A 288,358-nucleotide genomic window follows, 5' to 3' on the forward strand; every position below is an offset into this window, starting at 1 on the left:
TCCTGATAGCTCCACCGAGTGGCAATTTTTTTTCTTATGAATTTTCTTCTACGTTTTTCTCCAAACACGTTAACTGGACCTACTTCATATTTGCTCAGATGAGGGTTTCGGCCTTCATGATGTCACAACACGAAGTTTGTGAGTTTTCGCGAATCGCTGTGGCCGTGGCTAAGCACTGTTCGCCAAGAAAACAACGCCAGTTTTGAGGGTCTAAACATGCGCAGAAACTCATGAAACTTGGCACACACATCTGGCCTGGTAAAATGAACAATATTTTATTGTTGATTGTGCTATTTTTACAAAAATGACTCAATAGCGCCCCCTAGAAATTTTTAACGAAGCAGCCCCGATTGTACGTTTAAGCAAGATCTACGAAGATTTTTACGTGTATGAGGGAGCCAAAGACCTACAAAAAAAGTCTCTTGGACCCATATGCTAAAATGAACAGGAAGTGAGCTACGAATTTTTGAATGTCCCATTTTTGATGATTTTTGCACATTTTCAGGGGGCATACTTTTGCCTACTTCTCCTACACGTTTTATCCGACTGACTTATGACTTGACCTGGACCATGCCAAGACCTGAGCCAACAACAGACGGAAAAATCTTGACTTTTGGAAATACTATATAATGAGGGCGGGGCATCAAAATTTGTGTTTCGCACTGAAAAAGGATGCTTAATAACTCCCCGATACATGCTCCAAAAAATCCCAAACTTGACATGTATGTTTATCGTCAAGGCCTGAAGGTATCTCTATGACAACATTCAGTTATATATGCAGCGCCACCTAGCCCTTGAGGCATGAAAAAAAAATACCCCACTTATGGTATTTTTACAAAAATGGTAAATTCATTCTAAGTGTGATAACTAAGTCATTTATGAATATTCTTTTACTTTCCACCACTCAAAATGTTCACTGGCATCAGACCGATCCAAACATATGTACTTTTTTTATTTTGTTTTATTTATTTTTGATAGCCTCTATGGACAATAACAGCAACATTGTGCAATGAGTACGAGCGATGATGTGTATATATACTTTTACAAAAAATACAAATCAGGAAAAATCATTCCCTAAAAATAAAAAAGTACTCTGATTTTTGCAGATCTTAACATTCACCAAAACCCACTGAGCTTGACACACTCATCACACCTGGCGAAAGAAAAGTCCACATGTAAAGGTTTATTATGCCATTTTCATAGAAACTCTGCTCCCAATGTGCCAATACCCCAACGTGCAAGTACCCCAACATGGCCCGGGCTGCGAGGGCCCTTTATAGCTGCTTGCACCTCTAGTTATTAGGGCCCGAGCAGCGACCGCTGCGAGGTCCTTCTTGTTTTTCTAAGAATTCTTCTTCTTCTTCTTCTCCTCCGTAAACGATCGCATTTTTGAGGACCTAAACATTTACGAAAACTCACCAAACTTTGCACTCTCTTCGGGCCCGGCGAAAAATTTGATATTATGAAGTTGTCATAACAACGCGACTCTATAGCGCCACCTAGCGTAGAAAAATAAAAACCAATCCCGGCCCGTTTGATCTAGAGCTACGAAAATTGGCAGGCACGTGTAGCACCCCGAGATGCACAAAAAAGTCAGTGGAAGCCATTTCCTAAAATGTACAGGGAGTGAGCTATGAATTTTTGAATGTCCAATTTTGGCACATTCACTGTGGTCATGCTTTTTCCCCCTTTGCAAACATTTTTCATCCAGTTGACTTCAAACTTGCCATGTATCATCTCAAGACCTGAGAGAACAACTGGGCAAAAAATCTTGACTTTTCGAAATACTATAAGACGGGGGCGGGGCATCAAAAATTGCCTTTAAAATTTCATTTGTCCAGAAAGACAAAATGCTTAATAACTCTCATATACAAGTTCCAAAAAATCTCAAACTTCCCATACAACTTAATAGTCACGGCCTTAAAACATCTGTATGATAAAATTCTGTTAAAATTAAAGCGCCACCTAGTGGTGACAATAAATACTTTACATTTTTAGCTACTGTGCTCGTTGAAGGGATCCAGTTGAAAATTGGTCAGAAAAGCCTTAAGATGTTGATCATGCCCCACACCGAATCTTGTAACTTTTCGCCAAAGGGCGTGACCGTTACGGTGCCGCAAAATCTGAAAATTTTTCGTGACAATAAAAGTTGCTTTAACTTGACCCAGATGATCCTATCTTCTCAAAATTTCACACATTTGATGAGAGTCCAGGCCTTAAGACATCTACGAACGTATATTTCATCTTACTTATAGCGCCACCTAGTGGCAATTTTTTTTTCTTATGAATTTTCTTCAACGTTTCTCTCCAAACACGTTAACTGGACCTACCTCATATTTGCCCAGAAGAGGGTTTCGGCCTTCATGATGTCACAACACGAAGTTTGTGAGTTTTCGCGAAACGCTGTGGGCGTGGCCGAAGCACTGTTCGCCAAGAAAACAACGCTGATTTTGAGGGTCTAAACATGCAAAGAAACTCATGAAACTTGGCACACACATCTGGCCTGGTAAAATGAGTAATATTTTATCATGTATTGTGCTATTTTTACAAAAATGACTCAATAGCGCCCACTAGAAATTTTTAACTAAGCAGCCCCGCTTGTACGTTGAAGCAAGAACGACGAATATTTTTAGGTGTATGAGGGAGCCCAAGACCTACAAAAAAAGTCTCTTGGACCTATATGCTAAAATGAACAGGAAGTGAGCTACGAATTTTTGAATGTCTCATTTTTGACGATTTTTGGCACATTTACAGGGGGCATACTTTTGCCCACTTCTCCTACACGTTTCATCCGACTGACTTTAGACTTGACCTGGACCATGTCAAGACGTGAGCCAACGACAGGCGGAAAAATCTTGACTTTTCGGAATAGTATATGATGAGGGCGGGGCATCAAATTTTGTGTTTCGCAATGAAAAAGGATATGATTAATAACTCCCCGGCACATGCTCCAAAAAATCCCAAACTTGACATGTATGTTTATAGTCAAGGCCTGAAGGTATCTCTATGACAATATTCAGTTATATATGCAGCGCCACCTAGCCCTTGAGGCGTGAAAAAAAAAGAAACGTGCAAGTACCCCAACGTGGCACGGGCTGCGAGGGCCCTTTATAGCTGCTCGCAGCTCTAGTTATATTTAGATTTTAAAGAGTCCAGAGTTCGAGAGAGCTTTGAGAAAGTGTCTTTTGCGTTGGTAATGTTATTTGGCCCATAAACATTACAAATTATAAACTTCAAATTATCAACTTTCAAAACCAAAATAAACCAATGTCCTTCTTCCGAAAGTATGGATTCCAAAACTTCACCGTCAAATCTATTAAAATATGAGTTGGCCATGCGAGATGAGACCTCCAGCTTGGACGAGCTCATCAGACTAATCATTCGCTTGGACAACCGGATACGGGAACGACACTGCGAGAGACGCAAGGAGGAGTGACAGCCCCTTAGATACTTCAACCCAGGGACACAACCGATTCCAGTAACGAACCCCGGTCCCTTCACCGCCACCAGCGCCCAAGGCCTTCCAACCCATGGCCGGCTCCGAGGAAGGAATGCAACTGGAAGGTATGGGTGGGACAAAAAAATGATTCGACCGGATCATCGTTCGTCCCGTCCACCGTCAACGCCGGGCTCGCGACACAGCACGGCATAGTGTGAGCGCGCGCACAACGAGTGACAACATGCAACTGGAGACAGCAGAAGCTCGTGCTGTACATCTCGGTATTTCCCATGGCTATCGAGTTCTCTTGGTGCACTTGTATGTCCTTGGTTTTGGTACTGCGCGCGAGCCAAAAGAATATAATAACTCCCGTGACGATCCAATGCATGGATTCAAACTTCACAGGTATGTCCCACAGCCAAACACACCAGCTAAGATGAAAGCACACTGCAAGCATCAATGTACACAAGTAGCATGAGCATCAGATCGGAGAACTAAGACGTGACCGCAATTACGTCATGAAACGACAGCCCCCCCAAAAAAACATGAACAGTAGTGATTCTGTGGTCATCATCGTCATATAAAGACGTCATATATGAACCAAAAATGAATGTAATGGCATAAGAAATACAAAAATTGATGATAAAAAGGGAAGTGCACTTTTGGCAATATTTTTGGATATATTAAGTACTTAAAATGTGTTTGATAGATTTATTGTTCCATAAGGTGGCGTCATATTTCTTTTGGCTGGACGGTAGGTTTATTTCATGTCTTAAATTTACGTTTCTGAAATACTTTACTGTGCACATATCCTGTTTAATTGTGTTGGTGTCTTTTTAAACGTTAAATATTTGTTTACTTTTGTTTTCCTGATCCTTATTTTGAATTAAAAAAAAACAATTATAACTGTCAATAACGACTAATAAATATTTAAACTGATAAATTTTTTAGTCATATCGCCCAGTCCTTTGTTGCGGTCTATTTAAATAATTGATTCAATATATAAAAATATGGAAGACATTTTTGTTGTTGTTTTTTAACACGTTTGAAGATACTGTAAAAATTTGTGGTGTTTTAAGATTAATGTATACAAGCAACAAATGTCACTATAATTTTGAATATTGAAATGAATCATTTTGAATCGAAAATTGTATCGTTCCCAAACTTAATCGAACCGTTCTCTTCTGAAAGATAGCATTTTTCAATCGAATCGCAACCTGTGTGTCGAGATACATATCGAATCGGCCTCATGTTAGATTCCCACCCCTACTGGAAGGATGTCGGCTCACGCCTGAGGAGAGGCAAAGACGGGTCATCGGTCATCTCCGCTTCTACTGTGGAACATCTGGACATCGGGTGTTGGCTTGCCCCCCTCGGCCTGACCGGAAGTCCAGCAGTCTTTCCACCGGGACTGACCTGAACTGAGTACCTACCGGCTAATTCGACTTGTCCACCTGGCACCACACCACTTGCGAGGAAACTGTTGCAGTTGCAAGGGGAGGTGTCAGGCTATGGGGCCAGGGCAGACATTACAGCCTTGGTGGACTCTGGTTACGATGATTGTTTCCTGGACGTCTCCATAAGTGAACGAACTGAACTGTCCGGTTTTTGAGTTGGATGAACCGAGAAAGGTCTATGACCTTGACGGTCATTTCTTACCATAGTCACACACACCACTGATAACCTATGCTTATGTGTTTCAGGTAACCACGTTGAAAACAGATTTTTTTTTGTAGCTAATATGCAAAAGGCTCCTGTTGTTTTGGGCCTGCCCTGGTTAGACTTGCACAACTCAGACATTGATGATAGTAAACGAGAGATTACAAACTGGAGTCTATTTTTCTCATGCTAACTGCCATAGATCGGCCTCCCATGCCTGCTCCTCTCCTACGAAAGAGGTCCAAGTACCTAACCTAGAAAACGTGCCGTCCGAGTACCATTATCTGTATCTTGCTTTTAGCAAAGACCGACCACAGTCATTTCCCCTGCACATGCCCTACGATTGTGCTATCGATCTCGTTCGCGCCACTCCCCAATTCTTTATACAAGATTTCCGAGCCAGAACAGAAGGCACTTCATGGGTTATCTCTATCTTCACCTCCCTGGCTTCAAGGCTAATCCATCCGTCGACATCCCCAGTAGGGGGTGGGTTCTTCTTTATGGAAAAGGACAAAACATTTAGGCCATGCATAGACTATCGGGGTTTGAATGATATAACTGTAAAAAACAAATATCCCCTGCCCTTATTGGATTCGGCTTTTGCTCCGCTGCAAACTGCCACCATTTTCTCTAAACTTGATTTACGCAATGCCTATTATCTGGTTAGAATAAGGGAGGGGGACGAGTGGAAGACTGCGTTGAACACACCCATAGGACACTAGGAATATTTAGTAATGCCCTTCGGCCTCTGCAACACACCAGCAGTTTTTCAGAACCTCGTGAACGACAGACTGCGAGATAAGCTAAATCAATTCTGCTTTGTTTATCATGACATTATTATTTTTTTTTCTAGAAACCTTCACGAACATCAGCAACATGTCCAGCTTGTGTTGCGATGCCTACGAGAAAACCACCTCCACGTCAAAGCCGGAAAGTGTGAATTTCACACATCATCCGTTCAGTTCTTGGGGTTCATAGTTTAGAAGAGCCAACTCCGTCCCGATCCAGCCAAGGTCCAGGCTGTGGTCGATTGGCTTTCTCCGACAACAAGGAAGCACCTCCAGAGGTTCGTGGGTTTCGCCAATTTCTACAGGTGATTTATTAGAAACAACAGTTTGGTTGCGAAACCTCTGACGGAGCTTACATCCCCTCAAAAACAATTCGTATGGACCCCAAGAGCTGAAGCAGCCTTCACCAGGTTGAAGGGTCTATTTTCTTCTGCGCCTGTCTTGATTCACCCTAAGACTGATTTCCCTTTTGTGGTTGAATTAGATGCGTCTAATACAGGATTGGGGGCGGTATTGTCACAGCTTTCCTTAGTCAACCAGCACCCCTGTGCATTCTTCTCCCGTCGCCTGAGGGCTGCAGGAAGCAACTATGATGTGGGGCAACCGGGAACTACTAGCCATCGTTCTTGCTTTGGAGGAATGGAGACACTGGTTAGAGGGCGCAGCAGAGCCATTCCAGATCTTCACCGACCACAAAAATCTGGAATACATCAGATCAGCCCAGAGACTCAATCCACGTCAAGCCAGGTGGGCGATCTTCCTTACATGATATGACTATCACTTTCCGCCCAGGATCCCGAAACGCCAAGCCTGACGCTCTATCCCGGATGTTCGGACCATCGGAGGGCAACAGGATCCCGAAACGCCAAGCCTGACGCTCTATCCCGGATGTTCGGACCATCGGAGGGCAACAATGTGCCTGAGTCTATCGTCCCAGCAGACCGAGTGGTGGGGGCTCTCCAATGGGAGGTGGAACAAAAACAGACACACAAGTTCCGGAGGGATGCCCAAGAGGCAACCCGTTTGTGCCAGCCCCCCTGCGCTCTGAGGTACTTCAATGGGGACATTCATCCCGCTTGGCTTGCCATCCTGGAGGTGGTCGAACGCATAGTCTCATCGCCCACGGATTTTTGTGGCCGGGACTCCGGAGAGACATTCGGGAGTTTGTCACGGCCTGCTCAGTGTGTGCACGCGACAGGTCGTCACACCAGCCATCAGCGGGGCCTGCTACGGCCAATCCCCATTCTGCCGCGCCCATGGTCACATGTGGCACTTGACTTTATGACTGGACTCCCGTCGTCACAAGGCAAGACTGTCATCCCCAATGTGGTGGACCGGTTTTCTAAGATGGCTCACTTTGTCGTTCAGACGAAACTGTAAAACGGCCGGTATTGAAGAGTTTGCTCCAGTGAAAATGGCTGGTATTCAATGAGTTGAGTATTGTGATATAATGACATGGAGCTGGGAGCATCGGCATGACATCAGTAAATCAGAGCAGGTTTCCCTTTTCTGCAGTTTGCAAGTTGAAGACGTCAAAAGAAACAAGAAGTAAACAATGACAGAACGTGCGTCTAATCCAGCCATGACTTGACGTCATCTTCCCAAGACGAAACAGTTTCAACAAGATGGTGATCATCCCCGTCGTTTTTCTGTTGGTATTTCCTGAAGTAAATGAAGACGTTGTGCAAGGTACGTAGGTACTCAAAAACAGTTAACACAACAATCCTGTTGAATCATTAGAACAATAGGCGCTTTCACACCGCAGGAACTTATTCAGGAACTTCCCTATGTTCCGGGGGAGTTTGTCCAAAGTTTGCGTTCACACACAAAAGTAGTTCCGGGTCTGGGGGGGTCGAAACGGTACTACCTAAGTACCTAGGCAAGAGGAGGGTATTTCGGTGTACCCTGAATTACACAAGTGGGGGCGTGTTGTGAAGTGTGTCATGATTGGTTGACTGGACGAGGAGGTGTGTTTTGGATAGGTGAGTTTTTCGCGGTAAAGCCGCCATTTCTTTTTTACTTTTCACTGCTGAGAGCGCGACGATTTTTCCCCCCAAACGTTTTGGAAATGGAAGGATTTAAAAAAACCGATAGGTGGACGGACGAAGAAGTGCAGGCTCTCCTGAGCATTTACGGGGACGAGGAGACCCAACGACAATTTGAAAGTGCCACAAGAAACGATCAAGTCTATCAATTGATAACCGCGAAGCTAGAAGAGCTTAGCATTTTCCACACACAAAGGCAGGTAAGGGGAAAACTCAAGAAACTCAAACAGGACTATAAAAAACTCAAGGACCACAACAGCCGAAGCGGAAATGACCGCAAAATTAATAAATGGTACGAAAGACTGGACGTCATTCTCGGCCACCGGATGGGGTGTACAACCGGTAAAACAAAGGACTCTGCAATTGCAATGCTGGAAGTTATGTGCGAGGACACGGCAGTGGGCGAGGATTCCTCAACAACAGACACGCTAACACACCAAGGTAAGACAGAATTGCCTCATGAACATTTGTATTTATATATTCGTTTAGGTCGCTGCGCAGTCTTAACGTGGCTTTTACACCGCGCTAGCACTAAGTTGTTAGCGTAGCATGGCTTAAGCTTGGCAAAGGCACGCATCCAGCTCCGAACCTATGTAATGTTGTGAAATCATTCCTAAATCAATTAACCTAGTAAATGAAGAGTATTGTAGGCAGCTAATGCCGAAATAGCCTTGCTTCCAGTGATGACGAAATTGGAAAGCTTTGTGCAAAGGACGTGTGGAAACCAGGCATGATATGCACGGTTAAAAGCAAAACAACCACTTCGTTTGTTTTTTTTTCCCTTAAGCCAAGGCTCTGTGGACAACGCGACTAAAGAGTTTTAACTTGTTAGTCTCATCACCTAACAGCTCGTATATAGTTCTGGGGAAACGAAAATGTAAGAAGAATGACTCGAAATTGATATTTTGCCGTGACCTTCACCTCGATACCAGCGCTACTTTGCCATGAATCGCGCGAGAATTTCGCTGGCAGGGGAGTTGACGGTCACGGTGAAATATCCGTTGCTATAAAAGGTATGCCGTCTAACAGTGTAAACTGACCTTTGTTGTGACGTACTCTGACTTACAGCGGGACCTTCTCTGTGCTCTCCTTTACGTTATGCCTCCCTGAACAGTCCTGGTATGTTTCATTTCATTTTATATAACTTCAAAAGCTTCATTTAAAACTTTTAAAGCAACACCCCACTCACAATTAATTTTGCTTCGCTGAATAAGGCAGTGTGTTTGTTTGTTTATTGGACATTATAAACAAAAGAGTAGCAGTTAACATTTTAAAAGAAAGAAGAAACTTATTGCAATCATTCATAATAGTTTACATGTTCAAAGGAGTAGAAAGAAGTTAAAAACTTGTCTAGTCCTACCCATTCTTTATATCTACTGACTCATTTCATTAAAAAAAAAAAAAAAAAAAAAAGTACATTACTGGAATGTATTAATTTACTACACATTTTCTTTTACTGGAATGTACTAAAAGAAAATGTGTAATCCTGCTTGTGTAAACAATTGCACCTTAACACATGCGTGCATTTGTCATTAACGTATGTACATGAAATTCATAGGCATACACAATAATAAATCCTCATACTCACATATACAATTTTCATTTCACTCATAATGGTGCATTGAGAAAGGGGGGAACAAAAAAAAAAGTTACATTCCTGCAATTTTACTCGTGTGTATTGCCTAAAAAAGCTTCAAGTGCATGCCGCCATATTTGGCAATGTAGTGTGGCATATTCTGTTCTGTAACTATGAAAAATGAAAGTACATTAACGTGAGTGCCGTGTTTTACCCCTACCTAAATCATTGTACTGTACTCTTACTCATAGCACGAATCTGTTGAAACCGTTTAAGTCAGGGGTGGCAAACTGCGGTCCTCGAGGGCCGGTGTCCTGCAGGTTTTGCAGATTTCCCTACTCGAAGTGCAGCTGATTCCAATTAACAGGCTCGTTATCAGGTTTCTGCAGAGCTTGCTGATGAGCTGATCATGAATCAGCTGTGTTGAAGGGAAATATCCAAAACCAGCAGGACTGCGGCCCTCGAGGACCGGATCTCGCCACCCCTGGTTTAAGTCGATGCGTTAGGAAGGTACAAGCGAGGATGGTCCGTCCACAAGCAGAAACTGCGCCACTCGAACAGAGTTTCCTGCCCCTTTGTCAAGTTCCAATAAGTTCAAAGTCATGTAACTGGAAGCTCATCCAAAGTATTTACTGTCACTCATTGTACATTTACATCCCTATAGGTTAGCGGACACGGGACCGAGACCACCTATTTTTGGAATACCTGCACCAATTTGATGAAAAGAAGGGGGAGTCCACGAGTGCAACGTTCTTAGAAGAAATGCAGTTGCACAAGGAGGACCTTGAACTCAGACGCGAGCAGCACAAGGAGGAAGTTGACCTCAGAAGCGAGGAGCGCAAGGAAGATCAACACGTGGCACATGAGCTGGTTGAACAAAGGCACGACAGAGAGTTCCAAATGGGCTTCCTGGCAGTCCAAAACAGACTTGTGGACACAAATAAGCCAAATGCATAAGTAATAAATGCTTTTGTTTTCATATCACTTTTGTGGTTCTGGGTTTTTTTCCACACGAATAAAAACTTATGCTCAATGAATTCTTTTTAATGTTTTAACAGTAATGCAAACATAATCACAGCGTCCCACCATTCAGAGGTTCTGATGTTCTTCCACTCCCTGCGCGGAACACACCCAGATTGGTAGAAGTGGCAAATCTGAAACAGAAACACAACAAATTAATAAATGTTAATATCTACATTAATTACTTTTGTGCAACAGCCTTGTGATTTACATGACAGAATACCTTAAAATAGCGGAATATGCACCAATTTATGGCCCTATGATAAACCACTGGCTTGAGGTGGCAATCTAACACTTCCAAAATCAGCACTTTTCCCAAAATCCCGGCACCTTTGTTCTAACATTCGTGCATCGTCAAAGAAAGCAAGCCATTTCAACACTTTGTATCGGTCAATCATGTGATTTAACAGAAAAAAAAAACAAAAAAAAACCATGCGGACAGACTAGCAATACGTCCAGGTCCAACGGTATTATGAAATACGCAGCGTACATGTACCGTGAACAGCAACTCGCCATCAAGCCCTATTTTGCCGTGAATTGCACGAGAACTAGGCAGGAAACACCAGTTTCCAGCGATTGCCCTTTTCATGGCAGAAAGTACGACAAAATATCCACAAACGACCGACGCGCGGGGACACACGCAAGTAGACGTGCAACTGAACGCGCCAGTCATACGTTGTGTTTAAGGCACTAATACACTCTGTAACTTCATTTTTTTTTTCGTGTTCTCCACCTTGCAAGGGGAGCTCCGTTACATGTTACAGCTTAATTCCGATGTGAAATAAATTTCGTATAATTGTGTTTAAACCTTACCAGTGCACGTCTTCGTGCTTGCAGGTTTGACTGTCTTTCCAAGTGAGCAAGTCCTGCCCATTTCTCATCTTGATGTGGTAATACGGCGGGTCCCAATGGTTCTCATCAACCTTTCCCGTGAAGTTCTAATTGCTGCAAACACAACTCTGTACAACATGACAAGGAAAACGAAAAGATGATGGCGATGGAGGGTCAAAGGTCGCGTTTTTCAACGTCACACTGGTTGTTTGTCATTCAGTTTTACCGGTACCGCCACTTGCTGGACAGGCGGGGTAGTGCTGTTTTTTTTCCTCCCCTGACATACGTCATCAGTCTCATTTGAATAAACTACCCTGCCTGCTTTCATGCCGTGTGAATGCAAACTCGTGGGCCGCTCACAAGTTCTTCGGACCCGGAACTGACTCTACCATGAACTCAAAGTTCCTGGGCTTTTTGGTGTGAAAGTGCCTAATCTAGTGGAGCAACATGTGGGAAGCATGCACATAGCCTACCATTAGGAGTTTAGCCCCTACTAAGTAGCCGTGCAGGCACAGCCACCACACCAAAGCAGCAATCAATCGTGTTATCGTTTGATCACCCTAACCCGTGAGAATTGCGAATGCTGGTCTGAGAAAACTTATTTGAACCAGTCCGTGGCGCAACAAAAGGTTGGGGTTCTTTCTTTAAGCCATGCAAACTATTAGCGTTACATGAAAATGCCCCCCACCCCGCGAAGGAAAATGAAATCAAATTTGGGGGGCACCATCACACTTTTAAGCTTAGGTACCCAAAGGGGTAGCGGCGGCACTGCACACAGGTCACGAACACATCACAGTAAGCACTAGGGCCCGACCGATTAATCGGCCGCCGATTATAATCGGCTGATTATTGGCCTACAAACATCAGCCAAAACAATCGGCCAATTGGCCGATTATTTCTCCTTTAAAACATTATCGAAGAAAACCAAAGTTTCCGACGCTGTGACAGTGTACAAAACATGCTTTGTTTTCAAAAAGTCGCTAGCCTAGCCCTAACAGGAAGTTAGCAAATGCTAACACGAAGACAGGAAGTTCGCGTAAACTTCGGGAGTGTTCTTCCTTCAAATAACGAATATCAACACACAAATCTTGTGCTAACACATACCCACAGATGAGATAACACTACGCAAAGGCACACATTTTTCACGTTACGTGTGTAGCCCAATGGATGCATATCACCACACTGCCCCAAGAGGCCGAAACACACAGGAACAGTCAAGTCATTTTAATTTATATAGTACTTTCAAACAGCCTTAGGTGTCAGTATTTGTATTATATATATTTTTAATAAATATTCGGCAGATTAATCGGTAATCTGTATTTTTTCTGCCAAAAATCGGTATCATCATCACCCGCAAAAAAAGCATATCGGTCGGGCCCTAGTAAGCACCAACAACCGCTAAGAATAGAGTATGTTGATATAAGCGATGTGCGCATTAAGTTTGCGCATGCGTGGGGGGGGGGGGGGGGGAACGAGGCTATCAACTACCCTATCAATTTGAATGGCGGAGATTAGAGTGGTGACAATCTTTGCATAACTGTACACTTTAAAGCTTGCAAGTCAACTTCCCCGATGTCAGTAAACCACATGCTATGTATGCATGTTCATAAAAATCCGCAACTTTCCAGAGGTTGAAACGTTAATATCAGAGCTGATTCCTTTGGATCCAATTCATTTTCAATGACGGTGTGGTAGCCACAATGCACCACGCTGCTACCCATAATGCACCTTGAATTACCCACAATGCACCTTGATTTCGAGATGCGCACATTGCTTTAGCGAAAGGGCAGAATGCTAAATAGTGTTTGCACACGCAAGAAAGTAAGATTTTTTTTTTAGCAGGATGGGATCCCCATTCCAAATCCTTTTAAAGGGGATTCATCTGGCTTGCGAAAGGACTTTGGACGGGCGACGAGGACTCTGATTCCTTTTAAGGGCCCTGCACAAACGCACCTACACGAAGATGACACCATTGACACTGTGTGAAACATTATAAAACGTGGAATGAAAAAGATTGCTCTTTTTCTGAATCGGGCCTGTTCACAAGTCTGATTGATCGTGAGGAAAAACAGCCCAGATATGTCTGTACTGTTCCTGAATTCAAAAGAAAAAAGAAAAACAAAATTAGGATTTTGACTGAATCTATTCTTCTCATATGTTTTTTTTGGCATTGAGTGGTTACTTCTTCCTTTAAAAACAAACACGCATGGGTTCAAGGTAAAATAAATGGGTTGTTTATTAATGTTTTTGCTTTGTTTATGCAATTGGTAATTTTAATAATTGTACATGCAACCGAATTATTTTAAAAAACCCAGTAAGTACAAATGTCAACTTAAATGTTGATGCTTTTTAAAGCGGGCAATTCCGTCCGCCAACCCGCCATCCCTTTCCTCGCCCCACGGTGTCGGTCCGCAAACAAGTCTTGGTCCAGGCCGGGCTACAGCCGGGGAGCCCTTCCTGGTGGTTAATATGGTGGTTATTTCAGATGTGGGTATCGTCAAGGAATGGAATTGATGATGAAGTGCCCACCTTTTGGCGTATGCTTCAGCACTTTCAGCGAATGCCTGATTAATGCAAAGCCTCACAAAAATACATGGATTGAGAAGGACCGTGTGTACTCACCATGATCGACAGAAGTGATCCCGATTCACTGAAAGTGCTGAAGCACACGCCAAAAGGTGGGCACTTCCCTCAATCATCACTTCCAGTCAATGACGATGCCCATCTCTGAGTTATTACCAATTTCTCCAAAACAAATGGATTAAATTGAAAATACATGTAAATATAATTCTCCTGATTTAAAAAAAATAGACATAATGAGTGCCTCTGTATCTCTCCAATTTGTGAGAGGCAGATGATTCTCGTGTGGGCACGTTCTCCCTGCATCACTGAGCCTTGTCTGGCAAGGCATTTCCTTCCTGCTTTGTCTCTAGTTCCTCCCTCCATTTGGCCTTCTTCTCCATGTTCCGACTCGCCAGGGACACATTTCTGCCGGCAGCCTGAAATGGATAAACGGAAGACTTTATAGTACATTGCAGTAAAAGCGGCAACATCTGACACGTTACCCCATCCTCATCCGTCATTAATCATCGGTCACACATGTAAAATGAAATCAACCAATGCTCCGTTTGTGATTTAAAGTTGGCGTTTTCAATTAAAGTAGACTAAAATAACGTTAGTAATTCTACAAATAGTTATTATTTTACTATAGAACGCTTTCTTTTTTATTTTTATTTTTTTAAATTAGCTAAAAATATTCAAAAAAAATATTAACTTTCCACACAGGAAGAGGAACAGCAGAAATTTACAAATAAATTGTCCATGGAATTGTCAAAAATGTGAGAGAATTGAATAAAAAAGGCAGAAAAGAAAATATTCAAAAAGTAGCTGAGATGTCCAAAAACAAAATACTATGAAATATTTTTCGGATTACTAAAAAAAAAAAAAAAAAAAAAAAAAAAAGTCAAAAATTTAATAATTAAAACAAGGCAAAAAAAAAAAAAAAAAAGGTTCAAAAACAAAATAAATCACTAAAATTTAGGGCTGTCAAAGTTAAAGCATTAATAGATTAATTAATCACAGAAAAATGTCGCATTAATCACGTATTAAAGCAAAATTATTATTTTTTGACCGCACTTGAGCATTGAACGTAACCGCGGATGGTTACATTGAAGGCTGCGCAGGTCAGTGATGAGGTCAATGCACGGCATTTCCTACGCTTGTTGTTCCAAGATGAGCGGGGTGACTCTAGTTGGCGTGCTCGGTGGTAAATTTCACTTTAAAAAAACACCCCGACGGGACTTTAGCTAATACAAAAGTAATTTGCATTTAATTAATCAATAATTTCTGAATTATACCCAGTTGATATGATGTTACCAAGTTTACGTCAGCATTCAGCACGTTCTTTGCAATATAATTTCTGAATTGCACCCAATTGATATGATGCTGTTATATTTTGAGCAATACACGCATGCATGCAATTGTGTACATGGATTTAATCAATGTTTGCAAATGACATTCAGATAATAAAATGCGTTGTCAAAATATTAAGGTCATTTGTATTTATTTTATATTACGCAAGTAAATTAGCTGATTAATTAGATTAAAAATTTTAATCGTTTTTTTTAATCGTTTGACAATCGTTTGAATTGTTTAATTTTTTTTTAATCGTTTGACAGCACTACTAAAATTACAATAGAATACCCACAAAACTGCCAAAAATGTCAGCAATTTGCTGGCAAAATGGCAGAAAATAAGAAAAAAAAAAAAAAAAGACATAAAAATAAAAAGACATAAAATGTCAAAAAAGGAGAGAGGCAGAAAATTACCACATGTCCATAAATTTGTCGAAAATGTCAGATATTTTAGACAAAGGCAGAAAAGTCTAAAAATGTATGAAAAATTACACAAAAAAATTCCAAAAACTGAAGACAAAAGGTAGAAGAAAATGAATGGATGCTGCATATTTTTGTGTTGTTTTTGGTGTAGCTCTCATTGGCTTTGGAGCCCTCAGTACTCAGTAAAGTACTAACTAACACAATGTTGCCTTCATCACAATCTAAAAATGTTTTGTTTTGCGGCTCCAGGCACAATTTCGGTTATTTATTTGGTCTCAAATGGCTCTTTTGATATGAAAGGTTACTGACCCCAGGTTTAGTGTCATAAACTATGTAAATTGTTGCCCATTTGGCATGCATTGCAGCCTGGTCATCCTGTCAACTGTCAACTCTGGGCATGTGAAGCCCTTTGAAACTTTTGTGTGATTAAGGGCTATATAGATAAACATGACTTGACTTTACTTCATTGTTAAAAAAAAAAACAACCCAAAAAACGCAGTAGATCGTCACAAGAAGTGACGTCATCAAACCGGAAATCGCGTAGACGAAAACCGGAAGTTTAGGAGCTAGATTGTCAGTGACAAACGTGAGAAACAGTCCAATCCACACACATCTAACGCCTTTGGTAGCATCGTGGGTAGAACTTTAGTGTTGTTTATCCACATTTCTGTGGCATTATTATTTGAAATGATGTTTATTTGATGACGTTTACAAATATGATTAACTCTGCTAGTACTCGCTAACTGTGTTAGCCTAAGGTCATTATTGTAGTGGTTGAGGTAATGTTTGTTTAGTCCATTTGTGTATAAGCAATTCATTTACAGTAATCTGTACATTTAAGGTGTTTTTATTTTAACATCTACTTGGAAGTGAAAAGTGATAGTTTTATACTGTTGTTACAGTTTAACCTTCTTTATCATCATTAAACCTGTGGACCAGAGCAGCGTCTTCAGAGTCATGATTTTTAAGATGAGTTTAACTGACTGTCCAAACAAGGCTGAGACAGTATAGTGAAACCACGTCTTCCTAGCGAGCAAGATCGCGTGAACACGCTGGTAAGAGCAAGCCATCACTTTCTATAAGTAGATGAACACTTCAGTGTCCAACGAATCAAGTGCAGTCAGAAGAAATTTACAAGACAAATAGCCATGTCAAAGACGCATTCACATTCTTCTGTGCACTCCAGTGCATCGTCAACAACTTCTGCCGCAGCTAGAGTGAGAGCAAAAGCAGAATCTGCAAAAGCACGTCTTTCCTACGCTGAGGAGGAAATTAACCTAAAAATAGAAAAAGCTAAGTTGGAAGCTTCTATGCAAATGCTTGAATACAAGAAAGAAACCGCTCCAGCTATTGCTGAAGCATAAGCACTAGACGCTGCTGTTGACGCGATGAGTGAACAATGTAGTCGCATGCATTTTTTGGACTCTATTCCCTTAAGAGCCACACAACGTACTCAACAAGATGTTGCCGAACAAATCGAAGCTGTGGAAACAGAACACCAGCGAAGTGAAGAGGTTGTCTCATGAAAGCCAAACCCTATTTCCCAACACATTCAACTTTGTAAGGATGAATACGTTTGTAAACCACGACAAGTCAAGTTTGAAAAATTTTATTCTGCACTGCCACACCGTTTCAGGACTCAGAACGGCCATCATGGTGCATCACCCACATCCTGTCCTAATTCCAACCTCAGCAACTTTAGCCCAAATGAATTTGTGAGATACCTGGCACGCAGTGAATTGGTGTCCACCGGCTTACTTCAGTTTGACGACAAGCCACAGAATTACAGAGCCTGGAAATGCTCATTTCACTCTGCGATCAGTAGCCTAAATTTAACAGCAAGTGAAGAAATTGATCTTCTAAAATGGTTAGGAAATGAATCTAGAGAACATGCTGAACAGACAAGAGCAATTCACATCAATTGTCCAGAAGTGGGCCTGGACATGTTATGGACAAAACTTGAGAAAACTTATGGTTCAATAGATGCAATCGAAGATGCTCTCTTCAAGCGCATTGACATCTTTCCAAAAATAGGGAATAGGGGAATATGCTAAATTAACAGTTAAGTGATCTTCTAATGAAACTACTATCAGCTAAAGGAGGAGGAGTCTTACCTGGTCTGTCCTTCCTCGACACAGCAAAAGGAGTCAACCCAATAGTGCAGAAGCTTCCCTTTCGTTTTCAAGAAAAGTGGGCTTCAGCTGGTGCATCTTATAGACGAAGAGAGGATGTGCATTATCCACCATTCAGTTTTTTTGTTGATTTTATACACCAAGAAGCAAGCATTGCTTAATGACCCAAGCTTCAGCTTCATCACCCAGACAGATGATGTACCTTGGCCTGAAAAATCAAACAAGCATCAGAAAATCTCATCTTGCAAAACAGAGATAGGGGTCCAAGACAGATTCTGACCCGAGTCTTCAACTGGAGCAGTTGATACTGACAAAATGTGTCCTATTCATGCGAAACCGCACCCTATACACAAATGTTGTGCATTCAAAGAGCGGCCCACCGAAGAACGCAAAATGTTCCTGAAAGAAAAACAATCTGTGCTTCAAAATGTTGTTAGTCATCATACATCGCTAAGTACTGCAAAGTCCAACTTCAATGTTTTGAGTGCAAAAGCGAGAGACATTGCACGGCCTTACATGCAGGGCCTGCAGCAAAGATCGAAGTAGAGGTCCCTGCTCCAGAGGATGGCGGGTAAGACGTCGAAGCCTCGCCTCAATCCGACATCACAACCAAATGTACTAAAGTCTGCGGTGGAGACCTCACAGGCCGATCGTGTTCCAAAATTTGCCTTGTCAAAGTGTTTCCAGCTGGTCACAGAGAGAAGGTGGTGAAAGTATACGCTATTCTGGACAAGCAGAGCAATAGATCACTGACTTGTTCACAGTTACTTGAAGTGTTTGCAGACAAAAGTCCAAGCGTCCCATACACACTCAAAACATGCGCTGGAGTAAAAGAAGTAACAGGAAATGGATATGAATTGGAATCCCTGGATGGAACACTCAGAATTCCACTACCCAGCCTTACAGAATGTCATGACATATCGAACAACAGAGACGAAATTCCCATGATGTAGCACAACATGCACATTTAAAGTCAGTAGCTCACCTCATTCCAGAAATAGATCCAAATGCCCAAATCATGCTTCTCTTGAGCCGAGGCGTCATCAGAGTACACAAGGTACGCAAACAAGTGAATGGCCCTCACAACCAACCCAATGCACAAAAGTTAGATCTTGGATAGGCTGTTGTAGGTAATGTGTGTCTTGGCAGCATCCACAGACCACTGACAATCAGCTCTTTCTATACAACCACCACAGAGCTACAAAGACCATCGCTCTTTAACCTGTGCCCTAATGTGTTTCATGTGAAAGTACAGCGCCAGCCAACTGACAAGTCACTTTACAGAATGTTCTGAAGCGGAATCCATCTGTGATAATGAACATCTCGGATGCGATGTTTTCAAGAGAACCAAAGAGGATAACGAAGTTGTTCCTTCAATTCAGGATGCTTCATTTATGAAAATAATGAATGACGGTCAACAGAAAAAGTCCAACAACAGTCGGGTAGCTCCATTGCCGTTTAAGAGTCCACGCCGGCGGCTTCCCAACAACAGGCCTCAGGCTCTAAAGCATCTCATGTCTCTTGTGCAAAAACTTGAGAAGAAGCCTGAAATGAGAGAACACTTCCTCAGTTTCATGGACAAGGTTTTCAAAAATGGTCAGGCAGAGTTAGCAACCCCACTTAGTGAGGAAGAAGAACAGTGCTATTTGCCAATATTTTGCATATACCACCCCAACAAACCAAAGAAAACTAGAGCTGCGAGCAGCTATAAAGGGCCCTCGCAGCCCGGGCCACGTTGGGGTACTTGCACGTTGGGGTACTGGCACATTGGAAGCAGAATTTCTTTGAAATTGGCATGATAATCCATTACGTGGATTTTTTTTTTCCAGGTGTGATAAGTGTGTCAAGCTCAATGGGTTTTGGTGATTGTTAAGATCTGCAAAAATCAGCGTCTTTTTTATTTTTATTTTTAGGCAATGAGTTGCCCTGATTGGTATTTTTGGAAAAAGTAAAAGAACATTCATAAATGACTTAATTACACTTATAATGATTTCACAAATTTTGTACAAAATACCTTAAGTTTTTTTTTTTTTTTTTTTTTTTTTTTTTTTTTTTTATGCCTCAAGGACTAGGTGGCGCTGTATTTCTAACTGAATTTTGTCAGAGATACCTTCACGCCTTGACTATAAATATACATGTCAAGTTTGGGATTTTTTGAAGCATGCACCGGGGAGTTAAGCATATCCTTCATTCACGATACTGCTTTTAACGTCCATAGAGGCTATCAAAAATAAATAAAACTAAGTTAAAAAAATACTTATGTTTGGATAGGTCTGATGCCAGTGAACATTTTGAGTGGTGGAAAGTAAAAGACTATTCATAAATGACTTAGTTATCACACTGAGAATGAGTTTACAATTTTTGTAAAAATACCGTAAGTGGGGTATTTTTTTTTTTTTCCATGCCTCAAGGGCGAGGTGGCGCTGCATATATAACTGAATGTTGTCATATAGATAGCTTCAGGCCTTGACTATAAACATACATGTCAAGTTTGGGATTTTTTGGAGCATGTACCGGGGAGTTATTAAGCATATAATTTTTCATTGCAAAACACAAATTTTGATGCCCCGCCCTCATCATATAGTATTTTGAAAAGTCAAGATTTTTCCCCTGTCGTTGGCCCAGGTCTTGACATGGCCCAGGTCAAGTCTGAAGTCAGTCGGATGAAACGTGTAGGAGAAGTGGGCAAAAGTATGCCCCCTGTAAATTTGCTAAAATCGTAAAAAATGGGACATTCAAAAATTCGTAGCTCACTTCCTGTTCATTTTAGCATATGGGTCCAAGTGACTTTTTTTTGTAGGTCTTGGGCTCCCTCATACACCTAAAAATTTTCGTAGATCTTGCTTAAAAGTACAACCGGGGCTGCTTCATTAAAAATTTCTAGGGGGCGCTATTGAGTCATTTTTGTAAAAATAGCACAATCCAGGATAAAATATTGCTCATTTTGCCAGGCCAGATGTGTGTGCCAAGTTTCATGTGTTTCTGCGCTGGTTTCGGCCCTCAAAATTGGTGTTGTTTTCTTGGCGAACAGCGCTTAGCCACGCCCACAGCGATTTGCGAAAACTCACAAACTTCGTGCTGTGACATCATGAAGACCGAAACCCTCATCTGAGCAAATATGAGGTAGGTGCAGTTTATGTGGTTGGAGAAAAGCATTGAAGAAAAATCATAAGAAAGAAAATTGCCAGTAGGTGGCGCTATCAGTAAGATGAAATACAAGTTCGTAGATGTCTTCAGGGCTGGACTCTCATCAAATGTGTGAAATTTTGAAAGATAGGATCATCTGGGTCAAGTTAAAGCAGCTTTTATTGCCACGAAAAATTACCAGACTTTGCGGCACCGTAGTGGCCACGCCCTTTGGCGAAAAGTTACAATATTCGGTGTGGGGCATGATCAACATCTTAAGGCTTTTCTGACCATTTTTCACCTGGATCCCTTCAAAGATCTTGGCACAGTAGCTAAAAATGTAAAGTATGACGTTTATTGTCACCACTAGGTGGCGCTATATATATATATATATAACTGAATTTTATCAAATAGATGTTTTCAGGCCGTGACTATTACGTTGCATGAGAAGTTCGAGATTTTTTGGAGCTTGTACATGGGAGTTATTAAGCATTTTGTCTTTCTGGACAAATGAAATTTGAAAGGCAATATTTGATGCCCCGCCCCCGTCATACAATATTTCAAAAAGTCAAGATTTTTTGCCCAGTTGTTGTCTCGGGTCTTGAGATGATACATGCAAGTTTGAAGTCAACTGGCTGAAAAATATTTGCAAAGGGGGTAAAAGTATGACCACAGTGAATGTGCCAAAATGGGCCAAAATTGGACATTCAAAAATTCATAGCTCACTTCCTGTACATTTTAGGAAATGGCTTCCACTGACTTTTTTTTGTGCGTCTCGGGGTGCTACAGGTGCCTGCCAATTTTCGTAGCTCTAGCTCAAACGGGCCGGGATTGGTTTTTATTTTTCTGCGCTAGGTGGCGCTATAGAGTCGCGTTGTTATGACAACTACATAATATAAAATTTTTCGCCGGGCCCGAAGAAACTGCAAAGTTTGGTGAGTTTTCGTAAATGTTTAGGCCCTCAAAAATGCGATCGTTTACGGAGAAGAAGAAGAAGAAGAAGCGGAAGAATAATAATTCTTACAAAATCAAGAGGGACCTCGCAGCGGTCGCTGCTCGGGCCCTAATAATAATAATAATAATAATAATAATAATATTTACAAAAACAATAGGGACCTCGCAGCGGTCGCTGCTCGGGCCCTAATAATAATAATAATAATAATAATAATAATAATAATAATTTTTACAAAAACAATAGGGACCTCGCAGCGCTCGCTGTTCGGGCCCTAATAAATAAATAAATAAATAAATAAATAAATACGTCAGATAAGCTGACGAGCATATGGCAGCAAGTCACTCTGCAGCTAGCCAAAAGCCAACGAAGTTAAATCTTCAGTCATTGTCAAAAAGATGACATGGAGCTTCTTTCACAGAGAAAGAAAAAATACTAACTTCTAATCTACCGAAATAATCATGTACACCGAAAATTCTTTTACTATTTGGAGAATTTTGACGAACCGTCTGACTTTGGAAGACCCACCATATTTGGAGCAAAATAAATCCCCCAAACCAAGGAATTCATTGTGGAAATACACACAAACAAAGCACTCACGCGTTTGCCCAAGACGACCATCAATAAGCAGCCGCCTATTGTGGCCGCTATCATCACGTAGCAGGCTTTCACTCGTACTTTGTTTCTGGCAGCGTCAAGCGTTTCAAACCTGTGGCAAGCACAGACAAATTGCAACAAGTCATTTAGTCAGCACTTTTCTTTGTAAACAATGCATTGCTACAGCAAAGATGTGCGACAAAATAAGCTTTTGATAACTTTTCATCTGAAACATCTTAAAATGAAACATCAAGTTTAAAGACGTTTGGATACATTTTGTAGTAGGTATTCGTTAAAATATGACCCCTATAAAAGGCCCCAAAAATGGCTACAAATCCCAAAGTAAATCAAAATAGCGGACTTCCTGTTAGGTTTAGCATATGGCTCCAAGAGACTGTTTTGTATTTTGAGGACTGCTACATATGCAAATTTTTGTAGCTCTGGGTGAAACCAACAACCGGGAATGCATCATTAAAGAGGAATTTTGGAACTCAAAATGTGATGCTCCGCCTCTGGCGGACTTCCTTTTGGGTTAAGCATATGGCACCTAAAGAGTTTTTTTGTGCGTCGTGGGCTGTTACATATGCCAAACTTTCGTGAGTTTTCGCACATGTTTAGACTCTCACAAAAGCAGCAATTTTATTTGCAAGCTATGCATTGCTACAGCAACGGCGTGCGATGGAAAAAAAAGCTTTCAATAACTTTTCATCTTCAACATCTTAAGAGGAAACACACCATGTTTGAAGACGATCGGATACATTTTGTAAGAGGAGTTGGTTAAAATATGACCCCTATGAAACAGCCCACAAAAAAGGCAAAAAAGTAAATGAAAATGGCGGACTTCCTTTTAGGTTTACCATATGGCACCAAAAGACAATTTTGTGCACCATGGGCTGTTACATATGCAAACAAATTTTTGTCGTTTTAGCTGAAACACACAACCGGGAATGCTTCATTACGTAATAATTTACAAACGCAAAATGTGATGCCCGTGTCCCGTGAAAACACTAACATCAGAAACAACAGAAAAATTGCCGCTTCAGTGTGGAATCGATACGGTGGAAAAGCGCCAAATGTCTCCCACCTCCCCCGGGACAAGGGAGAAGCTCTGCCGGAGGTGAGTGTTGAGACTCTTTCTGACAGGGGATTCTGCCAGACATTCCCATCAGACCCTCACAACACTTTCGGGTCTGCCAGGTCAGACCAGCATCTTCCCCCGCCATCAGAGCCAACACACCACCAGGTGGTGATTAGTTGACAGCTCCGCCCCTCTCTTCACCAGAGTGTCCAACACATACGACCGCAAATCTGATGACACGACAACAAAGTCGATCATCGAACTGCGGCCTAGGGTGTCCTGGTGCCAAGTGCACATGTGGACACCCTTTTGTTTAAACATGGTGTTCGTTATGGACAGTCCGTGACGAGCACAGAAGTCTAATAACAGAACACCGCTTGGGTTCTGATAGGGGTGGTGGGGTGCGTTCCTCCCAACCACGCCCCTCCAGGTCTCAATGTGATTGCCCACATGAGCATTGAAGTCCCCCAGCAGAACGAAGGAGTCCCCAGAGGGAGTGCTCTCCAGCACACCCTCCAAGGACTCCAAAAAGGGTGGGTACTCTGAGGTGCTGTTCGTTGCGAAAGCACAGACAACAGTCTGGACCCGTCCCCCCACCACCCGAAGGAGAAGGGAGGCTACCCTCTCGTCCACCGGGGTAAACCCCAACGCACAGGCGCCAAGTCGGGGGGCAAAAAGTATGCCCAAGACTGCTCTGCACCTCTCACCGTGGGCAACTCCAGAGTGGAAGAGAGTCCAACCCCTCTCAAGAGGATTGTGTGTGGAGGTGCGCCCGACTATATCTAGTCGGAACTTCTCAGCCTCACACACCAGCTCGGGCTCCTTCCCTGCCAGAGAGGTGAGATTCCATGTTCCCAGAGCTAGCTTCAGTAGCCCGGGGTCGGACCGACAAGGCCCCCGCCTTTGGCTGCCGCCCAGCTTACTGCGCACCCGACCCCTTTTGGCTCATAAGTGGTGAGCCCATGAGGAGGGGGACTCACGTTGCTTTTTCGGGCTGTGCCCGGCCGGACCCATGGGTGCAGGCCCGGCCACCAGACGCTCGCCTTCGAGCCCCGCCTCCAGAAGGGAGCCCCCGGTGACCCACGTCCGGGCAAGAGAAAATGTGATCTATTTGTAGTCATCATCATAAGGGGTCTTTTGAGCCGTGCTTTGTCTGGTCCCTCACCTAGGACTTTTTTGCCATGGGTGACTCTGCCAGGGGCAGAAAAAAAAAAAGAAAAAAAAAAAGAGCAATGATGATAAGACGTTGAATCGGTAAGACTACCGAATTAACAATTCTGAGCTCTTTTAGAAGAAAAAAAAAAAAAGGGGCATAAAGCCCCAGACAACATAGCTCCTAGGATCATCGGGACACGCAAACCGCTCCACCACGATAAGGTGATGACTCACGGAGGTGGTTTATGCAATCATATAAGGCAAATGACAAACAGGGAGCAGTGGGACAAAATAAAGGAGTAGTGCAGGAGTAACAGATAAGCGTATGCGATATAATTGTTGAACACTGCAATATCGATATTGTGATAGTTATTTTTATCTATCTCTAATTTGCGGCCATTCTGCCACTACCTGTTGACTGAAAATAACATTTGTTCAGGTAACGACAAATCACGGCTCACCTGTTTTCTGTTTGGTCATGTGCTGTTCGCAGACTGACCTGTGATTGGTCGTTACCTGAACCCTGAGCAAATGTGATGTCATTTTCAGATGAACTTACGTTCACATTATTTAACCTAATTAAACTTATTTTATGTGAATACATTATTTATTTATTTTTTGCCTCGACATGATGGTGTGCGCTGGTGTGTCTGGCGACTCTCTTTTCTTGGCTGTCTTTGTCTTTCTTTTTGTCATGTGGCGTTTCGTCTTTTGTGTGGACCCGATTTGGACTGGACTGTTCTCGGCGGTTTGGCCGTGATATTCCTCGCGGGACGGTGTCGGTGCCCGGCGGCTGCGCCCATTCAGCGGCATGCCTGCACTGGCACGGTTTCTGTTGGGCGAGTGTCGGGGCCATCCGACTTCCCCACCGGGCACCTGTGGGTGGCTTGTGTCTTTTGCACCAGGAGACAGACAGCATTTTTCACAGCCCCTCTGCACGGAGGAGAAGTTGTCGCTGCTGGACAGTCTGCGCTGGTGAGCTGGATGGATGGCGCTTATGGAGTGGACTGTTCTCGGCGTTATGGTCGTGATAATCCTCGAGGGACAGTGTCGTGTGTGGTGGTTGCACTCATTAAGAACTTTGAAACTCTAAATTTGATGCCCCGCCGCCCTCATATAGTATGTCAAAAACTTTTTTTACCATGGTGTTGTCCCAGGTGTTGAGATTGTACATCCCAAGTTTGAAGTCAATCGGGTTAACCGTGTAGGAGAAGCGGGCAAAAGTATGACCCCTGTAAATGTGCAAAAATGGGCCAAAATTTGACTTTTAAATAGTCATACCTGACTTCCTGTCTATTTTAGGGTACACATATCAAAGAGGTTTTTGTTCATCTAGATATGCTAAAGGTGCCACACAATTTTCATAGCCGTAGGACAATCGTAGCGGGACAGGGATCCGTTTAACCTATGAGGGTGGCGCTACAGAGCCATTTTTCTGTTATCATGAATGGCGACTTTAAAATATCAAAATTTTCGCCAGGCCCGATCTGCGTGTAAAGTTTGGTGAGTTTTTGTTCACGTTTAGTGTCTCAAAAATATGATTGTTTGCGGAAAAGAATAATAAAAAAAGAAAAAGAAGAACAACGAGAGCTGCGAGCAGCTATAAAGGGCCCTCACAACCCGGGCCACGTTGGGGTACTTGCACGTCGGGGTACTGGCATGTTGGGGTATTGTTTCATAGGAAACCGTCTAAATTGCCATGCTTTGTGTTTGAAAAGTTTCATGGTAAGGCCAAAAATGATGCACAATTAACAAAATAAAATCAAAATGGTTTGGCACATGGATATAGAAACTTTTTTAGGTATTAGGCTGATAGGTATGCTTCCCAATATTCACACATCTAGCTGAATCATATAATCGGAAATACTTCATAAAAATGTCTAGAGGGCGCTATTGAGCCATTTATTACAAATTGCACAATAAATCTCTAAAAATTCATGTTCATGACAAGTCTGATGTGTTTGCAAAGTTTCATGAGTTTTCACACATGTATAGATAAACAAAAAAAAAGCGGCACTTGGCAAACAATGCATTGCTATGGCAACAGCGTGTGACAAAATGAAAAACTTTAGATTACTTTGCATCTTAAACATCTTAAGATGAAACACACCAAGTTTGAAGACAGTCGGATAAATTTCGTAGGAGGGGTTCGTTAAAATATGACCCCTGAAAAAGGCCACAAAAAATGGCAACAAATCCCATCATAAATCAAAATGGCGGACTTCCTGTTTGGTTTAGCACATGGTTCCAAGAGACTTTTTTGTACATCGTGGGCTCTTATGTATGCCTGCAAATTATCATAGCGCTAGGTGAAACGTACAACCGGGAATGCTTCGTTAAAGAGGAGTTTTTTAGCTCAAAATGTGATGCTCGGCCCCTGGGGGACTTCCTGTTGGGTTTAGCACATAGCACCAAGAGACTTTTTTGTACATTGTGGGCTGTTACATGTCTACAAATTTTCGTAGCTCTAGCTGCTTCGTACAACTGGGAATTCTTCCTTAAGAAGAATTTTTTTCCTTTGCAAACAAGTGCATGCCACGGCAACAGTGTGCGACGAAATAAAAAGCTTTCAATAACTTTTCATCTTCAACATCTTAAGATGAATCCCACCAAGTTTGAAGATGATGGGATAAACTCTGTAGGAGGAGTTCGTTAAAATAAGACCCCTATGAAACGGCCAAAAAAATGGCAACACGTTCCAAATTAAATCAAAATGGCGGACTTCCTGTTAGGTTTAGCATATGGTTCAAAAAGAGTTTTTTTGTACCTTGTGGGCTGTTACATATGTCTTCAAATTTTGGTAACTCTAGGTGAAACGTACAGCCGGAAATGCTTCTTTAAGTAAGAATTTTGAAACGCAAAATTTGATGCCCCGCCTCTGGCGGACTTCCTGTTGGGTTTAGCATATGGCACCAACAGACTTTTTTTGTAGATCATAGTCTGTTACATATGTGTACCAATTTTCGTAGCTCTAGGTTAAACGTACAACCGGCAATACTACGTTTAGTAAGAGTTTTGAAACTCTAAATTTGATGCCTCACCCCCGTCATATAGTAGGTCAAAAGTTTTGGATTTTTTACCATGATGTTGTCCCAGGTGTTGAGATGGTACAGCCCAAGTTTGAAGTCAATCGGGTTAACCGTGTAGGAGAAGCGGGCAATAGTATGATCCATGTAAATGTGCAAAACTGGGCCAAAATTGGACATTCAGATGATCATACCTCACTTTCTGTCTATTTTAGGGTACACACCTCAAAGAGGTTTTTGTTCATCGGGATGTGCGACAGGTGCCACACAATTTTCATAGCCGTCGGACAATCGTAGCGGGTCAGGGATCCGTTTAACCTATGTAGGTGGCGCTATGGAGCCATTTTTCTGTTATCACCTATGGCGACATTAAAATATCAAATTTTTCGCCAGGCCTGACGTGTGTGTAAAGTTTGGTGAGTTTTCGTTCACGTTTAGTGTCTCAAAAATGTGATTGTTTGCGGAAAAGAATAATAACAAAGAAAAAGAATAACTAGAGCTGCAAGCAGCTATAAAAGGCCCTCGCAGCCCGGGCCACGTTGGGGTCCTTGCACGTTGGGGTACTTGCACGTTGGGGTACTGGCACGTTGGGGTACTGGCATATTGGAAGCAACATTTCTTTGAAAATGGCATAATAAACGTTTACATGTAGAATATTTTTTTGCCAGTGTGTGTGTCAAGCTCAACGGGTTTTGGTGATTGTTAAGACCTGCAAAAATCAGCGTCCTTTTTTATTTTTAGGCAATGAGTTGCCCTGATTGGTATTTTTTTGTAAAAGTGTATATACACATCATCGCTCGTTGTACTCATTGCACAATGTTACTTTTATTGTCCAAAGGGGCAATCAAAAATGAATAAAACAAAATGGAAACGTACATACGTTTGGATCGGTGTGAAGCCAGTGAACAATTTGAGTGGTGGAAACTAAAAGAATATTCATAAATGACTTAGTTATCACACTTAGAATGAGTGTACATTTTTTGTACAAAATACCGTATGTGGGGTATTTTTTTTTTTTTATATATAAGCCTCAAGGGCTAGGTGGCGCTGTATTTATAACTGAATGTTGTCATAGAGATACCTTCAGGCCTTGATTATAAGCATACATGTCAAGTGTGGGATTTTTTTTGGAGCATGTACCGTGGAGTTATTAAGCATATCCTTCATTCACAATATTGCTTTTAATGTCCATAGAGGCTATCAAAAATAAATAAAAATATATATATGTTTGGATAAGTCTGATGCCAGTGAACATTTTGAGTGGTGGAAACTAAAAGAATATTCATAAATGACTTAGTTATCACACTTAGAATGAGTTTACATTTTTTGTACAAAATACCGTATGTGGGGTATTTTTTTTTCATGCCTCAAGGGCTAGGTGGCGCTGCATATATAACTGAATGTTGTCATAGAGATAACTTCAGGCCTTGACGATAAACATACATGTCAAGTTTGGGATTTTTTGGAGCATGTACCGGGGAGTTATCAAGCATATCCTTTTTCATTGCGAAACACACATTTTGATGCCCCGCCCTCATCATATAGTATTTCGAAAAGTCAAAATTTTTCCCCCTGTCGTTGGCTCAGGTCTTGACATGGTCCAGGCCAAGTCTTAACTCAGTCGGATGAAACGTGTAGGAGAAGTGGGCAAAAGTCTGCCCCCTGTGAATGTGCAAAAATCGTCAAAAATGGGACATTCAAAAATTCGTAGCTCACTTCCTGTTCATTTTAGCATATGGGTACAAGAGACTTTTTTGTAGGTCTTGAGCTCCCTCATACACCTAAAAATATTCGTCGTTCTTGCTTAAACGTACAACCGGGGCTGCTTCGTTAAAAATTTCGAGGGGGCGCTATTGAGTCATTTTTTTAAAAATAGCACAATCAACAATAAAATATTGCTCATTTTACCAGGCCAGATGTGTGTGCCAAGTTTCAGGAGTTTCTGTGCATGTTTAGACCCTCAAAACTGGCGTTGTTTTCTTGGCGAACAGCGCTTAGCCACGCCCACAGCAATTCGCGAAAACTCACAAACTTCGTGTTGTGACATCATGAAGGCCGAAACCCTCATCTGAGCAAATATGAGGTAGGTCCAGTTAACGTGTTTGGAGAAAAACGTAGAAGAAAATTCGTAAGAAAAAAAAGTGCCACGAGGTGGCGCTATCAGTTAGATGAAATTTAAGTTAGTAGATGTCTTTAGAGCTGGACTCTCATCAAATGTGTGAAATTTTGAGAAGATAGGATCATCTCGGTCAGGTTAATGCAGCTTTTATTGTCACGAAAAATCTTCAGACTTTGCGTCACCGTAGCGGCCACGCCCTTTGGCGAAAAGTTACAATATTTGGTGTGGGGCATGATCAACATCTTAAGGCTTTTCTGACCAATTTTCAAATGGATCCCTTCAACAAGCTCAGCACAGTAGCTAAAAACGTAAGGTATGACATTTATTGTAACCACTAGGTGGCGCTATATGTATAACTGAATTTTATCATATAGATGTTTTCAGGCCGTGACTATTACGTTGCCTGAGAAGTTTGAGATTTTTTGGAGCTTGAACATGGGAGTTATTAAGCATTTGCTCTTTCTGGACAAATGAAATTTTAAAGGCAATATTTGATGCCCCGCCCCCGTCATATAGTATTTCAAAAAGGCAAGATGTTTTGCCCAGTTGTTCTCTCAGGTCTTGAGATGATAAATGCCAAGTTTGATGTGAATTGGATGAAAAATGTTTGCAGAGGGGGAAAAAGCATGACCACAGTGAATGTGCCAAAATAGGCCAAAATTGGACATAAAAAAATTCATAGGTCATTTCCTGTACATTTTAGCTACATGGTCCCAATAGACTTTTTTTGTGCGTCTCGGGGTGCTACACGTGCCTGCCAATTTTCGTTGCTCTAGCTCAAACATGCCGGGCTTGGTTTTTATTTTTCTACGCTAGGGGGCGCTATAGAGTCGCGTTGTTATGACGACTTCATAATATCAAATTTTTCGCCGGGCCTGAGGAGTGTGCAAAGTTTGGTGAGTTTTCGTGAATGTTTAGGTACTCAAAAATGCGATCGTTTACGGAGAAGAAGAAGAAGAAGAAGAAGAAGAATAACTAGAGCTGCAAGCAGCTATAAAGGGCCCTCGCAGCCCGGGCCACGTTGGGGTCCTTGCACGTTGGGGTACTTGCACGTTGGGGTACTGGCACGTTGGGGTACTGGCATATTGGAAGCAAAATTTCTTTGAAAATGGCATAATAAACGTTTACATGTAGAATATTTTTTTGCCAGTGTGTGTGTCAAGCTCAACGGGTTTTGGTGATTGTTAAGACCTGCAAAAATCAGCGTCCTTTTTTATTTTTAGGCAATGAGTTGCCCTGATTGGTATTTTTTTGTAAAAGTGTATATACACATCATCGCTCGTTGTACTCATTGCACAATGTTACTTTTATTGTCCAAAGGGGCAATCAAAAATGAATAAAACAAAATGGAAACGTACATACGTTTGGATCGGTGTGAAGCCAGTGAACAATTTGAGTGGTGGAAACTAAAAGAATATTCATAAATGACTTAGTTATCACACTTAGAATGAGTTTACATTTTTTGTACAAAATACCGTAAGTGGGGTATTTTTTTTTCATGCCTCAAGGGCTAGGTGGCGCTGCATATATAACTGAATGTTGTCATAGAGATACCTTCAGGCCTTGACGATAAACATACATGTCAAGTTTGGGATTTTTTGGAGCATGTATCGGGGAGTTATTAAGCATATCCTTTTTCAGTGCGAAACACAAATTTTGATGCCCCGCCCTCATCATATAGTATTTCCAAAAGTCAAGATTTTTCCGTCTGTTGTTGGCTCAGGTCTTGGCATGGTCCAGGTCAAGTCATAAGTCAGTCGGATAAAACGTGTAGGAGAAGTGGGCAAAAGTATGCCCTCTGAAAATGTGCAAAAATCGTAAAAAATGGGACATTCAAAAATTCGTAGCTCACTTCCTGTTCATTTTAGCATATGGGTCCAAGAGTCTTTTTTGTAGGTCTTTGGCTCCCTCATACACGTAAAAATTTTCGTAGATCTTGCTTAAACGTACAATCGGGGCTGCTTCGTTAAAAATTTCTAGGGGGCGCTATTGAGTCATTTTTGTAAAAATAGCACAATCAACAATAAAATATTGTTCATTTTACCAGGCCAGATGTGTGTGCCAAGTTTCATGAGTTTCTGCGCATGTTTAGACCCTCAAAACTGGCGTTGTTTTCTTGGCGAACAGTGCTTAGCCACGCCCACAGCGACTCGCGAAAACTCACAAACTTCGTGTTGTGACAGCATGAAGGCCGACACCCTCATCTGAGCAAATATGAGGTAGGTCCAGTTAACATGGTTGGAGAAAAACATTGAAGAAAAATCGTAAGAAAAAAAATTGCCAGTAGGTGGCGCTATCAGTAAGATGAAATATAAGTTTGTAGATGTCTTTAGGGCTGGACTCTCATCAATTGTGTAAAATTTTGAGAAGATAGCATCATCTCGGTCAAGTTAATGCAGCTTTTGTTGTCACGAGAAATCTTCAGACTTTACGGCACCGTAGCGGCCACGCCCTTTGGCGAAAAGTTACAATATTCGGTGTGGGGCATGATCAACATCTTAAGGCTTTTCTGACCAATTTTCAACTGGATCCCTTCAACGAGCTCAGCACAGTAGCTAAAAACGTAAAGTATGACAATTATTGTTACCACTAGGTGGCGCTACATGGATAACTGAATTTTATCATATAGATGTTTTCAGGCCGTGACTATTAAGTTGCCTGATAAGTTTGAGATTTTTTGGAGCTTGAACATGGGAGTTATTAAGCATTTGCTCTTTCTGGACAAATGAAATTTTAAAGGCAATATTTGATGCCCCGCCCCCGTCATATAGTATTTCAAAAAGGCAAGATGTTTTGCCCATTTGTTCTCTCAGGTCTTGAGATGATAAATGCCAAGTTTGAAGTCAATTGGATGAAAAATGTTTGCAAAGGGGGAAAAAGCATGACCACAGTGAATGTGCCAAAATAGGCCAAAATTGGACATAAAAAAATTCATAGCTCACTTCCTGTACATTTTAGCTACATGGTCCCAATAGACGTTTTTGTGCGTCTCGGGGTGCTACACGTGCCTGCCAATTTTTGTTGCTCTAGCTCAAACGTGCCGGGCTTGGTTTTTATTTTTCTACGCTAGGGGGCGCTATCGAGTCGCATTGTTATGACGACTTAATAATATCAAATTTTTCGCAGGGCCTGAGGAGTGTGCAAAGTTCGGTGAGTTTTCGTGAATGTTTAGGTACCCAAAATCGCGATCGTTTGCGGAGAATAAAGAATAATAATAATAATAATAATAATAATAATAATAATAATAATAATAATAATAATAATAATTTTTATAAAAACAATAGGGACCTCGCAGCGGTCGCTGCTCGGGCCCTAATAATAATAATAATTTTTACAAAAACAATAGGAACCTCGCAGCGGTCGCTGCTCGGGCCCTAACTAGAGCTGCGAGCAGCTATAAAGGGCCCTCGCAGCCCGGGCCACGTTGGAGTCCTTGCACGTTGGGGTACTTGCACGTTGGGGTACTGGCACATTGGGGTACTGGCATATTGGAAGCAAAATTTCTTTGAAAATGGCATAATAAACGTTTACATGTAGAATATTTTTTTTGCCAGTGTGTGTCAAGCTCAACGGGTTTTGGTGATTGTTAAGACCTGCAAAAATCAGCGTCCTTTTTTATTTTTAGGCAATGAGTTGCCCTGATTGGTATTTTTTGTAAAAGTGTATATATACACATCATCGCTCGTTGTACTCATTGCACAATGTTACTTTTATTGTCCAAAGTGGCAATCAAAAATGAATAAAACAAAATGGAAACGTACATACGTTTGGATCGGTGTGAAGCCAGTGAACAATTTGAGTGGTGGAAACTAAAAGAATATTCAGAAATCACTTAGTCATCACACTTAGAATGAGTTTACATTTTTTTGTACAAAATACCGTATGTGGGTTTTTTTTTTTATATAAGCCTCAAGGGCTAGGTGGCGCTGTATTTATAACTGAATGTTGTCATCGAGATACCTTCAGGCCTTGATTATAAGCATACATGTAAAGTGTGGGATTTTTTTGGGAGCATGTACCGTGGAGTTATTAAGCATATCCTTCATTCACGATATTGCTTTTAATGTCCACAGAGGCTATCAAAAATAAATAAAAAAATATATATGTTTGGATAAGTCTGATGCCAGTGAACATTTTGAGTGGTGGAAACTAAAAGAATATTCATAAATGACTTAGTTATCACACTTAGAATGAGTTTACATTTTTTGTACAAAATACCGTATGTGGGGTATTTTTTTTTTATGCCTCAAGGGCTAGGTGGCGCTGCATATATAACTGAATGTTGTCATAGAGATAGCTTCAGGCCTTGACGATAAACATACATGTCAAGTTTGGGATTTTTTGGAGCATGTACCGGGGAGTTATTAAGCATATCCTTTTTCAGTGCGAAACACAAATTTTGATGCCCCGCCTTCATCATATAGTATTTCGAAAGGTCAAGATTTTTCCCCCTGTCGTTGGCTCAGGTCTTGACATGGTCCAGGTCAAGTCTTAACTCAGTCAGATGAAACGTGTAGGAGAAGTGGGCAAAAGTCTGCCCCCTGTGAATGTGCAAAAATTGTCAAAAATGGGACATTCAAAAATTCGTAGCTCACTTCCTGTTCATTTTAGCATATGGGTCCAAGAGACTTTTTTGTAGGTCTTGGGCTCCCTCATACACCTAAAAATATTCGTCGTTCTTGCTTAAACGTACAACCGGGGCTGCTTCGTTAAAAACTTCTAGGGGGCGCTATTGAGTCATTTTTGTAAAAATAGCACAATCAACAATAAAGTATTGCTCATTTTACCAGGCCAGATGTGTGTGCCAAGTTTCATGAGTTTCTGTGCATGTTTAGACCCTCAAAACTGGCGTTGTTTTCTTGGCGAACAGCGCTTAGCCACACCCACAGCAATTCGCGAAAACTCACAAACTTCGTGTTGTGACATCATGAAGGCCGAAACCCTCATCTGAGCAAATATGAGGTAGGTCCAGTTAACGTGTTTGGAGAAAAACGTAGAAGAAAATTCGTAATAAAAAAAATTGCCACTAGGTGGCGCTATCAGTTAGATGAAATATAAGTCAGTAGATGTCTTTAGGGCTGGACTCTCATCAAATGTGTGAAATTTTGAGAAGATAGGATCATCTCGGTCAAGTTAATGCAGCTTTTATTTTCACGAAAAATCTTCAGACTTTGCGTCACCGTAGCGGCCACGCCCTTTGGCGAAAAGTTACAATATTCGGTGTGGGGCATGATCAACATCTTAAGCCTTTTCTGACCAATTTTCAAATGGATCCCTTCAACAAGCTCAGCACAGTAGCTAAAAACGTAAAGTATGACATTTATTGTAACCACTAGGTGGCGCTATATGTATAACTGAATTTTATCATATAGATGTTTTCAGGCCGTGACTATTACGTTGCCTGAGAAGTTTGAGATTTTTTGGAGCTTGAACATGGGAGTTATTAAGCATTTGCTCTTTCTGGACAAATGAAAATTTAAAGGCAATATTTGATGCCCCGCCCCCGTCATATAGTATTTCAAAAAGGCAAGATGTTTTGCCCAGTTTTTCTCTCAGGTCTTGAGATGATAAATGCCAAGTTTGAAGTCAATTGGATGAAAAATGTTTGCAAAGGCGGAAAAAGCATGACCACAGTGAATGTGCCAAAATAGGCCAAAATTGGACATAAAAAAATTCATAGCTCACTTCCTGTACATTTTAGCTACATGGTCCCAATAGACTTTTTTGTGCGTCTCGGGGTGCTACACGTGCCTGCCAATTTTTGATGCTCTAGCTCAAACGTGCCGGGCTTGGTTTTTATTTTTCTACGCTAGGGGGCGCTATCGAGTCGCATTGTTATGACGACTTAATAATATCAAATTTTTCGCCGGGCCTGAGGAGTGTGCAAAGTTCGGTGAGTTTTCGTGAATGTTTAGGTACCCAAAATCGCGATCGTTTGCGGAGAAGAAAGAAGAAGAAGAAGAAGAAGAAGAATAACTAGAGCTGCGAGCAGCTATAAAGGGCCCTCGCAGCCCGGGCCACGTTGGAGTCCTTGCACGTTGGGGTACTTGCACGTTAGGGTACTGGCACGTTGGGGTACTGGCACGTTGGGGTACTGGCATATTGGAAGCAAAATTTCTTTGAAAATGGCATAATAAACGTTTACATGTAGAATATTTTTTTTGCCAGTGTGTGTCAAGCTCAACGGGTTTTGGTGATTGTTAAGACCTGCAAAAATCAGCGTCCTTTTTTATTTTTAGGCAATGAGTTGCCCTGATTGGTATTTTTTGTAAAAGTGTATATATACATCATCGCTCGTTGTACTCATTGCACAATGTTACTTTTATTGTCCAAAGGGGCAATCAAAAATGAATAAAACAAAATGGAAACGTACATACCGTTTGGATCGGTGTGAAGCCAGTGAACAATTTGAGTGGTGGAAACTAAAAGAATATTCATAAATGACTTAGTCATCACACTTAGAATGAGTTTACATTTTTTTGTACAAAATACCGTATGTGGGGCTTTTTTTTTTACATAAGCCGAAAAGGCTAGGTGGCGCTGTATTTATAACTGAATGTTGTCATCGAGATACCTTCAGGCCTTGATTATAAGCATACATGTCAAGTGTGGGATTTTTTTTGGAGCATGTACCGTGGAGTTATTAAGCATATCCTTCATTCACGATATTGCTTTTAATGTCCATAGAGGCTATCAAAAATAAATAAAAATATATATATGTTTGGATAAGTCTGATGCCAGTGAACATTTTGAGTGGTGGAAACTAAAAGAATATTCATAAATGACTTAGTTATCACACTTAGAATGAGTTTACATTTTTTTTACAAAATACCGTATGTGGGGTATTTTTATTTTATGCCTCAAGGGCTAGGTGGCGCTGCATATATAACTGAATGTTGTCATAGAGATAGCTTCAGGCCTTGACGATAAACATACATGTCAAGTTTGGGATTTTTTGGAGCATGTACCGGGGAGTTATTAAGCATATCCTTTTTCAGTGCGAAACACAAATTTTGATGCCCCGCCTTCATCATATAGTATTTCGAAAGGTCAAGATTTTTCCCCCTGTCGTTGGCTCAGGTCTTGACATGGTCCAGGTCAAGTCTTAACTCAGTCAGATGAAACGTGTAGGAGAGGTGGGCAAAAGTCTGCCCCCTGTGAATGTGCAAAAATTGTCAAAAATGGGACATTCAAAAATTCGTAGCTCACTTCCTGTTCATTTTAGCATATGGGTCCAAGAGACTTTTTTGTAGGACTTGGGCTCCCTCATACACCTAAAAATATTCGTCGTTCTTGCTTAAACGTACAACCGGGGCTGCTTTGTTAAAAACTTCTAGGGGGCGCTATTGAGTCATTTTTGTAAAAATAGCACAATCAACAATAAAATATGGCTCATTTTACCAGGCCAGATGTGTGTGCCAAGTTTCATGAGTTTCTGTGCATGTTTAGACCCTCAAAACTGGCGTTGTTTTCTTGGCGAACAGCGCTTAGCCACACCCACAGCAATTCGCGAAAACTCACAAACTTCGTGTTGTGACATCATGAAGGCCGAAACCCTCATCTGAGCAAATATGAGGTAGGTCCAGTTAACGTGTTTGGAGAAAAACGTAGAAGAAAATTCGTAAGAAAAAAAATTGCCACTAGGTGGCGCTATCAGTTAGATGAAATATAAGTCAGTAGATGTCTTTAGGGCTGGACTCTCATCAAATGTGTGAAATTTTGAGAAGATAGGATCATCTCGGTCAAGTTAATGCAGCTTTTATTTTCACGAAAAATCTTCAGACTTTGCGTCACCGTAGCGGCCACGCCCTTTGGCGAAAAGTTACAATATTCGGTGTGGGGCATGATCAACATCTTAAGGCTTTTCTGACCAATTTTCAACTGGATCCCTTCAACGAGCTCAGCACAGTAGCTAAAAACGTAAAGTATGACAATTATTGTTACCACTAGGTGGCGCTACATGGATAACTGAATTTTATCATATAGATGTTTTCAGGCCTTGACTATTAAGTTGCCTGATAAGTTTGAGATTTTTTGGAGCTTGAACATGGGAGTTATTAAGCATTTGCTCTTTCTGGACAAATGAAATTTTAAAGGCAATATTTGATGCCCCGCCCCCGTCATATAGTATTTCAAAAAGGCAAGATGTTTTGCCCATTTGTTCTCTCAGGTCTTGAGATGATAAATGCCAAGTTTGAAGTCAATTGGATGAAAAATGTTTGCAAAGGGGGAAAAAGCATGACCACAGTGAATGTGCCAAAATAGGCCAAAATTGGACATAAAAAAATTCATAGCTCACTTCCTGTACATTTTAGCTACATGGTCCCAATAGACGTTTTTGTGCGTCTCGGGGTGCTACACGTGCCTGCCAATTTTTGTTGCTCTAGCTCAAACGTGCCGGGCTTGGTTTTTATTTTTCTACGCTAGGGGGCGCTATCGAGTCGCATTGTTATGACGACTTAATAATATCAAATTTTTCGCAGGGCCTGAGGAGTGTGCAAAGTTCGGTGAGTTTTCGTGAATGTTTAGGTACCCAAAATCGCGATCGTTTGCGGAGAATAAAGAATAATAATAACTAGAGCTGCGAGCAGCTATAAAGGGCCCTCGCAGCCCGGGCCACGTTGGAGTCCTTGCACGTTGGGGTACTTGCACGTTAGGGTACTGGCACGTTGGGGTACTGGCACGTTGGGGTACTGGCATATTGGAAGCAAAATTTCTTTGAAAATGGCATAATAAACGTTTACATGTAGAATATTTTTTTTGCCAGTGTGTGTCAAGCTCAACGGGTTTTGGTGATTGTTAAGACCTGCAAAAATCAGCGTCCTTTTTTATTTTTAGGCAATGAGTTGCCCTGATTGATATTTTTTGTAAAAGTGTATATATACATCATCGCTCGTTGTACTCATTGCACAATGTTACTTTTATTGTCCAAAGGGGCAATCAAAAATGAATAAAACAAAATGGAAACGTACATACGTTTGGATCGGTGTGAAGCCAGTGAACAATTTGAGTGGTGGAAACTAAAAGAATATTCAGAAATGACTTAGTCATCACACTTAGAATGAGTTTAAATTTTTTTGTACAAAATACCGTATGTGGGTTTTTTTTTTTTATATAAGCCTCAAGGGCTAGGTGGCGCTGTATTTATAACTGAATGTTGTCATCGAGATACCTTCAGGCCTTGATTATAAGCATACATGTCAAGTGTGGGATTTTTTTTGGAGCATGTACCGTGGAGTTATTAAGCATATCCTTCATTCACGATATTGCTTTTAATGTCCACAGAGGCTATCAAAAATAAATAAAAATATATATATGTTTGGATAAGTCTGATGCCAGTGAACATTTTGAGTGGTGGAAACTAAAAGAATATTCATAAATGACTTAGTTATCACACTCAGAATGAGTTGACATTTTTTGTACAAAATACCGTATGTGGGGTATTTTTTTTTTATGCCTCAAGGGCTAGGTGGCGCTGCATATATAACTGAATGTTGTCATAGAGATTGCTTCAGGCCTTGACGATAAACATACATGTCAAGTTTGGGATTTTTTGGAGCATGTACCGGGGAGTTATTAAGCATATCCTTTTTCAGTGCGAAACACAAATTTTGATGCCCCGCCTTCATCATATAGTATTTCGAAAGGTCAAGATTTTTCCCCCTGTCGTTGGCTCAGGACTTGACATGGTCCAGGTCAAGTCTTAACTCAGTCAGATGAAACGTATAGGAGAAGTGGGCAAAAGTCTGCCCCCTGTGAATGTGCAAAAATTGTCAAAAATGGGACATTCAAAAATTCGTAGCTCACTTCCTGTTCATTTTAGCATATGGGTCCAAGAGACTTTTTTGTAGGTCTTGGGCTCCCTCATACACCTAAAAATATTCGTCGTTCTTGCTTAAACGTACAACTGGGGCTGCTTCGTTAAAAACTTCTAGGGGGCGCTATTGAGTCATTTTTGTAAAAATAGCACAATCAACAATAAAATATTGCTAATTTTACCAGGCCAGATGTGTGTGCCAAGTTTCATGAGTTTCTGTGCATGTGTAGACCCTCAAAACTGGCGTTATTTTCTTGGCGAACAGCGCTTAGCCACACCCACAGCAATTCGCGAAAACTCACAAACTTCGTGTTGTGACATCATGAAGGCCGAAACCCTCATCTGAGCAAATATGAGGTAGGTCCAGTTAACGTGTTTGGAGAAAAACGTAGAAGAAAATTCGTAAGAAAAAAAATTGCCACTAGGTGGCGCTATCAGTTAGATGAAATATAAGTCAGTAGATGTCTTTAGGGCTGGACTCTCATCAAATGTGTGAAATTTTGAGAAGATAGGATCATCTCGGTCAAGTTAATGCAGCTTTTATTTTCACGAAAAATCTTCAGACTTTGCGTCACCGTAGCGGCAACGCCCTTTGGCGAAAAGTTACAATATTCGGTGTGGGGCATGATCAACATCTTAAGGCTTTTCTGACCAATTTTCAAATGGATCCCTTCAACAAGCTCAGCACAGTAGCTAAAAACGTAAAGTATGACATTTATTGTAACCACTAGGTGGCGCTATATGTATAACTGAATTTTATCATATAGATGTTTTCAGGCCGTGACTATTACGTTGCCTGAGAAGTTTGAGATTTTTTGGAGCTTGAACATGGCAGTTATTAAGCATTTGCTCTTTCTGGACAAATGAAATTTTAAAGGCAATATTTGATGCCCCGCCCCCGTCATATAGTATTTCGAAAAGGCAAGATGTTTTGCCCAGTTGTTCTCTCAGGTCTTGAGATGATAAATGCCAAGTTTGAAGTCAATTGGATGAAAAATGTTTGCAAAGGGGGAAAAAGCATGACCACAGTGAATGTGCCAAAATAGGCCAAAATTGGACATAAAAAAATTCATAGCTCACTTCCTGTACATTTTAGCTACATGGTCCCAATAAACTTTTTTGTGCGTCTCGGGGTGCTACACGTGCCTGCCAATTTTTGTTGCTCTAGCTCAAACGTGCCGGGCTTGGTATTTATTTTTCTACGCTAGGGGGCGCTATCGAGTCTCATTGTTATGACGACTTAATAATATCAAATTTTTCGCCGGGCCTGAGGAGTGTGCAAAGTTCGGTGAGTTTTCGTGAATGTTTAGGTACCCAAAATCGCGATCGTTTGCGGAGAATAAAGAAGAAGAAGAATAATAATAATAATAATAATAATAATAATAATAATAATAATAATAATAATAATTTTTACAAAAACAATAGGGACCTCGCAGCGGTCGCTGCTCGGGCCCTAATAATAATAATAATAAAATAATAATAATAATAATAATAATAATTTTTATAAAAACAATAGGGACCTCGCAGCGGTCGCTGCTCGGGCCCTAATAATAATAATAATTTTTACAAAAACAATAGGAACCTCGCAGCGGTCGCTGCTCGGGCCCTAACTAGAGCTGCGAGCAGCTATAAAGGGCCCTCGCAGCCCGGGCCACGTTGGAGTCCTTGCACGTTGGGGTACTTGCACGTTAGGGTACTGGCACATTGGGGTACTGGCATATTGGAAGCAAAATTTCTTTGAAAATGGCATAATAAACGTTTACATGTAGAATATTTTTTTTGCCAGTGTGTGTCAAGCTCAACGGGTTTTGGTGATTGTTAAGACCTGCAAAAATCAGCGTCCTTTTTTATTTTTAGGCAATGAGTTGCCCTGATTGGTATTTTTTGTAAAAGTGTATATATACATCATCGCTCGTTGTACTCATTGCACAATGTTACTTTTATTGTCCAAAGGGGCAATCAAAAATGAATAAAACAAAATGGAAACGTACATACGTTTGGATCGGTGTGAAGTCAGTGAACAATTTGAGTGGTGGAAACTAAAAGAATATTCAGAAATCACTTAGTCATCACACTTAGAATGAGTTTACATTTTTTTGTACAAAATACCGTATGTGGGTTTTTTTTTTTTATATAAGCCTCAAGGGCTAGGTGGCGCTGTATTTATAACTGAATGTTGTCATCGAGATACCTTCAGGCCTTGATTATAAGCATACATGTAAAGTGTGGGATTTTTTTGGGAGCATGTACCGTGGAGTTATTAAGCATATCCTTCATTCACGATATTGCTTTTAATGTCCACAGAGGCTATCAAAAATAAATAAAAAAATATATATGTTTGGATAAGTCTGATGCCAGTGAACATTTTGAGTGGTGGAAACTAAAAGAATATTCATAAATGACTTAGTTATCACACTTAGAATGAGTTTACATTTTTTGTACAAAATACCGTATGTGGGGTATTTTTTTTTTATGCCTCAAGGGCTAGGTGGCGCTGCATATATAACTGAATGTTGTCATAGAGATAGCTTCAGGCCTTGACGATAAACATACATGTCAAGTTTGGGATTTTTTGGAGCATGTACCGGGGAGTTATTAAGCATATCCTTTTTCAGTGCGAAACACAAATTTTGATGCCCCGCCTTCATCATATAGTATTTCGAAAGGTCAAGATTTTTCCCCCTGTCGTTGGCTCAGGTCTTGACATGGTCCAGGTCAAGTCTTAACTCAGTCAGATGAAACGTGTAGGAGAAGTGGGCAAAAGTCTGCCCCCTGTGAATGTGCAAAAATTGTCAAAAATTGGACATTCAAAAATTCGTAGCTCACTTCCTGTTCATTTTAGCATATGGGTCCAAGAGACTTTTTTGTAGGTCTTGGGCTCCCTCATACACCTAAAAATATTCGTCGTTCTTGCTTAAACGTACAACCGGGGCTGCTTCGTTAAAAACTTCTAGGGGGCGCTATTGAGTCATTTTTGTAAAAATAGCACAATCAACAATAAAGTATTGCTCATTTTACCAGGCCAGATGTGTGTGCCAAGTTTCATGAGTTTCTGTGCATGTTTAGACCCTCAAAACTGGCGTTGTTTTCTTGGCGAACAGCGCTTAGCCACACCCACAGCAATTCGCGAAAACTCACAAACTTCGTGTTGTGACATCATGAAGGCCGAAACCCTCATCTGAGCAAATATGAGGTAGGTCCAGTTAACGTGTTTGGAGAAAAACGTAGAAGAAAATTCGTAATAAAAAAAATTGCCACTAGGTGGCGCTATCAGTTAGATGAAATATAAGTCAGTAGATGTCTTTAGGGCTGGACTCTCATCAAATGTGTGAAATTTTGAGAAGATAGGATCATCTCGGTCAAGTTAATGCAGCTTTTATTTTCACGAAAAATCTTCAGACTTTGCGTCACCGTAGCGGCCACGCCCTTTGGCGAAAAGTTACAATATTCGGTGTGGGGCATGATCAACATCTTAAGGCTTTTCTGACCAATTTTCAAATGGATCCCTTCAACAAGCTCAGCACAGTAGCTAAAAACGTAAACTATGACATTTATTGTAACCACTAGGTGGCGCTATATGTATAACGGAATTTTATCATATAGATGTTTTCAGGCCGTGACTATTACGTTGCCTGAGAAGTTTGAGATTTTTTGGAGCTTGAACATGGGAGTTATTAAGCATTTGCTCTTTCTGGACAAATGAAATTTTAAAGGCAATATTTGATGCCCCGCCCCCGTCATATAGTATTTCAAAAAGGCAAGATGTTTTGCCCAGTTGTTCTCTCAGGTCTTGAGATGATAAATGCCAAGTTTGAAGTCAATTGGATGTAAAATGTTTGCAAAGGGGGAAAAAGCATGACCACAGTGAATGTGCCAAAATAGGCCAAAATTGGACATAAAAAAATTCATAGCTCACTTCCTGTACATTTTAGCTACATGGTCCCAAGAGACTTTTTTGTGCGTCTCGGGGTGCTACACGTGCCTGCCAATTTTCGTTGCTCTAGCTCAAACGTGCCGGGCTTGGTTTTTATTTTTCTACGCTAGGGGGCGCTATCGAGTCGCATTGTTATGACGACTTAATAATATCAAATTTTTCGCCGGGCCTGAGGAGTGTGCAAAGTTTGGTGAGTTTTCGTGAATGTTTAGGTACCCAAAATCGCGATCGTTTGCGGAGAATAAAGAATAACTAGAGCTGCGAGCAGCTATAAAGGGCCCTCGCAGCCCGGGCCACGTTGGGGTCCTTGCACGTTGGGGTACTTGCACGTTGGGGTACTGGCACGTTGGGGTACTGGCATATTGGAAGCAAAATTTCTTTGAAAATGGCATAATAAACGTTTACATGTAGAATATTTTTTTGCCAGTGTGTGTGTCAAGCTCAACGGGTTTTGGTGATTGTTAAGACCTGCAAAAATCAGCGTCCTTTTTTATTTTTAGGCAATGAGTTGCCCTGATTGGTATTTTTTTGTAAAAGTGTATATATACATCATCGCTCGTTGTACTCATTGCACAATGTTACTTTTATTGTCCAAAGGGGCAATCAAAAATGAATAAAACAAAATGGAAACGTACATACGTTTGGATCGGTGTGAAGCCAGTGAACAATTTGAGTGGTGGAAACTAAAAGAATATTCAGAAATCACTTAGTCATCACACTTAGAATGAGTTTACATTTTTTTGTACAAAATACCGTATGTGGGGTATTTTTATTTTTTTTTATATAAGCCTCAAGGGCTAGGTGGCGCTGTATTTATAACTGAATGTTGTCATCGAGATACCTTCAGGCCTTGATTATAAGCATACATGTCAAGTGTGGGATTTTTTTTTGGAGCATGTACCGTGGAGTTATTAAGCATATCCTTCATTCACGATATTGCTTTTAATGTCCACAGAGGCTATCAAAAATAAATAAAAAAATATATATGTTTGGATAAGTCTGATGCCAGTGAACATTTTGAGTGGTGGAAACTAAAAGAATATTCATAAATGACTTAGTTATCACACTTAGAATGAGTTTACATTTTTTGTACAAAATACCGTATGTGGGGTATTTTTTTTTTATGCCTCAAGGGCTAGGTGGCGCTGCATATATAACTGAATGTTGTCATAGAGATAGCTTCAGGCCTTGACGATAAACATACATGTCAAGTTTGGGATTTTTTGGAGCATGTACCGGGGAGTTATTAAGCATATCCTTTTTCAGTGCGAAACACAAATTTTGATGCCCCGCCTTCATCATATAGTATTTCGAAAGGTCAAGATTTTTCCCCCTGTCGTTGGCTCAGGTCTTGACATGGTCCAGGTCAAGTCTTAACTCAGTCAGATGAAACGTGTAGGAGAAGTGGGCAAAAGTCTGCCCCCTGTGAATGTGCAAAAATTGTCAAAAATGGGACATTCAAAAATTCGTAGCTCACTTCCTGTTCATTTTAGCATATGGGTCCAAGAGACTTTTTTGTAGGACTTGGGCTCCCTCATACACCTAAAAATATTCGTCGTTCTTGCTTAAACGTACAACCGGGGCTGCTTTGTTAAAAACTTCTAGGGGGCGCTATTGAGTCATTTTTGTAAAAATAGCACAATCAACAATAAAGTATTGCTCATTTTACCAGGCCAGATGTGTGTGCCAAGTTTCATGAGTTTCTGTGCATGTTTAGACCCTCAAAACTGGCGTTGTTTTCTTGGCGAACAGCGCTTAGCCACACCCACAGCAATTCGCGAAAACTCACAAACTTCGTGTTGTGACATCATGAAGGCCGAAACCCTCATCTGAGCAAATATGAGGTAGGTCCAGTTAACGTGTTTGGAGAAAAACGTAGAAGAAAATTCGTAATAAAAAAAATTGCCACTAGGTGGCGCTATCAGTTAGATGAAATATAAGTCAGTAGATGTCTTTAGGGCTGGACTCTCATCAAATGTGTGAAATTTTGAGAAGATAGGATCATCTCGGTCAAGTTAATGCAGCTTTTATTTTCACGAAAAATCTTCAGACTTTGCGTCACCGTAGCGGCCACGCCCTTTGGCGAAAAGTTACAATATTCGGTGTGGGGCATGATCAACATCTTAAGGCTTTTCTGACCAATTTTCAAATGGATCCCTTCAACAAGCTCAGCACAGTAGCTAAAAACGTAAACTATGACATTTATTGTAACCACTAGGTGGCGCTATATGTATAACGGAATTTTATCATATAGATGTTTTCAGGCCGTGACTATTACGTTGCCTGAGAAGTTTGAGATTTTTTGGAGCTTGAACATGGGAGTTATTAAGCATTTGCTCTTTCTGGACAAATGAAATTTTAAAGGCAATATTTGATGCCCCGCCCCCGTCATATAGTATTTCAAAAAGGCAAGATGTTTTGCCCAGTTGTTCTCTCAGGTCTTGAGATGATAAATGCCAAGTTTGAAGTCAATTGGATGTAAAATGTTTGCAAAGGGGGAAAAAGCATGACCACAGTGAATGTGCCAAAATAGGCCAAAATTGGACATAAAAAAATTCATAGCTCACTTCCTGTACATTTTAGCTACATGGTCCCAAGAGACTTTTTTTGTGCGTCTCGGGGTGCTACACGTGCCTGCCAATTTTCGTTGCTCTAGCTCAAACGTGCCGGGCTTGGTTTTTATTTTTCTACGCTAGGGGGCGCTATCGAGTCGCATTGTTATGACGACTTAATAATATCAAATTTTTCGCCGGGCCTGAGGAGTGTGCAAAGTTTGGTGAGTTTTCGTGAATGTTTAGGTACCCAAAATCGCGATCGTTTGCGGAGAATAAAGAATAACTAGAGCTGCGAGCAGCTATAAAGGGCCCTCGCAGCCCGGGCCACGTTGGGGTCCTTGCACGTTGGGGTACTTGCACGTTGGGGTACTGGCACGTTGGGGTACTGGCATATTGGAAGCAAAATTTCTTTGAAAATGGCATAATAAACGTTTACATGTAGAATATTTTTTTGCCAGTGTGTGTGTCAAGCTCAATGGGTTTTGGTGATTGTTAAGACCTGCAAAAATCAGCGTCCTTTTTTATTTTTAGGCAATGAGTTGCCCTGATTGGTATTTTTTTGTAAAAGTGTATATACACATCATCGCTCGTTGTACTCATTGCACAATGTTACTTTTATTGTCCAAAGGGGCAATCAAAAATGAATAAAACAAAATGGAAACGTACATACGTTTGGATCGGTGTGAAGCCAGTGAACAATTTGAGTGGTGGAAACTAAAAGAATATTCATAAATGACTTAGTTATCACACTTAGAATGAGTGTATATTTTTTGTACAAAATACCGTATGTGGGGTATTTTTATTTTTTTTTATATAAGCCTCAAGGGCTAGGTGGCGCTGTATTTATAACTGAATGTTGTCATAGAGATACCTTCAGGCCTTGATTATAAGCATACATGTCAAGTGTGGGATTTTTTTTTGGAGCATGTACCGTGGAGTTATTAAGCATATCCTTCATTCACGATATTGCTTTTAATGTCCATAGAGGCTATCAAAAATAAATAAAAATATATATATGTTTGGATAAGTCTGATGCCAGTGAACATTTTGAGTGGTGGAAACTAAAAAAATATTCATAAATGACTTAGTTATCACACTTAGAATGAGTGTACATTTTTTGTACAAAATACCGTATGTGGGGTATTTTTTTTTCATGCCTCAAGGGCTAGGTGGCGCTGCATATATAACTGAATGTTGTCATAGAGATAACTTCAGGCCTTGACGATAAACATACATGTCAAGTTTGGGATTTTTTGGAGCATGTACCGGGGAGTTATCAAGCATATCCTTTTTCATTGTGAAACACAAATTTTGATGCCCCGCCCTCATCATATAGTATTTCGAAAAGTCAAAATTTTTCCCCCTGTCGTTGGCTCAGGTCTTGACATGGTCCAGGCCAAGTCTTAACTCAGTCGGATGAAACGTGTAGGAGAAGTGGGCAAAAGTCTGCCCCCTGTGAATGTGCAAAAATCGTCAAAAATGGGACATTCAAAAATTCGTAGCTCACTTCCTGTTCATTTTAGCATATGGGTACAAGAGACGTTTTTGTAGGTCTTGGGCTCCCTCATACACCTAAAAATATTCGGCGTTTTTGCTTAAACGTACAACCGGGGCTGCTTCGTTAAAAATTTCGAGGGGGCGCTATTGAGTCATTTTTGTAAAAATAGCACAATCAACAATAAAATATTGCTCATTTTACCAGGCCAGATGTGTGTGCCAAGTTTCAGGAGTTTCTGTGCATGTTTAGACCCTCAAAACTGGCGTTGTTTTCTTGGCGAACAGCGCTTAGCCACGCCTACAGCAATTCGCGAAAACTCACAAACTTCGTGTTGTGACATCATGAAGGCCGAAACCCTCCTCTGAGCAAATATGAGGTAGGTCCAGTTAACGTGTTTGGAGAAAAACGTAGAAGAAAATTCGTAAGAAAAAAAATTGCCACTAGGTGGCGCTATCAGTTAGATGAAATGTAAGTTAGTAGATGTCTTTAGAGCTGGACTCTCATCAAATGTGTGAAATTTTGAGAAGATAGGATCATCTCGGTCAAGTTAATGCAGCTTTTATTTTCACGAAAAATCTTCAGATTTTGCGTCACCGTAGCGGCCACGCCCTTTGATGAAAAGTTACAATATTCGGTGTGGGGCATGATCAACATCTTAAGGCTTTTCTGACCAATTTTCAAATGGATCCCTTCAACAAGCTCAGCACAGTAGCTAAAAACGTAAAGTATGACATTTATTGTAACCACTAGGTGGCGCTATATGTATAACTGAATTTTGTCATATAGATGTTTTCAGGCTGTGACTATTACGTTGCCTGAGAAGTTTGAGATTTTTTGGAGCTTGAACATGGGAGTTATTAAGCATTTGCTCTTTCTGGACAAATGAAATTTTAAAGGCAATATTTGATGCTCCGCCCCCGTCGTATAGTATTTCGAAAAGGCAAGATGTTTTGCCCAGCTGTTCTCTTAGGTCTTGAGATGATAAATGCCAAGTTTGAAGTCAATTGGATGAAAAATGTTTGCAAAGGGGGAAAAAGCATGACCACAGTGAATGTGCCAAAATAGGCCAAAATTGGACATTAAAAAATTCATAGCTCACTTCCTGTACATTTTAGCTACATGGTGCCAATAGACTTTTTTGTGCGTCTCGGGGTGCTACACGTGCCTGCCAATTTTCGTTGCTCTAGCTCAAACGTGTCGGGCTTGGTTTTTATTTTTCTACGCTAGGGGGCGCTATTGATCCGCGTTGTTATAACGACTTCATAATATCAAATTTTTCGCCGGACCTGAGGAGTGTGCAAAGTTTGGTGAGTTTTCGTGAATATTTAGGTACCCAAAATCGCGATCGTTTGCGGAGAATAAAGAAGAAGAAGAAGAAGAAGAAGAAGAAGAAGAAGAATAATAACTAGAGCTGCGAGCAGCTATAAAGGGCCCTCGCAGCCCGGGCCACGTTGGGGTCCTTGCACGTTGGGGTACTTGCACGTTGGGGTACTGGCATATTGGAAGCAAAATTTCTTTGAAAATGGCATAATAAACGTTTACATGTAGAATATTTTTTTGCCAGTGTGTGTGTCAAGCTCAACGGGTTTTGGTGATTGTTAAGACCTGCAAAAATCAGCGTCCTTTTTTATTTTTAGGCAATGAGTTGCCCTGATTGGTATTTTTTTGTAAAAGTGTATATACACATCATCGCTCGTTGTACTCATTGCACAATGTTACTTTTATTGTCCAAAGGGGCAATCAAAAATGAATAAAACAAAATGGAAACGTACATACGTTTGGATCGGTGTGAAGCCAGTGAACAATTTGAGTGGTGGAAACTAAAAGAATATTCATAAATGACTTAGTTATCACACTTAGAATGAGTTTACATTTTTTGTACAAAATACCGTAAGTGGGGTATTTTTTTTTCATGCCTCAAGGGCTAGGTGGCGCTGCATATATAACTGAATGTTGTCATAGAGATACCTTCAGGCCTTGACGATAAACATACATGTCAAGTTTGGGATTTTTTGGAGCATGTATCGGGGAGTTATTAAGCATATCCTTTTTCAGTGCGAAACACAAATTTTGATGCCCCGCCCTCATCATATAGTATTTCCAAAAGTCAAGATTTTTCCGTCTGTTGTTGGCTCAGGTCTTGGCATGGTCCAGGTCAAGTCATAAGTCAGTCGGATAAAACGTGTAGGAGAAGTGGGCAAAAGTATGCCCTCTGAAAATGTGCAAAAATCGTAAAAAATGGGACATTCAAAAATTCGTAGCTCACTTCCTGTTCATTTTAGCATATGGGTACAAGAGACTTTTTTGTAGGTCTTGGGCTCCCTCATACACCTAAAAATATTCGTCGTTCTTGCTTAAACGTACAACCGGGGCTGCTTCGTTAAAAACTTCTAGGGGGCGCTATTGAGTCATTTTTGTAAAAATAGCACAATCAACAATAAAATATTGCTCATTTTACCAGGCCAGATGTGTGTGCCAAGTTTCATGAGTTTCTGTGCATGTTTAGACCCTCAAAACTGGCGTTGTTTTCTTGGCGAACAGCGCTTAGCCACACCCACAGCAATTCACGAAAACTCACAAACTTCGTGTTGTGACATCATGAAGGCCGAAACCCTCATCTGAGCAAATATGAGGTAGGTCCAGTTAACGTGTTTGGAGAAAAACGTAGAAGAAAATTCGTAATAAAAAAAATTGCCACTAGGTGGCGCTATCAGTTAGATGAAATATAAGTCAGTAGATGTCTTTAGGGCTGGACTCTCATCAAATGTGTGAAATTTTGGGAAGATAGGATCATCTCGGTCAAGTTAATGCAGCTTTTATTTTCACGAAAAATCTTCAGACTTTGCGTCACCGTAGCGGCCACGCCCTTTGGCGAAAAGTTACAATATTCGGTGTGGGGCATGATCAACATCTTAAGGCTTTTCTGACCAATTTTCAAATGGATCCCTTCAACAAGCTCAGCACAGTAGCTAAAAACGTAAGGTATGACATTTATTGTAACCACTAGGTGGCGCTATATGTATAACTGAATTTTATCATATAGATGTTTTCAGGCCGTGACTATTACGTTGCCTGAGAAGTTTGAGATTTTTTGGAGCTTGAACATGGGAGTTATTAAGCATTTGCTCTTTCTGGACAAATGAAATTTTAAAGGCAATATTTGATGCCCCGCCCCCGTCATATAGTATTTCAAAAAGGCAAGATGTTTTGCCCAGTTTTTCTCTCAGGTCTTGAGATGATAAATGCCAAGTTTGAAGTCAATTGGATGAAAAATGTTTGCAAAGGGGGGAAAAGCATGACCACAGTGAATGTGCCAAAATAGGACATTAAAAAATTCATAGCTCACTTCCTGTACATTTTAGCTACATGGTCCCAATAGACTTATTTGTGCGTCTCGGGGTGCTACACGTGCCTGCCAATTTTTGTTGCTCTAGCTCAAACGTGCCGGGCTTGGTTTTTATTTTTCTACGCTAGGGGGCGCTATCGAGTCGCATTGTTATGACGACTTAATAATATCAAATTTTTCGCCGGGCCTGAGGAGTGTGCAAAGTTCGGTGAGTTTTCGTGAATGTTTAGGTACCCAAAATCGCGATCGTTTGCGGAGAATAAAGAAGAAGAAGAAGAAGAAGAAGAATAACTAGAGCTGCGAGCAGCTATAAAGGGCCCTCGCAGCCCGGGCCACGTTGGGGTCCTTGCACGTTGGGGTACTTGCACGTTGGGGTACTGGCACGTTGGGGTACTGGCATATTGGAAGCAAAATTTCTTTGAAAATGGCATAATAAACGTTTACATGTAGAATATTTTTTTGCCAGTGTGTGTGTCAAGCTCAACGGGTTTTGGTGATTGTTAAGACCTGCAAAAATCAGCGTCCTTTTTTATTTTTAGGCAATGAGTTGCCCTGATTGGTATTTTTTTGTAAAAGTGTATATACACATCATCGCTCGTTGTACTCATTGCACAATGTTACTTTTATTGTCCAAAGGGGCAATCAAAAATGAATAAAACAAAATGGAAACGTACATACGTTTGGAGCGGTGTGAAGCCAGTGAACAATTTGAGTGGTGGAAACTAAAAGAATATTCATAAATGACTTAGTTATCACACTTAGAATGAGTGTACATTTTTTGTACAAAATACCGTATGTGGGGTATTTTTTTTTTTTTTTATATATAAGCCTCAAGGGCTAGGTGGCGCTGTATTTATAACTGAATGTTGTCATAGAGATACCTTCAGGCCTTGATTATAAGCATACATGTCAAGTGTGGGATTTTTTTTTGGAGCATGTACCGTGGAGTTATTAAGCATATCCTTCATTCACGATATTGCTTTTAATGTCCATAGAGGCTATCAAAAATAAATAAAAATATATATATGTTTGGATAAGTCTGATGCCAGTGAACATTTTGAGTGGTGGAAACTAAAAGAATATTCATAAACTAGAGCTGCGAGCAGCTATAAAGGGCCCTCGCAGCCCGGGCCACGTTGGGGTCCTTGCACGTTGGGGTACTTGCACGTTGGGGTACTGGCACGTTGGGGTACTGGCATATTGGAAGCAAAATTTCTTTGAAAATGGCATAATAAACGTTTACATGTACAATATTTTTTTTGCCAGTGTCTGTCAAGCTCAACGGATTTTGGTGATTGTTAAGACCTGCAAAAATCAGCGTCCTTATTTATTTTTAGGCAATGAGTTGCCCTGATTGGTATTTTTTTGTAAAAGTGTATATACACATCATCGCTCGTTGTACTCATTGCACAATGTTTACTTTTATTGTCCAAAGGGGCAATCAAAAATGAATAAAACAAAATGGAAACGTACATACGTTTGGATCGGTGTGAAGCCAGTGAACAATTTGAGTGGTGGAAACTAAAAGAATATTCATAAATGACTTAGTTATCACTTAGAATGAGTGTACATTTTTTGTACAAAATACCGTATGTGGGGTATTTTTTTTTTTTTTTTTTATATAAGCCTCAACGGCTAGGTGGCGCTGTATTTATAACTGAATGTTGTCATAGAGATACCTTCAGGCCTTGATTATAAGCATACATGTCAAGTGTGGGATTTTTTTTGGAGCATGTACCGTGGAGTTATTAAGCATATCCTTCATTCACGATATTGCTTTTAATGTCCATAGAGGCTATCAAAAATAAATAAAAATATATATATGTTTGGATAAGTCTGATGCCAGTGAACATTTTTAGTGGTGGAAACTAAAAGAATATTCATAAATGACTTCGTTATCACACTTAGAATGAGTTTACATTTTTTGTACAAAATACCGTATGTGGGGTATTTTTTTTTCATGCCTCAAGGGCTAGGTGGCGCTGCATATATAACTGAATGTTGTCATAGAGATAACTTCAGGCCTTGACGATAAACATACATGTCAAGTTTGGGATTTTTTGGAGCATGTACCGGGGAGTTATCAAGCATATCCTTTTTCATTGCGAAACACAAATTTTGATGCCCCGCCCTCATCATATAGTATTTCGAAAAGTCAAAATTTTTCCCCCTGTCGTTGGCTCAGGTCTTGACATGGTCCAGGCCAAGTCTTAACTCAGTCGGATGAAACGTGTAGGAGAAGTGGGCAAAAGTCTGCCCCCTGTGAATGTGCAAAAATCGTCAAAAATGGGACATTCAAAAATTCGTAGCTCACTTCCTGTTCATTTTAGCATATGGGTACAAGAGACTTTTTTGTAGGTCTTGGGCTCCCTCATACACCTAAAAATATTCGTCGTTCTTGCTTAAACGTACAACCGGGGCTGCTTCGTTAAAAATTTCGAGGGGGCGCTATTGAGTTATTTTTGTAAAAATAGCACAATCAACAATAAAATATTGCTCATTTTACCAGGCCAGATGTGTGTGCCAAGTTTCAGGAGTTTCTGTGCATGTTTAGACCCTCAAAACTGGCGTTGTTTTCTTGGCGAACAGCGCTTAGCCACGCCCACAGCAATTCGCGAAAACTCACAAACTTCGTGTTGTGACATCATGAAGGCCGAAACCCTCATCTGAGCAAATATGAGGTAGGTCCAGTTAACGTGTTTGGAGAAAAACGTAGAAGAAAATTCGTAAGAAAAAAATTTGCCACTAGGTGGCGCTATCAGTTAGATGAAATGTAAGTTAGTAGATGTCTTTAGAGCTGGACTCTCATCAAATGTGTGAAATTTTGAGAAGATAGGATCATCTCGGTCAAGTTAATGCAGCTTTTATTGTCACGAAAAATCTTCACTTTGCGTCACCGTAGCGGCCACGCCCTTTGGCTAAAAGTTACAATATTCGGCGTGGGGCATCATCAACATCTTAAGGCTTTTCTGACCAATTTTCAACTGGATCCCTTCAACGAGCTCAGCACAGCAGCTAAAAACGTAAAGTATGACATTTATTGTAACCACTAGGTGGCGCTATATGTAGAACTGAATTTTGTCATATAGATGTTTTCAGGCCGTGACTATTACGTTGCCTGAGAAGTTTGAGATTTTTTGGAGCTTGTACATGGGAGTTATTCAGCATTTGCTCTTTCTGGACAAATGAAATTTTAAAGGCAATATTTGATGCCCCGCCCCCGTCATATAGTATTTCGAAAAGGCAAGACTTTTTGCCCAGCAGTTCTCTTAGGTCTTGAGATGATAAATGCCAAGTTTGAAGTCAATGGGATGAAAAATGTTTGCATAGGGGGAAAAAGCATGACCACAGTGAATGTGCCAAAATAGGCCAAAATTGGACATTAAAAAATTCATAGCTCACTTCCTGTACATTTTAGCTACATGGTCCCAATAGACTTTTTTTGTGCGTCTCGGGGTGCTACACGTGCCTACCAATTTTCGTTGCTCTAGCTCAAACGTGCCGGGCTTTGTTTTTATTTTTCTATGCTAGGGGGCGCTATAGAGTCGCGTTGTTATAACGACTTCATAATATCAAATTTTTCGCCGGACCTGAGGAGTGTGCAAAGTTCGGTGAGTTTTCGTGAATATTTAGGTACCCAAAATCACGATTGTTTGCGGAGAATAAAGAATAATAATAATAATAATAATAATAATAATAATAATGTTTACAAAAACAATAGGGACCTCGCAGCGGTCGCTGCTCGGGCCCTAATAATAATAATAATAATAATAATAATTTTTACAAAAACAATAGGGACCTCGCAGCGGTCGCTGCTCGGGCCCTAATAATAATAATAATAATAATAATAATAATTTTTACAAAAACAATAGGGACCTCGCAGCGGTCGCTGCTCGGGCCCTAATAATAATAATAATAATAATAATAATAATAATTTTTACAAAAACAATAGGGACCTCGCAGCGGTCGCTGCTCGGGCCCTAATAATAATAATAATTTTTACAAAAACAATAGGGACCTCGCAGCGGTCGCTGCTCGGGCCCTAATAATAATTCTTACAAAAACAAGAGGGACCTGGCAGCGGTCGCTGCTCGAGCCCTAACTAGAGCTGCAAGCAGCTATAAAGGGCCCTCGCAGCCCGGGCCACGTTGGGGTACTCGCACATTGGGGTACTGGCATATTAGGAGCAAAATTTCTTTGAACATGCCATGATAAACCTTTACATGTGAATTTTTTTCTGCCAGGTGTGATGAGTGTGTCAAGCTCAATGGGTTTTGGTTATTGTTAAGATCTGCAAAAAAACAGTTGACCTGACTGTTTTTTTTTTTTTTGCAAAAGTATATATACCCATCATTGCTTTCATTGTCCATAGAGGCGGATAAAAACAAAAAAATGAAACAAAATAAAAAAAAGTACATATGTTTGAATTGGTCTGATACCAGTGAACATCTTGAGTAGTGGAAAGTAAAAGAATATTCATAAATGACTTAGTTATAGCACAAGTTCACAAATTTTGTTCAAAATACCGTAAGTGGGGTTGTTGTTTTTTTTTTTTTATGCCTCAAGGACTAGGTGGCGCAGTATTTATAACTGAATGTTGTCATAGAGATACCTTCAGGCCTTGACTATAAATATACATGTCAAGTTTGGGATTTTTTGTAGCATGTACCGGGGAGTTATTAATCATATCCTTCATTCACAATACTGCTTTTAACGTCCATAAAGGCTATCAAAAATAAATAAAACTAAATAAAAGGAATGTATGTTTGGATAGGTCTGATGCCAGTGAACATTTTGAGTGGTGGAAAGTAAAAGAATATTCATAAGTGACTTAGTTATCACACTGAGAATGAGTTAACAATTTCTGTAAAAATACCGTAAGTGGGGTATATTTTTTTTCTGCCTCAAGGGTTAGGTGGCGCTGCATATATAATGAATGTTGTCATAGAGATACCTTCAGGCCTTGACGATAAACATACATGTCAAGTTTGGTATTTTTTGGAGCATGTACCGGGGAGTTATCAAGCATATCCTTTCTCATTGCGAAACGTGTTTACAATTTTTGTAAAAATACCGTAAGTGGGGTATTTTTTTTTCATGCCTCAAGGGCTAGGTGGCGCTGCATATATAACTGAATGTTGTCATAGAGATACCTTCAGGCCTTGACGATAAACATACATGTCAAGTTCGGGATTTTTTGGAGCATGTACCGGGGAGTTATCAAGCATATCCTTTTTCATTGCGATGCCACTAGGTGGCGCTATCAGTTAGATGAAATGTAAGTTAGTAGATGTCTTTAGGGCTGGACTCTCATCAAATGTGTGAAATTTTGAGAAGATAGGATCATCTCGGTCAAGTTAATGCAGCTTTTATTGTCACGAAAAATCTTTAGAATTTGCGGCACCGTAGCGGCCACGCCCTTTGGCGAAAAGTTACAATATTCGGTGTGGGGCATGATCAACATCTTAAGGCTTTTCTGACCAATTTTCAACTGGATCCCTTCAACGAGCTCAGCGCAGTAGCTAAAAACGTAAAGTATGACATTTATTGTTACCACTAGGTGGCGCTATATGTATAACTGAATTTTATCATATAGATGTTTTCAGGCCGTGACTATTACATTGCCTGAGAAGTTTGAGATTTTTTGGAGCTTGAACATGGGAGTTATTAAGCATTTGCTCTTTCTGGACAAATTAAATTTTAAAGGCAATATTTGATGCCCCGCCCCCATCATATAGTATTTCGAAAAGGCAAGACTTTTTGCCCAGTGGTTTTCTCACGTCTTGAGATGATAAATCCCAAGTTTGAAGTTAATTGGATGAAAAATGTTTGCAGAGGGGGAAAAAGCATGACCACAGTGAATGTGCCAAAATAGGCCAAAATCGGACATTAAAAAATTCATAGCTCATTTCCTTTACATTTTAGCTACATGGTCCCAATAGACTTTTTTTGTGCATCTCGGGGTGCTACACGTGCCTGCCAATTTTCGTTGCTCTAGCTCAAACGTGCCGGGCTTGGTTTTTATTTTTCTACGCTCGGGGGCGCTAAAGAGTCGCGTTGTTATGACGACTTCATAATATCAAATTTTTCGCCGGGCCTGAGGAGTGTGCAAAGTTCGGTGAGTTTTCGTGAATGTTTAGGTACCCAAAATCGGGATCGTTTGCGGAGAATAAAGAAGAAGAAGAAGAAGAAGAATAACTAGAGCTGCGAGCAGCTATAAAGGGCCCTCGCAGCCCGGGCCACGTTGGGGTACTTGCACGTTGGGGTACTTGCACATTGGAAGCAGAATTTCTTTGAAAATGGCATGATAAACGTGGATTTTTTTTTTTTTTGCCAGGTGTGATGAGTGTGTCAAGCTCAATGGGTTTTGGTGATTGTTAAGATCTGCAAAAATCTGCGTCTTTTTTTATTTTTAGGCAATGAGTTGCCCTGATTGGTATTTTTCGTAAAAGTATGTATACACACATCATCGCTCGTACTCATTGCACAATGTTGCTTTTATTGTCCATAGAGGCGATCAAAGAAAATGAAACTAAATAAAAAAAAGTACATGTTTGGATCGGTCTGATGCCAGTGAACACATTGAGTGGTGGAAAGTAAAAGAATATTCATAAATGACTTAGTTATCATATTTACAATGAGTTTACAATTTTTGCAAAAATACCGTAAGTGAGGCATTTTTTTTTTTATGCCTCAAGGACTAGGTGGCGCTGTATTTATAACTGAATTTTGTCATAGAGATACCTTCAGGCCTTGACTATAAATATACATTTCAAGTATGGGATTTTTTGGAGCATGTACCTGGGAGTTAAGCATAGCCTTCATTCACGATATTGCTTTTAATGTCCATAGAGGCTATCAAAAATACATAAAACTAAATAACAAAAATATGTATGTTTGGTTAGGTCTGATGCCAGTGAATATTTTGAGTGGTGGAAAGTAAAAGAATATTAATAAATTACTTCGTGATCACACTGAGAATGAGTTTACAATTTTTGTAAAAATACCGTAAGTGGGGTATTTTTTTTTCATGCCTCAAGGGCTAGGTGGCGCTGCATATATAACTGAATGTTGTCATAGAGATAGCTTCAGGCCTTGACTATAAAGATACATGTCAAGTTTGGGATTTTTTGGAGCATTTACCGGAGAGTTATTAAGCATATCATTTTTCATTGCGAAACACAAATTTTGATGCCCCGCCCTCATCATATAGTATTTAGAAAAGTCAAGATTTTTCTCCCTGTCGTTGGCTCAGGTCTTGACATAGCCCAGGTCAAGTCTGAAGTCAGTCGGATGAAACGTGTAGGAGAAGTGGGCAAAAGTATGCCCCCTGTAAATGTGCTAAAATCGTAAAAAATGGGACATTCAAAAATTCGTAGCTCACTTCCTGTTCATTTTAGCATATGGGTCCAAGAGACTTTTTTTGTAGGTCTTGGGCTCCCTCATACACCTAAACATTTTCGTAGATCTTGCTTAAACGTACAACCGGGGCTGCTTCATTAAAATTTTCTAGGGGGCGCTATTGAGTCATTTTTGTAAAAATAGCACAATCCAGGATAAAATATCGCTCATTTTGCCAGGCCAGATGTGTGTGCCAAGTTTCATGCGTTTCTATGCCGGTTTAGGCCCTCAAAATTGGTGTTGTTTTCTTGGCGAACAGCGCTTAGCCACGCCCACAGCGATTCGCGAAAACTCACAAACTTCGTGTTGTGACATCATGAAGACCGAAACCCTCCTCTGAGTAAATATGAGGTAGGTGCAGTTAATATGGTTGGAGAAAAACATTGAAGAAAAATCGCAAGAAAAAAAATTGCCAGAAGGTGGCGCTATCAGTAAGATGAAATATAAGTTCGTAGATGTCTTAAGGGCTGGACTCTCATCAAATGTGTGAAATTTTGAGAAGATAGGATCATCTCGGTCAAGTTAATGCAGCTTTTATTGTCACGAAAAATCTTTAGAATTTGCGGCACCGTAGCAGCCACGCCCTTTGGCGAAAGGTTACAATATTCGGTGTGGGGCATGATCAACATCTTAAGGCTTGTCTGACCAATTTTCAACTGGATCCCTTCAAAGAGTTTGGCACAGTAGCTAAAAACGTAAAGTATGACATTTATTGTCACCACTAGGTGGCGCTATATATATATAACAGAATTGTATCATATAGATGTTTTCAGGCCGTGACTATTAAGTTGCATGAGAAGTTTGAGATTTTTTGGAGCTTGTTCATGGGAGTTATTCAGCATTTTGTCTTTCTGGACAAATTAAATTTTAAAGGCAATATTTGATGCCCCGCCCCCGTCATATAGTATTCCAAAAAGTTAAGATATTTTGCCCAGTTGTTGTCTTGGGCCTTGAGATGATACATGGCAAGTTTGAAGTCAACTGGCTGAAAAATATTTGCAAAGGCGGAAAAAGTATGACCACAGTGAATGTGCCAAAATGGGCCAAAATTGGACATTCAAAAATTCATAGCTCACTTCCTGTACATTTTAGGAAATGGCTTCCACTGACTTTTTTGTGCGTCTCGGGGTGCTACACGTGCCTGGCAATTTTCGTAGCTCTAGGTCAAACGGGCCGGGATTGGTTTTTATTTTTCTACGCTAGGGGGCGCTATAGAGTCGCATTGTTATGGCAACTACATAATATCAAATTTTTCGCCGGGCCCGAAGAGACTGCAAAGTTTGGTGAGTTTTCGTAAATGTTTAGGCCCTCAAAAATGCAATCGTTTACGGAGAAGAAGAAGAAGAAGAAGAAGAAGAAGAATTCTTACAAAAACAAGAGGGACCTCGCAGCGGTCGCTGCTCGGGCCCTAATAATTCTTACAAAAACAATAGGGACCTCGCAGCGGTCGCTGCTCGGGCCCTAACTAGAGCTGCGAGCAGCTATAAAGGGCCCTCGCAACCCGGGCCACGTTGGGGTATTTGCACGTCGGGGTACTGGCATGTTGGGGTACTGTCAAATAGGAAACCATCTAAATTTTAAACGTTTTTGCCATGCTTTGTGTTTGTAAAGTTTCATGGAAAGGCCAAAAATGATGCACAATTAACAAAATAAAATCAAAATGGATTGGCACATGGCTATATAGAATACTTTTTGAATATATTAGGCATGCCTGCCAATATTCACACATCTAGCTGAATCATATAATCGGAAAGACTTCATAAAAATGTCTAGAGGGCGCTATTGAAGCATTTATTGCAAATTTAATAAGAAATCTCTAAAATATTCATGCTTATGACAAGCCTGATGTGTGTGTAAAGTTTCATGAGTTTTTGCACATGTTTAGACCCCCCCCAAAAAAAGCAGCATTTTACTTGGCAAACAATGCATCACCATTAAACGGCGTGCGACAAAATAAATAACTTTCGATAACTTTGCATCTTAAACATCTTAAGATGAAGCACACCAAGTTTGAAGACAGTCGGATAAATTTTGTAGGAGGAGTTCGTTAAAATATGACCCCTAAAAAAGGCCACAAAAAATGGCTACAAATCCCAACGTAAATCAAAATGGCGGACTTCCTGTTTGGTTTAGCAGATGGTTCCAGGAGACTTTTTTGTACATCGTGGGCTCTTATGTATGCCTCTAAATTATCATAGCGCTAGGTGAAACGTACAACCGGGAATGCTTCGTTAAAGAGCAGTTTTTTACCTCAAAATGTGATGACCGGCCCCTACGGGACTTCCTGTTGGGTTTAGCACATGGCACCAAGAGACATTTTTGTACATCGTGGGCTGTTAAATTTGTCTCCAAATTTTCGTAGCTCTCGCTGCTTCGTACAACTGGGAATGCTTCATTAAGAGGGAATTTTTTCCTTTGCAAACTGTGCATGCCACGGCAACAGAGTGCGACGAAATAAAAAGCTTTCAATAACTTTTCATCTTCAACATCTTAAGATGAATCACACCAAGTTTGGAGATGATCGGATAAACTCTGTAGGAGGAGTTCGTTAAAATAAGACCCCTATGAAATGGCCCAAAAAATGGCAACACGTTCCAAAGTAAATCAAAATGGCGGACTTCCTGTTCGGTTTAGCATATGGTTCAAAAAGAGTTTTTTGTACCTTGAGGGCTGTTACATATGTCTTCAAATGTTGGTAACTCTAGGTGAAATGTACAGCCGGGAATGCTTCATTAAATAAGAATTTTGAAACACAAAATTTGATGCCTCGCCTCTGGCGGACTTCCTGTTAGGTTTAGCATATGGCACCAACAGGCTTTTTTGTAGATCATAGTCTGTTACATATGTGTACCAATTTTCGTGGCTCTCAATTAAACGTACCACCGGCAATGCTTTGTTAAGTAAGAGTTTTGAAACTGTAAATTTGATGCCCCGCCACCGTCATATAGTATGTCAAAAACTTTAGATTTTTTACCATGATGTTGTCCCAGGTGTTGAGATGGTACAGCCCAAGTTTGAAGTCAATCGGGTTAACCGTGTAGGAGAAGCGGGCAAAAGTATGACCCCTGTAAATGTGCAAAAATGGGCCAAAATTGGACATTCAAATACTCATACCTCACTTCCTGTCTATTTTAGGGTACACATATCAAAGAGGTTTTTGTTCATCTGGATGTGCTACAGGTGCCACACAATTTTCGTAGCCATAGGACAATTGTAGCGGGACAGAGATCCGTTAAACCTATGTAGGTGGCGCTACAGAGCCATTTTTCTGTTGTCATGTATGGCGACTTTAAAATATCAAATTTTTCGCCAGGCCCGATCTGCGTGTAAAGTTTGGTGAGTTTTCGTTCATGTTTAGTCCCTCAAAAATGTGGTTGTTTGCGGAAAAGAATAATAACAAAGAAAAAGAAGAAGAAGAACTAGAGCTGCGAGCAGCTATAAAGGGCCCTCGCAGCCCGGGCCACGTTGGGGTCCTTGCACGTTGGGGTACTTGCACGTTGGGGTACTGGCATATTGGAAGCAAAATTTCTTTGAAAATGGCATAATAAACGTTTACATGAAGAATATTTTTTTGCCAGTGTGTGTATCAAGCTCAACGGGTTTTGGTGATTGTTAAGACCTGCAAAAATCAGCGTCCTTTTTTATTTTTAGGCAATGAGTTGCCCTGATTGGTATTTTTTTCAGTGAACAATTTGAGTGGTGGAAACTAAAAGAATATTCATAAATGACTTAGTTATCACACTTAGAATGAGTGTACATTTTTTGTACAAAATACCGTATGTGGGGTATTTTTTATTTATTTTTTTATATAAGCCTCAAGGGCTAGGTGGCGCTGTATTTATAACTGAATGTTGTCATCGAGATACCTTCAGGCCTTGATTATAAGCATACATGTAAAGTGTGGGATTTTTTTGGGAGCATGTACCGTGGAGTTATTAAGCATATCCTTCATTCACGATATTGCTTTTAATGTCCACAGAGGCTATCAAAAATAAATAAAAATATATATATGTTTGGATAAGTCTGATGCCAGTGAACATTTTGAGTGGTGGAAACTAAAAGAATATTCATAAATGACTTAGTTATCACACTTAGAATGAGTGTACATTTTTTGTACAAAATACCGTATGTGGGGTATTTTTTATTTTTTTTTATATAAGCCTCAAGGGCTAGGTGGCGCTGTATTTATAACTGAATGTTGTCATAGAGATACCTTCAGGCCTTGATTATAAGCATACATGTCAAGTGTGGGATTTTTTTTGGAGCATGTACCGTGGAGTTATTAAGCATATCCTTCATTCACGATATTGCTTTTAATGTCCATAGAGGCTATCAAAAATAAATAAAAAAATATATATGTTTGGATAAGTCTGATGCCAGTGAACATTTTGAGTGGTGGAAACTAAAAGAATATTCATAAATGACTTCGTTATCACACTTAGAATGAGTTTACATTTTTTGTACAAAATACCGTATGTGGGGTATTTTTTTTTCATGCCTCAAGGGCTAGGTGGCGCTGCATATATAACTGAATGTTGTCATAGAGATAACTTCAGGCCTTGACGATAAACATACATGTCAAGTTTGGGATTTTTTGGAGCATGTACCGGGGAGTTATCAAGCATATCCTTTTTCATTGTGAAACACAAATTTTGATGCCCCGCCCTCATCATATAGTATTTCGAAAAGTCAAAATTTTTCCCCCTGTCGTTGGCTCAGGTCTTGACATGGTCCAGGCCAAGTCTTAACTCAGTCGGATGAAACGTGTAGGAGAAGTGGGCAAAAGTCTGCCCCCTGTGAATGTGCAAAAATCGTCAAAAATGGGACATTCAAAAATTCGTAGCTCACTTCCTGTTCATTTTAGCATATGGGTACAAGAGACTTTTTTGTAGGTCTTGGGCTCCCTCATACACCTAAAAATATTCGGCGTTCTTGCTTAAACGTACAACCGGGGCTGCTTCGTTAAAAATTTCGAGGGGGCGCTATTGAGTCATTTTTGTAAAAATAGCACAATCAACAATAATATATTGCTCATTTTACCAGGCCAGATGTGTGTGCCAAGTTTCAGAAGTTTCTGTGCATGTTTAGACCCTCAAAACTGGCGTTGTTTTCTTGGCGAACAGCGCTTAGCCACGCCTACAGCAATTCGCGAAAACTCACAAACTTCGTGTTGTGACATCATGAAGGCCGAAACCCTCCTCTGAGCAAATATGAGGTAGGTCCAGTTAACGTGTTTGGAGAAAAACGTAGAAGAAAATTCGTAAGAAAAAAAATTGCCACTAGGTGGCGCTATCAGTTAGATGAAATGTAAGTTAGTAGATGTCTTTAGAGCTGGACTCTCATCAAATGTGTGAAATTTTGAGAAGATAGGATCATCTCGGTCAAGTTAATGCAGCTTTTATTGTCACGAAAAATCTTCAGACTTTGCGTCACCGTAGCGGCCACGCCCTTTGGCGAAAAGTTACAATATTCGGTGTGGCGCATGATCAACATCTTAAGGCTTTTCTGACCAATTTTCAACTGGATCCCTTCAACGAGCTCAGCACAGTAGCTAAAAACGTAAAGTATGACATTTATTGTAACCACTAGGTGGCGCTATATGTATGACTGAATTTTGTCATATAGATGTTTTCAGGCCGTGACTATTACGTTGCCTGAGAAGTCTGAGATTTTTTGGAGTTTGTACATGGGAGTTATTCAGCATTTGCTCTTTCTGGAAAAATGAAATTTTAAAGGCAATATTTGATGCCCCGCCCCCGTCATATAGTATTTCGAAAAGGCAAGACTTTTTGCCCAACTGTTCTCTTAGGTCTTGAGATGATAAATGCCAAGTTTGAAGTCAATGGGATGAAAAATGTTTGCATAGGGGGAAAAAGCATGACCACAGTGAATGTGCCAAAATAGGCCAAAGTTGGACATTAAAAAATTCATAGCTCACTTCCTGTACATTTTAGCTACATGGTCCCAATAGACGTTTTTGTGCGTCTCGGGGTGCTACACGTGCCTGCCAATTTTCGTTGCTCTAGCTCAAACGTGCCGGGCTTGGTTTTTATTTTTCTATGCTAGGGGGCGCTATAGAGTCGCGTTGTTATAACGACTTCATAATATCAAATTTTTCGCCGGACCTGAGGAGTGTGCAAAGTTCGGTGAGTTTTCGTGAATATTTAGGTACCCAAAATCGCGATTGTTTGCGGAGAATAAAGAAGAAGAAGAAGAATAATAACTAGAGCTGCGAGCAGCTATAAAGGGCCCTCGCAGCCCGGGCCACGTTGGGGTCCTTGCACGTTGGGGTACTTGCACGTTGGGGTACTGGCATATTGGAAGCAAAATTTCTTTGAAAATGGCATAATAAACGTTTACATGTAGAATATTTTTTTGCCAGTGTGTGTGTCAAGCTCAACGGGTTTTGGTGATTGTTAAGACCTGCAAAAATCAGCGTCCTTTTTTATTTTTAGGCAATGAGTTGCCCTGATTGGTATTTTTTTGTAAAAGTGTATATACACATCATCGCTCGTTGTACTCATTGCACAATGTTACTTTTATTGTCCAAAGGGGCAATCAAAAATGAATAAAACAAAATGGAAACGTACATACGTTTGGATCGGTGTGAAGCCAGTGAACAATTTGAGTGGTGGAAACTAAAAGAATATTCATAAATGACTTAGTTATCACACTTAGAATGAGTGTACATTTTTTGTACAAAATACCGTATGTGGGGTATTTTTATTTTTTTTTATATAAGCCTCAAGGGCTAGGTGGCGCTGTATTTATAACTGAATGTTGTCATAGAGATACCTTCAGGCCTTGATTATAAGCATACATGTCAAGTGTGGGATTTTTTTTGGGAGCATGTACCGTGGAGTTATTATGCATATCCTTCATTCACGATATTGCTTTTAATGTCCACAGAGGCTATCAAAAATAAATAAAAATATATATATGTTTGGATAAGTCTGATGCCAGTGAACATTTTGAGTGGTGGAAACTAAAAAAATATTCATAAATGACTTAGTTATCACACTTAGAATGATTGTACATTTTTTGTACAAAATACCTTATGTGGGGTATTTTTTTTTCATGCCTCAAGGGCTAGGTGGCGCTGCATATATAACTGAATGTTGTCATAGAGATAACTTCAGGCCTTGACGATAAACATACATGTCAAGTTTGGGATTTTTTGGAACATGTACCGTGGAGTTATCAAGCATATCCTTTTTCATTGTGAAACACAAATTTTGATGCCCCGCCCTCATCATATAGTATTTCGAAAAGTCAAAATTTTTCCCCCTGTCGTTGGCTCAGGTCTTGACATGGTCCAGGCCAAGTCTTAACTCAGTCGGATGAAACGTGTAGGAGAAGTGGGCAAAAGTCTGCCCCCTGTGAATGTGCAAAAATCGTCAAAAATGGGACATTCAAAAATTCGTAGCTCACTTCCTGTTCATTTTAGCATATGGGTACAAGAGACTTTTTTGTAGGTCTTGGGCTCCCTCATACACTTAAAAATATTCGGCGTTCTTGCTTAAACGTACAACCGGGGCTGCTTTGTTAAAAATTTCAAGGGGGCGCTATTGAGTCATTTTTGTAAAAATAGCACAATCAACAATAAAATATTGCTCATTTTACCAGGCCAGATGTGTGTGCCAAGTTTCAGGAGTTTCTGTGCATGTTTAGACCCTCAAAACTGGCGTTGTTTTCTTGGCGAACAGCGCTTAGCCACGCCTACAGCAATTCGCGAAAACTCACAAACTTCGTGTTGTGACATCATGAAGGCCGAAACCCTCCTCTGAGCAAATATGAGGTAGGTCCAGTTAACGTGTTTGGAGAAAAACGTAGAAGAAAATTCGTAAGAAAAAAAATTGCCACTAGGTGGCGCTATCAGTTAGATGAAATGTAAGTTAGTAGATGTCTTTAGAGCTGGACTCTCATCAAATGTGTGAAATTTTGAGAAGATAGGATCATCTCGGTCAAGTTAATGCAGCTTTTATTTTCACGAAAAATCTTCAGATTTTGCGTCACCGTAGCGGCCACGCCCTTTGACGAAAAGTTACAATATTCGGTGTGGGGCATGATCAACATCTTAAGGCTTTTCTGACCAATTTTCAAATGGATCCCTTCAACAAGCTCAGCACAGTAGCTAAAAATGTAAAGTATGACATTTATTGTAACCACTAGGTGGCGCTATATGTATAACTGAATTTTGTCATATAGATGTTTTTAGGCTGTGACTATTACGTTGCCTGAGAAGTTTGAGATTTTTTGGAGCTTGAACATGGGAGTTATTAAGCATTTGCTCTTTCTGGACAAATGAAATTTTAAAGGCAATATTTGATGCTCCGCCCCCGTCGTATAGTATTTCGAAAAGGCAAGATGTTTTGCCCAGCTGTTCTCTTAGGTCTTGAGATGATAAATGCCAAGTTTGAAGTCAATTGGATGAAAAATGTTTGCAAAGGGCGAAAAAGCATGACCACAGTGAATGTGCCAAAATAGGCCAAAATTGGACATTAAAAAATTCATAGCTCACTTCCTGTACATTTTAGCTACATGGTCCCAATAGACTTTTTTGTGCGTCTCGGGGTGCTACACGTGCCTGCCAATTTTCGTTGCTCTAGCTCAAACGTGTCGGGCTTGGTTTTTATTTTTCTACGCTAGGGGGCGCTATAGAGTCGCGTTGTTATAACGACTTCATAATATCAAATTTTTCGCCGGACCTGAGGAGTGTGCAAAGTTTGGTGAGTTTTCGTGAATATTTAGGTACCCAAAATCGCGATTGTTTGCGGAGAATAAAGAAGAAGAAGAAGAATAATAATAATAATAATAATAATAATAATAATAATAATAATAATAATAATAATAATAATTTTTACAAAAACAATAGGGACCTCGCAGCGGTCGCTGCTCGGGCCCTAATAATAATTTTTACAAAAACAATAGGGACCTCGCAGCGGTCGCTGCTCGGGCCCTAACTAGAGCTGCGAGCAGCTATAAAGGGCCCTCGCAGCCCGGGCCACGTTGGGGTCCTTGCACGTTGGGGTACTGGCACGTTGGGGTACTGGCATATTGGAAGCAAAATTTCTTTGAAAATGGCATAATAAACGTTTACATGAAGAATATTTTTTTGCCAGTGTGTGTATCAAGCTCAACGGGTTTTGGTAATTGTTAAGACCTGCAAAAATCAGCGTCCTTTTTTATTTTTAGGCAATGAGTTGCCCTGATTGGTATTTTTTTGTAAAAGTGTATATACACATCATCGCTCGTTGTACTCATTGCACAATGTTACTTTTATTGTCCAAAGGGGCAATCAAAAATGAATAAAACAAAATGGAAACGTACATACGTTTGGATCGGTGTGAAGCCAGTGAACAATTTGAGTGGTGGAAACTAAAAGAATATTCATAAATGACTTAGTTATCACACTTAGAATGAGTGTACATTTTTTGTACAAAATACCGTATGTGGGGTATTTTTTATTTATTTTTTTATATAAGCCTCAAGGGCTAGGTGGCGCTGTATTTATAACTGAATGTTGTCATAGAGAAACCTTCAGGCCTTGATTATAAGCATACATGTCAAGTGTGGGATTTTTTTTGGAGCATGTACCGTGGAGTTATTAAGCATATCCTTCATTCACGATATTGCTTTTAATGTCCACAGAGACTATCAAAAATAAATAAAAATATATATATGTTTGGATAAGTCTGATGCCAGTGAACATTTTGAGTGGTGGACACTAAAAGAATATTCATAAATGACTTAGTTATCACACTTAGAATGAGTTTACATTTTTTGTACAAAATACCGTATGTGGGGTATTTTTTTTTTATGCCTCAAGGGCTAGGTGGCGCTGCATATATAACTGAATGTTGTCATAGAGATAACTTCAGGCCTTGACGATAAACATGCATGTCAAGTTTGGGATTTTTTGGAGCATGTACCGGGGAGTTATCAAGCATATCGTTTTTCATTGCGAAACACAAATTTTGATGCCCCGCCCTCATCATATAGTGTTTCGAAAAGTCAAAAGTTTTCCCCCTGTCGTTGGCTCAGGTCTTGACATGGTCCAGGTCAAGTCTGAAGTCAGTCGGATGAAACGTGTAGGAGAAGTGGGCAAAAGTATGCCCCCTGTAAATGTGCTAAAATCATAAAAAATGGGACATTCAAAAATTTGTAGCTCACTTCCTGTTCATTTTAGCATATGGGTCCAAGAGACTTTTTTGTAGGTCTTGGGCTCCCTCATACACCTAAAAATATTCGTCGTTCTTGCTTAAACGTACAACCGGGGCTGCTTCGTTAAAAATTTCTAGGGGGCGCTATTGAGTCATTTTTGTAAGAATAGCACAATCAACAATAAAATATTGTTCATTTTACCAGGCCAGATGTGTGTGCCAAGTTTCATGTGTTTCTGCGCATGTTTAGACCCTCAAAACTGGCGTTGTTTTCTTGGCGAACAGCGCTTAGCCACGCCCACAGCGATTCGCGAAAACTCACAAACTTCGTGTTGTGACATCATGAAGGGCGAAAGCCTCATCTGAGCAAATATGAGGTAGGTCCAGTTAACGTGTTTGGAGAAAAACGTAGAAGAAAATTCGTAAGAAAAAAAAATTGCCACTAGGTGGCGCTATCAGTAAGATGAAATATAAGTTCGTAGATGTCTTTAGGGCTGGACTCTCATCAAATGTGTCAAATTTTGAGAAGAATAGGATCATCTCGGTCAACTTAATGCAGCTTTTATTGTCACGAAAAATCTTCAGATTTTGCGGCACCGTAGCGACAACACCCTTTGGCGAAAAGTTACAATATTCGGTGTGGGGCATGATCAACATCTTAAGGCTTTTCTGACCAATTTTCAACTGGATCCCTTCAACGAGCTCAGCACAGTACCTAAAAACGTAAAGTATGACATTTATTGTTACCACTAGGTGGCGCTATATGTATAACTGCATTTTATCGTATAGATGTTTTCAGGCCGTGACTATTGCGTTGCCTGAGAAGTATGAGATTTTTTGGAGCTTGAACATGGGAGTTATTAAGCATTTGCTCTTTCTGGACAAATGAAATTTTAAAGACAATATTTGATGCCCCGCCCCCATCATATAGTATTTCGAAAAGGCAAGACTTTTTGCCCAGTTGTTCTCTCAGGTCTTGAGATGATAAATGCCAAGTTTGATGTGAATTGGATGAAAAATGTTTGCAGAGGGGGAAAAAGCATGACCACAGTGAATGTGCCAAAATAGGCCAAAATTGGACATAAAAAAATTCATAGCTCATTTCCTGTACATTTTAGCTACATGGTCCCAATAGACTTTTTTGTGCGTCTCGGGGTGCTACACGTGCCTGCCAATTTTTGTTGCTCTAGCTCAAACGTGCCGGGCTTGGTTTTTATTTTTCTACGCTAGGGGGCGCTATAGAGTCGCGTCGTTATGACGACTTCATAATATCAAATTTTTCGCCGGGCCTGAAGAGTGTGCAAAGTTTGGTGAGTTTTCGTGAATGTTTAGGTACCCAAAATCGTGATCGTTTACGGAGAAGAAGAAGAAGAAGAAGAATTAAATAGACAAGGACCATGGAAAATAGAAATGCATTTGCCGTGCCTTGTGTGTAAAAAGGTGCAGTAAAAGGCCAAAAATGATGCACAATTCCCAAAATAAATTCAAAAGTGTGGACTTTCTGATGTGTGTGCAAAGTTTCATGAAAAGTCGCTCGTTTGATATTCAAAACCAGCATCTGTTTATTTGAAAACATTGCATGGCACAGAGATGGTGTGTGATCAAATAAAAAGCTTTTTGATGACTCTTAATGTGGTGTCGCTGTGCAACACATATGTATTCATGACATAGTGAAGTATTGTGACAGTTTTGTAGGGTCCAGCAAACAGTAAATGTGTGACAGTTATTCAAGAAAAAATGTAGCTTTGAAGCAGGCTAACCAATGACATCATCTAAAGGGGAAAAAAGCACATGAGCAAGCATAGGTATAAGTAGAGGAGAAAAAGAGATGAAAGAAGTGCGAGAGATGGAACAGGAGAGGAATGCAGCTGTTTATGTATAGCTGTTGTAACAGGACAGATTAAATAACACTTTAACCTGGGGTTAACAGCGCCCTAGGACAGATAAACTCTTTAGTGTAAAAGTTTTCTGGGACAGATGAATCCCTTGGGGTCAAAGAGTTTGGGTTAGCACATAGTCTGTCTTAGGATAATGTAACCTCCATGGATGAATTAGTCCTAGGACGCTTTGACCTGCGGGCTAAAACTTCAGGGGGGTTAACCTGTCCTGTTATATTGTGATCATCGTCTTCGTGCATGTCCTCAGTGGCTTCTTCTGTCTGTGTGGCAGCATTTGATACATCTGTAGAACAAAAAAGAATGAAGAATCATGTTAGATCTGTGAAGTTTGGTTGTCTTAGGTGTAGTTTACAGAACAGTCGTGTGCATATTTTTAGCATGGTAGTGTCTTAATACAAATGCATATTATGTAATGCACTGTATATGGATATTACAGACGTAATATTTGACGGTGATCTTATATTCATAGTTTTTGCCCGTTAATAAATAATATAGCTAGTAAGTAATAAGACACGCAAAAATGGTATAGTAGAATCCTCAGGGTCAAAAAGCAATGTTTTAGGATTGTGTGATGAAATGATGAATAAAAGTAAGGATACGACAGGTACATAAATGGTTATATATACACACGGACATATATATTTATACAGTATAACAGTGCCGCATGTATTGGTTTTAAGGAAAGAGTTGAAAAGCAGTGTTCAGAAAAAAGCATAAGACGCACAAAGTACCATTTCACTACATGTAATAAGTTGTCAAGTAGACATGTGAATTAAGTGGTTAAGATAGTGGCTACTGTGCAAGTAAGCTTCAATTGTCTCTAAAAGGTTAGCATATGTGTTCTACATGATATCAATGGCTAGACGTGCTCGTGGAGAAACATTACAAACAGAAAAACACACTAAAGGTGCCTTTAACAAACCTGTTAATAAATGAGAACTTAATACATATATGTATGGCATACTGTATATGATTGAGAAAGTTGTCCTGTTTAGTTTATGTATTGTATACTTACGGAAAAAAGTTGGCAATCTTTGCGTATGGAGATGATTAGAGGGTCTTTATCAAAAGAGAATTTGCTTGTTGATTTGTGCATGTTCTGTAGAAAAGCAAAGGAGTAGAAATAAATACAGTATCATACTTCATAAACATACAAGAAATTTGTAGCTGTATTAACCATTGTTGGTATTTGAAGTGATAATTTAGGAATAGAAGTGTAGTGATTGCAGAATTTATAGAGTGCTTACCTTGTATGACTTTGTAGATGGAAATGTCTTTTGTTGAAAGAGCTCTTTGTTGTCTACTATATATGCAAGGACAAGCATAAGTAGGTGTGGTTATGAAGTACTTGACCATTGAAATAAAGCAGTGGTATCAAATGTATGGACCGTGGTTTGGCTCAGGCCTGCAAAGGGGTTTAATGTGGCACAAGAGATAATCTTGTAAGGTACAAAAAATAATAATAATATAATAGGTATGCCTCTGAGTTTTCACAAATCTAGGTCAAGTCAAGTCATCTTTAGTTATTTTGCGCTTGAATCATCCAATCGGAAATGCTCCATAAAAAATGTATAGAGGGTGCGATTTATTGCAAATTGCACAAGAAATCTCTAAAAATTCATGTTAATGACAAGTCTGATGTGTGTGCAAAGTTTCACGAGTTTTCACACATGTATAGATAAAAAAAAACAAAGCAGCACTTTACTTGGCAACCAATGCATCGCTATAGCAGCAGCGTGCGACAAAATAAAAAACTTTCGATAAATTTGTATCTTAAACATCTTAAGATGAAACACACCAAGTTTGAACACGGTCGGATGAATTTTGTAGGAGGAGTTAAAATATGACCCCTAAAAAAGGCCACAAAAAAAAGTCTACAAATCCCATCATAAATCAAAATGGCGGACTTCCTGTTTGGTTTAGCACATGGTTCCAAGAGACTTTTTTGTACATCGTGGGCTCTTATGTATGCCTCTAAATTATCATAGCGCTAGGTGAAACGTACAACCGGGAATGCTTCGTTAAAGAGGTGTTTTTTTAGCTCAAAATGTGATGCCCGGCCCCTACGGGACTTCCTGTTGGGTTTAGCACATGGCACCAAGAGACTTTTTTGTACATCGTGGGCTGTTACATTTGTCTCCAAATTTTCGTAGCTCTAGCTGCTTCGTACAACTGGGAATGCTTCATTAAGAAGTAATTTTTTCCTTTGCAAACTGTGCATGCCACGGCAACAGCGTGCGACAAAATAAAAAGCTTTCAATAACTTTTCATCTTCAACATCTTAAGATGAATCACACCAAGTTTGGAGATGATCGGATAAACTCTGTAGGAGGAGTTCGTTAAAATAAGACCCCTATGAAATGGCCCAAAAAATGGCAACACGTTCCAAAGTAAATCAAAATGGCGGACTTCCTGTTCGGTTTAGCATATGGTTCAAAAAGAGTTTTTTGTACCTTGAGGGCTGTTACATATGTCTTCAAATATTGGTAACTCTAGGTGAAATGTACAGCCGGGAATGCTTCATTAAGTTAGAATTTTGAAACACAAAATTTGATGCCTCGCCTCTGGCGGACTTCCTGTTAGGTTTAGCATATGGCACCAACAGGCTTTTTTGTAGATCATAGTCTGTTACATATGTGTACCAATTTTCGTAGCTCTAGATTAAACGTACCACCGGCAATGCTTCGTTAAGTAAGAATTTTGAAACTGTAAATTTGATGCCCCGCCACCGTCATATAGTATGTCAAAAACTTTAGATTTTTTACCATGATGTTGTCCCAGGTGTTGAGATGGTACAGCCCAAGTTTGAAGTCAATCGGGTTAACCGTGTAGGAGAAGCGGGCAAAAGTATGACCCCTGTAAATGTGCAAAAATGGGCCAAAATTGGACATTCAAATACTCATACCTCACTTCCTGTCTATTTTAGGGTACACATATCAAAGAGGTTTTTGTTCATCTGGATGTGCTACAGGTGCCACACAATTTTCGTAGCCATAGGACAATCGTAGCGGGACAGGGATCCGTTAAACCTATGTAGGTGGCGCTACAGAGCCATTTTTCTGTTATCATGTATGGCGACTTTAAAATATCAAATTTTTCGCCAGACCCGATCTGCGTGTAAAGTTTGGTGAGTTTTCGTTCATGTTTAGTGCCTCAAAAATGTGGTTGTTTGCGGAAAAGAATAATAACAAAGAAGAAGAAGAAGAAGAAGAACTAGAGCTGCGAGCAGCTATAAAGGGCCCTCGCAACCCGGACCACGTTGGGGTACTTGCACGTCGGGGTACTGGCACGTTGGGGTACTGTCAAATAGGACAAGGACCATCTAAAATGTTTTTGACAAGCCTTGTATGTGCAAAGTTTAATCAAAACGCAAAATATGGTGTGCAATTCCCAAAATAAATTCAAAATGGCGGACTTCCTTTTAGGTTTAGCATACGGCTACAGAATACTTTTTGTAGGTCTTAAGCTAATAGGTATGCCTCCCAGTTTTCACAAATCTAGGTCAAGTCATCTTTAGTTGTGTATCGCTTGAATCATACAATTGGAAATGCTCCATAAAAATGCATAGAGGGCGCTATTGAGCACAACATTGGGTTACTTGCACGTCAGGGTACTGGCACGTTGGGGTACTGTTACATGGAACAAGGACCATTTAAAATGTTAGTTTTTTCCATGCCTTGTCTGTGCAAAGTTTAATGAAAGAGGCCAAAAATGATGTATAATTCCCAAAATAAAATCAAAATAGCGGACTTCCTCTTTGGTTTGGCAAATGGCTACATAATACTTTTTTATAGGTATTAGGCTGATAGGGGTCTGTCCTAATTTTCACAAATCTAGCAGAATCATACAATCGGAAATACTTCATAAAAATGTCTAGAGGGCGCTATTTATTGCAAATTGCACAATAAATCTCTAAAAATTCATGTTCATGACAAGTCTGATGTGTTTGCAAAGTTTCATAAGTTTTCACACATGTATAGATAAAAAAACAAAGCAGCACTTCACTTGGCAAACTGCATCGCTATAGCAGCAGCGTGCGACAAAATAAAAAACTTTTGATAACTTTGCATCTTAAACATCTTAAGATGAAACACACCAAGTTTGAAGACGGTCGGATGAACTTTGTACGAGGAGTTCGTTAAAATATGACAACTGAAAAAGGCCACAAAAAATGGCAACAAATCCCATCGTAAATCAAAATGGCAGACTTCCTGTTTGGTTTATCACATGGTTCCAAGAGACTTTTTTGTACATCGTGGGCTCTTATGTATGCCTGCAAATTATCATCGCGCTAGGTGAAACGTACAACCGGGAATGCTTCGTTAAAGAGGAGTTTTCTAGCTCAAAATGTGATGCCCGGCCCCTGGGGGACTTCCTGTTGGGTTTAGCACATGGCACCAAGAGACTTTTTTGTACACTGTGGGCTGTTACATATGTCTACAATTTTTTGTAGCTCTAGCTACTTCGTACAACTGGGAATGCTTCATTAAGAGGGATTTTTTTCCTTTGCAAAAAGTGCATGCCACGACAACAGCGTGCGACGAAATAAAGAGCTTTCAATAACTTTTCATCCTCAACATCTTAAGATGAGTCACACCAAGTTTGAAGATGATCGGATAAACTCTGTAGGAGGAGTTCGTTAAAATATGACCCCTATGAAATGGCCCAAAAAATGGCAACACATTCCAAAGTAAATAAAAATGGCGGACATCCTGTTAGGTTTAGCATATGGTTCAAAAAGAGTTTTTTGTACCTCGAGGGCTGTTATATACCTCTACAAATTTTGGTAACTCTAGGTGAAACGTACAGCCGGGTATGCTTTGTTAAAGAGGAGTTTTTTAGCTTAAAATGTGATGCCCGGCCCCTGGGGGACTTCCTGTTGGGTTTAGCACAGGGCACCAAGAGACTTTTTTGTACATCTTGGGCTGTTACATATGTCTACAAATTTTCGTAGCTCTAGCTGCTTCGTACAACTGGCAATGCTTCTTTAAGGATATTTTTTTTCCTTTGCAAACAGTGCATGCCATGACAACAGCGTGCGACGAAATACAAAGCTTTCAATAACTTTTCATCTTCAACATCTTAAGATGAATCACACCAAGTTTGAAGATGATCGGATAAACACTGTAGGAGGAGTTCGTTAAAATAAGACCCCAATGAAATGGCCAAAAAAATGGCAACACGTTCCAAAATAAATCAAAATGGCGGACTTCCTGTGAGGTTTAGCATATGGTTCAAAAAGAGTTTTTTGTAGGTCATAGCCTGTTACATATGTGTACAAATTTTCGTAGCTCTAGATTAAACGTACAACCGGCAATGCTTCATGAAGTAAGAATTTTTAAACTCTAAATTTGATGCGTCGCCGACGTCATATAGTATATCAAAAACTTTAGATTTTTTACAATGATGTTGTCCCAGGTGTTGAGATGGTCCATCCCAAGTTTGAAGTTAATCGGGTTAACCGTGTAGGAGAAGCGGGCAAAAGTATGACCCCTGTAAATGTGCAAAACTGGGCCAAAATTGGACAGTCAGATGATCATACCTCACTTTCTGTCTATTTTAGGGTACACACATCAAAGAGGTTTTTGTTCATCTGGATGTGCTACGGGTGCCACACAATTTTCGTCGCCATAGGACAATCGTAGCGGGACAGGGATCCGTTTAACCTATGTAGGTGGCGCTATGGAGCCATTTTTCTGTTATCATGTATGGCGACTTTAAAATATCAAATTTTTCGCCAGGCCTGATGTGCGTGTAAAGTTTGGTGAGTTTTCGTTCACGTTTAGCGTCTCAAAAATGCGATTGTTTGCAGAGAAGAATAATAATAAGAATAACTAGAGCTGCGAGCAGCTATAAAGGGCCCTCGCAACCCGTGCCACGTTGGGGTATTTGCACGTCGGGGTACTGGCACGTTAGGGTACTGTTTCATAAGAAACCGTCTAAATTGTAAATGTTTTGCCATGCTTTTTGTGTTTGTTCACATTGCTATGGAATGCTTTGTCGAGGTATTCGGCTGATAGGTATGCCTCCCAATATTCACACATCTAGCTGAATCATATAAAAAAAAAAAATTCTTTGCAAACAATGCATCGCTACAGCAAAGGCGTGCCACGTTGGGGTACTTGCACGTCGGGGTACTGGCACGTTGGGGTACTGTCAAATAGGACAAGGACCATCTAAAATGTTTTTGACAAGCCTTGTGTGTGCAAAGTTTAATCAAAACGCAAAATATGGTGCGCAATTCCCAAAATAAATTCAAAATGGCGGACTTCCTTTTAGGTTTAGCATACGGCTACAGAATACTTTGTGTAGGTCTTAAGCTAATAGGTATGCCTCCCAGTTTTCACAAATCTAGGTCAAGTCATCTTTAGTTGTGTATCGCTTGAATCATACAATTGGAAATGCTCCATAAAAATGCATAGAGGGCGCTATTGAGCACAACGTTGGGTTACTTGCACGTCAGGGTACTGGCACGTTGGGGTACTGTTACATGGAACAAGGACCATTTAAAATGTTAGTTTTTTCCATGCCTTGTCTGTGCAAAGTTTAATGAAGAAGGCCAAAAATTATGTATAATTCCCAAAATAAAATCAAAATAGCGGACTTCCTCTTTGGTTTGGCAAATGGCTACATAATACTTTTTTGTAGGTCTAGCATAATCATACAATCGGAAATGCTTCATAAAAAGGTCTAGAGGGCGCTATTTATTTCAAATTGCACAATAAATCTCTGAAAATTCATGTTCATGACAAGTCTGATGTGTTTGCAAAGTTCCATGAGTTTTCATGTGTATAAAAAAAAAAAGCAGCACTTGACAAACAATGCATTGCTATGGCAACAGCGTGTTACAAAATAAAAAACTTTCGATTACTTTGCATCTTAAACATCTTAAGATGAAACACACCAAGTTTGAAGACAGTCGGATAAATTTTGTAGGAGGGGTTCGTTAAAATATGACCCCTGAAAGTTTTTCCTTGCCCGGTTGGAGGGTTAGATCAGGGGATGTCGCAACTTGTTTGTGGTTAAGTGCTACAGAAGTAAATGTGTCTTAACAACCTCATGATTGAATGTGTTTTCAATTATCTAGGATGTGATTGGATTGTATCAATTAAATGTTCTTATAACTGATTCAGTGAGTAGTAAAAATAGTGTGTCAAGTATAATGACATGAAATATAAGGAATACAAAAAACAAAACAAGAACCCTCTAAATTACACATTTTGTTCCAGGCTTTATGTGCGTGCATAGTTTGAGTATACACCTAGGTTTAGGCCAGGAGTGTTCAAACCTTTTGCAAAGAGGGCCGGGTATGGTAAGGTGAGAATGTGTGGGGCCTAATCAACCATTTAGTTTAGCCTGACATAATTTTTTTACATGCATATGTAAATATATATATGTGGACAAATGTGTACATATGTCTACAAATTTTTGTAGCTCGAGCTGCTTCGTCCAACTGGGAACGCTGCATTAAGAAGGATTTTTTTTTCCTTTGCCAACAGTGCATGCCACGACAACAGCGTGCGACGAAATAAAAAGCTTTCAATAACTTTTCATCGTCAACATCTTAAGATGAATCACACCAAGTTTGAAGATGATCGGATAAACTCTGTAGGAGGAGTTCGTTAAAATAAGACCCCTATGAAATGGCCAAAAAAATGGCAACATGTTCCAAAGTAAATCAAAATGGCAGACTTCCTGTTAGGTTTAGCATATGGTTCAAAAAGAGTTTTTTGTACCTCGAGGGCTGTTACATATGTCTTCAAATTTTGGTCACTCTAGGTGAAACGTACAGCCGGAAATGCTTCATTAAGTAAAAATTTTGAAATGCAAAATTTGATGCCCTGCCTCTGGCGGACTTCCTGTTAGGTTTAGCATATGGCACCAACAGGCTTTTTTGTAGATCATAGTCTGTTACATATGTGTACCAATTTTCGTAGCTCTAGATTAAACGTATAACCGGCAATACTTCAGATGAAACATGCCAAAGAATGAAGACAATCTGATAAGTTTTGTAGAAAATATGAGGCCTATAAAAGGCCCCCAAAAAATGGCTACAAATAGCAAAGTAAATCAAAATGCCGGACTTCCTGTTTGGCTTAGCATATGGTTCTAAAAGACTTTTTTGTACATCGTGGGCTCTTATGTATGCCTCCAAATTATCATTGCGCTAGGTGAAACATACAACCGGGAATGCTTCGTTAAAGAGGAGTTTTTTTTAGCTCAAAATGTGATGCCCGGCCCCTGGGGGACTTCCTGTTGGGTTTAGCACAAAGCAGCAAGAGACTTTTTTTGTACATCGTGGGCTGTTACATATGTCTACAAATTTTCGTAGCTCTAGCTGCTTCGTACAACTGAGAATTCTTCATTAAGAAGAATTTTTTTCCTTTGCAAACAAGTGCATGCCACGACAACAGCGTGCAGCGAAATAAAAAGCTTTCAATAACTTTTCATCTTCAACATCTTAAGATGAATCACACCAAGTTTGAAGATGATCGGATAAACTCTGTAAGAGGAGTTCGTTAAAATAGGACCCCTATGAAATGGCCAAAAAAATGGGAACACGTTCCAAAGTAAATCAAAATGGTGGACTTTCTGTTAGGTTTAGCATATGGTTCAAAAAGAGTTTTTTGTACCTTGAGGGCTGTTACATATGTCTTTAAATTTTGGTAACTCTAGGTGAAACGTACAGCCGGGAATGCTTCATTAAGTAAGAATTTTGAAACTCCAAATTTGATGCCCCGCCTCTGGCGGACTTCCTGTTGGGTTTAGCATATGGCACCAACAGACTTTTTTGTAGGTCATAGTCTGTTACATATGTGTACCAATTTTCGTAGCTCTAGGTTAAACATACAACCGGCAATACTACGTTTAGTAAGAGTTTTGAAACTCTAAATTTGATGCCCCACCGCCGTCATATAGTATGTCGAAAACTTTAGATTTTTTACCATGGTGTTGTCCCAGGTCTTGAGATGGTACATCCCAAGTTTGAAGTCAATTGGATTAACCGTGTAGGAGAAGCAGGCAAAAGTATGACCCCTGTAAATGTGCAAAAATTGGCCAAAATTGGACATTTAAATACTCATATCTCACTTCCTGTCTATTTTAGGGTACACACATCAAAGAGGTTTTTGTTCATCTGGATGTGCTACAGGTGCCACACAATTTTCATAGCCGTCGGACAATCGTAGCGGGCCAGGGATCTGTTTAACCTATGTAGGTGGCGCTATGGAGCCATTTTTCTGTTATCACCTATGGCGACTTTAAAATATCAAATTTTTCGCCAGGCCTGACGTGTGTGTAAAGTTTGGTGAGTTTTCGTTCACGTTTAGTGTCTCAAAAATGTGATTGTTTGCGGAAAAGAATAATAACAAATAAAAAGAAGAAGAATAATAAGAATTCCTTGAAAAACAATAGGGACCTCGCAGCGGTCGCTGCTCGGGCCCTAATAATAATAAGAATAATAATAATAAGAATTCCTACAAAAACAATAGGGCCTCGCAGCGGCACCGCCGCCGCCGCTGCTCGGGCCCTAATAAGAATTCCTTCAGGAACAATAGGGACCTCGCAGCGGTCGCTGCTCGGGCCCTAATAATAATAATAATAATAATAATAATAATAATAATTTTTACAAAAACAATAGGGACCTCGCAGCGGTCGCTGCTCGGGCCCTAATAATAATAACTAGAGCTGCGAGCAGCTATAAAGGGCCCTCGCAGCCCGGGCCACGTTGGGGTACTTGCACGTTGGGGAACTTGCACATTGGGGTATTGGCACATTGGAAGCAGAATTTCTTTGAAAATGGCATGATAAACATGTGGACTTTTTTTTTTTTTTTTTGCCAGGTGTGATGAGTGTGTCAAGCTCAATGGGTTTTGGTGATTGTTAAGATCTGCAAAAATCAGCGTCTTTTTTTTTTTTTTAGGCAATGAGTTGCTCTGATTGGTATTTTTCGTAAAAGTATATATACACACACATCATCGCTCGTACTCATTGCACAATGTTGCTTTTATTGTCCATAGAGGCGATAAAAAAAATAAATAAAACTAAATAAAAAATACGTATGTTTGGATCGGTCTGATACCAGTGAACATATTGAGTGGTGGAAAGTAAAAGAATATTCATAAATGACTTAGTTATCACACTTACAATGAGTTTACAATTTTTGCAAAAATACCGTAAGTGAGGCATTTTTTTTTATGCCTCAAGGACTAGGTGGCGCTGTATTTATAACTGAATTTTGTCATAGAGATACCTTCAGGCCTTGACTCTAAATATACATTTCAAATATGGGATTTTTTGGAGCATGTACCTGGGAGTTATTAAGCATAGCCTTCATTCACGATATTGCTTTTAATGTCCATAGAGGCTATCAAAAATACATAAAACTAAATAACAAAAATATGTATGTTTGGTTAGGTCTGATGCCAGTGAATATTTTGAGTGGTGGAAGGTAAAAGAATATTCCTAAATGACTTAGTTATCACACTTAGAATGAGTTTACATTTTTTGTACAAAATACCGTAAGTGGGGTATTTTTTTTTCATGCCTCAAGGGCTAGGTGGCGCTGCATATTTAACTGCATGTTGTCATAGAGATACCTTCAGGCCTTGACGATAAACATACATGTCAAGTTTGGGATTTTTTGGAGCATGTATCGGGGAGTTATTAAGCATATCCTTTTTCAGTGCGAAACACAAATTTTTATGCCCCGCCCTCATCATATAGTATTTCCAAAAGTAAAGATTTTTCCGTCTGTTGTTGGCTCAGGTCTTGGCATCGTCCAGGTCAAGTCATAAGTCAGTCGGATAAAACGTGTAGGAGAAGTGGGCAAAAGTATGCCCTCTGAAAATGTGCAAAAATCGTAAAAAATGGGACATTCAAAAATTCGTAGCTCACTTCCTGTTCATTTTAGCATATGGGTCCAAGAGACTTTTTTGTAGGTCTTTGGCTCCCTCATACACGTAAAAATTTTCGTAGATCTTGCTTAAACGTACAATCGGGGCTGCTTCGTTAAAAAATTCTAGGGGGCGCTATTGAGTCATTTTTGTAAAATTAGCACAATCAACAATAAAATATTGCTAATTGTACCAGGCCAGATGTGTGTGCCATGTTTCATGAGTTTCTGTGCATGTTTAGACCCTCAAAACTGGCGTTGTTTTCTTGGCGAACAGCGCTTAGCCACGCCCACAGCAATTCGCGAAAACTCACAAACTTCGTGTTGTGACACCGTGAAGGCCGAAACCCTCATCTGAGCAATTATGAGGTAGGTCCAGTTAACGTGTTTGTAGAAGAAAATTCGTAAGAAAAAAAATTGCCACTAGGTGGCGCTATCAGTAAGATGAAATATAAGTTCGAAGATGTCTTTAGGGCTGGACTCTCATCAAATGTGTGAAATTTTGAGAAGATAGGATCATCTCGGTCAAGTTCATGCAGCTTTTATTGTCACGAAAAATCTTCAGACTTTGCGGCACCGTAGCGGCCACGCCCTTTGGCGAAAAGTTACAATATTCGGTGTTGGGCATGATCAACATCTTAAGGCTTTTCTGACCAACTTTCAACTGGATCCCTTCAACGAGCTCAGCGCAGTAGCTAAAAACGTAAAGTATGACATTTATTGTCACCACTAGGTGGCGCTATATGTATAACTGAATTTTATCATATAGATGTTTTCAGGCCGTGACTATTACGTTGCCTGAGAAGTTTGAGATTTTTTGGAGCTTGAACATGGGAGTTATTAAGCATTTGCTCTTTCTGGACAAATGAAATTTTAAAGACAATATTTGATGCCCCGCCCCCATCATATAGTATTTCGAAAAGGCAAGACTTTTTGCCCAGTTGTTCTCTCAGGTCTTGAGATGATAAATGCCAAGTTTGATGTGAATTGGATGAAAAATGTTTGCAGAGGGGGAAAAAGCATGACCACAGTGAATGTGCCAAAATAGGCCAAAATTGGACATAAAAAAATTCATAGCTCATTTCCTGTACATTTTAGCTACATGGTCCCAATAGACTTTTTTGTGCGTCTCGGGGTGCTACACGTGCCTGCCAATTTTCGTTGCTCTAGCTCAAACGTGCCAGGCTTGGTTTTTATTTTTCTACGCTAGGGGGCGCTATAGAGTCGCGTTGTTATGACGACTTCATAATATCAAACTTTTCGCCGGGCCTGAGGAGTGTGCAAAGTTTGGTGAGTTTTCGTGAATGTTTAGGTACTCAAAAATGCGATTGTTTACGGAGAATAATAATAATAATAATAATAATAATAATAATAATTCGAACGAAAAACAATAGGGACCTCGCAGCGGTCGCTGCTCGGGCCCTAACTAGAGCTGCGAGCAGCTATAAAGGGCCCTCGCAACCCGGGCCACGTTGGGGTACTTGCACGTCGGGGTACTGGCACGTTGGGGTACTGTCAAATAGGACAAGGACCATCTAAAATGTTTTTGACAAGCCTTGTGTGTGCAAAGTTTAATCAAAACGCAAAATATGGTGTGCAATTCCCAAAATAAATTCAAAATGGCGGACTTCCTTTTAGGTTTAGCATACGGCTACAGAATACTTTTTGTAGGTCTTAGACTAATAGGTATGCCTCTGAGTTTTCACAAATCTCGGTCAAGTCAAGTCATCTTTAGTTATTTCGCGCTTGAATCATCCAATCGGAAATGCTCCATAAAAATGTATAGAGGGCGCGATTTATTGCAAATTGCACAAGAAATCTCTAAAAATTCATGTTCATGACAAGTCTGATGTGTGTGCAAAGTTTCATGAGTTTTCACACATGTATAGACCAAAAAAATAAGCAGCACTTTACTTGGCAAACAATGCATCGCTATGGCAACAGCATGTGACAAAATAAAAAACTTTCGATAACTTTGCATCTTAAACATCTTAAGATGAAACACACCAAGTTTGAAGACGGTCGGATGAATTTTGTACGAGGAGTTCGTGAAAATATGACCCCTAAGAAAGGCCACAAAAAATGGCTACAAATGCCGACGTAAATCAAAATGGCGGACTTCCTGTTTGGTTTAGCAGATGGTTCCATGAGACTTTTTTGTACATCGTGGGCTCTTATGTATGCCTCCAAATTATCATTGCGCTAGGTGAAACGTACAACCGGGAATGCTTCGTTAAAGAGGAGTTTTTTTTAGCTCAAAATGTGATGCCCGGCCCCTGCGGGACTTCCTATTGGGTTTAGCACATGGCACCAAGAGACTTTTTTGTACATCCTGGGCTGTTACATATGTCTACAATTTTTCGTCGCTCTTGCTGCTTCGTACAACTGGGAATGCTTCATTAAGAAGGATTTTTTTCCTTTGCAAAAAGTGCATGCCACGACAACAGCGTGTGACGAAATAAAAAACTTTCAATAACTTTTCATTTTCAACATCTTAAGATGAATCACACCAAGTTTGAAGATGATCGGATAAACTCTGTAGGAGGAGTTTGTTAAAATATGACCCCTATGAAATGGCCAAAAAAAAATGGCAACACATTCCAAAGTAAATCAAAATGGCGGACGTCCTGTTAGGTTTAGCATATGGTTCAAAAAGAGTTTTTTGTACCTCGAGGGCTGTTATATACCTCTACAAATTTTGGTAACTCTAGGTGAAACGTACAGCCGGGTATGCTTTGTTAAAGAGGAGTTTTTTTTTTAGCTCAAAATGTGATGCCCGGCCCCTGGGGGACTTCCTGTTGGGTTTAGCACAGGGCACCAAGAGACTTTTTTGTACATCTTGGGCTGTTACATATGTCTACAAATTTTCGTAGCTCTTGCTGCTTCGTACAAATGGGAATGCTTCTTTAAGTATATTTTTTTTCCTTTGCAAACAGTGCATGCCATGACAACAGTGTGCGACGAAATACAAAGCTTTCAATAACTTTTCATCTTCAACATCTTAAGATGAATCACACCAAGTTTGAAGATGATCGGATAAACACTGTAGGAGGAGTTCGTTAAAATAAGACCCCAATGAAATGGCCAAAAAAATGGCAACACGTTCCAAAATAAATCAAAATGGTGGACTTCCTGTCAGGTTTAGCATATGCTTCAAAAAGAGTTTTTTTGTAAGTCATAGCCTGTTACATATGTGTACCAATTTTCGTAGCTCTAGATTAAACGTACAACCGGCAATGCTTCGTGAAGTAAGAATTTTTAAACTCTAAATTTGATGCGTCGCCGCCGTCATATAGTATATCAAAAACTTTAGATTTTTTACATTGATGTTGTCCCAGGTGTTGAGATGGTCCATCCCAAGTTTGAAGTCAATCGGGTTAACCGTGTAGGAGAAGCGGGCAAAAGTATGACCCCTGTAAATGTGCAAAACTGGACATTCAGATGATCATACCTCACTTTCTGTCTATTTTAGGGTACACACATCAAAGAGGTTTTTGTTCATCTGGATGTGCTACGGGTGCCACACAATTTTCGTCACCATAGGACAATCGTAGCGGGACAGGGATCCGTTTAACCTATGTAGGTGGCGCTATGGAGCCATTTTTCTGTTATCATGTATGGTGACTTTAAAATATCAAATTTTTTCGCCAGGCCTGATGTGCGTGTAAAGTTTGGTGAGTTTTCGTTCACGTTTAGCGTCTCAAAAATGCGATTGTTTGCGGAGAAGAAGAATAATCAGAACTAGAGCTGCGAGCAGCTATAAAGGGCCCTCGCAACCCGTGCCACGTTGGGGTATTTGCACGTCGGGGTACTGGCACGTTAGGGTACTGTTTCATAAGAAACCGTCTAAATTGTAAATGTTTTGCCATGCTTTTTGTGTTTGTTCACATTGCTATGGAATGCTTTGTCGAGGTATTCGGCTGATAGGTATGCCTCCCAATATTCACACATCTCGCTGAATCATATAAAAAAAAAAATTCTTTGCAAACAATGCATCGCTACAGCAAAGGCGTGCCACGTTGGGGTACTTGCACGTCGGGGTACTGGCACGTTGGGGTACTGTCAAATAGGACAAGGACCATCTAAAATGTTTTTGACAAGCCTTGTGTGTGCAAAGTTTAATCAAAACGCAAAATATGGTGCGCAATTCCCAAAATAAATTCAAAATGGCGGACTTCCTTTTAGGTTTAGCATACGGCTACAGAATACTTTTTGTAGGTCTTAAGCTAATAGGTATGCCTCCCAGTTTTCACAAATCTAGGTCAAGTCATCTTTAGTTGTGTATCGCTTGAATCATACAATTGGAAATGCTCCATAAAAATGCATAGAGGGCGCTATTGAGCACAACGTTGGGTTACTTGCACGTCAGGGTACTGGCACGTTGGGGTACTGTTACATGGAACAAGGACCATTTAAAATGTTAGTTTTTTCCATGCCTTGTCTGTGCAAAGTTTAATGAAGAAGGCCAAAAATTATGTATAATTCCCAAAATAAAATCAAAATAGCGGACTTCCTCTTTGGTTTGGCAAATGGCTACATAATACTTTTTTGTAGGTCTTGCATAATCATACAATCGGAAATGCTTCATAAAAATGTCTAGAGGGCGCTATTTATTGCAAATTGCACAATAAATCTCTGAAAATTCATGTTCATGACAAGTCTGATGTGTTTGCAAAGTTTCATGAGTTTTCATGTGTATAAAAAAAAAAAAAAGCAGCACTTGACAACTGTTACATGGAACAAGGACCATTTAAAATGTTAGTTTTTTCCATGCCTTGTCTGTGCAAAGTTGAATGAAAAAGGCCAAAAATGATGTATAATTCCCAAAATAAAATCAAAATAGCGGACTTCCTCTTTGGTTTGGCAAATGGCTACATAATACTTTTTTGTAGGTCTAGCATAATCATACAATCGGAAATGCTTCATAAAAAGGTCTAGAGGGCGCTATTTATTGCAAATTGCACAATAAATCTCTGAAAATTCATGTTCATGACAAGTCTGATGTGTTTGCAAAGTTCCATGAGTTTTCATGTGTATAAAAAAAAAAAGCAGCACTTGACAAACAATGCATTGCTATGGCAACAGCGTGTTACAAAATAAAAAACTTTCGATTACTTTGCATCTTAAACATCTTAAGATGAAACACACCAAGTTTGAAGACAGTCGGATAAATTTTGTAGGAGGGGTTCGTTAAAATATGACCCCTGAAAGTTTTTCCTTGCCCGGTTGGAGGGTTAGATCAGGGGATGTCGCAACTTGTTTGTGGTTAAGTGCTACAGAAGTAAATGTGTCTTAACAACCTCATGATTGAATGTGTTTTCAATTCTCTAGGATGTGATTGGATTGTATCAATTAAATGTTCTTATAACTGATTCAGTGAGTAGTAAAAATAGTGTGTCAAGTATAATGACATGAAATATAAGGAATACAAAAAACAAAACAAGAACCCTCTAAATTACACATTTTGTTCCAGGCTTTATGTGCGTGCATAGTTTGAGTATACACCTAGGTTTAGGCCAGGAGTGTTCAAACCTTTTGCAAAGAGGGCCGGGTATGGTAAGGTGAAAATGTGTGGGGCCTAATCAACCATTTAGTTTAGCCTGACATAATTTTTTTACATGCATATGTAAATATATATATGTGGACAAATGTGTACATATGTCTACAAATTTTTGTAGCTCGAGCTGCTTCGTCCAACTGGGAACGCTGCATTAAGAAGGATTTTTTTTTCCTTTGCCAACAGTGCATGCCACGACAACAGCGTGCGACGAAATAAAAAGCTTTCAATAACTTTTCATCGTCAACATCTTAAGATGAATCACACCAAGTTTGAAGATGATCGGATAAACTCTGTAGGAGGAGTTCGTTAAAATAAGACCCCTATGAAATGGCCAAAAAAATGGCAACATGTTCCAAAGTAAATCAAAATGGCAGACTTCCTGTTAGGTTTAGCAGATGGTTCCAAGAGACTTTTTTGTACATCGTGGGCTCTTATGTATGCCTCTAAATTATCATAGCGCTAGGTGAAACGTACAACCGGGAATGCTTCGTTAAAGAGGAGTTTTTTACCTCAAAATGTGATGACCGGCCCCTACGGGACTTCCTGTTGGGTTTAGCACATGGCACCAAGAGACTTTTTTGTACATCGTGGGCTGTTAAATTTGTCTCTAAATTTTCGTAGCTCTCGCTGCTTCGTACAACTGGGAATGCTTCATTAAGAGGGAATTTTTTCCTTTGCAAACTGTGCATGCCACGGCAACAGCGTGCGACGAAATAAAAAGCTTTCAATAACTTTTCATCTTCAACATCTTAAGATGAATCACACCAAGTTTGGAGATGATCGGATAAACTCTGTAGGAGGAGTTCGTTAAAATAAGACCCCTATGAAATGGCCCAAAAAATGGCAACACGTTCCAAAGTAAATCAAAATGGCGGACTTCCTGTTCGGTTTAGCATATGGTTCAAAAAGAGTTTTTTGTACCTTGAGGGCTGTTACATATGTCTTCAAATGTTGGTAACTCTAGGTGAAATGTACAGCCGGGAATGCTTCATTAAATAAGAATTTTGAAACACAAAATTTGATGCCTCGCCTCTGGCGGACTTCCTGTTAGGTTTAGCATATGGCACCAACAGGCTTTTTTGTAGATCATAGTCTGTTACATATGTGTACCAATTTTCGTGGCTCTCAATTAAACGTACCACCGGCAATGCTTTGTTAAGTAAGAATTTTGAAACTGTAAATTTGATGCCCCGCCACCGTCATATAGTATGTCAAAAACTTTAGATTTTTTACCATGATGTTGTCCCAGGTGTTGAGATGGTACAGCCCAAGTTTGAAGTCAATCGGGTTAACCGTGTAGGAGAAGCGGGCAAAAGTATGACCCCTGTAAATGTGCAAAAATGGGCCAAAATTGGACATTCAAATACTCATACCTCACTTCCTGTCTATTTTAGGGTACACATATCAAAGAGGTTTTTGTTCATCTGGATGTGCTACAGGTGCCACACAATTTTCGTAGCCATAGGACAATCGTAGCGGGACAGGGATCCGTTAAACCTATGTAGGTGGCGCTACAGAGCCATTTTTCTGTTATCATGTATGGCGACTTTAAAATATAAAATTTTTCGCCAGGCCCGATCTGCGTGTAAAGTTTGGTGAGTTTTCGTTCATGTTTAGTGCCTCAAAAATGTGGTTGTTTGCGGAAAAGAATAATAACAAAGAAAAAGAAGAAGAAGAAGAAGAAGAATAAGAATTCCTTCAGGAACAATAGGGACCTCGCAGCGGTCGCTGCTCGGGCCCTAATAATAATAATAATAAGAAGAAGAATTCCTACAAAAACAATAGGGCCTCGCAGCGGCACCGCTGCCGCCGCTGCTCGGGCCCTAACTAGAGCTGCGAGCAGCTATAAAGGGCCCTCGCAACCTGGGCCACATTGGGGTACTTGCACGTCGGGGTACTGACATGTTGGGGTCCTGTTTCATAGGAAACCGTCTAAATTGTAAATGTTTTTGCCAGGCTTTGTGCTTGCAAAGTTTCATGGAAAGGCCAAAAATGATGCACAATTAACAAAATAAAATCAAAATGGTTTGGCACATGGCTATAGAATAATTTTTGTAGGTATTAGACTGATAGGTGTGCCTCCAAATATTCACACATCTAGCTGAATCATATAATCGGAAATACTTCATAAAAAATGTCTAGAGGGCGCTATTGAGCCATTTATTACAAATTGCACAACAAATCTCTAAAATATTCATGTTCTTGAGAGGTCTGATCTGTGTGCAAAGTTTTGAGTTTTCGCTCATGTTTAGACTTTCAAAAAAAAAAAAAAGCATTTTCTTTGCAAACAATGCATCGCTAGAGCAAAGGCGTGACAAACAATTTCAATAACTATTCATCTTAAATATCTTCAGATGAAACACGCCAAAGAATGAAGACAATCTGATAAGTTTTGTAGAAAATATGAGGCCTATAAAAGGCCCCCAAAAATGGCTACAAATAGCAAAGTAAATCAAAATGGCAGACTTCCTGTTTGGTTTAGCATATGGCTTTAGAAACTTTTTTGTCAGTCTTAGGCTGATAGGTATCCCAATTTTTACGAATCTAGCTGAATCATACATTTCCAAAAGCTTCATAAAAATGTCTATAGGGCGCTATTGAGCCATTTATTGCAAATTGCACAAGAAATCTCTAAAATATTCATGTTTATGACAAGTCTGATGTGTGTGTAAAGTTTCATGAGTTTTCGCTCGTTTAGACAAAAAAAAAAGAAAAAAAAAAAGCATTTTACTTGGCAAATAATGCATCGCTATGGGAACGGCTTGCGACAAAATAAAAAAAACTTTCGATAACTTTGCATCTTAAACATCTTAAGATGAAACACACCAAGTTGGAAGACAGTCGGATAAATTTCGTAGGAGTTCGTTAAAATGTGACCCCTAAAAAAGGCGTAAATCAAAATGCCGGACTTCCTGTTTGGTTTAGCATATGGTTCTAAGAGACTTTTTTGTACATCGTGGGCTCTTATGTATGCCTCCAAATTATCATAGCGCTAGGTGAAACGTACAACCGGGAATGCTTCGTTAAAGAGGTGTTTTTTTAGCTCAAAATGTGATGCCCGGCCCCAAGGGACTTCCTGTTGGGTTTAGCACATGGCACCAAGAGACTTTTTTGTACATCGTGGGCTGTTACATTTGTCTCCAAATTTTCGTAGCTCTAGCTGCTTCGTACAACTGGGAATGCTTCATTAAGAAGGAATTTTTTCCTTTGCAAACTGTGCATGCCACGGGAACAGCGTGCGACGAAATAAAAAGCTTTCAATAACTTTTCATCTTCAACATCTTAAGATGAATCACACCAAGTTTGGAGATGATCGGATAAACTCTGTAGGAGGAGTTCGTTAAAATAAGACCCCTATGAAATGGCCCAAAAAATGGCAACACGTTCCAAAGTTAATCAAAATGGCGGACTTCCTGTTCGGTTTAGCATATGGTTCAAAAATAGTTTTTTGTACCTTGAGGGCTGTTACATATGTCTTCAAATTTTGGTAACTCGAGGTGAAATGTACAGCCGGGAATGCTTCATTAAGTTAGAATTTTGAAACACAAAATTTGATGCCTCGCCTCTGGCGGACTTCCTGTTAGGTTTAGCATATGGCACCAACAGGCTTTTTTGTAAATCATAGTCTGTTACATATGTGTACCAATTTTCATAGCTCTAGGTTAAACGTACCACCGGCAATGCTTCGTTAAGTAAGAATTTTGAAACTGTAAATTTAATTTAATAAACCGTCATATAGTATGTCAAAAACGTTAGATTTTTTACCATGGTGTTGTCCCAGGTCTTGAGATGGTACATCCCAAGTTTGAAGTCAATCGGATTAACCGTGTAGGAGAAGCGGACAAAAGTATGACCCCTGTAAATGTGCAAAAATTGGCCAAAATTGGACATTTAAATACTCATATCTCACTTCCTGTCTATTTTAGGGTACACAGATCAAAGAGGTTTTTGTTCATCTGGATATGCTACAGGTGCCACACAATTTTCATAGCCGTAGGACAATCGTAGCGGGACAGGGATCCGTTTAAGCTATGTAGGTGGCGCTACAGAGCCATTTTTCTGTTATCATGTATGGCGACTTTAAAATATAACATTTTTCGCCAGGCCCGATCTGCGTGTAAAGTTTGGTGAGTTTTCGTTCACGTTTAGTGTCTCAAAAATGTGATTGTTTGCGGAAAAGAATAATAACAAATAAAAAGAAGAATAATAATAAGAATTCCTTCAGGAACAATAGGGACCTCGCAGCGGTCGCTGCTCGGGCCCTAATAAGAATTCCTTCAGGAACAATAGGGACCTCGCAGCGGTCGCTGCTCGGGCCCTAATAAGAATTCCTTCAGGAACAATAGGGACCTCGCAGCGGTCGCTGCTCGGGCCCTAATAATAAGAATTCCTACAAAAACAATAGGGCCTCGCAGCGGCACCGCCGCCGCCGCTGCTCGGGCCCTAACTAGAGCTGCGAGCAGCTATATAGGGCCCTTGCAACCCGGGCCACGTTGGGGTATTTGCATGTCCGGGTACTGGCATGTTGGGGTACTGTTTCATAGGAAACCGTCTAAATTGTAAATGTTTTTGACATTCATGGAAGGCCAAAAATGATGCACAATTAAAATAAAATCAAAATGGATTGGCACATGGCTATAGAATAATTTTTGGAGGTATTAGGCTGATAGGTATGCCTCCCAATATTCACACATCTAGCTGAACAATATAATCGGATATACTTCATAAAAATATCTAGACGGCGCTATTGAGCCATTTATTACAAATTGCACAACAAATTATAAAATATTCATGTTTGTGAGAGATCTGATCTGTGTGCAATATTTTGTGCGTTTTTGCCCATGTTTAGACTCTCTAAAAAAAAAATTCTTTGCAAACAATGCATCGCTACAGCAAAGGCGTGTGACAAAATAAAAAATTTCAATAACTTTTCATCTTAAATATCTTAAGATGAAACATGCCAAAGAATGAAGACGATGTGATAAGTTTTGCAGAAAAAATGACCCCTATAAAAGGCCCCAAAAAGTGGCTACAAATACCAAAGTAAATTAAAATGGCAGACTTTCTGTTTAGTTCAGCATATGGTTCCAAGAGACTTTTTTGTACATCGTGGGCTCTTATGTATGCCTCCAAATTATCATAACTCTAGGTGAAACGTACAACCGGGAATGCTTCGTTAAAGAGGAGGGCTTTTTTTTTTTTTTTTGCACAAAATGTGATGCCCGGCCCCTGGGGGACTTCCTGTTGGGTTTAGTACATGGCACCAAGAGACTTTTTTGTACATCGTGGGCTGTTACATATGTCTCCAAATTTTCGTAGCTCGAGCTGCTTCGTACAACTGGGAATGCTTCATTAAGAAGGATTTTTTTTCCTTTGCAAACAAGTGCATGCCACGACAACAGCGTGCGACGAAATAAAAAGCTTTCAATAAATTTTCATCGTCAACATCTTAAGATGAATCACACCAAGTTTGAAGATGATCGGATAAACTCTATAGGAGGAGTTCGTTAAAATAAGACCCCTATGAAATGGCCAAAAAAATGGCAACACGTTTCAAAGTAAATCAAAATGGCGGACTTCCTGTTAGGTTTAGCATATGGTTCAAAAAGAGTTTTTTGTAGGTCATAGCCTGTTACATATGTGTACCAATTTTCGTAGCTCTAGATTAAACGTACAACCGGCAATGCTTCGTGAAGTAAGAATTTTTAAACTCTAAATTTGATGCGCCGCCGCCGTCATATAGTATATCAAAAACCTTTCATTTTTCACAATGATGTTGTCCCAGGTGTTGCGATGGTACATCCCAAGTTTGAAGTCAATCGGGTTAACCGTGTAGGAGAAGCGGGCAAAAGTATGACCCCTGTAAATGTGCAAAAATTGGACATTTAAATACTCATACCTCACTTTCTGTCTATTTTAGGGTACACACTTCAAAGAGGTTTTTGTTCATTGGGATGTGCTACAGGTGCCACACAATTTTCATAGCCGTCGGACAATCGTAGCGGGACAGGGATCCGTTTAACCTATGTAGCGGGCGCTAAGGAGCCATTTTTCTGTTATCATGTGTGGCGACTTTAAAATATCAAATTTTTCGCCAGGCCTGATGTGCGTGTAAAGTTTGGTGAGTTTTCGGTCACGTTTAGTGTCTCAAAAATGTGATCGTTTGCGGAGAATAATAATAATAATAATAAGAATAACTAGAGCTGCGAGCAGCTATAAAGGGCCCTCGCAACCCGTGCCACGTTGGGGTATTTGCACGTCGGGGTACTGGCACGTTAGGGTACTGTTTCATAAGAAACCGTCTAAATTGTAAATGTTTTGCCATGCTTTTTGTGTTTGTTCACATTGCTATGGAATGCTTTGTCGAGGTATTCGGCTGATAGGTATGCCTCCCAATATTCACACATCTAGCTGAATCATATAAAAAAAAAAAATTCTTTGCAAACAATGCATCGCTACAGCAAAGGCGTGCCACGTTGGGGTACTTGCACGTCGGGGTACTGGCACGTTGGGGTACTGTCAAATAGGACAAGGACCATCTAAAATGTTTTTGAGAAGCCTTGTGTGTGCAAAGTTTAATCAAAACGCAAAATATGGTGCGCAATTCCCAAAATAAATTCAAAATGGCGGACTTCCTTTTAGGTTTAGCATACGGCTACAGAATACTTTTTGTAGGTCTTAAGCTAATAGGTATGCCTCCCAGTTTTCACAAATCTAGGTCAAGTCATCTTTAGTTGTGTATCGCTTGAATCATACAATTGGAAATGCTCCATAAAAATGCATAGAGGGCGCTATTGAGCACAACGTTGGGTTACTTGCACGTCAGGGTACTGGCACGTTGGGGTACTGTTACATGGAACAAGGACCATTTAAAATGTTAGTTTTTTCCATGCCTTGTCTGTGCAAAGTTTAATGAAGAAGGCCAAAAATTATGTATAATTCCCAAAATAAAATCAAAATAGCGGACTTCCTCTTTGGTTTGGCAAATGGCTACATAATACTTTTTTGTAGGTCTAGCATAATCATACAATCGGAAATGCTTCATAAAAAGGTCTAGAGGGCGCTATTTATTTCAAATTGCACAATAAATCTCTGAAAATTCATGTTCATGACAAGTCTGATGTGTTTGCAAAGTTCCATGAGTTTTCATGTGTATAAAAAAAAAAAGCAGCACTTGACAAACAATGCATTGCTATGGCAACAGCGTGTTACAAAATAAAAAACTTTCGATTACTTTGCATCTTAAACATCTTAAGATGAAACACACCAAGTTTGAAGACAGTCGGATAAATTTTGTAGGAGGGGTTCGTTAAAATATGACCCCTGAAAGTTTTTCCTTGCCCGGTTGGAGGGTTAGATCAGGGGATGTCGCAACTTGTTTGTGGTTAAGTGCTACAGAAGTAAATGTGTCTTAACAACCTCATGATTGAATGTGTTTTCAATTCTCTAGGATGTGATTGGATTGTATCAATTAAATGTTCTTATAACTGATTCAGTGAGTAGTAAAAATAGTGTGTCAAGTATAATGACATGAAATATAAGGAATACAAAAAACAAAACAAGAACCCTCTAAATTACACATTTTGTTCCAGGCTTTATGTGCGTGCATAGTTTGAGTATACACCTAGGTTTAGGCCAGGAGTGTTCAAACCTTTTGCAAAGAGGGCCGGGTATGGTAAGGTGAGAATGTGTGGGGCCTAATCAACCATTTAGTTTAGCCTGACATAATTTTTTTACATGCATATGTAAATATATATATGTGGACAAATGTGTACATATGTCTACAAATTTTTGTAGCTCGAGCTGCTTCGTCCAACTGGGAACGCTGCATTAAGAAGGATTTTTTTTTCCTTTGCCAACAGTGCATGCCACGACAACAGCGTGCGACGAAATAAAAAGCTTTCAATAACTTTTCATCGTCAACATCTTAAGATGAATCACACCAAGTTTGAAGATGATCGGATAAACTCTGTAGGAGGAGTTCGTTAAAATAAGACCCCTATGAAATGGCCAAAAAAATGGCAACATGTTCCAAAGTAAATCAAAATGGCAGACTTCCTGTTAGGTTTAGCATATGGTTCAAAAAGAGTTTTTTGTACCTCGAGGGCTGTTACATATGTCTTCAAATTTTGGTCACTCTAGGTGAAACGTACAGCCGGAAATGCTTCATTAAGTAAAAATTTTGAAATGCAAAATTTGATGCCCTGCCTCTGGCGGACTTCCTGTTAGGTTTAGCATATGGCACCAACAGGCTTTTTTGTAGATCATAGTCTGTTACATATGTGTACCAATTTTCGTAGCTCTAGATTAAACGTATAACCGGCAATACTTCAGATGAAACATGCCAAAGAATGAAGACAATCTGATAAGTTTTGTAGAAAATATGAGGCCTATAAAAGGCCCCCAAAAAATGGCTACAAATAGCAAAGTAAATCAAAATGCCGGACTTCCTGTTTGGCTTAGCATATGGTTCTAAAAGACTTTTTTGTACATCGTGGGCTCTTATGTATGCCTCCAAATTATCATAGCGCTAGGTGAAAGGTACAACCGGGAATGCTTCGTTAAAGAGGAGTTTTTTAGCTCAAAAAGTGATGCCCGGCCCTTGCGGGACTTCCTGTTGGGTTTAGCACAAAGCAGCAAGAGACTTTTTTTGTACATCGTGGGCTGTTACATATGTCTACAAATTTTCGTAGCTCTAGCTGCTTCGTACAACTGAGAATTCTTCATTAAGAAGAATTTTTTTCCTTTGCAAACAAGTGCATGCCACGACAACAGCGTGCAGCGAAATAAAAAGCTTTCAATAACTTTTCATCTTCAACATCTTAAGATGAATCACACCAAGTTTGAAGATGATCGGATAAACTCTGTAAGAGGAGTTCGTTAAAATAGGACCCCTATGAAATGGCCAAAAAAATGGGAACACGTTCCAAAGTAAATCAAAATGGTGGACTTTCTGTTAGGTTTAGCATATGGTTCAAAAAGAGTTTTTTGTACCTTGAGGGCTGTTACATATGTCTTTAAATTTTGGTAACTCTAGGTGAAACGTACAGCCGGGAATGCTTCATTAAGTAAGAATTTTGAAACTCCAAATTTGATGCCCCGCCTCTGGCGGACTTCCAGTTGGGTTTAGCATATGGCACCAACAGACTTTTTTGTAGGTCATAGTCTGTTACATATGTGTACCAATTTTCATAGCTCTAGGTTAAACATACAACGGGCAATACTACGTTTAGTAAGAGTTTTGAAACTCTAAATTTGATGCCCCACTGCCGTCATATAGTATGTCGAAAACTTTAGATTTTTTACCATGGTGTTGTCCCAGGTCTTGAGATGGTACATCCCAAGTTTGAAGTCAATTGGATTAACCGTGTAGGAGAAGCAGGCAAAAGTATGACCCCTGTAAATGTGCAAAAATTGGCCAAAATTGGACATTTAAATACTCATATCTCACTTCCTGTCTATTTTAGGGTACACACATCAAAGAGGTTTTTGTTCATCTGGATGTGCTACAGGTGCCACACAATTTTCATAGCCGTCGGACAATCGTAGCGGGCCAGGGATCTGTTTAACCTATGTAGGTGGCGCTATGGAGCCATTTTTCTGTTATCACCTATGGCGACTTTAAAATATCAAATTTTTCGCCAGGCCTGACGTGTGTGTAAAGTTTGGTGAGTTTTCGTTCACGTTTAGTGTCTCAAAAATGTGATTGTTTGCGGAAAAGAATAATAACAAATAAAAAGAAGAAGAATAATAAGAATTCCTTGAAAAACAATAGGGACCTCGCAGCGGTCGCTGCTCGGGCCCTAATAATAATAATAAGAAGAATTCCTACAAAAACAATAGGGCCTCGCAGCGGCACCGCCGCCGCCGCTGCTCGGGCCCTAATAATAAGAATTCCTTCAGGAACAATAGGGACCTCGCAGCGGTCGCTGCTCGGGCCCTAATAAGAAGAATTCCTATAAAAACAATAGGGCCTCGCAGCGGCACCGCCGCCGCCGCTGCTCGGGCCCTAATAATAAGAAGAATTCCTACAAAAACAATAGGGCCTCGCAGCGGCACCGCCGCCGGTGCCGCCGCTGCTCGGGCCCTAATAAGAAGAATTCCTACAAAAACAATAGGGCCTCGCAGCGGCACCGCCGCCGGTGCCGCCGCTGCTCGGGCCCTAATAATAAGAATTCCTTCAGGAACAATAGGGACCTCGCAGCGGTCGCTGCTCGGGCCCTAATAATAAGAAGAATTCCTACAAAAACAATAGGGCCTTGCAGCGGCACCGCCGCCGGTGCTGCCGCTGCTCGGGCCCTAATAATAATAATAATAATAATAATAATAATAATAATAATCCGATCGAAAAACAATAGGGACCTCGCAGCGGTCAGTGCTCGGGCCCTAATAATAATAATTATAATTTTTACAAAAACAATAGGGACCTCGCAGCGGTCGCTGCTCGGGCCCTAATAAAAATAAAATAAAAAATAAAAATCAATCAATCAATCAATAAATAAGTTTATTACACCGGAGATTGAATTAATAATAATAATAATAATAATAATAATAATAATAAAATAAAAATTCAATCAATCAATAAATAAGGTTATTACACCAGCGATTGAATTAATAATAATAATAATCCTTTTAACTGTAAACATTGTAAAGTGAGACAAATTAAAGTGCATAAACATTTATAATAACAGTGCACAACTGGACACATTACATCGATATCTACCTTCAGTGTATCGATAATTTATTGCAACAGAGAGTGCAACAATATATTGCGATATCGATTTTTTTCTCCCACCCCTATTTGAGACGTATCATGGCAGCATCTCGGGAAGCAGCACAATTACCCCTGAATGACGCGCCACCCCTATCCTGTGATGTTGCTCACGGACAGACTACAAACAAAGGGAATGAGTCCACTTACGACACCAGCTCAGGGATTTGGTCGGCTGTCTTGTAACGTCCTGACCACAGCAGCATCTTTTTGTCCAGCTTGGAGGGACTGTAGCCGGGGATCTTGAAGCCGAGACGAGGGCTGGCTGCCAAAATACCATGCGTCATGTGTGTGTGTTTGCGTGTGTTCGAGGAGGGGTGCGTGTGCGCATGTATAAGGCTGCACAATATTGGAAAGACGTGCAATATGCGATATAATTGTTGAACACTGCAATATATCGATATTGTGATATTTAACATGTACCTAAAGACATAACATTTTTATTATCAAATGAAAGAATAACAAAGCAAAGTATGCAAGCTCAATATATTCTTCGTTAATTGTAATCACCCTACATAATGTTCAACTATTGGATGGTGATTCACATTTAAGTTTGTGTCTGAATGGTCACATTCAAATAAAAGCATACACTTCAATATAAAATTTATTACAGGCCTTTGAGATATGCATATATGCGATATCAATATTTTTTCCCGACATATTGCCCAGCCTTAGTGTGTATGCGTGCATTGTGTGCGTGTTACTTTCTGCTGGAACTGCGGCTGGAGGCTCTGCTTTGGCCTCCTGCGGTTTATTACACATTCCCCTGAGGCTCCATGCTTCCGTAACCGGTCTGCACCTCAGACCTGTGCACAAAAATGGTATACAGTCCTAGAATGAATGCACTGTTCCATAAGTTTTGTCCCTGGTATCTTTACGGGCAATAAACAAATTAAGGGGATCTCAAGAGACCAAAGGAAAAACTAAAGGGAGGAAGGAGGGCAAGCATTGTTTAAACAGCTTTCAGCCCAAAGTGACAAAACGACAGGAGCACTTTGTGCCATTTTTAATTGTCCGAATGGAGTGTATAGGCAAAAAACATAATTGTGAAGCTCGAACAAGACGCATGTGTACCAGGGCTGCACAATATATCGAAAAAATATTGATATCGCAAGATTGGCCTATGCAATATGCATATCGCAAAGACATGCAATGAGTTTGATATGGAATTTTCTGCTCTTATCTGAATTTGACCAGTCAGACTGTCAGGTTTACCTGTTTGACATTTATTAAACCTGACAAAAAAGGAGAGAAGACACTCAGTTCAAAGCTCACTAGGAGAGAGGAGAGGAACTGATTGATACAATTCACTACTGCACTCTGAAAAAATCCCCTCCTCACCCTCTCTTTTTATTTGGTTTCCATGCCCCTAGTTACATGGGTGGTCCAACCCTAATAATGCAAGTGCAAAACATAGTTGGAACACAGTGTAAATAACGAAAATGTGCACTGCCATCCAATAGTTGAACATTATCGAAAGGTAATTGCAATTCATTAAGAATACATTGAGTTTGATTATTTTGCCGCATGGCAAAAATGTAATTTGTTCATTAGATAATAAAAATTAGGGATGCACGATAATATCGGTGGCCGATGATTATCGGCAATTTGATTTCATCCAGATAAACCAGATAATATAGAAATCCAGCAGTAATTAGACATGCCACGTTGGTCCATCTGTTGTGGCTCATATCAATAAAATTTAGCTTCATGGTGCTTTACATACATTGAAACATTGTGCAAAGTTTATACAATGTTTCAATGTATTTGTTAGACTTACAATAGGACTCGAAAGTATATATTTGTATTCGTTAATTTTGCAAACGATTATCGGCTTACTTATCGGTTATCGACACGTCTAAATTATTGGTATCGGCTGAAAATAGCATTATCGTGCATCCCTAATAAAAATGTCATTTCTTTAGGTACATGTTAAATATCTCAATAATATTGATATCACTATATTCAGAAACTATATTGCATATCGCATGTTTTTCCAATATCGTGCAGCCCTAATGTGTACGCTTGTAAACTTCCTTTCAACTCTTCCCAATTTCCAGATAGAAAAGAAAGATCCGAACGAACGTAAAAGAGGCTCAAACTGAAAAAAAAAAATTATTTTGTCAATATCCTGAAACCGATGGAACAGAGAGAAGCATCACAAAGCTTGCTAACGGATGTACGTGTAGCGAAACTAATAGACTGACAGAACAAAAGACAGAAATTGTTTTCCAGTCACTGTCACTTTTTAATTAGAGAAACGTTTCCATGTTGTGTTGGCTTTATATTCTATATTATTACAGCATGTCACATTGGCAATTGATTCACTGAGTGTTATGTGGCCTAAACAGCACTATTTGTGTTTTGTTGGCAGTGTTTGGAGTTAATACCCATGACAAAACTAGCGATTTACAGGAACATCAGGTTTCCCAGCAGTGCAACATATTGCATTCTACGGTTAACCTAAAGATATCTCATTACGTTAAGTGCTGTCAACAATACAGTCAAACCTTGGTTTTCAAACATAATCCATTCCAGAATGCTGTTCCAAAAGCGAATTGTTCGAAATCCGAAACAATTTTTCCCATTATAATTAATGTAAATAATTTTAATCCGTTCCAAGTCCAAAAAACTTTTTCCAAGTTTTTTTTTTTTTTTACTATTTTACACCATAAACTGCACTGTATACTGTTTACCATAAATAAAAAAGGGTAGAAATAGACACTAGTTTTATTTTAATAGAAGATATCCTATCTAAAATGATGAAAAAAAACAAAAACAAAATGCACTTGCTTTCTTTGAACCCATGATTAGGGACTAATACACGATGCAAAACTTGTGTGCGCGACCCGTCTGTCGTTGAGGAGTGCTAATATAAACATTTGTGTGACACAACGAAAACAAGAGTCTGCCTGCTCAGTCTCCATACCATTGGTTAGGATGGTCCATCCATCCATCCATCCATTTAATCATAAATGCAAGAGCAGTAAGATGCATTAGGCTATGGACCAGGACTAGCTTTCAGTGTACCATGATCGTTATGGTTGTTGCCACCACATTCCCTGGCCTTTCATATCTTGTCCAGGTATATAAAATTATTATGCCACGTTCTTTAGCAGGTTCCATGTTCTGGTTAATGATAAGCCCTCCCTGGGCTATTGCAAATGTGATGTTTAAAAAGTTAGGGTTGGTGTAAGGGATGTAGTTCTTCTCAATACAGGTGCACGTAGAAAGTCAGCAGGTGAAGTACAGCACATGCCAGTACCCACTTGGCAAAGACAAGAGCCACCATATGGCAGCTTTACTGATTTGGGTGGAGAAAAATGTGTTTTTTTTTTTTTTTTTTCAATTCAAATTCAAAAACTTTATTTGTCCCCGAGGGGCAATTCAATGGCATACGAGCAAGTATGCAAAAAGGCATTAAATCAATAAAGGCATTAAAATCAAACATAAAAAAGCATACATAATAAATACTATAGTTAAAAACCATAGTATTTATGTCGCGCACGGATGTGGAATGTGCGTGGAAATAAGGCCAAGCTGCCTAAATCTGACGAGATTATCGCAGAGAGTCTCTATGATGATACCATCTACATCACTAGGTAAGTAATTAATGTAAAATTTCATTATTTGTAGTGTACACAAAATTCTTTATTGAACAGGATCTTTTATTAAACAGGATTCTTTTTTTAAATAGTTGAAGCATTACAAGATAAACATTGATGTTTCTTCTTCCTCTTGAACACTGGTAGGAAATGGAATCATTGCTTTTTTTTTTCTTTTGGGTGCATGGCTGAGGTGGCTTAGAAAAGTCTTGTCCTGGTTCCATGCAAATCGTGATGGCTCACCAGCTTTTTCATCTATGCCAACCACACACACCTTTGAGTTGGCATTTGGTGTGAAGTTGGCACACCTGTAAAAAGTAAGGGAGATGAGAGATCAGAATGTATCATCTTGTTTTTGATGGTCATTTATGCCTCCTATATATACTATAAGCGTTTTGACAAAACTTTGGAAAAATTCAAGACTACATTCTAGTCTGTTTTGTGATTATTTTGTATTAGTTTTTTTTTTTTAAACCAACCACAAAAGAGAATCAACAAAAGAGAATAGGTATAGCAACACAACAAAAAGAGGATGAATCTACATTGTGTAATGTAGTCTTTTCATGATTGCATCAAAATATTTTAGTGTATATGGAGGTTTAAGCAAACTATGGACTAGCAATGTATAAGAATGCAGATTGTCTGGACTATGATTATGTAATTAGTTCATCTGACTCACAAAACCCCCCAGTAACTCGCCATCTCTTTACAGACCAGTAAAAGCTAGCGCATTTGGCGGCAGCGGCAGCTGTCGTGGCATCGGTGACGTCACTTCCGCGTATGCCGCGGCACCAGCGACTTCACTTCCGCGTATGCCGCGGCATCACTTCCCCTTATACGGCTCGTCCGCCATTTTGGCATCTGGTGATGCCACAATGGCCGACAGGAATAGGACCATATTTGGATGCCAAAGTGTTTTTTGTTTTGTTTTTTTATCAATCTTTATTGTACAAATGTTTCAAACATAGACATCTATATGAAAGATAAATATATACATGTGCGATACGTTACGAAAAATGTTAATGCTGTAGAAATATATTAGATAGATAATGGGTTCTCTCTCAATCTCTTTCTCTCTCGTGTGCATAATGTGACCAATGATGTCCTGCTTGAGTATTTTTAATTTTCAGTGTTAAATAAATTGTTTGAAAACGTATCTCATTCATATCGTACGATATTTATTTATAAATGTGTCATTGCATGTCATTCCTGTGTAAGTCACAAGATGTCGCTGTTGCATTCGACATGTTGCCTTCGCTCAACAGAGTGCATTACTTGTCTCATCTTGGCTGTACTGCATTGTATTCTGTGTTCAATAATAATAAACCACCTAACACAAAAAAACAAAAACAAAAAAAACTCATGGACCGGTCCATATTTGAACGGTGCCAGGGAGATGCCACAATGGCGGACGAGCCGACACAGCTCAATATACTGAGCTGCATGTAATACTGGATTTTACGCCGGCGCAAGCCGTTTAAGCCACAGAGCTGTCAGCTATCCAGTATTACAACAGATCAGTGGCCCAGCGAGATGCCACAATGACGGACGAGCCGCAGCCGCCATTGTGGCATCACCAGATGCCACAATGGCCGACAGGAATAGGACCATATTTGGATGCCACAATGGCGGCTGCGGCTCGTCCGCCATTGTGGCATCTCGCTGGGCCACTGATCTGTATGTAATACTGGATAGCTGACAGCTCTGTGGCTTAAACGGCTTGCGCCGGCGTAAAATCCAGTATTACATGCAGCTCAGTATATTGAGCTGTGTCGGCTCGTCCGCCATTGTGGCATCTCCCTGGCACCGTTCCACGAGTTTTTTTTTGTTTTTGTTTTTTTGTGTTAGGTGGTTTATTATTATTGAACACAGAATACAATGCAGTACAGCCAAGACGAGACAAGTAATGCACTCTGTTGAGCGAAGGCAACATGTCGAATGCAACAGATGCAACAGCGACATCTTGTGACTTACACAGGAATGACATGCAATGACACATTTATCAACAAATATCGTACGATTTGAATGAGATACGTTTTCAAACAATTTATTGAACACTGAAAATTACAAATACTCCAGCAGGACATCATTGGTCACATTATGCACACTAGAGAGAGAGAGAAAGAGATTGCCTGAGAGAGAGAGAGAGAGAACCCCTGATCTATCTATCTAATATATTTCAACAGCATTAACATTTTTCGTCACGTATCACATGTATATATTTGTTTTTCATATAGATGTGTATGTTTAAAACATTTGTACAATAAAGATTGATTTAAAAAAAAAAAAAAAAAACACTGACATCCAAATATGGTCCTATTCCTGTCAGCCATTGTGGCATCTGGTGATGCCACAATGGCGGCTGCGGCTCGTCCGCTGGGCCACTGATCTGTATGTAATACTGGATAGCTGACAGCTCTGTGGCTTCAACGGCTTGCGCCGGCGTGAAAGGTTTATCGGCTATCCAGTATTATATGCAGCTCAGTATATTGAGCCGTGTCATAATGGCGGCCATCTCCCTGGCACCGTTCCAAATATGGACCGGTCCACGGAAGTGATTGCTAATGACGGAGTGCGAATACCTTAATTCAACTTAATTTCCAGAGCACTTAAATAAATAATAATAATTAAAAAAAAAACATCGAAATTAAGGAAGTGAAGTGTTTAGCAAAGTGACTAAACAAAACAAACACACACAAAAAGACTCGTAATCCATTTATAAATGCATACAATGAGTAATGGCAGCGGCACCAAGTCGAATGGAGTCGCGACATGTCCCGAGGGAAAGAGGAAAGGCAACGGCAGCCACCGATGCCGCGGCATAAGCGGAAGTGACGTACGTGATGCCGCGGCAATACGCGGAAGTGAAGTCGCTGGTGCTGCGGCATAAGCGGAAGTGACGTCACCGATGCCACGACAGCTGCCGCTGCCGCTAAATGCGCTAGCCCTTTCTCTTACAGACAGGGTTGTAGTGTCCTAGGCTACATAGACAGTAGGTTACATAGGCTACATGTGCCCTGATTTAAACTGTATTCATCATAAAAGCATCTAATAATGCACAATACATCGATCCTTGCTATGGATTGTAGTTTTGTAGCAGATTGACCAAACTAAAGAAATGAAATATCTGCCTATGTTGCTTTAGTAACGTTTCGACAGGGTGTGCGCTAACATCGGCGATAAACTTAGTTTTTCTATGTATTTCTTCAAATTACAACTTACCTTATCAACTGCAACCATTTCCTCTTGTCTTTGTCGTTTGGGGGAAAGTGATAGAATGACAGTTTCGTCGTTGTTTTGGTCTCAGTTCGGTGGACAGTCTTCCCTCGCTATAACGCGGTTCACTTTTCGCAGTCTCGCTGTATCCCGGATTTTTTTAAAGTGGAATTTTGCATATTTTTTTACAGTAATATACCCATTTTATAAAATTTATGAAGGTTTGAACATTGTCAATGTTTGAACAAGAGAGAAATGGGAGAACATGTAAATGCCTCAATGAGAAAAGTGTATAAATTGTGCGGTCGGGGATTTTTGAGCCTTAAAACATTTATAAGAGTTGTAAAACATAAAGCTAACTACTTCGCGGATTTCATTTATTGCGGGTATTTTTTGGAACCTAACCTCAGCGGAAAACGAGGGAACACTGTAAACAGCTAGGTACACAGCACTGAGGATGAGTCATTTCAGCACTTGGACCCGGAAGTATGGCTGAGCGGGCGCTGACGTCACGACTAAAATACTCAATTGCGTCTGCCAGAGTGGCGCAAAAAAAAAATAAAAAAAATAAAATAAAAAAACGAAAAATCTCACTTCAACTCGTCACCGTGGCCACAATATTTGCTCACTAAACATCAATTTTAGACATTTTGTAGTCACTAGGGTCTTCTTTCTGACAACCCCACTTTTGTGTGGCATTTTCTTGACCGCTTTTCCTCAAGGAAATTTATATTTTTCTCGGACCGGCAACTCGTCACTTAGCGCTATTTTGCCGTGAATTGTTAAGATCAGGCTGGTGATGTCGACAGAAGTCCCTCAATTGAAACGTCAGAAACGTTCACGTTAAAATAGCGCTAGCAAGAGAGTTGCCGGTCACGACAAACTAGCCACTTCCTAAATAAAGAAAATAAAAAGTGTTAAATAAATTATAACTCAAGAACCTTACAATCATGTGTCGCTTTATGCCACTTTGTTAACAACTGTCAATATACAGTAGATACTGACGATTACGTAAGAAAACAAATTGATAAAATATAATGTGTGTTACACTACAGTTAATATACAATTACTCAACCAGGAAATTATAACACTTAAGGAAAGCGGACCGTAAAGTTAGTAAACAGTTCAATAGTTGATCATCTCGATTAGGAAATAACATTGAAACTCATACGAACCCAAAAGATTTGAAAGTCGGGATCTGACGAAATTCATATTGTGAATCTGTGTTCCGACGTGCATGCAAACACGTCAAAACGTCCGTTCCTGACAGTCAAGCTCCCAGTATCCACTGATGTTAATATTATGGTGCGTAATTTGTTGTCGGAAGTGCTAAATAAATGATAGCCGCTAGTACTACTAGCATAGTAACCTTGTGCTACAAAAGACCACCTTAAATACTTGTTGTCCGTGTTGCCTGATGAAAATACAAAATAAATATAAAAAATAAAATCAGACATTCTGATTAAATTAATTGACAAGGTCACGAATTTCCATTTATAACACAAATAAAATAGTACAATTCAAATGTTTCATTCTACATACTTATTTCGCAAAGAAAAACGATTTATGTGCATAAAGGCTTTGCGTGGAACACTGTTTTGCAAGAGGACCGCTTGGCCCACAATGGCGGCGCCCGGAGGAACATTAAATTGTGAGGACTTTTCGATGTTTCAGGTAATTTGAAAAACATTTTTCTTTCGTTCTCGTAAGCCTTTTGCGCTGTGAACATGCATTTTAAGGTTCCAGTTCGAGACGATTTAGAGATCGCTCGTTTTTTTATTTTTATTTTATTTTATTTTATTTTATTTTACGTGTAATGCAGCCACGCTTTCCGAACTGAATGGACCCTGGAACGTGAATGAAAAGATGTTTCTAAATAAATGTATACAGGGAAAATGCTGAATGTTAAAAAAAACTAAACCAAAATAAATAAATAATAAATAAATAAATAATGATAATAATGTCACTTTTTTTACTCGCCACTGCCATCTCTGGCCCAAAGTGTAACTACAGCATCTGTGTCCCACCCAATGGGTATGCTATGGAATCAGATTTGTGCCAAAAAGAATCAAGCAAAACTTCTTGAAGCGTCAACAAAACTAAAAGGAGTCAAGCAAAATTGCTTGAAGTGTAAACAAAACTTTTAGTTTCAAACAAAACTTTTTGAAGTGCAAACAAAAACTAAGATTTTAGAAAAATGTTTGTTCTCGATGACATCATTTTCCATTTACGCTTCCTGTTTTTTCTTTTACGCTCCCTCGTTTTTCGTTTACGCCCCCTTGTTTGCGCTTTCTTCTTTTGCGTTGACGTTCAGTTTTGCTTTTGACTTTTGGCACAAACCTCACACAGATTTGTGCCAAAAAATATCAAACAGAACTTCTTGAAGCGTAAACAAAACTAAAAGGAGTCAAGCAAAATTTCTTCAAGTGTAAACAAAACTTTTAGTTTCAAACAATTTTTTTTGAAGTGCAAACAAAAACTTTGAGTTAGAAAAGCGTTTGCTCTCGATGACATTTCTCACTTAGGCTCCCTGTTTTTCGTTTACGCTCCCTCGATTTTAATTCACGCTCCTTCGATTTTCGTTTACGCTCCCTCGTGTGCGCTTCCTCATTTTGCGTTGAAGCTCAGACTTTTGCTTCTGAGTTTTGGCACAAACCTCACGGGTGGGCGGGCTTAATAGAGAATGCATTTTCATTGGCTGATTGTTTTTGAGTGACAACTCAGTGACCCGGACGTACCAGATGCATCTATGCCATGTATCTATGCTTATCTATGTTCTGTCAGAACAGTGTATTGCGCATGTGTGGCAGCCATTTTGCTTTTAGACAAACAATCCAGCGATACTCTGGCGTGGACGTGTGTTTTTACGAGCCACAAGTAATGTGTATCGACTCGTTTTTTGCATCATAGATGTCCTAAATAAATGTATTATGTTTACAACAAACCTCTGCTGCTTTGGTGTCTGCTGGCACGTGACTGTGTTATGGTTTGGGGTTTGGTTTTGCTACTTTTGCTGGGTTTTTGAGTTTGTCATGTTTGTTTCTGCTTTCTGGTTTGTTTCCCCTAGTCTCGTTATTGTTAACCTTGTCCACCTGCGTGTCTTCCCTTCCCAGTGTATCCACCAATCAGCTTCCCTTGCCACTTGTGTCTTGCCCAGCTGTGTCTAGTCATTGTCAATTAGTCTGTGTATTTAGTCCCCTGTTTTCCATTCAGTTCTTGTTGCTTCATTGTTGTTGCTGTTGTTTTCGTCACGCCTTGCTTCCACTTTGTTTACCATGTTTCACTCATGTTTTGGTTATGTTTTGGAGTTGGTTTTGGTTTAATTAAATTACTTCTTTTTTGAGCACCTCTTCCTCCCTGCTTCGTTGGCCTCCTGCACCTGGGTCCACCACCACACTAAACGAACTTGACAGTAGTGATGGCGGGATGAAGCCCCGTGAATGTATCGAGTCTTTTGGGCCATTTGCTTAGCCAAAAGGCTGATCAGTCGAGGCCTCATTTAATAGCTCATTTAGTAGAGCTGACATCTGCTGGTCATTTGGTGTAACGCAGATGTTATGTGGTTCACAGGCAACAAATCAGTAAATCTGTGCACAAAATAATGGAAGTTTTGTCCATTAAATATTGTCCGTATATTTGTCAGTTTTATGTTCAGTTACTTGATGTGCTTGTGTAACTGGTACACACATTGGCTAGAGGGAATGGTGTATTTTATTGATTTTTTGTTAAGGAATAAAATCATTTTGACTGTGTTGGGGCTCAGTCGATTCCTTTTTTTTGGATATGATTTCCCCTGCCTTTGAGAAAACCCTCTGCACCTGGTTCCACCACCACACCAAACCTGACAGAATGAAGCAACCATACCAGGACCCAGCAGAGAGATCCCGACCTCGACCGGCACGCCGCCGGTCGACTGTCAAACGCAGTCAGCCTGTCGACCTCCCTCACTCCCTCCACGTAGGCTCCGCTTTTATGTCTGGTACCCATTCGTCCGCGTTCCCCTCACCTGTTGTATTGTCTTCACCTGGTTTACCACCTCATTTCTTATCACATAGTTTTTTCCTTGATGATTCAGATTTTGATTTGACGGATACTGAGATGATTTTGATTTAGACACTAGTTTTTGTTTACCTGACAGTTCCCCCAGTGCACTTCCTTATGATGCAATTTTTCCACCCCACGTTTTTGTTGACCCTGTCGCATAGTTAGATTTAGATTTAGATTTAGAGGATGAGTGTGAAGAGAGTGAGTACCCCGATTTTGGTTTGAGCGCGAGTGAAAGCTTTTATAGTTTTTTGTTTTCACGTTCCCCGTCACGCCAATTAGAACCTGTCCCCACACCACTTAGTCACTCTAGTCTTGTTCACTCAAGCCACGTTCCCTCAGTCTCTGTATCTTCGGTCCCTAGTGTTTCTTGTATTCCCCAATCCCTTGGTCAACAGGCTGTGACACAAGCCCCAGCACAAAGGAGGCAGAGGCGACCAGAGCCGCAGCCTGTGCCGCTGCCGCCGCAGCCCCTGGCCGCTTCGCCTGTGCCGCTGCCGCCGCAGCCCCTGGCCGCTTCGCCTGTGCCGCTGCCGCCGCAGCCCCTGGCCACTTCGCCTATGCTGGCTCCACGGCGGCCTCAGCCTCAAGTCCCGGTCTCTGCTCCGGCGGCGCACGCCCTGCGCCCGCCACCGCTTGTTCCACGTCCGGCGGCGCACGCCCTGCGCCCGCCACCGCTTGTTCCACATCCGGCGGCGCATGGAATGCGGCCGCCACCTCCTGTTCCTCGTCCGGCGGCGCATGGAATGCGGCCGCCACCTCCTGTTCCTCGTCCGGCGGCGCATGGAATGCGGCCGCCACCTCCTGTTCCTCGTCCGGCGGCGCATGGAATGCGGCCGCCACCTCCTGTTCCTCGTCCGGCGGCGCATGGAATGCGGCCGCCACCTCCAGCTCCTCGTCCGGCGGCGCACGCCCTGCGGCCGCCATCTCCTGTTCCTCGTCCGGTGGCGCATGGAATGCGGCCGCCACCTTCTGCTCCTCGTCCGGCGGCGCATGGAATGCGGCCGCCACCTTCTGCTCCTCGTCCGGCAGCGCGTGGAATGCGGCCGCCACCTCCGGCTCCTCGTCTGGCAGCACCCGGCCAGCGGCCGCCTTCTCCACCACCAGTTCCGGCGGCGCCCGGCCAGCGGCCGCCTTCTCCACCACCAGTTCCGGCGGCGCCCGGCCAGTGGCCGCCTTCTCCAGCTTCTACCCTGGCGGCGCACGACCTGATGCCCACGCCTCCTGCTCCTCGCCCGGCGGCGTACGCCCCGCCGCCACCTCTGCTCCTCGTCGGGCGTCGAGGACATCCTCCTGAACGGCCCTGCTGGGCCCTCCTCGTCAGGCGTCGAGGACGCCCTCCTGACTGGCCCCGTCGGGCCCTCCTGACCGGCCCCGACGAGACTCTCGTCTGGCGTCATGGACGCCCTCCTGAACTGCCTTTGTCTGGGACGGCTGTTTGGGCCGTGTTCCCGCCTCCGTGCCCCCTTCCGCCCGCCCCGTTTTGGACTTTGCCTGTTTTTTTTGGGGGGACGTCTGGTAGCCGTCCCTTGAGGGGAGGGTACTGTTATGGTTTGGGGTTTGGTTTTGCTACTTTTGTTGGGTTTTTGAGTTGGTCAAGTTTGTTTCTGCTTTCTGGTTTGTCTCCCCTAGTCTCGTTATTGTTAACCTTGTCCACCTGCGTGTCTTCCCTTCCCAGTGTATCCACCAATCAGCTTCCCTTGCCACTTGTGTCTTGCCCAGCTGTGTCTAGTCATTGTCAATTAGTCTGTGTATTTAGTCCCCTGTTTTCCGTTCAGTTCTTGTTGCTTCATTGTTGTTGCTGTTGTTTTTGTCACCCCTTGCTGCCACTTTGTTTCCCTCATGTTTTGGTTATGTTTTGGAGTTAGTTTTGGTTTAATTAAATTTATTCTTTTTTGAGCACCTCTGCCTCCCTGCTTCGTTGGCCTCCTGCACCATATGTAAATGACATACCAAGACCTTGGCTGACTTCAGTTTGTTGCAGCTCAGATATGGTAGGTGGAGAAACTGGTGGTACAACACCGAAGCCTTCTGGAGTCCTCCATCCGAAGTGTCCTCATTCGGGGCATTCCAATTTGGCTGCTGACTCTCCCGTTGATGTTTTTTTTCTTGCAGGTCGGTGATGTATTTAAATGGTGCATGAATGCTTGCATACATCAGAATAAGGTTCTGGAACCCCTCAAGTTTGGCTGTTGATCTAGTGTGACACAAACAAAAACAAAATGAAAAAAAAAATAAAATAATTGATGATATTACTATATGTCACCACATTTCCAACAAAGCCCCCAAAACATTGTATTACCTAGATAAAAGTAACTTGACTGCATACTGCATAGAATATGCAAAGGCTTGCTTGTCGAGTTTCCGTGAAAAACGTAGTAGCCTGTAAATTCTTGTGCACCCAATTACACAATGGACCAGTACACATTTGAGTGAGAGAGTTCAGACTCGAGCAGGGCTTACGGTACAGCCAGCAGTTAAGTCCAGAAAGTTATTCCCTGCCGAAAATTAATTTCGAGAACACTATTTTCACCAAACACAACGAAAATAATAATTTTCAACTCCTCCACTAATACAGTATGCTTTAGATTCTCAATTGAAGTTATGGGCAAATATACCTCCGAAATCACAGTTACACTACATTACACAATAACTTGCGCATTTACTCTGAATATAACGTTCCAGCGGGAATCTTTTTTTTTTTTTTTTTTTTTCCAAAGCAAAGTAGCTACATAACGAAATCATTTGAGTGGTGTGGAGTTGCTAATCAACAGCTACAGTGATCGTAAAACAATGGTACGAACATCGTATTAATTATTACGGTGCATACTTTTTCTCTCGCTCTCAAAACGTAAACACAAATGTACTCTTACTTTCCGGTCAAGTAGAAAGCAGTCGAAGGCACCGGCACTTCCCAAACCTAGTCTGTTCCTCATTTCTCTCCATCTGGCAAATGTGGCTACAATATAAACTCTTGTTTTGTCCCACTGAAATAAAATAAATTCCCAAAGCAATTGTGATGCTTGATAATGCTCTCTTCGGGGACCGGAAACTCTTCTTCGTTTACATGCGGTCGCCATACAAACCGGAAGTGCGTCTGCAAAGGCGTTCCAAAAACGCGTTAAGAAATGGATTGCTGAAATTTGTTTTTGACGGCACCCGTAGCAGAAAGATGGCGGCGAAACATGGCGGACACTAGAAGGCACGGCGCGGACATGTAAAATAATTAGTGATTTCTAGACTTACCGTTATATTTTAAAAAAGTACGTTTATGCGATATAACTACTAACACAAACATTTGTTTTTTTTAAATAAATGAATTATTATTTCACCACTAGATGCCACTGTATAATACTGAGTGTACCTTTAAGCAATTTTGCTTGAGTCCTTTTAGTTTTGTCTACGCTTCAAGAAGTTTTGCTTGATTCTTTTTGGCACAAATCTGATTCCATAATATACCACGGAAGAGACGGGGCTGTTTTTGCATGTCAGCTTTGATTCCGGTTCCCGTTCGACGTGTGGGCTGCGTCCCAATACTTGTGCTTCTTACTTTGTGCCCCTCTGTTGCGCATTCCCGTCGACGGGTGCAAGTGTGTAGAGTGTCTGGCAGTTGTCTAAAGCACTTCAGAGAGCTGAGATGCCCTGCGCGCTCCCGCCCTTCGACGCAAGCACGCGGGTGGTGGATGCGAGGGTTGGAACGCTGCCCACACGTTGCAACCCGGAACTGGAATCAATGCTAATGCTATGTGCAAAAGGATGGAAGTCGGAAGTCCCGCCTCTTGGCATATAACCCATTCACACTTATTGCGGAAAGGACGCGGTACGTTTTCTGTACGGCTTCCGCCCAGCTTCCGCAAGGACTGTAATTCACACCGCGTGCGTTACAGTCCGGTGTCGGTGTAAGATGTGATCGGGCTGCCAGATCGTATCGTATCGTATCGGGTCGCCTAATGAACACGTCCCGCTACAGGATTGGCTGGAAATTGTCCAGTTGATGTCAAACATTGGAAAGAAAATATTAAAGATGTCATTTAAATAACAAAATGTATGGACTGAAATTGGAAATAAACGTAAATAAACCCAAGTAATTTAAAGTGTCACCTGATGCTGAAAGGCATAAGCGCTGATTTGGGACACGTGTTTAATCATGTCATGCATGTGCTGGTATGACAGTCACTTGGTATACTTAATATCCGTATACATAATTGTCATGGGCACATGTGCAATGTACAGTCGGCGATGGGCTTTGAACCTGTGACCTCCTGCTTACTGGACATGCACTTCTCCCAACTGCACCACTGAGCAGTATCAGAAAGCGATGGTCTGTTGTATGTATGGAAGTGGGCGTGGAAAGTGGGACTAAACCATTAAAACTACCATTAAAACTGAATGGGGAAAAGTAGATCTTTAACATTAAATTATGCGAGTACTGTAAGTAATATGAAGTCAAACGATAAATACCCCGAAAGGGGAATTTGAACGGTGTAAATCGGAAGTATTATTTAGGAGTAGTTTGATTGCAAAAAGTGTTGAGAATAAAATGCTATAATAATAATAATAATAATAATAAGTATAATAATAATAATAAAGGTTTCAGCATCCCACAACTAGACTAAGCAATTTCTGGAGAAATTGCGTGGGAATGCTGAAAGCTGAATGCTAATAGCTGAATGCTAAGCTGAATGCTAATAGCTGAATGCTAATGAAGGAAACAAAGAAACTGTGAAAATTACAAAGTAATTACCTATTAATTATTAGTAATAATAGTAGTAGTAGTAGTAGTAGTCGTAGAAACAGTAGTAGTATTACTAGTAATTATTAAGCAGTAACTTGTAGTTAAATGATTGTGACATTTTATGTAATTGTAGTGAACAACAACAAATATAAAACAAAACAAACAAAGAATATTTTTTGAGTACAATACTGTATGTGTTCATGCAATCTACTACAAAGTTGAGCCCATCCATCCATCCATCCATCTTCTTCCGCTTATCCGGGGTCGGGTCGCGGGGGCAGCAGCTTCAGGAGGGAAACCCAGACTTTGCTCTCCCCAGCCACTTCAACCAGCTCCTCCGGCGGGATCCCAAGGCGTTCCCAGGCCAGCCGAGAGACATAGTCTCTCCAGCGTGTCCTGGGTCGTCCCCGGGGCCTCCCGCCAGTGGGACATGCCCGGAACACCTCCCTAGGGAGGCGTCCAGGAGGCATCCGAACCAGATGCCCGAGCCACCTCAGCTGGCTCCTCTCAACGCGGAGGAGCAGCGGCTCGACTCTGAGTCTCTCCCGGATGACCGAGCTTCTCACCCTAACCCAAAGTTGAGCCTTTCGGGGTATTTATCGTCTGACTCCATATTATTTACAGTACTCGCATAATTTAATGTTACAGATCAACTTTTCCCCATTCATTTTTAATGGGACTGACACTGAATTTTTTCTAAGTCCCATTTTCCACGCCCACTTCCATACATACAACAGACCATCTTGACCGGCTTTCTGTTATTGCTCAGTGGCGCAGTTGGGAGAGTGTATGTACAGTAAGCAGGAGGTCGCAGGTTCAAAGCCCACCGCCGACTGTACATTGCACATATGTCCGTGGCAATTCCATAAACGGATATTAAGTATACCAACTGACTATCATACCAGGAAATGCGTTATACTGACATGATCAAACACATGTGTCCCAAATCAGCGCTGATGGCTTTCATCAGGTGACACTTTAAAATACAAATACAGTATTCCCTCGCTATAATGCGGTTCACTTTTCGCGGTCTCGCTGTATCGCAGATTTTTTTTAAGTGCAATTTTGCATATGTTTTTACAGTAATATACCCATTTTATAAAATTTATGAAGGTTTGAACATTGTCAATGTTTGAACAAGAGAGAAATGGGAGAACTTGTAAATGCCTCAATGAGAAAAGTGTATAAATTGTGCGGTCGGGGATTTTTGAGCCTTAAAACATTTCTAAGAATTGTAAAACATAAAGATAACTACTTCGCGGATTTCATTTATTGTGGGTATTTTTTGGAACCTAACCCCAGCGGAAAACGAGGGAACACTGTACGCCAATTCGCTCTGATGCTCACAGGTCCGGTTGGCTCACGGGGTTAAGCGCTTGAGTTAGGTGCATAGCAAAGACAACCCTACGAATGGTTCGCCGGTTCAAACCCCGGATGGAGTATCTTTATTTTATTTATTTTTTTCAGTTTCATCATAATACAACAAGTTAACATCTATTTCGTTAAATGTCATTTGACAAACTATTTCTTCAAAATTAATCCATATTTCATAATGCATTCTATAATTTCATTGAAGTGATTGAACAAGTGACCCCATTATTCAGCATCATATGTCACTTTTCAATATATATATACACTATAAGCCATGAGTTTTGAGCCAGACAAGTTAGGTCAGTGGATAGCTTAGTTGCCTGCCGCATGGAGAACCTGGGTTAGAATACAGTGCAAGTTACTTAACCGGTGAGCTAATGGGGCTCGCTGCAAATCAGAGCAAATTGCCGTATTTGTCTTACAAAGTGTCATCTAATGCCGAGCCATCAGCACTGATTTGGAACACATGTGTTTAACCATGTCAGTATAACGCATTTCCTGGTATGATAGTCAGTTGGTATACTTAATATCCGTTAACGTAATAGCCACGGATACATGTGCAATGTACAGTCAGCGGTGGGCTTTGAACCTGCGACCTGCTGCTTACTGTACATGCACTCTCCCAACTGCGCTACTGAGCAGTATCAGAAAGCCGGTCAAGATGGTCTGTTGTATGTATGGAAGTGGGCGTGGAAAGTGTGACTTAGAAAAAATTCAGTGTCAGTCACATTAAAATGAATGGGGAAATTTAACATTAAATTATGCGAGTACAGTGATACCTCGGCTCACGAACTTAATTGGTTCCCAGAGAGTGTGTGTAAGCCGAAAAGTTCTTCTTCCGAACATTTATTTCCCATAAGAAACCATTAAAATGAGAATAATCCGTTCCCAGGTCCCTATAAAACATAATTTTCTACTAAATAAGCCTTAAAACTACACAAAAATACACCTAATTTTATGTAGAATAAATGTGCTATTGTATTGTAATTAAAGAAATAAATTGTACTGTATAATAAAGTCGTTTTATTTTACTTTGTGATGGTAGTTCTTTAAGGATAGTAGCAATGGTAGACTTACTTCATTCGCGAGCGTTTCACCGCGTAGAGTGTTTATGGAACGGTTGTCGCTCATTCGCACTTTCGTGCTCACCGGAGCGGAGGAGGTGTGTCCCTTGGTGACAAGGAAGTGGAGCACTTTAGCGAGTCAACAAAAAGTGAGCACCGCCAACTACTTTCACCTCTTTCCTGGGACTAAACAGCCGTGGCACGATTTTCTCCTTTTTTGAGGTACGTGATGGCACTTTCGCTTTTTTTAGTGGCGCGAACTCCATTGACTACAATGCAAACGCGCCGCCGAATCGCCGTCCCTCGCTGGTAAGCATTAGGCTTAACACTAGCCTGTGGTGGGGTCTTTTTCGGTCCCATAATAGCAAAAGTACACTCAAAATGTCTATCAAATACAAACCGCGTCCGCACTAAAAGAAAGGGGTGACGAACTGGGATGCCGTGAGCGTGCGTCAGCTTCTCGTGGCCGCCACCGTGGTGCTGTTCGACCGCGTGGTTTGGTTCGTCCGCCGAAAAGTAGTTCGTCAGCAGAGACTAAATTCTCGCGAATTTAATGTTCGTGAGGCGAAAAGTTCGTGAGCTAAAGCGTTCGTCAGCCGAGGTATCACTGTACTGTAAGTAATATGGAGTCAGACGATATATACCCCGAAAGGCATGAATTCTCAGCAAGTTGAAATTTGAACGGTGTAAATCGGAAGTATTATGTGAGAGTAGTTTGACGGCAAAAAAGTGGAGAATAAAATGCTATAATAATAATAATAATAATAATAATAATAATAATAAGTGATCTCGTAAGTAGTCGAGTGGTTAGCACGTCCACTTCCCAGTTCTGAGGTCTCCGGTTCGAGTCCAGGCTCGGACCTTCCTGGGTGGAGTTTGCATGTTCTCCCCGTGCCCGCGTGGGTCTTCTCCGGGTACTCCGGTCTCCTCCCACATTCCAAAGACATGCATGGCAGGTTAATTGAGCGCTCCGAATTGTCCCAAGGTGTGCGTGTGAGTGTGGATGGTTGTTTGTCTCTGTGTGCCCTGCGATTGGTTGGCAACCAGTCCAGGGTGTCCCCCGCCTACTGCCCAGAGCCAGCTGAGATAGGCGCCAGCAGCCCCCGCGACCCTTGTGAGGAATAAGCGGTCAAGAAAATGGATGGATGGATGGATAAGTAATCTCAATCACATATGTGGGAATGCTTTCAGCATTCCCATAATTACAACCTTTCAAACGTAAATAGTGCATCCCATGAATCCGATGACATTGAGGATAGCAGTACGTTGCTAATATGCCCAAGTGCGGAGACATTAGTAAGTGACCGTGTGGTAGTTTTATACAGTTGTAGAGAATACAACTGGTTCATTCTAGTCACCCAACCAAATTTTCAACTTTGACTGTTCTCAACAAGAAACAGGGACATCTGGATCCATTTGGCCTCAGATTCAGTTGAATATTGGTGTGTGGGACAAATGGGGCACATTCCAGCATAATGGCTGTGTAGTGGCTGCATTTACATATGATAGGTGGCTAAGCGATCGGACAACAACTCGTTCAAAAGTGCAGGGACAATTGGACCTCATCTGGTATTCGAAGAGGGAAGGGCCAACCGCACCCTCCTTGGTATGCATTCGCAAATGATAGGTGGATGCTAATACTTGAACGATTAAATTAATACAAATGTGCGGGGCCAAAAGGCCCTTCTCTGGGTTTGTTAGGTAATGAGATCATTTGGCCCCTGCTTGGGGGTAAAGGTGTTAACTGGTCTAAATAGGTTTAACGGATCCCTGTCCCGCTACGCAGGGCTCTACACTAACTTTTCCACTACTAGCACAAGTGCGAGTAACATTTTTAGTTGCTCGCACAGCACAGGATTTGGTCGCTCCATTTTTGTGGAGGTGCAGCATGACCTTAGGCATACACAACTCGATATAGTTGCTAAATATTTGATTGGAACACAAGGTTTGCCTGCAACAGCAGTGTCGATCAAAAGAAGTCAATCATTTCGTATAACTTAACTCATGTGAACATTATTTTGTTTAGCTCAGTAAAAGTCAGTACTTTTTTTTTTTTTTTCTCTTCATCTGCTTGGGACTGACACTGATTTTTATTTTTATTATTATTTTTTTTTTAATAGAGCTCAGAATTGTTCATTCGGTAGTCTTACCGATTCAATGTCTTATCATCATTGCTCTTTTTTTTTTTGTTCTTTTTTTTTTGGGTGTGTTTATGTGTGCGTGCGTGCGTGCGTTTGCGTGCGTGTGTGCATGTGTGTACAAATACGTATAAATTTATACTCATTAATTCACCTTAAACCTTATAAAAATCCCATTACCCTTCACCTTAACCAGGTACTTCAAAGTCTCGCCAGAGTCGTGAAATTCAAATGGTCAGGAGACCAGAGAAAAGGTCAAAAAAGATAAAGAAAGATAAATCAAAGTGAAATCCAGCACCGGCCAGACACTTCCTGCCTTCCCCATGGTTACAGAATCAGATTCTTACGCTGACCCCAGAAGCCTCTAAATTCCAACAAATTAACGAGATCTCAAGAGTCCGGAGGAAAAACTAAAGTGAGGAAGGAGGGAAGGATCGATGAGGCAGAGTGAGATCCATGGAAACCAGTACATCCAATCCATCAAAGTGAAATCCAGCACCAACCAAACCCCTCCTGCGTGGTTACAAAACCAGAGTCTTATACCAACCCCAGAAACCTCAAACTTCAAATAAATTGAGGAGATCTCAAGTGACCAGAGGAAAAACATAAGAGAGGAAGGAGGGAAGGATAGATAAAGCAAAGTGAGATCCACAGACACCAGCACCCACTGATTCAACGGGCTGTGGGAGGGAGTGGCGAATTCTGTTTGAGTTTCAGTAGATGCTGGTGTGATGGAACTGGCATGTATAAGGACCGCCACCAAAGAAAGAAGCCGTCAACCACGGCCCAGCAAAGCGAGCACCGCCCCCCCCGGAATCCCCCAGGCCGCGGCAGCACCAAGGCCACCCCCACGCCACCCGAGTGGACACCGGTCGGCGAGCCGACCCAGACGCCCGGAACACCCCCGCCCCAGCCCCGGCCCACACCCCCGAGCCCAAGGCCGCAGAACAAGGCCCGGCGGGCCCCCACAGCGCCCCACCGGTCCCCAGCCCCCGCCCCCCCCCACGACCCCCCCGCACCCCACCCATTTTTATTATAAGTTAAAACTGGGCTGCACGGTGGATGTCTGGTTAGCACGTCGCCTCCCAGTTCTGAGGACTCCGGTTCGAGTCCAGGCTCCGGCCTTCCTGGGTGGAGTTTGCATGTTCTCCCCGTGCCCACGTGGGTCTTCTCCGCGTACTCCGGTCTCCTCCCACATTCCAAAGACATGCGTGGCAGGTTAATTGGGCGCTCCGAATTGTCCCTAGGTGTGCTTGTGAGTGTGGATGGTTGTTCGTTTCTGTGTGCCCTGCGATTGGCTGGCAACCAGTCCAGGGTGTCCCCCGCCTGCTGCCCAGAGCCAGCTGAGATAGGCGCCAGCACCCCCCGCGACCCTTGTGAGGAGTAAGCGGTCAAGAAAATGGATGGATGGATGGATGGAAGTTAAAACTGAAATCTCTGGAGAACAGCCATTTTTTCTTGTCAAAAATTGTAAAACATGGCCTGCTGTAGTGGTAAATGCTTGTGATGTTACACTCGAAGCAGACGCTCGGCAAGTGTCGAACGCTTGCGACAAGAAGTGTCTCGATACGTTGTTCCGATACCGTGCTTAATTCGGTGGAAAAACACATGATCGCGGAACCGAAGCGTCCACGGGATCCCATTGAAAAGAGATACAATGCTTCCATCTGCTGGCCAGAGTGAGTGGGTGTTTTCTTTTTTTTTTTTTTTGTATTTTATGACTGAAATGTTTAGTCACTTGTTTGTACATTTTATCAGCAAAAAACATTTACCATCATTATATTCAATGTCATTGAGCATGACTAAGTTTTTATCAGGGTTAACCCCCTAACCCTCACCCCAAAAAAGCCTACTTTATTGATTATGCATAAAGTATCTTTGATCCTAAGTTTAAGACAAAGTTCACTTCCAAAATTGTTAAGAAAAAAAATGTCCATCCTTTTGGCTCTGTTGCCGTTTGAAATGGCACAATTTATCCATTTGTTACAGAGTTCATTACTGCCACTTTGGTGAGACAGCTCCTATACCATTTCTGCTTTTGCCCAGACATTTTCTGTCTACTATCAGTACCAGATGTGATTGGACTGCAATAGGTCGCTTGCACATCGTAATGCATCATGGGAGTTTTTCCTTCGGGCGCCATATTGGGTGTCCGCCGGTTCACAAGGTACACTCGCGAGTTACACGGTAGAGCTTATCAACCTGATGTAATTTTCGCAGTATTTTCACGATTTACCGGAAGATCAAAAACAACGATACAGGCAGAAGGTGTCTCTGTGTGGCGGGATTGATCCTAATTACGTCCTGACCAAGGGTGATTTTTTTTTGACGGAGAAAGCTTGCTGGCCAAATGTGACATCTCTGGACATCTTTCCCTACCTCGTGTTGACAACATGCTCCATAACACGCCAACAAATCCCTGGAGGCTTACAATTATTTTGTAAGCGGGTGGATACAGAGTGTAAACTTTAACATCGCATCAGAAGAAACTGTTGCTGTTGCACGTAAGTAAACCACATGGTGTTGGTAATTCTGCACACAAAAATGTTGATTTGTTCTCAGGCTTCCTGTTATCATTGTGTTTACATGCACAGCTAGGTTTACCTGATGTGGTTTTTCTAACAATTTTATAACAGGCAAATATGGCAGAGCGTATAAGAATAAAAAGTAACTATGCACAGCCTCCCCGTGGCTTAATTAAATTTAATGCTACCCTTTCACTAGTTACATGTTACTTAATCAACTTATTCTAAATGGTTAAGGTTAACCACTCTCAGAGGACGTATTTTTAGTTTCAGTTTCCAGTACAATAAAACGTGTTCATGGTAACTACTGAGCATACTGACAGCTTTTCTTATGATCTCACGGTTAAGGAGGCTGTCACAACACCCAATTTCTGTCTGGTGCCAGATGGCAACAATTCCCATCACTTGTCACGACAACACCAATAGTATTACCAGGTATGTATGGCTTTACTTTTTGTAGTTTCTTATTTAATTCTATGTTTCATATTTTCATTACAATGTTTGTAATATTTTCAGATTCAGGCACAGATGAGTTTAACTGGACGGACTTCTGCGACTTTGTGGTGTGGACAAAGTGTGATTGAGCGAGTCCACCCAGATCGCTCGTTTTGGCCAGTTGGAAAAGCCAGAGTTTTTTTTCCCCAAAATCCCCTCCTTACCTGAACTGCTCGGGAGAGCGTTTACTAGATCAGCAGTGGACTTCCAGTGTTCCTGCTCAGCCGCTGTCACCTACCACTTGCTCATGTACTTCAAAGATGCGGAATAAAGTAGTTTTTTGTGCTGCAGCAGATTGTAAAATCAAATGATATCACTTGAAGTGTGCCAATCTAGACTGCCAAAAGGACAGTGGTTTTGTGACAAGTGTGAAACAAGGATTATTGGGAAAACTGTAACACAGTACTGGTACTTGTCTTACATTAAACAAATTTAAAAGAGAGCAACTTTTTCCTCTGTACATAGTGTAACAACTATTGCCTAGGTCCATTTCACCCTCTAATTTTTTTTTAAGTTTGCTTCTCCTAAAGCAAATTCTCTGCAGTGCATGAATATTCCACTGCCCAGACAGGATCCAAGCCTGGTCAGCTCGGCAGGTGGCTACCCAGCCACCAACAAAACTCTTTTGAAGCCAGACCAGGTGACAAAGGAATTTATGCGTCTGCCGAAGGAGTGTATTTCAAGCAGTCTGCTCGGAGCCCGAACAAATGGCTCCAATGGTTTGGAATACACAAATGACCGATCAAAGGAATGCTCATGACTTTTTATCAATCACAAAAGGATACTCTGGCGCCTCGCCCTTCCTGGAACGTCTAGATGGAGCAACAACACCTCCAAGTGGCGAAACTTGGAACTATCCTTAGTGACAATTCACATAAGTAATCGCATTTTACACATTTATATCATGGTAATTCTTGACAGACAACTGAACTACGAATGATTCATGTAATATCTTGTGTGTATGAACATCCTATTTCATGTGTACTCCATAAAGAATGAAAGATAACCAATATCTCTCAGTTCAGTCAGATTAGACAAGTAGAAGTTACCTCACAAGTTAGTTTATGATGCATTAATTACAATGTGTGTTAAACGGGTTGTGTGGGGAAAACTGATTTGCCAGACTGACCAAATTTAATGCCAAATTATTAATCTTTTTAATAATTTACCTCTGAGAGTCTGCGCGAGCGAACAGAAGGGTGTGCCTTCACCTGCTCGCCCCACCCAGAGACTATAAAAAGGATGAGCAGACCACTGCCCGTTCTCTTGCCCTCTTCCTGCGCTCTTGCCCTCTTCCTGCTCTCACAAGCTCTTCCAAAAACTCTGGACGGACTTGCCAGTGGCCCAGCCAGGCTGCTCGAACTCTTTGTTCTAAGAGACTTGCAAACCACGTGGCCTTTTTCTTCCCTAGCAGGATCCGTTAACGAAATCGGATCCTCGCTCCACGCCACGCCAAAGCAAGTCAACTGCAACGCTGACTAAAGACTCTTTCGTTTTTTTTGTTTTTTTGTTCCACTATCGGTGCTCACCCGCCCGACCTTCTCGGTCCCGGGTACACTTGCAACGCACCGCCGGACTCAAGGTTGTGCACCTAAGCCGCGCACCGCACCTGCTTCTCGGTGGCGCTCCGCCGCAGTGCCAACGCACCTCCAACGGCTGGCCTTCCCCGTACGCAGGCGCGTACTGACCGAGCTGCAACACTGGAGCCGGGCAGCCGTCCGGCAGAACCAACCTCGCCAAGTCGACCAACCAATCAAGGGACGAGCCGCGCAACTACGTCAGGCCCCTGGCGCGGCTCCCTCGCTAACCTGTGGAATAAACTTTTTTTTTTCTTGCATTTTTCAACGAACATTGACTATTTTTCCCCCTTGTCAAAAAGGCCGCCACTTCTGTTCGTTGCTACGCAACTCCAGGTCTCGTAAGTGCGCTTGATTTCTACCTCGGCGTATCCACTGTGTGCCACTTACGTTTGAAACCTCACAAATCTGGCAGGTCAAATTTTCTCTTTTCCCTGTTTCTTTATTCATTCGCATTCCTTCCTTATTTTCATTCGCTTTATTTTATTTCTTTTCTTCTGACGGTAGAATAGTTAGATAGGCAGTATTTTGATTCTGTAGTGTAGCAATCGTGAATAAATGCATGTTTTATGAACTGTATTCCGCCTAAGTCATCTGTGTTTCCGAGTGGATTATTATTCTTTTGTTAGTACAACGAACCACTGAATATCGAGTGTGGCGACTTTAGATTATCAATGACTGATGAAAGAAGGATTTTGGTCGTTGTTTGCTCCTGTTAACCCAAGCAAATTCAACGTGGTGCCCCAGAGGTTATCGAGGTAAATACAATTTACCTCTGTAACGTCCAGATTATTAATTCGTCCAAAAGACGACCCAATTATCGCTACATAATGGTGCCGGCCGTGTGAGGCTACAAAACATAAGAAGATCCACTCGAAAATACAAGACTTTGGACGTGAAAAGTAAAACACATTTCACGTAGGGTACCTAATCATTTGTCTCTGTGTAAGAAGGTAAACATTTCTTCTTACATAGAACTGCACTGACTTTCCCCTTCAGCTTTGAATCAAGCGTCTGTTAAGCCGCCATATTGTGTGTGTCACCACCGCAGTGGTTTGCGATAAGTAAACGAGAGTAACGGGATTGATTGTTGGAAGTTAGGTAAGAGCCGGTCACCGTTTGAGGAAATGGTGGCTTGTATTTGAAAACGTACGTGATAGAGCTCGAGTTGTGCAACTTTTAGATTTCAGCTGGCTGAATTTGAAGTTGTTTGTCTTTGTGTTGTTGTGTTTCCGGAAATTGTGGGAAGTCACGTGACAGCCTACGTGCGTCGCGTTGATCCGACTCGAGTTACGTGCTTCGGAGTAGCTAACCGCGAGCAACGTAAACGACGTCCGAGTCACTTTCCCCGTGTTCCTCCTACACCTAGCTTGTGGGAGAAGTTTGAGTCGTGACTGAGCTTTTGTAGCCGCCGACTCAAAGTTGCAGCTCGTGGCGAGCGGATGAACAGAGCGCTAAGACGTTAGCTGCTTACCTGTACCGTGTACGCATTTCCACAAGGTGGCGCCATAGTCCTTGTGAAGAGCTGTGTGGCTCGTGGAGGCGTGGTTGAGTACCTCCCCCTCCCTTCTCGTTGGCGAGTTTGAGCCACGCCTGCAGACGACCCGAAAGGGAGTGAATTCTGCAAGCTGTCAGTTGTCATTCAGTGTTTGGAGTGACACAGATCACTCGAGCTTGCTCCACTGTCAATAGACAACTGACGCCCCCCCACTGCTGCTTTAAGCCGGTGTTCCTGGCTCCGCGATAATTCTGATTCAATGTCACTTCACATTGCTTTTTGAATTGTTTTCCGTGTCGAGCGTTGTACGTAGTGATTGTCGTCACTGTTAGTACGCAAGGATAATAAAAGAATTATCCACGTCCGATTAAACGCAGTTGTAGGCTTAATTGACTGCTTGCGTTTAACGATTATAGTAATAGCCACCGCATTCTAGTCTTTTACGCTGCCTAGCGTGAGAGCAATTACGGTTGCATCAACAAAACATACTGCTGGGTCAAATTAATATAAAGGAACTATTTACACTGCCGTGTTTTTCTCTTTTTTCTTTTTTTTTTCATATTCCCTCTTATCCAGTTTCATACTAGGCTAACTAGCTGTATTCTCGACTTAACATTCTACTTAATTTAGGGTTTTGTGTTTGTTTAGTTGATTTGGTAGATCTAGTATTATTATTATTATTTCTTTCCCTTTTATTTGCTTTTCTTCTCATTTTTATCCATTATTTTTAATTTTTTTGTTTTGTTTGTTCTTTTGTTTTTGTTTTTCGGTTGTGTCTAGTTAATAAGAAGGTGTGAGTTCGAGTGAGCTATTATTAGAGAGGCAGCTCTAATATTTCTGTACAGTTTTGCAGTTTTTGTGTCCCAAAAACCCCGTCCACAAGATATTTGCATAAAACTGTACTAACACTGTAATCAGTCATTTGACTAAGACTATTAACCCCTTTTAAGTTTATTTTCCCCTTTTTTGCTTTGTTGTTTATTTAATTTAATTTTAATTTCAACTTTTAACTCAACTTCCAAAAAAAAAAAAAAAAAAAAAAATGTAATTTTTTTTTTGATTTAGCTTTTGGGATTGACCGCTGTAACATTTCAGAGTTACTCTGTCCCTCATTTAAGCTATTCTTTGCTGAGTGAATCAAGTTGAAGTTAGTATTATTAATTTTTTTATTTTTCTTTATTTATTATTTTATTTTTGTTGCTGTTTGTTTTGATAACTGGAATTGATTTTTCACAACTATAGTGTAACCTGTGGGTTGCATAGCCAAAGACCAACTTCGGCTAGCAGAAGCTAATTACTTTCGGGTGAGTTCGTCGCTAGCTCAGTCAACCGATGAAGTGAAGCGCCTCCAAGTTCAGGTACAGACCTTTAGGGAGGAACGTAATGCCGAAGTGGACCGCTCATATGACCTGCGAACCAAATTAGCATTGACTGAAGCCGAGGTTACCCGCCTCCGACAATGCCAGCAGGAATATGAGACAGAGTTAGCTCATATTAAACATGAGTTACAACGCGCGCAGCAGTTGCATGAGGTCTCCCGAGGAGCCTCCCGGCCGGGAGCTCCACCCCCACACAGACCTCCTGATCCCAGAGCCACAGCACCACAGCTCAAACTGCCACCTGAGTCCGGAACCGCCTGGAGGACGCCGCCAGTGACCACCGCCGCTTTAGGCCTGGCACCTCCAATGGCCGCCTCCCCACACGCTTTCGGGCCATCAGGTGATGACAGTTTCCAACGTGGACCCATGTCGACTCCCCCGTTGGAGGGACAAATGGGCGTGGCCTGGAAAGATTTGGACAAGCTGGCTCGAAATATAACCAAATTCGAACCGAAACCAGGGGGGCCCCACAACACAACAGAGTACTTGAAAGACATCAACTATCATCTCCAGCGGTTCCCAATGGCAACCGTGGAAGATAAGTTGTACTTGATCAAAATGACGTCCAGCCGAGCAATCAACAGACTGCTGGAACGGCAGCCCGCTGATGTGTTGTCTGACCCCTTGGCACTGCACCAAGCCATCTCACGCGAGTTTGACGGTTCTCCTGGGTTGTCGGGCATGGAAGTCGCCATGTTCGTCAAACAGGGAAAGCAGGAGGCTCCTCAGGCTTTCTATAGTCGTCTTCGCGATGCCTATTTTGGGACTCGTAACGAGCCCAACATGGAGGAAGATCCTGGTTTTAAAACGTTGTTTGTCCGAAACCTCCAACAAAACCTTAACCACTACTTGGGACTGGCTTTGTGTCCTGAGACACTGAATAGCTCGCAGCTACGTGACTTAGCAGCTAGGGGCTATGCAAAGCTAAAATTATCCGCCCCCAAGGCAGGCGACGCAGGAATTTATAAAGTGGACGTGGGTCCTCCTTCAGAGCTGGAGGGAGCTTGCTCCTTTGCTCCGAGGGAAGACCAGACTAAATCCAAAAAGTCAAAACAGTCCCGCGCCCCGCGAAACCGGAAACCGCGCTCCAAAACCGACTACTCGCGTGACGAGAAAGCGGACGGAGAAAAGCAAGCTGACGACCGCCGGCGCTCCAAAGTTGCTAAAGGTAAGCCCGATTCGCGCTATCATCCAAAACGTGATAAAGTTGAACGCGCGCCAGCAACCGATTCCTGCCGCGAGTCCCGGAACCGCCAAGCCGACTCCGAGACTGACCACAACGCAGTTGCCAACGGCATATTGAAGGCACTCCTGAAATTGTCAAAAGACTCGTCAAAAGACCCGCCTTTATGACTAACCGACGGCCGGATGCCCACTGAAGTGACCCACCAGCAGAGGTCACCAGAGGGGCCTCCAGTAGCCGACACTCAGACACCTACTAAACTGCCTTCTGACTCAACAATATTGGTACTGCAGGCTGATCCAAATACAGCAGACCCGCATGTATCGCGATCAACCGATGACGTGAGACCGTTCCAACAGCTTTTAGGTGATCTCACCACCAGGGGGATGGCTCGTAAATTCTATCTGAGCGTCACCCTGGAGCGAGCTCTAACCTACGAAGCCCTTGTAGATCCCGCCGCGGACATCACGGTGATGTCCAACACGGTGTTCGAACAACTCCGCGCCGCGTCACAAGCTAACAGTCGACCGCTCCGCCTACGGCGGTGCCCACTAACCGTTAGCGCCTTCTCACCTACTAACACAAAGCTGGAATCTGTCGCGATGGTACACTGGTCCATTGGCCCCATGGAATTCATCCATCCAGTCTATGTGGGACCCATTGAGTCAGTCCCCCTTCTTATTGGCCAAGACCTGTTGTTCCGCTTCCAACCCATCATAGACTACCAGAGACTCCAGATTTGGGCCCAGGTGCGGCAGGCCCTGCCGACATTTCCTTTGGGCCCTGATCAGGCTCAGCTCTGCACTGTGACTCGGGCGCAGCCACCCCACGGGGAAGCAGACGCCCCCACAGGGAGATGGGACACCACTCAGTCCAAGGCAGGACCCCTCGCGTCCCCGACAAAGGACCGGCTGAGAAGCCATGACACCTTCCTTTGTGACCTTGACCCACCACCGCCTGATGCAGGGTACGCCCCACGCATCATCGGAGGTGTCCACGTGCAAGGTGCACCTGTTCTTGACGCTGTCCTCGCCTTGTGGGCTGACAAGTCAGCCATTTCTGCAGCATTCGCTGACAACTTGCGAGATCTCGACCCGAACATTCTTTTCGTCTCCAAGTCTTGCCGGTTTCCGTTGAACACGGAACCTCCTCTTACAATAACTGCAGTGGGCGTGTGCGCCTTAAACCTTCAGTGGAAGCAGCACTCACTGACCCACTACTTCTTGGTTGTCCCGGACGCGCCTCACACCCTTTTTGTGGGTACAGATTTGCTTGTTCGTCTTGCCGTCCATGTGGACACCATCAACAACGTGCTTTGGTCCCTCACCAACTCGGAACCTCTAGCTTGTGTTCCCAGTCTTCCAAACATGAAGTCCGGACAGACCATCCCAGATGCTTGCGAAGTCTTAAACGAGGATGAAGTGATCGCTCCGGCGACCACGATCAACATTCCGGTTCGCTTGGTGGCGCGAGCTAACCAGGTCTTGAATGCTAACTCCGCTTTCTTTCAACCTTCATCGGAATTCATGAACCTGTCGTTACTCTTGGAGGCCACGCCCATCGTGGACGCCTCCCTCACCACTCTGATCTTGGTTCACAACCCCCTTTCGTTCCACGACTTCACTCTAATGGTGCCAGTGGTTGGACACATTCCATCTGACTTGTTCTTGACTGAAGACACCGGTGGCCGAAGACTCACCAGGCCATCTCAGCTTGTTACGGTCAACCCTGCCGGTCCCACCAACGATGAAGACATCGTCCGAGTGGACCTGGGGACAGACCAACAACTGGTGATTTATGCCTTGAGCGCGTTGCCTCCAACGCCTTCTAGCATTCCCTCTGGAAACCCAGAGAAACCTCAACCAACCACGACTCCAAATGGGGACCTTCAACCGTACCCAGAGTTCGAGGAGCACCTCCAAGAAGTTCTGCACCGCGCCGACGCGCTCCGGTCCGAACAGGACCGCGAACGGTTGCGCACCGTGTTAATGAAATACACACCGTCTTTTGCCAAGGACTCCTTGGATTGCGGGTTGACGGCACTACATGTAGTCCGCATCCCGACTCAGCCCGGCGCTCCTCCAATTTTCGTGCGCCAGTACAAGATTCCGATAGCTTCTTACGAACCAGTACAGAAGACTATCGACGCCATGCTGGAAAAGGGCATCATTCGCCCCTGTAACAGCACCTATTCGGCTCCATTGTGGCCAGTCTTGAAGCCAAACGGTACATGGGGACCAACCATTGACTATCGCAAACTGAACCAACAGGTTCCTCTTTCGCGATGGCCCATGACACAACTTGAACAGGAACTTCCCAAGGTTCGAGATGCCAAATTCTTCACCACCATCGATGTGGCTTCGGGGTTCTGGACGATCCCAGTAGATCCCAGGGATCAATACAAGTTGGCATTCACCTTTGGCAACAAACAGTACACTTTCAACCGGTGTCCATTCGGCTACGCCAACTCGCCAGCCGAATTTAACATCTTCCTCAACAAGGCGTGCCCTGACGCCGCCGCCAGGGGCAACCTCATTTATGTCGATGACATTATGATGAGGAGCTCCTCTTTGGATGACCATTTGATGGAAATCGACCACGTTCTTGGACAGCTGTCTTCTGCAGGTGCCAAACTGTCCCTCCTGAAAGGTCAGTGGTGTCGCACGAAGGTCAACTACGTGGGGATCTTGGTTGGGCCGAACGGGATTGAACCACAATCCAGCCGTATTCAAGGCCTTCTTGACATCAAAACCCCCACCGATGTGTCAAAATTGCGCAGCTTCCTTGGCGTGTGCAACTATTCGCGCCAGTTCATTGAACACTTTGCTGACATAGCACGCCCTCTTACTAACCTGCTGAAGAAAGACCTTCGATTGGGGTGACGAACAAAGCAACGCGATGAATATGCTAAAACAAAAGCTGGGCTCCGCCCCCTGTCTCGCGTACCCCGATAGCAACAAGGAATTTTTCTTGGAAGCAGGATTCTCCGACCATTGTTTGAGTGCGGGTCTATACCAAATGTACGACCAGGATAAACGCGTCGTGGCGTACGCCAGTAAAACGTTGAACGGCCCCGAGTTGAAATACTCCGACTGCGAAAAAGCCCTGCTTTCCACAGTATGGGCAATCAAACATTTCTCAAACTACATTGGATGCCAAAAAGTAACGATTGATACTAACCATCATCCGGTTACTTTTCTTAACAACCAACGCATTCGAGACGGTGTCGTAACGAACGCGCGCATTGCCGGCTGGCTTATGGCGCTACAAAGTTACGATGTTCGAGTCCGGTACGCGAAAAACGCAAAGTTACCGCTGGGTACCGATCTAGCGATTTGCCAGAACTGTGTGTCAACTTCCCCGACCCCGCCGACAGACATCGCCGTGGCACCGATGCCGGAATTCACGCGTCACCGCTATTTTGAGGAACATGTCTGCAAAGACATGCCTACAGCTTACGTGGATGGCTGCTCTTACCACCACCAAACCCAGCTGCAGGCTGGGGTGGGCATCGCTTGGGTCAATGACACACCGTGCAAACCACTGCAATTCCAATTGGGCCCCCACTCTTCTCAATATGCGGAAATCGCTGGCATCCTGATTACACTCAAATTGGCAGTTGAAAACGGTGTCGCGGTGCTGGTTATCTGCACTGACTCAAACTATGCCCGCCTCGCCTTCACCTGTCATCTACCGGTGTGGCGTCGAAATGGTTTCCTTACGTCAGCAAAGAAACCCGTTAAACACCGCGACCTCATTTTGACATGCGACCATTTGGTTTCCTCCAATGATATGCATGTCTATTGGAAAAAGGTCCGGGGACACTCAAAAGTCCCAGGACCTGACAAACATTTTAACGACCTAACGGACACGTTAGCCAAACAAGGGGCCCTCAACGGGACTCCTTGGACATTTGATACAGCTTGGCTGCCCACCCAGCCCACCCTGGAGGTCCACGTTCTCACGCACCGCCGCGCTGGGGTCGCCGCTGAGTCTCGCGACGCCCCCACACAAACCCCTACGGGGCCCGTGTCGTGCGTACCGCCCGTCCGAACCTCCGACTTGGTCGCCCAACAAGCCGGCGACCCCGCGCTTTTCAAAATAATTCAGCACCTTTCTGATCCTGTCGCCAACCCCGTGTCGCCTGACGCGTTGAGTGACGACAGCGACTTCAGAGACTTGCTCTCCGTGCTGCAAAGGCTGCGTCTCGTTAAGGGCCTTCTGGTTTATGACTCCGGGTCTCCACCTGCCCTGCGGTTGGTGGTTCCACGGAGCCGAAGGGGGGTCTTGCTAACATACGCCCACGACGCGCCTTATGCAGGCCACCGCGGATTCAAGGCCACTGTCACCGCACTACAACAGGTGGCATACTGGCCGCGCATGCATAATGATGTAGCAACCTACATCAAAGGATGCCTGGTTTGCTGCCAGTTTCAGCCAGCAAACCCGAGTCACCGAGCACCACTCCAACAGAAAGGAGTCAACTTCCCATGGTCTGATCTGCAAATTGATTGGGTGGGACCACTGGTCAGATCTCTGAGAGGGAACAAATACTTTCTTACAGTAGTTTGCGCGTTCACCAAGTGGGTAGAATGCCTGCCTGCTCCAAACGACACCGCACACACCACTGCATGCCTGCTGATGAACCACGTGTTCTCCCGCTTTGGGTTGCCCTCACGGGTTAACTCAGACAGGGGAACCCACTTCACAGCCGAGGTAATGCAACAACTTTGGCAAATGCTCGGAATCAAGGCCCAGTTGCATATTAGCCATCACCCGCAGTCATCAGGACAGGTGGAGCGGACTAATCGCACCGTGGTAAATTTGCTGAAAAAGTTTGTTGTTTCCAACCATCGGGACTGGGACACCCGACTCCCACTGATCCTCATGGCAATTCGAGCCACCCCTCACGAATCCACAGGGGTGGCCCCCTTTGAAATGATGACCGGACGGCGAATGACGCTCCCCCTGCACCTGATGTATCAGCCAGGAGAAACAAACCTAGCCACGGCATACACGGCCTCCCAGTACGTGGAGGACTTGCAAACCCACCTCCGAGCCACGTTTGCATTTGCTCAACAACAGCTCAAACAAAGTGCAGAAGGTCAGAAAACCTACTACGATAGGAAAGCCTCACGAACCGAGTTCGAAATAGGTGATCGAGTATGGTACTACTTGTTCGCGCAACCAAATGCTACTACTCCGCGGGCCCAGAGGGGCATCGCCCGAAAATTTCTTCCCCGGTGGTCAGGACCATACGAAATCGTCGACAAACTGTCACCCGTCGCCTATCAAATTAGGATGAATAAAGGACGTCAGGGGGACCAACTGAGGTGGGTCCACCGAAACCAGATCAAAAGTCACTGCGGTTTTGAACGTCTGAGAACGCAATCGAGCGAGTCTCAGGACCAGCATACGCGCAAAACTGACAAAGGGGGGTCACCAGCTGACTCCGAGTCAGCGGCCCAACCGACACCCTCGACAGACGCGCCAAACTCCGTCGACCGACCTAGCTGAGTATCAGACGTGAAAAAGGGGGGTCAACACCCCGCTGCACCTACCGAACCCCTAAGTGATACCATACTGAGCGACGCTAATCCGCTTGTCTTTGTTGGTTGCTAGAGGATGGTGTGATATGATGATGACCCTGATGTTGTGCATGACCGCTGTGGTGAGTTGGCCAGAAACGGTTGAACCCGGACTTGCAGCGAAATTGCCGTGATTGAATAACCAGGATTGCTTACGAATGATTGCGAGAAGTTAGCATACTATGTTTTTCTACTTATTTGCAGACGCTTGGTGCAACACTTAAGGATACGGTCCTAGCTGTAACACCGATAGCATTATGCAGAACTAGACTAGACAACTATAAAACGATTTGCAACTTGAATTCAAAAGATTATGTACACTCAAGGTGTTATAATACTTATGAATGGTATGCTGCGTGAAATCAGTTTTTGCTAGCTATAAAAAGCTCCCCCGTACTTAAGGCCTTCAAAAGCAGGTCAGAGTACTCTTTTTAAAGCGTTAGTGAGTTTACCTAATCTAACTAAGCCCTTTGCCTTCCTTCCCTTAGTCCAGCGTGACTGCCGAGGATACTCTGATTTTTTTTTCTTTCATTTCTTTTTCTCCCCTCCTCCTTTTTTCCCTTTTCCTTCAGTTATTCTTGGATAGCACACGACTTTTTGGGTGTTTAATTACGCTATAGGAAGATGCGATAGCTAAGTACCTAGCAACGATAGTGTCGCGCTAACCGACCTAAGACTTCTCTTTTTTTTTTTTATGACGAACACCCCCAGGGGGTGGAGATTTGCACCGACACGCAGGTGCCTGAGACAACCCCCCTATTTTTATAAGAGAGTTATAGCCTGAGTATAGTCCCGGGTTTTTTGAGTTTTAGAAGGCGAAAGCCTCTTTCTCGTTCTCTCTCTCTCTTCTTTAATTTGCTGTTCGTTTCCCGTAGTTACTCATAATATGATACTAGCCTTATAGCCTTAGGAAAAGTTTTATTCCTTTTCTTTTGTTTGGAACTTCGCGTCTTGCGTCTTTCCCAGGCCCGCGCCTGTTTTGGGACCCGAGTCCCTCCGTTAGCTGACACAGTACCAAGTTAGACACACTGTTAACTGAATACACATAGAGACACATTGAAAACACACAGACATACCCTGCATACACATAACCAGGCAGAGGTTAGGGAAAAGTGGCACCAGTGGTATGTCTTGAGTGTTGCAGCAGAGCGTGAGTGGGACTCCGGCCGTCTGACCGTGGCCTGGACCCTGGCCACGCATCATCTGGACCCGCCAACCTGGACATCCTGAAGATTCATCCCGCTTGACGAAGGGGGGTCTGTAACAACTATTGCCTAGGTCCATTTCACCCTCTAATTTTTTTTTAAGTTTGCTTCTCCTAAAGCAAATTCTCTGCAGTGCATGAATATTCCACTGCCCAGACAGGATCCAAGCCTGGTCAGCTCGGCAGGTGGCTACCCAGCCACCAACAAAACTCTTTTGAAGCCAGACCAGGTGACAAAGGAATTTATGCGTCTGCCGAAGGAGTGTATTTCAAGCAGTCTGCTCGGAGCCCGAACAAATGGCTCCAATGGTTTGGAATACACAAATGACCGATCAAAGGAATGCTCATGACTTTTTATCAATCACAAAAGGATACTCTGGCGCCTCGCCCTTCCTGGAACGTCTAGATGGAGCAACAACACCTCCAAGTGGCGAAACTTGGAACTATCCTTAGTGACAATTCACATAAGTAATCGCATTTTACACATTTATATCATGGTAATTCTTGACAGACAACTGAACTACGAATGATTCATGTAATATCTTGTGTGTATGAACATCCTATTTCATGTGTACTCCATAAAGAATGAAAGATAACCAATATCTCTCAGTTCAGTCAGATTAGACAAGTAGAAGTTACCTCACAAGTTAGTTTATGATGCATTAATTACAATGTGTGTTAAACGGGTTGTGTGGGGAAAACTGATTTGCCAGACTGACCAAATTTAATGCCAAATTATTAATCTTTTTAATAATTTTCCTCTGAGAGTCTGCGCGAGCGAACAGAAGGGTGTGCCTTCACCTGCTCGCCCCACCCAGAGACTATAAAAAGGATGAGCAGACCACTGCCCGTTCTCTTGCCCTCTTCCTGCGCTCTTGCCCTCTTCCTGCTCTCACAAGCTCTTCCAAAAACTCTGGCCCGACTTGCCAGTGGCCCAGCCAGGCTGCTCGAACTCTTTGTTCTAAGAGACTTGCAAACCACGTGGCCTTTTTCTTCCCTAGCAGGATCCGTTAACGAAATCGGATCCTCGCTCCACGCCACGCCAAAGCAAGTCAACTGCAACGCTGACTAAAGACTCTTTCGTTTTTTTTGTTTTTTTGTTCCACTATCGGTGCTCACCCGCCCGACCTTCTCGGTCCCGGGTACACTTGCAACGCACCGCCGGACTCAAGGTTGTGCACCTAAGCCGCGCACCGCACCTGCTACTCGGTGGCGCTCCGCCGCAGTGCCAACGCACCTCCAACGGCTGGCCTTCCCCGTACGCAGGCGCGTACTGACCGAGCTGCAACACTGGAGCCGGGCAGCCGTCCGGCAGAACCAACCTCGCCAAGTCGACCAACCAATCAAGGGACGAGCCGCGCAACTACGTCAGGCCCCTGGCGCGGCTCCCTCGCTAACCTGTGGAATAAACTTTTTTTTTTCTTGCATTTTTCAACGAACATTGACTATTTTTCCCCCTTGTCAAAAAGGCCGCCACTTCTGTTCGTTGCTACGCAACTCCAGGTCTCGTAAGTGCGCTTGATTTCTACCTCGGCGTATCCACTGTGTGCCACTTACGTTTGAAACCTCACAAATCTGGCAGGTCAAATTTTCTCTTTTCCCTGTTTCTTTATTCATTCGCATTCCTTCCTTATTTTCATTCGCTTTATTTTATTTCTTTTCTTCTGACGGTAGAATAGTTAGATAGGCAGTATTTTGATTCTGTAGTGTAGCAATCGTGAATAAATGCATGTTTTATGAACTGTATTCCGCCTAAGTCATCTGTGTTTCCGAGTGGATTATTATTCTTTTGTTAGTACAACGAACCACTGAATATCGAGTGTGGCGACTTTAGATTATCAATGACTGATGAAAGAAGGATTTTGGTCGTTGTTTGCTCCTGTTAACCCAAGCAAATTCAACGTGGTGCCCCAGAGGTTATCGAGGTAAATACAATTTACCTCTGTAACGTCCAGATTATTAATTCGTCCAAAAGACGACCCAATTATCGCTACAATAGCATAATGAAAGTCATTGCGTACCCCATCAACATTACATCATACCGTCATCTCAGGATGGTAGGCACCTGTGCTAAAATAAACTACATTAATTAACAGTTCAATTTTTAACCCTGAAATTACTACATCTAATCATTATTCACTTCATTTTTTGTGCTTTTAGAAATAATAGAGATTTATGCCATTACTTTAAGAGGGACCATATTGCACATTGAGTCAAATCCTGTCATTTGTATTATGTATAGCTTTGTAAACAAACCCAACAATAGAATTTGTATAAACGCTGCCTTTATTAGCGCCAAACAAACAGTCGCATGTTGTCCTCCTCCAATGCTTTGATGCTCGCCTTTGTTTCCATCATGTCATTGGCAATCAAGTCGGTGTGGCATGAGATCCCTAAAGAAAAAAATAAAGAAAAAAATCACAAAAAAATACGGTACCAGTAATAGGTTTAATATAGTAAAGTAGTATAGTTTTTTTGTCAGTGTAAAAGAAATGTACACATTTTGTTGCATTTTTTTCATGTATGAACATTGCTACAGGCAAATACTTATTTCTATAAACACTTCCAAATGTCTCTAAAATATAAGGTGCGTGTACACACACAAACAAACACATACATTCACTCATGCATACAATATATCATGTAATGAATTCTGAGTGGCATACCAGAGTCAATGATGTCAGCAGTACTTGAGGGTACAGGTTACTGGAGCCATCTGGCTGCATAACTGCAACAATCTCTGCCACTTCGAGTCGTCTTTTCTTTGCTTGTCTCTCCTGTGTACGTTCATATCTTGGCACCGACTGGGCTGAGACATAGATGTTGTAACTTGGGACCCAACTTTAATGTTGGAGCCCAGTCGGGATGATTGGACAGAAAAACGGGCGCAGGGCGACCTGTTAAAATAAACAAATATTTAAACAAATAAAATATGGAAAGACTGGTTATTTTACCGCAGTAGGGTGGCCGTGAATAAGTTCTTTAGCATGATGTGTAGGCTACCGGGGTCTGTTTTCTTGCATCACCCCCGGGGGTCTGTTTTCTTGCATCACCCCCGGGGGTCTGTTTTCTTGCATCAGCCCCTTCTGTCTCTTTTTTTTCCAAGTTTACATTTTGCCACCAAAAAACATGTTATCGGCATTAAAAGCCCAAGACTAATCAATCCAATTTCAGCAGTAAACACTTTGCACTGGCACTACTTGGGTGAAAATGTTCGATGTTAGCTTTCGGCTAACGTCCGCTAGCCAGCTTGTACTACCGAACTTGCTTGCTCATGAATCCAAAACATAAGCAACTTGCCCATATATGGGCGGTCGAAACGTTATTAATCCTCATGCATTAAATAAAGGTAAACAAGCTTACCGCTCACAAAGTGATCGCTGCACACACGAGCCCAAAGTAACGACTTCCCTCCGGAGTCCGCACTCCTCTGTCTCCAGGCCCTGGTTCCTAATTATTTTCGGAATTCGGAAAAAAGACCGACCATTTTCCCCCTTGGCTTTGTTCGAACAGCCAACGATGCAGCAACAATGTACCATTTTAAACGCAGAAAACAAACGTGATAGATACGTGTTAGACCGAATCGCTACGTAAATGGAGGCCACCCAGCATGGCGACTACGAGAAATCCGAGGCGGAAGTGACGACATGTGCAAGCGACCTATATTGTAATTGTACAATATAAAAACACATTTCTTTATACAACATATCTGCTTTCCCTCCAAATAATCATTGACCACAATTTAATTCCCAAAGTCAGAAAATACGATATTGGCGCTTATTGTCATGACTCGGGTCATGCAGGAGTAATGTTTGGATCTTGTCTCATGTCTGGGGTATGCCTGGGTTAAGTGTGAGTAGAGTTCATGACCGTGCGCCAGAGTTCACGACCCGTTACGTGTCTGTTTTGGTATTGCTGTAACAGCATCCAGTTTCAACTAGTTTTAGGCTATAGGATGTCTGGACTATGTGATGTCAGGAATCTTTTATGCTATACGATGATTGTTGATGTCAGAAACTGTAATTACTGGGTTAACAGCCAATCAGAGAATTCCATGTCAGTACTGGTACACACATGTCTAGCCACAACCAATGAGATTGATTAACTGTCTATATAAGGGTCTGATAATTGTGTGTGTTTTGCCGTATTATTGCTCACTGTTTTGCTGTGCTTCTCCGCTGCCCAAGGGGGGTTTGGCGTGTCCTGATTCTCGGTGCATTTTCGTTGTTTTTAGTTTAGTCAATTTATGTGAATAAATAGTTAACCATAACCTGACCTATCCAACTGGGGAACGACCGATTTCTCACTCCAAGGTTTGGTCAAAAGTTGACAGCCCTGCCTTTAACGTAAGCATCCGCTGTCAGCTAAAGGATCATCTGTGGTCAAAATGAATAGTGTGATTAATCTGCATTTATACGTGATTAATGCAATATTTTTTGTGATTAATTCAGTTTAATTTGGTTAACGATTTAACTTTGACAGCACTATTGGATATACAAGCCATTACATCAGTAGTTTCTTTGAGCTATTTTGTGACCTTTTTGTGTCTTACAGGAGGTGTTGAAACTTATGCGCACCATGGACGATCGCATAATCCATGCTCTAAACACCACCATCCCCACTGCCTCCTTCTCTGGCAAAGTGAATGCTACACAAACTTGCAAGCAACTGTATGATTCAGTGAGTGCCATTGCGGTGTAAACGGAATTTATAAAACTTTTTGTTCTCACTATTGAAAACAGTTCATGGGTGTAATTATATCCATTTGTTGAAATACTCTAAGGATAAATTATAGAATACTTAACACACCCTTTTATTTGTGTCTTGCTGAAATTGGCCCATTTTAAGGGCCAGGCCTGTGTTATGTGAGTGACTGTATGCCCCATCTCATATACTACTGAGCTAAGGGTGAATCAAAACCTGTTCTACATAGGCAAGGCAAGGCAAGTTTATTTGTATAGCACATTTCATACACAAGGCAACTCAATGTGCTTTACACAAGGAAAGACAACACATAAGCATCAAGAAACAGTAGTTAACATTCAGAGGATGAAAAATAAATGAAAATAGGTTACAAATTTACTAAAAAGAACATGCAATAAAATCTTAAAACATTATTCAACACACTTTAAAACTTTTAACAGAAGTTAGTTTAAAATAATAAAAAACACTTAATTAAAGCTGTTTAAAAGTCCCTAATCAAAGGTATCTGAAAAAAGCAAAGTTTTTAACCTGGATTTAAAAGTATTTACACTCGGGGCTGACTTCACTTCTGTTGGTAGCCTATTCCATCTGTGTGCAGCATAATAGCTAAATGCAGCTTCACCATGTTTGCTTCGAACTCTGGGTTCCACTAGTTGGCCCAAGTCTGTAGATCTCAGAGCCCTGCTGGGTTTGTACTCAATCAGCATTTCTTGGATAGATTCAGGACCCAAACCATTTACCGATTTATAGACGAGTAGCAGAACTTTAAAATCGATTCTACAGCTGACTGGGAGCCAGTGTAAATCCTTAAGTACCGGAGTAATATGTTCTGATCTCTTTGTTTTGGTCAGAACTCGAGCTGCAGCGTTCTGAATGAGCTGCAATTGTCTCATGTTCTTTTGAGAGAGTCCAGTCAGAAGACTGTTACAGTAATCTAGTCTGCTGGAGATAAAAGCATGGATAAGCTTCTCTTGGTCTGGTTGAAGCATGCAGTCCTTCAGTCCGGATATGTTTTTCAGCTGGTAAAAGGCTGTTTTAGTGATTAATTTAATATGATTGCTGAAGGTCAGGTCTGAGTCTATTAGTACGCCAAGATTTCAAACTTGGTCTTTATTTTCTAAAGACAGTGACTCAATCTGTTTTTTAACAGCAATCCTCTTTTCTTTATTGCCGAAAACAATGAGGTCCGTTTTGTTTTCGTTCAGCTGAAGGAAATTTTGGTTCATCCAGTTGTTAATTTCCTCTAGAGAATGACTCAATACGTTAATAGAACTGCTGTCATTTGGGGACATTGATAAATACAGTTGTGTGTCATCTGCATAACTATGATAGTCAACATCGGCGTTCTGAAGCATTTGACCCAAAGGTAACATATACAGACTGAACAACAGGGGTCCAAGGACTGACCCTTGAGGAACCCCACACGTCATGGCCTTTCGATCAGATTCAAAATTTCCAATGGTCACAAAGTAACTCCTTTCCTCCAAATAGGACCTGAACCATTTAAGGACTGTTCCATTTAATCCCACCCAAGTTTCCAGCCTGTCTAACAGTATATTATGATCAATCGTGTCAAATGCTGCACTGAGGTCCAACAAGACGAGCACCGATACCTTCCCTGCATCAGTGCTCAATCTTATATCGTTCAGTACTTTAATCAGAGCTGTTTCTGTACTGTGATGAGGTCGGAAACCTGACTGGAATTTATCCAAAAGTCCGTTTAAGCTCAAGAAATTGCTGAGTTGATTAAAAACCACTTTTTCAACTATTTTAGTTACGAAGGGAAGGTTTGCGATTGGTCTATAATTTGCTAGCAGGGAGACATCCAGTGTTCTCTTTTTTAGAATGGGCTTAACGGCGGCTACTTTTAGAGATTTAGGAAGCTCACCTGATTGAAGTGAGCAATTAATTATTTGTTGTAAATCGATCTGAACAGATTTCACAATGGTTTTGAAAAAGCCAGATGGTATTGAGTCAGGCGGCACGGTGCCTGACTTGTTAGCACGTCGCCTCCCAGTTCTGAGGACTCCAGTTCGAGTCCAGGCTTCGGCCATTCCTGGGTGGAGTTTGCATGTTCTCCCCGTGCCTGCGTGGGTCTTCTCCGGGTACTCAGGTCTCCTCCCACATTCCAAAGACATACATGGCAGGTTAATTGGGCGCTCCAAATTGTCCCTAGGTGTGCTTGTGAGTGTGGATGGTTGTCCGTCTCTGTGTGCCCTGCGATTGGCTGGCAACCAGTCCAGGGTGTCCCCCGCCTACTGCCCAGAGCCAGCTGAGATAGGCGCCAGCACCCCCCGCGACCCTTGTGAGGAATAAGTGGTCAAGAAAATGGATGGATGGATGGATGGTATTGAGTCAAGACAGCTCGTGGAAGGTTTCAATTGCTGAACCAAGTCTACTACAGTATTTTGATCCACTGAGTCAAATTCTGTCATGGTAATAAAATTATTCCTAGGTGGTTTTAAGTGCTGCATCATTTTGTTATTTTGCTGGTTTGTAACAATGTTTGACCTGATGGCTTGTACTTTTTCACTAAAGTAGCAGGCAAATTCATTGCATTTATCTGTTGAGAGGAGTTCTGGCGCTGTTTGATTTGGGGGATTTGTAAGTTTGTCAACCACGGCAAATAGAGTGCGTGTATTGTTGAGGTTCCTACTAATAATTTCAGAAAAGTGTTGTTGTCTAGCTATTACTAACTCTTGGTTAAAATGACAAAGACATTGTCTGTACAGGTCAAAATGAACTTGGAGTTTAGTTTTTCCCCACTTTCGCTCTGCTTTTCTGCATTTAGATTTCAAAGTCATTATGTTGGTAGCACACCTCCAAGGTGTTTTAGTTCGGGATGAAATGGTCTTAGTTTTAATAGGAGCAACAGCATCCAAAACATTCGAGATTTTTCAGGTGAATTCATCCAGAAGTTCATCAACGGTCTCTGCATTTACAGTTGGTGATGCAGCCATTAATTCCATAAACATGTTGCTTGTATTCTCATTTATGTACCTTTTTTTTAATAGAGACAGTAGTTGTTTGAACTTCTGGGATTGTTTGTAATTCAAAAAACACACAGGAATGATCTGAAATAGCCAGATCTTTCACCTCAACAGATAAAATGTCAACACCTTTAGAGATGACGAGATCAAGAATGTGACCTTGATTGTGTGTTGGACCTTTTACATGTTGTGAGAGACCAAAAGTATCAAGTTACAAACTTCTTTGGTATTTTTATCCAAGTTGTTGTCAACATGAATGTTAAAGTCTCCAGTTAAGACCAGATAGTCATAGTTGGTACAAATTACTGACAGCATTTCTTCAAATTCCTCCATGAATCTGCCTTTTTGTTTTGGAGGTCTATAAATTATGACAATGACGATGTTTGGTTCACATTTTACCAAAAGACTAAGATATTCAAATGAATTAAAGCCTCCCAATGAAATTTCTTTACACTGAAATAGAGATTTAAAAATGGCAGCAAGTCCACCGCCTTTTTTGCCATTACGACATTTGTTCATGAAACTAAAATTTGTTGGTGTTGCCTCATTGAGAACAGTGTTGCAGGAACCTTCTGTTAGCCATGTTTCACTGAGGAGAAATAAGTCAAGATCATATGTCATAATAATGTCATGAATCAACAATGATTTGTTAACTAGTGATCTTATATTTAGTAGTGCTAGTTTCACAGTGGTAATCGGAGACGCTGGTTTAGTCAGAGGTTGACAAGCTATACTGACTAGGTTTGTAGCTTCTGACTTATTTCTTCTCATTTCTTTTGCCAACTTTCTATTTCTTGTAATCACAGGAATGCTACAAGCTTCCTTGGGTCCTGACTTATTCTGGGAATCTTTTATATTGTATATGTAGTCTGGACCCAAAGCATATCAGACCGAGCTGTAGTTGAGATTCTCCATAACCAAAGATGGAGGTCGGCGGGTGGGGAGCTCTTTGCTGAGGCTGCCGTCATCAGCAGGCAGCTGCCTGGAGAGACTTTTATTTAGCTATATGGAGAGATTGACCAGATTGCTCAACCTATTGGTGAGACTCGCTGGCGAGTCATTCATCGGGTCATTCGGTGGCGGTGCACAGCACGGGGGTGCATCCGGCAGTGAATCCGGTAGTGGCGCTGTCTGGCAGGTGTCGCTTGGGGGCGATGAACAGCGCAAGGGTGCATCTGGTAGTGAAACTGGTGGTGGTGGTGGTGGTCGTGGTGGTGTTTGACAGGTGTCGTTCGGGAGCAGGGGAGCTGGATGTTCGGTGTTTGGAGTGTGGGCAGATGAGGACAAATCAATCTGTTCTGAAGGGCAGGGAGTGCAAGATAGTGAGCCAGCCTCACCAGATCCTCTTCTTATCGGTTGTTGTGTTTCATGTCCTTTGTTTTGGGAACATAACATCCAGTGACGCACGCTATGGAAGATGTTGGCTGTCAGTAATCTGACTCCCTGCTTATTGAGATAAATCCCATTGCGTTGGAAAAGATGGCGACGTTCACAAAACATAGAAAAATTGTCAATAAAGTTCGCTGAGTAAGAAGCACAGATGCTTTTCAGCCATCTCGAGAGTGACATAATCCGACTGAAACGCTCATCACCTGTTCGGACAGTAGGCAGAGGAACACTCAGAAAAACCTCTGCGTTTAGGCATATTATATATAGGTACAATACAGCAAACGTCAAAAACTGATTTATGGCCCCCATAAAACCATGATTTATGGCCCCCCCCATAAAACCATTCATAACCCTAACCCTTTGAAGTAAGCCCCGCCCCCTTCCGCCTTCTTAGCCAATCAGAAGCCGTTATTTTGAATTAAGCCCCACCCACTTTCCGCCTTCTTAACCAATCAGGATTGATGACATCCTGCACCCCCCTCCCCACCCCCCTCAGCGTCCTAGCCAATCAGAAGCCGGAAGACGGCTCCTGTCAAAATTGATTGATGACATCCTGCACCCCCCCCCCAGCAAACATATGTTTTCCGGTCCCCCCACCCCTTCCCCCTCACAGCCCTAGCCAATCAGAAGCCGGAAGACGGCTCCTGTCAAAATTGATTGATGACATTCCGCACCCCCCAGCAAACATATGTTTTCCGGTCCCCCCACCCCTTCCCCCTCACAGCCCTAGCCAATCAGAAGCCGGAAGACGGCTCCTGTCAAAATTGATTGATGACATCCTGCACCCCACAACAAACACATGTTATCCGGTTCCCCCCACCCTTCTGCACCCCTTCAACAAACATATGTTTCCGGTCACCCCCAACACCCTCACCAATTGTATACATGCTTCCGGTGACCCCCACCACCAACAACAGCTTTGAAGTCGGGGAGGAAATGCTCTCCGCACAGTTCTACCATCTGATAACAATAAATCGACATCCTCTTGTTAAAAAACTTTTTTTTCATCTTGCAGGAAGGATCCTACCACAACTACCTTTGAAGTAGCACCCCTGTATTCATGAAATTTTCACACGAATACTGATAAAGCTTCCCCCTTTGAAGTAGACCGGGTATCAAGCGTGGGAAGCCACGACCCCCCTCAACACCACGGCCAAACTGCGCACCCGGGAACGTGTGTGTGTGTGTGTTTAAAAAAGATAATAATTGTACTAGTTTAAAAAATACTGATTTCTGGAGAGAATATGTAATCACAAACTCAGGTAGGAACTGCATGTGGACATTATTGGTCAGACGTCTGCTTCTTTTTAAAACTAAGAGAATTGAAAGTATGAAACTTTGAGTTTCTTGATACGTTAATAGATTTATACTCTGCTTAACCCTTAATCTTTAAGCCGATCTTTGCAACAATTTAACCAAAATCAGCTTCTTATTAATAGATTAACACCTTAGTCTCTTACAAAGGGTATTCCTGTAAGCCCTTGGCTAATAGTTTTTTAGAAAGGATCCACGGTTTGAATTTATGACACCATAGATGTATTTGTACATGAAGAAGGGTGTGTACACTTTTATTTTAGGGCTGTAGCAATTCAAAATGGAATTTTCCACATTTACCAGATTTAAAGACATACTTATATGTTATCCTAAATGTGATTCACTGTGCAAAATAATAATACTAATGACGCTAAATCACGAAAATACAAATAATTCCTATAAAACAAAAGAGGAACCTCACGACGAGGCGTTGCCCAAGTTCGAGTTGTAAACCTGCTTTGGGCATATACATTTTCTACAAATGTACCACTGAGAATATTTGCAAGCTTGTAAATAAAATACTAAAGGGTTACCAACATGAAAAATTAAATTTTTTGAGCTTTTAACTGTGTTAAAATGCTCTTACTTCACCAAATACATGACCGAATTGGAGTTTTCCTCCATTCGCCCCTCTCTGAGAAATTCTGCTCTACAAAACACCAGCCCCAACCTGAGAAAACAAGCAGCTGGCGGTCTTTGACATCATATGGTTACCCTCTCTCACGTTTTTGTCGTACGTCTAGCTATGTATTTTATGTTTTTGAGCTGTTGTATATAAGATTGTGTTGTACATAAGAATTTCACCCCCTCTTACGTTTTTGATGCGTTATAAAACTAATAAATGTACTGATTTTTTTTAAAAAAGGATTAGGCTTAGAGAATCTGTTGGTGGCACTCTCATGAGCTGAGTGTGCAAGTTATTTTAGCCCCTCTGCAGATGCGTACACGTATAAAATGTTATTTTTCTGTTTCTAGTTTTGTTACCGCTAGTGCTATAATTTGTGTCTATGCGATTTTTATCGGATGTCTCTATGTATTTTTGTTGTTGTTTAAGTTTATGAGGTTTGTATATACGAATGCGCTGTGTGAAAATGGGTTTTATCCTCTATCGTTTTTGTAATATTTAAAAAACTAATAAATATACTGTTTTTTTGTTTTTCTTAAACTGATTTATGAAAAGGACTTGTAATCGCAAACTCTTTTTTTTTAAAAGAAGTAACTGATTTAGGAGGTGGAGGGGGAATGTATTGTGGGGATCATACTTTTTGAAATCTTTAAGCTGTTGATTGTAAGAGTCTTCTATCTTGATGTTAGCCTTTTTATCTGAATATATATGAATGAAATATCTTCTAATTATTAGCTCGGATTCTTTCAATGGATAGCCCTGTAAGGCTTAGGTTAGTAGTTTTTTAGAAAGTATCTGGGTATGAAATATGTTTTTATTCTGTTAGGAATATGGCGCGTACGTGAAGAAGGATGATGTAGTTTTATTTTTGCTTTGTTCCCGTTTTAGTTTTTGTCTGATTATGTATGAATGAAATATCTTCTAATTATTAGCTCGGATTCTTTCAATGGATAGCCCTGTAAGGCTTAGGATTGTAGTTTTTTAGAAAGTATTCGGGTATGAAATATGTTTTTATTATGTTCGGGACATGGTGCGTACGTGAAGAAGGATGATGTAGTTTTATTTTTGCTTTGTTTCCGTTTTAGTTTTTTAGATGGGTGAAGGCATCGTTTTAAGGTGCCAGGTGTATTTTGTGCAAATAATATAGGGATACTTACTTTTTATTTCTATGTGTACTTGTATAAACGGTTATTTTTCTGTTTCTAGTTTTGTTACCGCTAGTGCTATAATTTGTGTCTATACGATTTTTATCGGATGTCTCTATGTATTTTTGTTGTTGTTTAAGTTTATGAGGTTTGTATATACGAATGCGCTGTGTGAAAAAGGGTTTTACGATCTAACGGTCTTGTAATATTAAAAAAAACTAATAAATATACTGTTTTTGAAATCTTTAAGCTGTTGTTTGTAAGAGTCTTCTGTCTTGATGTTAGCCTTTTTATTTGATGATGTATGAATGAAATATCTTCTAATTATTACCATGGCTTCTTTCAACGGATACCCCTGTAAGGCTTAGGATTGTAGTTTTTTAGAAAGTATTCGGGTATGAAATATGTTTTTATTATGTTCGGGACATGGTGCGTACGTGAAGAAGGGTGATGTAGTTTTATTTTTGTTTTGTTTCCGTTTTAGTTTTTTAGGGGGATGCAGGCATCGTTTTAAGGTGCCGGGTGTATTTTGCGCAAATAATATATGGATACTTACTTTTTATTTTTGTTACCGATAGTGCTTTGTTTCGTGAAACCCTTATGTTTTGTTTTGTTTCTTGTTTTTCTAACTTACCCTTCGAGGATAAATAAAACGTCTTTAGACTTATCGCTAGCGAAGATGTAGCACGTTTAACACTAAATAGTTTTATCGCTGCACGACGTATTCGAACTAAGAGATCCCAAGTCTTTGTGAGTTTTTTTTCTTTTCTTTTAAATACTTAGAAATACTCGTTGTTAAATTAGCCTATAAGATATTATTGAATATGATAGTCTGTAAGATTAGCTATACTAAATCACCCCTGGGTTTAAAACACAAAACTACGAGATTTAATCAGAGCGTAACAATCTACCGCGACGATCTTTTTTTATCTTAAAACCGCTCTTTGCAGCAATTTACCTAAACATATAGCGAACAAACGTGTATCTTGTATGACTAAGAGACATTTAACTTTTGATTGAACGATTTATTTTTTTTCCTTACGAATCGCGCTTACTTTCCGATGGTACGCGTAGGTAAACAATTTTTACACGCATATTTACACATCGGGACTCTTTAATTTACCTACTACGCGTGGGTTTTGTTTTTTTGTTTTTTGTTTTTTGTTTTTGTTTTTGTTTTTTTTGTTTTTTCAGGAATTTGGGAGAACACGCAAAGTCTACCCAACAAGGCCTGAGGCAGGACTCGATCTCACAACCCTTTATGCTAAGAAGCCAGCGAACGTACCGCCTTGATTGTGAAATAACAGCTACTATATTACTTAATTTGAATGAATAATATTATTTAAGACGTCTACCCATCTAACGCTTTAAAAATAGCGACATAATTCAGATAAAAATATTATTCGTACTATATTGTTTTTTTTTACAATAGTTTCTGAGTTCTCACAATAGGTGTTCGATGATACTATTTTATAGTTTTATGTTTTTCTTACCGGTATGATTAACTTGTATTACATTTATGACGTTTCGCTATCATCTTAAAACACATTTTTGCATCGTTTTAAGGTGGCCGGTGTATTTTGTACAAATAATATATGGATACTTATTGATTTCTGATCAATTTTACCTACTTTTGCTTTTAGAAGTATGTTAGATACTTGTATATGAGTGCGTATTCTAACTTTCCCATTCACTTCTTGGTTCCATTCCATCACCCCTGCGAGACCGGACTCGTCTACTTAATATCACTAAAGTCTGTTCAAAAATCATTGGATACCCTGTCAGAGCCTTATCTTCCTTTTGTGACCGAATCCTGCTCGATCCCTCTCACTCACTTCATCGAATGTTTGAGTGGCTTCCATCATCTCAGCAGGCTGAGACGCCCCACTCTGACGAACACACCGACGAAGAAGGAGGAGGACTACATTTGTCCCCAGATCACTAAAATCTCTTGAACAGTGACCCCCCATCCCGGGCCAAATTGCGACAGACTGACTGACACGTAGCACTTTAGTGTGAAGCACAGAGCACTTTCTTTTGTTTTTTTATTATTTATTATTTTTCGTATTTTTTTTTTTATTTTTTTTTTAATGTTCATTGGTTTCATGTTTTGTTTTTTTAACTTCCCCCTCGACGACAAATAAAAGCGTTTTTGAATTGAATTGAATATTTAATTACTTGTGGTATTTTATTCATTTTTAAGTTATCTGGTTTACTTGGTATCATTTTAAGCTGTATGATGTATTTTATGTTAATATATGGATACTTATGTACACATCTACTTCTAATTCATTTTAGATCCGTTTTTATTCGTATATTTACCTACTTTTGATATTAAGTTTACGATGGCTTAGACTGTTTGAATGCGCTGTATAAAATTGAGTTGAGTTAGGTACTGTTTTTTTTTTTTTTTTTTTTTTTTTTTTTATAAAGTCAAATTATTACCTTTATGAAACTTTTTAGTTCTCCTTACGCTTTACTATGAAATGTTTCAAAATACTCGGTCCCTCCAAAACAAAGCAAAACAAAACGTGTTTACACATTTTTACGGATTTTAAAAAATTCTAGGCGTGACTTTGCCGAGTATTAAATGCCCGCTTGTATTTTTATTGAATGCGTACGTATACCGTTAAAATTTGTAATTCATATTTACCTACTCGATTCGTGTATTGACTAATTATTCGTGAGGCTAACGTTTTACAATTTAAAGTTATTCCGAGAGTTTACTCTCTAGCGACGTCTTTACACGCTTTAAACGTCGGCTTAGACCCCTTGTGTCTTTACTGATGAATATTATCGTTAAATGTTTTATCCCGGATTAAAACAGGGGGGACTTATTCAAAGATGTTTTATTTTACGGTAAATGTTTTTATAATAGTCGCATATTGATTTTAATGTGCGAAGGAATCAAGGAGACTCTGACTTTCATTTTTAAAAAAATCTTTTTTTTTTTTTTTTTTTTTTTTTTTTAAAAAGAGAAACTAAAGAAGTCTTTATCACTAGAAGATTGATAGTTTTTTTTGGGGTAAAAACCACGCCCCCAGTGGGGGTCTCGTGCTAATAAAGACCGCTCGGCCGTCATCTAACACTCCCCCTTCGAGAAAAAAAAACCTAACATTGCGAACGTTTAATAATCTTTGAGGAGATTTACCAGTGCCACCACCTCCGGGGGATCGAGTTAGAACGATCTGGACATCCCCACGACTCTCCAGAAGTATGCAGACTTTCAGCGAGCCGCCAAATCTTACAACATCTAGTCCGGAGCGTTCGGACGTCGAAGAGGATGAGGCAAACGTAACCCTTATCGACGGACCCTACCGGAGTTCCAGCCCCATGACCGCTTGCAACTTACCCTCAACATCGTCTGCTGACTTCGGGTCTACGGCACCTATCCCGGTAAACTACTTTTGACGAATCGATGTAGCCTAATAACATCGATAATAATAATAATAATAATAATAAAGGAGGGTTACCTACGTTTATATTTACAGATGATAGACCCTATTGCTGAGGAAGAGGAGAACAACCCTCCGCCCGGGTCTCCTCAACGCGACGATCGCCCGACTGAGGACGGTACGGAAAGTAACGTTTCCTCTCTTGAGACCTCCGCGGACGACGACGACTCGCTAACCAGTCTACCGACGGCTTCTGCCGGGCCTAAGGAGAGGGAGGGTGAATTGGTTTGGGACTACTCGCCGGACGTCTGGGTAATAAATGCAAGATATAATTGTATTAAGCAGACTGTTAGCTATATGTTGATGAGCGCTATCCATAAATATAGCAGAGAGAATTGCTGATTGTGTGATGTGATTTAAAATTACAGAGCCAATTAAGACATCCCTGCTTATTTTATGATCGGGAACCGTATTATCTTGCTAGGAATTTTGAAGGTATCATGAAACTACTGTGTAACGGACGTTTTCTGTCGACGATTCACCGTATCTTAACCATAACCCATCGTGAGACGACTACCGAGGAAGTCCAACGCATCGTAGAATTTGTGCTACACGACTACGTTCATGAGCGTATGGTGTTAGACAGAATTAAGATCGTTCTCGATAACTGTTGGGACGGAGGACTGAGCCATGAACAGCTAGATCTGATCGCAGATTGGTACCTGTGAGGTGGGGGAATCTTTTCGAAAGCTTGCATAATTGGATAGAAATTGTAGAGAAAACCATTTCACACACATCCGTTGAGAACAAAACTGTCGGAAAATGATTTTGATGAATGAAATAGTAAGATCTTTATCAACCAAGTTATTTGAAGAACCGTGTAAACATGACTAACACGATGGAATATGTATTGAATAATTGGTGTAACCATAATATTAAAGCGGGACATTTGATGACCGTCATGATATTGTTTATTGACTGTGCTAAATATTGTTACGACAATGACGAGTCTTTTAATCTAAAAAATGAATTGAAAAACTTCCAAACTGTTATTGAAAGCAAGGTGCGTCCCTATGTTTTATTTGATGTGCTTTACAATGTATCACCTTTTTAGAATCATGTCTTTTTGTTGACGTCCCATGTAACTAAATAAAAAATATATCTGTATGGATTAAAATCATGTTTGTCGTTTGTTTTCTTATCGAGTTTTATACCTCCGGTGGAGCAAGGAAGTGGCAGGGGGTGCGTGGATAGGAATTAAAAAAACTATCAAACTTCTAGTGATAAAGACTTCTTTAGTTTCTCTTTTTTTTTAAAAAAGAAAAAAAAAAAGATTTTTTTTAAAATGAAAGTCAGAGTCTCCTTGATTCCTTCGCACATTAAAATCAATATGCGACTATTATAAAAACATTTACCGTAAAATAAAACATCTTTGAATAAGTCCCCCCTGTTTTAATCCGGGATAAAACATTTAACGATAATATTCATCAGTAAAGACACAAGGGGTCTAAGCCGACGTTTAAAGCGTGTAAAGACGTCGCTAGAGAGTAAACTCTCGGAATAACTTTAAATTGTAAAACGTTAGCCTCACGAATAATTAGTCAATACACGAATCGAGTAGGTAAATATGAATTACAAATTTTAACGGTATACGTACGCATTCAATAAAAATACAAGCGGGCATTTAATACTCGGCAAAGTCACGCCTAGAATTTTTTAAAATCCGTAAAAATGTGTAAACACGTTTTGTTTTGCTTTGTTTTGGAGGGACCGAGTATTTTGAAACATTTCATAGTAAAGCGTAAGGAGAACTAAAAAGTTTCATAAAGGTAATAATTTGACTTTATAAAAAAAATAAATAAATAAAAAAAAAACAGTACCTAACTAACTCAACTCGAGTTTATTTTATACAGCGCATTCAAACAGTCTAAGCCATCGTAAACTTAATATCAAAAGTAGGTAAATATACGAATAAAAACGGATCTGAAATGAATAAGAAGTAGATGTGTACATAAGTATCCATATATTAACATAAAATACATCATACAGCTTAAAATGATACCAAGTAAACCAGATAACTTAAAAATGAATAAAATACCACAAGTAATTAAATATTCAATTCAATTCAAAAACGCTTTTATTTGTCGTCGAGGGGGAAGTTAAAAAAACAAAACATGAAACCAATGAACATTAAAAAAAAAAAAAAAAAAAAAAAAAAAAAATACGAAAAATAATAAATAACAATAAAAAAACAAAAGAAAGTGCTCCGTGCTTCACACTAAAGTGCTACGTGTCAGTCAGTCTGTCGCAATTTGGCCCGGGATGGGGGGTCACTGTTCAAGAGATTTTAGTGATCTGGGGACAAATGTAGTCCTCCTCCTTCTTCGTCGGTGTGTTCGTCAGAGTGGGGCGTCTCAGCCTGCTGAGATGATGGAAGCCACTCAAACATTCGATGAAGTGAGTGAGAGGGATCGAGCAGGATTCGGTCACAAAAGGAAGATAAGGCTCTGACAGGGTATCCAATGATTTTTGAACAGACTTTAGTGATATTAAGTAGACGAGTCCGGTCTCGCAGGGGTGATGGAATGGAACCAAGAAGTGAATGGGAAAGTTAGAATACGCACTCATATACAAGTAACTAACATACTTCTAAAAGCAAAAGTAGGTAAAATTGATCAGAAATCAATAAGTATCCATATATTATTTGTACAAAATACACCGGCCACCTTAAAACGATGCAAAAATGTGTTTTAAGATGATAGCGAAACGTCATAAATGTAATACAAGTTAATCATACCGGTAAGAAAAACATAAAACTATAAAATAGTATCATCGAACACCTATTGTGAGAACTCAGAAACTATTGTAAAAAAAACCAATATAGTACGAATAATATTTTTATCTGAATTATGTCGCTATTTTTAAAGCGTTAGATGGGTAGACGTCTTAAATAATATTATTCATTCAAATTAAGTAATATAGTAGCTGTTATTTCACAATCAAGGCGGTACGTTAGCTGGCTTCTTAGCATAAAGGGTTGTGAGATCGAGTCCTGCCTCAGGCCTTGTTGGGTAGACTTTGCGTGTTCTCCCAAATTCCTGAAAAAACAAAAAAAACAAAAACAAAAACAAAAAACAAAAAAACAAAACCCACGCGTAGTAGGTAAATTAAAGAGTCCCGATGTGTAAATATGCGTGTAAAAATTGTTTACCTACGCGTACCATCTGAAAGTAAGCGCGATTCGTAAGGAAAAAAAATAAATCGTTCAATCAAAAGTTAAATGTCTCTTAGTCATACAAGATACACGTTTGTTCACTATATGTTTAGGTAAATTGCTGCAAAGAGCGGTTTTAAGATTAAAAAAGATCGTCGCGGTAGATTGTTACGCTCTGATTAAATCTCGTAGTTTTGTGTTTTAAACCCAGGTGATTTAGTATAGCTAATCTTACAGACTATCATATTCAATAATATCTTATAGGCTAATTTAACAACGAGTATTTCTAAGTATTTAAAAGAAAAGAAAAAAAACTCACAAAGACTTGGGATCTCTTAGTTCGAATACGTCGTGCAGCGATAAAACTATTTAGTGTTAAACGTGCTACATCTTCGCTAGCGATAAGTCTAAAGACGTTTTATTTATCCTCGAAGGGTAAGTTAGAAAAACAAGAAACAAAACAAAACATAAGGGTTTCACGAAACAAAGCACTATCGGTAACAAAAATAAAAAGTAAGTATCCATATATTATTTGCGCAAAATACACCTGGCACCTTAAAACGATGCCTGCATCCCCCTAAAAAACTAAAACGGAAACAAAACAAAAATAAAACTACATCACCCTTCTTCACGTACGCACCATGTCCCGAACATAATAAAAACATATTTCATACCCGAATACTTTCTAAAAAACTACAATCCTAAGCCTTACAGGGGTATCCGCTGAAAGAAGCCATGGTAATAATTAGAAGATATTTCATTCATACATCATCAAATAAAAAGGCTAACATCAAGACAGAAGACTCTTACAAACAACAGCTTAAAGATTTCAAAAACAGTATATTTATTAGTTTTTTTTAATATTACAAGACCGTTAGATCGTAAAACCCTTTTTCACACAGCGCATTCGTATATACAAACCTCATAAACTTAAACAACAACAAAAATACATAGAGACATCCGATAAAAATCGTATAGACACAAATTATAGCACTAGCGGTAACAAAACTAGAAACAGAAAAATAACCGTTTATACAAGTACACATAGAAATAAAAAGTAAGTATCCCTATATTATTTGCACAAAATACACCTGGCACCTTAAAACGATGCCTTCACCCATCTAAAAACTAAAACGGAAACAAAGCAAAAATAAAACTACATCATCCTTCTTCACGTACGCACCATGTCCCGAACATAATAAAAACATATTTCATACCCGAATACTTTCTAAAAAACTACAATCCTAAGCCTTACAGGGCTATCCATTGAAAGAATCCGAGCTAATAATTAGAAGATATTTCATTCATACATAATAAGATAAAAACTAAAACGGGAACAAAGCAAAAATAAAACTACATCATCCTTCTTCACGTACGCGCCATATTCCTAACAGAATAAAAACATATTTCATACCCAGATACTTTCTAAAAAACTACTAACCTAAGCCTTACAGGGCTATCCATTGAAAGAATCCGAGCTAATAATTAGAAGATATTTCATTCATACATATTCAGATAAAAAGGCTAACATCAAGATAGAAGACTCTTACAATCAACAGCTTAAAGATTTCAAAAAGTATGATCCCCACAATACATTCCCCCTCCACCTCCTAAATCAGTTACTTCTTTAAAAAAAAAAGAGTTTGCGATTACAAGTCCTTTTCATAAATCAGTTTAAGAAAAACAAAAAAACAGTATATTTATTAGTTTTTTAAATATTACAAAAACGATAGAGGATAAAACCCATTTCCACACAGCGCATTCGTATATACAAACCTCATAAACTTAAACAACAACAAAAATACATAGAGACATCCGATAAAAATCGCATAGACACAAATTATAGCACTAGCGGTAACAAAACTAGAAACAGAAAAATAACATTTTATACGTGTACGCATCTGCAGAGGGGCTAAAACAACTTGCGCACTCAGCTCATGAGAGTGCCACCAACAGATTCTCTAAGCCTAATCCTTTTTAAAAAAAAATCAGTACATTTATTAGTTTTATAACGCATCAAAAACGTAAGAGGGGGTGAAATTCTTATGTACAACACAATCTTATATACAACAGCTCAAAAACATAAAATACATAGCTAGACGTACGACAAAAACGTGAGAGAGGGTAACCTTATGATGTCAAAGACCGCCAGCTGCTTGTTTTCTCAGGTTGGGGCTGGTGTTTTGTAGAGCAGAATTTCTCAGAGAGGGGCGAATGGAGGAAAACTCCAATTCGGTCATGTATTTGGTGAAGTAAGAGCATTTTAACACAGTTAAAAGCTCAAAAAATTTAATTTTTCATGTTGGTAACCCTTTAGTATTTTATTTACAAGCTTGCAAATATCCCTCAGTGGTACATTTGTAGAAAATGTATATGCCCAAAGCAGGTTTACAACTCGAACTTGGGCAACGCCTCGTCGTGAGGTTCCTCTTTTGTTTTATAGGAATTATTTGTATTTTCGTGATTTAGCGTCATTAGTATTATTATTTTGCACAGTGAATCACATTTAGGATAACATATAAGTATGTCAATTATTATCTTTTTTAAACACACACAAAAAAAAAAGGTAAACAAATTTTCGCTACTCTAATGCCATACATTGTTCCGTCATCCAAAATGTATAATTTACAAATTGAATACCTTTGAATCAAATTTTTAGGTTTTACATTCATTATCAACATTTTAATACCCTAATTTACTTTCGTAGACTAACTTTATTGTGTTCATCCTACCAAAATGTCTTTATTACATTGCTATCAAATACAACGCACAAAACATCAACCGATTAATTTCATGCCTCACTCTATTTAAAATTAAAAATACAGACAAACTTATCACATTCTAATACCTACCTCCCTCTCTTAATCATAGGCTGTAACATCCTTTGACCTTTAGATGGTGCTGTTCACCGCGGGGGGTGACACTCAGACCTCTCCATCGGTTTCAGCTTTTTTACAATGTCAGTCGAGGAATAGGGGTTGTTGTTCTGAATTGGGTTAAATAGCCGTCCTATACGCACGAATAATCTATTTTTTCGTCTGTATTTCCAACTCCTTCAGTTAGAAACCGATCCTCTTTATATTTTATTTTATTTAAAAAAGAAAAAAAAAGAAAAACCCTTTAAAGGAGACGCAACTTCGTACCCGTAAACACCGGTAAGTTTCTTTTATTTATTTATTTATTTTAAAGAACAAGAAGCAAATGGATACAAAAAATTTAATATTCACAACACTTTAACTCGATTAAGAGAGCCTCGTACTATTTTACATTCACGCACGCACATGCCCGATAGAGGGGGGGGGCGGTGGTGGGGGGTTCCCGGGTGCGCAGTTTGGCCGTGGTGTTGAGGGGGGTCGTGGCTTCCCACGCTTGATACCCGGTCTACTTCAAAGGGGGAAGCTTTATCAGTATTCGTGTGAAAATTTCATGAATACAGGGGTGCTACTTCAAAGGTAGTTGTGGTAGGATCCTTCCTGCAAGATGAAAAAAAAGTTTTTTAACAAGAGGATGTCGATTTATTGTTATCAGATGGTAGAACTGTGGGGAGAGCGCTTCCTCCCCGACTTCAAAGCTGTTGTTGGTGGTGGGGGTCACCGGAAGCACGTATACAATTGGTGAGGGTGTTGGGGGTGACCGGAAACATATGTTTGTTGAAGGGGTGCAGAAGGGTGGGGGGAACCGGATAACATGTGTTTGTTGTGGGGTGCAGGATGTCATCAATCAATTTTGACAGGAGCCGTCTTCCGGCTTCTGATTGGCTAGGGCTGTGAGGGGGAAGGGGTGGGGGGACCGGAAAACATATGTTTGCTGGGGGGTGCGGAATGTCATCAATCAATTTTGACAGGAGCCGTCTTCCGGCTTCTGATTGGCTAGGGCTGTGAGGGGGAAGGGGTGGGGGGACCGGAAAACATATGTTTGCTGGGGGGGGGGGGGGGTGCAGGATGTCATCAATCAATTTTGACAGGAGCCGTCTTCCGGCTTCTGATTGGCTAGGACGCTGAGGGGGGTGGGGAGGGGGGTGCAGGATGTCATCAATCAATTTTGACAGGAGCTGTCCTCGGCTTCTGATTGGTTAAGAAGGCGGAAAGTGGGTGGGGCTTAATTCAAAATAACGGCTTCTGATTGGCTAAGAAGGCGGAAGGGGCGGGGCTTACTTCAAAGGGTTAGGGTTATGAATGGTTTTATGGGGGGGGGGGCCATAAATCATGGTTTTATGGGGGCCATAAATCAGTTTTTGACGTTTGCTGTATTGTACCTATATATTAGAGATGGGCCGATAATCGGGGTCGATATTTGACATATTGGTAAATATCGGTATCGGTCTGTTTTATTAATCTGACGGCCGATATGAGCGATCCATTTAAAACTCCGTCTTTTCGCTTCGAATGCAGCCCAGAGCGTCTCTGTCTGTTATGGAGTCCAACTCCAGCAACGTAACGCCCATAGCAGCATTTGATTGGTTAGCCGTGCAAGAGCCAGAACCAATCAGTAGTGTATGCCGTGTATCACAGTAGACGGTCACACACGCACCTACAACGTGAGACACATGCTTCGAAGGTAAGTTAAAAGAGAAGAGACTCCGCTGAACTTTTCACCATGATAAGCTAAACACATTGAATTATGTTGTGTATTAAATGCACTATATGAATGGAGCTGCATTGCCTTGCATTGAATCCCCACTAGCTAACAGTGGTGTGTTCAGCTTAGCATGGAGGCTAACACCCAGTAGCTAATTCGCTACTTGAACTACTCGGGGAGGGAATCACACACATTTTCACTTAATTAAGTAAATAATAGGGGTGTTAAAAAAAATCGATTCGGCGATATATCGCGATACTACATCGCGCGATTCTCGAATCGATTCAATAATCGGCAGAATCGATTTTTTTTTTTTTTTTTTTTTTTTTAAGGATTCACACCTTGAGCATGGAAGAATGTTATATGAACGGAACATTAAGCCTTAATATTTTATTTTAATGCTGTTCAAACAGGAAACATTACAACCTCTATAAGACTGAAATTTCAGATAAATAAATAATACATTTTCATATAAATCTTACACTCTACAAGCTTACTGATTAGTATTTTCTAAATTTGAATGAAAAAAAATCGCAACAATCGACTTATAAATTCGTATCGGGATTAATCGGTATCGAATCGAATCGTGACCTGTGAATCGTGATACGAATCGAATCGTCAGGTACTAGGCAATTCACACCCCTAGTAAATAATGTTTGTTAGAAAGGTTCCAAATATTAACAGTTGTCATTATTATATTGTCTAGTTCCATGTTAAGAGTAGAGTAATGTCATTATATTTACCTCTCGTGACGCACACATTGCATTCTGGGTCACGTCCACTACTTGTTGCATAGCGGTTATTATGCAGTTAGATGCCACAGTGACACTAAATAGCGTTTAGTTACTTTATATTGTGTTTATTTGTCGCACTGGTTTGCCATTGTGTGCCTTAAGCTTCGACGTCGATTTGATTGACAGCTCGTTGTGCACCTCGTTAAAGTCCGCTCCGTAACAAATTAAGTGTCTCAAACACCGTTTAACTACATGAACGTGTTCTCTTCCATATGTTTGGCATTAGTAGAGAAGTGCACTAAAGTATAGTGTGCTTATTTGCTCGTTTTGTCTCTCTTTTCACGTCATGTCTGCCGTCAGTTGGGACATTATCCTCTCAATGGATGCCACTAATATGTAACATCTACGGCCGTACACGGCTGCAATTAATGTTTAGTGATGTAATTTCGTTACGTGCATCATACTTTGAATAATGAGCTCATGTTTGGTGTGTTGTATAACTTTCTCGTGTGTTAGTAACTATTCATGTGGACAGCTAAGATAGTGCTTGTTAATGTGAATTAGCAATGTTGCAGCCCAGTTATTATTTAGACAAGTACATCTGTGCCATTAAGTGATACAGTACAGTACAGTAGTGAGAGAATAGTGTGCCCATATACACATACGTGTCTATAAGTGTAAAACACATTAAACAGCAGAAACTGGCAGCGGTCCACCGCAACAATGTCTGTTTAACCAAGTTATTCTTACTATTATTATAACCAAGTTATTTTACTCTACCTTTTTCTGCGTTGATTGGGGCATCCTAAGTGGCAGTAAACTACATGATGAAGTGTCTTTTGACAGTTCTCTTGTAGAGAGGAGTAGCATGATATTGCTGTTCTCGATTTAAGATCCTCAGCTTATCAAAACTGTCTATATGGTAACAATAACAATAATCATAATAAGGTCTACAAGAACTGTATGGTGTTCAGGGATGAATAGTTTTTCTCATGGAATTTTTTTTATTTTTTTTGCTGTAGTAATAAGTAATGCCACAGCTGATGCACATTTTGAATGACAGGGTTCCTCCTATTACTTCAAAATATAAAAATATAACATTTATAGAATAAAACTACAAGTATCCCAAATGCTATAAAAGGTAATGTCACATTGGCCCCCACATTTAACTCCCCCCGCCACCAACGTCTTATTGCAGATAGAAGGATGTAAAATGAAACGTGCAGTGTGAGAATCCATTGTAAAGAACTGTTAGGGTTTGCATTATTCAAAAATTTGGTGCCAACATTTTAACTTTTACTGCAAATGAATATCGGCTTCAAATATCGGTTATCTGCCTCCTTGACTACCGATAATCGGAATCGGTATCGGCCCTGAAAAAAGCATATCGGTCTATCTCTACTATATATCATTATCTTGTGTAGAAGGGTAATAAAGTCTTGCTTCAGTATCTCCGACTGTTTTTTCAACACATCGAATGCTCCTGTGTGAATCACAATCGATCTCACAGTCGGGTAGTCAGTAGCAATCTTGTCGACTTTTTCAGAAATGTCCAGCACCATGTCATTAGCACACAGACACACAGAACACAGAACTTTTGTGTTTTTTCTGCTGCACAGACGTTTAACACCAAACAAGGCTTTGTCGCCTATTATCAGTTTTTGTGTCTCAGTAGCTGAACGCATTTGCTGAGAAGGTCCGGTTTCATACCTTTGACTGGTGCTGTGATCCCCCGAGGCTTGCTGGCTCGGCGACAGCACGGCAAACCTGTTTCTCAGTTAGATATCAGTATTTTGTCTTCGTCGGCCAAGAGACGGTTTCCTTTTTCTTGCTGGTACCAACGGCCAAGACTGATTTCTTGGGGTTGAGGTAGCCTTTTGCATAGGCCGACGTGTTTCCTCAGGCATTAGTTGGCGGTCAGGTCCAGCTGTTGGGCGACGACTCCTCAGTTTTGGCTTTGCTCCCAGTACATTCCACAGAGGGTCGGTGGATGGAGCTAGCTGTTTGTTAGCATGCTCATGACCACCGTTTGGAGACATTGGCAGTGTGGTGTCATTCCACGATTTTCCATTCACCTCCACAAACATTTCAAGGCGGTGCGTTCTTGTCTCCAGCACTGCCATCTTCTGAAGAAGTTTGTGGTATTCATCGGTCGAGATGGAAGGCATCATTCGTCCAGCCATGCTGCTAGTAGCAGTCGCGTGCTGATTAGCAGGCCGTGCTCACGTTATCGTGAGGAGTTTCCAAAAAAATGTTGAAAAATGCGCCCAGCTGGTTGTATCTACCAAACAAAAAGGTAGTACAGCCACATCAAGGCAAATGTCCAGGAAAAATCCCAGAAAAAGAAAGAAAAAAGCAGTTATCAGCTGAAAGAATGCAAAGCAAAGGAGGAACAGAGCAGATTGCGTCTACACACTAGGAAAGCAGGAAGCGATACACAAAACCTGATCTACGTGTCGTACACAAAACGTGTGACCTACCTACCAAAAAAACTGATCTACATACACAAAACATGATCTACGTAAACAAAGAAGCATATCTTCAATTACAAAAAAAAATAAAATCTTTCAAGTGGAAAAAAAATGTTTTGCGTACATAAAAAACAATTCTACAACTACGGATAAAACTCACGGGACTTTTGGCAGCGATATTCTGCCGAGCAGTTCTACCTGCCGAAAACCCAAGATCCATACATGCAAAGCCAGTACAGCCAGTACAGCAGGGGGCGCTGTTGAATCAGCACCGTATTGAGAGAGAGTTTGGAATGTAGCCATGAGGGGGCACAAGCCAGTGTCTTCTTGTGCCAGTCCCAAGCCCGGATAAATACAGAGGCTTGTGTCAGGAAGGACATCCAACGTAAAACTTTGGCCTAACCAAACATGCGAATCAAAGATATGACTTCCATACCGGATCGGTTGTGGCCCGGGTTAACAACGCCCACCATCGGTGCAGTGGAAATTGTACTACTGTTGGTCGAAGAAGGAGAGGAGGAAGGTGTGTAAGTAGGAAGGAAGAAGAAGAACACCACGAGTCTAGGACTTAGAGTGAGGACTTTGAATGTTGGAAGTATGACAGGAAAAGGTACAGAGTTGGTTGACATAATGCAGAGGAGGAAGTTGGACATACTGTGTGTTCAGGAGACCTGGTGGAAAGGGAGCAAAGCTAGAAGTTTTGGAGCTGGTTTCAAATTGTTCTATCAAGGTTTAAACAGGAAGAGAAATGGAGTAGGAGTTTGTTATGAACGTTCTAGAGGTAAAAAAAAAAAAGTGTCAGATAGGGTGATGAGCCTGAAGCGAAGGTGTAATGATCAATGTTGTTCGTGGATATGCGCCACAGGTAGGATGTGAGCTGGAGGAGAAGGAGAACTTTTGGTTGGACCTTGATGAAATGGTGCAAAGCATCCATAGAAGTGAGAGGGTTATCATTGGTGCAGACTTCAATGGACATGTTGGTGCAGGAAACAGAGGACATGAGGAGGTGATGGGCAGATTTGGTATCCAGGAGAGGAACGCAGAAGGACAGATGGTAATTGACTTTGCAAAAAGGATGGAAATGGCTGTCGTGAATACTTTCTTCCAGAAGAGGCATGAACATAGGATGATTTACAAGAGAGGAGGTAGAAGTACACAGGTAGACTACATCTTGTGTAGACGGTGTAATCTGAAGGAGATCAGCGACTGCAAAGTGGTGGTAGGTGAGAGTGTAGCCAGACAGCATAGGATGGTTGTGTGTAGGATGACTGGTGGTGAGGAAGATGAAGAGGGCAAAGGCAGAACAGAAGACGAAATGGTGCAAGCTGAAAAAGGAAGAGTGTTGTATGACTTTCAGGAAGGAGTTGAGAGAGGCTCTGCATAGTGAGGATGTGTTCCCAGGTGACTGGACAGCTACAGCAAATGTGATCAGGCGTACAGGTAGGACAGTCTTGGTGTGTCATCTGGAAGGAAAGGACACAAGGAGACATGGTGGTGGAATGAGGAGGTGCAGAAGTGGATCCACAGAAAGAGGTTAGCTAAGAAGAAGTGGGACACTGGGAGGACTGAAGAAAGTAGACAGGAATACAGGGAAATATGGTGTAAGGTGAAAGTAGAAGTGACTTACAATGACTTGTATGCTAGGTTGGACAGTAAGGAGGGAGAGACTGATCTATACAGGTTGGCAAGGCAAAGAGAGATGGGAAGGATGTGCAGCAGGTTAAGGGTAGGGTAGGGATGGAAGAGTGTTGACAGATGCCAGCGGTGTGATGGGAAGATGGAAAGAGTGCTTTGAAGAGTTGATGAATGAGGAAAATGAGAGAGAACGAAGAGTAGAAAGGGGTGACTGTTGTGGACCAGGAAGTAGCAAAGATTAGTAAGGATGAAGTGAGAAGGGCATTGAAGAGGATGAAGAGTGGAAAGGCACTCGGTCCTGATGATATACCTGTGGAGGTATGGAAGTGTATAGGAGAGGTAGCAGTAGAATTTCTGACTGGGATGTTCAACAGGATCTTAGATAGTGAGAAAATGCCTGAGGAATGGAGGAGAAGTGTGCTGATGCCTGTTTTTAAGAACAATGGAGACATGCAGAATTGTGGCAACTACAGTGGAATAAAGCTGATGAGCCACACAATGAAGTTATGGGAAAGAGTAATGGAAGCTAGACTGAGGGCAGAGGTAAAAATTTGTGAGGAGCAGTTTGGTTTCATGCTTAAAAAAAAAAAAAAAAAAAAAAAAAAAAAAAGTACGGCCGATGCAGTATTTGCTTTGAGGATGTTGATTGAGAAGTACAGAGAACGTAGGAAGGAGCTGCATTGTGTCTTTGTAGACCTGGAGAAAGCTTTTGACAGGGTGCCCAGAGAGGAACTGTGGTTTTGTATGAGGAAGTCTTGAGTGGTGGAGAAGTATGTTCAAGTGGTGCAGGACACGTATAAGGACTGTAAGACAGTGGTGAGGTGTGCTGTAGGTGTGACGGATGAGTTCAAAGTGGAGGTTGGACTACATCAGGGGTCAGCTCTGAGCCCCTTCTTCTTCGCTATGGTAATGGACATGATGACAGACGAGGTTAGACAGGAATCCCCATGGACGATGATGTTTGCAGATGACATAGTGATCTGTAGTGAGAGCAGGGAACAGGTGGAGGAGAAACTTGAGGCGTGGAGGTTTGCCCTGGAAAGGAGGGGAATGAAGGTTAGCTGTAGCAAGACGGAGTATCTGTGTGTGAATGAGAGGGATCCAAGTGGAAGAGTGAGGTTACAGGGAAAAGAGACCAAGAAGGTGGAGGAGTTTAAGTATTTAGGGTCAACAGTTCAGAGCAATGGAGAGTGTGGAAACGAAGTGAAGAAGTGTGTGCAGGCAGGTTGGAACATTTGGAGAAGTGTCAGGTGTGATGTGTGAGAGAAGAGTTTCAGCTAAAATGAAAGGAAAGTTTTATAAAACTGTGTTGAGACCAGTGATGTTGTTTGATTTGGAGACAGTGCCACTGAGGAAAAGACAGGAGGCGGAGCTGGAGGTGGCAGAGATGAAGATGCTGAGGTTCTCTTTGAGAGTGACCAGGATGGATAGGATTAGAAATGAGTACATCAGAGGGTCAGCACGTTAGAGGCTTTGGAGATAAAGTCAGAGAGGCCAGATGGCTTGCGCACTTCCTCATTGCGTCAGAGCAGTTGTGGCTGCATATATGGCAGTAGAAAGTAGCTCCACAATCGTGCTTTTTCACCCTCTGACATTAAGAGTACCACACGCTGTGTCAGCCTTGTTGCTGCAATCTAATATGACTTTCTTATTACCCGCAAACACTTATAGGCCGTGGGGTGAACCCCAAAAAAGTGCCTAGAAAATGAGTTTCGCTCCACTGTCTGGGCACTACTTGTTCAATGCATTTTTTGATAGATAATACCCTTCTGAACTTTGGGTTAAAAGTTCACCCAATGTTTTCCTGCCCCAATTTTGTCACAAGCCAGAAATGCATATTTAGGTCAATAACAAAAAACGAAAATCTTGTGCTGCTGTTTTTGGTTGTAAAACGTCTTACATTAAATTTGGCAACAGAAAATCATTCCCAGATGTTATAAATACATGTACCTAACACCAGAAACAAGTATTGGTGGTTTGGTGCAATCATGTGAATTTAGATAATTAAATATATTAAATTTGTGCCAAAAAAACAAAAAAACGCTTCAACTAGAAGTGAAACCAGCACACGGATGTTACATTTAGCTATGTTTATGTTTCATATATGAAAACAATTCACAACCTATTACGTCATGAAAGGTACACAAGAAGCAGCATACATTGGCCAAAAATACTACCATGCACCACAAACCTGGAACAAGGCAAAATGGACAAGATGAAAATAGATGCATTCAGAGCCCAGATTATTATAACATATTGAATATTTATTAAGGTATCAGATTGTGTCATCACAGCATGTCATTTATACCCCCCGCCCCCCCACTCCTGCCCCCACCCCTGCCCCCCACTCAAAACATATTAATAAAAAAAATAAAATAAATAAAATTAAAATCAAATGTGCATTCACAATAAAACCTTTGGAACTTCATTGGAACAGCTCTCTTTTTTTGGCAGACCAATTTAACAAAGGTCTGTGTTGTGGAAAAATGGAATACAGACATTTTTATTTTTGCTTGAAAAGTGTTAAAATGGAGAGTTAACATCTTGATAATGAAACAAACAAAATGGCAAATTTTACAGCCCTGCACTGTAAAGTATCCTCGTATGCCCTGCGATTTTACAACCTGATGTTTTACCAGCTATGTGTTAGTGTCACTTTCTTGGCTTACGTCAGTAGACTCAGTAGTTGATGTATCTGATGAGTGAGGTACCCCGTCTAAAAGTTTGTCAGTTGTTGATAATGTCTCTACAAAAACCATTGCAGAGTTGTTGCTGGAAAGGGGTGTGAAAAACCAGCTGGGGGAAATCACACCTCAATCTTCGTTTCAGTATATACTGCCTGAAATAGAAAATTAAAGGGAAAGATGAGCACAAGATACACATATTCACATCACATTAGGGCTGCTCTATTATGGAAAAAAATAATCATCACAATTATTTTGGTAATAATTGAAATCAAGATTATTCAAAACAATTATATTTTGTTCAAATCAAGAAAAATATTTAAACATTTGAAAATAAGACAATTACAATCATATGAAACTATAATTATGTAAGTTGCTTTTGGATCCAACAAAATTTATAATATATTATTATTATTGTTATTATTATTATTATTATTATTATTATTATTATTATTATTATGACGTTAGCAAAAATTTGACGTTGGGGTGCAGTGTGTGCAGTAAGCTAGTTTTGACATGGGTGTGTGGTAAAATAACTCGTGTGGGCGTGCCACAACTCAAAATTAGTATTATTAGTGCTGCAGCTATCGAATATTTTGGTATTCGGATATCCTACTGAAAATTCTAGTGAATAATCGTATATTTGGATAGAAATAAAAATATACCTATAGGCCTATATACTTTCTTGGTCAAAGAACAATTATAAATACAGAAGACGAAAAAACACATTTGCATATAATAATTAACAACCAACTGGTTTTCATTTTTAGAGAATCCATTTTATTTATTTATTTATTTTTAACTTAAATTGAGCTTGTCAGCAAACTATTTTTTTCTGAAACAGTGAGATTTTAGACAAATCTCTTCCCATAGATTTCAGACAATGTTTTTCAGTGTGAAGATTTATACGTTACCTGTAGTCTGAAGCATCAAGATCCCCATGTTTCTTAACACTGTTCACAAACCTCTTAGCTTGTCCATTCTCATCACATCTTTGTCAACTATAATCCTTTGACAGATTACTTGTTCACAAAAGAGTTTGTAGCTCTCAGCATAGGGTTGTCTGAAACACACCTACACTCACTTAACATGTGCAGAGTCATGCTTTCTAATTAATGCTGTCTCGAAATGTAAACAGAATACAAGTGACATATTGCTGACCAATGCTTTACTTTTGAAATGTGTAATTTTAGCAAAGTGACAATGAAATAGTGCAATGTAACAACTCACATTTGTTCGTCCCTGGTTGCTGTTTCTGTTGACTTTAAGAACCTTGTGTAATCTCTGAAACAAAACTGCACCTCCATTGTGACACAGTCTTTTGTCTTGAATATGCAGAAGAATGGAACAGTCTTTCTTCATCTCAGCTGCCTGCAGCAACCCGCCTTTAGACAAAAAAGAATTACATTATAAGTGTTATTGTCACATCACCTCTTTACAGTATATGCACATCACAGATTTAAGTAAAGTGTTTGTTGAGGTTGATGAGAGAGAGTTTGGGAAAAAGGGAGCGTGTAGCTGTGACTCTCTATTATGACTCTGATGGGCACAGGTAACTCGAGCTTGGTAACAACTGTTGGATTCACTCGATAAATCATTCAGCAGCTCGCGTTTTTAATAAACTATAGCCTTAAAACTTAACCTAGCAACAAATTATTTTCAGCCCTATACAAAATATCGGTCACATTAATAACAGAAATGGGCAAGCGTGTGTGTAGCACATACCTGCTGACAATGTTTCTGCTTTGGCGAGATGATCCCTCTTCCGTGTGCCTTCCGATCCCAGACGAATATACTTTGAAATTTATTTTTACAAATGATGCAGATGGCTGGAAGGACGGGGCCAGCTGAAGCGATGGGCAAACCTGAACGGGAACGAAGTTTTTTCACCACTTTCTTTTTAACTTTTTTCTCCTTTCGCTCTTCTTCGCTCTCCGACGTTGTGGTCGCCATTTTTGATATGCGGTTGCTATGGTGAGGAGAAAGCAGCAGCTACCTGATTGGCTCATGTGACCTAAATCACACCAATACCGACCTAATGGCACTACGCCCACACCGGAGATCACTGCGCCTCATCGCAAAAATAGTGCCGGGGTTTCACCACCGAAAATACAAAATTGGCAGGTTTTCAGAGGGTGAACTCCACGGATTCTTACTTACTACTAATAAATCTATTTTATGAAGTAAAGATTATTTAGTGCCCCTGGTAGTGGAGCGAAACTGAACGAAAACGTGTGTGACCTGACGGCCTATTATCTTGTATGGCCATCCGGCTTTCGCAACTGCATCTGACGTTGGAAAGATGCACCGTTTTGAATCCAGCCACATTGATGCCACTCCCTTGTGATGGGGGGCTGCATGATTGTCAGGAGCTTGCGGAACAGACTACTAAATGTCGACCAGATTTAAAGGATCAGCCTTTGGAAGAGTGGAGCAATTCTTTACGTGGACGGCTCGTCAAAGAAAAATGATTTGGGGAAAACACAAACAGGATATGCTGTCGTAACACAAGATACCATGTTAAAGGTCGAGCCTCTGCCCTCGTATTATTCAGCGCAAGCAGCTGAATTAGTTGCGTTGACGATGGCGTGTAAATTGATGGCTGGAAAAGATGTTACCATTTACACTGACAGCCAGTATGCATTCTCTACATGTCACATATTTGCTCAGTATTGGAAAAATAGGGGGATGATAACATCTACAGGCAAGCCGGTGACACATGCGGCGCTTCTGACTGAGCTGCTAAATGCTGTTCAGTTGCCAAAAAGGGTAGCGATATGTAAGTGTGCAGCACACACCACTGGCACAGATAGTGTCACCCTGGGGAATGCATTTGCTGATAAGACGGCCAAGCAAGCTGCTATGAGGCCATTTTTAGGGGTTGCAGACAACATAGTACAAGATGATATTCTGCAAAACAGCGTCCTATTCGAAATGCAACAGCAAAGTCCGGCGCAAGAAAAAAAAAAAAAAAAAAGATTTTGGGAAAATAAAGGGGCGACACTGATAAATGGGATTTATATCAGTAATGAAAATAAACCAGTTTTCACAAAAAAACAAAAAACAAATCTTTTTAGATGGGCTGCCACCTTAACGCATGGTAAAGTCCATCTGTCCACGGCCGGGATGACAAAAATCAAAAATGATTGAGAGACATTATGCGGCATATGGGTTTAATTTGTATTCAAGATATTTTTGTAGAGCTCGTCTGACTTGTTCAAAACATAATCCATAAGGGAATTCTAGGGCTAAGAGTGGCCAGTTTCCCCAGGCTACGTATCCATTTCAAAAGAATACATATAGATTTTATTGTGCTAAGCAAATGAGAAGGGAAAAATATTGCTTGGTCATAATTGATGCCTTTTTAAAGTGGGTTGAAATTTTTCCAGCATCACACCCTGATGCACTAACGGTAGCCAAGGCATTATGTAAAGATATAATACCGCGATATGGCATTCCTGAAGCTATTTATCGTGACAATGGAACACATTTTGTGAACACAATTATTGACAAGATTGGCAAAATGTTCCATGTTATTTTAAAACACCATTGCGCTTACCCACAGAGCGTGGACTTTGTAGAACGAATGAACGGAACAATTAAAAACCACCTAAAGACATTTATGGAGGAAACAAAACAGCCGTGGACTCAATGTATAGACCTAGTAAAACTGTATATTAATATAACTAGCGCGGCAGGTCTAACTCCATTTGAAACTCTTTTTGGGAGACCGGATAAACTGTAAATATTTACTACACAGTGGGAGTTAGACGATGGGGCTACTTTGGCAGATTATATGCGGAAAACGTTAGAGAAGCGGAAAGATTTAGAAATGCCAGGGGGAGTTTGTGCTTCCCCCTCACAGGAAGAGCTGACTGCGCATGGAGATTGGGTCGAGCCATAAAGAGGAAGCATTGGCATCAAGTGCTGATGACTACACCAACAGCTGTCAAAGATCGCAGAAAGAAAGACTTGGATACATCTCACACATTGTAAAAAGGTCATCTCATCTGAGAAACTCAGGGGGGACGGTGAGCCAAGTCTGGCATAAAGGTGGGTGCAGATTTTTAGTGTCTGAAAATACCTGAGGGCCAGTGAAGAATTTACAAGACGCCTGAACCATTGTAGGAGTTTCTCAGCTGACAATGACGTGTCGTAAGTGTCTGAAATGTGCCGCTGCGTGTTATGTCATTATAATGGTAACGATTTCTGCAGTGTTGTGTCTGCTTTATATCGGGCTGATTCTTATGTCACAGTTGATGGTTTACATTTCCGGAGGGGGGGGGGGAATGAAGAAACTAGTACACCACTGCTATGCAGGCATATAGCGTAGCTAGTCGACCTAATAGAGAACTTCTGGGGAAAAAAAAAAAAAAAAAAAAAACTAAGAATGAAAAAAATTACCATTACAATGGTGACATTCGCTAAACCCGGACCAATGCGGACAGATAAATTGCCCAGTAACAAAATTTTTTTTTCCTCTTCCTGCATCCTTGATCAATTAAGGGCACCCACCGCGGACTAAAATGTACTGTCTTCCGGCTGTGCTACTATTATTCTTATATTTCTATGGTCTGACATCTTGCTAACCGAGACCAGATCTGTTAGGGTTGAAGAAGAGCATGGGTATAGTGCTTATAGTGATGGCAAGGGGTATGTTTGGTATATATTGGCAAGATTTAAATTGTCAACACTGGTTGCTGAGACCAGTGGAGACTGGTCAAGTTATACGATTGATTATTTTACAAAAACTTTGCGCCCTCTTATTAGACTGGTCCATGTGGCTGCGCTTGTGTCACTTCTCTTACCCGTGTCTGTTTTTCCAGAGACATCCAATTGGCTGTGTCGAACCTGGAGTCTGGCCTTCAGCCTGGTGGGGGAGACTTGCTCTTCCAAACCGCTGGAGGGCTGGGGTCACGTTTCCAACGTTCCAGGAGGCGCTTGCTTGCCTGGGAGGACGGGAATCTGACCTACATTGACTCCATTGGCGTGCCACGGGGAGTACCGGATGAGTATAAGTTGGTTGACTAGATTGCAGCAGGGTGGGAGTCCATTTTTAATTGGATAACACCCAACAAGAATGGCGGTCGGATCAACTACATCCACTATAATGTTCAAAAACTGGGAAATTACACTGAGACTGGCTTTATTGCAATTCGAGAACAATTGGCTGCTGCCTCACTCATGGCGTTCCAGAACCGCACTGCGGTCGATATGCTCCTTGCTGAAAAAGGTGCTATGTGCTATGTTTGGCAGCCATTGCTGCACTTACGTGCCAAAAATACCGCCACGGAGGGCGCTCTTTCGAAGGCCATAGATGGCCTGCGCACCTTGAACCACAAGATGAAGGAGCACTCAGGTGTGGACACCTCTGCCTGTGCTGAGTGATGGGATAGCATGTTTGGCGAGTACAAAAATCTGGGTTTCACTATTCTGGATTCCATTGCCGCCTCAGTTGTTGTTCTTGCCATTTGGTGGTTGTTGAATGATCCCCTGCATTCGCCTTCTCCTCAACCGCCTTATCTCCGCCGCTGTAGCCCCTACAAATTCTAAATTCAATGACTTATTCCCTTTGTTGGTGAGACAGGATGAAACTCGGGTTAACACGTCTTGCTGGATGACCTGGCCAACACTGGTGACGATATCTATCCCCTTACTGACCTGTTTCCTGCGCCACTTCTTATTTACATTAATATTCCTGTCTATATGAATGTGTGTTAGGCAGGTGTTGATTTTCCTCTTTGCTGCAGAATTTATGATTTATTGGGGTAAAGCCATTGGGAGGTCTTTCTAATGATATTCTTTTTGGTAGCAAATGTAGGATAAAAAGGGGGGAATGATAGAATAATTGTTGAATTAAGAATAATTAACTAACAAGTGTGATTAGCAGAAGATGATTTGATTGATTTAACTATATTGTTTTTATCATACATTTGCTAAGTTTCATAATCATTCATATTAAATATAGTGTTTGCAGCGAGAGCAAAACTGCTCTTGAAGATCTGGAGACCAAAATTACGCATCCGTTGGCAATCGAAAGTGCCCTTGCATGAAACGTGATGTTTATTGAGTTTCTGCAAAGTCATGATCGAACGTCAAAGAAGAACCTGGATGGAGAAGATAATCAGTATCTCTTTCGCTTCCCCTCCCTATTTTCATTTTGTGTGCCAGGCAATCCAAATAAAAAGAGAGGGGGCAGAGGGACTGTTTTAGAAGCATAGGTTTGAATTGTATGGCACAGTTCTCCTCTGCTCTCCTCGCTAGCGTGTTCAAAGGTATTACGGTGTCTTTCTCTCCTTTTTGTGTCTGTGTAAAATTATTATAAAAGTGTCAGTATTGATGAACCTGACATTATCACTTACATATTGCAATTATGCCGTGTTGCTCAGCATGGCGTTGTTCACAATCACAACCAGGCAGTGCCGTTATGATGCAGGGTTAGCTTTATGGTTAAATAAAGTAAGTAAAATACCCCAGTTTGATGTAGGTGGGACTGCACACTGCAGCTTTCTACCTCGTCAAATGAGTGTTACTTTTTTTTGCAATACAAATTACGTATTACGTAATCGCAGCAGCATGGTAACGACAGGGCGTCCATATGTCATGTGACCAGCAGTTGAGGAGTTGGCCAAACTCTCTCTCAATCTGGCTCTGATTCAACAGCGCCCTCTGCTGTAAATTTTACTGGCTTTGCGCGTGTGGATCTTGGGTTTTCGGCACGTAGAACTGCTCGGCAGAAGATCACTGGCAAAAGTCACGTGAGTTTAATCCGTAATTGTAGAATTTCTTTTTACGTACGCAAAACATTTTTTTTTTTGCACTTGAAAGATTTATTTATTTTTGAAGATATGCTTGTGTTTGGTGTACGTAGATCATGTTTTGTGTAGGTAGAACACACGTTTTGTGTACGTAGATCAGGTTTTGTGTACGTAGATCACACATTTTGTGTACATAGATCAGGTTTTGTGTACGTAGAACAGGTTTTGTGTACGTAGATCACGTTTTGTGCACGTAGATCAGGTTTTGTGTACGTAGATCACGTTTTTTGTACATAGATCAGGTTATTTGTGTGGTTTTGGCATGATTCTAACTCCACAGGCTCGCTTGAATATATCGATTTGTACTCTGGGTTTTCACTATATATTCTGTTTCTACAGCGACAATGAACCATGTTGAATTAGTGTCGCAGTCCGAGTAGGCAGGTGCGTTGGTAGGGATGTAACGATACCGGCAATATCGTGATATCGCAATATTCAATCTCCTACAATATATCGTCGTTGTCATGTCACAACATTAAAACCAGCACATCTGTTAAAAAAGGTCAGGTTGATTTCCAATTGTGCAGTACTAGCTCCCCCTGATGGCTAGTTTTTCTTTTTTTTTCTTTTTTCTTTTTTTAGTGCAGTTTAATTTTCACAAGGCATGTTTTGGCCCTTATACGTTTAAAATCCACACCAATGGTCAGATGAAGGGGAAAGTAATACAGTATGTTTGTGAACTGGGTCAATATGTGAGTAAGTGCCTCAATGCATATATTTATGTATTTTTATATATAATAATATTTTTATCGTATTTTATTTTTTTTTATAATATTATTTCTGTATAAGCACAATATTGTTTTTTAGGGTGAGTTTTTTTATTTTATCTTTTTACAATATTGTGACTTTTTTTCTATCGCCAACCTCCCCACAATATCGCGATAATTATCGTATCGTGACCTTCATATTGTGATGATATCGTATCGTGATGTTTGGATATCCTTAAATCCTGAGCCATCACTGTCTTGCAACAGTCTTCCAAAGAAGACAGTGTTAACAGGGTTGTTTGTGTGTGATGTGTGGGTGTGTGCGTGTGTGTATGTAACGTTTGGTGCGTTTTCGTTCACATTTAGTGTCTCAAAAATGCAATCATTTGCAGAGAATAATAATAAAAAATAAGAGAATTCCTATAGAAACAATAGGGCCTCTCAGCGGCACCACTGCCGCCGCTGCTCGGGCCCTAATTATTATAATAATAATTCATTACTATATTATTTATATATGTTATTAATAGTGCTGTCAAAGATAAAACGTTAACTAATTAATTAATCATAAAAAAAATTAGCGCATTAATCATGTATTAACGCAGATTAATCGCACTTTTAATTTTGACTGCAGATGATCCTTTAATTTTTTAGCGGATGGCTACGTTAAAGGTAGCACAGATTGCGTTTGAGGAATAAACATCTACATGCATTAAAGTAAAGCATTTAATAAATGTTTGCCTATGACATTCAGAGTATTTGTTCATGTCAAACTATTGGGGTCATTTTTTTCCACTTTAAATTATGCAAGTAACTGATTAGAAAAAGAGGAGGATGAGCATGTGCAGAAAAACAAAAAAACAAAACAATTTTGACGACATCCTCTTAACATTAAATGCCGAAAAAATTAACGCATAAGAGGTGCATTTTAAATTTGGCGGGCAAAAAATGTTGATAAAAAGCCTTTTTAATTAAGCAATTAATCGTGATTAATCAAATTCTAAGATGTGATTAACCTGATTAAAAAATGTAATCGTTTGACAGCTGTAGTTATTAATATCTACTGTATGTATGAATTTCCATATCTTGACGTCAATACTACATCAATATATCTCCCAGCCCTAGCATGAGCAGAGATGTATTGATGAATGATGAATTTTGGTGACGATTGAACACAGTTTTGGTACATTAAGTGATGATGAGCTTTTGTATTTGTTTTATTTATTTATTTATTTATTTATTTATTTATTTATTTTTTACATGACACGTTTTAGACTCTCCTGTTGGTTTGAATGTCCTTCCTTAAAAACACAGATGGTGGAGGCCCATCTCAACCGAGACAAAGCCATCAAAGAATGCATCACACACACGTCTGAGGTGGTGGGGCATCTGCGGGAGGCAAGATCGAAGGACAGTGCTGACATGGCTCTCATCAAACAGCTCAGGAAGGAACAGACCAAAGTACTTTTTTTCTCTTCCAACGTTGGCACACATCCATGGTTACTGCTTAGAAGAAGCTAATCCATCTTTTTTTGTTCTAGCTAAAGCTCATGCAGTCCGAGCTGAACGTCGAGGAAGTCGTTAACGATAGAAGTCTGAAGGTATTAAACTAAATCTACCACTACTGTAATGTAATACATTAGCACTGTGGGCTATTATGAAATACTGTATAGCAGGGGTGTCAAACTCATGTTAGCTCAGGGGCCGCATGGAGGAAAATATATTATCAAGTGGGGCGCATGAGGAAAATAACTGTATATAACTTAAAAACAATTGCCGTCATTTATACGCAGATTTTCGTGGACCAGCCCTAAATTACGGAGCTCAACTATAATATTGTTCCGAAAAATAACACGAATGCAAATGGAACGCGGCAACACTTTGCCGGTATGCGTTCCGGACGTGTCAAATCGACCTGTTTTGCATATATTGTTCCCAGAATGCATTGTGTGGTGCAGTTAATGATGTTATAAGGACGGTAATCCTTGTCATATCACCAGTAATTGAATTTGTGTTGTATTTAAAACGTTTAAGTCGGTGTATGATTACAAAAAAATAATAATAACTAGAGCTGCGAGCAGCTACAAAAGGGCCCTCGCAGCCCGGGCCACGTTGGGGTACTTGCACGTTGGGGTACTGGCACATTGGAAGCAGAATTTCTTTGAAAATGGCATGATAAACCATTACGTGGATTTATTTATTTTTTTGCCAGGTGTGATGGTGTGTCAAGCTCAATGGGTTTTGGTGATTAAGATCTGCAAAAATCAGCATCTTTTTTTTTATTTTAGGCAATGAGTTGCCCTGATTGGTATTTTTTTTTGCAAAAGTACTTATACACATCATCGCTCGTACTCATTGCACAATGTTGCTTTTATTGTCCATAGAGGCGATCAAAAAAATGAAACTAAATAAAAAAGTACATATGTTTGGATCGGTCTGATGCCAGTGAACATATTGAGTGGTGGAAAGTAAAAGAATATTCATAAATGACTTAGTTATCACACTTACAATGAGTTTACAATTTTTGTAAAAATACTGTAAGTGAGGCATTTCTTTTTTTTTTGCCTCAAGAACTAGGTGGCGCTGTATTTATAACTGAATTTTGTCATAGAGATACCTTCAAGCCTTGACTATAAATATACGTTTCAAGTATGGGATTTTTTGGAGCATATACCTGGGAGTTATGAAGCATATCCTTCATTTACGATATTGCTTTTAATGTCCAGAGAGGCTATCAAAAATCAATAAAACTAAATAACAAAAATATGTATGTTTGGTTAGGTCTGATGCCAGTAAACATTTTGAGTAGTGAAAAGTAAAAGAATAGTCATAAATGACTTAGTTATAACACTTACAATGAGTTCACAAATTTTGTACAAAATACCGTAAGTGGGGTTGGGTTGTTGTTTTTTTATGCCTCAAGGACTAGGTGGCGCTGTATTTATAACTGAATTTTGTCATAGAGATACCTTCAGGCCTTGACTATAAATATACATGTCAAGTTTGGGATTTTTTTGAAGCATGTACTGGGGAGTTATTAAACATATCCTTCATTCACGATACTGCTTTTAACGTCCATAGAGGCTATCAAAAATAAATAAAACTAAATAACAAAAACATGTATGTTTGGTTAGGTCTGATGCCAGTAAACATTTTGAGTAGTGAAAAGTAAAAGAATAGTCATAAATGACTTAGTTATAACTGTAGCGATAATTGGGTCGTCTTTTGGACGAATTAATAATCTGGACGTTACAGAGGTAAATTATATTTACCTCGATAACCTCTAGAGGCACCACGTTGGTTTTGCTTTGGGTTAACAGGAGCAAACAACGACCAAAATCCTTCCTTCATCAATCATTTATAATCTAAAGTCGCCACACTCGATATTCAGTGGTTCGTTGTACTAACAAAAGAATAATAATCCACTCGGAAACACAGATGACTTAGGCGGAATAGAGTTAATAAAACATACGTTTATTCACGATTGCTACACTACAGAATCAAAACACTGCCTATCTAACTATTCTACCGTCAGAAGAGAAATAAAATAAAGCGAATGAAAATAAGGACGGAACGCGAATGAATAAGGAAACAGGGAAAAGAGAAATTTGACCTGCCAGATTGGTGATATGTTTCAAACGTAAGTGGCACACAGTGGATACGCCGAGCTAGAAATCAAACGCACACTTACGAGAATCGTTTGCGTCGAACGAGCAAAAGGGTCTTGTGAAAAAGGGGGAAAAATAGTCAATGTTCGTTGGAAAAAAGGCTAGAAAATCAAAAAGGGTTTATTCCACAGGTGAGCAAGGGAAGCTGCTCGGGGGCTGACGTAGTTGCGCGGCTCGTCCCTTGATTGGTTGGCGACTCGGCGAGGTTGATTCTCCGGCGAGGTTGATTCTGCCGGGCAGCTGTCCTACTCCAGGTGTTGGAGCTCGGTCCGCTATGCACCTGCGTACGGGGAAGGCCAGCCGTTGGAGGTGAGCTGGCACCGCGGCGGGGCGCCACCGAATAGCAGGTGGTGCGGGCGGCTTAGGTGCAACAACCTTGAGTCCGGCGGTACGTAGCGAGTGTACCCCGGGGCCGCTGAGCTCGCCGCTGGCGGGCGATCACCGATGGAAAGAGAAAAAAAAGAAAAAAGGAGTAAAAGAGTCTTTGGGGTCAGCGTTGTAGTTTGCACCTGCTTTGGCGTGGCGTGGAGCGAGTGTCTGCTCTCGGAAACGGTTGCTGCCAGAAAAAAAAAAGGCCACGTGGTTGGCAAGTTTCTTGGAACAAAGAGTTCGAGCAGGCTGGGACACTTGCAGGTCGTTAGCCTGAGGATGATTATGTTGGAAGAGAGTTTTTTTGGAAGAGGAAGAGAGAACAGCGAGGGGGTCCCCTCGTCTTTTTAAAGTCTATGGGCGGGGCTTCAGTAGGTGGTGGCACCCCTTCTGTTCGCTCGCGCAGACTTTAAAAAAAAATTATTAAAGGGATTAATAATTTGGCATTAAATTTGGTCAGTCTGGCAAATCAGTTTTCCCACACAACCCGTTTAACACACATCGTAATTAATGCATCATAAACTAACTTGTGAGGTAACTTCTACTTGTCTAATCTGACTGAACTGAAAGATATTGATTATCTTTCATTCTTTATGGAGTACAAATGAAATAGGATGTTCATACACACAAAGACATAACATGAATCATTCGTAGTTCAGTTATCTGTCAAGAATTATCATGGTATAAATGTGTAAAATGCGGTTACTTATATGAAATGTCACTAAGGATAGTTCCAAATTTCACCACTTGACGGTGCTGTTGCTCCATCTAGACGTTCCCCCTGGAAGGGCGAGACGCCAGAATATCCTTTGTGATTGATAAGAGGTCATGAACATTCCTTTGATCAGTCGTTTGTGTATTCCAAATCATTGGAGCCATTTGTTCGGGCTCCGGGAAGACGGGCTTGAATACACTCCTTCGGCAGACGCATAAATTCCTTTGTCACCTGGTCAGCGGCTTCAAAAGAGCTTTGTTGGTGGTTGGGTGACCACCTGCAGAGCTAACCAAGCTTAGATCCTGTCTGGGCAGTGGAATATTTATGCAACTGCAGAGAATTTGCTTTAGAAGAAGCAAACTTAAAAAAAAAATTAGAGAGTATACTGGGCCATAGGCAATAGTTGTTACAGACCCCCCTTCGTCAAGCGGGATGAATCTTCAGGATGTCCAGGTTGGCGGGTCCAGACGATGCGTGGCCAGGGTCCAGGCCACGGTCAGACGGCCGGAGTCCCAGTCACGCTCTGCTGCAACACTCAAGACATACCACTGGTGCAACTTTTCCCTAACCTCTGCCTGGTTATGTGTATGCAGGGTATGTCTGTGTGTCTTCAAAGGTCTCTATGTGTATTCAGTTAACAGTGTGTGTCTAAATTGGTACTGTGTCAGCTGACTGAGGGACTCGGGTCCCAAAACAGGCGTGGGCCTGGGAAAGACGCAAGACGCGAAATTCCAAACAAAAGAAAAGGAAGAAAACTTTTCCTAAGGCTATAAGGCTAGTATCATATTATGAGTAACTAGGGAAAACGAACAGCAAATTAAAGAAAAGAGAGAGAACGAAGAAGGGGGATTTCGCCTTCTAAAACTCAAAAACCCGGGCTATACTACGGGCCCTAACTCTCTTTTGAAGAGGGGGATGCTGTTTCAGGCACCTGCGTGTCGGTGCAAATCTCCACCCCTGGGGGTGTTCGTCAAAAAAAAAAAAGTCTTAGGTCGGTTAGCGCGACACTATCGTTGCTAGGTACTAAGCTATCGCATCTTCCTATAGCGTAATTAAACACCCGAAAAGTCGTGCGCTATCCAAGAATAACTGAAGGAAAAGGGAAAAAAAAGGGAGAGGGGGGAGAAAAAGATACGAAAGGGAAGAAAAAAAAATCAGAGTATCCTCGGCAGTCACGCTAGACTAAGGGAAGGAAGGCAAAGGAGCTTAGTTAGATTAGCTAGACTCACTAACGCTTTAAAAAGAGTACTCTGACCTGCTTTTGAAGGCCTTAAGTACGGGGGAGCTTTTTATAGCTAGCAAAAACTGATTTCACGCAGCATACCATTCATAAGTATTATAACACCTTGAGTGTACATAATCTTTTGAATTCGAGTTGCAAATCGTTTTGTAGTTGTCTAGTCTAGTTCTGCATAATGCTATTGTGTGTTACAGCTAGGACCGTATCCTTAAGTGTTGCATCAAGCGTCTGTAAGTAAGTAGAAAAACACAGTATGCTAACTTCTCGCAATCATTCGTAAGCAATCCTGGTTATTCAATCAAGGCAATTTCCGCTGCAAGTCCGGGTTTAACCGTTTCTGGCCAACTCACCCCGGCGGTCATGCACAATATCAGGGTCGTCATCATATCACACAATCCTCTAGCAACCAACAAAGACAAGCGAATTAGCGTCGCTCGGTGTGGTGTCACTTAAAGGTTCGGTAGGTGTAGCGGGGTGTTGACCCCCCTTTTGCACGTCTGATACTTTTAAACATCGTAGTCAGCTAGGTCGGTCGACGGGTTCGGCGCATCTGTCGAGGGTGTCGGTTGGGCCGCTGACTCGGAGTCAGCTGGTGACCCCCCTTTGTCAGTTTCGCGCGCGTGCTGGTCCTGAGATTCGCTCGATCGCGTTCCCAGACGTTCGAAACCGCAGTGACTCTTAATCTGGTTTCGGTGGACCCACCTCAGTTGGTCCCCCTGACGTCCTTTATTCATCCTAATTTGATAGGCGACGGGTGGCAGTTTGTCGACGATTTCATATGGTCCTGCCCACCGGGGAAGAAATTTTCGGGCGATGCCCATCTGGGCACGCGGAGTAGTAGCATTTGGTTGCGCGAACAAGTAGTACCATACTCGATCACCTATTTCGAACTCGGTTCGTGAGGCTTTCCTATCGTAGTAGGTTTTCTGACCTTCTGCACTTTGCTTAAGCCGTTGTTGAGCAAATGCAAACGTGGCCCAGAGGTGGGCTTGCAAGTCCTCCACGTACTGGGAGGCCGTGTATGCCGTGGCTAGGTTTGTTTCTCCTGGCTGGTACATCAGGTGCAGGGGGAGCGTCATTCGCCGTCCGGTCATCATTTCAAAGGGGGCCACCCCTGTGGATTCGTGAGGGGTGGCTCGAATCGCCATGAGGATCAGTGGGAGTCGGGTGTCCCAGTCCCGATGGTTGGAAACAACAAACTTTTTCAGCAAATTTACCACGGTGCGATTAGTCCGCTCCACCTGTCCTGATGACTGCGGGTGATGGCTAATGTGCAACTGGGCCTTGATTCCGAGCATTTGCCAAAGTTGTTGCATTACCTCGGCTGTGAAGTGGGTTCCCCTGTCCGAGTTAACCCGTGAGGGCAACCCAAAACGGGAGAACACGTGGTTCATCAGCAGGCATGCAGTGGTGTGTGCGGTGTCGTTTGGAGCAGGCAGGCATTCTACCCACTTGGTGAACGCGCAAACTACTTTAAGAAAGTATTTGTTCCCTCTCAGAGATCTGACCAGTGGTCCCACCCAATCAATTTGGAGATCAGACCATGGGAAGGTGACTCCTTTCTGTTGGAGTGGTGCTCGGTGACTCGGGTTTGCTGGCTGAAACTGGCAGCAAACCAGGCATCCTTTGATGTAGGTTGCTACGTCATTATGCATGCGCGGCCAGTATGCCACCTGTTGTAGTGCGGTGACAGTGGCCTTGAATCCGCGGTGGCCTGCAGAAGGCGCGTCATGGGCGTATGTTAGCAAGACCCCCCTTTGGCTCCGTGGAACCACCAACCGCAGGGCAGGCGGAGACGCGGAGTCATAAACCAGAAGGCCCTTAACGAGACGCAGCCTTTGCAACACGGAGAGCAAGTCTTTGAAGTCGCTGTCGTCACTCAACGCGTCAGGCGACACGGGGTTGGCGACAGGATCAGAAAGGTGCTGAATTATTTTGAAAAGCGCGGGGTCGCCGGCCTGTTGGGCGACCAAGTCGGAGGTTCGGATGGGCGGTATGCACGCCACGGGCCCCGTAGGGGTTCGTGTGGGGGCGTCGCGAGACTCAGCGGCGGCCGCAGCGCGGCGGCGCGTGACAACGTGGACCTCCGGGGTGGGCTGGGTGGGTAGCCAAGCTGTATCAAATGTCCAAGGAGTCCCATTGAGGGCCCCTTGTTTGGCTAACGTGTCCGTTAGGTCGTTAAAATGTTTGTCAGGTCCTGGGACTTTTGAGTGTCCCCGGACCTTTTTCCAATAGACATGCATATCATTGGAGGAAACCAAATGGTCGCATGTCAAAATGAGGTCGCGGTGTTTAACGGGTTTCTTCGCTGACGTAAGGAAACCATTTCGACGCCACACCGGTAGATGACAGGTGAAGGCGAGGCGGGCATAGTTTGAGTCAGTGCAGATAACCAGCACCGCGACACCGTTTTCAACTGCCAATTTGAGTGTAATCAGGATGCCAGCGATTTCCGCATATTGAGAAGAGTGGGGGCCCAATTGGAATTGCAGTGGTTTGCACGGTGTGTTGTCGACCCAAGCGATGCCCACCCCAGCCTGCAGCTGGGTTTGGTGGTGGTAAGAGCAGCCATCCACGTAAGCTGTAGGCATGTCTTTGCAGACATGTTCCTCAAAATAGCGGTGACGCGGGAATTCCGGCATCGGTGCCACGGCGACGTCTGTCGGCGGGGTCGGGGAAGTTGACACACAGTTCTGGCAAATCGCTAGATCGGTACCCAGCGGTAACTTTGCGTTTTTCGTGTACCGGACTCGAACATCGTAACTTTGTAACGCCATAAGCCAGCCGGCAATGCGCGCGTTTGTTACGACGCCATCTCGAATACGTTGGTTGTTAAGAAAAGTAACCGGATGATGGTTAGTATCAATCGTTACTTTTTGGCATCCAATGTAGTTTGAGAAATGTATGATTGCCCATACTGTGGAAAGCAGGGCTTTTTCGCAGTCGGAGTATTTCAACTCGGGGCCGTTCAACGTTTTACTGGCGTACGCCACGACGCGTTTATCCTGGTCGTACATTTGGTATAGACCCGCACTCAAACAATGGTCGGAGAATCCTGCTTCCAAGAAAAATTCCTTGTTGCTATCGGGGTACGCGAGACAGGGGGCGGAGCCCAGCTTTTGTTTTAGCATATTCATCGCGTTGTTTTGTTCGTCACCCCAATCGAAGGCCGTATCTTTCTTCAGCAGGTTAGTAAGAGGGCGTGCTATGTCAGCAAAGTTTTCAATGAACTGGCGCGAATAGTTGCACACGCCAAGGAAGCTGCACAGTTTTGACACATCGGTGGGGGTTTTGATGTCAAGAAGGCCTTGAATACGGCTGGATTGTGGTTCAATCCCGTTTGGCCCGACCAAGATCCCCACGTAGTTGACCTTCATGCGACACCACTGACCTTTCATGAGGGACAGTTTGGCGCCTGCAGAAGACAGCTGTCCAAGAACGTGGTCGATTTCCATCAAGTGGTCATCCAAAGAGGAGCTCCTCATCATAATGTCATCGACATAAATGAGGTTGCCCCTGGCGGCGGCGTCAGGGCACGCCTTGTTGAGGAAGATGTTAAATTCGGCTGGCGAGTTGGCGTAGCCGAATGGACACCGGTTGAAAGTGTACTGTTTGTTGCCAAAGGTGAATGCCAACTTGTATTGATCCCTGGGGTCTACTGGGATCGTCCAGAACCCCGAAGCCACATCGATGGTGGTGAAGAATTTGGCATCTCGAACCTTGGGAAGTTCCTGTTCAAGTTGTGTCATGGGCCATCGCGAAAGAGGAACCTGTTGGTTCAGTTTGCGATAGTCGATGGTCGGCCTCCATGTGCCGTTTGGCTTCAAGACTGGCCACAATGGAGCCGAATAGGTGCTGTTACAGGGGCGAATGATGCCCTTTTCCAGCATGGCGTCGATAGTCTTCTGTACTGGTTCGTAAGAAGCTATCGGAATCTTGTACTGGAGCACGAAAGTTGGAGGAGCGCCGGGCTGAGTCGGGATGCGGACCACATGTAGTGCCGTCAACCCGCAATCCAAGGAGTCCTTGGCAAAAGAAGGTGTGTATTTCATTAACACGGTGCGCAAACGTTCGCGGTCCTGTTCGGACCGGAGCGCGGCGGCGCGGTGCAGAACTTCTTGGAGGTGCACCTCGAACTCTGGGTACGGTCGAAGGTCCCCATTTGTAGTCGTGGTTGGTTGAGGTGTCTCTGGGTTTCCAGAGGGAATGCTAGAGGGCGCTGGAGGCAACGCGCTCAAGGCGTAAATCACCAGTTGTTGGTCTGTCCCCAGGTCCACCCGGACGATGTCTTCATCGTTGGTGGGACCGGCAGGGTTGACCATAACAAGCTGAGATGGCCTGGTGAGTCTTCGGCCACTGGTGTCTTCAGTCAAGAACAAGTCAGATGGGATGTGTCCAACCACAGGCACCGTTAGAGTGAAGTCGTGGAAGTCGGAACGGATGAGCAGGCCCAGACGGGTCGCTTTTGGTATGCGAACGTCGTACGCAAGGGGATTGTGAACCAAGATCAGAGTGGTGAGGGAGGCGTCCACGATGGGCGTGGCCTCCAAGAGTAACGACAGGTTCATGAATTCTGATGAAGGTTGAAAGAAAGCGGAGTGAGCATTCAAGACCTGGTTAGCTCGCGCCACCAAGCGAATCGGAATGTTGATCGTGGTCGCCGGAGCGATCACTTCATCCTCGTTTAAGACTTCGCAAGCATCTGGGATGGTCTGCCCGGACTTCATGTTTGGAAGACTGGGAACACAAGCTAGAGGTTCCGAGTTGGTGAGGGACCACAGCACGTTGTTGATGGTGTCCACATGGACGGCAAGATCAACAAGCAAATCTGCACCCACGAAAAGGGTGTGAGGCGCGTCCGGGACAACCAAGAAGTAGTGGGTCAGTGAGTGTTGCTTCCACTGAAGGTTTAAGGCGCACACGCCCACTGCAGTTATTGTAAGAGGAGGTTCCGTGTTCAACGGAAACCGGCAAGACTTGGAGACGAAAAGAATGTTCGGGTCGAGATCTCGCAAGTTGTCAGCGAATGCTGCAGAAATGGCTGATTTGTCAGCCCACAAGGCGAGGACAGCGTCAAGAACAGGTGCACCTTGCACGTGGACACCTCCGATGATGCGTGGGGCGTACCCTGCATCAGGCGGTGGTGGGTCAAGGTCACAAAGGAAGGTGTTATGGCTTCTCAGCCGGTCCTTTGTCGCGACGGGTCCGGCCTCTGTCTGAGTGGTGTCCCAGCTCTCTGTGGGGTCGTCTGCTTCCCCGGGGGGTGGCTGCGCCCGAGTCACAGTGCAGAGCTGAGCCTGGTCAGGGCCAGAAGGAAAGGTCGGCAGGGCCTGCCGCACCTGGGCCCAAATCTGGAGTCTCTGGTAGTCTATGATGGGTTGGAAGCAAAACAACAGGTCTTGGCCAATAAGAAGGGGGACGGACTCAATGGGTCCCACATAGACTGGATGAATGAATTCTATGGGGCCAATGGACCAGTGTACCATCGCGACAGACTCCAGCTTTGTGTTAGTAGGTGAGAAGGCGCTAACGGTAAGTGGGCACCGCCGTAGGCGGAGCGGTCGACGATTAGCTTGTGACACGGCGCGGAGTTGTTAGTAGGTGTCTGAGTGTCGGCTACTGGAGGCTCCGCTGGTGACTTCTGCTGGTGGGTCACTTCAGTGGGCATCCGGCCGTCGGTTAATCATAAAGACGGGTCTTTTGACGAGTCTTTTGACAATTTCAGGAGTGCCTTCAATATGCCGTCGGCAATCCGGGCGTCTGGGTCGGCTCGCCGACCGGTGTCCGCTTGGGTGGCTTGGGGGTGGCCTTGGTGCTGCCGCGGCCTGGGGATTTCGGGGGGGGCGGTGCTCGCTTTGCTGGACCGCGGCTGACGGCTTCTTTCTTTGGTGGTGGTCCTTATGCATGCCAGATCCGTCGCACCAGCATCTACTGAAACGCAACAGAAGTAGCCTCTCCCTCCCACAGCCCCTTGAATCAGTGGGTGCTGGTGTCTGTGGATCTCACTTTGCTTTATCTATCCTTCCCTCCTTCCTCTCTTTAGTTTTTCCTCTGGTCACTTGAGATCTCAATTTATTGGAAGTTTGAGGTTTCTGGGGTTGGCATAAGACTCTGGTTTTGTAACCACGCAGGAGGGGTTTTGTTGGTGCTGGATTTCACTTTGATGGATTGGATGTACTGGCTTCTATGGATCTCACTCTGCCTTATCGATCCTTCCCTCCTTCCTCTCTTTAGTTTTTCCTCTGGTCTCTTGAGCTCTCGCTAAATTTGCTGGAATTTAGAGGCTTCCGGGGTTGGCGTAAGACTTTGATTTTGTAATCATGGGGAAGGCAGGAAGTGTTTGGTCGGTGCTGGATTTCACTTTGATTTATCTTTCTTTTCTCTTTATTTTTTTCTGACCTTTTCTCTGGTCTCCTGACCATTTAAACCTCACGACTCTGGCAAGATTCTGAAGTACCTGGTTAAGGCGAAGGGTAATGGGATATTTATAAGGCTTTAGGTGAATTAATGAGTATAAATGTATACGTATTTGCACGCACACGCACGCACGCGCACGCACGCACGCATGCAAACGCACGCACGCAAACGCACACACGCAAACGCACGCACACACACACACAAAAAAAAAAAAGAGCAATGATGATAAGACGTTGAATCGGTAAGACTACCGAATGAACAATTCTGAGCTGTTAAAAAAATAAAAAAATAAAAAATAAAATAAAAAAAATAAATAAATAAATAAAAAATAAAAAAATATGCCGTCGGCAACTGAATTGTGGTCAGTCTCGGAGTCGACTTGGCGGTTCCGGGACTCGCGGCAGGAATCGGTTGCTGGCGCGCGTTCGACTTTATCACGTATTGAATGATAGCGCGAATCGGGCTTACCTTTAGCAAATTTGGAGCGCCGGCGGTCGTCAGCTTGCTTTTCTCCGTCCGATTTCTCGTCACGCGAGTAGTCGGTTTTGGAGCGCGGTTTCCGGTTTCGCGGGGCGCGGGACTGTTTTGACTTTTTTGATTCAGTCTGGTCTTCCCTCGGAGCAAAGGAGCAAGCTCCCTCCAGCTCCGAAGGGAGACCCACGTCCACTTTATAAATTCCTGCGTCGCCTACCTTGGGGGCGGATAATTTTAGCTTTGCATAGCCCCTAGCTGCTAAGTCACGTAGCTGCGAGCTATTCAGTGTCTCAGGACACAAAGGCAAGGCAAGGCAAGGCAAGTTTATTTGTATAGCACATTTCATACACAAGGCAACTCAATGTGCTTTACACGAGGAAAGACAACACATAAGCATCAAAAAACAGTAGTTAACATTCAGAGGAAGAAAAATAAATAAAAATAGGTTACAAACTAACAATCTTAAAACATTATTCAACAAACTTTAAAAAATTTAACAAAAAGAAGTTTAAAATGATAATGATAAAAATAAAAAAAATAAAAAAAAAATAAAAAAAAAATAAAAAAATTAAAAAAAAATAAAAATAAAAATAAAAATACAAATAATAATTAAAAAAAACACTTAATTAAAGCTGTTTAAAAGTCCCTAATCAAAGGTATAAGAAAAAAGCAAAGTTTTTAACCTGGATTTGAAAGCATTTACACTCGGGGCTGACTTCACTTCTGTTGGCAGCCTATTCCATCTGTGTGCAGCATAATAGCTAAATGCAGCTTCACCATGTTTGCTTCGAACTCTGGGTTCCACTAGTTGGCCCGAGTCTGTAGATCTCAGAGCCCTGCTGGGCTTGTACTCAATCAGCATTTCTTGGATATATTCAGGACCCAAACCATTTAGTGATTTATAGACGAGTAGCAGAACTTTAAAATCGATTCTACAGCTGACAGGGAGCCAGTGTAAATCCTTAAGTACTGGAGTAATATGTTCTGATCTTTTTGTTTTGGTCAGAACTCGAGCTGCAGCGTTCTGAATGAGCTGCAATTGTCTCATGTTCTTTTGAGAGAGTCCAGTCAGAAGACCGTTACAGTAATCTAGTCTGCTGGAGATAAAAGCATGGATAAGCTTCTCTTGGTCTGCTTGAAGCATGCAGTCCTTCAGTCTGGATATGTTTTTCAGCTGGTAAAAGGCTGTTTTAGTGATAAATTTAATATGATTACTGAAGGTCAGATCTGAGTCTATTAATACCCCAAGATTTCGAACTTGGTCTTTAGTTTCTAAAGACAGTGACTCAAGCTGTTTTTTAACAGCAATCCTCTTTTCTTTATTGCCGAAAACAATGAGCTCCGTTTTGTTTTCGTTCAGCTGAAGGAAATTTTGGTTCATCCAGTTGTTAACTTGCTCTAGAGAATGACACAATGCGTTAATAGAACTGCTGTCATTTGGGGACATAGATAAATACAGTTGTGTGTCATCTGCATAACTATGATAGTCAACATCGATGTTCTGAAGCATTTGACCCAAAGGTAACATATACAGACTGAACAACAGGGGTCCAAGGACTGACCCTTGAGGGACCCCCTTTCGATCAGATTCAAAATTTCCAATGGTCACAAAGTAACTCCTTTCCTCCAAATAGGACCTGAACCATTTAAGGACTGTTCCATTTAATCCCACCCAAGTTTCCAGCCTGTCTAACAGTATATTATGATCAATCGTGTCAAATGCTGCACTGAGGTCCAACAAGACGAGCACTGATACCTTCCCTGCATCAGTGCTCAATCTTATATCATTCAGTACTTTAATCAGAGCTGTTTCTGTACTGTGATGAGGTCGGAAACCTGACTGGAATTTATCCAAAAGTCCGTTTAAGCTCAAAAAATTGCTGAGTTGATTAAAAACCACTTTTTCAACTATTTTAGTTACGAAGGGAAGGTTTGCGATTGGTCTATAATTTGCTAGCAGGGAGACATCCAGTGTTCTCTTTTTTAGAATGGGCTTGGCGGCGGCTACTTTCAGACATTTAGGAAGTTCACCTGATTGAAGTGAGCAATTAATTATTTGTTGTAAATCGATCTGAACAGATTTCACAATGGTTTTGAAAAAGCCAGATGGAATTGTGTCAAGACAGCTCGTGGAAGGTTTCAATTGCTGAACCAAGTCTACTACAGTATTTTGATCCACTGAGTCAAATTCTGTCATGGTAATTAAATTATTCCTAGGTGATTTTAAGTGCAGCATCGTTTTGTTATTTTGCTGGTTTGTAACAATGTTTGACCTGATGGCTTGTACTTTTTCACTAAAGTAGCAGGCAAATTCATTGCATTTATCTGTTGAGAGGAGTTCTGGCGCTGTTTGATTTGGGGGATTTGTAAGTTTGTCAACCACGCCAAATAGAGTGCGTGTATTGTTGAGGTTCCTACTAATAATTTCAGAAAAGTGTTGTTGTCTAGCTATTACTAACTCTTGGTTAAAATGACAAAGACATTGTCTGTACAGGTCAAAATGAACTTGGAGTTTAGTTTTTCTCCACTTTCGCTCTGCTTTTCTGCATTTAGATTTCAAAGTCATTATGTTGGTAGTACACCTCCAAGGTGTTTTAGTTCGGGATGAAATGGTCTTAGTTTTAATAGGAGCAACAGCATCCAAAACATTTGAGATTTTTGAGGTGAATTCATCCAGAAGTTCATCAACGGTCTCTGCATTTACAGTTGGTGATGCAGCCATTAATTCCATAAACATGTTGCTTGTATTCTCATTTATGTACCTTTTTTTAATCGAGACAGTAGTTGTTTGAACTTCTGGGATTGTTTGTAATTCAAAAAACACACAGGAATGATCTGAAATAGCCAGATCTTTCACCTCAACAGATAAAATGTCAACACCTTTAGAGATGACGAGATCAAGAATGTGACCTTGATTGTGTGTTGGACCTTTTACATGTTGTGAGAGACCAAAAGTATCAAGTATATTACAAAATTCTTTGGTATTTTTATCCAAGTTGTTGTCAACATGAATGTTAAAGTCTCCAGTTAAGACCAGATAATCATAGTCGGTACAAATTACTGACAGCATTTCTTCAAATTCCTCCATGAATCTGCCTTTTTGTTTTGGAGGTCTATAAATAATGACAATGACGATGTTTGGTTCACCTTTTACAAAAAGACTAAGATATTCAAATGAATTAAAGCTTCCCAATGAAATTTCTTTACACTGAAATAGAGATTTAAAAATGGCAGCAAGTCCACCACCTTTTTTGCCATTACGACATTTGTTCATGAAACTAAAATTTGTTGGTGTTGCCTCATTGAGAACTGTGTTGCAGGAACCTTCTGTTAGCCATGTTTCACTGAGGAGAAATAAGTCAAGATCATATGTCATAATAATGTCATGAATCAACAATGATTTGTTAACTAGTGATCTTGTATTTAGTAGCGCTAGTCTCACAGTGGCAATCGGAGACGCTGGTTTAGTCAGAGGTTCACAAGCTATACTGACTTGGTTTGTAGCTTCTGACTTATTTCTTCTCATTTCTTTTGCCAACTTTCTATTTCTTGTAATCACAGGAATGCTACAAGCTTCCTTGGGTCCTGACTTATTCTGGGAACACACGTTTTTTATATTGTATATGTAGTCTGGACCCAAAACATATCAGACCGAGCTGTAGTTGAGATTCTCCATAGCCAAAGATGGAGGTCGGCGGGTGGGGAGCTGTATGCTGAGGCTTGGTGGAGTCAGACGATTAGTGGATAGCTGAATGTGGCGTCTTGGGGGGAGCATGGGCGAACCGTCATCAGCAGGCAGCTGCCTGGAGAGACTTTTATTTAGCTGTATGGACAGATTGACCAGATTGCTCAACCTGTTGGTGAGACTCGCTGGCGAGTCAGTCATCGGGTCATTCGGGGGCGGTGCACAGCGCGGGGGTGCATCCGGCAGTGAATCCGGTAGTGGCGCTGTCTGGCAGTTGTCGCTTGGGGGCGATGAACAGCGCAGGGGTGCATCTGGTAGTGAAACTGGTGGTGGTGGTCGTGGTGGTGTTTGGCAGGTGTCGTTCGGGAGCAGGGGAGCTGGATGTTCGGTGTTTGGAGTGTGGGCAGATGAGGACAAATCAATCTGTTCTGAAGGGCAGGGAGTGCAAGATAGTGAGCCAGCCTCACCAGATCCTCTTCTTATCGGTTGTTGTGTTTCATGTCCTTTGTTTTGGGAACATAGCGTCCAGTGACGCACGCTATGGAAGATGTTGGCTGTCAGTAATCTGACTCCCTGCTTATTGAGATAAATCCCATTGCGTTGGAAAAGATGGCGACGTTCACAAAACATAGAAAAATTGTCAATAAAGTTCACTGAGTAAGAAGCACAGATGCTTTTCAGCCATCTCGAGAGTGACATAATCCGACTGAAACGCTCATCACCTGGTCGGACAGTAGGCAGAGGACCACTCAGAAAAACCTCTGCGTTTAGGCATATTATCTTGTGTAGAAGGGTAATAAAGTCTTGCTTCAGTATCTCCGACTGTTTTTTCAACACATCGAATGCTCCTGTGTGAATCACAATCGATCTCACAGTCGGGTAGTCAGTAGCAATCTTGTCGACTTTTTCAGAAATGTCCAGCACCATGTCATTAGCAAAACACAGAACTTTTGTGTTTTTTCTGCTGCACAGACGTTTAACACCAAACAAGGCTTTGTCGCCTATTATCAGTGTTTGTGTTTCAGTAGCTGAACGGATTTGCTGAGGAGGTCCGGTTTCATACCTTTGACTGGTGCTGTGATCCCCCGAGGCTTGCTGGCTCGGCGACAGCACGGCAAACCTGTTTCTCAGTTCGATATCAGTATTTTGTCTTCGTCGGCCAAGAGACGGTTTCCTTTTTCTTGCTGGTACTAACGTCCAAGACTGATTTCTTGGGGTTGAGGTAGCCTTTTGCATAGGCCGACGTGTTTCCTCAGGCATTAGTTGGCGGTCAGGTCCAGTTGTTGGGCGACGACTGCTCAGTTTTGGCTTTGCTCCCAGCACATTCCACAGAGGGTCGGTGGATGGAGCTAGCTGTTTGTTAGCATGCTCATGACCACCGTTTGGAGACATTGGCAGTGTGGTGTCATTCCACGATTTTCCATTCACCTCCACAAACATTTCAAGGCGGTGCATTCTTGTCTCCAGCACTGCCATCTTCTGAAGAAGTTTGTGGTATTCATCGGTCGAGATGGAAGGCATCATTCGTCCAGCCATGCTGCTAGTAGCAGTCGCGTGCTGATTAGCAGGCCGTGCTCACGTTATCGTGAGGAGTTTCCCAAATAAAAAATAAAAAATGTTGAAAAATGCGCCCAGCTGGTTGTATCTACCAAACAAAAAGGTAGTACAGCCACATCGAGGCAAATATCCAGGAAAAATCCCAGAAAAAGAAAGAAAAAAAGAAGTTATCAGCTGAAAGAATGCAAAGCAAAGCAGGAGCAGAGCAGATTGCGTCTACACACTAGGAAAGCAGGAAGCAGAAGCCAGTCCCAAGTAGTGGTTAAGGTTTTGTTGGAGGTTTCGGACAAACAACGTTTTAAAACCAGGATCTTCCTCCATGTTGGGCTCGTTACGAGTCCCAAAATAGGCATCGCGAAGACGACTATAGAAAGCCTGAGGAGACTCCTGCTTTCCCTGTTTGCCGAACATGGCGACTTCCATGCCCGGCAACCCAGGGGAGCCGTCAAACTCGCGTGAGATGGCTTGGTGCAGTGCCAAGGGGTCAGACAACACATCAGTGGGCTGCCGTTCCAGCAGTCTATTGACTGCTCGGCTGGACGTCATTTTAATCAAGTACAACGTATCTTCCACGGTTGCCATTGGGAACCTCTGGAGATGATAGTTGATGTCTTTCAAGTACTCTGTTGTGTTGTGGGAACCCCCTGGTTTCGGTTCGAATTTGGCTATGTTTCGAGCCAGCTTGTCCAAATCTTTCCAGGCCACGCCCATTTGTCTCTCCAACGGGGGAGTCGACATGGATCCACGTTGGAAACTGTCATTACCTGATGGCCCAAAAACGTGTGGGGAGGCGGCCATTGGAGGTGCCAGGCCTAAAGCGGCGGTGGTCACTGGCGGCGTCCTCCAGGCGGTTCCGGACTCAGGTGGCAGTTTGAGCTGTGGTGCTGTGGCTCTGGGATCAGGAGGTCTGTGTGGGGGTGGAGCTCCCAGCCGGGAGGCTCCTCGGGAGACCTCATTTAACTGCTGCGCGCGTTGTAACTCATGTTTAACATGAGCTAACTCTGTCTCATATTCCTGCTGGCATTGTCGGAGGCGGGTAACCGCGGCTTCAGTCAATGCTAATTTGGTTCGCAGGTCATATGAGCGGTCCACTTCGGCATTACGTTCCTCCCTAAAGGTCTGTACCTGAAATTGGAGGCGCTTCACTTCATCGGTTGACTGAGCTAGCGACGAACTAACCCGAAAGTAATTAGCTTCTGCTAGCCAAAGTTGGTCTTTTGACGGTCGTTCAGTCAAGTCAGTCACCTCTGCTTTTAGTTTGTGAATTTCATTTGCCGCGGATCTCAGCAGTTGTTCTTGCTCTCGATTTGTCTCTTCGGCGGACGCAAGAGCTTGGGTTAACTCACCAATCTTTTGATGGGAGTCGGGAGTGAAAGCAGACTCATCTGCATCACTGCCCAGATTTTCGACTAGCGCCGCATCTGCGCGGGCTTCTGCCTCATCCAGCTGCGCTTTAACGTCAACCAGCTGGGTCTCGATGACCTTCACTCGGTCGTGGGCGGCTTCAAGCTCCGGAAACACAACAACACAAAGACAAACAACTTCAAATTCAGCCAGCTGAAATTTAAAAGTTGCACAACTCGAGTTCTATCACGTACGTTTTCAAATACAAGCCACTGTTTTCTCAAACGGTGACCGGCTCTTTCTTTTCTTCCATCAATCAACCCCGTTATTCTCGTTTACTTATAGCAAGCCACTCCGGTGGTAACACACACAAGATGGCGGCTAACAGACGCTCGATTCAACGCTGAAGGTTAAAGTCAGTGCAGTTCTATGTAAGCAGAAATGTTTTCCTTTTTACACAGAGCCAAATGATTAGGTACACTACGTGAAATGTGTTTTACTTTTCAAGTCCAAAGTCTTGTATTTTCGAGTGGATCTTCTTATGTTATATAGCCTCACACGGCCGGCACCATTATGTAGCGATAATTGGGTCGTCTTTTGGACGAATTAATAATCTGGACGTTACAGAGGTAAATTATATTTACCTCGATAACCTCAAGGGGCACCACGTTGGTTTTGCTTTGGGTTAACAGGAGCAAACAACGACCAAAATCCTTCCTTCCTCAATCATTTATAATCTAAAGTCGCCACACTCGATATTCGGTGGTTCGTTGTACTAACAAAAGAATAATAATCCACTCGGAAACATAGATGACTTAGGCGGAATAGAGTTAATAAAACATACATTTATTCACGATTGCTACACTACAGAATCAAAACACTGCCTATCTAACTATTCTACCGTCAGAAGAGAAATAAAATAAAGCGAATGAAAATAAGGAAGGAACGCGAATGAATAAGGAAACAGGGAAAAGAGAAATTTGACCTGCCAGATTGGTGATATGTTTCAAACGTAAGTGGCACACAGTGGATACGCCGAGCTAGAAATCAAACGCACACTTACGAGAATCGTTTGCGTCGAACGAGCAAAAGGATCTTGTGAAAAAGGGGGAAAAATAGTCAATGTTCGTTGGAAAAAAGGCAAGAAAATCAAAAAGGGTTTATTCCACAGGTGAGCAAGGGAAGCCGCTCGGGGGCTGACGTAGTTGCGCGGCTCGTCCCTTGATTGGTTGGCGACTCGGCAAGGTTGATTCTCCGGCGAGGTTGATTCTGCCGGGCAGCTGTCCGACTCCAGGTGTTGGAGCTCGGTCCGCTACGCGCCTGCGTACGGGGAATGCCAGCCGTTGGAGGTGAGCTGGCACCGCGGCGGGGTGCCACCGAATAGCAGGTGGTGCGGGCGGCTTAGGTGCAACAACCTTGAGTCCGGCGGTACGTAGCAAGTGTACCCCGGGGCCGCTGAGCTCGCCGCTGGCGGGCGATCACCGATGGAAAGAGAAAAAAAAGGAGTAAAAGAGTCTTTGGGGTCAGCGTTGTAGTTTGCACCTGCTTTGGCGTGGCGTGGAGCGAGTGTCTGCTCTCGGCAACGGTTGCTGCCAGAAAAAAAAAAGCCACATGGTTGGCAAGTTTCTTGGAACAAAGAGTTCGAGCAGGCTGGGACACTTGCCTGAGGATGATGATGTTGGAAGAGAGTTTTTTTGGAAGAGGAAGAGAGAACAGCGAGGGGGTCCCCTCGTCTTTTTAAAGTCTATGGGCGGGGCTTCAGTAGGTGGTGGCACCCCTTCTGTTCGCTCGCGCAGACTTTAAAAAAAAATTATTAAAGGGATTAATAATTTGGCATTAAATTTGGTCAGTCTGGCAAATCAGTTTTCCCACACAACCCGTTTAACACACATCGTAATTAATGCATCATAAACTAACTTGTGAGGTAACTTCTTCTTGTCTAATCTGACTGAACTGAAAGATATTGATTATCTTTCATTCTTTATGGAGTACAAATGAAATAGGATGTTCATACACACAAAGACATAACATGAATCATTCGTAGTTCAGTTATCTGTCAAGAATTATCATGGTATAAATGTGTAAAATGCGGTTACTTATATGAAATGTCACTAAGGATAGTTCCAAATTTCACCACTTGACGGTGCTGTTGCTCCATCTAGACGTTCCCCCTGGAAGGGCGAGACGCCAGAATATCCTTTGTGATTGATAAGAGGTCATGAACATTCCTTTGATCAGTCGTTTGTGTATTCCAAATCATTGGAGCCATTTGTTCGGGCTCCGGGAAGACGGGCTTGAATACACTCCTTCGGCAGACGCATAAATTCCTTTGTCACCTGGTCAGCGGCTTCAAAAGAGCTTTGTTGGTGGTTGGGTGACCACCTGCAGAGCTAACCAAGCTTAGATCCTGTCTGGGCAGTGGAATATTTATGCAACTGCAGAGAATTTGCTTTAGAAGAAGCAAACTTAAAAAAAAAATTAGAGAGTAGACTGGGCCATAGGCAATAGTTGTTACATAACACTTACAATGAGTTCACAAATTTTGTCCAAAATACCGTAAGTGGGTTTGCTTTTTTTTATGCCTCAAGGACAAGGTGGCGCTGTATTTATAACTGAATTTTGTCATAGAGATACCTTCAGGCCTTGACTATAAATATACAGTGGAACCTCTACTTACGAACGTCTCTTCATACGAAATTTTCGAGTTACGAAACTCCTCAACGGGAAAATATTGCCTCTTGTTACGAAAGAAATTTCTAGATACGAAAGGTAAAAATACATTACCGAACGCAACATACTTTCGGCTATGGATATTTCCTACCATAGGTACCTATGAGCGTAAATACTAGATCGGTGTTTGTGCATCGTTCTGGCATCCCATTGGCTAAGAGGAACCTACCATAGATATGAGCGTATACTAGAGCGGTGTCTCTACAGTGTCCTCATCTTTCATCCCGCGGCCCATGAGGTGTTCCGATAGTTTTTCGTAAATGTATGAACTAACGGCCAACGAATTTGTGCAACAATTCAAACAATTGGTGATTGATGAAGGCACAGTAAGTTTTTAATTGCGACGATTCGGGCCTTTTTTTTTTTTGAAAAAGATGCCTCGCCATACCGGAAGTTTCCATGAAGTTTCAGAATTTGTTTAAAAGAATCGCCCGGAAAAAGTGTTCACCAGTCTGGCGTTTGCTCACTAAGATGATGCTTGCATTGGACATTAACGAAGGATTGTTTATTAAAAAATAAAAAATAAATACATCCATAGATCAGTTCTTTACAAAACACCAGGCAAAAAAAAAAAAAAACACTTCTGAGATAGGTGAACATGAACCAGAGGGCAAAAAACGATGAGGACAGCAGTTAAAAAGGTAAATGACCATCATTTTTATTCTTTACTCTATTCTTTGTTATTTACATTATGCACAACTCTCATTTATTGTGCAATAATCTAATTGTAACATGTATTTGTTACATGTTTTGATTCATTTTTATGTTTTATAAAACATTTATGTCTGAAATTTGGGAGGCTTGGAACTGTCACATTTCATTTTGTTTGGGGTTGGGTTTTTGTTATATTTTGGTGAGTGTTGGTTGTCTGGTGTTCTTGTGTGTTTTTCCCCAGTCTCGTTATCATTAACCTTGTCCACCTGCTTGTGTCTTCCCTTCCCCGTGTGTGTTGCTGATTGGTTCCCCCTGCCTGCTGTGTCTCCCAGGTGTGTCCTGTTAGTGTCATTAGTGTTGGTATATAGGGAGTGGTGTTTGTCTCACGCGGGTGTGGGAGCATTGTTTGCATGTTGCATGTCACAGTGTTGTCTTTCTGCCAAGTCTGCCATTTCTGCCAAGTCTTCCACGCCACGCCAAGTCTTCAAAGTCTTCCACGCCAAGTCTTCAAAGTCTTCCACGCCTTCCAAGTCTTCAAAGTCTTCCACGCCTTCCAAGTCTTCAAAGTCTTCCACGCCTTCCAAGTCTTCAAAGTCTTCCACGCCTTCCAAGTCTTCAAAGTCATCCACGCCTTCCAAGTCTTCCGAGTCATCCACGCCTTCCAAGTCTTCCGAGTCATCCACGCCTTCCAAGTCTTCCGAGTCATCCACGCCTTCCGAGTCATCCACGCCTTCCAAGTCTTCCAAGTCATCCACGTCTTCCAAGTCTTCCACGCCACGCCAAGTCTTCCAAGTCAGCCACGCCAAGTCTTCCAAGTCAGCCACGCCAAGTCTTCCAAGTCAGCCACTCCAAGTCTTCCAAGTCAGCCACGCCACGCCTTCCTTTTTTTTTTTTTTTTTTTTTTAAAGAGCTCAGAATTGTTCATTCGGTAGTCTTACCGATTCAACGTCTTGTCATCATTGCTCTTTTTTTTTTGTCTTTTTTTTTTTTTTGTGTGTATGTGTGCGTGCGTTTGCGTGCGTGCGTGCGTGCGTTTGCGTGTGTGCGTTTGCGTGTGTTTGCGTGCGTGCGCGTGCGTGCGTGTGCGTGCGTGCAAATACGTATAAATTTATACTCATTCATTCACCTAAAACCTTATAAATATCCCATTACCCTTCGCCTTAACCAGGTACTTCAGAATCTTGCCAGAGTCGTGAGATTTAAATGGTCAGGAGACCAGAGAAAAGGTCAGAAAAAAAAGAAATAAAGAGAAAAGAAAAGTAAATCAAAGTGAAATCCAGCACCGACCAAACACTTCCTGCCTTCCCCATGATTACAAAATCAAAGTCTTACGCCAACCCCGGAAGCCTCTAAATTCCAGCAAATTTAGCGAGATCTCAAGAGCCCAGAGGAAAAACTAAAGAGAGGAAGGAGGGAAGGATCGATAAGGCAGAGTGAGATCCATAGAAGCCAGTACATCCAATCCATCAAAGTGAAGTCCAGCACCAACAAGACCCCTCCTGCGTGGTTACAAAACCAGAGTCTTATGCCAACCCCAGAAACCTCATACTTCTAATAAATTAAGATCTCAAGTGACCAGAGGAAAAACTAAAGAGAGGAAGGAGGGAAGGCTAGATAAAGAAAAGTGAGAACCACAGACACCAGCACCAACTGATTCAAGGGGCTGTGGGAGGGAGAGGGTACTTCTGTTGAGTTTCAGTAGATGCTGGTGCGACGGATCTGGCATGCATAAGGACCACCACCAAAGAAAGAAGCCGTCAACCGCGGTCCAGCAAAGCGAGCACCCCCCACCCCCCCCCCACCCCCGGAATCCCCAGGCCGCGGCAGCACCAAGGCCACCCCCAAGCCACCCGAGCGGACACCGGTCGGCGAGCCGACCCAGACACCCGGAACACCCCCGCCCCAGCCCCGGCCCACACCCCCGAGCCCAAGGCCGCAGAACGAGGCCCAGCGGGCCCCCACAGCGCCCCACCGGTCCCCAGCCCCCATCCCCCCACGACCCCCCCCCCCAGCACCCCACCCAAACCCGCCATCCACCACGACCCAGGCCCCACCACCCCCGACCCCCAAACCCCCGAACACACCCCGACCCCCAGCACCCAACCCCCCACCCACCCATACCTCCACCCCCCCCCAAACAAGCCGCCCCCCCCCCCCCGACGCCCCCCCCCCCCCCCCCGCGAACCCGGCCCCCCGCGAGAAACCCCCACCACCCCACCGGAAACCGGCACCGGGCAGCAGCGCAGAGAGGGAAGGTGTGCCCACCCCACCTCCAGCCGCGCGAGATTTGCACAGCGGCGGGAGGGGGGAAGCAGAGGAGGAAGCACCAGGGGAGAAGGCGGAACACCAGAACACCGAGCCCGGTGGGGAGAGGCCCCGGTCGTCACGCCAGAGTACTAGTGACACCTAACCCTGTTACTGAGTCCGCCAGCTCGCCGACTGGCGAGCTCTACCCTTACACCGTGAATGTGGCCCCACCCAGTGTATATACAAGTGTGTGCGTGTGGTGCATTAAAATTGGGAGCAGGTGAGTCGGAGCAGAGGGAAAAAATTTTCCCCTACTCCGACACACCCGTATCCCCCCCAAAAAAATGAATATGTATATGTGTGGTGCATTAAAAAAGGGAATGGAGGGACAAAGTGGAGGGGCAGGGACACAAATGGGGGGGACCACAGCGCTGCCAGGCACTGCAGTCCATCCCCTCTGATGGCTCCCCGCCCCAACTCACCCCTCCCCTTGGACGTGAGGTGCATTAAAATTGGAGGGGAGTTGAAGGGTGAAGACGGTGTTTACACCCTTCCCCACCCCACCAAGAAATGTGTTGTGTGCCCTATGTGTATATTTACAAAGTGTATAGTGCAAGCTAGTGAAGTGAGGAAGAGGAGCGACCAGCGGGGCCTCACCCAACCCGGCGGGTGTAGGTGGCACGCCCGCCCCCCAGCACCCCCACCCCCACCCGCCCCCCACCTCATCCACCCGGCACCACAATGGGCGGACAGCCAGCGCAGCAGGGCTACCGGACAGCCCACCGGCCACCGGAGCCCGCCCGGGGCGCCAGGAGTTATACCGGAGTGGGGCAGGCCCCAAACCCTCGCCCGGCCCCCGGAGCCCGACGCCCGGGAGGGAGCCCCAGGCCCAGGGAGAGGGAGGGGGAGGGGCCGCAGGGCAGACAGGGAAGGGGGGGGGGGGGGGGGGAAGCGGGGAGAAGACGACAAGAAGGCGAAAGGGCGGCTGCAGGGCAGAAGGCGGGGGGGGGGGGGAGGAGGAGGGAGGGCGACAAGGGAAAAGGGACCGGGAGGCAGAGGAGGATGGGCGGGAGGAGGCGAGGAGGGAGAGGCGACGGGGGGGAGGAAGGGGGAGGGGAGAGGGAACCATGGGGCACACCGGAGGCCCACCCACCCCGAACCGCGCCGCCGGGCACGGAGCAGCGGACCGCGCCGGGACGGCACCGCCCCGGGCACCAGGGGAAGCACCCCAACACCGCACCCCACAGGGGGCCCAGGGAGCGGCCAAGACGCAACCGCCACCGAGCAGACAACGGGGGGGGGGGGGGGGCAGAACCACCCCCGCCCGACCACAGGGGACGGCGTCAAGAAAATTGACTAATTAGCATGCAGTAACACCAAGTGTTGATGCTTAGTGCCCACTAGAAATAGATCTTAAGGAGTTATTGAGTATAGTGTCGTATAGTGTGGTATGCTCGAGCCCACTAGCAGCAACTAGGTTCCTGACTATATAAAAATAAAAACAATCAGATACAAAATACCAAATACAGAAGCAGCGAAAACAGAAGTTGTAACGATGTGGTGGCTCTCGTTAACAGGCAGAATCTTGGCAGGATTAAGTTGCCAAATTGAGATTAAAATATTCTATGTACATAGACCATATTTGTTTAAATCTTGATACTTGATTTTTATTTAAGGCAGAGATTTTTTCCATTGAGATATAATTTATTAGTAAGTTTAACCAGTGGTCGATATTTAGAGATTGTTTATTTTTCCAATTGACAAGGATTATTTTTTTAGCAATAGTAAGGGCTATAAATATAGATTGAGATTGTTTACATGGTAGCTCAGTTATTGTTAAGTCACCTAGTAAACACAATCTTGGAGATAAAGGAAGCCTACAGTTTAATATATCAGCGAGCTTTTCCAAGATTTTAGTCCAGAAATGCAGCACTGGAGTACATGACCATAAAGCATGAAGATAAGTATCGGCAGTGTTTTGTGAGCACTGGAGACAAATGTCGGAGTCAGAGAGTCCCATTTTTTTCATCATATATTGTGTAATATATGTTCTATGAAGTATCTTATATTGGATAAGTTGCAAATTTGTCTGTTTGGTCATTTTAAATACATTTTCACAGATTTGGGTCCAAAAGTCTGGTTCCGGAACTATAGACAAGTCTTTTTCCCATTTTAAAGTCGGTAAATACGTTTTATTTGTGTATAAAAATAACATATATTTTTGATATTTTCTTTATTGTTGTTGGAGAAAGCTTTATAATATCTTTAGCTAAGACAGGCAGTTGGAGCGTATCCTGAAGTGTTGGGATTTGTTTCTTAACCATATTTTTAACTTGCAGATAATGTAAGAAATTTCCCTTTTTTATTTCATATTTCTGGACCAAGTTTGTATACGATATAAACTTATTATCTGAGAAAAGATGATGAAGGTGTGTAATTCCTTTCTGCTCCCATAGGCTTAAATGGAACGACTGATTATTAAGTTGAAAGTCGGGGTTATGCCAAATGGGAGAGAGCCCACAGGGCGCCAATTGGGAATTTGTCATTTCTAATGCCTTCCACCAGGCAGTCAGGGTGGCGGCTATCATTGGGTTTTTAAAACAATTATGTCGTCTTATTGATTTTGTAATAAAGAGTAAATCTGACAGTCTAAGATTATTACAATCCTTCTGCTCCAATTCCAACCAACAGTTAGTATCTCTGTTGGGTTGTGTCCATAGCACAAGATATTGTAGTTGATTAGCTAAATAATAGTACATAAAGTTTGGTGCCTCTAAACCTCCTTTAGATTTACTTTCCTGAAGAGTAGATAGACTAATTTTGGCTTTTTTTTTATTCCAATAGAATTTTATGATAGCAGAGTCCAGCGATTGGAACCAGTTAGACGTAGGTTTAAATGGAATCATTGAAAATAAATAATTAATCTTTGGTAAAACTTTCATTTTTATAGTAGCTATCCGTCCTATTAAAGAGATCGGAAGATTATTCCAGCGCTCCAGGTCACTACGGATACTATCCAATAATGGTGAAAAATTTAAAGAAGTTAATTCAGTTAACTTAGGTGAAATTTTAACACCTAAGTATTTTAAATTACCTGTAGGAAAGGAGTAGTGTGGATCCTGACTTGTAGGATTCCATGAATTTTCTGTAATAGGTAATAATGTTGATTTTGTCCAGTTAATAGAGTAATCTGATAAGTGAGAGAATTTAGTTATTAATTTAAATGCTTCCCCTAGCGAGATAGCAGGTTCTTCTAAATAGAGTAATATATCATCGGCATATAGATTAATTTTATGTTCTATTGTCCCGGAGTGGATTCCTTGGATCCGTCTATCCTGACGTATAGCTAATGCAAGCGGCTCAATAAATATAGCAAATAATAAAGGAGAAATTGGGCACCCTTGTCTTGTTCCCCTTTGTAAAGTAAAACTCTGTGATGTAATCCCATTAGTAGTAACTGTAGCTTTAGGAGAATCATATAATATTGAGACCCATTGAATGAATGACTCCCCGAAGCCGAATTTATTTAAGACAGCAAAGAGGAAGGACCAGTTAACTTTATCGAATGCTTTTTCTGCATCCAGCGAAATAACAACTGCCTTTTTATCATACCGCTGTGACATACTAATCAAGTTAAAGAGTCTCCTAATATTATTAGTAGAATGACGACCTTTAATAAAACCTGTTTGATCACTATGAATAATTGTCGAGATTACCGTCTCTAATCGAGATGCCAAGGCCTTAGCGATAATTTTAATATCGGTATTAATTAGTGATATCGGTCGGTAACTTGACGGGAGGGTAGGGTCTTTTTCTGGCTTTAATAAAAGTTTAATTGCTGCTATATTCATATCTTGACGTATATCACCTTTACTTTTAATTTCAGTTACTACTCTTAGAAATAATGGAGCAAACATTAACCAGAAATGTTTAAAAAATATAGCCGGAAAGCCGTCTGGACCAGGTGCTCTGCCATTAGGCATACTGTCTAAAGCACGATACAACTCATCTATAGTAAGCGGGGTATCGAGAATATCTTTATGTTCAATAGATAACTGAGGTATATTTAAGCTGTTTAGGAATTCCTCAATATATTCAGGGTTAGGTCTATTAATTTCTGTGTATAGATTTCGATAATAGTTATAAAAAATATGGTTAATTTCTTCTGGTGATTGTGTGCATTCACCATTTATATCTTTAATAGCCGTTATAAGAGATTTTTCCCGATTCCGTTGAAGTTGATTTGCCAGGAATTTACCTGATTTATTATTATGTTCAAAATTATTATATCTCAACTGTTGTATTATAAACTCTGTCTTTTTAGATAACATGTTATCTAACTGTATTTTTATATTCTGTAGTTCGATCCATATTTGATTATTTGGGTTTAATACATATTCATCCGTTAGTTGTTTAATTTTATCTTCCAGGTATTTTTCTAATTTTTGATCCTGTTTCTTTTTATAAGTTGAATATGATATAATTTTCCCTCTAATTACCGATTTCCCTGCTTCCCAGAGAAGAGATGGAGATATATTTGGAGAGTCATTTATTTCCAAAAAATCTGCCCACTCCCTTCTAATAATTTTATCAAACTCTACGTCTTTCAGTAATGAGATGTTAAAACGCCATATCGGGGGGAGGTTTAAAGGTAGAGTCAATTTGTAGAGTGAGGGAGACTGGTGCATGATCACTTATAATTATAGAATGTATTTTTATAGCAGTTTTATCAACAATAGAATTATTTGTAAGGAAAAAATCAATTCTTGAGAATGATCGGTGCACAGCAGAGAAGAAAGTAAATTCCTTCTTAGTTGGGTTTTGAAGTCTCCAGCCATCGCTGAGGCCAAAATCCTCCATATATTCATCTATTACTTTAGCGGATCGTAATCGCCTTGTATATATCGTATTATTAGAACGATCTATTAACGGGTTCAAGACCGTGTTAAAATCACCTCCAATAATAATAGTAGAATTTGTTGCTAAATCGAGTAACCGAGAGAAAAATTCATGGAAAAAATCAGGGTCATCATTATTTGGGGCATATAAATTACCAATTGTATATACTTTATTAAATATAGTTACCTGGATAATAATATATCGGCCCTCTAAATCGGTTACTATATTATTTAGAGTAAAGAATAAATTCTTATGTATAAGTATAGAGACACCTCTTTGTCTACTATTATAGGAGGCAGAGTAAACTTGACTAAAATTTTTATCTATAAATAATTTTTCTTCTGATTTTTGTAAGTGGGTTTCTTGTAGGAGACAAATATCTGCCTTAAATTTTGAGAGATGGTCTAAAATTTTTATTCTTTTTGCCTGGGAGCGAGCGCCACACACATTCCAGGAGACCAGAACTAATTTCTGCATACAAGCAATATAGACTCAGTCTTATGTATACATCTATATAAGCTGCTTATTAATATTAACATATTGTAGGATAGCAAAAGAGTAATTAGGCAATTTATATAATTTATATAAAGAGAGAGATAGCAAGTAGATAAGTATAATAGTGAAGAAACGTGGGGGGAAGTGAGTGTGAAGGAAATCTGTGGGGGATTCAACATAACAATACACCAGTAAATGGTGACCTAAGCGAGATTATTATTATTATTATTAATTTATTTTTTTTAAGAATATATTTTTATATTATTATTATTATTATTATTATTACTATATAGCCTATGCATAATATAAATTCATATTCTATTTCGTAACCCATTATCCATACATATACATATACATACATATACATATACATATATATACATATATACACATATACATACACATACATATACATATACATACGTCAAATAATCACACAATGCTCGGCTCTACCAATTGTCAGTTAGAACAGCCAAGGGGTCGAGGTTGGGTTTCGGAATAGCTGGCCGTCGATATATAATTTATCAACGACCATCGAAGTCCGTTTACCCTCCTGTCTATTTTGTTTCATTATAGGAAACAGTACTTTTCGCCGCTCGTTTATCTCTCTTGGGAATTGATCATTCATCCCGAAAGATGTCCCTTTGAGCTCCCGTCCTTTACTTTTTACCAATTCTTTATGTTTAAAATGTTCGAACTTAGCAATAATAGGACGGGGCTTATTGCCCTTACGAGCTCCGAGCCGGTGTACACGGTGAAAAGAGATATTATTTACCGTCTCCTGTGGGATCTTTAGCGATGATGTCATGAATTTTTTTATCTCACTCTCTGGATTATCTGGAGAATTTTCGGATATACCTGAGAATATTAGATTTTCCCGCATACTACGGGATTGAACATCTAAGACCGTTTCCTTTAGCATTTTATTTTCCTTTTTAATCGTCTCCAACTCGGCTGTGACAGCGACGAGAGAGGAGCGTAGCTCGGAGTTATCGCATTGGAGATCGCTTACCTGTTGGCTAACGAATTCCAAACTTGCCTTTAATTCTTTGACGTCCTCGCGGATAAGACAGAGGACATCAAGTTTTTTATTTATGGAATCCAGCATACTCACCGATACGTCGGCGGTTGCTAAATCGTCCGTGTCTGTTGACGAGTCATTTTTCCTTTTTTTTTTTCGAAGGATTATCCCGACTAGCCGCCGGCTCATCCATCGCGCAGCTATAAAAATAATCGTCAATAAAACGTTCGAGGTCGTCCACACTGGATAATATTTCCGATCTTTCTTAGAAAAGAAAAAAATCGAATTTATCTAATCATTAAATTCGGGTTTAATTAGAAATATAAAGCTAATTCTATTTTAGCAGCAGAGCGCCGCCATGTTAGATTTTCCCAGTCTCGCTACCGGTCACGCGATAGTCACAGCATCTCGCGATGGGAAATGTAGTTCCTATGCCCCTGTGCCACGCCTTCCAAGTCAGCCACGCCACGCCTTCCAAGTCAGCCACGCCACGCCAAGTCTTCCAAGTCAGCCACGCTAAGTCTTCCAAGTCAGCCACGCCAAGTCTTCCAAGTCAGCCACGCCAAGTCTTCCAAGTCAGCCACTCCAAGTCTTCCAAGTCAGCCACGCCACGCCAAGTCTTCCAAGTCAGCCACGCTAAGTCTTCCAAGTCATCCACGCCACGCCGTCTTCCAAGTCATCCACGCCAAGTCTCCGCCATGATCAGTCTCCACTTCAAGCCATGTCTGCTCGCTTTCTGTCCTGTGCAGTCCTTCACCCTCATTATAAATAAAGTTCCTTACATCGTCCATCCTGTTTGTTTTCCTGCCTGTTTCCTCCGCTTTTGGGTCCATCCACCATACCCTTACCGTAACAGAATGCTCCCACCAACCAGGACCCAGCGGAAGCGCCAAGTCCCCGTCCCGGCTCCCCGCTGGCCTCAGGAGCCCGTCCCGGCTCCCCGCCGGCCTCAGGAGCCCGTCCCGGCTCCCCGCCGGCCTCTCGTCCCCGTTTCGGCGCCCCGCCGTCCTCAGGACCCCGTCCCGGCACCCCGCCGGCCTCAGGACCCCGTCCCGGCGCCCCGCCGGCTTCAGGTCCTGGTCCCGGCGCCCCGGCCGCCCTTGGATGATACGCCTGTGCCGCTGCTGCCGCTTCAGCCCCTGGCCTCTTCGCCTGTGCCGCTGCTGCCGCTTCAGCCCCTGGCCTCTTCACCTGTGCCGCTGCCGCCCCCGGACTCTACGCCTGTGCCGCTGACGCCCCCGGACTCTACGCCTGTGCCGCTACCGCCCCCGGACTCTACGCCTGTGCCGCTGCCGCCCCCGGCCGCAACACCTGTGCCGCTGCCGCCGCAGCCCCCGGCCGCAGCGCCTGTGCCGCTGCCGCCGCAGCCCCCGGCCGCAACGCCTGTGCTGCTGCCGCCGCAGCCCCCGGCCGCAACGCCTGTGCCGCTGCCGCCGCAGCCCCCGGCCGCAACGCCTGTGCCGCTGCCGCCGCAGCCCCCGGCCGCAACGTCTGTGCCGCTGCCGCCGCCGCCCCTGGCCGCAATGCCTGTGCCGCTGCCGCCGCCGCCCCTGGCCGCAACGCCTGTGCCGCTGCCGCCGCAGCCCCTGGCCGCAACGCCTGTGCCGCTGAAGCCCCTGGCCTCTCTGTCCCTGGCCGACGTAGCCCCTGGCCTCTCTGTCTCTGGCCGACGCAGCCCCTGGCCTCTCTGCTCCGGGGCGACGCAGCCCCTGGCGTCTCAGGTCTCCTTGTTGCGGCCAATTGGCATCTCGGGTCCCCTCGTCACGGTAGAGTCGCCGCGTTCTCCAGCTTCTTCGTCTCAGCCCCAGGTCAAGTCCCCAGCTTCCTCGTCTCAGCCCCAGGTCAAGTCCCCAGCTTCCTCGTCTCAGCCCCAGGTCAAGTCCCCAGCTTCCTCGTCTCAGCCCCAGGTCAAGTCCCCAGCTTCCTCGTCTCTGCCCCGGTCAAAGTCTCCGGGCCTGGGGTCCGCCCCAAGCAGTGCGGTCATGGTGGCCGATCCGGGACCTAGCGCCAGGCGGCGCAGAAGACGGGCCCACCACGGGGACCGGCCGTTGGCGAGCCACCCCAGTTTCAGCCCTCTGGGCCGATGATTATGCCTCCTCCTGGGCCGCCCCCGGATGCGGAGTTTATGGCTTTGTGTGAGGCCGTTTTTCGCCCCCTTGTGTCCTCCTATTCCTACCCTGGTTGAGGGCTATTTTTCTCCCGTTCCCGTCCCCGACCTCCCCGTTTTGGCTTGTTTATGTTTTAGGGACGTCTGGGAGCCGTCCCTTGGTGGGGGGGGGGGGTACTGCCACGTTTCAGTTTGTTTGGGGTTGGGTTTTTGTTATATTTTGGTGAGTGTTGGTTGTCTGGTGTTCTTGTGTGTTTTTCCCCAGTCTCGTTATCATTAACCTTGTCCACCTGCTTGTGTCTTCCCTTCCCCGTGTGTGTTGCTGATTGGTTCCCCCTGCCTGCTGTGTCTCCCAGGTGTGTCCTGTTAGTGTCATTAGTGTTGGTATATAGGGAGTGGTGTTTGTCTCACACGGGTGTGGGAGCATTGTTTGCATGTTGCATGTCACAGTGTTGTCTTTCTGCCAAGTCTGCCATTTCTGCCAAGTCTTCCACGCCATGCCAAGTCTTCAAATTCTTCCACGCCAAGTCTTCAAAGTCTTCCACGCCAAGTCTTCAAAGTCTTCCACGCCAAGTCTTCAAAGTCTTCCACGCCAAGTCTTCAGTCTTCCACGCCTTCCAAGTCTTCAAAGTCTTCCACGCCTTCCAAGTCTACAAAGTCTTCCACGCCAAGTCTTCAAAGTCTTCCACGCCAAGTCTTCAAAGTCTTCCACGCCAAGTCTTCAAAGTCTTCCACGCCTTCCAAGTCTTCAAAGTCATCCACGCCTTCCAAGTCTTCCGAGTCATCCACGCCTTCCAAGTCTTCCGAGTCATCCACGCCTTCCAAGTCTTCCGAGTCAACCATGCCTTCCAAGTCTTCCGAGTCATCCACGCCTTCCGAGTCATCCACGCCTTCCAAGTCTTCCAAGTCATCCACGTCTTCCACGCCACGCCAAGTCTTCCAAGTCTTCCAAGTCAGCCACACCAAGTCTTCCAAGTCAGCCACGCCAAGTCTTCCAAGCCAGCCACGCCAAGTCTTCCAAGTCAGCCACTCCAAGCCTTCCAAGTCAGCCACGCCACGCCAAGTCTTCCAAGTCATCCACGCCACGCCAAGTCTTCCAAGTCATCCATGCCACGCCGTCTTCCAAGTCATCCACGCCAAGTCTCCACCATGATCAGTCTCCACATCAAGCCATGTCTGCTCGCTTTCTGTCCTGTCCAGTCCTTCACCCTCATGATAAATAAAGTTCCTTACATCGTCCATCCTGTTTGTTTTGCTGCCTGTTTCCTCCGCTTTTGGGTCCATCCACCATACCCCTACCGTAACAGGAACGGATTAGGGCATTTACATGGAAAATGCGTCTCTACTTACAAATTTTTCTACTTAAGAACTTTCTTCCAGAACCAATTAATTTCGTAAGTAGAGGTACCACTGTACATGTCAAGTTTGGGATTTTTTGGAGCATGCACCAGGGAGTTATTAAGCATGTCCTTTTTCATTACGAAACGTGTTTACAATTTTTGTAAAAATACCGAGTGGGGTATTTTTTTTTCTGCCTCAAGGGCTCGGTGGCGCTGCATATATAACTGAATGTTGTCATAGAGATAACTTCAGGCTTTGACGATAAACATACATGTCAAGTTTGGGATTTTTTGGAGCATGTACCGGGGAGTTATCAAGCATATCCTTTTTCATTGCGAAACGTGTTTACAATTTTTGTAAAAATACCGTAAGCGGGGTATATTTTTTTTCATGCCTTAAGGGCTAGGTGGCGCTGCATATATAACTGAATGTTTTCATAGAGATACCCCTCAGGCCTTGACGATAAACATACATGTTAAGTTTGGGATTTTTTGGAGCATGTACCGGAGAGTTATTTCACATATCCTTTTTCAGTGCGAAACACAAATTTTGATGCCCCGCCCTCATCATATAGTATTTCGAAAAGTCAAGATTTTTCCCCCTGTCATTGGCTCAGGTCTTGACATGGTCCAGGTCAAGTCTTAACTCAGTCGGATGAAATGTGTAGGAGAAGTGGGCAAAAGTATGCCCCCTATAAATGTGCAAAAAATCATTCAAAAATTCGTAGCTCACTTCCTGTTCATTTTAGCATATGGGTCCAAGAGACTTTTTTTGTAGGTCTTGGGCTCCCTCATACACCGAAGAATTTCCAAAGAACTTGCTTAAACGTACAACCGGGGCTGCTTCGTTAAAAATTTCTAGGGGGCGCTATTGAGTCATTTTTGTAAAAATAGCGCAATCAACAATAAAATATTGCTCATTTTACCAGGCCAGATGTGTGTGCCAAGTTTCATGAGTTTCTGCGCATGTTTAGACCCTCAAAACTGGCGTTGTTTTCTTGGCGAACAGCGCTTAGCCACGCCCACAGCGATTCACGAAAACTCACAAACTTCGTGTTGTGACATCATGAAAGCCGAAACCCTCATCTGAGCAAATATGAGGTAGGTCCAGTTAACGTGTTTGGAGAAAAACGTAGAAGAAAAACAATTGCCACTAGGTGGCGCTATCATTAAGATGAAATATAAGTTCTTAGATGTCTTTAGAGCTGGTCTCTCATCAAATGTGTGAAATTTTGAGAAGATAGGATCATCTCGGTCAAGTTAATGCAACTTTTATTGTCACGAAAAATCTTCAGACTTTGCGGCACCGTAGCGGCCACGCCCTTTGGCGAAAAGTTACAATATTCGGTGTGGGGCATGATCAACATCTAAAGGCTTTTCTGACCAATTTTCAACTGGATCCCTTCAACGAGCTCAGCGCAGTAGCTAAAAACGTAAAGTATGACATTTATTGTTACCACTAGGTGGCGCTATATGTATAACTGAATTTTATCATATAGATGTTTTCAGGCCGTGACTATTACGTTGCCTGAGAAGTTTGAGATTTTTTTGGAGCTTGAACATGGGAGTTATTAAGCATTTGCTCTTTCTGGACAAATGAAATTTTAAAGGCAATATTTGATGCCCCGCCCCCATCATATAGTATTTCGAAAGGCAAGACTATTTGCCCAGTTGTTCTCTCAGGTCTTGAGATGATAAATGCCAAGTTTGAAGTCAATTGGATGAAAAATGTTTGCAGAGGGGGAAAAAGCATGACCACAGTGAATGTGCCAAAAGAGGCCAAAATTGGACATTAAAAAATTCATAGCTCACTTCCTGTACATTTTAGCTACATGGTCCCAATAGACTTTTTTTTTTTGTGCGTCTCAGGGTGCTACACGTGCCTGCCAATTTTCATTGCTCTAGCTCAAATGTGCCGGGCTTGGTTTTTATTTTTCTACGCTAGGGGGCGCTATAGAGTCGCGTTGTTATGACGACTTCATAATATCAAATTTTTCGCCGGGCCTGAAGAGTGTGCGAAGTTCGGTGAGTTTTCGTGAATGTTTAGGTACCCAAAATTGCGATCGTTTGCGGAGAATAAAGAAGAAGAAGAAGAAGAAGAAGAATTTTTACAAAAACAATAGGTACCTCGCAGCGGTCGCTGCTCGGGCCCTAATTAAACAAACCGTAGTTTAAGTTGTATGTAAAATAATGACATCTAGGACGATGATTCCCAGTACAAGTTGCATTGCTCATCTGAGGACTGCTTGTGAAATTACAAATGTATATGGTTTGATTGTGGCCGGCTGATTAATTAGTCCGACATTACAATTTATTTTATTTTTTTTTTTTAACTTAACTCCAAAATCATCTCGCGGGCCGGATTAAACTCATTTGCGGGCCTGATCCCGCAGGCCGTATGTTTGACACCCCTGCTGTACAGTATATCATTGTGCGGAATAAAAATACCTACCAGACGTTCTACTGTACCATACGATATACTGTAACCCTCTGTCGTATGCAGTGGTTCTTTGTGATACGAGTAACCCAACCATAAACCACTACTTGTTATAGCTTCTTGTTCTTGTTTTTCTTGTTGACTGTGCATTGTGCATGGATTTTGCAACTCGACACCTCAAATTTCCCTGTCAAGGATTAATAAAGCATCTATCTATCTATCTGTCTGTCACAATAATCATATCGCTCTTTCGAGTGAAGTGTTAATGTTAGATTTATTTATTTTTTTGGTCTGTTGTCAAGCAAGCCTTTTATCACAGTTTAGCAAAAACAGGAAGAAACCAAAAAACAAACAAAAAAGGGTTTTCATATAAAATAAAAATTTGCAAACAAAAAAAAAACATTTCAAACATGGATTTGTATTTTAATAAAATCTTTTGCAAGCATTTTTTTCGTTTTGTTTGCGAATCTGTTTTTTGGTTGCGAATCTGTTTTTTGGTTGCGGATCTGTTTTTTGATTGAAACCTGTTTTTTGGTTGCGAATCTTTTTCTGTGTTGTGTGGGCGGGGTCCTCCGTTCAACCGATGATAGAAGCCTTGTCATTGGTCAGCTTGGAAGCCGCTGCGACAACTTTCATTGGTCAGATAGGAATGGGGGTGTGACAATGTTCGTCTGACTATTTCCTGGTTCATTTTGTCCAGTCGCCGCCAGCATCGAGGTAAATATGACACCCCCCACTTCTAGTTTTCCGTTTTGTTTATCTGACATTTATCTAAAAGCAACCCTTGATCTATCGTTTATCCGGTGATTTGTTCTAACCATTACAATTAACGTGATCACTCACTCAGCATTGCTTAGCCATGTTAGCTAGCTAGGTAACTGATGGTCCGATACATGAGTCAGTCATGAAGCTATGTTGTTGGCAGTCAAAACACAAATATACGGCTAATTTGGGATAGCTGTTAGGATGAAGTTTTGTTGTTGTTTTTTATACTCATAAAGAAACCTTTGCATTTGTTTCACATACAGGCAGGGCTGGGAATCGAATTTATTTACACTAGCTGCTTCCCCTAAATCTTGGATGTTTGAAGTAGAGATTAAATTCGTGATAATTCTGTGATTATTATTTATTGGTCCTGGGTGTTTACTGTATGAGTCAGATTGAAACAGAAGGGGAATCTGAGTTGTAGGTGTACTTTTGCAATTACACTGATTAGATTTTTTCTTTTAGAGTGCGAGCAGACCAAGGGGTAGAAAATGTAGACATAGCGAGATGCATGTTTACTGTAAGAGGAGCAGGCCAGGGCAGTTTTATTGCTGGTAAAAGCGTACATAACCAGAGGAAAAAACTTTATATGAGTAAAAGTTCTTGGAGTTACTGTAGCTTTCATAAATGTATTTGATATTACAGATCCAGCAAGCTGAAGAGACACTACCTTTGGACCATCACGGTGAACACGGGATCGTTATACCTGACATCCACTGTCGTTTACCTGAGGAAAGACTTGTTGCTTTACGGCAAATCAATCCAAACAAGGAGTCCTTGAGTTTTGGTCGCGTCATTTATTTGCAGACTCTCAATGTTGCTTCTAGTGCTAGTGTCTCGCGGCCCAAAGGGTCATTTAAATTTATGTAAAAAATGAAAATAAATTCCTGTGTAAAACAGTTTGACTTTTATTTCATAAAAAAAAGCATGCATATGAACTAACAACCAGTCAATTATTCAGCATTTTATAGATTTTATACAGACATTTTTCTCAAGAAATGATTGGCCTGCCAACAAGACATCAAGAAAGCTCAGAAAATGAACTGTTAAACTTAAAACAAACATTTTGGTAGTTACAGCCTGTAATTACTAAAAAAAAATGAAATGGATGTGATTTTTTTTTTTTTTGCCCTTTCAAGTACACTGTGTCAAATCTGGCATCAAAGGTGATAGCAGTCAGTAGATGTGATTTAAAGGAATGGTAATCACTCATATGAGCAGTTGGAAATGTAATGGTGTTTGTGCAGGGGGTAACATAATGTGTGACCTGGCATTTGTACCTCACAATTGTGGTCAAAGTTTATTGATATTTTAAATTTCTCTTTGTCTGACATAAGCAGGTGCTTGTGGCCCTGCTCAGTTATCCACAGCATCACCTCATGAAGAGAGGTGACCAACCACCAACTTCATCTTCTGCATCTAAAAAGTAAAGAAAAGTGTGCTTGAATTAAGTACCAAACATGTAAAAAAAATAATTCTGACAAAGTTATGTTTGACACATGTTTTGAACATTATTGAAACAGGAAAACTACAATGAAACAATCACAGGAACTAAATGTATTTATATTACGTAATCTGTCACTTCCTCTGTATTTCAAACACCCAAGACATAATAAATGTAGCAGAGGCTACTATTTCAATGACCAGAACTTCTCATAAGTGATTAATAATTACCATTTTATTAATGTAATGATGTAATGTAATAAAATAATCATGAATAAGCATAATAACAGCTATCTCAGCAGGCCGTTTATTTGGGCCGTTTCTCGTACCAACAAAACATCACGATTCATGACTAGACTAACCAAAATCAAACGGTTACGTGGCCTGGATCCTAGTAGTAGCAGTGTCACCGCTTTGACGGTGCATGAGTTCCCCCTCTTTTTCAACCTGACTCGTACAGTAAACAACCAGGACCAATAAATAATAATCACAGAATTATCACGAATTTAATCTCTACTTCAAACATCCAAGATTTAGGGGAAGCAGCTAGTGTAAATAAATTCGATTCCCAGCCCTGCCTGTATGTGAAACAAATGCAAAGGTTTCTTTATGAGTATAAAAAAACAAAAACAAAACTTCATCCTAACAGCTATCCCAAATTAGCCGTATATTTGTGTTTTGACTGCCAACAACATAGCTTCATGACTGACTCATGTATCGGACCATCAGTTACCTAGCTAGCTAACATGGCTAAGCAATGCTGAGTGAGTGAGTGATTACGTTAATTGTAATGGTTAGAACAAATCACCGGATAAACGATAGATCAAGGGTTGCTTTTAGATAAATGTCAGATAAACAAAACGGAAAACTAGAAGTGGGGGGTGTCATATTTACCTCGATGCTGGCGGCGACTGGACAAAATGAACCAGGAAATAGTCAGACGAACATTGTCACACCCCCATTCCTATCTGACCAATGAAAGTTGTCGCAGCGGCTTCCAAGCTGACCAATGACGAGGCTTCTATCATCGGTTGAACGGAGGACCCCGCCCACACAACACAGAAAAAGATTCGCAACCAAAAAACAGGTTTCAATCAAAAAACAGATCCGCAACCAAAAAACAGATTCGCAACCGAAAAACAGATTCGCAAACAAAACGAAAAAAATACTTGCAAAAGATTTTATTAAAATACAAATCCATGTTTGAAATGTTTTTTTTTGTTTGCAAATTTTTATTTGTTATGAAAACCCTTTTTTGTTTGATTAAAATTTATTTGAGGTTGCAAATCCCCTTTTTGTTTGATTGAATTTTTTTTTTGATTGCAAATCCCCTTTTTGTTTGATTGAAAATTTTTTTTGATTGCAAATTCCTTTTTTGTTTGATTGAAAATAAAGACACAAATTTCTCTCCATAGAAACCTAGCAACTCGATTATCAAACAGCACCAGATTGGGTCAAATGCACAACACCAATCATGAGCATCCAAATAGAGTTCTTTTGTTCCTTTCGATCAATGGTACAAAAAAAGGAAGTAGAAACATAGATATCGACTAGAGTGAGAAATCAATGTCAAAGTTAGGGTGGCCAGACGTCTGGACTTAGGGATGACTCTTAATTTTCAGTGATGCGTCAGGCGTCATGCGCAACCCTTAAGCCTAATTTATGCCTCCACGTTTGCTCTCGCAATGATGACCGCCGTAGATCACATGATCTACGGCGTTCATGAATTTTAAGTGCCGCGTCGCTCGTGGCCGGCTGCGGTACACGCGTCGCCAATCCTTGAACGCCGTAGATGGCGGGGCGTAGCTCGTTTCTGATTGGTCCGTTCAATTGCGTTTTCTCTTTTTTTTTCTCTCTCTCTCTCCCGGCCCCCCGCCTAGATAGTTTCCGTGAAGGCAACTGGCGGCGCAAATCGACTTCCTGCTCGGAGACCACGGCTGTGCATGTGGATATGTGCCTGGGACGAGAGGCGGAAAACAACAATAACGTAAAATTTTTTTTAAAAAAACGTGTTCGCTAAGCGCAAGGCTATTGTGTTTTGGCAAGTTTACGGCCGACACCGGTGCAAATTGGCAATAATTAATTGCCACGGTGATGAACTTACTCTCCCCCCGGCTTTGTTTTGTGTTTCTGAATTAAATTGAACTTCCTGAATCCGTCATAAAATGCAGAGGAATCGCCACTCTGTGGCGTCCCAGCCATAGCGACAGCGGGACTTGGTGTGAAACTCCAGCAGACACAGATGTGTATTGCGCACAAGTCGGAAGGCAAACGCACGAGCGGAGCTACGCCGTAACGCCTCCGCGCGAGCCTCTCGCAGAAGCATACTGAGGCCTTTAACCGGACGCTGATTTGTGCGCCTTTTCAACCCCCCCCCAACACACACACACACACACACACACACACGCACACCCCCACACCCACACGTGCACTGACAGTTTTCTTTTAGAGGGAGCGTTGTCTTCGCACATTACAGTCAATCAAAATATTAAATCAGGGGTGTCCAAACTTTTTCATTTGAGGGCCACATACAGAAAATCAGAAGGACGCAACGGCCATATAATGTTATGAAGAGAAATTGTTTTTAGTCCTAAAAATTGTACAAATAATTTATTTGTGCTTTTGCATATTTAGAAAAATGCTACAGTATATAAACCAATTTATTTGTAATATGGCAGTTAGGGTTATTTTTTTAAGTTTTGGAATTTTTCATTTTAGTTAGTTTTTATTAGCTTTCAGGGTGGTTCTGTTAGTTATTATTAGTTTAGTTCTTTAAAAAATGCTTAGTTTTAGTTTAGTTTGTTAGTTTCAGTATTAGTATTAGTTTTTTTTATTTTATGTGTATTACTTGTGCGCAATATTTAAAAAAACAGCATGGGCGCAACGTCATCTCAAGGTGCTTTTCTATTGGCTGCTGCTAGATGACGTCACTTCTGTGTGACGTATTTTCAAACGTCATTATTCCGGTTTATATCAAAACAAATCTACTAAAAATCACATTAAAATCATCCCCAAAGGCTCATGGATTAAATTAATTACAGTCTTCCCTCGTTATAACGCGGTTCACTTTTCGCGGTCTCGCTGTATCGCGGATTTTTTTTCAAGTGCAATTTTGCATATTTTTTTACAGTAATATACCCATTTTATAAAATTTATGAAGGTTTGAACATTGTCAATGTTTGAACAAGAGAGAAATGTGAGAACATGTAAATGCCTCAATGAGAAAAGTGTATAAATTGTGCGGTCGGGGATTTAAGAGCCTTAAAACATTTATAAGAGTTGTAAAACATAAAGCTAACTACTTCGCGGATTCCATTTATTGCGGGTATTTTTTGGAACCTAACCCCAGCGGAAAACGGGGGAACAGAGATCCAGAGAGTGAGATAAAAAAATTCATGACATCATCGCTAAAGATCCCACAGGAGACGGTAAATAATATCTCTTTTCACCGTGTACACCGGCTCGGAGCTCGTAAGGGCAATAAGCCCCGTCCTATTATTGCTAAGTTCGAACATTTTAAACATAAAGAATTGGTAAAAAGTAAAGGACGGGAGCTCAAAGGGACATCTTTCGGGATGAATGATCAATTCCCAAGAGAGATAAACGAGCGGCGAAAAGTACTGTTTCCTATAATGAAACAAAATAGACAGGAGGGTAAACGGACTTCGATGGTCGTTGATAAATTATATATCGACGGCCAGCTATTCCGAAACCCAACCTCGACCCCTTGGCTGTTCTAACTGACAATTGGTAGAGCCGAGCATTGTGTGATTATTTGACGTATGTATATGTATATGTATGTGTATGTATATGTGTATATATGTATATATATGTATATGTATATGTATGTATATGTATATGTATGGATAATGGGTTACGAAATAGAATATGAATTTATATTACGCATAGGCTATATAGTAATAATAATAATAATAATAATAATAATAATAATAATATAAAAATATATTCTTAAAAAAAATAAATTAATAATAATAATAATAATCTCGCTTAGGTCACCATTTACTGGTGTATTGTTATGTTGAATCCCCCACAGATTTCCTTCACACTCACTTCCCCCCACGTTTCTTCACTATTATACTTATCTACTTGCTATCTCTCTCTTTATATAAATTATATAAATTGCCTAATTACTCTTTTGCTATCCTACAATATGTTAATATTAATAAGCAGCTTATATAGATGTATACATAAGACTGAGTCTATATTGCTTGTATGCAGAAATTAGTTCTGGTCTCCTGGAATGTGTGTGGCGCTCGCTCCCAGGCAAAAAGAATAAAAATTTTAGACCATCTCTCAAAATTTAAGGCAGATATTTGTCTCCTACAAGAAACCCACTTACAAAAATCAGAAGAAAAATTATTTATAGATAAAAATTTTAGTCAAGTTTACTCTGCCTCCTATAATAGTAGACAAAGAGGTGTCTCTATACTTATACATAAGAATTTATTCTTTACTCTAAATAATATAGTAACAGATTTAGAGGGCCGATATATTATTATCCAGGTAACTATATTTAATAAAGTATATACAATTGGTAATTTATATGCCCCAAATAATGATGACCCTGATTTTTTCCATGAATTTTTCTCTCGGTTACTCGATTTAGCAACAAATTCTACTATTATTATTGGAGGTGATTTTAACACGGTCTTGAACCCGTTAATAGATCGTTCTAATAATACGATATATACAAGGCGATTACGATCCGCTAAAGTAATAGATGAATATATGGAGGATTTTGGCCTCAGCGATGGCTGGAGACTTCAAAACCCAACTAAGAAGGAATTTACTTTCTTCTCTGCTGTGCACCGATCATTCTCAAGAATTGATTTTTTCCTTACAAATAATTCTATTGTTGATAAAACTGCTATAAAAATACATTCTATAATTATAAGTGATCATGCACCAGTCTCCCTCACTCTACAAATTGACTCTACCTTTAAACCTCCCCCGATATGGCGTTTTAACATCTCATTACTGAAAGACGTAGAGTTTGATAAAATTATTAGAAGGGAGTGGGCAGATTTTTTGGAAATAAATGACTCTCCAAATATATCTCCATCTCTTCTCTGGGAAGCAGGGAAAGCGGTAATTAGAGGGAAAATTATATCATATTCAACTTATAAAAAGAAACAGGATAAAAAATTAGAAAAATACCTGGAAGATAAAATTAAACAACTAACGGATGAATATGTATTAAACCCAAATAATCAAATATGGATAGAACTACAGAATATAAAAATACAGTTAGATAACATGTTATCTAAAAAGACAGAGTTTATAATACAACAGTTGAGATATAATAATTTTGAACATAATAATAAATCAGGTAAATTCCTGGCAAATCAACTTCAACGGAATCGGGAAAAATCTCTTATAACGGCTATTAAAGATATAAATGGTGAATGCACACAATCACCAGAAGAAATTAACCATATTTTTTATAACTATTATCGAAATCTATACACAGAAATTAATAGACCTAACCCTGAATATATTGAGGAATTCCTAAACAGCTTAAATATACCTCAGTTATCTATTGAACATAAAGATATTCTCGATACCCCGCTTACTATAGATGAGTTGTATCGTGCTTTAGACAGTATACCTAATGGCAGAGCACCTGGTCCAGACGGCTTTCCGGCTATATTTTTTAAACATTTCTGGTTAATGTTTGCTCCATTATTTCTAAGAGTAGTAACTGAAATTAAAAGTAAAGGTGATATACGTCAAGATATGAATATAGCAGCAATTAAACTTTTATTAAAGCCAGAAAAAGACCCTACCCTCCCGTCAAGTTACCGACCGATATCACTAATTAATACCGATATTAAAATTATCGCTAAGGCCTTGGCATCTCGATTAGAGACGGTAATCTCGACAATTATTCATAGTGATCAAACAGGTTTTATTAAAGGTCGTCATTCTACTAATAATATTAGAAGACTCTTTAACTTGATTAGTATGTCACAGCGGTATGATAAAAAGGCAGTTGTTATTTCGCTGGATGCAGAAAAAGCATTCGATAAAGTTAACTGGTCCTTCCTCTTTGCTGTCTTAAATAAATTCGGCTTCGGGGAGTCATTCATTCAATGGGTCTCAATATTATATGATTCTCCTAAAGCTACAGTTACTACTAATGGGATAACATCACAGAGTTTTACTTTACAAAGGGGAACAAGACAAGGGTGCCCAATGTCTCCTTTATTATTTGCTATATTTATTGAGCCGCTTGCATTAGCTATACGTCAGGATAGACGGATCCAAGGAATCCACTCCGGGACAATAGAACATAAAATTAATCTATATGCCGATGATATATTACTCTATTTAGAAGAACCTGCTATCTCGCTAGGGGAAGCATTTAAATTAATAACTAAATTCTCTCACTTATCAGATTACTCTATTAACTGGACAAAATCAACATTATTACCTATTACAGAAAATTCATGGAATCCTACAAGTCAGGATCCACACTACTCCTTTCCTACAGGTAATTTAAAATACTTAGGTGTTAAAATTTCACCTAAAATAACTGAATTAACTTCTTTAAATATTTCACCATTATTGGATAGTATCCGTAGTGACCTGGAGCGCTGGAATAATCTTCCGATCTCTTTAATAGGACGGATAGCTACTATAAAAATGAAAGTTTTACCAAAGATTAATTATTTATTTTCAATGATTCCATTTAAACCTACGTCTAACTGGTTCCAATCGCTGGACTCTGCTATCATAAAATTCTATTGGAATAAAAAAAAAGCCAAAATTAGTCTATCTACTCTTCAGGAAAGTAAATCTAAAGGAGGTTTAGAGGCACCAAACTTTATGTACTATTATTTAGCTAATCAACTACAATATCTTGTGCTATGGACACAACCCAACAGAGATACTAACTGTTGGTTGGAATTGGAGCAGAAGGATTGTAATAATCTTAGACTGTCAGATTTACTCTTTATTACAAAATCAATAAGACGACATAATTGTTTTAAAAACCCAATGATAGCCGCCACCCTGACTGCCTGGTGGAAGGCATTAGAAATTACAAACTCCCAATTGGCGCCCTGTGGGCTCTCTCCCATTTGGCATAACCCCGACTTTCAACTTAATAATCAGTCGTTCCATTTAAGCCTATGGGAGCAGAAAGGAATTACACACCTTCATCATCTTTTCTCAGATAATAAGTTTATATCGTATACAAACTTGGTCCAGAAATATGAAATAAAAAAGGGAAATTTCTTACATTATCTGCAAGTTAAAAATATGGTTAAGAAACAAATCCCAACACTTCAGGATACGCTCCAACTGCCTGTCTTAGCTAAAGATATTATAAAGCTTTCTCCAACAACAATAAAGAAAATATCAAAAATATATGTTATTTTTATACACAAATAAAACGTATTTACCGACTTTAAAATGGGAAAAAGACTTGTCTATAGTTCCGGAACCAGACTTTTGGACCCAAATCTGTGAAAATGTATTTAAAATGACCAAACAGACAAATTTGCAACTTATCCAATATAAGATACTTCATAGAACATATATTACACAATATATGATGAAAAAAATGGGACTCTCTGACTCCGACATTTGTCTCCAGTGCTCACAAAACACTGCCGATACTTATCTTCAGGCTTTATGGTCATGTACTCCAGTGCTGCATTTCTGGACTAAAATCTTGGAAAAGCTCGCTGATATATTAAACTGTAGGCTTCCTTTATCTCCAAGATTGTGTTTACTAGGTGACTTAACAATAACTGAGCTACCATGTAAACAATCTCAATCTATATTTATAGCCCTTACTATTGCTAAAAAAATAATCCTTGTCAATTGGAAAAATAAACAATCTCTAAATATCGACCACTGGTTAAACTTACTAATAAATTATATCTCAATGGAAAAAATCTCTGCCTTAAATAAAAATCAAGTATCAAGATTTAAACAAATATGGTCTATGTACATAGAATATTTTAATCTCAATTTGGCAACTTAATCCTGCCAAGATTCTGCCTGTTAACGAGAGCCACCACATCGTTACAACTTCTGTTTTCGCTGCTTCTGTATTTGGTATTTTGTATCTGATTGTTTTTATTTTTATATAGTCAGGAACCTAGTTGCTGCTAGTGGGCTCGAGCATACCACACTATACGACACTATACTCAATAACTCCTTAAGATCTATTTCTAGTGGGCACTAAGCATCAACACTTGGTGTTACTGCATGCTAATTAGTCAATTTTCTTGACGCCGTCCCCTGTGGTCGGGCGGGGGTGGTTCTGCCCCCGCCCCCCCCCCCCCCCTCCCGTTGTCTGCTCGGTGGCGGTTGCGGTCTTGGCCGCTCCCTGGGCCCCCTGTGGGGTGCGGTGTTGGGGTGCTTCCCCTGGTGCCCGGGGCGGTGCCGTCCCGGCGCGGTCCGCTGCTCCGTGCCCGGCGGCGCGGTTCGGGGTGGGTGGGCCTCCGGTGTGCCCCGTGGTTCCCTCTCCCCTCCCCCTTCCTCCCCCCCGTCGCCTCTCCCTCCTCGCCTCCTCCCGCCCATCCTCCTCTGCCTCCCGGTCCCTTTTCCCTTGTCGCCCTCCCTCCTCCTCCCCCCCCCCCCCCCCCCCCCGCCTCCTGCCCTGCAGCCGCCCTTTCGCCTTCTTGTCGTCTTCTCCCCGCTCCCCCCCCCCCCCCCATTCCCTGTCTGCCCTGCGGCCCCTCCCCCTCCCTCTCCCTGGGCCTGGGGCTCCCTCCCCGGCCCGGGCGTCGGGCTCCGGGGGCCGGGCGAGGGTTTGGGGCCTGCCCCACTCCGGTATAACTCCTGGCGCCCCGGGCGGGCTCCGGTGGCCGGTGGGCTGTTCGGTAGCCCTGCTGCGCTGGCTGTCCGCCCATTGTGGTGCCGGGTGGACGAGGTGGGGGGCGGGTGGGGGTGGGGGTGCTGGGGGGCGGGCGTGCCACCTACACCCGCCGGGTCGGGTGAGGCCCCGCTGGTCGCTCCTCTTACTCACTTCACTAGCTTGCACTATACACTTTGTAAATATACACATAGGGCACACAACACATTTCTTGGTGGGGTGGGGAAGGGTGGAAACACCGTCTTCACCCTTCAACTCCCCTCCAATTTTAATGCACCTCACGTCCAAGGGGAGGGGTGAGTTGGGGCGGGGAGCCATCAGAGGGGATGGACTGCAGTGCCTGGCAGCGCTGTGGTCCCCCCCATTTGTGTCCCTGCCCCACCACTTTGTCCCTCCATTCCCTTTTTTAATGCACCACACATATACATATTCATTTTTTTTGGGGGGGATACGGGTGTGTCGGAGTAGGGGAAATTTTTTCCCTCTGCTCCGACTCACCTGCTCCCAATTTTAATGCACCACACGCACACACTTGTATATACACTGGGTGGGGCCACATTCACGGTGTAAGGGTAGAGCTCGCCAGTCGGCGAGCTGGCGGACTCAGTAACAGGGTTAGGTGTCACTAGTACTCTGGCGTGACGACCGGGGCCTCTCCCCACCGGGCTCGGTGTTCTGGTGTTCCGCCTTCTCCCCTGGTGCTTCCTCCTCTGCTTCCCCCCCCCCCGCCGCTGTGCAAATCTCGCGCGGCTGGAGGTGGGGTGGGCACATCTTCCCTCTCTGCGCTGCTGCCCGGTGCCGGTTTCCGGGGGGGGGGGGGGGGGGGGGGGTTCTTGCGGGGGGCCGGGTTCGCGGGGGGGGGTGGCGGCCGTCGGGGGGGGGGCGGCTTGTTTGGGGGGGGGTGGAGGTATGGGTGGGTGGGGGGTTGGGTGCTGGGGGTCGGGGTGTGTTCGGGGGTTTGGGGGTCGGGGGTGGTGGGGTCTGGGTCGTGGTGGATGGCGGGTTTGGGTGGGGTGCGGGGGGGTCGTGGGGGGATGGGGGCTGGGGACCGGTGGGGCGCTGTGGGGGCCCGCTGGGCCTCGTTCTGCGGCCTTGGGCTCGGGGGTGTGGGCCGGGGCTGGGGCGGGGGTGTTCCGGGTGTCTGGGTCAGCTCGCCAACCGGTGTCCGCTCGGGTGGCTTGGGGGTGGCCTTGGTGCTGCCGCGGCCTGGGGATTCCGGGGGGGGGGGGGGGGGGTGGGGGGGGTGCTCGCTTTGCTGGACCGCGGTTGACGGCTTCTTTCTTTGGTGGTGGTCCTTATGCATGCCAGATCCGTCGCACCAGCATCTACTGAAACTCAACAGAAGTACCCTCTCCCTCCCACAGCCCCTTGAATCAGTTGGTGCTGGTGTCTGTGGTTCTCACTTTTCTTTATCTAGCCTTCCCTCCTTCCTCTCTTTAGTTTTTCCTCTGGTCACTTGAGATCTTAATTTATTAGAAGTATGAGGTTTCTGGGGTTGGCATAAGACTCTGGTTTTGTAACCACGCAGGAGGGGTCTTGTTGGTGCTGGACTTCACTTTGATGGATTGGATGTACTGGCTTCTATGGATCTCACTCTGCCTTATCGATCCTTCCCTCCTTCCTCTCTTTAGTTTTTCCTCTGGGCTCTTGAGATCTCGCTAAATTTGCTGGAATTTAGAGGCTTCCGGGGTTGGCGTAAGACTTTGATTTTGTAATAATGGGGAAGGCAGGAAGTGTTTGGTCGGTGCTGGATTTCACTTTGATTTACCTTTCTTTTCTCTTTATTTCTTTTTTTTTCTGACCTTTTCTCTGGTCTCCTGACCATTTAAACCTCACGACTCTGGCAAGATTCTGAAGTACCTGGTTAAGGCGAAGGGTAATGGGATATTTATAAGGTTTTGAATGAATGAGTATAAATTTATACGTATTTGCACGCACGCACACGCACGCACGCGCACGCACGCAAACGCACGCAAAAGCACACACGCAAACGCACGCACGCACGCAAACGCACGCACGCAAACGCACGCACACATACACACAAAAAAAAAAAAAAAAAAAGGAAAACGGGGGAACACTGTACCAAAGATTAAAACGAAGGACGTTTGCTATAATTATAGTTAGTTTTTGTTAGTTTTGTAAACATAAAATGTAGTTTCAGTTAGTTTTCATTTTTTTAAAAGCATTTTCGTTTTTATTTTATTTCTGTAACAATATTGTTTTTTGAATTTTAGTTTTAGTTTTTTCATTAGTTTTAGTTAACTAAAATAACCTAATGGCACCTGTTTTTCGATACCCTCCCTTCTTTCTTTGACCATCTCCAAACAAATTTGTTTTGTTAATTTTATTTGAACTGAGTCAAATGCCATTTTAGCATATGTCACGGGCCACTGAAAAATGGAAGGCGGGCCGCATATGGCCCCCGGGCCATTAGTTTGGACACCACTGGCGTACAACAACACCAGTGCGGTGTGCAGGGGGAGAATAGGAGCTGCTGCCTGCCGGAGAACTCGTGACCAAGTAGAAGTGAGTAGCCTAACTACAGGGTATATTTGATAAATGTGACAGCTAGACAGTCAAAACATTGCTGGTGCAGTGTACACACGTGCTGGCCAATAGTGTTGTACATACACATTTATATTGTCTTATGTTCTATAAAAGAATAAAACCTTATTGAATGTTATTTTTAAGACTATGCCATATGTCAAAATGAAACAATGTTCGGCACAACCTGTAAAGCAGTGGTGTCCAAACTATGGCCCGGGGGCCATTTGCGGCCCGCCATCCATTTTTTTTAGTGGCCCGCGACATATGATAAATAATGTCATTTGACTCAGTTCAAATAAAGTAAAAACAAAAATGTTTGGAGATGGTCAAAGAAAGAAGGGAGGATGTCGAAAAACACAGGTGCTATTAAAACTTATTTTAGTTAACTAAAACAAAAAAACTAAAACTCATAAAAACAATATTGTTAACGAAATAAAATAAAAATGAAGATGCTTTTAAAAAAAAGAAAACTAACTGAAATTGCATTTTATGTTTACAAAACTAACTAAAATAAAACTAACTATAATTACAGCAAAAATGTCCTATGTTTTAGTCTTTGGTAATTAATTTAATGCATGAGCCTTTGGGGATGATTTTAAATGTGATTTTTAGTAGATTTATTTAGATATAAACCGGAATAATGACGTCGCGACCATGGTGTTTTTTAAATATTGCGCACAAGTAATACACATAAAAAAACTAATACTAAAACTAACTAAACTAAAACTAAGCATTTATTAAAGAACTAAAACTAACCACCGTGAAAACTAATTAAAACTAACTAAATTTAAAAACACAAAACTCAAAACGAAATTAAAACTCAAATGAAAAATTCCAAAACTGTAATAACTCTACTTCACGTCCAATTAGTACCTTAAAAAACACATTTTGCAACTTGCTGTCGACTGAAAATGACATCACAAGGGCTCAGGTAACCAATCACAGCTCAGTTTTCTGGGTTTGGTCATGTGATATTCACAAGCTGAGTTGTGATTGGTTACCAGAGCGCTTGTGATGTCATTTTCAGTCGACAGCAAGTTGTAAAATGTCTTTTTAAAGGTACTAATTGTACATGAAAAATAATGACAATATCAAATTTATTATAGGCAAAATATTGTTTGACTGCCAAAAATGGCTAAATAAGTAAAGTATCCCTTTAAACATTCTCAATGTTCAAACTCTCATAAATTTTAGAAAATAGGTACATTGCTATAAAAAAAAAATGCATGCAAAATTGCACTAAAAAAAGATCTGCGAAACAGCAAAGCCATGAAAAGTGAACTGCGTGATAGCGAGAGAACACTTTTTTTTTTAAATATGTCCTCCTTTTTGACCTAAGAAGGGCCACCCTAGTAACAGTATACTCTAAATCAGGGGTCTGCAACCTGCGGCTCTGGAGCCACATGTGGGTCTTTCGTCCCTCTCATGTGTTGCTGTTGATCTCTAAAAAAATAAATAAATAAATAAATAAATAATACAATAATTTAGCAGAAATTAGCATTTCTTTTATGGTATTTCTTTTTATTTTTTGGATGAAATATTCTTCAAATGAATTCAGGTTTTAAAAGTGAATAAAAAGTGATAAAAAAGTGAATAATTAAATATTCCCCCCAAAAAATGTCAGATTCCAAATTTTTAAGATGTTATAAAAAGATGAAAACGTTTTTTTTGTTTTTTTTTAATTAGCTAAATAAATAAATATATATAAATTTCCACACAGGAAGAGGAACAGCAGAAATCTACAAATAATTGTTCATGGAATTCTCAAAAATGTGACAAAAAAGAAAAGTTTTAAAAAGTCAACTGAGATGTCCAAAAACAAAATACTTACTATGAAATATTTTTCGAATTACCAAAAAAGTCAGAAATTTAATAATTAAAAAAAAAGGCAAAAAAGAAAAGGTTCAAAAACAAAATCAATCACTAAAATTACAATAGAATGCCCACAAAACTGCCAAAAATGTCAGCAATTTGCTGGCAAAATGGCAGAAAATAAGTTTTAAAAAATAAATAAATAAATAAAAGACTAAAATGTCAAAAAAGAAAGAAGAGGCAGAAAATGTCCGTAATTTTAGACAAAGGCAGAAAAGTCTAAAAATGTATGAAAAATTACACACACAAAAAAATTCCAAAAACTGAAGACAAAAGGTAGAAGAAAATGAATGTCAAAGTATTGGATGCTGCATATTTTTGTGTTGTTTTTGGTGCAGCTCTCTAATTGGCTTTGGAGCCCTCAGTACTCAGTAAAGTACTAACACTAACACATTGTTGCCTTCATCACGATCTTCAAATGATTTGTTTTGCGGTTCCAGACACAATTTTGCTTATTTATTTGGCCTCAAATGGCTCTTTGGACATGAAAGGTTGCTGACCCCTGGTCTAAATTTTCACTCTCTGTTTCAGGTTTTTAACGAAAGGTGCCGAATACACTACTCACCTCCCAAAGTGAAATGAAGTTTAGTTCCATCCAAATGACAAAGACCGATCCAGAAACTGACCACCGTCTTGGCTCCAGAATGACTGCACAGATATTTCTGTCTCATTCATTTTGCTCATTTCCATCGATGATTGCGTGTTTTAAACGACCATCCTTCCTTCTAAGCGTGCGTGATGATTTGATGAAATTGTACAAAAGTTTTTTTTTCGTTTCTCTCCAAAACAATATACTGTACTGAAAATCAATGTTCCCTCTAAGCTGCGCGCGTGCGCAATTGCGCAGTGCTCTCACCACCTCAGCGCACAACAAATGTCTTGCAGCGCATTAAAAGAAAAAAAATAATCCTAACCTGCAGCTGTATTTACTGTTTGTATTTTTTTATATTATCTTCCTATAGAGAAATTAAAACTTTATAAAGTACGTGTGGTTAATGGAGTGGGAAAGTAAAATGTGACAAAAAGCTTAAATTCAAGACTAACAGCCATGTCGTGTCCCACAGGACAGAGCAGCTCCGTCAAAAACTACGGTGACGCCAGCCGGCGCGCGTACCACGCACACAACAGGACACCATTTCCACTTCATTTACAGTTTTAATAGCAGTTTGGGTGCGCACACAGTTGTTCTACTGCAGTTTGAAGCATGCATACATGATACAAACGCTCACACTCAGCACTGACGAGACTGCAGCAACACGCAACAGTGCCATTCAGGAAGTCCAAATATGGGCGTAGTTTACGAGCCTCTTCAATGAGGCTCTTCACGCGTTTCAGAAATGTTCACGTTTTCATAAATTACGTTTTCCATTATTTTTGACTGGACAATGTGGGCCCATATTTATAAAAATTGTTTTGAGACTTAATTATGCTTAAAATAACCTGTGATTAAAAACAAGTAACAAACTAGGGCTGAATCTCATGTCTGACACATGATGCACAAGTGGTTTGAATTTTTTTGTAACATACATACATCATGTAATTTATGATCTCAGGTTTTGGACAGGTGTAATTAACTCTTTGACTGCCAGCCATTTTCGGAAAAGGTAACCCCATACTGCCAGCTGATTTACAGAATTTTACCGATCTTTCAAGCTCCACAGAAAATGTTGTGTTAGGACAATGGAAACGCGGATACTACCAAATGAAAGATTGAAGTCTCATCTTTCATCTAAAAAAAAAGTTTGTTTCTAACTTATTCGGATCTTCAGTAATCAACAATAGAAAACAGCTTCGTTTCACCCAAATCCTCTATTTTCTTCCAAAATACGGAGAAATCAAGCTTTTTGTGAAACGATGTTATTTCATGCACTCTAGTGAATTTGGCACTTTTTTTTTTGCATGAGTGATTCTACAAACACCTAAACTTCTATAAAACACTACCCCAACAATAAAAATGTTTTTTGATTGCAAAATAACAGTTTATTTACATGCAACAGTAGCAATCCGAACAAACAATTTGGAAAACTCTTTGCAAACTATTTACACGTGCGCAACAGTTTTTGTCAGTCTGCTTCTGCATGGACTGATTTGCGTAGAGGTTGGTATGATGAACGATGTGCTGGAGAAGTTCATCCGTGATGAAGAGCTCCAGGATGTCAGCTGGCAGGTGGGAATTCAGCTCTGTTGCAGCATCCCTTGGTCCTGGTTTTGCAGCAAAGGGGAAGATGGTTGGCTGCCAGCCGAATTCATCAACTTCAAGTCAGTTTGTTTGAGTTTTTGTTTTATTTTGGTGAGTGTTGGTTGTTGGTGTTCCTGTCTTCTTCCCCAGTCTCGTTATGTTAACCTTGTCCACCTGCTTGTGTCTTCCCTTCCTGATGTGTATTGCTGATTGGTTACCCCTCCCTGCTGTGTCTCCCAGGTGTGTCCTGTTATTGTCATTAGTGTTGGTATAAGGGAGTGGTGTTCGTCTCGCCCGGATGTGGGAGCATTGTTTGCTGTTTGAATGTCTGCAGGGTGCGTGTCTGCATGTTTTGTCACAGTGGTGTCTTTTGACCAAGTTTGCCAAGTCTTCTACGCTAAGTTTGCCACGTCTTCTACGCCAAGTTTGCCAAGTCGTCAAAGTCAGCCACGCCAAGTCGTCAAAGTCAGCCACGCCAAGTCGTCAAAGTCAGCCACGCCAAGTCGTCAAAGTCAGCCACGCCAAGTCGTCAAAGTCAGCCACGCCAAGTCGTCAAAGTCAGCCACGCCAAGTCTCTGCCTCACGCCACGCCAAGTCTCTGCCTCACGCCACGCCTAGTCTCTGCATCACGCCACTGCAAGTCTCTGCATCACGCCAAGTCTCTGCATCACGCCAAGTCTCTGCATCACGCCAAGTCTTCGCCATGATCTGGGTCCACGTCCAGCCCAGTCTTCTCCCCTTCAGTCTCGTCCAGTCCTTCCCCGCCATAGTCAATAAAGTTCATTACCTCATCTTACCAGTCTGTCTTCCCGCCTGTTTCCACCGCTTTTGGGTCCATCCACTACACCTTCGTGACAGATCTAAAGCAAGAACAATGCTTTATTAAGGCACATTAATTATTAAGGTTTATTAATTACACATTTAATAATTGTTACCAATGGTTTCAACACTTCCACATCTGGAATAAACACAAAATGTGATTATGGTTGATACAATACTGAAGAAAAAATACAAAATAATACAGTTGTTGTAACAGTGAACTCAGAACTGGTCATTTATTGCTGTTGCAGTCAAGTTAAAATGACATTTTCCACAACATCAGTGAACTTTAAAGGCATTTTGAAAACAAAAAGCAAAAAAATACAGTTCATCTTTAGCACCTTTTAATATTGAGGTATATAAAAAACATAAACACAGAATTGAAACAGTTTTGTTTTTCAAGTAATTTTATGAAAAATCTAACATTTTACAACGTTTACAACGTTCAAATAGTCACCTAAGGCTGTTTGAAAGCGCTATATAAATAAAGATGATTTGGCCATTTGCTTCAAAACATCTTTTTTTCAACGTACTTGAAAGTCAGATATGCAGTAAATAGACACTTTTATAAACCATTACCTACAATGTATTAGTATGATTAAACAAATTCGGAAAATGTGATCACATCACTACGGACAAAAATAGTACAACTGCAACAGTAACACATCAAAACAGTGTTTTGTCAATATCAATGCAATGATGATGAACAGATCTAAATGTACATACATAAGGAAATGGTGGGCTATTGTAATAAAGATCATGTGCTAGTACTTTAAACCATAACATCACTATGAATATGTATGAAATTTGAGTGTCAGATTTAAGGCATTTCTTTACTGGCTTCATTCTTCAGACCAAAAAACTCCCTGCCTAATCTCTAGCCTTCATTTTAACCTGTACCTCTTAGCTATGTCAAGTAATAGCCTACCAAGAAGACCATCTTTGTGTTTCCTACCTAGCCATTCTGTCCACTCAATAAGAAAGAGATGGTCAGACAGCAAGGGCTCAGTTTGATTACCTCTCTGTCTCCAAACTTGCTCCTTAATGCTACGCCAGGCTCTTTCGATGTGCTGTGTGTGGGCACCTGTTTGGGGATCTACATACCACCTTGAGTGATTTACAGTCATATGATTGTATCCAAGTGCAGAGAGGGAAAGGTAAGCGTGCCATTCATCACTAATGATGTTTGATCCTATCCTGACATGATGTGCAATCAGTGGAACCAGGTCATGTCGGGTTCTTCTTTCCACCAGGCGCAGGACTGGCTTTACTCTCTTTCTCCTCTGCTGCTGCACACCAAGCATGCCAAAGACCCATTTCCGTCTCCTCCAAGTGCCACCCATTCTTCCTCTTCCATACTGTTGATGAAGACCAAAAAAGAAAAAAGAAACAGAAATAGCTCACATGGTGTAATGAACCACTTTCAGTCAACCTAAATGATTATGTATCATGAATTAAATCAAATTGGCCCATCGCGAGATGCTGTGACTATCGCGTGACCGGTAGCGAGACTGGGAAAATCTAACATGGCGGCGCTCTGCTGCTAAAATAGAATTAGCTTTATATTTCTAATTAAACCCGAATTTAATGATTAGATAAATTCGATTTTTTTCTTTTCTAAGAAAGATCGGAAATATTATCCAGTGTGGACGACCTCGAACGTTTTATTGACGATTATTTTTATAGCTGCGCGATGGATGATCTGGCGGCTAGTCGGGATAATCCTTCGGAAAAAAAAAAGGAAAAATGACTCGGCAACAGACACGGACGATTTAGCAACCGCCGACGTATCGGTGAGTATGCTGGATTCCATAAATAAAAAACTTGACGTCCTCTGTCTTATCCGCGAGGACGTCAAAGAATTAAAGGCAAGTTTGGAATTCGTTAGCCAACAGGTAAGCGATCTCCAACGCGATAACTCCGAGCTACGCTCCTCTCTCGTCGCTGTCACAGCCGAGTTGGAGACGATTAAAAAGGAAAATAAAATGCTAAAGGAAACGGTCTTAGATGTTCAATCCCGTAGTATGCGGGAAAATCTAATATTCTCAGGTATATCCGAAAATTCTCCAGATAATCCAGAGAGTGAGATAAAAAAATTCATGACATCATCGCTAAAGATCCCACAGGAGACGGTAAATAATATCTCTTTTCACCGTGTACACCGGCTCGGAGCTCGTAAGGGCAATAAGCCCCGTCCTATTATTGCTAAGTTCGAACATTTTAAACATAAAGAATTGGTAAAAAGTAAAGGACGGGAGCTCAAAGGGACATCTTTCGGGATGAATGATCAATTCCCAAGAGAGATAAACGAGCGGCGAAAAGTACTGTTTCCTATAATGAAACAAAATAGACAGGAGGGTAAACGGACTTCGATGGTCGTTGATAAATTATATATCGACGGCCAGCTATTCCGAAACCCAACCTCGACCCCTTGGCTGTTCTAACTGACAATTGGTAGAGCCGAGCATTGTGTGATTATTTGACGTATGTATATGTATATGTATGTGTATGTATATGTGTATATATGTATATATATGTATATGTATATGTATGTATATGTATATGTATGGATAATGGGTTACGAAATAGAATATGAATTTATATTACGCATAGGCTATATAGTAATAATAATAATAATAATAATAATAATAATAATATAAAAATATATTCTTAAAAAAAATAAATAAATAATAATAATAATAATCTCGCTTAGGTCACCATTTACTGGTGTATTGTTATGTTGAATCCCCCACAGATTTCCTTCACACTCACTTCCCCCACGTTTCTTCACTATTATACTTATCTACTTGCTATCTCTCTCTTTATATAAATTATATAAATTGCCTAATTACTCTTTTGCTATCCTACAATATGTTAATATTAATAAGCAGCTTATATAGATGTATACATAAGACTGAGTCTATATTGCTTGTATGCAGAAATTAGTTCTGGTCTCCTGGAATGTGTGTGGCGCTCGCTCCCAGGCAAAAAGAATAAAAATTTTAGACCATCTCTCAAAATTTAAGGCAGATATTTGTCTCCTACAAGAAACCCACTTACAAAAATCAGAAGAAAAATTATTTATAGATAAAAATTTTAGTCAAGTTTACTCTGCCTCCTATAATAGTAGACAAAGAGGTGTCTCTATACTTATACATAAGAATTTATTCTTTACTCTAAATAATATAGTAACAGATTTAGAGGGCCGATATATTATTATCCAGGTAACTATATTTAATAAAGTATATACAATTGGTAATTTATATGCCCCAAATAATGATGACCCTGATTTTTTCCATGAATTTTTCTCTCGGTTACTCGATTTAGCAACAAATTCTACTATTATTATTGGAGGTGATTTTAACACGGTCTTGAACCCGTTAATAGATCGTTCTAATAATACGATATATACAAGGCGATTACGATCCGCTAAAGTAATAGATGAATATATGGAGGATTTTGGCCTCAGCGATGGCTGGAGACTTCAAAACCCAACTAAGAAGGAATTTACTTTCTTCTCTGCTGTGCACCGATCATTCTCAAGAATTGATTTTTTCCTTACAAATAATTCTATTGTTGATAAAACTGCTATAAAAATACATTCTATAATTATAAGTGATCATGCACCAGTCTCCCTCACTCTACAAATTGACTCTACCTTTAAACCTCCCCCGATATGGCGTTTTAACATCTCATTACTGAAAGACGTAGAGTTTGATAAAATTATTAGAAGGGAGTGGGCAGATCTTTTGGAAATAAATGACTCTCCAAATATATCTCCATCTCTTCTCTGGGAAGCAGGGAAAGCGGTAATTAGAGGGAAAATTATATCATATTCAACTTATAAAAAGAAACAGGATAAAAAATTAGAAAAATACCTGGAAGATAAAATTAAACAACTAACGGATGAATATGTATTAAACCCAAATAATCAAATATGGATAGAACTACAGAATATAAAAATACAGTTAGATAACATGTTATCTAAAAAGACAGAGTTTATAAAACAACAGTTGAGATATAATAATTTTGAACATAATAATAAATCAGGTAAATTCCTGGCAAATCAACTTCAACGGAATCGGGAAAAATCTCTTATAACGGCTATTAAAGATATAAATGGTGAATGCACACAATCACCAGAAGAAATTAACCATATTTTTTATAACTATTATCGAAATCTATACACAGAAATTAATAGACCTAACCCTGAATATATTGAGGAATTCCTAAACAGCTTAAATATACCTCAGTTATCTATTGAACATAAAGATATTCTCGATACCCCGCTTACTATAGATGAGTTGTATCGTGCTTTAGACAGTATACCTAATGGCAGAGCACCTGGTCCAGACGGCTTTCCGGCTATATTTTTTAAACATTTCTGGTTAATGTTTGCTCCATTATTTCTAAGAGTAGTAACTGAAATTAAAAGTAAAGGTGATATACGTCAAGATATGAATATAGCAGCAATTAAACTTTTATTAAAGCCAGAAAAAGACCCTACCCTCCCGTCAAGTTACCGACCGATATCACTAATTAATACCGATATTAAAATTATCGCTAAGGCCTTGGCATCTCGATTAGAGACGGTAATCTCGACAATTATTCATAGTGATCAAACAGGTTTTATTAAAGGTCGTCATTCTACTAATAATATTAGGAGACTCTTTAACTTGATTAGTATGTCACAGCGGTATGATAAAAAGGCAGTTGTTATTTCGCTGGATGCAGAAAAAGCATTCGATAAAGTTAACTGGTCCTTCCTCTTTGCTGTCTTAAATAAATTCGGCTTCGGGGAGTCATTCATTCAATGGGTCTCAATATTATATGATTCTCCTAAAGCTACAGTTACTACTAATGGGATTACATCACAGAGTTTTACTTTACAAAGGGGAACAAGACAAGGGTGCCCAATGTCTCCTTTATTATTTGCTATATTTATTGAGCCGCTTGCATTAGCTATACGTCAGGATAGACGGATCCAAGGAATCCACTCCGGGACAATAGAACATAAAATTAATCTATATGCCGATGATATATTACTCTATTTAGAAGAACCTGCTATCTCGCTAGGGGAAGCATTTAAATTAATAACTAAATTCTCTCACTTATCAGATTACTCTATTAACTGGACAAAATCAACATTATTACCTATTACAGAAAATTCATGGAATCCTACAAGTCAGGATCCACACTACTCCTTTCCTACAGGTAATTTAAAATACTTAGGTGTTAAAATTCCACCTAAAATAACTGAATTAACTTCTTTAAATATTTCACCATTATTGGATAGTATCCGTAGTGACCTGGAGCGCTGGAATAATCTTCCAATCTCTTTAATAGGACGGATAGCTACTATAAAAATGAAAGTTTTACCAAAGATTAATTATTTATTTTCAATGATTCCATTTAAACCTACGTCTAACTGGTTCCAATCGCTGGACTCTGCTATCATAAAATTCTATTGGAATAAAAAAAAAGCCAAAATTAGTCTATCTACTCTTCAGGAAAGTAAATCTAAAGGAGGTTTAGAGGCACCAAACTTTATGTACTATTATTTAGCTAATCAACTACAATATCTTGTGCTATGGACACAACCCAACAGAGATACTAACTGTTGGTTGGAATTGGAGCAGAAGGATTGTAATAATCTTAGACTGTCAGATTTACTCTTTATTACAAAATCAATAAGACGACATAATTGTTTTAAAAACCCAATGATAGCCGCCACCCTGACTGCCTGGTGGAAGGCATTAGAAATTACAAACTCCCAATTGGCGCCCTGTGGGCTCTCTCCCATTTGGCATAACCCCGACTTTCAACTTAATAATCAGTCGTTCCATTTAAGCCTATGGGAGCAGAAAGGAATTACACACCTTCATCATCTTTTCTCAGATAATAAGTTTATATCGTATACAAACTTGGTCCAGAAATATGAAATAAAAAAGGGAAATTTCTTACATTATCTGCAAGTTAAAAATATGGTTAAGAAACAAATCCCAACACTTCAGGATACGCTCCAACTGCCTGTCTTAGCTAAAGATATTATAAAGCTTTCTCCAACAACAATAAAGAAAATATCAAAAATATATAAGTTATTTTTATACACAAATAAAACGTATTTACCGACTTTAAAATGGGAAAAAGACTTGTCTATAGTTCCGGAACCAGACTTTTGGACCCAAATCTGTGAAAATGTATTTAAAATGACCAAACAGACAAATTTGCAACTTATCCAATATAAGATACTTCATAGAACATATATTACACAATATATGATGAAAAAAATGGGACTCTCTGACTCCGACATTTGTCTCCAGTGCTCACAAAACACTGCCGATACTTATCTTCATGCTTTATGGTCATGTACTCCAGTGCTGCATTTCTGGACTAAAATCTTGGAAAAGCTCGCTGATATATTAAACTGTAGGCTTCCTTTATCTCCAAGATTGTGTTTACTAGGTGACTTAACAATAACTGAGCTACCATGTAAACAATCTCAATCTATATTTATAGCCCTTACTATTGCTAAAAAAATAATCCTTGTCAATTGGAAAAATAAACAATCTCTAAATATCGACCACTGGTTAAACTTACTAATAAATTATATCTCAATGGAAAAAATCTCTGCCTTAAATAAAAATCAAGTATCAAGATTTAAACAAATATGGTCTATGTACATAGAATATTTTAATCTCAATTTGGCAACTTAATCCTGCCAAGATTCTGCCTGTTAACGAGAGCCACCACATCGTTACAACTTCTGTTTTCGCTGCTTCTGTATTTGGTATTTTGTATCTGATTGTTTTTATTTTTATATAGTCAGGAACCTAGTTGCTGCTAGTGGGCTCGAGCATACCACACTATACGACACTATACTCATTAACTCCTTAAGATCTATTTCTAGTGGGCACTAAGCATCAACACTTGGTGTTACTGCATGCTAATTAGTCAATTTTCTTGACGCCGTCCCCTGTGGTCGGGCGGGGGTGGTTCTGCCCCCCCCCCCCGTTGTCTGCTCGGTGGCGGTTGCGTCTTGGCCGCTCCCTGGGCCCCCTGTGGGGTGCGGTGTTGGGGTGCTTCCCCTGGTGCCCGGGGCGGTGCCGTCCCGGCGCGGTCCGCTGCTCCGTGCCCGGCGGCGCGGTTCGGGGTGGGTGGGCCTCCGGTGTGCCCCGTGGTTCCCTCTCCCCTCCCCCTTCCTCCCCCCCGTCGCCTCTCCCTCCTCGCCTCCTCCCGCCCATCCTCCTCTGCCTCCCGGTCCCTTTTCCCTTGTCGACCCCCCCCCCCCCCCCCCCCTCCTGCCCTGCAGCCGCCCTTTCGCCTTCTTGTCGTCTTCTCCCCAACACATTTCTTGGTGGGGTGGGGAAGGGTGGAAACACCGTCTTCACCCTTCAACTCCCCTCCAATTTTAATGCACCTCACGTCCAAGGGGAGGGGTGAGTTGGGGCGGGGAGCCATCAGAGGGGATGGACTGCAGTGCCTGGCAGCGCTGTGGTCCCCCCCATTTGTGTCCCTGCCCCACCACTTTGTCCCTCCATTCCCTTTTTTAATGCACCACACATATACATATTCATTTTTTTGGGGGGGATACGGGTGTGTCGGAGTAGGGGAAATTTTTTCCCTCTGCTCCGACTCACCTGCTCCCAATTTTAATGCACCACACGCACACACTTGTATATACACTGGGTGGGGCCACATTCACGGTGTAAGGGTAGAGCTCGCCAGTCGGCGAGCTGGCGGACTCAGTAACAGGGTTAGGTGTCACTAGTACTCTGGCGTGACGACCGGGGCCTCTCCCCACCGGGCTCGGTGTTCTGGTGTTCCGCCTTCTCCCCTGGTGCTTCCTCCTCTGCTTCCCCCCTCCCGCCGCTGTGCAAATCTCGCGCGGCTGGAGGTGGGGTGGGCACATCTTCCCTCTCTGCGCTGCTGCCCGGTGCCGGTTTCCGGGGGGGGGTGGGGGGTTCTCGCGGGGGGCCGGGTTCGCGGGGGGGGTGGCGGCCGTCGGGGGGGGGGTGGCTTGTTTGGGGGGGGGTGGAGGTATGGGTGGGTGGGGGGTTGGGTGCTGGGGGTCGGGGTGTGTTCGGGGGTTTGGGTTGGGTGCGGGGGGGGTCGTGGGGGGATGGGGGCTGGGGACCGGTGGGGCGCTGTGGGGGCCCACTGGGCCTCCTTCTGCGGCCTTGGGCTCGGGGGTGTGGGCCGGGGCTGGGGCGGGGGTGTTCCGGGTGTCTGGGTCAGCTCGCCAACCGGTGTCCGCTCGGGTGGCTTGGGGGTGGCCTTGGTGCTGCCGCGGCCTGGGGATTCCGGGGGGGGGGGGGGGGGGGGGGGGGGGAGAGTGCTCGCTTTGCTGGACCGCGGTTGACGGCTTCTTTCTTTGGTGGTGGTCCTTATGCATGCCAGATCCGTCGCACCAGCATCTACTGAAACTCAACAGAAGTACCCTCTCCCTCCCACAGCCCCTTGAATCAGTTGGTGCTGGTGTCTGTGGTTCTCACTTTGCTTTATCTATCCTTCCCTCCTTCCTCTCTTTAGTTTTTCCTCTGGTCACTTGAGATCTTAATTTATTAGAAGTATGAGGTTTCTGGGGTTGGCATAAGACTCTGGTTTTGTAACCACGCAGGAGGGGTCTTGTTGGTGCTGGACTTCACTTTGATGGATTGGATGTACTGGCTTCTATGGATCTCACTCTGCCTTATCGATCCTTCCCTCCTTCCTCTCTTTAGTTTTTCCTCTGGTCTCTTGAGATCTCGCTAAATTTGCTGGAATTTAGAGGCTTCCGGGGTTGGCGTAAGACTTTGATTTTGTAATCATGGGGAAGGCAGGAAGTGTTTGGTCGGTGCTGGATTTCACTTTGATTTACCTTTCTTTTCTCTTTATTTCTTTTTTTTTCTGACCTTTTCTCTGGTCTCCTGACCATTTAAACCTCACGACTCTGGCAAGATTCTGAAGTACCTGGTTAAGGCGAAGGGTAATGGGATATTTATAAGGTTTTAGGTGAATGAATGAGTATAAATTTATACGTATTTGCACGCACGCACACGCACGCACGCACGCGCACGGACGCAAACGCACGCAAACGCACACACGCAAATGCACACACGCACGCAAACGCACGCACGCAAACGCACGCACACATACACACACAAAAAAAAAAAAAAAAAAAAAAAAAAAAAAAAGAGCAATGATGACAAGACGTTGAATCGGTAAGACTACCGAATGAACAATTCTGAGCTCTTAAAAAAAAAAAAAAAAAAAAAAAAAAAAAAAATCAAATTGGAAAAAATAGGAATTTTACAAAATATTTTCACATTTCAACTTCTATTTTAAGTGTGACATTTCATTTTTCATGTATTTATTTATTTATTTTTAAGGGGAGGTTTGTGACCTCTAACTTTTCTGGGACGTTTTCTTTTTAATCTTGTAAATGTTATTTAGTTATTTTATTTATTTATTTATATTTTAAACATTATGTATAATTAAAACTACTAAATTAATGTAATAACTTAACAATTATGATAATAATATTGATGATGGTAATTCCATCATTTACAGGTGAATCTATCAAAACATGACAATACTTGAAGGACTTGTAGACAGACAAGTTCCTGGAAGTAGTTTGGGAGAGTATAAGTTTTATGGCACAAGTGACCAAAAGGATTATTTTATTGCCTAGCTCACTTATTGCTTGCACTTAGCAACACAAACCATTTAAAGCACGCTGAAGCACTACACACCTTCCGCTTATGGCGGAAGTGACTCTCATCCATTACAATTAATTCCCGCCGTCCACCAATCCGCTGTCCTTGCCGTCGTCTCATTCATTCAACTGCCCTTCTACAGACCTTCCTAAGTTTTTTGGCCATCTTGGAGAGTGTTGCAGTACTTGCAGCGATCTGGTCTTCCATCATATCAACCTGTCTGAGGCGTAGGCCCTGTGCAAATCTACGGAATATATAACATGTTAACTATATAGTTAACTTAGTTTTCTTGAAAGCTTTTCCAATATAATCATCTAAAAATTTACATGTATTACCTATAAATAAACTGCATCCATTGAAAGAGTGAAAGTCTCGACTTGTCGAAAAGAGATTGCCCCTGATTGATTTCACTGTCTTGGTCCCTCGGTGCACTGCTCGCTGGCATGTCCTTAACTCTTTGGCCGCCATAAACGTTATATGACGTTTAGTATAATCCTAGGGTATGCCGCCAAAAACTTTATTTGACGTTAACTATGTTTTTTAATGGAAACGGGTGGAGGAAAGCCTTGGGCAGCTGTGCTCCAAATATCAAGCCGATCGGGTTACTATAATGAGTATTCCTGGCCACTAGATGGCTGTGATGAGTCTTTTGGACAAGATCGGGTAGGAGACAACAGTAGAAGGAGAGAGGCTGAGCTAGAGTGTTGAGGGGGAGCGAATGGCTAACTTGGCTAATAGAGTCAAAAAGGCTACAGATGGCAATCAGCTCACGCTTGATCCTTATTTTCAAAGCTCAAAAGCACGACCAGTGCTCAAGAGCACAGTGATGACGGGGTTAAGTCATAGTTGAAGCGGTGACGCGGCCGTTTCGACCACGTCCTAAGGCCCCACCGGCTAGCGATGCGAATAACGTCCTAAGGCCCCACCGGCTAGCGATGCTAACACCGGAGAAAAGTGGTGCACAATGGCGCACTCTTGCACAGATGACGTTTCATCGGACGATGACGACTACGATGGTTCCGATGCAAGACAGTCTTGGACTGTCTTTCGTCCTCCAAAGAACGTGAAGGTAAGCGCTAACATGCTAAAAGATTGCTAGTAAGATTACTTTCCTAACTTTTCGGGCGATCTGCGAGCAGCGTGTGTAAATGTGCTGATATACACTAGAACATCTATTACCTATACAAACGTGAATGTATATTTTATAGATCGTGCTCACAGTAACGTCTGACCGCTGGTTCTACGACAAAGAAAGGTAAAAAAAAAAAAAAGTTTTCAATACACCGCAACAATAAAAGGAAAGTCTTTCGATAGTATTGTAATTGTATATGTTTCTTTCAGCTCCTACTCATAGGGCCCAAAGTGACCCTTCTCACAGTGAGCAGAACAAAGGTAAAAAGAAAAGATTCTCCACAGCACTAATAAAATATTTGATGGTAAACGTCTTCTATAATTTACAGAATGTGCATCAACCAATACATCCAAGAAAAAAAGGTAAACATATGCACACACACACACACACACACATTGCATCACACTGCTCTAAAATAATATGATATTGAAATGTATATTTGCAGATCCCAAAGATTCTGGCTGGCATGAAGTTGATGAATTCGGCTGGCAGCCAACCATCTTCCCCTTTGCTGCAAAACCAGGACCAAGGGATGCTGCAGCAGAGCTGACATCCTGGAGCTCTTTGTAACAACTATTGCCTAAGTTCCACTCTACCCTCTAATTTTTTTTTTAAGTTTGCTTCTCCTAAAGCAAATTCTCTGCAGTGCATGAATATTCCACTGCCCAGACAGGATCCAAGCCTGGTCAGCTCCACAGGTGGTCACCCAGCCACCAACAAAACTCTTTTGAAGCCGCTGACCAGGTGACAAAGGAGTTTATGCGTCTGCCGAAGGAGTGTATTCAAGCAGTCTTCTCGGAGCCCGAACAAATGGCTCCAATGGCTTGGAATACACAAATGACCGATCAAAGGAATGTTCATGACTTCTTATCAATCACAAAAGGATATTCTGGCGCCTCGCCCTTCCTGGAACGTCTAGATGGAGCAACAACACCTCCAAGTGGTGAAACTTGGAACTATCCTTAGTGACAATTCACATAAGTAACCGCATTTTACACATTTATACCATGATAATTCTTGACAGACAACTGAACTACGAATGATTCATGTTATATCTTTGTGTGTATGAACATCCTATGTCATTTGTACTCCATACAGAATGAAAGATAATCAATATCTCTCAGTTCAGTCAGATTAGACAAGTAGAAGTTACCTTACAAGTTAGTTTATGATGCATTAATTACGATGTGTGTTAAACGGGTTGTGTGGGAAAACTGATTTGCCAGACTGACCAAATTTAATGCCAAATTATTAATCTCTTTAATAATTTTTTTTCTTAAAGTCTGTCCGAGCGAGCAGAAGGGTGTGCCACCACCCACTGGAGCCCCGCCCAAAGACTTTAAAAAGGGCGAGGAGACCCTCGCTCACTCTCTTGCTTCTTCTTCCTGCTCTCCCGCCTCTTCCAAAAACTCTGTTGCACGACCTGCAAGTGGCCCAGCCTGCTCGAACTCTTTGTTCCAAGAGACTTGCCAACCACGTGGCCCTTTTCTTTTTTGGTAGCATCCGTTAACGAGAGCGGATCCTCGCTCCACGCCACGCCAAAGCAGGTGTAAACTGCAACGCTGACTAAAGACTCTTTTGTTTTTGTTTTTTTTTGTTTTGTTCCACCATCGGCTTGCCCGCCCGGACTTCACGGCCCCCGGCGTACACTTGCAACGTATCGCCGGGCTGGCCTTCCCCGTACGCAGGCGCGTACTGACCGAGCTGCAACACCTGAACTCGGACAGCTGCCCAGCAAACCAACCTTGGCGAGACTCAACCTCGCCGGATCGCCGACCAATCAAGGCACGAGCCGCGCAACTACGCCAGGCCCGCAAGCGGCTTTCCCGTGCTCACCTGTGGAATAAACTTTTTTATTTTTTTTTATTTTCTTGCCTTTTTGGAACGAACATTGACTACTTTTCCCCCTTTTTTTGAAGACCTTTCTGCTCGTTCGACGCAAACGATACTCGTAAGTCTGCATTTGATTCCCAAATTGGTACCACTGCGTCCAACTTACGTTTGAAATATCTCACAGATCTGGCAGGTCAAATTTCTCTTTTCCTTATTTCCTCATTCATTCGCATTCCTTCCTTATTTTCATTCGCTTTATTTTGTTTTTTTCTTCTGACGGTAGAATAGTTAGATAGGCAGTATTTTGATTCTGTAGTGTAACAATCGTGAATAAATGCATGTTTTATTAACTGTATTCCGCCTAAGTCATCTGTGTTTCCGAGTGGATTATTATTCTTTTGTTAGTACAACGAACCACTGAATATCGAGTGTGGCGACTTTAGATTATCAATGACTGATGAAAGGATTTTGGTCGTTGTTTGCTCCTGCTAACCCAAAGCAAAAACAACGTGGTGCCCCACAGGTTATCGAGGTAAATTCAATTTACCTCTGTAACGTCCAGATTATTAATTCGTCCAAAAGACGACCCAATTATCGCTACATAATATCACGGATGAACTTCTCCAGCACATCGTTCATCATACCAACCTCCACGCAAATCAGTCCATGCAGAAGCACACCGACAAAAACTGTGGTGCAAATCCTGCTGCATCCCCCTTGCACGCAAGGGATTGCTCCACAATATAGCACACAAAAAGAAAAATTGTGTAGCTGAAACATCCACACAATTGTAAATAGTAACACGTACACACACACCACACATGCACAGTTGCACACGTGTAAATAGTTTGTAAAGAGTTTTCCAAATTGTTTGTTAGGATTGCTACTGTTGAATGTAAATAAACTGTTATTTTGCAATCAAAAAACACTTTTTTATTGTTGGGGTAGTGTTTTATAGAAGTTTAGGTGTTTGTAGAATCACTCATGCAAAAAAAAAAAGTGCCAAATTCACTAGAGTGCATGAAATAACATCGTTTCACAAAAAGCTTGATTTCTCCGTATTTTGGAAGAAAATAGAGGATTTGGGTGAAACGAAGCTGTTTTCTATTGTTGATTACTGAAAATCTGAATAAGGTAGAAACAAACTTTTTTTTTTATAGATGAAAGATGAGACTTCAATCTTTCATTTGGTAGTATCCGCGTTTCCATAGTCCTAACACAACATTTTCTGTGGAGCTTGAAAGATCGGTAAAATTCGGTAAATCAGCTGGCACTATGGGGTTACCTTTTCCGAAAATGGCTGGCAGTCAAAGAGTTAATAAAAGTCCTTAATAATTGACTATACTAACGAGGAAAGGACTCTATCGTTGCTCCCTGGACAGGCGTAGAGGGAAAACTGTCACTAAAATCTGGAATGCCAGACAGCTGTTTGCCAATCCTGCCAACAGGGTAAACGCCAGCGTCTGTTTCCATGGCGTAGTGGTTATCACATTTGCCTGACACGCGTAAGGTCCCCAGCTCGAAACCGGGTGGAAACAGGGCAATTTTCTTTGTATTTGCAATGAAAACTGAGTATCCAAAAACTGATTTGCACATGCACTCACCTCGCCCGTCAGGGAATCAAACCCCAGTCTTCAGCATGAGAGGCAGAGATACTATCCACTTTACTAACGAGGAAAGGACTCTGTGTTTGCTCCCTGGACAGGCGTAGAGGGAAAACTGTCACTAAAATCGGGAATGCCAGCCAGCTATGCTCTTTGCCAACCCTGTCAGCACGTGAAACTCCAGTGTCTGTTTCCATGGTGTAGTGGTTATCACATTCACCTAACACGCGAAAGGTCCCTCGCTCAAAACCGGGTGGAAACAGGGCAATTTTCTTTGAATTTGCAATGAAAACTGAGTATCCAAAAAGCAAATAACACATGCACCACCTATCCGTTGGGGAATCGAACCCCAGTCTTCCACGTGACAGGCGGAGATACTATCCACTATACTAACGAGGAAAGGATTCTGTGATTGCTACCTGGACAGGCGTAGAGGGAAAACTGATAGAATAATTGAATTAAGAAGAATTAACAAGTCTGATTTGCAGAAACTGATTTGATTGATTTAACTATATTGTTTTTATCATACATTTGCTAAGTTTTCATAATCATTCATATTAAATATAGTGTTTGCAGCAAGAGCAAAACTGCTCTCGAAGATCTGGAGACCAAAATTACGCATCCGTTGGCAATCGAAAGTGTCTTTGCATGGAACGTGATGTTTGTTGAGTTTCTGTAAAGTCATGCTCGAACGTCAAAGAAGAACCTGGATGGAGAAGATAAGCGGTATCGCGTTCGGTTCCCCTCCCCTTAGTATTTTGAGTGTCAGGCAATCTGAATAAAAAGAGAGGGTTCAGAGGGACTGTTTTAGAAGCATAGGTTTGAATTGTATGGCACAGTTCTCCTCTGCTCTCCTCGCTAGCGTGTTAAAAGGTATTACGGTGTCTTTCTCTCCTTTTTGTGTCTGTGTGAAATTATTATAAAAGTGTCAGTATTGATGAACCTGCCATTTCTTTGGTGCCGAAACCCGGGACCCAATATGCCTGACGTGTCCGGGAGCTGAGTCGACGTCCAGGTAAAGACCTCGGCCGTGGCATTATATCCGTTATTTTGGGAACCCTGGGCTTCGCCTCTGCACCTGGGAGCCAAGGGTTGACGGGTAACCCAGGGAGAGAAGACATCTTTTGGTAAGTACTTCACCCGCACTCCGGTGGAGTATGAGTTGCCACAGTTACCTTGAAAAAGTAACTTAGTTACTTTACTGATTACTTGGTTTTAAAAGTAACTAAATTGCGTTACTGATTACTTGATTTTAAAAGTAACTAAGTTAGATTAAAAGTTACTTTTTTAGTTACTTTCAGCAGAAAAAGGTATCAGTTTAAATATTTATTAGTAGTTATTGACATTTCTAATTGTTTTTTTTGTTTGTTTTTTTCTCTTCAAAATAAGGATCAGGAAAACAAAAGGTTGATAATTTAATGTTAAATATAAATATTTAACCTTTAGACAGACACCAACGCAATTAAACAGAATATGTGCACATTGTGAAGTATTTCAGAAACATAAATTTAAGACATGAAATAAACCTACCGTCCAGCCAAAAGAAATATGAAGCCACCTTATGGAACAATAAATCTATCAAACACATTTTAACCACTTAATATATGCAAAAATATTTCCAAAAGTTAATTTCCCTTTTTAATCAACAATTTTTGTTTTTAACAATTTTTGTTTTTCTTTTGCCATCACATTCATTTTTGGTTAATGTATGACATCTTTTTTGTTTTTTTAATCTGAGACACGATGATGACCACAGAATCACTACTGTTTATATTTTTTGGGCTGTCGTTCATTTTGAGTTTGATGATGTAATCGCGGGCACGTCTCAGTTCTCCTATCTGCTGCTCATGCTAATTGTAGACATTGACAGGGAGCCACAAACTGAGAAATCCATGCATTGGATCGTGACGGGAGTTATTCTTTTTGGCTCGCGCGCAGTACCAACGCCGGCCCGGGACATACAAGTGCACCGAGAGGACTCGATAGCCATGGGAAATACCGAGATGTACGGCACCGGCTTCTGCTAACTGTCTCCAGTTGCATGTGTCGCGAGCACGGCGTTGACGGTAGCCCCCCCCCCCCCCCCCCCCAAAAAAAAAAGTTGCATAACGTCTTTGCATTATGTTTACAACATCCGGGGAATGAAGCGTCTCTGAGCGCTACTTTGCTAGCTCTCTGTAAACACGGAAGTAGCTTGAATAGTGATGCTACTGAAATGTAAACAAAACAAGTAGAGCACGTCGCAGAACTCTTGCTATTGTTATGAAAACCATAAAGCCTCACTCGCAACCGATACGGTCGTTTTAGCTCCCCTTGATGAACGATGGTTCGGTCGAATCGTTTTTTTGTTCCACCCCTACTGAAAACGTGACTTGTCTCACGTCACTCCCCCTGGCGAGAGGGCGGAGACGACCTCATCCCATAATGCTTCACGGACCAGTTGAGGATGGTAATAAATTATTTTTTTTACCACTTTTATGGTCCATAATGTACACTTTTTGCGTTGCGTCGTGTGCCTGTTGGTTCATAAAACTAGTAGTAAAAGTATCATCACTTTTGTTTTGAATGTGCAAACCATTCACGAACAGACCATGGCTGAATTCAGTGTGGTGATCAATGACTTCGCCTCATCTTCGTAGTTAGCGGCAGTTGTTTGTTACTGTTACAACAGTGAGATATTATGCCTTCTTCATGAAAATGTGGAGTAACGCATTGAATCTCTGGACAGTAACTTTAATCAGACTACTTTGTAGAATAAAGTAACACGTTAGACTACTAGTTACTTTGAAAAGCAAATTTTTTGAGTAACGCGTTACCGGCAACACAGAGTATGAGTGAGACGTGGTTACAGTAAAGAGAAAAAAACCCCAAAACTGATGGTTAGAGGAGACCCTAAAACTGATAGTCAGAGTAAGACTTTAAAACTGATGGTCAGAGGAGACCCTAAAACCGATCAGAGTAAGTCAGAGTGGGGGGCTCCAGGTGGTTGAGTCGAAGGTGGCAGGTTCGCTCCTCCACCTGGGAGACACCCCATATGACTTACATGAAGTGAGCTTGTGTGTGTGAGTGTATGAATGAGTGGTTACAAAAAAACAAAAAAAAACAAAACAGACAGCCAGAGTGAGACTTTAAAACTAAAGGTCAGAGAGGACCCTAAAACTGATAGTCAGAGTGAGACTTTAAAACTAAGGGTCAGAGAGGACCCTAAAAATGATAGAGCAGACTCTAAAACTGAAAAGTCAGAGAAGACTTTAAAAGGGCGGCGGTGTCCTGTTGCGCACTTAAACTCCGCAGTGTGAATGTGTACAGTGTGACTGGAGGTTTGCTACCTCATGTGAACAGGAAATTTAGTCACAAGCTGTCTGAGGAAGCAAAGGCAAGAATTCTCCGCCACTTGTGGTAGAAGCTTAACCCCGGGTTTTCACCGGATGCGGTTGCGGTGCGGTTGCGGTGCGGTCCGGCGACGCGAGCAATTAGATTCCATTCATTCGAATGGTGCAGTTTACACCGCTTGCGGGTGCGTTGCGTGTCGACTGCGGAAGGCCTGCGGCGTGCCGCAAGCCTTCCGCAAGGATAGACCTATTTTCTATTTTTGCCGGACGCCGCAGCGGTAGGCCTCCGGCAAATGGCAAGCTAGCACAAAACACATCGAGCGGGACAGGAAGACCGAGGCAGTTTCAAAATAAATTTCCGGTTACCTTTCAGAATAAAACACTCGCCAGCTCCTATTTCGCAAGTTTTTCAGCAAAACGTGACGTGGGCGTCGCCGGGCCATGTGCTCATTCACGGTTTAGACACCAGCGAACATGGACGAGGAGAGGTTTATATTGGAGGTGGAAAACCACAAAATAATATATGACACGGCACATCCTTTTTATAAGGACTGTAATGTATTGTGAGTTTGATGTTCGCGATTGCTTGTTGTGCCCGTCTCGCTTGCCGTACTGAGCGGCAGCCGGACCCGGAAGACAGAAATAAAGAGTAGACCCGCACTGACCCGACTCTCGTTATTAATATACTTTACAAGGACAACCAAAAAAAGGATGCTGCATGGAATCTCATAGCAGAAGAAGAAGAAAAGGTTAAATCAAAAGAAGTCCACCTCTCTTTCTGCTTCTCTGTTGAGCACAGACTTTCTGTATGTTTGTCGTTGTGAAATGCCACATGATCGCGCGCGCGCGGTCCCGCGAGACACGTTGGGAAGTGGGTGGCGACGGAGCTGCCGGACCGCAGCTGTGCGGAGCCGGTGTGGATTGACAAAAAAATTGACCCGTCCGGAGCACGCAGTCAAGACGCACCGCACCGCAACCGTACCGCAACCGCATCCGGTGAAAACCCGGGGTGAGAGTTACCTCAGACGGGAAGTGATTGTCACCCTGTTCAGGGTTGAAAAAGTCAACAAAGTCACCCTAGGGTGACTATGTTGACTCCAAAATGGGGAAATCAAACAGTAAACAGGTGAAGACAAAACTAACAAGGCAGGCACGTGGGAGTTCCAATGCCAATAATCGGACTGGAAAAAGACAGATAGTTTGTTGGCGGTGTGGCAACACTGATCATATCCGGAGAAACTGCCCGAAGGCAAGGGGGAAGGCTACTGCATGACTAGAACACCCCTCTCCTTCTCAAACAAAAGCTAGCATGTAAGAATTGGAAATTTGTGGAAAGTCAATGCCCTACTAGAATAAAATACCTCAATAAATGGATAAACAAGTATAATTTTGCTGGCCAGCTTAATACAGTAAAAAATACTCGAGTTACAAGATGGAATTAAAAACACATGAAAATTCAATAAGAAGAAAATGTAAAATGATGGGCATGATGATTCCGAATTTTGGATGTTTATGATAGAAAAGCGAAGTGGCCTTGGGCTCGGGGGTGTGGGCCGGGGCTGGGGCGGGGGTGTTCCGGGCGTCTGGATCGGCTCGCCGACCGGTGTCCGCTCGGGTGGCTTGGGGGTGGCCTTGGTGCTGCCGCGGCCTGCGGATTTCAGGGGGGTGGGTGGGGGGATGGGGGGGGGCGGTGCTCGCTTTGCTGGACCGCGGTTGACGGCTTCTTTCTTTGGTGGTGGTCCTTATGCATGCCAGATCCGTCGCACCAGCATCTACTGAAACTCAACAGAAGTAGCCTCTCCCTCCCACAGCCCCTTGAATCAGTGGGTGCTGATGTCTGTGGATCTCACTTTGCTTTATCTATCCTTCCCTCCTTCCTCTCTTTAGTTTTTCCTCTGGTCACTTGAGATCTCAATTTATTGGAAGTTTGAGGTTTCTGGGGTTGGCATAAGACTCTGGTTTTGTAACCACGCAGGAGGGGTTTTGTTGGTGCTGGATTTCACTTTGATGGATTGGATGCACTGGCTTCTATGGATCTCACTCTGCCTTATCGATCCTTCCCTCCTTCCTCTCTTTAGTTTTTCCTCTGGTCTCTTGAGATCTCGCTAAATTTGCTGGAATTTAGAGGCTTCCGGGGTTGGCGTAAGACTTTGATTTTGTAATCATGGGGAAGGCAGGAAGTGTTTGGTCGGTGCTGGATTTCACTTTGATTTATCTTTCTTTTCTCTTAATTTTTTTCTGACCTTTTCTCTGGTCTCCTGACCATTTAAACCTCACGACTCTGGCAAGATTCTGAAGTACCTGGTTAAGGCGAAGGGTAATGGGATATTTATAAGGGTTTAGGTGAATTAATGAGTATAAATTTATACGTATTTGCACGCACACGCACGCACGCGCACGCACGCACGCACGCAAACGCACGCACGCAAACGCACACACGCAAACGCACGCACACACAAAAAAAAAAAAAAAAGAGCAATGATGATAAGACGTTGAATCGGTAAGACTACCGAATGAACAATTCTGAGCACTTTAAAAAAAAAAAAAAAAAAAGAAAAAAAGAAAAAAGAAAAGCGAAGTGGCGATAAAGCTAGACAAGTGGAGTCGAAGGGAAAGGGGGAGGGCGAAAAGGAAGAGGCAGTTATGTAACATAGAAAAGAGTAGAGTAAGGAAGATACAGAATCTCGATCGCAAATAATTTCACCAGCCACACCACAGTATAAGAGTTCCGGCTCCTCGTCATCTCCAGAAATTTCTCGCGACCAACATCCTCCCCTTCCTCTCCTTTTACCGCATCACCCTCCTCATCGGCTGGCGATGGGGAGGAAGGGCCTTCGAGGACCACCAGGGCGAGAGGTCCATTACCATTTTAATTCTCCAAAACAATGGGGAAAAGTGTTGCAATTATGCAGGGAAACAGTGAGATACATAGGGCACAATTTGAGCAAATGGGGATGAACAATTTTCGAAGACAGAAAAGCTGCTGTCCTGCAAGCTCCGAAGCCACTGACAAAAAACAGATGATGTCATTTTTGGGACTTACAAATTACTGTAGGTCGTGGATTCCTAATTATGCCAAAATTATCGCTCCACTCTCAAATTGGTTTTGGAACAAAATCTGAAAATGTCTTACATTGCAGTGGACACCTGAAGCAGAGAAGGCATTCTGTGACATAAAACAGGCCTTGGTGTTAGTGCTGTTTTAGCACTGCCTGAATATTCAAAATTATTCGTTCAAATGGTAGATTGGAAGAGGTATTATATGACCTCTGTATTGGCACAAAAATATGGAGATAAATTAAGGCCAATTGCCTGTTTCACCTCTAAAATGGACAATGTGGCTTGCGCACTTCCTCATTGCGTCAGAGCAGTTGTGGCTGCATCTATGGCGGTAGAAAGTAGCTCCACAATCGTGCTTTTTCACCCTCTGACATTAAGAGTACCACACTGTTAGGATTATTATATATATTATTCCATATTTTCTCTATTACATAGATTTAATTGTAAAAGCATTTTACTCAGTGTTGTGCTATCTGTTTAGACCGGCTGCATGCATGTTTATTCAACCTCAGGACATATTGAATGTGGAAATGAAGAACTTCACACCAGGACAATAGACAGCCTTCAAGGATTAGTGGTCGTAAAAAGTTTTATGGTTAGAGGATGTCTCCTGTGTTTATTTTGTGATGCCACCCCGCTGCTATGTCTCCACCTCCTTTTGTGACCATTGTTAGCGAACTCATGAAAAGACAAGAAATGTGAATGTGTGCCAGAGTGGTCCAGAGGATGGTGACCAGCACACATCTCTCGCTCATCTCTCCTTGTACAAGTAAAGGCTTTGTTTTCTCATTTTAATGTCTGTCTCCTCATTTGTGCAGTTTAAAAATGTCATAGATGGTGTTTAAACCTGACATTATTTGGTCCTTCGAAGAGCCGGATGCCAAGATGCCTAAGGATTCCAGCGGGTGTGGTGGACTTCAGAAAGACCATGGCCATGGCACAGGCTCCCTAGAGTGAGCCTAAGATCCTTTTTTGAGGACTGGAAATTCTGCCCGCCAGCTGGGATCTAAAAGGCTGACGGCTTTCCGATGGAGAGAAGACATCTGGATGAGAAAAAAAGTTTACTTTCCGGGGGAAAGTGTGAATGAATGTCGACGTAAAATCTGCGCGAAGGTACTGTCGCAGCCTGCACGAAGGTACTGTGTGGGAGGAAAAACCTTGTGAATACTAGTCAATGGCAAGTGAAGGGAACGGAGCCCAGTAACGTCCGTGTAAAGAGACGATGGCGGAGTCGTGTACGTACTTAAATTCCGTGAAATGCTGGAATTTTTTTTTTGAAAAGGCCTTGTGTGAGTGTGTGAAGTGAATGGAAGTGTAGTGTCACTTGATACTTACTTCATTTTAAACAAACAGGATTGTAAGTGACAACTCATTGTGGAAACAAAGGCAAGAATTCTCCGCCCTGTTGGGTAGAAGCTTGACCCCGGGTTTTCACCGGATGAGGTTGCGGTGCGGTTGCGGTGCGGTGCGTCTTGACTGCGTGCTCCGGACGGGTCAATTTTTTTGTCAATCCACACCGGCTCCGCACAGCTGCGGTCCGGCAGCTCCGTCGCCGGCGAATGTTTTATTCTGAAAGGTAACCGGAAATTTATTTTGAAACTGCCTCGGTCTTCCTGTCCCGCTCGATGTGTTTTGTGCTAGCTTGCCATTTGCCGGAGGCCTACCGCTGCGGCGTCCGGCAAAAATAGAAAATAGGTCTATCCTTGCGGAAGGCTTGCGGCACGCCGCAGGCCTTCCGCAGTCGACACGCAACGCACCCGCAAGCGGTGTAAACTGCACCATTCGAATGAATGGAATCTAATTGCTTGCGTCGCCGGACCGCACCGCAACCGCACCGCAACCGCAACCGGTGAAAACCCGGGGTGAGAATTACCACAGTGAGAAATTTCTTGTCACCCTGTTATTCAAACATATCAGTCCTTAGGAAACTCTAGGTTCGCGGACTGCACCAAATTCATATAAAATGGGGGAAAATAAATAGTAAAGGTGAGCTATAAGATGAACTATCCAGTAAGGATTGGATGTTCATAGAAAAATTAGATCCATCTAAAATATAGCATTTAAATATGTGGATTACAAGATATACTTTTGCTGGCCAGCTTAATTTACAATAGTAAAAATAATAACAATAATAATGGTAATCCACTTACTATATGAAATAAGGAATGAAATGAAAAGGAAAGTTGGAGCTTTAACAGCCTAATGATATCGAGGCATAAGTGTATTGTCTGTAAAAGTGTATGTGTGTGGCTTCTCACTGTGTTTGTCTCTGTGAGCTCTTGTGTATGTGTCTGTGTGTCATATTGTCTAAAGATGCCGTCTAAAAGGGTTTAAATTGTGTATAAGGGGTTGTTAGATCGTGTCTAACATAACTATGTTAAAACGGTGAAATTGAGAAATTTTGGTCTGTATCAAATATGAGGTGCGTGGACCAAAAAGTGGTCCCAGAAGGGGTCATCACCCGGTCCTCAGGTGAAAATTGTGTATTTTTGTTTTTGGATGGCAAAGCTAATTGTTTGAGAGTGAGTGAAGTAGGTGACTGATGAAAAGTTGTTGAGCTTGTGACAGGAAAAGAAAAAACCCCCCACTTTTTGTTGGATTGTTTTGAGCATGGGAAATGATAAAAGTAAGAGAGAAACGTGAAAGTAGAATTGATTATGATAGAATTAGAACAACTGGACGAAGAGAAGATGAATTAGTGGATGATTTTAAAGTGCGATTTGTGAAGTGTTTAGCCTCAAAAGTATAAAATGGATAGTTTAAAATTATTAGAGGAGTTAGAAAAACACAGAACCGGTAAAGGACTGCTGTTTTAGTCATATAAATGAAATAATATGATTTTCATGGAAAACTGACAGTGATAGGAAGCAATGTAAGTGATTGATTACACAATTATACAATTTCTATTCTAGGTTTAAATGGTGATTAAAAATTGTGATCAGATGACAGGCAAAATGTGTAGTTGTGATGATTATTTGGGTGAATGATTCTTTAAAAAACAACAACAATAACAATAACTTTAGGAAGAAGAAGTCTTATAACATAGAATTTAATAACTAAATGTAGTTCTTAAGGGCTATAAGAGATCTTAACATAATTTTCCATTGTTATGGTTTTTGGATGTATATGATACACAGTATTAATTTGAGTCAGTATGAGGTGTAGTTAAATCACACAACTTTAAGATATGAAAAATGTACATTTGAATTTGATGTGTTGATGGCATTAAGTGTTACATTGATGACTGGCATTTGAGAAGATTTTTGGTTATTATTGGGATAATAACTAAGTGGTACAAATATTGAGTCGGATTTCAAATATTACTATATTTGAAATGTAGTGGAGGAATGATTTAATGTTAAGCAATAAAGACATTTTTATACCTAATATTATTCTACCTCACTACATTAGGTGGATGTGGAGCTCTGATAGTTGGTTGTACGTTTGAATGTTGATAAAATTAAATAAAAATGGATAGATTTCCAGATAAGTTAAAGATTGACAGGGAGTGGCAAAATTAGGACTCAGGCGCAGAGATAAGAATTGACCTTTTATGGATATAAAACACTTCATTTTGAGGGAAAAGCAAAGGCTATAAAATAAAATTAATTAAAAGCACTCCAAAAGAGAGGATAGCTAAGAGGGAAAAGTCACTTCTAAACTAAAACTATATTGTCCCTATGAAAATGTACTAATAAAAGTTTACACAGAAGACAACTGACAATAAGGCCGAGTAATTAAATTAGAAACATTTGGCACAAGACATGAAGTGGGGAGGTGCAGTCTGACCCCTCAGAGAGTGTGACCCTCCTCCACTTTCTGTGAACAAGAATTTAGCAAGTCTCTCCTTCCTGTGAAAGATTTATGATCTAAGTGGAAAATTCCTATATGTAAAGAGGCAGAACAATTCTTGATTACAGACTACAAGTTTAAAGAAATTTGAAACTTTGAATTAAGTAAGTAATGATGGTTTTCAGCTATGACTATATTGTAAAGTGTGTAGAGGCACCATTTGGCAAATTGCAATGATTTCATGACTTTCTAACAAAGTAAGACAGGTAGTAATTTAAACCTTATTGACTGAATTTGAAAATACTTACTAGGAGTTAAATGTTCTAAAAGTTCATTACTGTGGTGTTTGCATTTACTAATAGATTTGGTGTGACTCATGCAGATCCAGATTAGAGAACAACAAAAAATTGTAAGAAAGAGCCTTTACAATGTTGTTTTGAATATAGTCCTAAAGTTTGTATAAAAGATTGGTTACACGGAGGAATGTTTTCCTAATTGAATTCTGATTTAGCTCCTGCTGTGATTGACTGTGAAATTTAACAAATTCTCCCTCACCAGAACCTGCTAAGTAAAATAGGCAGTGAAGGGAAAAGATTATTAAAATGGTTTAGAAGGCAAACATATTATTAGTGGTGAGTTATTTAAAATAAATGAATAGCTGAGATTTGTATTTGATTAAAATGAAAAATGGCATTTATAATTGAATTGGAATGTTCTTAAAAGAGCACAATTATTAATAGCTGCTTTTCCACCAACATGCCCAGGATTTTGAATTCTGGGTAAAGTGAGTTTTTGGTTGTAAAAGTTCAGCAGGGAATTTAGAAATGTGTTTTTACAGTGTCCTAAAGTTCTCTGTAATTAATTTAAATGAGTTTGATTGAGACGAGCTGATGTAAAAATACTGACCCCTCAAAGTAACCAGCCTAGGTTAGCGAGACCCTGCTGCCGAGATAGTACTTGGATGCCCCCTGGGGAATTTTAATTACCCTGGTAATTGTTGTCGGTGGAAAAACGGCCATTTATTTGAATAAGGTGAACATAAAAACAAAGATGAAACGAAACCAGTAAGCAGAATTATATTAAATTGGATTAGGCTAGTCTTAGTGTCTACATTAGATGGGAACATGGTAGTAAAAGGATAAGCTGAGTAGAAAAATGGATATCTCTATATGAAAGGTGTAGGATCTTTGCATTTTTACGACGTAGTCTATATCCTAAATAAATTCTTCAATGGTAGCTGACGCCTTATTACAAAAAGCGAGGGAATTGATTGTAAAGAAGGGAGATGATAAACTATGTCACTCTGAGCATAAATGTGAGAACGAAAACAATGCCACACCTACGAGTGTCACAGTTGACTGACTACCTGTAAACTGATGATGAGTTTGATGCAGTGACACTGCATATAACAATTATGGCAGAACAAATAGAGATGACAGAACTTTTGTTTTTCTTTAAAACTAAATAGGAGGAACTGTTTAACCTGCTTCCTTATGAATTCGTCATTCATTCATTCATTCATGCATTCTGATGTTGGGTTTCTTGAGAACATGAGTAAGTGGAAATCAGAGCAAAGAGATCAGATATCATCTATGCTAAAGATTTATTGAAGTAAAATGCTGAATTGGAGATAAATTAGACTAGTGATTAAGGACTTGTAAAGGGCAGGAGTGCTGATTGAAAATACTAAACTTACTAACTGTAAAAATATTATTAGATAATTTGGATTCTTGATGAAAATTTAAGCAATGAATACAGTATACCCAAATTGTATATTCTGGTCTAAATTTGCACTGGAAGGAAAATATAAATACATACATACATATATATATATATATATATATATATATATATATATATATATATATATATGACCCCCCCCCCCCCCCCACACACACACACTATATATATATATATATATATATATATATATATATATATATATATATATATATATATATATATATATATATATTTATATATATATATGTATATATATTGTTACTAAAGGATATTGTGAATGTCCCACAATACCCTCTCAAGCAATTAGAAATAGTTTGGGTACATTGGGAAGTCAGATTTTGACTTGCATGGACAAAATTCTTTTATGGCATGATAGAAAATTGAGCTGTGAAATGAACACCAGCAACGGCTAAAAAGAAAGAAGAAATTGGAGATTGATGTAAATAAAGGTATATTACACTTTTGTGCAACAAGGGTGTAATATTTAGATTGTTTTGATTGTAAAGTGGTTCTGATGGAGACCCAACGATAAACGAAGTAATTTTGTCGGCCCTAAGATTTGAAACAAATTACAAAATGATATCTTAAATTCCTGAGTGAAATTGTGACCTGTTATGAACTTTTGATGTTTGTGATTATGCTGTTTTAAAACGAAAACACCCACAGGTTGATTTGGCTGTGCAATTAGACATGAATTGGGTGGATAATTATGCTAACAATGTTACTACTGCAATTGAATTGAGATACTGTTAACAACGACAATGTCTGACAAATTTTAATAGATAGATGACTGTGAAAAATGCAGTTTGTGATTTAAATTGAACAATGATAGTAGTAGTTTTCCGAAGATATTGGAAGGCCATTTGAACAGACAATTGATTGCTGACATGGTTATGAGTTTTGTTTAGAAAAAAACATGTGGAATTTAAGCCAGTATTATATATTAATTGTTTACAAGATGATTGATATTCATGGTGGCTTTATTATTAACGACATATAACTTTGGGAAAGATGTGTTACATTTAAACTTGATTATATGGTTGTAAACAATACAAGATGTAGTATGATAAAATTAGTTTTAAAGAAATGCCAGACTACTATGCTATGGGTAGACAATAAAATTCTACCCATCCAAGCCATGTAAACTACAGTGTTCTTTCGCAAATTAGGGCCAGAGTGGTGAAGGCTACAAGGTCCCTATTGTTTTTAAATTCCATAGTTTAAAAAAAAAACAAAAAAAACAAAAAAGTGCTGATTTTGTGGATTTTTGTACAACTGTGTAATTTTTTGAGAAGAGGAAAATGACTGAATGAAGGTTAACCCACTGATATACGAGGGAACACTGTAGTGGGGAAAAAAAAGGAAAAATTAAAACCTTTTGTAAATATTATGAAATTATTTTAAATTGCATGTAAATTGTATAAGATTATGAAGTGAACATTTAAGTGGGTTGGATAATGATTTTGAGTTGTGAGCCATAAAGATGTCTCAAAAGAGGGGAGTTTGTAACAATACTACAATACTGCATGGTAGACCATTTAAATTTGCCTAATGTAATAACCTGTTAAGTCGTATAGATGAAATAAATTGATTTAAGTGACTATATGAGAAGATTGTTTAAATGATAAGGAAGTGAAAATGTTTAATCGAATGCCAGATGACTCTCTATCTCAGCAGGAAGGCCAGCCTCCCATCAAGGGTAGTGACTGACTTTGATTAAAGGTCCAGCCCAAGGTGGGAAGGCCCTTGTAAGTGTTGTTGGCCGTGAAGGCTGTGAAGATCGCTGAACGACTCTCCTGGATTCACCTATCACATGGCACAAAACAGGTACCATTGACTAACAGCTTGCCAGGTTGTGGGGCAAAGCCTGACTGAATTAAGGTCAGAGGAGAAACAAGCAGCTTGACTCGCTGTGAAAAGTCTGACCAAGTAAGTCAGTGAAGAGGTTGGGAGCACATTGTTTGCTACCCTCGAAGTTCCCCCAACCACTGTGAAGTCAAGGACCTGTCTACTGTGCAGGACGTGTCAGAAGGGACAACTCAAGGAGACGAGTCCCTTTCCTGAATCAAATGGAGAGTAAGATGCGATCAGACTCAGTCGGGGCTGTCTTTTTAGGGCCCGAGCAGCGACCGCTGCGAGGTCCCTATTGTTCCTGAAGGAATTCTTATTATTAGGGCCCGAGCAGCGACCGCTGCGAGGTCCCTATTGTTCCTGAAGGAATTCTTATTATTATTAGGGCCCGAGCAGCGGCGGCGACGGTGCCGCTGCGAGGCCCTATTGTTTTTGTAGGAATTCTTCTTATTAGGGCCCGAACAGCGGCGGCGGCGGTGCCGCTGCGAGGCCCTATTGTTTTTGTAGGAATTCTTATTATTATTATTAGGGCCCGAGCAGCGACCGCTGCGAGGTCCCTATTGTTCCTGAAGGAATTCTTATTATTATTAGGGCCCGAGCAGCGGCGGCGACGGTGCCGCTGCGAGGCCCTATTGTTTTTGTAGGAATTCTTCTTATTAGGGCCCGAGCAGCGGCGGCGGCGGTGCCGCTGCGAGGCCCTATTGTTTTTGTAGGAATTCTTATTATTATTATTAGGGCCCGAGCAGCGACCGCTGCGAGGTCCCTATTGTTCCTGAAGGAATTCTTATTAGGGCCCGAGCAGCGACCGCTGCGAGGTCCCTATTGTTCCTGAAGGAATTCTTCTTCTTCTTCTTCTTCTTTTTCTTTGTTATTATTCTTTTCCGCAAACAACCACATTTTTGAGGCACTAAACATGAACGAAAACTCACCAAACTTTACACGCAGATCGGGCCTGGCGAAAAATTTGATATTTTAAAGTCGCCATACATGATAACAGAAAAATGCCTCTGTAGCGCCACCTACATAGGTTTAACGGATCCCTGTCCCGCTACGATTGTCCTATGGCTACGAAAATTGCGTGGCACCTGTAGCACATCCAGATGAACAAAAACCTCTTTGATATGTGTACCCTAAAATAGACAGGAAGTGAGGTATGAGTATTTGAATGTCCAATTTTGGCCCATTTTTGCACATTTACAGGGGTCATACTTTTGCCCGCTTCTCCTACACGGTTAACCCGATTGACTTCAAACTTGGGCTGTACCATCTCAACACCTGGGAAAACATCCTGTTAAAAAATCTAAAGTTTTTGACATACTATATGACGGTGGCGGGGCATCAAATTTACAGTTTCAAAATTCTTACTTAACAAAGCATTGCCGGTGGTACGTTTAATTGAGAGCCACGAAAATTGGTACACATATGTAACAGGCTATGACCTACAAAAAAGCCTGTTGGTGCCATATGCTAAACCTAACAGGAAGTCCGCCAGAGGCGAGGCATCAAATTTTGTGTTTCAAAATTCTTATTTAATGAAGCATTCCCGGCTGTACATTTCACCTAGAGTTACCAACATTTGAAGACATATGTAACAGCCCTCAAGGTACAAAAAACTCTTTTTGAACCATATTCTAAGGAACAGGAAGTCCGCCATTTTGATTTACTTTGGAACGTGTTGCCATTTTTTGGGCCATTTCATAGGGGTCTTATTTTAACGAACTCCTCCTACAGAGTTTATCCGATCTTCTCCAAACTTGGTGTGATTTATCTTAAAATGTTGTAGATGAAAAGTTATTGAAAGCTTTTTATTTCGTCGCACGCTGTTGCCGTGGCATGCACAGTTTGCAAAGGAAAAAATTCCCTCTTAATGAAGCATTCCCAGTTGTACGAAGCAGCTAGAGCTACGAAAATTTGGAGACAAATTTAACAGCCCACGATGTACAAAAAAGTCTCTTGGTGCCATGTGCTAAACCCAACAGGAAGTCCCGTAGGGGCCGGTCATCACATTTTGAGGTAAAAAACTCTCTTTAACGAAGCATTCCCGGTTGTACGTTTCACCTAGCGCTATGATAATTTAGAGGCATACATAGGAGCCCACGATGTACAAAAAAGTCTCTTGGAACCATCTGCTAAACCAAACAGGAAGTCCGCCATTTTGATTTACGTTGGGATTTGTAGCCATTTTTTGTGGCCTTTTTTAGGGGTCATATTTTAACGAACTCCTCCTACAAAATTTATCCGACTGTCTTCAAACTTGGTGTGCTTCATCTTAAGATGTTTAAGATACAAAGTTATCGAAAGTTATTTATTTTGTCGCACGCCGTTTCATGGCGATGCATTGTTTGCCAAGTAAAATGCTGCTTTTTTTTTTTTGGTCTAAACATGTGCAAAAACTCATGAAACTTTACACACACATCAGGCTTGTCATAAGCATGAATATTTTAGAGATTTCTTATTAAATTTGCAATAAATGCTTCAATAGCGCCCTCTAGACATTTTTAAGTCTTTCCGATTATATGATTCAGCTAGATGTGTGAATATTGGCAGGCATGCCTAATATATTCAAAAAGTATTCAATATAGCCATGTGCCAATCCATTTTGATTTTATTTTGTTAATTGTGCATCATTTTTGGCCTTTCCATGAAACTTTACAAACACAAAGCATGGCAAAAACGTTTAAAATTTAGATGGTTTCCTATTTGACAGTACCCCAACATGCCAGTACCCCGACGTGCAAATACCCCAACGTGGCCCGGGTTGCGAGGGCCCTTTATAGCTGCTCGCAGCTCTAGTTAGGGCCCGAGCAGCGGCGGCGGCGGTGCCGCTGCGAGGCCCTATTGTTTTTGTAGGAATTATTATTATTATTATTAGGGCCCGAGCAGCGGCGGCGGCGGTGCCGCTGCGAGGCCCTATTGTTTTTGTAGGAATTCTTATTATTATTAGGGCCCGAGCAGCGGCGGCGGCGGTGCCGCTGCGAGGCCCTATTGTTTTTGTAGGAATTCTTCTTATTATTATTATTCTTATTCTTATTATTCTTCTCCGCAAACAATCGCATTTTTGAGACACTAAACGTGACCGAAAACTCACCAAACTTTACACGCACATCAGGCCTGGCGAAAAATTTGATATTTTAAAGTCGCCATACATGATAACAGAAAAATGGCTCCTTAGCGCCCCCTACATAGGTTAAACGGATCCCTGTCCCGCTACGATTGTCCGACGGCTATGAAAATTGTGTGGCACCTGTAGCACATCCCAATGAACAAAAACCTCTTTGAAGTGTGTACCCTAAAATAGACAGAAAGTGAGGTATGAGTATTTAAATGTCCAATTTTTGCCAATTTTTGCACATTTACAGGGGTCATACTTTTGCCCGCTTCTCCTACACGGTTAACCCGATTGACTTCAAACTTGGGATGTACCATCTCAACACCTGGGACAACATCATTGTGAAAAATGAAAAGTTTTTGATATACTATATGACGGCGGCGGCGCATCAAATTTAGAGTTTAAAAATTCTTACTTCACGAAGCATTGCCGGTTGTACGTTTAATCTAGAGCTACGAAAATTGGTACACATATGTAACAGGCTATGACCTACAAAAAACTCTTTTTGAACCATATGCTAAACCTAACAGGAAGTCCACCATTTTGATTTATTTTGGAACGTGTTGCCATTTTTTTGGCCATTTCATTGGGGTCTTATTTTAACGAACTCCTCCTACAGTGTTTATCCGATCATCTTCAAACTTGGTGTGATTCATCTTAAGATGTTGAAGATGAAAAGTTATTGAAAGCTTTGTATTTCGTCGCACGCTGTTGTCATGGCATGCACTGTTTTTAAAGGAAAAAAAATATCCTTAAAGAAGCATTCCCATTTGTACGAAGCAGCTAGAGCTACGAAAATTTGTAGACATATGTAACAGCCCAAGATGTACAAAAAAGTCTCTTGGTGCCCTGTGCTAAACCCAACAGGAAGTCCCCCAGGGGCCGGGCATCACATTTTGAGCTAAAAAACTCCTCTTTAACAAAGCATACCCGGCTGTACGTTTCACCTAGTTACCAACATTTGTAGAGGTATATAACAGCCCTCGAGGTACAAAAAACTCTTTTTGAACCATATGCTAAACCTAACAGGGCGTCCGCCATTTTGATTTACTTTGGAATGTGTTGCCATTTTTTTGGGCCATTTCATAGGGGTCATATTTTAACAAACTCCTCCTACAGAGTTTATCCGATCATCTTCAAACTTGGTGTGATTCATCTTAAGATGTTGAAAATGAAAAGTTATTGAAAGTTTTTTATTTCATCACACGCTGTTGTCGTGGCATGCACTTTTTGCAAAGGAAAAAAATCCTTCTTAATGAAGCATTCCCAGTTGTACGAAGCAGCTAGAGCGACGAAAAATTGTAGACATATGTAACAGCCCAGGATGTACAAAAAAGTCTCTTGGTGCCATGTGCTAAACCCAACAGGAAGTCCCCCAGGGGCCGGGCATCACATTTTGAGCTAAAAAACTCCTCTTTAACGAAGCATTCCCGGTTGTACGTTTCACCTAGCGCTATGATAATTTGCAGGCATACATAAGAGCCCATGATGTACAAAAAAAAAGTCTCTTGGAACCATGTGCTAAACCAAACAGGAAGTCTGCCATTTTGATTTATGATGGGATTTGTTGCCATTTTTTGTGGCCTTTTTCAGGGGTCATATTTTAACGAACCCCTCCTACAAAATTTATCCGACTGTCTTCAAACTTGGTGTGTTTCATCTTAAGATGTTTAAGATGCAAAGTAATCGAAAGTTTTTTATTTTGTAACACGCTGTTGCCATAGCAATGCATTGTTTGTCAAGTGCTGCTTTTTTTTTTTTTATACACATGAAAACTCATGAAACTTTGCAAACACATCAGACTTGTCATGAACATGAATTTTCAGAGATTTATTGTGCAATTTGCAATAAATAGCGCCCTCTAGACATTTTTACGAAGCATTTCCGATTGTATGATTATGCTAGACCTACAAAAAAGTATTATGTAGCCATTTGCCAAACCAAAGAGGAAGACCGCTATTTTGATTTTAATTTGGGAATTATACATCATTTTTGGCCTTTTTCATGAAACTTTGCACAGACAAGGCATGGAAAAAACTAACATTTTAAATGGTCCTTGTTCCATGTAACAGTACCCCAACGTGCCAGTACCCCGACGTGCAAGTAACCCAACGTTGTGCTCAATAGCGCCCTCTATGCATTGTTATGGAGCATTTCCAATTGTATGATTCAAGCGATACACAACTAAAGATGACTTGACCTAGATTTGTGAAAACTGGGAGGCATACCTATTAGCTTAAGACCTACAAAAAGTATTCTGTAGCCGTATGCTAAACCTAAAAGGAAGTCCGCCATTTTGAATTTATTTTGGGAATTGCGCACCATATTTTGCGTTTTGATTAAACTTTGCACACACAAGGCTTGTCAAAAACATTTTAGATGGTCCTTGTCCTATTTGACAGTACCCCAACGTGCCAGTACCCCGACGTGCAAGTACCCCAACGTGGCCCGGGTTGCGAGGGCCCTTTATAGCTGCTCGCAGCTCTAGTTATTATTATTATTCTTATTATTATTATTCTCCGCAAACGATCACATTTTTGAGACACTAAACGTGACCGAAAACTCACCAAACTTTACACACACATCAGGCCTGGCGAAAAATTTGATATTTTAAAGTTGCCATACATGATAACAGAAAAATGGCTCCTTAGCGCCCCCTACATAGGTTAAACGGATCCCTGTCCCGCTACGATTGTCCGACGGCTATGAAAATTGTGTGGCACCTGTAGCACATCCCAATGAACAAAAACCTCTTTGAAGTGTGTACCCTAAAATAGACAGAAAGTGAGGTATGAGTATTTAAATGTCCAATTTTTGCCAATTTTTGCACATTTACAGGGGTCATACTTTTGCCCGCTTCTCCTACACGGTTAACCCGATTGACTTCAAACTTGGGATGTACCATCTCAACAACTGGGACAACATCATTGTGAAAAATGAAAAGTTTTTGATATACTATATGACGGCGGCGGCGCATCAAATTTAGAGTTTAAAAATTCTTACTTCACGAGGCATTGCCGGTTGTACGTTTAATCTAGAGCTACGAAAATTGGTACACATATGTAACAGACTATGACCTACAAAAAACTCTTTTTGAACCATATGCTAAACCTAACAGGAAGTCCACCATTTTGATTTATTTTGGAACGTGTTGCCATTTTTTTGGCCATTTCTTTGGGGCCTTATTTTAACGAACTCCTCCTACAGTGTTTATCCGATCATTTTCAGACTTGGTGTGATTCATCTTAAGATGTTGAAGATGAAAAGTTATTGAAAGCTTTGCATTTCGTCGCACGCTGTTGTCATGGCATGCACTGTTTGCAAAGGAAAAAAAAAATCCTTAAAGAAGCATTGCCAGTTGTACGAAGCAGCTAGAGCTACGAAAATTTGTAGACATATGTAACAGCCCAAGATGTACAAAAAAGTCTCTTGGTGCCCTGTGCTAAACCCAACAGGAAGTCCCCCAGGGGCCGGGCATCACATTTTGAGCTAAAAAAACCTCCTCTTTAACAAAGCATACCCGGCTGTACGTTTCACCTAGAGTTACCAAAATTTGTAGAGGTATATAACAGCCCTCGAGGTACAAAAAACTCTTTTTGAACCATATGCTAAACCTAACAGGACGTCCGCCATTTTGATTTACTTTGGAATGTGTTGCCATTTTTTTTGGCCATTTCATAGGGGTCATATTTTAACAAACTCCTCCTACAGAGTTTATACGATCATCTTCAAACTTGGTGTGATTCATCATAAGATGTTGAAAACTAAAAGTTATTGAAAGTTTTTTATTTCGTCACACGCTGTTATCGTGGCATGCACTTTTTGCAAAGGAAAAAAATCCTTCTTAATGAAGCATTCCCAGTTGTACGAAGCAGCTAGAGCGACGAAAAATTGTAGACATATGTAACAGCCCAGGATGTACAAAAATGTCTCTTGGTGCCATGTGCTAAACGCAACAGGAAGTCCCCCAGGGGCCGGGCATCACATTTTGAGCTAAAAAACTCCTCTTTAACGAAGCATTCTCGGTTGTACGTTTCACCTAGCGCTATGATAATTTGCAGGCATACATAAGAGCCCACGATGTACAAAAAAAGTCTCTTGGAACCATGTGCTAAACCAAACAGGAAGTCCGCCATTTTGATTTATGATGGGATTTGTTGCCATTTTTTGTGGCCTTTTTCAGGGGTCATATTTTAACGAACCCCTCCTACAAAATTTATCCGACTGTCTTCAAACTTGGTATGTTTCATCTTAAGATGTTTAAGATGAAAAGTAATCGAAAGTTTTTTATTTTTTCACACGCTGTTGACATAGCAATGCATCGAATTGCACACCATATTTTGTGTTTTGATTAAACAGACAAAGCATTCCCGGTTGTACGTTTCACCTAAAGCTATGATAATTTGCAGGCAAACATAAGAGCTCAGGATGTACAAAAAAAGTCTCTTGGAGCCATATGCTAAACCAATCAGGAAGTCCACCATTTTGATTTACGTTGGGATTTGTAGCCATTTTTGTGGCCTTTTTTAGGGGTCATATTTTAACGAACTCCTCCTACAAAATTTATCCGACTGTCTTTAAACTTGGTGTGCTTCATCTTAAGATGTTAAAGATGCAAATTTATCGAAAGTTATTTATTTTGTCGCACGCCGTTGTCATGGCGATGCATTGTTTGCCAAGTAAAATGCTGCTTTTTTTTTGGGGTCTAAACGTGCAAAAACTCATGAAACTTTACACACACATTAGGCTTGTCATCAGCATGAATATTTTAGAGATTTCTTATTCAATTTGCAATAAATGGTTCAATAGCGGCCTCTAGACATTTTTATGAAGCTTTTGCAAATGTTTTGTGTTTTATGATTCAGCTAGATTTGTAAAAATTGGGATACCTATCAGCCTAAGACTTACAAAAAGGTTTCTAAAGCCATATGCTGAATCAAAAAGGAAGTCTGCCATTTTGATTTACTTTGGTATTTGTAGCCATTTTTTGGGGCCTTTTATAGGGGTCATATTTTCAACAGAACTTATCAGATCGTCTTCATTCTTTGGCGTGTTTCATCTTAAGATATTTAAGATGAAAAGTTATTGAATTTTTTTATTTTGTCACACGCCTTTGCTGTAGCCATGCATTGTTTGTGAAGAAAAATGCTTTTTTGAGAGTCTAAATATGGGTGAAAACTCACAAAACTTTGCACACACACCAGACCTGTCTGGAACATGAATATTTTATTTAGAGATTTGTTGTGCAATTTGTAATAAATGGCTCAATAGCGCCCTCTAGACATTTTTATGAAGTCTTTCCGATTATATGATTCAGCTAGATGTGTGAATATTGGCAGGCATGCCGAATATATTCAAAAAGTATTCTATATAGCCATGTGCCAATCCATTTTGATTTTATTTTGTTAATTGTGCATCGTTTTTGGCCTTTCCATGAAACTTTAAAAACACAAAGCCGGGCAAAAACGTTTACAATTTAGATGGTTTCCTATTTGACAGTACCCCAACATGCCAGGACCCCGACGTGCAAATACCCCAACGTGGCCCGGGTTGCGAGGGCCCTTTATAGCTGCTCGCAGCTCTAGTTATTATTATTAGGGCCCGAGCAGCGACCGCTGCGAGGTCCCTATTGTTTTTCAAGGAATTCTTATTATTCTTCTTTTTATTTGTTATTATTCTTTTCCGCAAACAATCACATTTTTGAGACACTAAACGTGAACGAAAACTCACCAAACTTTACACACACGTCAGGCCTGGCGAAAAATTTGATATTTTAAAGTCGCCATAGGTGAAAACAGAAAAATGGCTCCATAGCGCCACCTACATAGGTTAAACAGATCCCTGGCCCGCTACGATTGTCCGACGGCTATGAAAATTGTGTGGCACCTGTAGCACATCCAGATGAACAAAAACCTCTTTGATGTGTGTACCCTAAAATAGACAGGAAGTGAGATATGAGTATTTAAATGTCCAATTTTGGCCAATTTTTGCACATTTACAGGGGTCATACTTTTGCCTGCTTCTCCTACACGGTTAATCCAATTGACTTCAAACTTGGGATGTACCATCTCAAGACCTGGGACAACACCATGGTAAAAAATCTAAAGTTTTCGACATACTATATGACGGCGGTGGGGCATCAAATTTAGAGTTTCAAAACTCTTACTAAACGTAGTATTGCCGGTTGTATGTTTAACCTAGAGCTACGAAAATTGGTACACATATGTAACAGACTATGACCTACAAAAAAGTCTGTTGGTGCCATATGCTAAACCCAACAGGAAGTCCGCCAGAGGCGGGGCATCAAATTTTGAGTTTCAAAATTCTTACTTAATGAAGCATTCCCGGCTGTACGTTTCACCTAGAGTTACCAAAATTTAAAGACATATGTAACAGCCCTCAAGGTACAAAAAACTCTTTTTGAACCATATGCTAAACCTAACAGAAAATCCACCATTTTGATTTACTTTGGAACGTGTTCCCATTTTTTTGGCCATTTCATAGGGGTCCTATTTTAACGAACTCCTCTTACAGAGTTTATCCGATCATCTTCAAACTTGGTGTGATTCATCTTAAGATGTTGAAGATGAAAAGTTATTGAAAGCTTTTTATTTCGCTGCACGCTGTTGTCGTGGCATGCACTTGTTTGCAAAGGAAAAAAATTCTTCTTAATGAAGAATTCTCAGTTGTACGAAGCAGCTAGAGCTACGAAAATTTGTAGACATATGTAACAGCCCACGATTTACAGGGGTCATACTTTTGCCTGCTTCTCCTACACGGTTAATCCAATTGACTTCAAACTTGGGATGTACCATCTCAAGACCTGGGACAACACCATGGTAAAAAATCTAAAGTTTTCGACATACTATATGACGGCGGTGGGGCATCAAATTTAGAGTTTCAAAACTCTTACTAAACGTAGTATTGCCGGTTGTATGTTTAACCTAGAGCTACGAAAATTGGTACACATATGTAACAGACTATGACCTACAAAAAAGTCTGTTGGTGCCATATGCTAAACCCAACAGGAAGTCCGCCAGAGGCGGGGCATCAAATTTTGAGTTTCAAAATTCTTACTTAATGAAGCATTCCCGGCTGTACGTTTCACCTAGAGTTACCAAAATTTAAAGACATATGTAACAGCCCTCAAGGTACAAAAAACTCTTTTTGAACCATATGCTAAACCTAACAGAAAATCCACCATTTTGATTTACTTTGGAACGTGTTCCCATTTTTTTGGCCATTTCATAGGGGTCCTATTTTAACGAACTCCTCTTACAGAGTTTATCCGATCATCTTCAAACTTGGTGTGATTCATCTTAAGATGTTGAAGATGAAAAGTTATTGAAAGCTTTTTATTTCGCTGCACGCTGTTGTCGTGGCATGCACTTGTTTGCAAAGGAAAAAAATTCTTCTTAATGAAGAATTCTCAGTTGTACGAAGCAGCTAGAGCTACGAAAATTTGTAGACATATGTAACAGCCCACGATGTACAAAACAGTCTCTTGCTGCTTTGTGCTAAACCCAACAGGAAGTCCCGCAAGGGCCGGGCATCACTTTTTGAGCTAAAAAACTCCTCTTTAACGAAGCATTCCCGGTTGTACCTTTCACCTAGCGCTATGATAATTTGGAGGCATACATAAGAGCCCACGGTGTACAAAAAAGTCTTTTAGAACCATATGCTAAGCCAAACAGGAAGTCCGGCATTTTGATTTACTTTGCTATTTGTAGCCATTTTTTGGGGGCCTTTTATAGGCCTCATATTTTCTACAAAACTTATCAGATTGTCTTCATTCTTTGGCATGTTTCATCTGAAGTATTGCCGGTTATACGTTTAATCTAGAGCTACGAAAATTGGTACACATATGTAACAGACTATGATCTACAAAAAAGCCTGTTGGTGCCATATGCTAAACCTAACAGGAAGTCCGCCAGAGGCAGGGCATCAAATTTTGCATTTCAAAATTTTTACTTAATGAAGCATTTCCGGCTGTACGTTTCACCTAGAGTGACCAAAATTTGAAGACATATGTAACAGCCCTCGAGGTACAAAAAACTCTTTTTGAACCATATGCTAAACCTAACAGGAAGTCTGCCATTTTGATTTACTTTGGAACATGTTGCCATTTTTTTGGCCATTTCATAGGGGTCTTATTTTAACGAACTCCTCCTACAGAGTTTATCCGATCATCTTCAAACTTGGTGTGATTCATCTTAAGATGTTGACGATGAAAAGTTATTGAAAGCTTTTTATTTCGTCGCACGCTGTTGTCGTGGCATGCACTGTTGGCAAAGGAAAAAAAAATCTTTCTTAATGCAGCGTTCCCAGTTGGACGAAGCAGCTCGAGCTACAAAAATTTGTAGACATATGTACACATTTGTCCACATATATATATTTACATATGCATGTAAAAAAATTATGTCAGGCTAAACTAAATGGTTGATTAGGCCCCACACATTTTCACCTTACCCTACCCGGCCCTCTTTGCAAAAGGTTTGAACACTCCTGGCCTAAACCTAGGTGTATACTCAAACTATGCACGCACATAAAGCCTGGAACAAAATGTGTAATTTAGAGGGTTCTTGTTTTGTTTTTTGTATTCCTTATATTTCATGTCATTATACTTGACACACTATTTTTACTACTCACTGAATCAGTTATAAGAACATTTAATTGATACAATCCAATCACATCCTAGAGAATTGAAAACACATTCAATCATGAGGTTGTTAAGACACATTTACTTCTGTAGCACTTAACCACAAACAAGTTGCGACATCCCCTGATCTAACCCTCCAACCGGGCAAGGAAAAACTTTCAGGGGTCATATTTTAACGAACCCCTCCTACAAAATTTATCCGACTGTCTTCAAACTTGGTGTGTTTCATCTTAAGATGTTTAAGATGCAAAGTAATCGAAAGTTTTTTATTTTGTAACACGCTGTTGCCATAGCAATGCATTGTTTGTCAAGTGCTGCTTTTTTTTTTTATACACATGAAAACTCATGGAACTTTGCAAACACATCAGACTTGTCATGAACATGAATTTTCAGAGATTTATTGTGCAATTTGCAATAAATAGCGCCCTCTAGACCTTTTTATGAAGCATTTCCGATTGTATGATTATGCTAGACCTACAAAAAAGTATTATGTAGCCATTTGCCAAACCAAAGAGGAAGTCCGCTATTTTGATTTTATTTTGGGAATTATACATCATTTTTGGCCTTTTTCATTCAACTTTGCACAGACAAGGCATGGAAAAAACTAACATTTTAAATGGTCCTTGTTCCATGTAACAGTTGTCAAGTGCTGCTTTTTTTTTTTTTATACACATGAAAACTCATGAAACTTTGCAAACACATCAGACTTGTCATGAACATGAATTTTCAGAGATTTATTGTGCAATTTGCAATAAATAGCGCCCTCTAGACATTTTTATGAAGCATTTCCGATTGTATGATTATGCTAGACCTACAAAAAAGTATTATGTAGCCATTTGCCAAACCAAAGAGGAAGTCCGCTATTTTGATTTTATTTTGGGAATTATACATAATTTTTGGCCTTCTTCATTAAACTTTGCACAGACAAGGCATGGAAAAAACTAACATTTTAAATGGTCCTTGTTCCATGTAACAGTACCCCAACGTGCCAGTACCCTGACGTGCAAGTAACCCAACGTTGTGCTCAATAGCGCCCTCTATGCATTTTTATGGAGCATTTCCAATTATATGATTCAAGCGATACACAACTAAAGATGACTTGACCTAGATTTGTGAAAACTGGGAGGCATACCTATTAGCTTAAGACCTACAAAAAGTATTCTGTAGCCGTATGCTAAACCTAAAAGGAAGTCCGCCATTTTGAATTTATTTTGGGAATTGCGCACCATATTTTGCGTTTTGATTAAACTTTGCACACACAAGGCTTGTCAAAAACATTTTAGATGGTCCTTGTCCTATTTGACAGTACCCCAACGTGCCAGTACCCCGACGTGCAAGTACCCCAACGTGGCACGCCTTTGCTGTAGCGATGCATTGTTTGCAAAGAATTTTTTTTTTTATATGATTCAGCTAGATGTGTGAATATTGGGAGGCATACCTATCAGCCGAATACCTCGACAAAGCATTCCATAGCAATGTGAACAAACACAAAAAGCATGGCAAAACATTTACAATTTAGACGGTTTCTTATGAAACAGTACCCTAACGTGCCAGTACCCCGACGTGCAAATACCCCAACGTGGCACGGGTTGCGAGGGCCCTTTATAGCTGCTCGCAGCTCTAGTTATTATTATTATTATTATTCTCCGCAAACGATCACATTTTTGAGACACTAAACGTGACCGAAAACTCACCAAACTTTACACGCACATCAGGCCTGGCGAAAAATTTGATATTTTAAAGTCGCCATACATGATAACAGAAAAATGGCTCCTTAGCGCCCCCTACATAGGTTAAACGGATCCCTGTCCCGCTACGATTGTCCGACGGCTATGAAAATTGTGTGGCACCTGTAGCACATCCCAATGAACAAAAACCTCTTTGAAGTGTGTACCCTAAAATAGACAGAAAGTGAGGTACGAGTATTTAAATGTCCAATTTTTGCCAATTTTTGCACATTTACAGGGGTCATACTTTTGCCCGCTTCTCCTACACGGTTAACCCGATTGACTTAAAACTTGGGATGTACCATCTCAACACCTGGGACAACATCATTGTGAAAAATGAAAAGTTTTTGATATACTATATGACGGCGGCGGCGCATCAAATTTAGAGTTTAAAAATTCTTACTTCACGAGGCATTGCCGGTTGTACGTTTAATCTAGAGCTACCAAAATTGGTACACATATGTAACAGACTATGACCTACAAAAAACTCTTTTTGAACCATATGCTAAACCTAACAGGAAGTCCACCATTTTGATTTATTTTGGAACGTGTTGCCATTTTTTTGGCCATTTCATTGGGGTCTTATTTTAACGAACTCCTCCTACAAAATTTATCCGACTGTCTTCAAACTTGGTGTGCTTCCTCTTAAGATGTTTAAGATACAAAGTTATCGAAAGTGTTTTATTTTGTCGCACGCCATTGTCATGGCGATGCATTGTTTGCCAAGTAAAATGCTGCTTTTTTTTTTAATCTAAACATGTGCAAAAACTCATGAAACTTTACACACACATCAGGCTTGTCATAAGCATGAATATTTTAGAGAGTTTTTCTGCAATTTTCAATAAATGGCTCAATAGCGCCATCTCGACATTTTTATGAAGCTTTTGGAAATGTATGATTCAGCTAGATGTGAAAAAATTTGGATACCTATCAGCCTAAGACTTACAAAAAAGTTTCTAAAGCCATATGCTAAACCAAACAGGAAGTCTGCCATTTTGATTAACTTTGGTATTTGATACCATTTTTGGGGCCTTTTATAGGCGTCATATATTCTTTGGTACGTTTCATCTTAAGATATTTATTAAGATGAAAAGTTATTGAAATTTTTTATTTTGTCGCACGCCTTTGCTGTAGCGATGCATTGTTTGAAAAGAAAAATGTTTTTTATATGATTCAGCTAGATGTGTGAATATTGGGAGATCAGCCTAAGACTTACAAAAAAGTTTCTAAAGCCATATGCTAAACCAAACAGGAAGTCTGCCATTTTGATTAACTTTGGTATTTGTTGCCATTTTTGGGGCCTTTTATAGGCGTCATATATTCTTTGGCGCGTTTCATCTTAAGATATTTAAGATGAAAAGTTATTGAAATTTTTTATTTTGTTGCACGCCTTTGCTGTAGCGATGCATCGTTTGCAAAGAAAAATGTTTTTTATATGATTCAGCTAGATGTGTGAATATTGGGAGGCATACCTATCAGCCTAATACCTCCAAAAAGTATTCTACGAAAATTTGTAGACATATGTAGCAGCCCACGATGTTTAAAAAAAGTCTCTTGTGTCAAGTGCTAAACCCAACTTCTTTTCTTGATAATTTGGAGGCATACATAAGAGCCCACGATGTACAAAAAAGGTCTCTTGGAACCATATGTTAAACCAAACAGGAAGTCTGACATTTTGATTTACTTTGGTATTTGTAGCCACTTTTTGGGGCCTTTTATAGGGGTCATATTTTCTGCAAAACTTATCACATCGTCTTCATTCTTTGGCATGTTTCATCTTAAGATATTTAAGATGAAAAGTTATTGAAATTTTTTATTTTGTCACATGCCTTTGCTTTAGGGATGCATTGTTTGCAAAGAATTTTTTTTTGAGAGTCTAAACACGGGGAAAAACTCACAAAACTGCACACAGATCAGATCTCTCATGAACATGAATATTTTATAATTTGTTGTGCAATTTGTAATAAATGGCTCAATAGCGTCGTCTAGATAGTTTTATGAAGTATATCCGATTATATGGTTCAGCTATATGTGTGAATATTGGGAGGCATACCTATCAGCCTAATACCTCCAAAAAGTATTCTATAGCCATGTGCCAATCCATTTTGATTTTAAATTGTGCATCATTTTTGGCCTTCCATGAAACTTTGCAAACACAAAGCATGTCTAAAACATTTACAATTTAGACGGTTTCCTATGAAACAGTACCCCAATATGCCAGTACCCCGACATGCAAATACCCCAACGTGGCCCGGGTTGCGAGAGCCCTTTATAGCTGCTCGCAGCTCTAGTTATTATTATTATTATTATTATCCGCAAACAATCGCATTTTTGAGACGCTAAACGTGAACGAAAACTCACCAAACTTTACACGCACATCAGGCCTGGCGAAAAATTTGATATTTTAAAGTCGCCATACATGATAACAGAAAAATGGCTCCATAGCGCCACCTACATAGGTTAAACGGATCCCTGTCCCGCTACGATTGTCCTATGGCGACGAAAATTGTGTGGCACCCGTAGCACATCCAGATGAACAAAAACCTCTTTTTGATGTGTGTACCCTAAAATAGACAGATTTACAGGGGTCATACTTTTGCCCGCTTCTCCTACACGGTTAACCCGATTGACTTCAAACTTGGGATGGACCATCTCAACACCTGGGACAACATCATTGTAAAAAATCTAAAGTTTTTGATATACTATATGACGGCGGCGACGCATCAAATTTAGAGTTTAAAAATTCTTACTTCACGAAGCATTGCCGGTTGTACGTTTAATCTAGAGCTACGAAAATTGGTACACATATGTAACAGGCTATGACCTACAAAAAACTCTTTTTGAACCATATGCTAAACCTCACAGGAAGTCCGCCATTTTGATTTACTTTGGAATGTGTTGCCATTTTTTGGGCCATTTCATAGGGGTCATATTTTAACGAACTCCTCCTACAGAGTTTATCCGATCATCTTCAAACTTGGTGTGACTCATCTTAAGATGTTGAGGATGAAAAGTTATTGAAAGCTCTTTATTTCGTCGCACGCTGTTGTCGTGGCATGCACTTTTTGCAAAGGAAAAAAATCCTCCTTAATGAAGCATTCCCAGTTGTACGAAGTAGCTAGAGCTACAAAAATTTGTAGACATATTGTCAACTTCCGCTTACCCGCAGGACTTAAATCGGGAAATATGTCCTGATCGACTCTCCAATTAAAGGGTTAGAAATTCCCCTTTTTCCTCACCAGCTCTAAGGCGTTAGTGTGAGGAGACGGGAATTAAATAAGCCGATATATCAAAGTGGATTCACCTAGGTTTGTTCACTGTCTTCTTATCATGAGGCCAATCCGTTTTCATCCACCTATCAATCCTGAGTGAGTAACCCCACACACAGGGCCCAGGAATGATAATCTGAACACCTCACTTAAATTGGCAGCTCCACTTTTCTAAGTTGTTTGCATTTGTTATTGACCTAGTCATTGAATAATCCTTGTTAGAATCATACGGATTTGTTACATATCAAGCTGGAGTATTTGACTTTATTAATACAGATGGAGACACTCATTAGATGTTATTCGAGTGCACTTACCTTTTTCCAAACGTCCGTTGCTGTTGTCCTCCTCGAAGAGGGAAAAAATAATATTAATGCGGACTTATAAAATGTCCAAAAAAATAAAATAAAATCAAAAACAAATAATAAGGACTTATCAAACGTCCAAATCTAAAAATAAAATCAAAAACAAATAATAAGGACTTATCAAACGTCCAAATATAAAAATAAAATCAAAAACAAATAACAAGGACTTATGAAACGTCCAAAATAAAAATAAAATCAAAACAAATAATAAGGACTTATCAAACGTCCAAATATAAAAATAAAATCAAAACAAATAATAAGGACTTATCAAACGTCCAAATATAAAAATAAAATCAAAAACAAATAATAAGGACTTATCAAACGTCCAAATATAAAAATAAAATCAAAAACAAATAATAAGGACTTATCAAACGTCCAAAACAAAAATAAAATCAAAAACAAATAATAAGGACTTATCAAACGGCCAAATATAAAAATAAAATCAAAAACAAATAATAAGGTCTTATAAAACGACCTCGGACTCATAAAACGTCCAAAAATAAATATAATAAAAATTAAAACAAACCAAACAAACTAATTAAATCACAATTAGTTTTTAAATCATTTTATTTGGTCTCATAAAATGACCTCGGACTTATAGAACGTCCAAAAAGAAATAAAACCAAAAATAAATAAAATAAAGATTAAAACAAAACAATAAAATGATTGATTCAAAAATTGTCTTTTAAACAATTTTATTGACAATAAAAGATAACCAATATAAATCATCAAAATCACATTTAATGATAAAACTTTAAATCAATCAAAATAAAATAAAATAAAATAAAAACAGAAAATTAAGAATAATATAAACCTTTTACAATAAGCTTTATAAGATTGATCATTTCTCAAAAAAGCTTAAGACCTGATTGACAATAAGATGTTTTTGGCAAAAATAATTTTAAAGATATGAGAGTGTATTAAATGGCCCCTACCCTAACACGCGATTAGTCATTCATATCTTCCTATTATACATCATTATTGCTAAAGGATTTGTACATTACCAATCAGAGAAGAAGAATTCCAGTCACGGCTTAATCCCAGTCCTTCGTAAAAAATCCAAAGTCCCAGGCAGGCAGCTATAATCCTTCTTCGAGAATGCACTCTGTCCAGACCAGATCGCAGGGTAGAAAAGACCCCGATCGTAGCTGGTGACGGCTTTTTATCACCTTGGGCCTCGTCACTGACTTCTTCCGTGAATGTCCTTCCGCCTCCAAAAATATCAAAGCGCACTTGGGACTCATTTTCAGTAATTTTCCACAGACGAGCCATGAAGATGAAGTCATACATTCTTTACAAATGTGTCATGGATACACAACGTTGAATGATGAGTCATACATGAAAATATGTCAAGGTCTTCAGCTCTATTCGACAATGATGAACGTTAAAATAAATAACATCATAGATATATTAATTAAGCAAGCATGAATAACATATATATACATGACATGTTAAATCCCAAATTCTCTCAGCTTGAACTTAACAGGTTAATTCTAATCTCTGTTGCACATCTTGTATATATCTTTGTTAAATCAAACAATACATACAGATAATCTTTTCAATGCAGTTACAGCAATATTATCAGCGATAAAAGACAGTATCACTTATCAATAAAAGAAAAGAGAAAAAAAGAAAAGACAGCAAAACTTCATAGTTGGCTTTCAATGTGCTACAAACATTGATCCAAAAATCAGGTTAACAATTGTCGAATATAGATTGTCTTGTGTATTATTATTTAATTCAGGATATCATTTATTTACACTCAATTTGTATCTTATATGGAATGTCCGGGCAATGCTGAGTGGGTGGCTTAGTTGTACAGGTTTGGCGGCATCTGGTGGTTACTTTGAGGAACTACACCCAGAGGCCAAAGTTTAATTATCAGTCCTATAGACACCTATTGGTCTCTAACTAAGAATTGAGTCTAGCCCATTAATTTGTTATCTCATTTTACATGATATGACGTTTCATCTGACCCTGCTCAATCTACTCAATTCAACACCCCCTCCTAGAGATCAATGGTGTCCAAACTGATCAACCGCAAAAGCCTCCAGCTCCAACCAGTCACCTGCATTCAACCCCCTTGTGTCATCCGGCAACGGAGACACCGGGGATTCAGAAGGCAAGGAGTCGGACGGAGGATCAGTAAGAGGAGACCACAGGCCCAGTTCACCTATCATCAGGGAGGGAGATGACCCCGTTCCACCCCCATCCTCGCCTTGCACACCCTCCAGGTCATCAGTGATCGATGTAACCGTGGGGGAGGGTGATCTCAACAGTGGCACAACCTTACCAACTGGAACATCCTGTCGGGCGGCTCTGGGCTCCCCAGGCTCGTCAACCCGGTCCAGGAAGGGCGAGGAGGGCGTTACAGGCTCGTAGGGCCACTCATCCCGATTGGATCCGACCTGTCTCAAAGGAGTGGCGGCTACACAGAAGCCAGCCAAGGTGTTGAATGTCAAGCGCCGAGCACCGTCAGGCAGGCGCCATATCATGCGCATTAAAGGGAAAGTTCTCCCAATGAATTCACCCTCAACGTTAAAATAATAACGTATCTCTTTCAAGCGACTTTGAACCAAACCTTCCAACTTACTTGAGCCCGCGAAGTCAGCAAAGCCAGGCCATATCCAGGAACCACACTGGATATCAATGAAAAAATCACTGACGAAATTTAGAAAAAGCCCGTCCGGTATGAGCCACATTTCTCTACCCTCATCCACTGCGGGCAAAGGATAGCAGCAGTGTCCATAGAAAGCGTCCCCCACCACCCAAGCGGACGTGAGGAGATCACTTCCACAGAAGACACACTGCGGCTGATCCTGGTTATCCTGTTAAACACACATCCAAAATTCGACAATTCTTAGACCTGGGGGAAACCTAAAATATTGCGGCTCCCAATATATACATTTTAATCTTGGTCTAAGTTTCCATCCGCATCTACTCCATCAATGCGGAACACCTCTACCACGGGAGTGCGAGAGTGTGATCGCTCTTCCGAGTAGCGGAACCTCTTGGCGGGAGAGTAAAAAAAAATACATAGATAAAAACCCAAATTACTAAAACCAAGTGGTCGACCAGACATAACCAAAGGAGAATTAAAATTATTCCCCACACTACTAACTTAGTTGTTCGCTATATCCGACACAACAATAAAAAAGCCATATTATAAAAATTATCCAATATTCCACTTCATTACTCACGTTTTGAAGGGCGCCTGGTCTTCCAATAATACCTTTACCCAAAGCATTACAAGCCATGGTTAGTTGTTGGTTACTGTTCCGCCAAAAGATTTCAGTGAGAAGTGAGGAAGTCAGGGCTAGGGCGTCTTATCTATAATTGGATCGATCCCGCCCTTTTCTGAAGCCCATCCCCACTTCTCAATAATTTCCCCTTAGTCGGGGGGAACTGGCATAAGAAGAAGGGGGAACTTTCTGCAGCTCGTTGGCCAATAACTGAGCTTTAACCTTATTTGGTGAGGTTTTCTCTTTATAATTTCGGTGGGTAGATAATGCCAAGATTCCTCTTTTGATAACTGCAACAGCTATAACTGCTGACAGGACAATTCCTGACACTAGCAGGAACCATACTCCTACATCATATAATAAACCATACAGCCCTGTACTTATCCCAATAACCGCCGTCTCTGCTACATCTTCTACAACTTCCCCGGCTGTAGTGGCCACAGTTTTTACTACACCTTTTATTGCCAATCCTATTCTCTCATACCAAGTACATACATGTTCCCCCTTATGATCATATTCGTCACTGTGTCCACAATGCAGCCATCTTTCAGCAGGTTCGTGGCATGTGCCAGGGCCATAAATTTTATTAAATCCCAGCCAATCAAACCCTGTAACTATATCCCCTTTACAAAGGGTCTTCCTAAATGCGTGACCTTCTAAGATCTGCATAATAGAGTCAGGAGGCTTGGGGATCATTCTTAATCCTACCATTTTGGATAAGTCATGATCTTTGTCCCATCGCGTACAATATTCTCTACCTGCAGCTTGACTCCGGATCCATTGATTACTATTATCCTTGATCCATACTGCCCGCTCATAGTTGGCATAATACTCATCGCGATAACGTACATTACAAAAATTCCAAAATCGGGAGACTTTATAACAGGGTATACGTGCTAATACAATTGTGCATTCATTAAATTTTTTCACGGACTCTCCCCCCTTACACAACATTTCCCATGGTCTTGGATTAGCATATAAGGCTGGTCTTTCTTTCAATGTCAGGCCAAATATCGTTCTCTTTAGAGTACACCGTCGCCATATATTGATATTTGATCCAATAATTCTCCGACTCTCCTAAGCAAGGTATCACATCCTGAACCATCTCATCTTTATTGAGCCCCCACCACGTCTTACTCTCATCTCTCGTGTGTCCTTCTTTCCATGCTTGGAGCACTCCTTTAATCGTTAGGTTTGTGTTCAACCCTGTACAGTTATATATCCAATGAGTCAAAGGTGGCGTTCCTGTCTCCACCAAGGGGCATCGTGGTGAAATTCCACTTATCCACTCCTTCCTATGCAATCTGTTATACATTCTCAATGCTACACATTGGTCAATTTTATCAAAATCCCCTTTTGGGACATTATATAAATCATCCGGTGTAGGAATACGTTGAGCCCACATCCGTGCCCATACTACTTTTAACACATTTATTCCCAAAGTTTTATTAAAGGTTGATTTCAATATATATGTATCTCTTTTCCATATCCATGGAAAGGAATCATTTAGCCATACTTCATGTTTCACTTCTATTTTCTTTTGATCTAATACATTTCCGGCATATAATCTAATAAAAGGTCTCAGGATTAAATTTAGATCACCCCTAAGCCCTATATCGGAGAGAGTAATTCTATTACCCTCATCTGCATAACAAAACATATGATAGGGCTCAAAACAATATTTCATCATATTCCAATCACAATGGCTATTATTATACGACTGGGCCTTTTCTAACATTAACTTGCATCCTGGCCGTCGCGTTATTACTAATTTTTTCTGTGATATTGGTACAGGCTTTTCAAATTTTACAAACCGACGTAATTTAAGAAATTTAGGTGACCTACCTGATGATGGAGTAGGAGTACCTGGCAAGTAATCTGTGGTCCCGTTGGTCCCTGGCTCCTCGCACCGAAAGGTTATACAGTTCCAACATCGTTCCCATGCCGGGCGAAATTCGGTACAGGTGTCATTCCGTGGGGCCGCCGAGTAGGTAAAGTCAGAGGCGTCATGGTCTGTCTTCAACCAGTATCCACCTGTTGCATCTGGTAGTCTTGCACAATATTCGTTGAAGTACCAAGCAGGTTCTTCCTTCCCGATCTGGACCCAGTTCTTTCTGATGATTCTTTGTTCTTGCTTCTCCAGACATAACAAGGTAATATTGACTGTGAAGTCGCTTGTTGTGTTATCAACTCGTAAAATCACTGGATGTGCACACTTGCTTTTTGATTTCGCAGGATATATAATACTTCTTCTCAAGACCTCTAGGGTTTCATTATAATATGTGCTGTTAAAGGTGCGAAGATAGGAATTTATTACTGCTATCTTCTCCCTTCTCCATTCTACCCCACAGGGTTTTTCCTCGCCGGCACCGCAGGCTCCCTTCTTCCTTCTCCATTCCTCACAAACATGCTTCACCTCCACCTTCCAGCACGTCTGATTGGTTATTTTAGTGGTGCCATACCGTATTTCTACCAGGTCGAGGGGATTAATCGGGGCTGTGCTAGCGATGCTAGATTTTTGTCTCATCAAATAATATATCAAAAATATTACCATAAAACAAAGTTTGATAGTTATCAAAACTCCTCCATACCTCCAATTTTGTCGCTGGCGGTTAATAGCTTTAGGTTGTTCATCAACTGTGTCCGGTGGGTCTTCTAGCTTAGTACTAGAGCTTAGCTCTAGTATTACTAGCTTGCTACAACCTTGCTCTTCCTCCATCTCGTAGCTCCGTTTCATGCTTTCTTCTTTTGGTCTTGTCCTTTAAGGACTGTTGCGTTTTAACATCTCATTAGCTCCTCCTCCTTCTCTTGGGGGTTGGCCTTCATTACACAATTATCTTATCTTTTTACAAAAACTTATTTTCTTTTAAAATAGGCGGGGGGGGGGGGGGGGGGGGGGTTCCCTTCTTAATTTATTGATAATCAATTTTCCTAGCTTTTTTGATCTTTTGACCACTTATCTTCATCATGTCTGGCCCTTCCCTCCATTCCGCCTTTGACCTCGCGGCTGGAGTTTCCAATACTTTACCCATCTCCATCTGTTCCTCCTGGGGAAAAACGGAAAGAGGGGCCTTTCTACACTTTCTCACCAATTCCTTCCATCTAGGTGATTTATACTGACATGGATTTGCCTCGTTAAAACTAGGACATCCACGTAGCGACCAATGTCTTTTGTGGTCGCCGACTACATGTCCTTCACCGGTACAACCCGGGTATGGACATCCTTGCCACCATTTTTCCTTTGGGCGACCTCTAAGGTCAGATTTTCCCCTGACATGGGTCACTCGTTCTTGCCCGAGCCTTCCCTCACTTAATAAACTCGCATTAAGTTTTTCTAGCTTTTCTGTGGCCACCTGGGCTAATGCCATCATCTTCTCATTACCACTAGGCCTTATTTTTTCACTCTTTTCATCTCTATAGGTTCTACCACTATACATTCTTATCTGTGCACTACTATGGCACTCCCCATAAAAAGTACATTTGGGGTGAAGCCGCTTGGCCTCCTCCTCCGTACTCATTGACACTTCCATTCCCAATGAGTATATACCCTCATAAGGTTTCATGGCCATCATTATTTTTACTTTTATCCAGTATCCTGTGTCAGACCTCGTATCTTGTTGAGGCGACACCACTGGACTCACTCTTACTACTGCTGTTTTAGCCTTATATTCCATTTTATCCAATGTAGCGTACATTAACACATTACTACTACCCATACTACTAATATTTATTACCCTTTCTTGTGGGACGTCAGGTAATGTTTCCATCGGAATATCCCCTCGGGCTAACACACCATTGATTACTGTGGCCCAGGGTACCCCTGGTTCAACTACACACTTAGGTTCAACATATATTCGAGTTGGCGTCGCCTCCGAGCCAACAATAAGCGGAGCCGGGCGATACTCACCTCCTTCTGGCGGCCAGTTGTTGTAAAGCAGCGCCTGAAATCTCGGGTCGCACGTCCTCTCGTTTATCTCCATCGGCCAATAGGTCAGCAAATCGGAACTCAGCGACTTTATCGGGGTTCCCGCTCTAGTTAGCTGCCACCCTTCGGCTTCCCCAGCTCTTATCAGTGAACCTCATCCCATTCTCATCCAAAGATGTTGACAATACAATACCTTCTCTCCATCCCACATACATTTACAATACTGTGCATCTGTATTCTCTTGCGGGGCTAAATCCCACTGATCATGCACTTTTATTCTAGGTAGGCTCTTTATTCTACAATACCCACATACCTGTATTTCAAATATCTTAGCCGTGCCTACCTCGCTCAAATCCGGCTTAAGCTCGTCCAACCAGCCTTCGTCGGATATCTGTTCCACATTCCACTGGCTCCTCGACTCTTCGCTTCCACTACAAATTATGCAGGTCAAGATAGCCGGTTGCCAACTAAAATCTTCTACTCTATTAACAATATATCCTCTTATTGCATTTATCCAAAGATTAAATGCCCTACCAACCATTACTTCCTTTTCAGTCCTCCGCACGATGACAGCTCCTTTCACCATAACGAGCTTGACAAAGGGCGGAGTGGCTTGTTCCATCTTTTAATTATTTGTCTTACTCCTTAGCTTTAGGCTGAATTAACTGGCATTGGTTTTAGCTGCTCTACCCCTTGGAGTCCCTTCTTTTTTAATCGCACTGTATTTCTGTCTAAAACTTCTTCAATGATGTCAGATTGGTCATACTTTGCTTTTACTGCCTGGCTATCAGATGGACCATGAGATTTTATCCACACTCTCTGTCCTACCTGAAATGGGCACTTTCCTTTCTGAGTGTTTTCTGTACTTTGCATTCGTCCTACCTCAGGAGCGACAAAGGGGCGCTGGTTTAATTCCTCTGAAGGGGAAGGTCTATCTGCTCTGCTCCTCCCATTCAAGTCCTTGACCAACTCCACCAATTTTTCACTCCATTCTTTTCCATTAGCATTTTTCCCGAGCCAACTTTTAACTAGGCCAATGGTTCGTTCAGCCACGCCATTAGCTTGAGGGGTGTAAGGCGGAGAGTAAGTCCTTATTATTCCCCACTTTTGACACCACCTGTCTATTGTAGCGTTTTTGAAATGAGTTCCATTGTCAGTTCTTAACTCTCTCGGTATGCCTAACCACATACAACCCTCTTCCAGTGTTTTTAGTACGCTATTAGCATTCGCATTATGTACCGCTTTTAATCCAAAATGTCCTGACATCGAATCTACAAGCACAACAAGATACTTCTCACCTTTAGTGCCGTTTACTCCCATGGGGCCTGCTACGTCCATGCAAACTGATGCCCATGGAACAGTGCTTTTAATCGTCAATCCGTCCACTCGTTGCCCTCGACGTCCTGCATTATACTTATTACACAACTCGCAATTTCGTATAACTGAACGGATTTTCTTTTCTGGGATCCAAAGTTCCAGTTTCTCCAGCTCTCTCTTTGTGGGCAAGGCACCTCCATGGCCTAGCGCTTCATGTACGGCCTTAGTCACCTCACACACAAACTCATCTGGGACCACTTTTCCTCCTTTGGGGGTATTGTCCCATTTTTCTGCTCCTACAATTACCAATCTTCTCTCTTGGACGTATTTATCTATTTCATCATTTCCTCTCCAGTGAGCCCCCTCCTTGACGTGGGCTTTCTGGTGAACAACATCGATAGGCATATTTAACCTTAACTCGGCTATTTTCTTCCATAACTCAGCATGAGCAATTTCTTTACTCCTCGCTCCTTCAAACCCATTTTCTTCCCAAATGAATAAGTCCTCTCTGAGCGCCTGGGCGCAATAGTGACTATCGGTTATAAGTCTTACTCGACTCACGTGTAATCTTATGGCCTCCAACAATCCTTCTAACACCGCTGTAGCCTCTCCTGCTTGGGCACTGCCAGGAGTCTGACCTTTCCTGCGGCATATCTCTTTACCATTGTGTTTCAGGATGAAGCCCCAGTGGGCATACTGGTCTTCACCCTTTTTGGATCCATCTGTATATAGAATCCATTCATATGGTTTCTCCTCACTATTTACAGTTTTCGCCTGTTTTTTAGATATGGATTTTGCTGGTCCTATCTCTAGGTCAGGGTCAAGCAGGATATCTTCCCACCTCCCCCATCTCACATTCGTCGCTTTAGTACTTTCTAGTGTGTCTTTACGCAGGTATCGATGTACTTGACTCTGCGTAACAACTTTTATGCCTTGTCCTTGGGCTAGGTCTTTTAATGTTCCCCAATATTTAGCAAGAACCGCTAATTCTCTCTCCTCCTGGGGAAACTTTTTCTCAACATTATTTATAGTATAAGTCCATAGTGTCACTAAGCCGGCACCTTCATTACTAACACTTACCATTGCATTATCTTCATCACATTGTATCTCGGCAACCAACCTGACTTCCAAGCTTCTCGGTTCGAGGCGTATAGCATTTTTTACTGCGTTTTTAAGCCCTTCTAAATTCTCTTGGTCTTTAGCTGACCAAGGCCAATCTTTTATTTTATTTTCATTAGGATTCTTACGCAATCGGGCATAAAGGGGTCTCGCAAATTTCTGATAATACGGAACATGATCTCGAACATAATTACACAGTCCTAATATTTTCTGTAGTTCGTTCTCGGACGTTGGAGGCAAAATCTGTTCTATTTTCTCTCGATACGCTTGCGACAGCCCCAAGTCTTCAGACACTTGGAATCCCAAGTAATCTACCTCAAACCTGGCCAGCTGACACTTCTTAAGATTTAGTTTTAATCCTGCCTCCGTCACTCGTTCGATTACGGCCTGCAGAATCTCCAAATGTTCCTCCTCCGTGTCACTAGCGATGAACACATCATCGATGTAAACTGTGACTGGGAGACCTTCCAAAATATGCAAGACAGCTGATTGAAATACATTCGGGGAGTTCTTATATCCTTGCGGCAACCTCTGCCAAACGTACGCTTTTCCTTTATGCGTAAACGCTGTTTTCCCTTGTGATGCTTTGGCAATTCTCAGGGAAAAGAATCCATTTGCAAGGTCAATACATGATTTATACTTCTTTACTCTTAATGTTTTTAAAGACGCCTGGGGGTTTATGAGGCTCGCTCGGTTAGCCACCGTTCGGCGGTTTAGAGCTTTAAAGTTAATGACTGGCCTCCATCCCCCTCCTACCGCTTCAGGTTTTTTAACAGCTTGAATTGGGCTATTGGTAATAGGGTTTAGTTCTTCACGAATAATGCCAAGTGCTAATAATTCTTTTACAATTACCTCCATTTCGGCCACTGCTCCGGGGTTGAGGGGATATTGCCTCACTGGCGGATGTACCCCCCCCAATTATAATATGCACATAATTTGCGCCCAAATCACCGCAATCATTCTTAAAATGTGCGATGGCGGCTTTGTCTAGAATTTCACCTAATTTCTTTTTCCCTTCCAGTGTTAATACACTGTCTTGGATTTGTTGGGCTTTTACGGCAGGTACATCTACTGATTTATACCATTCTTGGTCGGGTATTATTTTTGTAGGGCCTACTTTCACTAATTTAGGTTTTAGTTTTTCCCATCTCTTTTTCGCAACTTGCCTTTTATTTTTAGGTATCTTCATTTCTTCTGCATCTTTTAATGTCAACAAATTGTATGGTCCTAACACCCACACAATTCCCTTCCAAATCCCTACCGGCATTTTGGCCATCGAGCCATCAGCTACCATTACTTTTAGGTGTCCGATTCGTTTTAAGGCTCTACGGGTCATGGACACCTCGGCCCCTGTGTCTACTAAATAGGGCACTCCCTCTACCTTAGCATAAAGGTTATCCCCTATTCTGTAAACCCCTTCTAGGGTGACCCGTGCCTTTGTTTCCATTATTTCCCAGGCCCCCCGGAGGCTGCAGCCTTGCGAGCCTCGAGGAAGGCCTTCCTTTCTTCTGGGTTCAGTTTGTCAAATTCTTCTTTGGGCATATATGCTGGACCTGGTCTTCGCACTGCTGGCTGTTGTCTTGGTTGGGGCCTCGTCTGCTGTCCTGGCTGGGTGGCCTGTCTCTGATTCCAGTTCGTTCTCTGCTGCTGGGGTCTCACGTAGGGGACAGTCTGAACTGGTTGCTGAGCTCCCTGCTGGACCTGCTGTTCGCTCCCTCGGGTGCGACTAGCGACTGGTCCGGTTCTCCTTTTCTCAGCGTTATGCTTAGTTAGGCGATCCCACTTCTTAACGGAGGCTTCAATTTTCAGCGTCGTGCTATTTGGGGCCATTTTCACAAAGACAGCTTCGTTCCCTCTGTCCTTGACAATCATCCGCAGCACTTTGATATACCTATTTGGAGATATAACTTCCTTAATTTTGTGCCACACATTTAGCAGTGAAACGTCCCTTTTGAGTTGCTCTCTAGCCCTGCTAATATGGGCATCTTCATCCTCATCTTCACCGTCCACCCATCTTTCGTAGACCTGTTGTGGTGTTTCGTATGGTCCGACAGGGCTAGCGATGATGTACTGAAGCCATAGTTTCTTAGCACCATCTCCTCCTGGGGCGTCTCTAATCATAGGCCATGTCTCAACTAAATACTCTTTAGCTGTCTCTAGCCTACCTTTTTGGCGAACCAACTCCTTCAAGGTCTTAAATTGTTGCACCTCCCCCTCCATGTCATGTGGTTGGGGTACTGGGTTTGATACTATTGTAGTTGATCCCAGCTGTGTCACATATTGGGACTGTTGGTTCAAAGAGGTTCTTGGGGCGGCTGGTACCATTACAGTAACCGCTGCTCCATCGTTATCAGAACCTGAATTTAGGTCATCGTCGGCTCTCAGCTCACATTTTGCTTTATTATTTATTGCTTTTTTAAGCCTTCTCAACATAAAATCATGTGCCACCGCCACGTAGCCATCCCTGAAATTCTTAGTCAGGTCTTGGTGAATTAATAATGTGGTATATGGCGGAGCCTGTAAAATGTTAATAGCCTCGCGATAAATTATTCGCATAGTTAGAGGCATTTTACTATCTAGCTTATTGAGCCAGGCAGGTGGATAGGGGCGATCTACTTGCCCTGCCTCGGGTACGTAAGCTCTTCGCCCATCCTTTGTCTCGATCCATCCCAGGTTAAGATCTCTAGCTACCCTTGCTGAGGATCGATACACGTCAAACGTAGGTTGAGGATTTTTCTTTCTTTTACTAACTGGTCTTGTAACTATTTTCGGGTTCTGGCCGGGGTTGCCCGGGTCATCTTCTGATGAGGTTGAGTCTTGGTCTTCGTCAGCGGGGTTAGCGCCAATCACGGTCGAAACAGGAGCTTGCTCTTCATCTTCTTCCTCTTCGCTCCCATCTCCTGGCATCGCTAACGGTCCCATCGAGTTTATATTTCCCATATGCCTTTTTTGCGAAACCTGTGGCAGGGGCACCGGCGTTATGGGGGGTTGTCCCGGAAAGAGCTCCCGTGCTGTTCCAGGGGTAGACGTGACGGGGCTAAAGGTCACCGTTCCCCTTGGGGCCTTGTTTTTTCCCTTCAGGGTTTGTCTGCTCGGTCCCTCTTGCTCTTCGTCCTCCACCTCCCGGGCAGCTTCTGACTTCCTTCCACTTACCGGGAGAGGCACAGGAGATGTTTTAACTGGGGATGATGACTGGGGTGAGTCCCTGGGTTCTCCGTTTATTGATTGCTGGAGCTGGCGTCGTTCACGATCCATCTGTCTAGTACGGGTTAAAATCTCGTCTGTCACTGATTTAACTCGTTCCTCTCTCTGCTTTTTTGATATTACTATCACAAATTCTACTCCCGATGGTGTTGTTACAGGAGTCTTAGCTCTTAGAGTGAACGCTGCTACTGCTATGGACTCAGCCAGTTGCCACTGCATCTTTCCAGTTTTAATCCAATTTACAGCCATCACTATTCTCTCCGCTCCTTCTCCTAACGCTTTGTCGACCCCCCTCTCCAATGCTTTTGCCATCTCGTCCGCATATTGTGACTGATCGATTTTGGGGTTCCACTCTGTCCCTGGCACGTGTATTATCATGCCGTAGGGAGTGTTCCCGCCACTAGTTTTTGCCGCTATTATTGGCCGCTGATTATCTTTTTGTAATTCTTGTTTAACCTCTAATTCATATTCTTGTCCCGCTTCCTGCCTTAAAATGTTTCCAAGCGCTTTACTATGCGGTTTTAGTGATCTATCTGTTATTATCACTATAGCATCCCCCCGTATTTGCCAGGGGCTTCCCACATAGTGGCACAATATTACACCATTCCCGATTGAAACCTTTTTTGTTTCCTCCGGCAGCCCACCCAGGGCCGCCGTTCTTATCAGGGGAGTCATTTTTACAATTTTTCCTGGGCTTTCATTTTCTGATGCTCCTGCATCCTCCTCATGGACACATGAGCCCATATTAACAAAGCCCTCTTCACCAACGGCCTCAGCTGGCCTTTTCCGCATTTTTTGTAACTCTTTCTGCTTTTGATCAAATCCCGACTGCTCCCAGAGGTTGAAGCTTAATTCTTCAGCCCCCTTGGGATTTGCTAATTCCACCCTTATCTGCATTTTCTCAGCGAGGGATTTAATCGTAGAGTCCCACTGGACTCCGGTGCTAGTTACTTCCACTACGTTATACACATCCAACAACACAGTCCACCAGTGGACCCAAAGGCCCACCGTCCCAGAGGTGCATCCCTCCTGGGGGTGGTTTATTACTATTGTTGCTATGCCCATTATTTCGGGAAATTCACTCACAAACACTCCTGTTTCCTTCACCGACCTTTCCACCTCAGCTGCGAGGTCGGCAGGACGGATTGAAGGGTTATTTACTTCCAGGTGCCTTCTTGCTCCTGGTGGCCATCGATCTACACCTTCGCCCAGTAGCATAACCACTACTGGTATATCTGGTTGTTCTAGAGGATGGGGTGCAGGCATTAACCCTGCTACCCCCTCTGTAGGGCTGGGGGGCTTTCCCCTCCCATTTCTCCCTATTATTCTTTCCATTACTTCACTAGCGTGTTCTATAGCCCGCTTTGCTTACTTATTGTAGGAGTGGAGCTATCTATTTCCGAAGCCTTCCCCGCGCGCTTTGGGTTCAGGGACGTACTTTAGCTCCTGGTTACTCAGCTCCGTACCCGTGTACGTTGCCTCTACCTCTATCGGGACTACCGCCTTCGGGTTTCCTACCTTTACTCGTCGGCGGATGTCCTCTCTCAAACGGTGGGGTGTGTTGTCCTTTCGGGTCGGTTGTAATCCTTCCCGCTTCTCTTCTCCGGGATCTGGATGTCTTCTTGTTCCAATGGACACGTCTGCTAGGAACCGAAAAAGGCTGCCTCCACTAGAACATTAGTCTAGTGGAAACACCTACCTTCTCTCCTTGGTTCTCGACGACTTTCTTCTTATGCCAATGGACACTCCTGTCAGGAACCGAAAAAGGCTGCTTCCACTAGAACATTAGTCTAGTGGAAACCCCTACCTTTTCTCCTTGGTTCTCGACGACTTTCTTCTTATGCCAATGGACACTCCTGTCAGGGAACCGAAAAAGGCTGCTTCCACTAGAACATTAGTCTAGTGGAAACCCCTACCTTTTCTCCTTGGTTCTCGACAACTTTCTTCTTGTGCCAATGGACACTCCTGTCAGGAACCGAAAAAGGCTGCTTCCACTAGAACATTAGTCTAGTGGAAACACCTACCTTCTCCCCTTGGTTCTCGACGACTTTCTTCTTGTGCCAATGGACACTCCTGTCAGGAACCGAAAAAGGCTGCTTCCACTAGAACATTAGTCTAGTGGAAACCCCTACCTTTTCTCCTTGGTTCGCGACGACTTTCTTCTTGTGCCAATGGACACTCCTGTCGGGAACCGAAAACTTAAAATTTTTTCAAAAACTCCAGGAGAAAAGGCAAGAGACAGGGAATCAGGGTTAGGTTTGCAGCGTCAGCCTCTGACACTGAGTCCGCTATCCAAGAAAAGGGACTATAAATATTTTCAGGCACCCCGCAATAACTAAGCAAAGAGTATGGTAGTTTTGCTACAAATGGATACCTGAGATAACAAACCAATAAAATGGGCAACCGCACCCAATATGGAAAGCCTAAATAGCGCAAACCATAGTTTAACATCACAAGCCTAGAAGAGACTGCCTCCCTCCGAGCAGCCTCTCAACATTAACTCTAACTGTTCAAGCCCTCCTTCTTTTTGTGGGCTGGCCTGAACCACCCCTTGACTCAGCCCCTCCCTCAGGAAAGCGCGGCGCAGCGCGCTCTGCCAAGTACACTATCAGTACCTTCACAGCTGACCAGAGCAGCAGGTCGCTGTTAAAGCCCATTCACTTTGAATGGCCTTCTCACACTCAACCTCTTTTAGAGTGCAAGTCTCCTGGGGGAGCCAGTCACCGTTTCTTTAACACAAAAATAGTACAATCAACTTCAACTCAA

At 41.5% G+C, this 288,358-nt stretch overlaps 2 protein-coding genes and 4 long non-coding RNA genes across 9 annotated transcripts; 3 read left to right on the forward strand and 3 right to left on the reverse strand.

Annotated features, from left to right (window-relative positions):
* Positions 1–7,582: 7,582 nt before the first annotated feature.
* On the forward strand, positions 7,583–10,544 carry LOC144009564 (uncharacterized). The gene is made up of 2 exons (XR_013280964.1): positions 7,583–9,050; positions 10,172–10,544. It is a non-coding gene; the product is annotated as an uncharacterized LOC144009564 (long non-coding RNA).
* A 3,025-nt stretch (positions 10,545–13,569) lies between these two features.
* fam162a (family with sequence similarity 162 member A) lies at positions 13,570–105,938 on the reverse strand. Its single transcript, XM_077509374.1, has 5 exons — positions 105,714–105,938; positions 98,422–98,523; positions 97,868–97,982; positions 22,506–22,614; positions 13,570–14,357 (listed from the first exon to the last, which is right to left on the reverse strand). The coding sequence occupies exons 1-5, from the start codon at positions 105,775–105,777 to the stop codon at positions 14,244–14,246; spliced, it is 504 nt and encodes a 167-aa protein (XP_077365500.1). The 5' UTR covers positions 105,778–105,938; the 3' UTR covers positions 13,570–14,243.
* On the reverse strand, positions 70,132–71,593 carry LOC144009092 (uncharacterized). Its single transcript, XR_013280833.1, has 2 exons — positions 71,508–71,593; positions 70,132–70,775 (listed from the first exon to the last, which is right to left on the reverse strand). It is a non-coding gene; the product is annotated as an uncharacterized LOC144009092 (long non-coding RNA).
* A 209-nt stretch (positions 105,939–106,147) lies between the features above and the next one.
* On the forward strand, positions 106,148–226,083 carry mix23 (mitochondrial matrix import factor 23). Of its 4 annotated transcripts, XM_077509371.1 has the most exons (6): positions 106,148–106,212; positions 137,894–138,019; positions 173,054–173,200; positions 173,281–173,340; positions 213,227–213,333; positions 225,148–226,083. In XM_077509371.1, the coding sequence occupies exons 1-6, from the start codon at positions 106,162–106,164 to the stop codon at positions 225,191–225,193; spliced, it is 537 nt and encodes a 178-aa protein (XP_077365497.1). In that variant the 5' UTR covers positions 106,148–106,161; the 3' UTR covers positions 225,194–226,083. The 4 variants fall into 4 exon arrangements, with proteins under 4 accessions (XP_077365497.1, XP_077365498.1, XP_077365496.1 ...); XM_077509372.1 differs by lacking the exon at positions 213,227–213,333; XM_077509370.1 differs by lacking the exons at positions 213,227–213,333; positions 225,148–226,083 and adding an exon at positions 210,549–211,501.
* Positions 135,361–136,987, reverse strand: LOC144009675 (uncharacterized). The gene is made up of 3 exons (XR_013281008.1): positions 136,703–136,987; positions 136,006–136,236; positions 135,361–135,732 (listed from the first exon to the last, which is right to left on the reverse strand). It is a non-coding gene; the product is annotated as an uncharacterized LOC144009675 (long non-coding RNA).
* Positions 226,084–236,859: 10,776 nt separating the features above from the next.
* LOC144009740 (uncharacterized) lies at positions 236,860–240,632 on the forward strand. The gene is made up of 4 exons (XR_013281027.1): positions 236,860–238,567; positions 238,654–238,704; positions 238,773–238,806; positions 238,890–240,632. It is a non-coding gene; the product is annotated as an uncharacterized LOC144009740 (long non-coding RNA).
* The last annotated feature ends 47,726 nt before the right edge of the window (positions 240,633–288,358 follow it).

Source organism: Festucalex cinctus, chromosome 20 (genome assembly GCF_051991245.1).
Source record: "Festucalex cinctus isolate MCC-2025b chromosome 20, RoL_Fcin_1.0, whole genome shotgun sequence".
NCBI lineage: Eukaryota > Metazoa > Chordata > Actinopteri > Syngnathiformes > Syngnathidae > Festucalex > Festucalex cinctus.

Coding starts and splice junctions, on each gene's coding strand:
- fam162a (XM_077509374.1), bottom strand. CDS start 105,777: ATGCACGTCGGAACACAGATTCACAATATGAATTTCGTCAGATCCCGA. Junction 98,524..105,713: donor CCGACTTTCAAATCTTTTGG/GTTCGTATGAGT, acceptor TTTTGTGCACAG/GTCTGAGGTGCAGACCGGTT. Junction 14,358..22,505: donor TGGTCGTCTTGGGCAAACGC/GTGAGTGCTTTG, acceptor TATCCATTTCAG/GCTGCCGGCAGAAATGTGTC.
- mix23 (XM_077509370.1), top strand. CDS start 106,162: ATGGCGGCGCCCGGAGGAACATTAAATTGTGAGGACTTTTCGATGTTT. Junction 138,020..173,053: donor GCAAGCAACTGTATGATTCA/GTGAGTGCCATT, acceptor TTAAAAACACAG/ATGGTGGAGGCCCATCTCAA. Junction 173,201..173,280: donor TCAGGAAGGAACAGACCAAA/GTACTTTTTTTC, acceptor TTTTTGTTCTAG/CTAAAGCTCATGCAGTCCGA.